This window comes from Saccopteryx bilineata, chromosome 1 (genome assembly GCF_036850765.1).
Source record: "Saccopteryx bilineata isolate mSacBil1 chromosome 1, mSacBil1_pri_phased_curated, whole genome shotgun sequence".
Taxonomy (NCBI): Eukaryota; Metazoa; Chordata; class Mammalia; order Chiroptera; family Emballonuridae; genus Saccopteryx; species Saccopteryx bilineata.
The window spans coordinates 377,432,456-377,670,129 of record NC_089490.1 but is presented as its reverse complement, the minus strand read 5'-3'; the positions used below and the strand labels follow the sequence as shown (position 1 = coordinate 377,670,129).

Sequence of the window (237,674 nt, the reverse complement as noted above, 5' to 3'; positions counted from 1 at the left end):
CGCAAGGGAAGGGGCCGCGCCTCTGTTCGCCCCGCGCGAGGGAGGGAAAACTGAGTGGAAACCCAGAATAGGGGGCTGCAAAGGGAGAGACTTGTCAGCGCTTTGCCTGGAGTTCGTTATTTGACTCTTCGGATTATTTTGAGTGACCCAAATGCTCAGTTTCCACATCGCGCTTTCTTTCTCTGTGCCTCGACCCAAACCAGAAAACAGCTGAGCGGGCTGTTTTACAGTTCCGTTTACTCCCTTCCTGCCCGAAGCTTGATCAGTTAGGGGACCCTTTTCCTGCAGTTAGGGGACCCTTTTCCTGCAGTTAGGGGACCCTTTTCCTGCAGTTAGGGGGAGATTTATATTTAAAGAGATTCAAGTTCAGACGTATTATTTTGCAGTCCGCGTTGAAAGGACCTTTCCCGGGGGCTCTTATTAACTGTCCCCATTCCCACCTTGGGGATTTTTCTCATTCTGGATTTTAGAATCTATCCCATTAGTGCCTCTTCATTGATTAATCCAGCTACCATCTGGATGACTTTAATTACAATAAATTTAAACTCACTGTGCACTCTTTGTGTTGTGAGTTTCTTGTTTGAGACTCGGAATCTCAACAAGACTCTACCCAAACATTTCCTATCAGTTTGGTGTGCGGTAATTTAATGATTGAGGTTCTTCTAATGCATATGAGTTGTGTTTCTTCTACAGAAGTAGTGACATTTAGAGGTCATAGAAAACATCGTTTAGTCCTTAAGGCATAAAGTAAACGTTAAAAATAAGAGTGAAGTTTATATTTATTGGCTACCACCGTTAAAAATCAATACTGTTTTAACACCTATTATGTGCTTAGCACAGAAATCTAGCCCTCAAGATAAACCTAGCAAAAGATTTAGGCAAATTAGGCAGACGTAGTAGAAGACCCAATAAATTTGATACGCTATCTCTGATCACCATTTTAAAAGCAGTTTAAACTTCGGTAATACCTGGTATTGGATCAGCTCTTCCTTTTGAGATTAATTTTGTCTTGAGTGATTGTTTTTTTCCTGGCGCCCACATCCTTTTGTTCCTATTCATTCCTTTTTGTAAGTCTTTCGGCACCTGTGATGCTTGGAGTCCGGTCCTGGGGTGGGGGAGCCAGGAAGTGAGTAGTGGTTATTTACAAATGAATTCAAACGCGTAGACACAAGTGACCTTGCCAATTTTATGTTAATCCCAGTATGCATTTAATGAGGTTATCTTTGAAAAGTAGTTTTCCTTGGGGAAGGAATTTGCCAAATAATCTGAGATCCTGTAGAGAAGTAACATAAATCTTCCTTACTATATTTATTTTTCTTACTGCAGACTGAGGGTCTGTAATCTAAGTAAAACAAAAATCATTACTTTTACGTTTATATGTACTTCCGTGAGCGCTAAAGTTTTGTCTCTATGGAAAGTGTAGGAAGTGAAGTGGAAGTGTAGTATGTTTTTTGGCATTTAGTTTGAGATACCCACACTGGTATTCAGAGTGAGTTATGCAGGCAGTACCAAACAAGTGGCAATAAAACCTTTATAGTCCCTCACACCGTTTATGTCGTTGTTGATACCACATAAATCACAGAAAAGATAGTGAGGAAAAATTTTAGTATTTTTAAAATATTGCTCTCATTATATGTGATGTTATTTTGCCTACTGAGTGAAATTCTCTTAGTTTAAATCAATACATGTCTGTTAGTCAAATAAGTTTGTAAATATGATCTATATGTTTGCTCGCTTGTGGTTTGCATTGGGGGCTGGGCAACACCAGATACAGTGGTCTGTGAGGTTGCAGGTCGCCTTCCTAATTGGGTGGGGCCATCCTCTTGCAGCTGTTTACTGGAAGGGAGGTTCTGCCCCCATCACTGAAAGGTGCAGGAGGATTTCTTTTTTCTCCTCTCCCTGCTCCCTTGCCCTCCATGGGAAAAGCAGGTTTTCAGCTTTTCCCTTGGCTTTACTTGTGGCTTGCCTGTTGTAAAGCCAGTAGCCAGGGCCACCATCACAGCTGCCTGGCCCATGTAGGTTCGCATGGGATTCAGATAGTCGGTAAAGAAACAATGGAGCCAAAAACTGGTGGGCCATTTTCTTTAATCCTAGCTTGCACCCGGCGGGCAAGTAAAAACACACACTGGGCTCCAAAACCCACTCACATTCAGTGCTCACAAAGCTACTGACTTATCTGAGTTTCCTAGAATCAAAGGTTTCTAGCTCACCAGACTTATTCACCTCTGTTCCCCATCTCCTTCCTTCTCCCTGCACAAACTCTCCACTAACTGGCTTCTCACTCAACACTCTGCCATCTTGGCTGCTTCTCCTGGCCTACTCCACGTGGCCTCCTTCTGCTCTCTGCTCTGCTCTCTCCTCTAATGATAATCTCAGGAACCAAGAGAGCAAGCTCCCATTCTGCCCCTATTTTATAGTGTAGAAATCCAAACCTTTAATCCAATATACAAAATAGGGAAGTCTCTAATACAAAGTCACTTCTCTGGGGCATGATAGGATTGTACCACCCCATATCAAAAAGGGTGGGAAAGGCTTAATCCCAAAACCAAGCCCCAGGCTACAAGGATTCTGCCTGCCCACAGCCCACAGAGACACACATTAATATCACCTGGGCAACGGCCTCCACGTGGGCAGCGGTGCCATCTTTAACAAAGTGAGCATAATACATTTTATCCGCCCAACAATCCACCCCTATGTTCACTTTACTACCCACAATCTATACCACTGGCATTCCTGTGCAAAGAAATTAGAACATTACACAAATTACAACAGCACATATCATACAGTTTCAACAATCACAAAGGTACACTTCACCAGTCTCTGAGCACTTAGCCCAAAGCGCAAAATGTCCTCAGCCTTCTTTCTAGCCATGGGGAAAACTTCTCGGGGAGGGAAGTGCTTCCAGCAAAGCCACCTCCCACCCCCATCAGGGTATTTCACATTGTCCAAAATCCGTAATCCATAAGTCCATCCAACAAAGGAATCAGTGCCTACTCTGGTCGTAGTCGAGGAAATCAGTCCATGCACATGGGACCTCAGCCACCCCCCTCATCCCTGCAGTCCTGGCAGGTCTTACACTGTCCCAAAGAGGAGCACGTGGCAATGGCAGTCAGCATTTCCAGCTCTGCTCTGGAGAGCATGTCCAGCCCTATGTCCCAAAATCGCAGACCTATCAGGGACATAGCAAGTATTCCTTGCTGCTGGGCTCTCATCTTCTGGAGACTGCAGATTGCAACTCCAGCCCAATTCTCCTCATCCTCCAAAGAGGAACTGAAAACACCAGCTCCCACTGCCGGGCTTACAGCCCCGGGCCCGGCCTCAGCCTCAGCTCCGGCCTCCTGCCTCTGCTGGCTCTCCACAACGTCCAGGGCAAGCTGCAACTCACGAACCTGTGATTCCTTCTCCAGCAGTTGCTCCATTTCCAGGGGAATCTCACAAACCTGGTCGGGCGCTTCCTCCAGCTCCAGGGTCAGCATCTTTTTCTCCCACGTTTGCTCCAGCTCCTTCCACTGCTCAGTTTGCAGGTCCCGGGCAGCCTCTTCCACAGAGCTTTCAGTTTCCTCATGCATGGCTGTAAAAGTCAGCCAGCCTACGGTCCCCAAAAGGACAGCCATGGGGAACTATAACAGCAGCCAGTCCTCTACTCCACCGCTCAAAGGTGGTGGTGACTCCATTCCGATCTGTATCGAATCCTGCCACAGACTACGCCAAATATAAAGACAGTAGCTGTGGCCAGGGCCACCAGCACAGCTGCCTGGCCCATGCAGGTTCGCATTGGATTCAGACAGTTGGTAAAGAAACAACGGAGCCAAAAACTGGTGGGCCATTTTCTTTAATCCTAGCTTGCACCTGGCGGGCAAGTAAAAACACACACTGGGCTCCAAAACCCACTCACATTCAGTGTTCACAAAGCCACTGACTTATCCAAGTTTCCTAGAATCAAAGGTTTCTAGCTCACCAGACTTATTCACCTCTGTTCCCCATCTCCTTCCTTCTCCCTGCACAAACTCTCCACTAACTGGCTTCTCACTCAACACTCCACCATCTTGGCTGCTTCTCCTGCCTCCTCCACGTGGCCTTTCTCTGCTCTCCTTTCTGCTCTCTCCTCTAATGATAATCTCAGGAACCAGGAGAGCAAGCTCCTGTTCTGCCCACGAAGTTTGATTAGTCTGCGGGCCGCACAAAATTGGTGGGCGGGCCGCATGGCAACGAGTTTGAGATCCCTGGCCTAAGGCTTAGTTTTAAGACTAAGCCTTTCCCACCCTTTTTGATGTGGTGTGGTGCGTGCACTCTCATGAGGAATCTCATTATGCCTTCAGATAAGTGACTTTGTATCAGAGACTTCCTTGTTTGTATATTGGATTAAAGGTTTTGATTTCTACACTATAAAATGGGGCAGACTGGGAGCTTGCTCTCTCTCGGTTCCTGAGATTAGCATTAGAGGAGAAAGCAGAGAAAGGCTACATGGAGGAGAGAAGAAGCAGCCAAGATGGTGGAGTGCTGAAGGAGAAGCCAGTTTGTACAGAGAGAAGGAGATGGGGAACAGAGGTGAATAAGGCTGGTGAGGTAGAAAACTTTGATTCTAGGAAACTTGGATAAGTCAGTGGCTTTGGGAGCCCTGAACAGAAAGGGAAGTGTTTTCCCACTGTGTGTATTTCTTGCCCACCGGGTGCAAGCTAGGATAAAGATGATGGCCCATCAGTTCTTGGCTCTCTTGTTTCATTACCGTCTGTCCGAAGCAAATGCGAACCTGCATGGGCCAGGTGGCTGTGATGGTGGTCGCGGCTACTGGCTTTACAGGCAACCAGCACCTGGCCACCTAAGGTAGAAGTGTATTATCCCTTGAATGCTCAGAGGGACAGCATTATAAAGGGAACCTTTGTAATTTCTTTATGGCCCATAATGAGTTCTCCTATTTTACTACACATAGAACCAGCAGATCCTGGTGTATTGGCCAATAAGGTTTGATATGCCCATTCAGGGCGGCCTCTGGTATCAGCTACCATGCTATCTGCAGACAGAACTCTGGCCTGTATTCTGCCAGAGGGAAAAGATTTGCCTATCTTGGTGCTGCTGACAGGTCTCTCGTTTTGCCCATAGCTTATGACTTGGTAATTCTATTGCTGTAGTTTGTACTGTTTCTGTTTATGCAATGACCTCACTCCTAGACACTGTGTCCACGATGGACACAGTGACCATCATGGAAGATACCTGTGGTGTAGATTGTAAAGCGAGCAAAGGGGTAGAATGTGGGTCAAATTCATTTGTAAATATGATGTATATGTTTGTTTCCCTATAGTTTGCATTGAGGGCTGGGCAAGGCCAGATACAGTGTTCTGTGAGGTTGCAGGTGGCCTTCCTGATTGGGAGGGGACATTGTCTTGCTGATGTTTACTGGAAGGGAGGTTCTGCCCCACCACCGAGAAGTGCTGGAGGATTTCTTCTTTCTCCCCTCCCTGCTCCCTTGCCCTCCATGGGAAAAGCAGGTTTTCTGCTTTTCCCTTGGCTTTTCTGGTGGCTTGCCTGTCTTGGTGAGACACCAATAAACAGAATGGCCCATCATCCTCCGATTCCACCATTTCTTTACTGCCTGCCCGAATTTAATGAGAACCTGCTTGTGAATGGCCATAATTGTGGCGGCAACCCCTGGCCTTACACATGTCTATTTCCAATGTTATAACATGTCTACAAATAACATCATTAAATATTTTAGTTAAAATTGATGATATCTGAAGAATGTTGCCTGATCTGTGGTGGTGGTACAGTGGATAAAGCATCCACCTGGAATGCCGAGGTCCCTGGTTCGAAACGCTGGGTTTGCCTAGTCAAGGCACATATGGGAATTGATGCTTTCTGTTCCTCCCCTCCCTTCTCTCTCTCTGTTCTCTTTAAAATGAATAAATAAAGTAAAAAGTAATTTATAAAAAAAAAAGAATGTCTTCTTTCCTGCTGAAAATATACTCCCAACATTGCAAAATTTTTATGATCTCTTTTAAATAATCCCCAAGTAACCTGTTTTAAGTCTAATCTAGACAGCGTCAAAAGTCTATAATGAACCTTGTTCTTGTTTTAAATAAAAATGGTCAATCTATTCTTTGCCTGTGTAATTATTACTCATCTTTCAAGAATCCAGATCAAATGTTCTATCTTCCATGACATCTCACCCAAAGCAAAACCTATTGCTTCCTTTTTGGTTACTTTATATTGCTTATTATATTATGTTAAAATTATCATGCAGATAACAATTAGTTGTGTATCTGCCACTTTCCCTCACAGATAATGAGTCCCTTAACAGCAGGTGTTGTATTTAATCTATCCTTGTATCCCCAGCACTTAGTGCTTTGCCTGGTATTGTAGTAAGTTCTAAATACATGTTTATTTAATGAATGTATATACCTATACTATTTTTTTTTTTTCATTTTTTCTGAAGCTGGAAACAGGGAGAGACAGTCAGACAGACTCCCGCATGCGCCCGACCGGGATCCACCCGGCACGCCCACCAGGGGGCGACGCTCTGCCCACCAGGGGGCGATGCTCTGCCCATCCTGGGCGTCGCCATGTTGCGACCCTCCTGGGTGTCGCCATATTGCGACCAGAGCCACTCTAGCGCCTGGAACAGAGGTCACAGAGCCATCCCCAGCGCCCGGGCCATCTTTTGCTCCAATGGAGCCTTGGCTGCGGGAGGGGAAGAGAGAGACAGAGAGGAAGGCGCGGCGGAGGGGTGGAGAAGCAAATGGGCGCTTCTCCTATGTGCCCTGGCTGGGAATTGAACCCGGGTCCTCCGCACGCTAGGCCAACGCTCTACCGCTGAGCCAACCGGCCAGGGCCCTATACTATTTTTTTAAAAAACTCATTCAGCCTGGTCTGTGGTCACACAGTGGCTAGAACATTGACCTGGAAGGCTGAGGTTGCAGGTTTGAAACCCTGGGTTTGCCCGGTCAAGGCACATACAACAAGCAAGCAGTGAACAACTACAGTGAAGCGCCTATGAGTTGATACTTCTCGATCCCGCCTCCCTCTGTAAAGTCAATAAATATTTTTAAGAAAACCTCATTCAGAAATTTCATTTAGTCATTCACACATTTCTAAACATATAAATCACTATATCTATCTCAGTTCTAAAGTTCAGGGAGAGGGCTTGTAAATTGATTAAATCAACAGCAGTTTGTTACACGATGAATTGAAATCCTACACTTAAGGAATCTTTCCTCCTACTCCCCCAGTCCTGTCTTCACTGCTTTCTGAGTTCATCGTCTAGGAATTAGTGAGGCCTTCGAATACGTTCATGAACAATCTCCCCACGTTTCCCATACTTCCCAACCTTCCTCCAACCCCGTTAAAAATCACTATTTAAACTGGTAGGAAGCTTGGAGTTAGACTGAGTAGTTCATCACCCTCATTTTGTTGTTGAGGAAACCGAGACCCAGAATTCAGCCCCTTGCTCAAGGTAATGAAGGCAATCGGTTGAGGGAGGGAGTAATGGAACTCGATCTCCAGCGAGGCAGCCTTATTTACTAGCTTGTTGGGAAATGCAGAATTGGGGCTTGCCTGACTAGCAATGTAGTCAGTAAATTCATGTAATTCTAACCAAGATCCAAGAATGTCAAGTTGCTATAAATGTTTGGTTTTTAGAGAGAGGAGGGGGGAGGGAGGGAGAGAGAGAGAGAGAGAGAGAGAGAGAGAAGGGGGAGGAGCAGGAAGCATCAACTCCCATATGTGCCTTGACCAGGCAAGCCAGGGTTTTGAACCAGCAACCTCAGTGTTTCCAGGTTGACGCTTTATCCACTGTGCCACCACAGGTCAGGCAAGTTGCTATAAATGTTAAAAAAAATCAACACAAAATGCTCTTGGAAATTAAAAACACAATCTAAAAAAATTAAAATGTCATAGAGTTGAAAATTATAGTATAAAAAGTTATGCAGCCTGACCAGGTGGTGGCGCAGTGGATAGAGCGTCGGACTGGGATGCGGAAGGACCCAGGTTCGAGACCCCGAGCTCACCAGCTTGGACCCCAAGGTCGCTGGCTCCAGCAGGGGGTTACTCGGTCTGCTGAAGGCCCACGGTCAAGGCACATGTGAGAAAGCAATCAATGAACAACTAAGAAGTCGCAACGCGCAACGAGAAACTGATGATTGATGCTTCTCATCTCTCTCCATTCCTGTCTGTCTGTCCCTATCTCTGCCTCTGTAAAAAAAAAAAAAAAAAAAAAGTTATGCAGCCCTGGCTGGATAGCTCGGTTGGTAGAGCATCATCCCGAAGTGCAGAGGTCGACTATTCAATTCCCAGTCAGGATACATACAGGAACAGGTCAACGTTCTTGTCTCTCTCTCCTTTCTTCTCTCGCTAAAATCAATAAATAAAAATTTGTAAAAAAACTGAGTGGAGCCTGACCTGTGGTGGCACAGTGGATAACGCATCGACCTGGAAATGCTGAGGTCGCCAGTTCGAAACCCTGGGCTTGCCTGGTCAAGGCACATATGGGAGTTGATGCTTCCAGCTCCTCCCCCCTTCTCTCTCTCTGTCTCTCTCTCTCTCCCTCTCTCTCTCCTCTCTAAAAATGAATAAAGAAAAAAAGAAAAAAAAGATTAAAAAAAAAAACTGAGTGGAAAATACTGCCCCCTGTTCACACAGATGAACACCCCCTGCTATTAACATCTCCCACTGGAGTGGTACATTTGTTATATTCAACTAACCTACAATGACACATCATTATCACTCAAAGTCCCTACTTTACATTAGGGTTTGCTCTTCGTGTTACACATTCTATGGGTTTGGACAAATGTATAGTGACATGTATCCACCAGTATATAGTAGTATCCTACAGAGCAGTTTCACTGTCTTAAAAATCTGTGTTCCATCTATTCAGCCCTTCTCCACCACCACAATCCCTAACTGATCTTCTTACTGTCTCCATTGTTTTGTCTTCCAGACTGTCATATAGTTGGAATCATACAGGACATAGCCTTTTCAGACTGGCTTCTTTAACTTAATAATATGCATTTGTTTTCATCATGTCTTTTCCTGACTTGATAGTTCATTTCTTTTTAGCATTGAATAATAATCACATTATGTGAATGTACCACATTTTTTTTTTTTTTTTTGCATTTTTCTGAAGCTGGAAACAGGGAGAGACAGTCAGACAGACTCCCGCATGCACCCGACTGGGATCCACCCGGCACGCCCACCATGGGATGACGCTCTGCCCACCAGGGGGCGATGCTCTGCCCATCCTGGGCATCGCCATGTTGCGACCAGAGCCACTCTAGTGCCTGAGGCAGAGGCTACAGAGCCAACCCCAGCGCCTGGGCCATTTTTGCTCCAATGGAGCCTTGGCTGCGGGAGGGGAAGAGAGAGACAGAGAGGAAGGCGCGGCGGAGGGGTGGAGAAGCAAATGGGCGCTTCTCCTGTGTGCCCTGGCTGGGAATCGAACCCGGGTCCTCCGCACGCTAGGCCGACGCTCTACCGTTGAGCCAACCGGCCAGGGCCTTGTACCACATTTATCTATTTGCTTACTGAAAGAGATCTTGGTTGCTTCCAAGCTCTGGCAGTTATAATTAAAGCTTCTATAAACATCCATGTGCAGGTTTTTGGACACAAGCTTTCAACTCATTTGGGTAAATACCAAGGAAGATGACTGCTAGATCAAATAGGAAGAGTGTACTTAGTTTTATAGGAAACTGACAAACTCTTCCACAGTGATTGTACCATAGTGCATTCCAACCAGTAACAAATGAGTTCCTATTGCTGTACATCCTCACCAAATTTAATGTAGTCCAGATTTTGGCTTTTTTTTTTTTTTTTTTTTTTGAGAGACAAACAGGGACAGACAAGAAACATCAACTTATAGTTGCAACACCTTAGTTGTTCATTGATTGCTTTCTCTGATGTGCCTTGACTGGGGAGGTGGGGAGCTCCAGCTGAGCCAGCGACCCCTTGCTCAAGCTGGCAACCCCATGCTCAAGATGCATGAACCTGCACTCAAGCTGGCAACTTTGGGGTTTCAAACTCGGGTCCTTAGCATCCCAGGCTGCTGTTCCATCCACTGCACCATCACCTGGTTAGGTGATTTTGGCCATTTTAATAGGTGTGTAGTAGTATTTGTTGTTTTGACTTGCAATTCTCTGATATGTTGAACACTTTCCATATGCTTATCACCTATCTGTAAATCTTCTTTGGTGAGGTGTCTGTTCAGGTCCTTTGCCCATTTTTAATGTTGGGTTGGTTTCTTATTGTTGAGTGTAGGAGTTCTTTGTCTAGGTTGGGTATAGTCCTTTATCAGATGTCTTTCAAAAATATTTTCTCCTAGTCACTAGCTTGTTTTCTCAATCTTTTGATTAAAGTAATTTTATACGCATAACTCAACTGGATCCAAAAAATTTTAAAGTACTCTAATGTGTAACACAAAGTAATATTTAGTAATAATCAGGGCTATCTGTGTATGATACTTAATGTTTTTCTTAATCTAGAAGTACTGCTACTCTTATACTTTAGTGTAACATTACTATATTTTTTGATTTTTAAATTATGTATAGATGTAGTTCACAGAAATAAAGGAGTAACATACTATAAATCTGATGCAAAACTAGAGTAAATATTAAAAACATCTTAAAGAAAATAGCACTTTCATAACTGCAACTAGGTTATTTAACAGCCTGCTAGCTCCACTGGGTGAAAAATATATACATCACCATGTATATATTTCAAACATTGTTTGAAAACATGCATTATATTGTACACATTTTATTTATATAGTTATATGCCACTACATAGGGAAAAAGTATGTTTAATTAAACAAACAACACATTTATTTAGTATAAAGTTTATTCACATGTATAAAAAGTATCTATAATAGGAAATCCATTAAAACTAAAATGTAAGGTTGTAAGAAAATATGCATTAAAAAATGGGTTTCTTTTTCCAGATAGTGAAAATACTGATATATTTATATTTATACTGGATTGCCTTGAGCTATTAATCTGTTAGGAAAACATTTTTAAACAAACAAAAAATGTTGGAGGAAATAGACAATAGAGATGATTGAAGGCATCGATACATAATACGTGTTCCAAAATGCCATATTGGTGATCTACAAAAGAATATAGTTTTTAAAAAATACAGAAGTTCTAGATACTCATTTAATTGTATAAGCACCATGTGCAACATTTCAAATCAAAATAATAACTTATAAAATTTAATTCACATTCAATTAGAAAAATATGAATAGAAAATTGAGTTTTTGAACAGCACTAACAAATCTTTTCTCATTAATCATTCTCTTGTACATACAAGAAAAGCATACACATATCAAGTATCTGATAAACAGAAAAAAATGATTAGAATTTTACAGGCAAAGAGGAAACCAAAGACACGGAATATTTTTGTTCTAGCTTTTAATTGTTCTGAGTTTTCACCCACTGTTTTTACACAGAGGGAATATTAACAGATGGAAACTTTCAGTCAGATTTTGTGCTCTTTAATATTTTTCATTTTGAAAAGACAGCATTCCATGTAGAATTATCTATCCTACTGAAGGTATAACCTTATGAATGTGTATTTCTCTTTTTCTACTCCAATTTCCTTTTTTATATCCATGCTCCATTCATTTTGACTATAATAGAGGGGACAACTCATCTAACTAAACACAAAACTTTGTGTCAAAGTACATTTAATGGTTAACACCAATCATTTGCCTAGGGAAGAAGCAGAAATAAAACAGATCAATCAAACAAAAAAAAATCCACCACCAAAGATACATCAGGAATAGAAAGCGTGAATGAGACAGAAATATGTCAGTAATTTTACATTGAGATATTTCCCCTTCAATCATTATAAATATTTTTCAGTAATGGTTCTCATTTTCCTTACATATTTAAAGTGTTATGAGGTTAACAATGAATGTTTTACAAACACCAGTGATTCCACACTCTGAAGGATGAATTCTAGGTTCATTCATTATGCCAACTACATGATGGCATAGGACAAATCTCGGCTGCTGTGGAAGAAGGGGTGCCAACGGATTCTGGAGCTAGCTCTGCAGTTAGGTTCATCCATCAATGGGTATAAACGAGTTCATGAACTATTTCGTGTTAGCATTTAATAAGATCTATCATATCTTGTATTTTTATTCATCCTAAGATATATCTGTGTGAGATTACATATACTTGTATATATACATATATTATATGACAAATGCTTATAAATTTTCCATACCGATTTAGAATTAATAAAATCCTTGGGTTCCATAATTTAAGGTGGTTTAATTAAATAGGTACAAGATGGGTTTAGAAAAGTGTCCCTACTCATTCTAAAGCTAGTCTCACCAATATGTTAGATTTTGGACAAGTTATCATTCTGTGCCTTAAGTCTGATCGTTCCAAAGTGGGCCAAGTAGGTTGGCTCTGACCTTTGAAAGAGGATTAAAATAAGTACAAAGTGCAAGGTGCAATGTTACATGAGAAAAAGTGCTTATGTAAAAACAAGGTGTGACTAATAGTAAAAAAAAAATTTTTGAGAGTTTTTTTTTTTTAAGAGAGACAGACCAGGAAGGGAGAGGTGAGAAATATGAATTCATAGTTGCGGCATCTTTTTATTCATTGATTGCTTTCTCATATGTGCCTTGACCAGGGGGCTCCAGCAGAGCCAGTGACCCCTTGCTCAAGCCAGTGACCTTGGGCTCAAGCCTGTAACCATGGGATCATGTCTATGATCCTATGCTCAAGCCAGCAACCCTGCGCTCAAGCCAGATGAGCCCATGTTCCAGCTGGTGTCCTTGGGGTTTTGAACCCGGATCCTCAGCATTCTAGGCCGACGCTCTATCCACTGCACCACTGCCTGGTCATGTGAGAGAGATTTTAAAATAAATACATATATATATATATATATATATATATATATATATATATATATATATGAAAGAGGTAAGAGAAAGAGACAGAAACTGTCTCTACATGTGCCCTGACAGGGTATTGAACCCACAACCTTTGCATTTTGGTATGATATGCCAATCAACCAAACTACCAGGGACCAGGGATAATAGTAAAATTTTTATAGGTAATTTAGGTGGCTCTAAGAGGACCACTTTTCCTAATTGTATGAAAATGTTGCTAGATGATTACTTTGGGAAAAAGAGACACAAGAATCTAAAAGTACAATGTCTTTGGCAGTCTGTAATAGTTAAGGTATTGCTTTTACCTGCCTTGAGGAAAGACAAGTATACATATAGTAGCATGACTTATACTTTCTAAACATTTAATTTTGAAGAAATTATCAAATGCATGTGGGTCTTAGTCTCTCCTCTGTAAAAATTATAAAACAAAATAATACAACTTTACAAATTATCTTAATAGAAAAATTAAATGTCTGATAAAAACATAAAGAACAGACTTTTTTATTTCTCAGAAATATATTTTCTTTTTTCTCTCTTTTATTCTGGATCTCTTTATTAAATTTAATAGTTGTATTTCTTGAGTTCCAGCAGGGAGGAAACAAATTCACACATTTGTACACACTCACCCTGCATACACACTCACTCCAGAGGTTTATAGCTTGTGCTCTACTACATTCTTAAGAAGAGACTGGTCACATATATGATTAGAAGAGACAAAGTGTAAGTTAGAATGGTTACCTATGGCATTTTGTGTCCAGACATAAAGAGATACAAGGTGTTGCTGCTATCTTTACTCAATATTATTATTTTTTAAAATCAATCATTTTAATAGCAGAAAAGCAAATTACTTTTTCTAGGTTCTCGAGCCATTAGATAGAAAATTCAACAAGTTTTCAAGGTAAATAATTATATTTAGTTATATGTAGATAATTTAACAACAAAAAATAGGTGTGTCTACTCATCAATAATATAGGCAACTTAATCAAGTTCTGGTCACTTTTATTTATTTTTATTTTTTTTTGTATTTTTCTGAAGTTGGAAATGGGGAGGCAGTCAGATAGACTCCTGCATGCGCCTGACCGGGATGCACCCAGCATGCCCACCAGGGGGCGATGTTCCGCCCATCTGGGGCATTGCTCTGTTGCAACCAGAGCCATTCTAGCGCCTGAGGCAGAGGCCATGGAGCCATCCTCAGCGCCCGGGCCAACTTTGCTCCAATGGAGCCTTGGCTGCGGGAGGGGAAAAGAGAGACAGAGAGAAAGGAGAGGGGGAGGGGTGGAGCAGATGGGCACTTCTCCTGTGAGCCCTGGCCGGGAATTGAACCCAGGACTCCACGCCAGGCTAATGCTCTACCACTGAGCCAACTGGCCAGGGCTCTGGTCACTTTTAGATTTGAAACCTACTTATTTATTTGTTAGTACAACTCTTGCAAATCCTTGCCATTGCAATCCTCTGAAGATCTAACAACCTAGCAAGGTTATTTTAAAGATTACTGCTCCAACTCCTCATGATGAAATATAACTGATAGCAAGAGTTTACAACTAAAGCCAGCAAAATATGGTGAATGATATACAATTTAAAATATGAAACCTAGTGATTAGATTAAGGCCACCAATTTAAAATGAAATGTCAAATTTTGTTAAGTCCCTGCAACCAACAAGAAATCCTAATAGTCTGACCTGTGGTGGCACAGTGGATAAAGCATCGACCTGGAAATGCTGAGGTCGCCGGTTCGAAACCCTGGGCTTGCGTGGTCAAGGCACATATGGGAGTTGATGCTTCCAGCTCCTCCCCCCTTCTCTCCCTCCCTCTCTCTCCTCTCTCTCCCTCCCTCTCTCTTCTCTCTCTCCCTCCCTCTCTCTTCTCTCTCTCCCTCTCTGTGTCTCTCTCTCTCCCTCTCTCTCCTCTCTAAAAATGAATAAAAAAAAGTAAAAAATAAAAAAAGAAATCCTAATAGAGTGGGTCCAATATAATGACTTGGGATAATCCAATGATTAGGAATTCTTAATTTTAATATTCAACACAAAAAAATCTACAACTTTTATCTGCACAAAGGATACAGATATTTTATCAGTTCTAGCTATGACATCCATAGTACAGATATTTCTGGAACCGTCAAAATAAACAAACAAACAAAAAAAGTGCTCTCTTCTTAGCTGCAAGGATACAGAGTCTTAAGCTTCTTGTCAAGCTGGTAAGGATCAAGTTCAGGTCCAAGATGCTGATGGAAATCCTGTGGTGTAGTACTCATGCTTACTCCTCCTTTACTTCTTGCAGTTTGTCATAAAGGGCTGAAATGACATGTCTTCATGGTTTGGGGAAAATGAACCATTGAAATAACGAATCTCCCATACCACCAAGATGGCAAGGTGGGCTTAGTGAGATGGGAGCGACATAGACTTTTTAAACACCCTAAACCCTCTTGCTGGCCCAGGATATGGTGGTGGTGGTGAAACATTGTGCTTTCTGGTCAGTGCCACTGCCTGCTCATAAGACGGTAATCCTGTGTCCTCCACTGACGGCGGTGATGGAGACAAAACCGCTTCCTCAGGTGTTCTGAAAATGATGGAGGGGGCCTGCCTGCCCCTTCTTACGTAGGTGGCTGAAGAACTAGAGTAGAAAAGGCAGCATTTTTAGGTTAAGATGGCAATATTTAAAAATCCAACTGACTGGCACTGGCCGACTGGCTCAGTGGTAGAGTGTGGGCTTGGTGTGTGGAAGTCCCCAGTTCGATTCCTGGCCAGGGCACACAGGAGAAGTGCCTATATGCTTTTCCACCCTTCTCCCTCTCCTTTCTCTCTATCTCTCTCTTCCCCTCCTGCAGCCAAGGCTCCACTGGACCAAAGTTGGCCCAGGTGCTAAGGATGGATCCATGGCCTCCACCTCAGGCACTAGAATAGTTCTGGTTGCAATGGAGCAACACCCCAGATAGGCAGAGCATCAACCCCTACTGGGCTTGCTGGGTGGATCTCAGTCGGGCGCATGTGGGAGTCTTTCTGCCTCCCTGCTTCTCACTTCCAAAAAATACAAAAATTAAAAAATAAAAATAAATAAAAAGATAAAAATAAAAATCCAACTGACTATTGTTATAAATCGGAAAAAGCTAAGCACTATATGATTTCACACATAGTTAGGGTATAAAACTGAGAATCATGGACATAGATAAAAGTGAAGTGGTTGCCAGGGGAGGAGGCTGGGGAAGGGTATTAACAAGGGACAAAATACAGGGTGATGGAAAATGACTTGACTTTGGTGATGGGCACACATTGCAATCAACAATCCAAATGCTCTTGTTGATCAATGTCACCCCATTAAATTTAATTTCTAAATTAAAAGAAAAGTTGGACCCAATTTATTAAAATAATAAGTTTTCTAACAACAGAGTCTTGGTATAGTGGGAAGATAAAGAGTTTTAAAGTCAGACACGGGTATGAAACCAGATCCTGTCATTTCTTAACTATGTGACCAAAGCAAGATACGTAACTCAGTTTCCTCCTCTGTAAAATGGGGATAATAAAAGCTGCTCACAAAAATTAGGAGACATTTCAAAAATGAATATGAAGCAATAAAATATCCCCTAATTTTTGTGAGCAGTGTAGCTTCCTCTATAATAAGGACTCAAAACATGCTAATCCCCCCCTTTTCTCTCGTTCATGGACAAAACTCTCTCCAAGTAGGATGTGAAACCAAACCCAGGCTTTGTTGAAAGGCGAAGCCAAGGAAACTGATGCCACAGATAATCCCAACAGCTGAAGTCTGTCTCTCTCCTCTTTGCTTCCACGTCCCCAGTCCTGCTGGCTGGTGGACAGATCCCTCCTAAACAGTTCTTCCATCAAATCACTCTTCTCTGCAAGTCTAACCTGCAGCCTTTTTCCATTGAATTGAGTTCTAACTTCTGTGCCTCCCTTTCAAAGCTTCCCTTTTTCTGGCCTTGTCTTATTATTCAGATTTTACTTATTGATTTTAGAGAGAGCAAAGAGAGAGAAAGGGGGACAGGAGCAGGAAGCATCAACCTGTAGTAGCTGCTTCTCATATGTGCCTTGACCAGGCAAGCCCAGGGTTTTGAACCGGAACCTCAGCATCCCAGGTCAATGCTTTATTCACTGCGCCACCACAGGTCAGGCTGGCGTTGCCTTATTTTTCATACCTCTCTGCTGTTGCCAAGGTAGCCTCTCTAACACTCCTCAGTATGTGCAATGAATTCTGTACCCTCTTTGTGCTTCCCTTTCTCTTCCTCAGATTATGCCTTTTCCCCATTCCACTGATAATATATGCCCAATGCAAGTCCCACATTTTCACAAAACTGTGTCATTACATCAACCAGTGAAAACTGAAATGCAACATGGGTCTGGTGTTTTGAACCTTCATTTTTCCCTTTTCACTTGAGAATTATGAAATGATCATTTAAACATTGATCTGTTTAGATTGTGCAGTTGGCAGTCTATGAAGTATCTATGCATAAATTATAGTTATAGCTAATAAAATAATTAAAATTCATAGGGAATCTCCAACCTCTAGTCAATATTTACAATATCCTTCCCAACAAAAGACAGTTTAGCAGACCCAAAATTCTGTAAACTAAGTCAGTCAATTTGCACCTTAAAACACCCTTTCCTTTGGAGATAATAATGAGATCTGAAATTGGAGGGAAGGAAAGAAGAAAAGAAAAATATCTTGCCCTGGCTGAATAGCTCGGTTGGTTGGAGCATCGTCCTGTAGAGCAGAGATTGCCGGTTCTAACCCCAGTCAGGGCACATACAAGAACAGATGTTCCTGTCTCTTTCCTGCTTTCTCCCTTCCTCTCTAAGATCAATAAAATAAACATTAAAAAACAGAAAAGAAAAAGATCTATGTAAATCTAGGAACTGGATAATCAACTCCTTAACGGTTGAGAGGTGACTGAGAACATTACAAGTTTACTTAGGGAGCGCAACACAATTCTTCCCTCTGTCAGAAATCTGGAATGTTTTCCTGGTCACTTGCCACATTCATTAGCCTGTGACAAAAAGTTCTATTTGTTTGCTTATAGGGAACAGGACAGAAAGATGTTTTATTGAACCAACAAATTTTTCCATGTCGAGTTTGAAAATTTAAGATATCATATAAGCTTTCTTTTGTCCTCATTCAGAAAGTATGTCAGAGTTCTGGAATATGTGTTAAGCCAAGAATTTAATCCACTTAAAATATATTTAAAACTTATATAAAGCAAAGAAAAGGTATATATAACTATAGTAACCAATATAGTTTTGTTCATATTTGTTTGCCAAAATAAGAATAAAAGATGAATTAAAAGATATAGAAACAATATAGCAATTGTATCAGTCATTAAAAAGCTACACAGCTATTTCTTTTTTTTTTTAATGTTATATTATTGATTTCAGACAGAGCGGAAGGGAGGGAGAGGGCAAGGGGGGGGAGAGAAAGAGAGAGAGAGAGAGAGAGAGAGAGAGAGAGGAACATAGATCTGTTCCTGTATGTGTCCTGAGCCAGGATCAAACTGGCATCCTCTTCACTTTGGGATGATGCTCAAACTATCCGGCCAGGGCTACACAGCTATTTCTTACATATAGCTTTCTTTCTTTTTTTTTTTTTTCACAGAGCGAGAGTCAGAGAGAGGGATAGACAGACAGGAACGCAGAGAGATGAGAAGCATCAATCATTAGTTTTTCATTGTGGCACTTAGTTGTTCATTGATTGCTTTCTCATATTTGCCTTGACTGTTGGGCTACCGCAGACCGAGTAACCCCTTGCTCAAGCCAGCGACCTTAGGTTCTAGCTGGTGAGCCTTGCTCAAACCAGTTGAGCCCGCACTGAAGCTGGCGACCTCGGGGTCTTGAACCTGGGTCCTCTGCATCCCAGTCCGATGCTCTATCCACTGCACCACCATCTGGTCAGGCTTCTTACGTATATCTTAAATGACTGAAATCAGAAAGTATGTACCAATAACATCTCAAGGAAATGAATATCATATTATACCCATTTTACTTCATAAATAAGGAAAACTAAGAAATAAAAGATCTTGTTCCCCATTTTGTGGCATGCTTTTACAAAGGAATGAGACAAACTTTTCTGACAATGATCTTATTTTTTACTCTTTTTTCTCTCAAATATTTCCTCACCTTTTTCACATTTCTAAACTTACAAAATATAGAAAGAGAACAACTCCACTGAAAGAATTTCTTGGGACAATAGATGAAATGCACTTTAATAAGTATTTGAATATTAATCCCAACATAGGAAAATATTTGATATACCTAGTTTGAAATGTCCCCTAACAATCAAAAGGCTGCTGTCAGGATTAAAGTGAGACAACAGACATAAAAATGACCTGTGAACTGTACACCCTATATTCTACTAACGTTAAGTATAATTAATCTTTTTTAAAAAAATAAGAGAGGGCCCTGGCTGGTAGGCTCAGTTGTAGAGCACTGGACCGGCATGTGGAAGTCCCAGGTTTGATTCTAGGTCAGGGCACACAGGAGAAGTGCCCATCTGCTTCTCCACCCATCCTTCTTCCTTCTCTCCCCCCACCCCTCTCTTCCCTTTGCACAGCCATGGCTCGATTGGTTCTAGTGCATTGGCCCAGGTGCTGAGGTTGGCTCCATGGAGCTTCTGCCTCAGGCACTAAAAATAGCTCAGTTGTGATAACCAATGTCACAGATGGGCAGAGCATCAGCCCCAGATGGGAACTGCCGGGTGGATCCTGGTCAGGGCACATGCAGGAGTCTGTCTCTCTAGCTCCTCTCCTCTCACTTGGCGAAGAAGAAGAAGAAAAAGAGATATCTAGGCCCTGGCCAGTTGGCTCAGCGGTAGAGCGTCGGCCTGGCGTGCGGGGCAGCCAGGTTCGATTCCCGGCCAGGGCACATAGGAGAAGCGCCCATTTGCTTCTCCACCCCCCCCTCCTTCCTCTGTCTCTCTCTTCCCCTCCTGTAGCCGAGGCTCCATTGGAGCAAGGATGGCCCGGGCGCTGGGGATGGCTCCTTGGCCTCTGCCCCAGGCACCAGAGTGGCTCTGGTCGCGGCAGAGCGATGCCCCGGAGGGGCAGAGCATCGCCCCTGGTGGGCGTGCCGGGTGGATCCCGGTCGGGCGCATGCGGGAGTCTGTCTGACTGTCTCTCCCCGTTTCCAGCTTCAGAAAAAAAAAAAAAAGAGATATCTAGGGGCCTTGGCTGGATTGGCCTGGTGTGTGAAAGTCCCAGGTGTGTGAAATTCCCAGCCAGGGCACACAAAAGAAGCACCCGTCTGCTTCTCAAACACCCCCCCCCCCTCCTTCCTCTCTATCTCTCTTCCTCTCCCACAGCCAAGGCTCCACTGGAGTAAAGTTGGCCTGGGTGCTGAGGATGGCTCTGCTCCGTGGCCTCCACCTGAGGTGCTAGAATGGTTCCGGTTGCAACAGAGCAACGCCCCACATGGGCAGAGCATTGCCCCCTGTTGGGCTTGCCGGGTGGATCCCGGTCGGGCACATACGGGAGTCTGTCTCTCTGTCTCCCTGCTTCTTACTTCAGAAAAATACAAAAAAATAAAATAAAATAAAATTTAAAAAAAGGAAAAAGAGATATCTAGGGTTTTTATTTTAATACATAGAAAACACATGTAATAATGACACCACTTTGCTCCTTCTGTTTTTGAATTGTACTTCTAACCTCATGTGGGAAAAAACCAAAGGTTTTCAGAGAAAAAAGGCATAAGGTAAGATGTAGCGGTTTAGAAAAGTAGAAAAATGAAGAAAAACACGGGATAAAATAAGAAAATGTCAAGCATGAGGACACTGAACAATGGCTATGCTGCCACAGACCTTGAGTGGAATTATTAAACATGAGGGCATGCATAGACCTTTTTGGAAATACATTATAAATGGAGTGGAAAAGGAAAAATAAGACATGAAGAGTATTCAAAAAGAAACTTTTCCTATTTCTTCACTAACCTGTGACTCTACAGCTTGTGGAGAAAGCCCCACTGAAAAAAATCTTTGTTGCCTGACCAGGCGGTGGTGCAGTGGATAGAGCGTCAGACTAGGATGTGGAGGACCCAGGTTCAAAACCCCGAGGTCACTGGCTTGAGCATGGGCTCATTCGACTTGAGTGTGGGCTCTCTGGCTAGAGCATGGGATCATAGACATGACCCCATGGTTGCTGGCTTGAGGCCAAGGTCTCTGGCTTAAGCAAGGGGTCACTCAGTCTGCTGTAGCCCCCACCCCTATCAAGGCACATATGAGAAAGCAGTCAATGAACAACTAAGATGCCGCAACGAAAAATTGATGCTTCTCATCTCTCTCCCTTCCTGTCTGTGTGTCCCTATCTGTCCCCTTATCTGATTCTCTCAGTCTGTCAAAAAAAATATATATATTTTTTGGTCAAAAGTCTTCAAAAAAGGGAAAACCTCACCCTTTCCCTGTCTGTTAAGTAAGGGGAAATTAAGAAGTCACTCAGCTTAAAAGATGGTGGTTTAAGAAAATTCAATAAATTCTTCCTTACTTTGTTTCATTACTCAGATTTTTACAGGATTTACAGAAGTCTCTTAACAAACTCCTTAGTCCATGCCCACAGGTGATTAATGCCTCAAGGAACCCTGTAGGAATTCCAGCTTCAGGATAGAATGACAATGTATGTGGCCCCTGTCCTCTGCCTCTTTGCTAACGTATCTTCTTTCGGCACCCTTACCGTGGCCATCCCCCCAGGCTCGGTCCTTCACCTCTGTTCTCTCATCTCTCAGAACTTGCCTACTTATCATGGCTTCAGCTTCTATCCTCCAACAGAGGAATCCTGATTCTACATCTGGTGCCCTAAACTCTTACCTTTCCAATAAAGAAAAAATATATATTGTGGTAAAATATATTTAACTTCAAATTTTCCATTTTAACCATTTACACATATACAATTTAGTGGTATTAATTATATCCAGAATGTTGTGCAACCATCACCATTATCTATATCCATAACCTTCTCATCACCTGGTCACCATTATGCCCTTGTTCGCTTAGTTTCAAAGTGTGAACAGGGGTGTATAAGCATCAATTTTGGATAGCCTGTCCAGTAGTGCCTTTTCTTAAGTAATATTCTTACTCATCTGTATTTTTTGAGAAGATAATATAGAAGATATTGACTTTTTATTCCTTTAAATATATTTAGGTTCTATTATGCAAATAATTACAGCTTTTGTGAATATTTATGAAGCTTTATTAATGTGCTATTATCTTCAAGTGGTAACACTTATATTTTATTAATATTCTTTTTTTATTTTTTAATTTTTTTTTTTTGGTATTTTTCTGAAGTGAGAAGCAGGGAGGCAGAGAGACAGACTCCCACATACACTCTACAGCAGTGGTCCTCAACTTTTTTTGGGCCACGGACCGGTTTAATGTCAGAAAATATTTTCATGGACTGGCCTTTAGGTGGGACGGATAAATGTATCATGTGACCGAGACAAGTGGCAAGAGTGAGTCTTCCAGAGGTCTCCAAACTTTTTACACAGGGGGCCTGTTCACTGTCCCTCAGACCATTGGAGGGCTGCCAAATACAGTGGTCCTCTCACTGACCATCAATGAAAGAGGTGCCCCTTCCAGAAGTGCAGTGGGGGCTGGATAAATGGCCTCAGGGGGCCGCATTGCGGCCCGCGGGGCATAGTTTGGGGATGCCTGTGGGCATCTGGTCATTTTTTAAAAATAAAACATCGTTTAGACTTAAATAAATAAAACAGAAATAATGTAAGTTACTTATTCTTTCTCTGCGGACCGGTACCAAATGGCCCATAGACTGGTACCAGTCCACAGCCCGGGGTTTGGGGACCACTGCCCTACAGGGACCCACCTGTCATGCCCACTAGAGGGCAACGCTCTGCCCATCTGGGGCGTTGCCTGTTACAACCAGAGACATTCTAGCACCTGAGGCGGAGGCCATAGAGCCATCCTCAGCGCCTAGGCCAACTTTGCTCCAATGGAACCTTGGCTGCAGGAAGGGAAGAGAGAGATAGAGAGAAAGGAGAGGGGGAAGGGTGGAGAAGCAGATGGGCGCTTCTCCTGTGTGCGCTGGCCGGGAAATCAAACCTGGGACTTCCACACACCAGGCCGTCGCTCTACCTCTGAGCCAACCGCCAGGGCCTGTATTAATATTCTTTAATTGATTTTGAGAAAGAGGAAGAGAGAGAGAGGGAGATGAGAAGCATCAACTTGTACTTGCTTAACTTTACAGGTATTGATTGACTTACGACCTATGCAACTTACGGCCATTCGACTTTACGACCACAATCGCTAGCTACCACTGCTCCGTGTCTGGCAGCACAAGCGTTGCCCAGCTGGGCATACGACAGTGCTGGCCAATAAAATGTTTCTTACATGTTTACATATTTTGATATGTTTTGCAATTGGGAAAATGTTTCCTATGGTATTTTTTACACCTGTATTTTGTATTTTTGTATATTTTGCAAATATTAAACCAATTGTACTGGTAATGCAGTGTTTTACTTAAACCTGATCAATGTAAAAATAAGGAACAAATTGGTGTAGAGATGATACAAATGGCATAAGATGAACAAAGAAAATTATGATATATAATAATAGTTAAAGAAAATTATGATAAAATATGACTTAAAGATTTTTATAACATCATTTCACAGTACTGTACATATAGCCTACTCAACTTACGACCAAATCGTGTTACGACCAGTCTGTCGGAACCAATCGTGGTCATAAGTCGAGCACTAGCTGTAATTGCTTGCTTCACTTTAATTGTTCATTGATTGCTTCTCATATGTGCCTTGATCGGGGTGGCATCAGGGCTCAAGTCGGTGACCGTGGGGTCATGTTGATGATCTCACACTTAAGCTGGCAACCCCTCACCCACGCCAATGAACCAGTACTCAAGCTGGCGTCCTCAGGGTTTCAAACCAGGGACCTCAGTGTTCTGGGTGATGCTCTATGCACTGTGTGACCACCAGCCAGGCATTATTAATTTTTATTTAATTTAAAGGATAAGTAAAAATAACTGAATTTAAAAGCTAGGTATGTTTCTATTTGGGTGAGCCACATGGCTAGATCTGATATCACTGTGACTCAGAATAACTATGGGACCTCTTGCTCTCAGAATAAAGGGGAGACACTGGTATCTGCCTCCAGCTCAAGGAGGAAATATTGAAAAGTCAAGCTGGTCTGATTTGTGGTGGCGTAGTGCATAAATGCTGAGGTCACTGGTTCAAAACCCTGGGTTTGCCTGGTCAAGGCGCATATGGGAGTTGGTGCTTCCTGCTCCTCCCCTCTTCTCTCTCTCTCTTCTCTCTAAATCAAATAAATTTTTTAAAAATCTAGAAAAAAAATTAAAAGAAAAAAGAAAAATCAGGCTGAGATCTGTGAATCTTCCTATGTTCTTCTGAAGGACTTTAGAAACAGCATTTTAAAAAATGTTTACTTTATTAATTTAGAGAAAGAGAGAGGGAGATAGAGCCAGGACATCAGTCTGTTCCTGCATGTGCGCTGACCAGGGACCCAACTGGCAACCCTGCGCTGCGGGAAAACGCTCTAGCCAACTGAGCCATCTGGCCAGGGTGAAACAGCAGTTTAAAGCTTTTTTATTTGTGTTAAATTAGGCAACCAAACAGCTATCATAGACTAGAGGAAACTGGGGACACATGACAACTAAATGTAATGTACTCTCTTGATTGGAAGCTAGAGCAAAAAGAGGGCAATAATGAAAAAGCTGGTAAAATCAAAATGAGGCTTGGAGTTTAGTTAATAGTAATGTACCAATGTAAGTTTGTTAGTTTTACAAATGTTCTATGATAAAACAGTGAGGGACGACTGGCCTGGACAGGTGGTGTGCAGTGGATAGAGCGTTGACCTGGGATGCTGAGGACTCAGGTTCAAAACATGGAGGTCGCCGGCTTGAGCACAGGCTCATCTGGCTTGAGCACAGGGGTGCCAGCTTGAGAGCATGGTCATTGACTTGAGAATGGGATCAAGAGACATGACCCTATGGTCACTGGCTTGAAGCTCAAGGTAGCTGGCTTGAGCCCAAGGTCACTGGTTCAGCTGGAGCCCCCCCGCCCACCAATCAAGGCACCTATGAGAAAGCCATCAATGAAAAATTAAGGTGCTGCCACGAAGAACTGATGCTTCTCATCTCTCTCCCTTCCTATATGTCTGTCCCCCCTCCAAACCAAACCAAACCAAAACAAAAAAACAATGAGGGATGACTTTGGATGCTGAGTACATGATTCAGAATGCAGATATGTTTTACTGAGTTGTACACTTGAAACCTGTATGGTTTTATTAACTAATGTCACCCCAATAAATTAAATTAAACATAAAATATATAGCCTGACCAGGTGGTGGTGCAGTGGATAAGATTGTCGGTCTGGAATGCGGAGGACACCAGTTTGAGCGCGGGCTCATCTGGTTTGAGTAAAGCTCACCAGCTTGGACCCAAGGTCGCTGGCTTGTGCAAGGGGTTACTCGGTCCACTGTAGCCCCACGGTCAAGGCACATATGAGAAAGCAATCAATGAACAACTAAGGTGTCGTAACAAAAAACTAATGATTGATGCTTCTCATCTCTCTCTGTTCCTGTCTGTCTGTCCCTATCTATCCCTCTCTCTGACTCTCTGTCTCTGTACAAAAAAAAGAAATTATATATATATATATACATATATATATATGAAAAAATAATGAAGTAAACTGGGTAAAAGATATATGGTACCTCTTTGTGCTATCTTTGCAACTTCCGTATATATCTAAAATTATTCCAAAATAAATAGTTTATTTTAAAAACAGGCATCCATTTTTAAGCCATTTAAAAATGACAGTACAGAATATATAACAGTGAGTTAAATATTTTCATTGATACTTACCCTGCATGCCTTTGCCTGTTATACTTAGTGATACAAATATAGTAACCAAGTAATCCAAAAATAACCAAAAATACTCCAGCAGCAATTATTCCAGTCAGAAGGCCCATAACATCAATTTTCTCTCTGTTACCACCTTAAGAAAAATCATTAAAATAACATAAATATAACAACTGAAAAGCACTACCTGCGGTTTCAATAAATTTAACCCTGGGTCTAAGCATAGTATTAAGCATCAAATAATTAATATTGATTTTTTAAAATAATAATCTTTGAGATAGACATATGACCTGAAGAATTTCTATTTATTTAAAAAAAAATTTTTTATCGCCCTAGCCAGTTGGCTCAGTGATAGAGCATCGGCCTGGCGTGTAGGAGTCCCGGGTTTGATTCCCAGCCAGGGCACACAGGAGAAGCGCCCATCTGCTTCTCCACCCCTCCCCCTCTCCTTCCTCTCTGTCTCTCTCTTCCCCTCCCGCAGCCAAGGCTCCATTGGAGCAAAGTTGGCCAGGGTGCTGAGGATGGCTCCATGGCTTCCACCTCAGGTGCTAGACTGGCTTCAGCCGCAATGGAGCAACGCCCCAGATGGGCAGAGCATCACCCTCTGGTGGGCATGCCGGGTGGATCCCTGTTGGGCACACACGGGAGTCTGTCTGACTGCCTCCCCACTTCTCACTTCAGAAAAATACAAAACAATTTTTTTAAATCAAATTTATTGGGGTGATATTGGTTAATAAAATTACATAGGTTTCAGGTATACATTTCCATAATACATCACCCATATATTGTATTGTGCATTCATCACCCCAAGTGAAGATTTTTAAATAACACTTCCTGAAAGCCTGAGTTATGGGTTTTTTTCTTTTAAATAGGTCATATTAAATGGATAATACTCAAGACAACATGGAGCCCTGGCCAGTTGGCTCAATGGTAGAGCGCTGGCCCAGTGTGTGGATGTCTCCAGTTCATTTCCTGGTCAGGGCACACAGGAGAAGCGCTCATCTTCTTCTTCACCTTTCCCTCTCTTGCTTATCTCTCTTTCTCTCTCTCTCTCCCTCACCACCCCTCCTGTAGCCATGGCTCAACTGGAGTGAGTTGGCCCCCACTGCTGAGAATGGCTCCATGGCCTTGCCTCAGGTGCTAAGAACTCTATTGCTAAGCAATGGAGCAGCACCCCAGATGGGCAGAGCATTGTCCCCTAGTGGGCTTGCCGGGTGGACCCCATTTGGGGCGCATGTGGCAGTCTGTCTCTCTGTCTTTTCTCCTCTCACCGAATAATAATAATAAAAAATGACAAAGTGGGCTAAACATAAACTGTTCCACTAGACTAGTGGTCGGCAAACTCATTAGTCAACAGAGCCAAATATCAACAGAACAACGACGGAAATTTCTTTTGAGAGTCAAATTTTTTAAACTTAAACTATATAGGTAGGTACATTCCTTATCAAGGTAGCGCCAGCACGTGGTATTTTGTGGAAGAGCCACACTCAAGGGGCCAAAGAGCTGCATGTGGCTCGTGAGCCGCAGTTTGCCAACTACTGCACTAGACATACTTTGCTATTAACCACTAAGAAAAATGTATTGAGCAACCCTAGTGTAGCTATGGAGTCTAGTCTCTCTATAAAGTGGGGTCCTACCTAGGGGGAATGAAAGAATAACAGGCAAAAGACCCACCTGACTAAAAGCCTGCTAGGGACGATCAATATAGATAAAAGACAGGATTGTCCCGCTCTAGACATTCCTTCTTTCTGGCTAACAATCTTAACTTGCCTAGTCGCATACATATTCCATTCACTTGTAATGGTGAAAAGAGAAGACAAAAAAAGAAATAAAAAGAAAACAAAAAAGAAATAGTTTGCTACTTGAAACCAATGGAGTACAACTTTTAAATTCTGTACAAGTCTTGACTTAGCTGAGCTGTTTAAAGACGTTTTAAGCCTATTATCTCATTTCCCCAGTATCTCACCAAACTTGATTTTCAGTGTGTAAATAGATGAATATGGCCTCTCTGTCTTAGCTAGCCCAGAGTGTAATTGAGAAACCTTCCTTAAATTTACAAGCTAAGTATATTGAGCAACAACCAAACTCAAACAGTGAAACTAAAATGTATTTTAAAAGAGAGGTTGTGGCCTGACCTGTGGTGGCGCAGTGGATAAAGCGTCGACCTGGAAACGCCGGTTCGAAACCCTGGGCTTGCCCGGTCAAGGCACATATGGGAGTTGATGCTTCCAGCTCCTCCCCCCTTCTCTCTCTCTCTCTCTTTCTCTGTCTCTCTCTCCTTCTCTGTCTCTCTCTCTCCCCTCTCTAAAAATGAATAAATAAAATAAAAAAAATTTAAAAAAAAGAGAGGTTGTGGAAAAACATTATTTAATCAATTCTTGTCTTACCTGATTTTGTAGCTGGTCCTTTAATCGAATATTCCTGCCAAAATGCAATCTAAAAGAAAAGTAAAATTTCCAAATTTATTTAATTTCTTTATTATCATTTCATTTGGCCCCAAGGACCTACCTAGACTAGAGGCGGTACATTTTTGGCATGTGCCACAGGTAGGAAACCAGTTCATTCAAGCTAAAGGGTGTGACTCACTCTAACTCTAAAGAATGGCCATGCACCACTGTTTCTCCCAACTCTGGAACTGGTCAGTGGATCACTGCGAATGCCCCCTCTCTGCCGCTGCACCATGCTGTTTCCCTTCACCTGCCCAGAGTTCCCGCTCAGGCATCAGGGGAAAGAGTGGAGAGTTGGTGAGAGTACCAGAGGTGGAAGCGAAGGCAGGGGACTCATTTTTGAAAATGAGTCTGAATTTTCCTATGCTAGGTTTGCTAGATTTTATTGAAAGGTATTTATTGATTTGGAAAGACATCCCTGAGGCTGTGGAAATTCAGTGTTACTTAAGAGAATGGAAGCCGATTTTAAGGAACCATGATAAAATTATAAAATGGGTCTGTGAAAAGCAGAATAAAATCTCAACAGGCACCTTACAAACTGTAGACTTTCTTCTCCTCTAATGTAGGCAGTAGATATTAGCACAGAGGTTGGGCACAGTTTTCTTGGGGGAAAAAACTAAGTTCCATTAATACCTACAATTTGAATGATACCTTCAGAGGGTCTTATTAACCGAACAAAAAAATGGAACTTTTGAGGAAGGGTAAAAGGAGCTGTCGTTATTTAATCTACAAGAGTAAAGAATTTGGGTCACTTAACATTCTTCAGGAATATGCCAGATTATAACAAGGACAGTGCTGTCTGTGTTTAGTACCTTTTCAAGATTAACAAACAGAATTTAATTATATTTTAAGGTAGAACTTCTAAAAGTTTCTCCCTTAAACTAAAGATACACCAAACAATAAACTCCTGAGTGCAGGGACTATATATTTTGTGTCCTCAGTCTCTAGCAGAGCACTTGGCATGCAGCAGATTGTCAATACTTGATATATAAACAGTAATCAAAAAGGTTAGTTCACTGGCCCTGGCCAGTTGGCTCAGTGGTAGAGCGTCGGCCTGGCGTGTGGGAGTCCAGGGTTCGATTCCCAGCCAGGGCACACAGGAGAAGCGCCTATCTGCTTTTCTACCCCTCTCCCTCTCCTTCCTCTCTGTCTCTCTCTTCCCCTCCCACAGCCAAGGCTCCATTGGAGCAAAGTTTGCCTGGGTGCTGAGGATGGCTCTGTGGCCTCTGCCTCAGGTGCTAGAATAGCTCTGGTTGCAACAGAGCAACGCCCCAGATGGGCAGAGCATCGCCCCCTGGTGGGTGTGCCAGGTGGATCCGGTAGGGCGCATGTGGGAGTCTGTCTGACTGACTCCCCATTTCCAACCTCAGAAAAATTAAAAAAAAAAAAAAAAAAAAAAGGTTAGCTCACTGATTAAAAGAATAAAATTGCTCTGAGTCTTGAATGATTAAAGCCTGTGTCAGAGAACTAACTCAAAGTATATTGTGAAGTTTAATTCACACTGCTTCATGATTGTTTTGAATATAAAAACCATTAAACATACAAAATTACATCATAATCGATAACTGCTAATTACTAAATGCCCAGTCAATTAAGTACAAAGCCAAGTCTTAAATTAAAACTTATTTGCATTTTAAGAAAGTAAAAAAAGATAACAGGTATAGAATACTAATTTTATTTAAAGCAGAAAATCTCCAGTGACTTTTGGAAAGTGCCATTTTCTTAAGTACGATTTAATCAGTTTCCAGACAATTAACATCATCAACTAAATTACCGTTTTATCTTCATCCACAAAAATCTCTTTGGCTTCCTCATAATTACAAAGTTCTTCATTGCACTCTCTTTCTAGGTCACCAGCAGTGAAGAGCTCCAAATCAAATCTGTTATACAGCAAGCGTCTATGTATGAAAGAGGTTGCTTCTTCTTTTGATGTAAACACTACTAAAGAAATAGAAAGATTTCAAACTTATAAAAAGAAGGAAGAAAATTCCTGTTTAAAAAGTAAAAAGAGTGAATAGTTCTCTTGATGTGGTTAAATTACATCAAACTTTCTGGAATGGTTTTCAAATCTGACAAAAAAGACCAGTGTGATGAAATATTTCTGTTCTTTTTTCTCCCTCGTCTTCTTGTCGATTTTTATGCTTTCACCAAATGCCAACAGAATGAATATTTTTTCAAGTCTCCATCGTCTCTCAATGGGATTCATGCAATGGCCCTCTAAGGGGTCTCCTTGCTTCCCCGTTCCCCGCCCACAGTCTGTGATCAACATTCTGTTGTAGCTACACACTGGGTTCCAACACACCCAGATAGCTCCTGCCTTTGTAGTTGCTGTTTCCTCTGAATAGAACTTTCTTCTTTCAGTTTGTTCTCTTACCTCCTTAGGATTTTGTTCAATATCACCTTAAACCTCCAGCCCCACCTGCCCACCTCTGGCACTCCCTATTGCTACCGTAGTGTTTTTCTCCAGAGTACTGATTACCATCTAGTGTTTGTTCTGTATGTTTACTTCATTTATTACCACTCTGTTCCTCTCTCTAGAAAGAAAGTTTCATTAAAGCAGGGCTGTTGTTGTTGACACGTAAGAGGTGTTCAAAAAATTACTTACTACATGAATGAATGAAGTCAGCTTTCCTATTGTGGAAGGAACTCTTGCACCTAAATTCTATCAGTTGCACCGATTCATTGGTATAGTCTGGCGTTACTCAGCTTGGCAGAGGCTTAAAATAGTAAACCAGTAATGTAGTAACTCATAGCTTGTCAAACTTAGCTATATTTACTACATGAAATCTAATTTAAGAAAGGAAAATTAGAAATCTGCTTCTGTATTGCTACTTCTCAGATTTGCCCAGATTTTTATATTTTATTGCCTAAAAAAGCAGTGCTCAGTTTTTCCTTGTCAGTCTTCTGTTTGAGTAGGTTATCTGAGTTACAGAAATGCCCCCGCCCTCTGAATGGCACTCAATAAAGCTACTTTTAATTTGAAGGCACTACAAAAGATTCCTTTTGTAATAAACATTTTCATTGTTCCTGAAGTGACATTTATGCCAGTAAAAATTCTCACCCCTGTATTAAATATCCCTTCTAGAGGCCATTGTTTGCCACTTCCCTGACTGTGAAAGTTCCAGTTCGGTCAGTGATTGACCTTAGACCTTCAGTGCCTCAGCAAACTTTTCCCTGCCTCCCTTATGGTATTAGGAGAAACGTCCTTTGTTGTTTGGGTTCTTAATAATTCTGAAAGTGCTTATAATTGAAAGCAGCTTACTTCCTTGCCTCTGAAGCATCCTGAACTTCCACGAGAGATACTATTTTCCCTCTGGCCTTTGCGCTTTTGTATCTGCCCTCTCAGATTCTCTACCCATCTCCATTTCTCCTGTTTTAGATCACCATAAGAGGCTCTCTCTGCATTCCACTGTTTCAGACCCAACAACCCAAATATTTCATTCTCTTCCTCTCTCCTGTCTCCCCATGTTTTCTAAATAAATTCCTTTTAAGTCATTGGCCTTTATTAGAATTTAAGTGGAGGTCCCTTATTTTCCTAGTTACTTTTTGTCTTCCCATTTATTATATCTTGTTTGCAGATAGAAAGCATTGGCTTCGGGGCCATATAACTCTTCCAAGGCAGTTACTGCTACTCACTCTTCGCTCTGCTCTCCAGGTCTGTGTTCCTACCTCTGTCATAGAGTTTATGCAGATTTTCTGTTTATACCCTGGCTCCCTGATCTATGGAGAGACCCTCCAGGGCAAGGATTACAGTCATTTCTAATTCTATGGTACCTAGCACAGGGCCTCACACAGAGTATGTGTTAATAAAGTGGTTATTAACTGAATAAATCGGCTTTTTAAATATACAGGATTCCTCTTTTATACTTCCCACAGACATCACCAACCTTTTATACTCAACTATGATATCTACATTCCTTCTAGAGTTTGTGATGTTCTTGAGTGTCTTTTTGTCTTTGTTGTGTTAATGAATGAATACATTCACAAGTATTCTGGGGATCAGCATCTGGTCCCACAGAGAATGGAGTCCATGAGTGGACTTACACATATGATACAACTTGAGATGTGCCCAGAAGGATCTCCTTCCAAAATCTATCCTTTTCCCACTAGCTAGCCTATCCAATTGCCTAGAATTCTGCCATCAGGGTTCGATTCCTTTGGATTAAGATAATTGCCCTACCTTAAAACACACACAACTCCTAGAAGGTTTAACACACTAAGCTATATTAATCATTAATAAGTCATCCAGGACTATTAGTGTAACAGATCCTTCCCAAATGAAAATGAGCTGAGAACATGATCTGATGAGAAGAGATAAGAGACAGGAATGTGTGGAGAAGTAGATCCAAAGTACTAGCACAGGGTAGGGAAGCACAGTGACAAGGCAGGGAGGTGATACTGACAACCAAAGCCATTTTTCTTTCCTTTTCTGTTTTTTTCTAAGTTAGGCTCTTAAAACACCGGCAGGAATCAGTCTGTGAATGACCCGGAACCCACAAGGTATAGGATTCCAGGTTATCAAGCCTCAAACCTAATCTCACAACCAACTGACTATATCCAGAGATTCAAAAATCAAAAAGGACCTCAGAGACCATTCACTCCTCACCCCCATTAGTTTACCCATGAAGAAATTCAAGCTGAAGGGCATTAAATTATATGCCCAGGGTCTCAACAAGTCCAGACTAGATCTTGGACTCTATATCTGTCCAGGAAGAAGAACAAATAATTATGCTCATTATAATTACCACATAGCCTCATCTAAAAAAAAAAAAAAAAGGCACTCACTGATTTTAGAAGTCGTAATAGGTTCTCCATTCAAGTTAACCACAAACCAGGTCTTAAATATATGTTTAATTAAAAGCAAGTCGCATAAATTTGTATAAGTTGCACTTAACAAACCACAACATTAGCAAATAAACCACAAGTTACACCAAAGAATACCTTAGTGCTTCTATGATTGACGAGGGCATGTAATTTCAAATACTATGCTTTCTAGTTTGAGATCTATAATACTTGGCCTGGGGTTCCAAGAGGGTTTTCTGGGAAAATGAAGCCATACTTATTACCTTCTTTCCCCATATGCCTAGACTCCTCTGGATTTCTTGTGCAATGAGGAAACGCCAAGGTAGCTATGGGCAGTTGGTTGAGTAGAATCAAAAGTGTAAACATAGTCCAGCAACGGTCAAACAAACTGAAACAAAAAAACCAGAAAAACATGTCAAAAAATAAAAGCCCTTCCGTCACCACTTTTGAGTTTCTGAAGGAACTGAGTCACGGACCTGTTGTGCTCAAAGCCACCAGACAACTGTGCCCCGCGCTCGTTTTCGGTCACCTGCGTTCCATCTGCGCCTTGAGAGTGGCGCCGAGAGAGCCTGGGGACAAATGCCGCGCCCCGGGACTCTGCCGACCGCTGAGCTCTGCCTCGCGTTCGAATCGAACCCCAATCTACGGTGGTGGCCCCTCCAGGTAACCCATTCCCCGCCCGGGCCAAGCCGCCAGCGGCGCACCTGCTACTCCGAGAGCATGTTTCCGCGGCTCCCGAGCCGGGGCCTTGTCGTCGGGTAGTGCCTGCGGCCGCCAGACCCTCCGTCTCGGCGCCCCCAAAACCTGGCGACGCTCTCGGCAGGGCCGCGGCGGCCCCCGCGCTTGGACCGAGGAGGCGCGTGGGGCGCGCGGAGGGAGCCCTGGCCGGCCCGGAGACGCGCGCGCCAGTACGTACTGCCTAGATCCCGGGAGGCTGCCGAGCGGCTCAGCGTGGAAGGGAGGCGGCGGCTGCCTGGGGAAGCACCTGGCGGCGCCACTCCTCCCGGGGGCCGGCCTACCTGCGGCGGGCGGGCAATCGGCGAGCGTCGCCACGGAGTTCGCGCTTCGCTTTCGCACTCTCCGAACCTTCTGCCGAGAGCCGTAGGCCAACTCGCCCTTCGGCTTCCCGTTCTGGCCCCGCCTTGGCGCGCGGGTGGGGCCGGTTTGATCTCGGTTGTAGACCCAGCTATTTCTGTATTAAGGGAGAGGGGAGTATTTTCAGTGCTCAGTACTTACGTGAGCGCCCTCGGTGCGTCCGGGACTTTTCGCTTTGGGTTGCACTAGGCTAGGGAAATGTCTTGTGATTACCGTGAGTCAACTGTTCTCAACGGGTGATCCGGAAACGAGAACAAAATATGTATTGGGGGGGGGGGGGAAATATATATATATATAGGAGAAAAGTCACTTTATTAATAATATTAAATGGGAAGTGACGTTGAAATTATTCGGTGACACTGATTCTCGAATTGTGTTCCCCAAATCTGGAACGTCTCCAAGATCTTTAGAAGGCATTTCCGAAATCAAAACTATAGCCATTATGAGGATGACTTGATTTGCAGTTTTCATGTTCTTTTTTATTTGTAAAATCAAACCTAATATTTAGCAAAACTTAACAAATACATGTTTAGATATGGTTTATCTCCAAACCACATGTTTGTTTTTGTTTTTAACAAACGCTAGTTAATTTGGCATGGCAAACACCTTTCTCTCTAGCTCTTTCTGGGAAATTTTTTTTTCATAACACAAACAATGGTTTCTATATTGTCCAAAAACTATTTCCATTTTTACTCTCTAGTGTTACTAATATTAATATTTATTGAGAGGAAAGAAAAATTGCAATGCTTGATCTTTGGCTTTCACACTTGCTTCAGCAGTATAATTAAAAGCTTGTCAGTGTTTTTAAGATAAACACTTCGAAGGAAATTTGATGTCCTGTTTTTTGCTCTGCAAAGGAGTCACTATATCGAGTTCCTGCTGGCAGAATATTACTTACAGCTTATTCATTAGCTTTCCTTTCTATAGCCCAACACATGCTCTCCCCATCCATCCACTGAGTGAAAGCACAGAAAAAAGCTATTTCTCCCCCCCCCCCCCACCACTCCCAAGCATCGTGCAAGGCAAGACAACATCACAAGTCACTTCTGAATTTACTTTGATTATATTTTGTTTTTTATACTTAAAATTATTTTTGTTGTAATACTCACTGGGTTATCTAAGATCAACGTTGTTGATTTTAAATTGTAAAGCCAGATGTTTAGAGGCATTTAACAAAATTCATGAACAATGTCTGAAAGGAGACAATTACCTCCAACATATTCTTTTGCACAAGTAAAAGAATTTTAGGTATCAGTAGTTTAGTTAAAACAAAAATATTTTAGGTGGCCCATATAACTTACATCTTTATATTGAAAACAGGTAATGATTCTTTTGACAGTAGTCTATGAACAAATTTTTAAAAAATATATCCTTTAGTGTAGAGTGAGTATCTGGGGAGCATTTTAAACATGCTTTTGGCAGATGAGCCTACTTTCCAGAAAATTTTTATATGAAATTTCCTGATTAAAAAATATATAAAGTCATAGATTTAAGTTGAGAGAATATATGTGAGTAAGGTCATTGTATTATCTCTGGTCTGATATACAATGTAACATGTACAAAAGAACCTAAAGAGACAACTATTTCAGCCTGACCAGGCAGTGGCGCAGTAGATAGAGCATCAAACTGGGATCTGGAGGACCCATGTTCGAGACCCCGAGGTCGCCAGCTTAAGTGCAGGCTCATATGGTTTGAGCAAGGCTCACCAGCTTGAGCCCAAGGTTGCTGTCTCTAGCAAGGGGTCAGTCACTCGGTCTGCTGTAGCCCCCCAGTCAAGGCACATATGAGAAATCAATCAATTAACAACAAAGGAGCAGCAACGAAGAATTGATGTTTCTCATCTCTCTCCCTTCCTGTCTGTCTGACTCTCTGTCTCTGCCCCCCCCCCCAAAAAAAAGACATCTTTTTTCAAATTTCAGGCAAGATTTAAGGGGCATAGAAAAAGGAGACCTTTTTTAGGTCAGATTGTAAAGGAAGACATAGTATTGTAAAACGAAGACATAGTATTCACCTAAAACAGTAAGTTGTAAGCAACATATGCATATGCGATGCCAATACACAGAATGCAAACAAGATCAATTAGAAAGTGGACTGTGATAGCCACACATTTTGGAGAAAGATTCCCAAGCCAGGCAAATGTGGATTGGGACATAGGCAGAATACACCACCATAGCAAAAATGGTTAGTAAGATAGTACTGAACACAGATCGCTTCCAGGGCTCCAGGACGGCCCAGCAGCTAATGATTTGGTGTTGGTAGTAGAACCAGGAGAAATAGTCCTTCACACCCGTGAAATTCATCAGTGGCTCCTTCAGGCAGCAGCAAGTCCGTTCTGCCTAGGAGGATCCAGGTTTGGATTCCTGTCCTTGCTCCTCCACAGAATGATCCTGGGTTACTTCTCTTTTGCGAGTTGCTGTTTCTTCATCTCCAGGTTGGGTGTACCTTCTTGTAGCCTAGGTGAGCTCCTACGCTTTGGCGCCTCTCCAGATGCTGTGAGCTTCCACTGCACTGGGCTCCTCAGAGCTTCCCAACGCTGGGTGTTAGGCTTCGCCACCTGCACTATTGCCAAAACTCCTATTCTGCCAGACTGATTCCAGTCATTAGTTATTGACAAGAGAAAAGCACTCCCATGCAACTTAGGTCCAACCGGTACTGCTCTTAGCCACTCCTTCCAGTTCATTGTCATTCTCTCATGAATGTACAGTGGAAATTTCCAGAGGCCATTTGACTATAATGATGTCATCACTCTGCTAACTAATAGAATGCCTCCAGGTATAATCTTTTTTTTTTTAAAGATTTTATTTATTGATTTTACAGAGAGGGGTGTGGGGAGTGAGAAGTATCAACTCATAGTTGTTTTACTTTAGCTGTCTATTGCTTGTTTGTCCTATGTGCCTTGACTGGGCAAGCCCTGGGTTTTGAATCAGTGACCTCAGCATTCCAGGTTGAGGTTCTACCCACTGCACCACCACAGGACAGGCTGCATGTGTATTCTTGTGTTTTCTAGTATTTTCTATGGTAGTTGATTTAAGGATCAATATGTATATTTTTATAAATTATAGAAATTTATAAAGATTAATAAAATGTTTCTTCTCGGTATTTCTGTAATTTCATTAGCTATCTTTGGTCATACCTGTCAGGATAGCTATAACCTCATTATTCTCAAATAAATGGTTATCTTGAAATCTGGAACTTTTCTTCGAATCTATACAGAAACACAATAAAATGTAAGTATACGTCATTGCCTTGATTTGAAATAACATTTTGGTAATTTCTCAGTTTTAATATGCAATAGAAATACCATTAGATGTCATTCACATAAATGAAAGCTCTTTGCGAACTTTGATAATGTTAAAAAGAGTGTAAAAAGTTCCTGTGATGCAAGAGTTTGAGAACTGCTGCCCTTAGTCACGAGGCAGCAGGTGGACAGAGGACCTCTGGCGGGTTGATGTTCTCATACTTCCTTGTCCAAATAACATGCCTAGTAATTCTTTGGATTATCATTTAAGGTTTTATGCTTTTGCCAAAGTGGCCTGGCACTTGTTTGAAACCAAAAAACACAATCCCCCCCCTTCTAATCTTTGATTAATTCAATTTTAACCAAATTTTTTTTTCCTCCCCACAAAGGTTGTTACTGTCTATTTTGTCCTAATTATTTAAAATCAACTGTATTCTTCTTTATTCTTCCTCAGAAATTTTGTTTTCACTGATTCCTTCTAGATGATGCTTTGCCCCTCTGCCCCCCAGTGTTTTCATCCTCAATTTTCATTTGTTCATCTTGTTCTCTAACCTGTTCCTATCATAGATCCTTCTTCTCTCCCTCTTCAATTCTTTTATTGTTCTTCAGCAATTGGGATCAGACTGTGAAGAGACTAGAAATGATTTCTTGTGGTTGACATCCTATAACAAAAGACATCTTCATTAGAATATGCATTCTTCTATTTATTCCTTTATTTAGCCAGACTATATCACTAAGACCTAAAAGATAGAGAGATAATCACCATAGGCCCTGTTTTGGAGGAGAATGTAATCTAAGATCTGTATCTAAGAATGTGATCCTATAAAGTTCTTATCAAGAGCAAGAACTGACTTATTCATCTTTATATACTCCACAAGACCCAACAGAGTGCCTTTTATGTTGTTCATGCTCAATATATTTTTTTTGGGTGGAAGCAATTTATTTTCAGGTTGGAAAGTACTTCACGCTATATTGGAAGTGGCATATGGTCAGATGCCTCATGCTGTGCAATCAGCAGATACGAACTTTAATGGCATTCCTTTGTAGAATGCATCCACCCACATATCTGGATATGTGGACCAAAACAAATGAGGCTTTGTGTTCACATGAAATATCAGAGTTTATAGTCTGAGAGGGGAGGCAGATAAAGAAATAAGTCTGTTTCTCAGCAGTGAAGTACATCCCTGCATGTTTCCCTGTAATATTGGGTCCTAAAGAATATTATAGCAATTGGCAGTATGCACACAAGCTTCAGCCACTATGGAAGTACAAGATATTTTGTCATTAGATAGCAAAGAGGAAAGAATTGTCCAAGATTGTTGATTTCTTCTCTTTACTTGCTGTATTCACTTTCTTATTGAAGTCACAATATTCTTATACCTTTCTTCCAAACATTTTTAATTTATTTTTTAAAAATATATCTTCCAAACATTTTTTATTTATTTTTATTTTTAGAGAGGAGAGAGAGCAAGAGAAAGAGAGAGAGAGAGAGAGAGAAGGGAGCAGGAAAAAGAGATGAGAAGCAGGAAGCATCAACTCCCATATGTGCCTTGACCAGGTAAACCAAGGGTTTTGAACTGGCAACCTCAGCATTCCAGGTTGACGCTTTATCCACTGTGCCACCACAGGCCAGGCTTTCCAAGCAGTTTTAAAAATTGAATTTAGAAAGAGCAGAAAAGAGAGAGGGAGAGACAGAAACATCAATCTGTTCCTGCATGTGCCGTGATTGGGGATCGAACCTGCAAATTTACGTATTAGGATGATGCTCTAATCAACCAAGGTATATGGCCATGGCTTTTAGAGCATTTTAAATGCTCTTATTGTGGCCATCTGTGGAGTTGGTCCAGATATTATGATTCTCATTTTACAAAGAGAGATACTAAAGCATGAAGTAAAAGGTCTTGAATGATCATTGGCTCTTGACTCTTTCCAGTGCTTTTTTTTTTTTTTGAGTTATTACCAAGCAATGAAGGGTAATAGGTACAGAATTATTTAATTTTAAAAGAATTTTTTTTAAAAATCAGAGCAATGAGATCAAAGCAATATTTGGATTAATGTGATAATACATCTTTGAGTTTGAACACATACCTACCCACTTACCTGTGTGAATTCAAGAATGAAATGGAAACTGGTTTTACTGTGTGGGCATGAGATTGACTCAAGGACTGTGACAGGAAATGTTAAGGTGGCGACCATGAGGCTCTCCAGCATGAGATCACTTTCACATCCTTAAAGACACACTGATGACTGTATCATTCAACTACTTGGAAAAAGAGAAGTGACTTGACTGAAATTGATATTTCTGTGACATTTTAGCCTTGACATTTCAACATCAATTGTTTGCCATTTTAATTTATCCCGGTAAAATCAGCAGGTGGAAAATGAAAGACTCCCAGCGTTCAAGGGTGATTATATGTTCGTATGCAGTATTTTCAGATTAAAAAAATAGGTAAAGGGGTTCCATATTTTATTTTAAACACTTGGTTAAAGCCCTCTAAAGGAACTTTTGACTAGAGTCCATATTCAATTCTCTCATTTAAGAACAATGATTGTTAATAACAAGGCAAATAAAATCAAGGACAGTGTGTGAGGTCATCTGGTTTCTTTTTTTTTAATTCAGTGAGAGGAGGGGAGGCAGAGAGACAGACTCCCACATGTGCCCCAAGCTAGGATCCACTCAGCAAGCCCACTAGGGGGCGATGCTCTGCCCATCTGGGGCTTTGCTCTGTTGCTCAGCAACCAAGTTTTTAGCACCTGAGGCTGAGGACACGGAGCCATTCTCAGTTCCCAGGGCCAACTCACTCCAATCAAGCCATGGCTGCAGGAGAGGGAGAGAGAGAGAGAGAGAGAGAGAGAGAGAGAGAGAAGCAAAAGGGGGAGGGGTGGAGAAGTGGAGAAGCAGATGGGTGCTTCTCTTATGTGCTCTGTCTAGGGATCGAACCTGGGACATCCATACACCTGGCTAAATGCTCTACCGTGGACCCAACCAGCCAGGGTCGAGGTCATCTGGTTTCATGTCACACTAGTAATAAGGACTACATGTCATGCTTTAAAAAAAAACAAACAAGACTCCTTAAAGTCCTTACAGAGCACATAAGAATTTGAATCACTGGTTCTGAGATGCCTGCAGGGACCTGTGACAAGGACTTGTGTCACAATTGGTCACAAAACTCTCACTCTTTGAGCAGGTCTTGGCATTTTTACAACGACAATTAAGTCTTTGACTCATCAGACTCATTTTATCATTATAGTCTTACTCTCTGATTGCCACATATCTTTTTGCCTCTATTTCGGAAACTCATATTCCGGTAATCATGATGTCCTAAGGAAATACAGATATTTTCTCATACACAAGTTTATCTGACATCAATTGCAAAACCATACTCTCTATCCACAGCATATGAAAGGGAAATTTAAACAAATCATTCATTTTAAGCTCTTCAATTGGCAGTGTTTAAGAAGAACTTAATTCTGCATGAAAGAAGGATAATAACGCAGTATTTATATTACTGATATGATTAAAGACTCAGATTACATGGAAGAACTGTTAGGAAGTCTACAAACCAGGCTCCCATTTACCCTTCTTTGGGGGAGGGGAGACTTCTCCTTTGTTATATTTTATGTATTGTTCTGGCTTGAAGCTCTTATATAAGAGTTCTCGCCCTGGCCGGTTGGCTCAGCGGTAGAGCGTCGGCCTAGCGTGCGGAGGACCCGGGTTCGATTCCCAGCCAGGGCACACAGGAGAAGCGCCCATTTGCTTCTCCACCCCTCCGCCGCGCTTTCCTCTCTGTCTCTTTCTTCCCCTCCCGCAGCCAAGGCTCCATTGGAGCAAAGATGGCCCGGGTGCTGGGGATGGCTCTGTGGCCTCTGCCTCAGGCACTAGAGTGGCTCTGGTCGCAACATGGCGACGCCCAGGATGGGCAGAGCATCGCCCCCTGGTGGGCAGAGCGTTGCCCCATGGTGGACGTGCCGGGTGGATCCCGGTCGGGCGCATGCGGGAGTCTGTCTGACTGTCTCTCCCTGTTTCCAGCTTCAGAAAAATGAAAAAAAAAAAAAAAAAGAGTTCTCAAAATTTAAGTTTGAAATATAAAATGAGGGATTGTAAGCATTGCTTCTCTTACTGATGTACTCTAATGGCTTTAGTGAAATTTATGGCTCTCCTTTACCCACCTCCAAGGCTGCCACCCTGACAGTTCCTAAGAGCCAGGAACAAAAGTTTCCAGTCTTTGTATCTCACCAGGCACACAGCAAGTTTCCTGAGGACTAAGTGAATGAAAGAGTGAATAGGTTCTAGTCCTGAGTCCACTTCTTTCTAGCCAGATGACTTTGAACAAATCACTTCTCTTAACTCTATCTGCGTTTTCTGAGACATTGAGGAACTGGTCTGAATGAACTCTAAGATTCCTTCTTATGCTAAAATTTTATGGTATTTTGGCCATCCTTAATAATAGCACTCTTTATGCATGTTTCCAATTATTTTTCCCTGTTTGGATAGTCTGGGATCACTTGCCTTTTTTTTTTTTTTTTTTTTTTTAGTGAGATACAGACAGGCAGGAAGGGCGAAAGATGAGAAGCATCAACTCATAGTTGTGGCACTTTAATTTTTTATTGATTGCTTCTCATATGTGCCTTGACTGGAGGGCTCCAGCTGAACCAGTGACCCCTAACTCAAGCCAGCGACCTTGGGCTCAAGCCAGCAACCCCACAGTCAAGCTGGAGAGCCTGCGCTCAAGCGGGATATGCCCACCCTCAAGCCGTTGATGTCGGGGTCTCAAACCTGGGTCTCCAGCATTGTAGGTCAACACTCTATCCACTGCAACACCACAGGTCAGGCTTGGACCACTTGCTTTTATATAACTTGTTATTTAAAAGGAAATTAGTTACACCAAAATATAAATTTTAGAATTTGTATAGACAAATCACGTGTTTTATAATTTGTTCACCTATACTTATTCAAAATGGGAAATTAATAAAAGTTTCTATGTGACAAAAGATATATAAAAACAGTTTTAGATATACCTTTATTGACCTCTCTATTCTGAATAACTTGATGTATACTTTTCACTCTGGTTTCAGTGACATTGCTGCAGAATCTTTTTTCTATTTCTTTTCAGCTTTGCTCTTTTCTTAGATTTGTATAAATTCAATAATATTCCTGCTTCCATTTCCCCTGTTTTAGCTCTCTCATTGCCTCAATATTTTTTTAAATTTTCTCTTTTATCGTCAGAATTTAGAATTTAAAATTATAGGGCACATTGATCAGTCTTTAATCTTTAAGGAGAATAAAGTTTCTTTCTTTTTTTTTTTTTTGAGGCACATATTGTCCCTACCATGAAATTATCTATGTAGTGTTGGACATTCAGTGAATATTGGATGAATTCAATAATTTTTTTTTTTTGACAGAGACAGAGAGACAGAGAGAGGGACAAACAGGGACAGACAGACAGGAAGAAAGAGAAATAAGTATCAATTCTTTTGTTGTGGCTCCTTAGTTGTTCATTAACTGCTTTCTCATATGTGCCTTGACTGGAGGGTTACAGCAGACCAAGTGACCCCTTGCTCAAGCCAGTAACATTGGGCTCAAGCCAGCAACCTTTGAGCTCAAGCCAGAGACCATGGGGTCATGTCTATCTATGATCCCACGCTCAAGCCAAAGACCCTGCACTCAAGCTGGTGAGCCTATGCTCCAGCTGGCGACCTTGGGTTTTGAACCTGGGTCCTCAGCATCCCAGTCTGATGCTCTATCCATTGCACCACTACCTGGTCAGGCAAATTCAATGAATTATTAATAACTTACTGGTTTTTATGATCATATGTTTTTATTATTTAGTTTTTGTTCATATATTCCTTTTTCTCATTTTCTAGTTCTCTTTATTCCTCTTTCCTTTCATTCCTTCTAAGTTATTATTTTGGAAATTTTTGTTTTACTCTTGATTCTTAACTCTTTTATTTTCTTTTCCCCTCTAAGGAATTTCTGTAACTTCCTTAGGGTGGACTACATGAAATTGCCATTTTTGTAAATTGAAAAGACTTAACTATCAGCAATTTCATATAGTTCAACCTAATTATTTTCCTCAGTGCTTAGCAGCATAGCAGCTGGCAGATGCTCAATTAATATTTGTTGAATAAATAAATAAATCTTCCTTTTGATCGGTTTCTCTGAAGGCCTAGATAACATTAGGCAGATAGCTCTTTCTCAGGTGTGAGCTCGGAAGTCTTTAATCCTATCTAAGCTTACCAGGTTTGCCCATTACCTGATTCTATTAGTCCTTTCCATCAATGTGCTAAAGATAAACCTGAGGACAGGCTTGTGAACAGGCGTGTGATTACCCACATCCATGTTATTTATATACATATTTGCAGGGATGTTAGTAAACATAAATTTGTGGAAAATGTATCCTTTTAAGAACATTTATATAAATCTATGCAGTTAGCATCTCAAAACACTGAAATAGGCTAAAAGACAAATAGCTTGTTCAGGAATAACAGAAATTGAAAGGAAGGTTAGGTTTCTTTCTTTCTTTTTTTTTTAAAGCTCTTTTTTTTTCCTTTTATTTTTATTGTGACAGAGACAGAGAGAGTCAGAGAGAGAGACAGATAGGGACAGACAGACAGGAATGGAGAAAGATGAGAAGCATCAATTCTTCCTTGTGGCACCTTAGTTGTTCATTAATTGCTTTCTCATATGTGCCTTGACGGGGGGGGGGGGTACAGCAGACTGAGTGACGCCTTGCTCGATCCAGATGAGCCTGTGCTCAAGCTGGCGACCACCGGGTCTCGAACCTGGGTCCTCTGCCTCCCACTCCGACGCTCTATCCACTGTGCCACCGCCTGGTCAGGCAGGTTAGGTTTCTTAAAACACATTATTAGTATTAGTAAGTCTCATTAGTATTAATATGAAATATCTATTATCTTCAAAATAGTCACCTCTACCTTCAATGGACCTTTGAGAATTTATGCACATGGAAATACCAGCTGAACCTTGAAGAGGAGAGTTATAATTGCGGAAACATTTTAGGTTTCCTGAATTGTTGGTGACTGAAATTGCTGACACCGCCCATAAAGAGTTTTAGTTCAAGATGTTTTTAATGCTTCAATATGTTATCTCACAAGCCTATTTTTTTCTAACAACTAAGACCTTTGTTTAATGCATTGACAAATAGGTGCAGAATTTTAAGAAATTTATTTAAGGAAATTTCATAAATGACATGGGGGTGGGTGTCAACATTAAAACTAGGATTTCTGGTTTCTACCCAGTAGGACTTCCATTTCACTCCATTGGCATTAGACTTCTACTTAGTCATTCAGTGATTGCACTTATGATTCACAACCTATGAATTATGAAGAGTTTCTATTCTCTTTTAGTCATGAAAAGGTGAAGTTCAAGATCTGGTTCTCACATGACATCAACTTCTCATACAATGGGACATACCTTTTCTTTCTTTTTGTTTTTTCTAAAAAAATTTAAAACTATTTAATAATAAAACAATACGTATCCTTTGTAAAACAACCAAATAACATAGACGTTAATAAAAATACATCTTTTTCCAAAATAAAGCTGAAAACAATATGTATCCTTTGTAAAACATCCAAATAACATAGACATTAGTAAAAAAAAAACAACAACATCTTTTTCCAAAATAAAGCTGTTAAAATAAGTTTTCACACAGCCCAACCCTTTTTTAAAATGAACCCAACCGCTTAAATGCTTATGTCATGGAAATTTTGTTGTTTTAAGTGATGACTACTTGGACACGTTTAACATTGCAAGTATTTTCTTTGCATAGAATATGTTGTAATGAGTGATTTTTTAAAATTGATTTTAGAGAGAGGAAGAGAGAGAGAGAAACATCAGTTTGTTGTTCCACTTATTTATGCATTCATTGGTTGATTCTTGTATGTGTCTTGACCAGGGAATCCAACCCTCAACCTTGGCCTATTGGGACAGCACTCTAACCAACTGAGCTACCCAGCCAGGTCAGTAGTGTTTTAAAAATGTGTTATTTATTTATTTATTGTATTTTTTCTGAAGCTGGAAACAGGGAGAGACAGTCAGACAGACTCCCACATGCGCCCGACTGGGATCCACCCTGCACGCCCACCAGGGGCTACGTTCTGCCCACCAGGGTGCGATGCTTTGCCCCTCCCGGGCGTCGCTCTGCTGCGACCAGAGCCACTCCAGCGCCTGGGGCAGAGGCCAAGGAGCCATCCCCAGCGCCCGGGCCATCTTTGCTCCAATGGAGCCTTGGCTGCAGGAGGGGAAGAGAGAGACAGAGAGGAAGGAGGAGGGGGGTGGAGAAGCAAATGGGCGCTTCTCCTATGTGCCCTGGCCGGGAATCGAACCCGGGTCCCCCGCACGCCAGGCCGACGCTCTACTGCTGAGCCAACCAGCCAGGACCAAAATGTGTTTTTAAGAGTTAGATTTTTCTCTCATATCTTACTCCAAAATAAAATTCAGGTAGCTTTAAGAATAAAATGAGAAATGACCCCACAAAGGAATTAGAAGAAAGTGCAGGTGGCTGTTATCTTCTCCTAGAATGAGGAAGGGCTCTCTAATAATAAAATTAAAATTAAGGAAAAAATGATAAAGGAAACGATTGAGGTATTTGATCTCATAAAAATTAAACATACCTTGGCCAGGTAGCTCAGTTGGTTGGAGTGTCATCCAGATGCACCAAGGTTGAAGGTTTGATCCCCAGTCAGGGCACATGTGGGAGTAGACTAGTAAATGCATGGATGAGTGGAATGGCAAATTCATGTTTTTCTGTCTCCCTTCCTCTCTCTCTCCCTCTTTCCCTAAAATCAATAAATAAAAAATTTTTTAAATGAAACATTTTTAAAAATTATAAGACACCATTAAAATTAAAAGGCAAATGACAAACTGGAGAAATAGTTGAAACAAATAGGACAGATAAGGAATTAAGATGTTTATACCCTTTAAAATATTGTAACAAAATAGAAACAGACTCACAGATACAGAGAACAGACTGAAGGTTGCCAGTGGGGTGGGATTTGGGGGAATGGGTGGGAATGGTGAAGGGATTAAGAAATATAAATTGATAGTTTTGAAAATATAGTAAAAATAATATTATAATAACTATGCATGGTGCCAGGTGGGTACTGGAAATAGTTGGAGAACACTTTGTAAAGTACATGATTATCGAACCATTCTGATGTATGTCTGAAACTAGTACAAAATAATATTAATGTAAACTGTAATTGAAAAATGAAATTTAGCCTGACCTGTGGGTGCGCCGTGGATAAAGCGCCAACCTGGAGTGCTGAGGTATTGCCAGTTCCAGACTCTTGGCTTGCCCCGTCAGGGCACATATGAAAAGCAACTATACTTCCTGCTTCTTCTCCCCTCTGCTTTTTTCTCTCGTTCTCTCTCTCCTCTCTCTAAAATCAATAAAGTATTTTTAGAAAAGAATTTAAATTTGAAAAATACTGTAACAAAACAATCATTAAAAAACAGATATAACACATGAATAGACAACTCACAAAAGAGGAAATACAAATAGCTAATAAATAAACTTTAGAACATGTTCAGTTTCACTAATAATCAAAGAGATGAAAAGTGAAATGAGATTCTTTTTTCGCTAGTTACATGAGAAGCAGTGGTAAAAAAAGGCGTTTCTGCCCTGTCCGGTTGGCTCAGTGGTAGAGCGTCAGCCCAGCATGTGGGCGTCCCAGGTTTGATTCCCAGCCAGGGCACACAGGAGAAGCGCCCATCTGCTTCTCCACCCTTCCCCCTCTCCCTTCTCTTTTTCTCTCTCTTCCCCTCCTGCAGCCAAGGCTCAATTGGAGCAAAGTTGGCCCAGCTGCTGAAGATGGCCCCATGGTCTCCACCTCAGGTGCTAGAATAGTTCCGGTTGCAATGGAATAATACCCGGGGGGGGGGGGGGGCAGAGCATCGCCCCCTAGTGGGCATGCCGGGTGGAGTCTTTCTCCCTACTTCTCAGTTCAGAAACACACGCATGCGTGCACCTTCTCTGTTCAGTGCCAGAATTAACCATTTTAAAATGCATTTGAGCAATTCACTTTAGTAAGTGTGGAGATTCTGTTCTTAAACATTACAAGAGATTATTGCCTAATCTATTTTTATTTACCTAACTATTTTACTGCTGATTTGTAAAGATAGTATCTCATGTGTCAACCTCACGATCATGATCTCATGAATCATTCTCTAATTGCAGGTGTAATGTCTTCTCAGTTATTTCTATATTTTACCTAGTTATCATTTTCTAGCTATGCCACTAAAAAGCTCAATAAAGTTCTATTTAGTTCATAAAAGTTTTTTTTTAATTTTTAAAATTTATTCATTTTAGGTGGGTCCGAGCAGCTTGGCGGCGGGAGAAGCGGCAGTGGCCAGGCAGCCCAGGTTCACGAAGACACCCAGCACGCGCTCGCCTCGCCGCCACGATGCCTAAAAGAAAGGTCAGCTCCGCCGAGGGGTCGGCGAAGGAGGAGCCCAAGAGGAGATCAGCGAGGTTGTCAGCTAAACCTGCTCCTGCAAAAGTGGAAACGAAACCCAAAAAGGCGGCCGGAAAGGATAAATCTGCAGACAAAAAAGTGCAATCAAAAGGGAAAAGGGGAGCAAAGGGAAAACAGGCTGAAGTGGCTAACCAGGATCCTAAAGAAGATCTGCCTGCAGAAAATGGAGAAACTAAAAACGAGAAGAGCCCAGCCTCAGATGAAGCAGGAGAGAAAGAAACCAAGTCTGATTAATGTCATACACCACGTCTTATCAGCGGTCCCTGTCTCCCTTCTTGTACAATCCAGAGGAATATTTTTATCAACTATTTTGTAAATGCAAGTTTTTTAGTAGCTCTAGAAACATTTTTAAGAAGGAGGGAATTCCACCTCATCTCATTTTTTTAAGTATAAATGCTTTTTTTTAAGAGGTGAAATCATTTGCTGGTTGTTTATTTTTTGGTACAACCAGAAAATAGTGGGATATGAATATGGGAGGCTTTGATTGTCTTGGGTGTCAGCTTAACATTCCATAGATGGGGGTAGTTTTTATATCCTATAACACAAAGCATACTAAATGGCAATTTGGAGTCAGTTGTGCATTTAATGTCTTGAACATTTGAACTTACTTCTATTCCCATGGTTTTGGTAGAATTGTTCCCTATTCCCATGGTTTTGGTAGAATTGTTCCCTAAAGAAAACCACTCCTTGATCTTGGCTCTCCCTGTCAGAAGTTTGTGCACTCTGTAACATCTCTGGTGTGGTAGTCCAGTGTTCCTAGTAACTGTTAATGTGCTGTGAAAGATTAAGAATTTGATTATGTAGTACATATGATATTAAATTGTGAATTAGTGGGACTGATGTGACAGTGTGTCAACATTTGAAGATACTAGTACTTGATACTCTTATCAAGAAAAGTTAGCCCCAAATTTTAAGCTGGAAAGTCACTGGAATAACTATTTAGAAAAGAATCACAACTACATGACTACATTTTTGGTACGTATGTTAAGAATTGTGTACAAATTGAAATGTCTGTGTACTTATCCTCAAAAACAACCAATAAAAATCTCAATTATGAAAGAAAAAAAAATTTATTCATTTTAGAGGAGAAAGAGAGAGAGAGAGAGAGAGAAAGAGGGGAGGAGCAGGAAGCATCAACTCCCATATGTGCCTTGACCAGGCAAGCCCAGGGTTTCCAACTGGTGATCTCAGCATTTCCAGGTCGATGCTTTATCCACTGCGCCACCACAGGTCAGGCCCATAAAAGTTTTTTTATTTTTATTTTTATTTTTATTTTTTTATTTTTTTTCATAAAAGTTTTTTTTTAATTAACAAGTTGACTTCAACAATGTGAATGGGTTCCCATTGCCCCAGGACTTTTCAAAAAGTTAAAAAATACTTCTATTATTTTCTGTTACAAAACCAATCTTCATGTTTATTAGGGGATAAGGACAAGGAGGAACAATGTCTAATTCCACTTCCAGGTATACCACTTGGAGTACATCATTCCAGACTTTTTTCTAGGCATAAATATATGTATATATTATACATGCTGTCAAATTAACCTTCAAAAAGAATTATAAATGTATAGGTTCACCTATATAAAATGGGAAATGACAAGCAAGACTATAATTTCTCCTTGTCAACTATGGATATTAACATTAAAAATGGTTTAAAAATACCTTATTGTTTTATTTAGCTTTCTTTTTTACATACTAACTGGATATTTATATAAATAGGTTTTCTTTTTTGAGTTCCCTGTTAATATTTTTGCTGGAGTGTATTTTAGCCAAGCGTAATCTTAAGATTGTTGGAACTGTTTTGTTTTGGTTGGGCTTAGTCTATTCTTGGAATATCTATAGAACAATAAATTACCATTTAAGTATCTATGGTTTGTTCTGCATGCAAATTGTAATCACTATAATTTATAGAAGTTATTTGCATCATTTCACTCTTGTATTTAAGGTCATATTAAATATCTTTCTTTCTTTCTTTCTTTTTTTTTTTTTTTACAGGAACAGAGAGAGAATCAGAGAGAGGGATAGACAGGGACAGACAGACAGGAACGGAAAGATATGAGAGGCATCAATCATCAGTTTTTCGTTGTAAGACCTTAGTTGTTCATTGATTGCTTTCTCATATGTGCCTTGACTGTGGGCCTTCAGCAGATCGAGTAACCCCTTGCTTGAGCTAGCGACCTTGGATCCAAGCTGGTGAGCTTTTGCTCAAACCAGATGAGCCCGCGCTCAAACTGGCTACCTCGGGGTCTCGAACCGGGTCCTTCCGCATCCCAGTCCGACACTCTATTCACTGCGCCACCACCTGGTCAGGCAAATATCTTTCTTATAAAAAAATCACTCTCTGACCTGGCTGGGTAGTTCAATTGGTTAAACATTTGTTCCAATGTACCACAGTTACGGTTCGATCCCTGGTTAGGGCACATACAAGAATAAACCAATGAATGTTGGTTCTCTCAAATCAATAAATTTAAAAAAAATTAAATCACTCTCTTAATGATATGTCATTAAGTCCTTTAGGGCAGTGATTTTCAACCTTTGTTTCTCACGCACTCATAAACTAATTACTAAAGAAAAAGGGGCCCTGACCTCTTCTTCCTTAGTAACTAATTTATTTGTGCCATGAGATGAAAATGGTTGTATTTAGTCAGGGGCACTGACCTTAGTAATTAGTGTGTGTTTGTGCCATGAAAAAAAAAGGGGATACAAAGAGAAATAGTAATATAAATTACTTTTTAAAAATTAAGATAGAATTTACATAACATAAATTTATAATTTTAACCATTTTAAGTGTAGGATTCAGTGAGAATTAGTATATTTACAATATTGTGCAACCATCACTACTATCTAAATCTAGACACTGTCATCATTCCATAAAGAGCCTCCTTACCTCTTAAAAAGTCACTTCTCATCCCCCCTGCTTTTTACTCCTGGCAACCACTAATCTGTTTCTGTCATTGTGGTTTTGCCTATTTTGGACATTTTTTATAAATGGAACCATACAATACATGGCCTTTTGTGGTTGACTTCTTCCTCTTAGCATATGTTTGCAAGTTTCATCCATGTTATAGCACGTATCAGCATTTCATTCCTTTTTATGGTGGAAAAATATTCCATTGTGTGATATATCCCATTTTATTTATTCACCAGTTGATAGGCATTTGGGATCCTTCCATTTTTAACTATCATGAATAGTATTTCTGTGAACAATCACAATCTGGAAGAATAGGTCTTACTAAATAAATGTACAATATCAAAGGTGTTACTCTTCAAAATAGTTATTAGAAAAGGGAGAGTACTACAAACAAAAATGTTCACTTTTAGTTATGATTGAATTTATTTAATCTCAAAGTCAGAGTGAGTTTTTTTTTTTTCTTCTTTTTTCTTCTGAAGCTGGAAATGGGGAGAGACAGTCAGACAGACTCCCGCATGCGCCCGACCGGGATCCACCCGGCACGCCCACCAGGGGCGATGCTCTGCCCACCAGGGGGCGATGCTCTGCCCCTCCGGGGCGTCGCTCTGCCGCGACCAGAGCCACTCTAGTGCCTGGGGCAGAGGCCAAGGAGCCATCCCCAGCGCCTGGGCCATCTCCGCTCCAATGGAGCCTCGGCTGCGGGAGGGGAAGAGAGAGACAGAGAGGAAGGAGAGGGGGTGGTTGGAGAAGCAAATGGGCGCTTCTCCTATGTGCCCTGGCCGGGAATCGAACCCGGGTCCCCCACACGCCAGGCCGATGCTCTACCGCTGAGCCAACTGGCCAGGGCCAGAGTGAGTTTTATGTTGGCAGATTTTAACTTTGGAGGAAGGCTCAATACATAATTTATGTTAAAAATTTTGAAATTAAGATAAAATTTATACACCATAAAATTCACCCGTGGAACATGTGAAATTCAATGTTTTTATTATATTCACAGGTTGTGAAACTATCACAACTATTTAAGATCCAGAATATTTTTATCACCCCCAAATAAACCCCATACCAACTAGCAGTTACTCCCCATTTTCCCTCTCTCCAACACCTGGTTATTACTAATTAACTTTCTGTCTCTATGGATTTGCTTATTGTGGACATTTTGTATAAATGAAACAAACAATATGTAGCCGTCTAGGATTGGCTTCTTTCACTTAGCATAATGTTTCCAAGATTCCTAAAATGGGTAGTGGGAACACCCAGGAATGTATGTGTGTGAGAAAGAGAGACACATACTGTTTATACATGAAATAGTAAAATAAAATCTCAGAGTTTTCAAGACAGGCGGTAGGGTGAGAAATGAGTTAATTGGGAACCTGGGTTTACATAGGACTATAAAATGGGGAAGGGGGGCGGTGAAGAAAGAGCTGACTTCACATTTATTTTGCCCAAAGTTGACCTTTTCCAAGATAGGGGTTTATTTCTTTCCACCTGAACTTCATAAAAAGAAAACTGGGAAAAGGTATAAATTTTCTTTTATTCTTTTGCATAAGGGATTATTATACCTCAGGGCCTAGGAACCAAAAACATTAGACACACTAACACTATGTAAAGTATACTAAATTAATCCCCCTCCCCCTTTTAAATGGCTTGATGAATTTGAAAGAGCACTGGATGAAGAGTCCAAAGTTTCTAGTCTTGCTCTGTCCTTACTTAATTGTGTGACCTTGGGTAATAATTTAGTCTCCCTGAATCTCTGTTTCCTTAACAGGATGATTTCTAAGGCTCAGCTCTGAATTCAGTTCTTCTATGAGTTAGAGAGTCTCTCAACCAAAAAGAAAGTAGGCATGTACATTCATCATTTTAATAAAGACATATTCTATTAATTTGGAAAAGCGTAAGAGAGTATTAATTTTCCTCCCACAGTCTTAATGAAGAAATAAAGAAACTAATTTTCCATTACCATTCGGGAGGGCAATCCACTCCTTCACAGATTGTGAAATTAATGTAACAGCTCCAACCAACTGCACAGCCTGTGCGTCTTTCTTCCCCTCTCGAATCCCAAACCCTGCGACTGTATTTCCTACGAACAAAGTTGAAAGAGTTAACTCAAAATGAATACAGTTTTAAGAATTAAGTTTATATAGAGTACTGTTGTTAAAGCAAAATACCTGGAGATCGTTTCCAGGATCTCTGAATTAGTAACATTTATTGTTATCTATGTCTGAAGCACAGCAGATATTATGATCTTTATTAATTATAGTTTCCTTGATTAAAACAACTTGTACCTATAATGTATTTTTCCCCTAAGGTGTTTAGTGTCGTTAGCAGATATTAAATCATTTGTCTTTACAACATATCAACCAAGCTAGTAGGAGTAAATATTGTTCTCATAATTTAGAGGAGAATATTAATAGTCAAGGATTAGGTCAAGATCACATAATAATAAATGTTAAGACTGTATTTCTCTCTCTACATATGTATATATATGTACCTTTGTACTTGCATTTATGTATGTATATATTAATACATATATATTATATATATGTATATGTATTCCTCCCCATCTATCTTCTCTCTCTATATATAGTATCATATAAAACAGACATAATATATATGTCTTCCTCCCCCATCTACTTTCTATTCAGGAGTAATTCCCTATTGTGTGCAACCCTAGTGAGATGCAGGAGCCTGCCTTTCACTGCTAAAACCAAAGGGGTGATTTCCCTTTCCCAGCCTAGGGGCAGCCAAAGAAAGGGCACCTATTCTAGGCTCCAGGATTTGGACACTGCAGCTCAAGGCTTCAGTCCTGAGGGACTAACACACAGATGCAGAAACATTTTCGACTTACTTGTGATAGCAAAGGTAGCAAGATTCTGCAATGGTGCTGTGTCTCCTGGCAGTTGTGTCCTGTTGTGTGAACTCTCCCAGGGCCCTAACCAGGCTTTTCCTTTGTTACTGTCTGGGTTGTGGTTCCTTTGGCTAGGTGTCCTTGGCTTTTGCCTGTTTTCTGAATCTCTTCTTCCAGGCTTCTCATCAATTTTGTGAGCTGCCCTTCCAATAAATTCCTCTATGCTTATGTTAGCCAAGCTTGATTTCAATTGCTTGCACACAAGCACACAGATTTCCTTAATCCTACTTCTTTCTATTCAAGGTACTATATTTTAATCACTGACTTGTCCATATATACTTATGATGTTTAAGTTTTGCATTACACTTAAATGTTTCTCTACTATATTAATTGAAGTCTAGCTGCAAAATCATAATAAGCCTGTGTGTATGGCCTGTAGGATAATGTCGACACACATCTTTTTTTTTTTTTTTTTTGAGAGCGTGAATGCAGTCCCCCACTACCACAAATTATGCAGTCGAGTTTCCCACATTTGGGGAAATCGCAGGGGTCAGCACACTCGGAGTGCAATGAGTGAGCCTCACCCTGGGAAAACCACCTTTGTGATCATGGTATCTCCCCTGCCAGGTAAGTATACACATCTTCTTTTACTGGATTTAATCAAGTTAAAGAGGAATTAGAGAGTAAAAATATTTCCATTATATCAGGCAAGGAAAAGCAAGATATAAAGCAGTGTGTGTAAAATAAAATTGTGATCACAATTTTATAAACTCATATATATATATATGATTAGAGAAAAAGTATGAGAAGAATAGATAATGAAAATATTGACAGGGGTAATATCTGGGTTGTGAGGTTATAGGATTTTTATTTTTATTTTTTGTTGTTGTTATACTAACTCAGTGACTTTTGAACTCTTCAGGTCACTCAGAATAAAGATGGTGCAGATCTTTTTTTTTTTTTTTCAGAGACAGAGAGAGGGATAGATAGGGACAGACAGGAACGGAGAGAGATGAGAAGCATCAATCATTAGTTTTTTGTTGTGACACCTTAGTTGTTCATTGATTGCTTTCTCATATGTGCCTTGACCGTGGGCTACAGCAGACAGAGTAACCCCTTGATCGAGCCAGTGACCTTGGGTCCAAGCTGGTGAGCTTTTGCTCAAGCCAGATGAGCCTGCGCTCAAGTTGGCAACCTCGGGGTCTCGAACCTGGGTCTTCCACATCCCAGTCCAATGCTCTATCCATTGCACCACTGCCTGGTCAGGCGGGTTATAGGTTTTTTATTTCTTCTGTCAATTTAAGAAATGTCCAACCCTGTAGGGAATGCTTTTAAGTTTGTTTGAGCCAAACTGACAATTGCTGGGAAGCAAAATCTCAATGGATTGAGAAAATCCTCTAGAGAATGGTAATTATGCAGCTATTTTACACATTAGAGCCAAAGGCGGAGACATAAAGGAGAGAGTTACATGGAATTCATTGGTGGCAAATTAGGGAGGCAGAAGAAAGCAAAGTGGGAAAACCTCTGAGGTTGGATAAAGACTTAAATGAAGAAACAAATACTTCATTTATGTTGGTGACTTCAGGATAGTTAACAATGAACATTTGCAGCATATAGCGATCGTGTTTGGGGAACAAGATAACAGTGAGAGATTCTGTGGTCTGCTGTTCTGGGGGCAGGTTGTGCTCTGAGGGGTCTGGAATGAAGGAGACTTACCCTTATGTTCCAAAGGTATGTGGTCATAGATGTAAAAAGACAATCGACAGACTCAGTTAAAATAAAGACCAGTGGTGGTATTCAGCTGATTCGCACCAGTTCAGCAAACCAATACCTAATTTTTTGTTGAGTTTGGTGAACCATTGTTAAAATGGCACTTGTAATCAGGGTTCTCTCTAAGGTAGGTGCCTGGGCAGCCACCCAATGTGGAAATCACAAATTTACATTTCTTACCTTTTTTTTAAAAAAATAATTTTATTTTTAATGGGGCGACATCAATAAATCAGGATACATATATTCAAAGATAACAACTCCAGGTTATCTTGTCGTTCACTTATGTTGCATACCCATCACTCAAAGTCAGATTGTCCTCTGTCACCTTCTATCTAGTTTTCTTTGTGCTCCTCCCCCTCCCCCTTTCCCTCTCCCTCTCCCCCCTACCCCCATAAACACCACACTCTTTTTAATGTCTCTTAGTTTCACTTTTATGTCCCACCTACGTATGGAATAATGCAGTTCCTGGTTTTTTCTGATTTACTTATTTCACTTCGTATAATGTTATCAAGATCCCACCATTTTGCTGTAAATGTTCCGATGTCATCATTTCTTATGGCTGAGTAGTATTCCATAGTGTATATGTGCCACATCTTCTTTATCCAGTCATCTATTGATGGGCTTTTTGGTTGTTTCCATGTCCTGGCCACTGTGAACAATGCTGCAATGAACATGGGGCTGCATGTGTCTTTACGTATCAATGTTTCTGAGTTTTTGGGGTATATACCCAGTAGAGGGATTGCTGGGTCATAAGGTAATTCTATTTTCAGTTTTTTGAGGAACCACCATACTTTCTTCCATAATGGTTGTACTACTTTACATTCCCACCAACAGTGTATGAGGGTTCCTTTTTCTCCACAGCCTCTCCAACATTTGTTATTACCTGTCTTGTTGATAACTGCTAATCTAACAGGTGTGAGGTGGTATCTCATTGCAGTTTTGATTTGCATTTCTCTAATAACTAATGAAGATGAGCATCTTTTCATATATCTGTTGGCCATTTGTATTTCTTCCTGGGAGAAGTGTCTGTTCATGTCCTCTTCCCATTTTTTTATTGGATTGTTTGTTTGTTTGTTGTTGAGTTTTATGAGTTCTTTGCATATTTTGGATATTAGGCCCGTATCTGAGCTGTTGTTTGAAAATATCATCTCCCATTTAGTTGGCTGTCTGTTTATTTTGTTATCAGTTTCTCTTGCTGAGCAAAAACTTCTTGGTCTGATGTAGTTCCATTCATTAATTTTTGCATTCACTTCTCTTGCCATTGGAGTCAAATTCATAAAATGCTCTTTAAAACCCAGGTCCATGAGTTTAGTACCTATGTCTTCTTCTATGCACTTAATTGTTTCAGGTCTTATATTTAGATCTTTGATCCATTTTGAGTTCATTTTGGTACGGGGGGACAGACTGTAGTCCAGTTTCATTCTTTTGCATGTGGCTTTCCAGTTTTCCCAGCACCATTTATTGAAGAGGCTTTCTTTTCTCCATTGTGTGTTGTTGGCCCCTTTATCAAAAATTATTTGACTATATATATGTGGTTTTATTTCTGGGTTTTCTATTCTGTTCCATTGGTCTGAGTGTCTATTTTTCTGCCAATACCATGCTGTTTTGATTGTCGTGGCCCTATAATATAGTTTGAAATCAGGTATTGTAATGCCCCCAGCTTCATTCTTTTTCTTTAGGATTGCTTTGGCTATTCGGGGTTTTTTATAGTTCCATATAAATCTGATGATTTTTTGTTCCGTTTCTTTAAAAAATGTCATTAGAAGTTTGATGGGAATTGCATTAAATTTGTATATTGCTTTGGGTAATATGGCCATCTTGATTATATTTATTCTTCCTAACCAAGAACAAGGTATATTCTTCCATCTCATTATATCTTTTTCAATTTCCCTTAACAATGGTTTATAGTTTTCATTATATAAGTCCTTTACATTCTTTGTTATGTTTATTCCTAAGTATTTTATTTTTTTTGTTGCAATCGTGAAGGGAATTGTTCTTTTAGTTCGTTCTCAAATGTTTCATTGTTGGCATATAGAAAGGCTATTGACTTCTGTATGTTAATTTTGTATCCTGCGACCTTACTGTATTGGCTTATTGTTTCTAGTAGTCTTTTTGTGGATTCTTTGGGGTTTTCAATGTATAGGATCATATCATCTGCAAAAAGTGATACCTTTACTTCTTCTTTTCCGATATGGATGCCTTTTATTTCTTTGTCTTGTCTGATTGCTCTGGCTAGAACCTCTAGTACCACATTAAATAAGAGTGGAGAGAGTGGACAACCTGTCTTGTTCCTGATTTAAGGGGGAAAGCCTTCAGTTTAGTGCCATTTAATACTAATTTACATTTCTTACCTTTTTTTTTTTTTTGGTATTTTTCCAAAGTCAGAAGTGGGCAGGCAGTCAGACAGACTCCCGCATGCGCCTGACTGGGATTCACCTAGCATGCCCACCAGGGGACGATGCTCTGCCCATTGAGGGCATTGCTCCGCTGCAGTTGGAACCATTCTAGCACCTGAGATGGAGGCCATGGAGCCATCCTCAGTGCCTGGGCCAACTTTTGCTCCAGTGGAGCCTTGGCTGTGGGAGGGAAAGAGAGAGACAGAGAGGAAGGAGAGGGGAAAGGGTGGAGAAACAGATGGGTGCTTCTCCTTTGTGCCTTGACTGGGAATCAAACCCAAGACTTGCACACGCCTGGCCAACACTCTACGGTTGAGCCAACTGGCCAGGGCCTCCTTACTCTTTTTTAATGTTCATCTGCACAACAGTGTATTGTAAACGCCTGTAGTAATGTTCATTCCATCCACAGGTGAAAAAAATTGCAAGTGAGGATGCCAATCAAGAAGCAATGTGGAAATATCTTTTTTTTTTTTTTTTTTTTTTTTGTATTTTTCTGAAGCTGGAAACGGGGAGAGACAGTCAGACAGACTCCCGCATGCGCCCGACCGGGATCTACCCGGCACGCCCACCAGGGGTGACGCTCTGCCCACCAGGGGGCAATGCTCTGCCCCTCTGGGGCGTCGCTTTGCCGTGACCAGAGCCACTCTAGCACCTGGGGCAGAGGCCAAGGAGCCATCCCCAGCACCTGGGCCATCTTTGCTCCAATGGAGCCTTGGCTGCGGGAGGGGAAGAGAGAGACAGAAAGGAAGGAGGGGGTGGGGGGTGGAGAAGCAAATGGGCACTTCTCCTATGTGCCCTGGCCGGGAATCGAACCCGGGTCCCCCACACGCCAGGCCGTCGCTCTACCGCTGAGCCAACCGGCCAGGGCCTGGAAATATCTTTAAAAAACAGTTTTATTGTTTTTTTTTTGCCAAGTATCACTTAATATTCTTTTATTAATATTTTAAAACTCTTATAATCTAGTTTTGTGTGCCTCTTTTATTGTTCTTATTTAAGTATTAAATGCATGAAATAATAAACTACCTTTCAGTATATCTTTTTTTATACTTAAAACGATCATTAGGGCAGAGAACCAGTTGTTAAATAATTTGACTCCCACCACTGGTAGACAGTCCAAGGTGGTTACTTTAGGTCCCAGAGGACCTAAAGGCTACGGGCCTCTTAAGGAGCATGTGGCCCCTTTTTTGTCCACACTTCTTAGTGCTTTATTAAAATTTTTTTTGCTATTATTTTTAAAAAATATGAAACGTTCCACAAATTTGTGTCATCCTTGTGCAAGGCCCATGCTGATCTTCTCTGTATCATTCCAATTTTTGTCTATGTGAGCATTGTGCTTTATTTTGATAATTAAAAAATTAATCTGTATTATAGCATAATTATGAAAAACCCATAATAACTTAAAATTCTGTTTCTTATGGAAATCTACAAAAATCAAAAAATAGTTTTCATTTTACAAATGTAGAAAGAATAGTAGCCATTTCTCAACTTCAACAGTTACCAACACATGACCTATCTTATTTCATCTGCTCTATGCCCTACTCTCCACTCATGCTAAATTCTAAGTTCAGAAAGATTTTTTTCCATTTAATTGAGTATTTCTTATTTTCCATAAGTTACTTTTCTTTTTAAGAATTCTTACTAACATCTCTTTCTTCTATGCATCTATTCCTTATTCTCAAATTCTCCTCCCCTCTGTATCCTTTATCTATTTATTTCGGTTAAAGTCTAAGTTTGCTTTCTGCCATACCAACTGTGCTTCCAACTTTGCTGTGTACTGCCTTCAGTGCAATTTTAAATTCGGTAATCATATTATAAACCTAATCTTTCATATTCTTAAATTGTTTGATCTTATGAATACTTATTTTGTTCTCATAAATGTATTATTCTTGGATCTTATAGTGACTAAGAATCAAAAAATTTTCTAAACTTCTGTGTTTGTAGTGAATTTATTTTAGAGAGAGCCATTCCTCTGAGTATTCCAGGTCAGGGGTAGGCATCTGCAGCTCTCAGCTGGCTGTTTTTGTAAATAAAGTTGTATTGTAATACAGCCACGCCCCTTCATTTGCATAGTGTTGAGGGTTGCTTTTGCACTATAAAGACTACAATAGCTGTTTTCCTGCAACTCTGTCAAGTTGCCAAGAACTGAATGGCCTGCAAACCCCAAGGTATTTACTAGCTGCCTCTTTACTTTTGAATTTCAGCATGTTGTTGTAGGTCCTGAGATTTCTCTTTATTTGCATGCCAAAAAGGGTTATGAATAAGGGGTTTAGTGTCAGAATCAAATAGAGCCTTTTCAAATCTTACCTACCTGGGGTCCCACATTAGACCTACCAAATCAGAATTCTTTCTTGTGCCAACCTTCCTCATACTACCCTGGATCCACTATTCATACTGTTCAAAAGATGCCCTGAGCATTCTGCCTCTGTGGCTAACTCTGTGGTTTGCACCTGGGGAAGGTAATTGTCTGGAAAAAATTTACTTGTAAAACTAGTTTTTGTTTTATTTTTCAATTACAGTTTATATTGAATATTATTTTGTATTAGTTTCAGGTGTACAGCCTCATGGTTAGACAATCATAGACTTTCTCCTGATAGTTAACAGTACCTACTGGGCACCACACATAGTTATTATATTATTGACTATATTCCCTATGCTGTACTTTATACCCCCATGAATGTTTTGCAACTACCAATTTGTACTTCTTAATTTCTTCACCTTATTCAAGTCAGTTCCCCATATCTCTCCCCTCTAGCAACCACCAGTCTGTTCTCTATATCTACAAATAATGATAATTTTACTTTTTCCTTTCCAATTTTGGTGCCTTTTATTTCTTCTTCTTGTCTTATTGCTATGTCTGAGACTTCCAGTACTATGTTAAGAGTGGTGAAAGTGACATTCTTGTTTTGTTCCTAATCGTAAGGGAAATGCTTTTATTTTTTTCCCATTGAGTATATGATGTTAGCTGTGAGTTTGTCATTGTAAAGCCAGTAGCCATGGCCACCATCACAGCCTCCTAGCCTGTGCAGGTTCACATTTGATTTGAACAGACGGTAATGAAACAATGGAGCCAAGAACTGGTGGGCCATTAGCTTTAATTCTAGCTTGCACCCAGTGGGCAAGAAATACACACACTGGAAAAACACTTCCCTTTCCATTCAGGGCTCCCAAAGTCATTGACTTATCAGAGTTTCCTAGAATCAAAGGTTTCTACCTCACAAGCCTTATTCACGTTTGTTCTTCATCTCCTTCTCTCTGCACAAACTCTGCACAAATTGGCTTCTCCTTCAGCATTCTGCCATCTTGGCTGCTTCTCCTCTCCTCCACGTGGCCTTTCTCTGCTTTCCTCCAGCATGGGCTCCTCTGCCCCATTTTATAATGTAGAAATCAAAACCTTTAATCCAATATACAAATAAGGAAGTCTCTGATGCAAAGTCACTTATCTGAGGCATAAATGGGATTCCTCATAAGAGTGTACCATCCCACATCATGCAATAGTCAAGGGTGTGGGCAATAGCTTAGTTTTGAAAAGATCTTAATATTAAAAGGCTGGGAAAGTCTTAGACTTAAAACTAAGCCTTAGGCTATATCAACCCTGCCTGCTTACAGTTTGTCCCCCACACCCAGTGTAAACTATAAGCGAGCAAACATATATATCATATTTACAAATTTATTTGACCAACAGTCATATACCACATTTATTATGTTGAAGTATGTCTCCTCTATTCCCACTTTGTTAAGAGTTTGTATCATAAATGGGTGGTGCTGGATTTTGTCAAGTACTTTTCTGCATCTATCATTATGATGTGACTAGAAAGCCCGGCGGTCATACGAAATGACCGCTGTTCTAGATATTATAAATTGTAATTAAAATGATTTGTGCAAAGGTGTCTGCTAATTCAAACTGAATTACCCAGGGCAGGTGGTGAGGACGCCCCTTTGCTTAGTGCCCCACGGGGTTTCCCCCTTCTACTTGCTTAATTGCTTAAAGTAGAGTGCAATGAAGGAAACCACTGGCGGTACATTTCTTAAGAGCCACAGCTAGCTCAATAAATAAAGGTGATTTAAATATGTTTTAATCCTTTTTGCGTTTCAGTCAGCATTACTCTGTCGTTTTTTTGCATTTCTCTCCTGCCTTTGTTCAAGGGACTCATTTTGTCGAGACAGGCTTTTCTGTCTTGCATCTGAGGCAAGCCTTGTTTCTCTATGCTCATCAGTCTCATTTTGCCGAGAAAGACGCATTTGCTCTGCGACTGAAGCAAGCCTTGTCTTTCTTTGCTCAGTGGTTTCTTTTTGTCGAGAAAGCCGTTTTTATGCAGCTTTAGCTCCTTTTCTCTCCTCTTCAGTGCTGTATTTTCTAGGAGGCATTTTTAAAAGAAATTATGTTAAGACGTAGTTTTTATGAAAAACAGATGATTGCCAATGCAAACAAATGTTCACCTTCCCCCTGACCCACTCAATTTGCGTTCAGCTGTGGCAACTTCACCCCATTGGCTAGTACAGTTACGCAAGCAACCAATAAGCTATTGGCGACAAACAGACACTTAAGCCACATATAATAAAGATTTTTATCCCTCATTTTGTTTATGTGGTATATCACATTAATTAATTTGCAGATATTATATTAATCTTACATCCTAGGAATAAATGTCATTTGATTACAATTTATGACCTTTTTAAAAAAAATTTTTTTTAGCATGCTTGTGTAAGAGAGAGAGAGAAACAGACAGACAGACAGAGACAGACAGGAAGGGAGACAGATGAGAAGCATCAACTCATACTTGCATCACTTTAGTTGTTCTTTGATTGCTTTCTCATATGTGTCTTAACCAGGGGACTCCAACCTAGCCAGTGACCCCTTGCTCAAGCCAGAGACCTTGGGTTTAAGGCAGAAGACTTGGGCTTCACGCCAGTGACCTTTGGAATCAAGCCAGTAACCATCGGGTCATGTCTGTGATCCCAAGTTCAAGTCCATGACCCTGCATTCAAGCTGGTAAGCTCATGCTCAAGCCAGATGAGCACTGGCTCAAGCTAGTGAACTCGGGGACTCGAACCTGGGTCCTCAGCATCCCATGTCAATGCTCTATCCACTGTACCACTGCCTGGTCAGATGGTATATGATTTTTTTTTTAAAGAGACAGAGAGAGAGAGAGAGAGAGGGATAGATAGGGACAGACAGACAGGAATGAAGAGAGATGAGAAGCATCAATCATCAGTTTTTCGTTGCGAGACCTTAGTTGTTCATTGATTGCTTTCTCATATGTGCCTTGACTGCGGGCCTTCAGCAGACCGAGTAACCCCTTACTGGAGCCAGCGACCCTGGGTCCAAGCTGGTGAGTTTTTGCTCAAGCCAGATGAGCCCATGCTCAAGCTGGCGACCTCGGGGTCTCGAACCTGGGTCCTTCAACATCCCAGTCCAATGCTCTATCCACTGCGCCACCACCTGGTCAGGCTCTAAAATCCTTTAATGTTGTACCTGAGTACAGTCCCAGAGCCTGCAATAGTGGTCAGCTCCACAGAGTATACAGAGAATAGCCCTCGATGACTCAGGGCTGGTTGGGAGCGTAGTTAAGGCATAAAGATGTAGAAATTAAGTGAAAAATAAAGTCATAGTTTTTCCGAAGACTGTCCAGGTCTTCCTAGGTCTTGTAAAATAAGTTTGTTTTTTTATTGTCTGCCAGGTTTTATTTGTAAAGTCTAGTGAACTTGAACCAGAGAAACCTGCACAAATTGGTTTGGAGAGTCACAGGGAAGGTATGCTAAAGGAAGGTCTTTTCACCAGATGCAGAAGGACGTCTTCAGGTGGAGGACAGAGGGCCCCAGAGGCAGGAGGGGGCTGGCAGCAAGTCCAGGCTGGCAGCAACAGGGCTGCGACAGGGCGAGCTGAGGCTTGCAGGGTAGGGCTTGCCCGAGCCGGCCTCTGCAGCTCTCAGACCCTGGGGTCATACACTCACCCCCTGAAGACAGGGGACCTGTACTGCTGGTCCTAGAGCAGGAAGAGGAGTGGCTGCTGTACTTCCGAGTTCAGCAAAGTGTGGGTCACAGACAGCCAAAGCCCCAGTCAACCCTACCGGGGCCTCCATCAGCCTCAGTGTGGTCTCGTGTGCATCGCAAAAACCTGAAGATCTGGATCCTCTGTCAGCTTGCACAAGTTGAGGTTGTCAGAAAAGTGAAAAAAAAGAATCCAGTTTCTCCAGGACTGCCAGCATGCCCTGTTTGCTCTTGACTTGGATGCAGGACATCATCAGGAGAGTGGGCTGGAGCTTGCCTATTTCTGGCTTCCTCATGATGGCCTTGAACACAGAAGGGCTGAAAGCCTGTTTCCATGACTTTTGTGTTTGAGGGTACCAGGGTCATCATATTCAGGTTGTGGGAGAGCTGCAGCTGCCCCACATTGGCCTTCAATGTTGGGTCAGTAAATTGGACCACCAGGTACTTGTTGCTGGCCATCACGGACACTTCTATCACAGAGTTGAAGTGAAAGGGCTCCCTCTTAGTTTCTGTGCGATCAAATGTTGTCTTCTACTTGGCACTTAGGTAGATTTCATTAAGGAGCACAGGTGGGTGTCAGAGGGCAGGCCAGCTGGCTGAGCTTATGGTTGGTCTTTTCTGCTCCCCAGGTGTTTATGATCTCCAGGTTGAAATTACTGTCATTGCAGGACTCGGGCTGCCATGAAGGTTTTGAGACCAGGTCTGTGGTGTGGCAGATCTGAGAGGCTGAGGTGAAGCTTTTGGATAGAGGCCTTCAGGGCTTGGTGGATGTAGGCCGAGTTTTTGGGGTTGGAGAGAATGGTCTCTGGGTTTTTCTTGGTGCCGTTCATAGCCCCAAGCAGGACCTGAGTGAACAGACTTGTGATGCTGAAAGGAGAGAAGACTCTGTTGGTCTTGGCCTTCTAAGGCATGGTATAGCTTCACAGAGAGATCTATCCAAGTCTCCTTCAACACGGGCTTTGCTGAAGGACTCTCAAAGTCAGGGCGGTAAGTCACAGGCCCTGGGCAGAGGGGTCCAGTACTGGGCGATGTAGTTGGTTGGATGGGTTGAGTAGTTGACTGGATGCAGGGCTGGGAGGTGAGTTGAATAGAGGTATTGGCTTTTAGGATGGTTGAGTTGGTGGTCAGTGGACAAGCCCATACTGTGTTGAATGGATTGATTCTTAGGGATTTCTTTCTCTGAGATGTTTTATTCGCTTTTCCCTGGCAAGTTCTCTGGATCTGTGGAGCTATGGTGGGTGCCCTTCAGATGTGGGGAAGCTCTATCCCCAGTCAGCAGCAGCAACAGGGTCAGTGGGGTCAGCAGGGTCCAGTATACTGGAGGCCATTTGGGCGTTGATGTCAGCCTGGACTCATGGAGCCAGCCAGCTTTGGAGCCAGCTTTGAGCCTTTAGGGCTAGGAGGCCCCCACTCTACCCCTCCCTACCCTGAGGCCCACCCCCATTCCATTGTAAAAAAATTTTTTTTTTTTGTATTTTTCCAAAGCTGGAAACAGGGAGAGACAGTCAGACAGACTCCCGCATGCGCCCGACCGGAATCCACCCGGCATGCCCACCGGGGGGTGATGCTCTGCCCATCTGGGGTGTTGCTCTGCTGCAACCAGAGGCATTCTAGCACCTGAGGCACAGGCCATGGAGCCATCCTCAGCGCCTGGGCCAACCTTGCTCCAATGGAGCCCTGGCTGCAGGAGGGGAAGAGAGAGACAGGGAGGAAGGAGAGGGGGGGAGGTGAAGAAGCAGATGGGTGTCTCTCCTGTGTGCCCTGGCCGGGAATCGAACCCGGGACTCCTATATGCCAGGCCAATGCTCTACCACTGAGCCAAGTGGCCAGGGCCTGAAAAATTTTTTTGAGAGAGAGAGAGAGACAGAGACAGAGAGGAAAGGAGAGAGAGAGTGAGAAGCATCAACTCACAATTGCATTGCTTTAGTTGTCCATTGATTGTTGTTTTTTTTTTTTTGGTATTTTTCTGAAGTTGGAAACGGGGAGGCAGTCAGACAGACTCCCGCATGCGCCCAACCGGGATCCACCTGGCATGCCCCCCAGGGGGCGATGCTCTGCCCATCTGGGGCGTCACTCTGTTGCAACCAGAGCCATTCTAGCGCTTGAGGCAGAGGCCATAGAGCCATCCTCAGCGCCTGGGCCAATTTTGCTCCAATGGAGCCTTGGCTGCGGGAGGGGAAGAGAGAGACAGAGAGGAAGGAGAGGGGGAGGGGTGGAGAAGCAGATGGATGCTTCTCCTGTGTGCCCTGGCCGGGAATCGAACCTGGGACTCCTGCATGCCAGGCCGATGCTCTACTACTGAGCCAACGGGCCAGGGCTTGATTGCTTTTTGTATGTGCCTTGACCAGGGGCTCAAGCAGAGGCAGTGACTCCTTGCTCAAGCCAATGACCTTTGGACTCAAGCCAGTGACCCCACACTCAAACCAATGAGACCTCACTCAAGCAGGTGACCTTGGGTTTTGAACAGGGGGCCTCAGTGTTCCAGGTCAATGCTATATCCACTGCGCCACCACCAGTCAGTTAGAAACTTGTTTTAACCGACTTAATAAAGAGGTTTTAAGCCACATTTGGACAGAATATGAATTTGTTAAATTAATCTGATCTGAAAAATTTTCTTCAGAAATTTGCCTTGAGTTGGCTTTGTGTTATATATTTTTATTTAACTTAGATCCACATTTTGGATACAGTTTTTTACACTTGATTTGACTTACTGAACTCTGTGAATAGAGGTGCCCAACAAGCATTTGAGTATATTTTATAGCAGTATAAGTTTTAAGAGCCCTTTCATCCTTTTCCTATTTGTGTGGAATTCCTATTAATGTCAGAGGGATTTACTGTGATTGAAATGAAGGGAGTCTGAGTCCTTGAAAAGTTTGTAAGCTGGCTTTAGTTATATAAATGGTATTAACAAATTTATGAACATGATATAAAAGTTTAAATAGCATTAACATGAACAGAATAAAATAAGATGTTGAAGATAAGTCTATGTTAGCAATTGAGGAGTGTCAGAGGGGAAACTGAATCAATTTCCTGAGTAACTGTCTCATTTTCTAACTTTGAAGTTGGGGCAGAGTATTAGGAGAAACTCTCTACTCTGGTGAGGTAGTAGAGAAGGTGTAAGGTTCTGTGCATTTGAGTTAGTATGCCAAGGATTGCGAGGATAGACTATTTTCTTCTGGATGAATTATTTTTCTGTTCTCTCAAGGTGATTTGTCTCTACATCCACCCCTTTATCCTTTAGTTTGAGTCAGAGAAAAATGGGCAAGTGTTTTATCTATATTTTACAACTAATTAAAAAATATGTTTTTTAATTAATGTGCAGTTTGCATACAATGTTGTATTGATTTCAGGTGTACAACAGTGATTCAATACTTATTTACTTTAGAATGTGATCACCACAACAAGTGTGTAAACTGTCACCATGCAAAGTTATCACAATAGGATTGACTATATTCCTTGTATCGTACATTACATCCTCGGGGCTTACTTAATTTAAAACTAGAATTTTGTACCTATTATGCCCCTTCACCTTTTCACCCATCCCCTCACACCCTCTGCAACTAATTTTGGAGGAAGAAAGGTGCAAAGGGCGGAGATGAACATTCCATTACATACCTGAGCATAAATGGGGTCTGTTTTTCATCTCAGTGTAAATACTCAGTGAGGAATAGCCTGTCTTCATTCTCAAAGGTATCCAATAAAGATAAGTAAACCTTTGTTTTGAGGTGATAGGTTGAGTCTTTAACCATAGCATGAAAGAAAAAAGAGGGAAGAGAGTGTGCAAGGCTCAGGGCACCCCATCCCAGTTACCCATCCAAGTATCTGGGAAAATACTTGGCCATTTGAACAGAGAAATAGTTCTGTATCTGAAAATGAAAGGTAACTCCAATATGGGACAGTTGGCTGTTAGTGTAAAAATAGAGTTAATTCTAATCCCCTGATCCTTTTTGGTGTTTTAAGCGGTTCTAGTTATTAAAGAAAATTCATTTTAGTGGCTATGCTTATGGGATAGATTAATGCTGCCATGATCTGAAGAGGGAGGGTTTTTCTGTGTCCTCCTCCTATATGAAATGGCTAAACAGAAAAAAAAAAGAAGAAAAAAAAAAAGAAAATTCATGACTGTGAAGAGAAGAGATACTAGAAACATTATTATCAATTTGATAAGATAATGAATTACTTGCAAAACAGCCTAATAAAGAACTTTAAAGTCATACTTGAATTAAAGAGATTCAGTCATAATTAGAAATCTAATCTTCAAATATAAAAAAATCTATAGCACCTGACTAGGCAGTGGCGCAGTGGATAGAGCATCAGACCCAGTTTCGAAACCCTGAGGTTGTTGGCTTGAGTGCGGGCTCATCTGGTTTGAGCACAGCTCATCAGCTTGAAGCCCAGGGTCACTGGCTCTAAGCAAGGGGTCACTTGGTCTGCTGTAGCCCCCTGGTCAAGGCACATATGAGAAAGCAATCAATGAACAGCTAAGGTGCCACAATGAAGAAATGATGCTTCTCATCTCTCTCCCTTCCTGTCTGTCTGTCCTTATCTCTCCCTCTCTCTGTTTCTCTCTGTCACACACAAAAAAATCTATAGCATTATGTTACAATGTAATATCCAAGGTAATTTATTAATGGACAGTATTTCTTGCATGATAACATGGTACATGCAATTTGATGACAATATACAAAGTTTAATGTTTAGTTCTTAAGTTAAAGATGTAAAATCCAATTTTATCTGTTCCCTTATGAAATTGATTTGACTAAAGAATTGTATCATATGAACCCAATTAATAAGTGACTCATTAATAATAAGAGGTTTCATCTCATTCCTCTCATCAGTGATTAGTTTAAGATAAGCATGTGAGGCCTGACCAGGCTGTGGCATAGTAGATAGAGCGTCGGACTGGGATGCGGAAGGACCCAGGTTCGAGACCCCAAAGTCTCCAGCTTGAGCGCGGGTTCATCTGGTTTGAGCAAAAAGCTCACCAGCTTGGACTCAAGGTCGCTGGTTCTAGGTCTGCTGAAGGCCCACGGTCAAGGCACATATGAGAAAGCAATCAATGAACAACTAAGGTGTCAAAATGAAAAACTGATGATTGATACTTCTCATCATCTCTCTCTGTTCCTGTCTGTCTGTCCTTCTCTCTGACTCTCTCTCTGTCCCTGTTAAAAAAAGAAAGAAAAAAAAAGATAAGCATGTGAGTGAGTTTGAGCCAATAAGAGCAGTCTGCTGGGAGGCTTCTGGAAAAGGTTATTCTCCCTTCTAAGTAGTTGCTGGACAATATGGTCTATTTCTTTCTCTTTATGTTGTTGTACCTGAATATGGTGCTCAGAACTGAAAGTTATCTTGCTATCCATGTGAGAATGGAGCCAATACCAGAGGAGGCCAAAACAAAGAGACCACTGAAAAGTAGAGCAGAAGACTCAATAAACCACATCTGGAATCCTCCATCTCTTGACTTCTTGCTATCTGAGATAATGTATTTCCTTATTAATTCAATTTGAGTTATGGTTTTGTGTTCTTTGCAGCCAAAGTGATCCTGGTGACTACTTTCCCTCCTAAAGTATTGGCCCTCCTTTCTTCTCCATTTCACTAAATGGCTGTACCATCTAGCCAGTTCCTCAAGTGGGAGCCCTAGGATTTATTATTTTCACTTTCCTTCACTTACTTCATGTGAAATCCATCAGTAAGTCCTGCAACTTGGAGGAAAGGAGTTACAGAGAGGGAAAGAGAAGAGTACTGTTACTTTGAAGTTTGTCTTGAAACAGAGAATGATGCTATCTATAATAATAAGGTGACCAACTTTTTTACAATGAAAAGGAGGATAAAAATAAATAGAAGAAAACAATATCATAAATAAAAGAAATATTTTATTCATTGCAACAATAATATACTATAATATGATAAATGCATAATAAAAACATTAGTAATATTTTAAATTGTAATTATGCTTCCATGCTGATTAATTTTTAATAATAATTGTAAGAAAAAAGTACTCATTTAGTAAAACTAAATATCAAACAAAACCACTAATTTGGAATGAGATTCAGGTGTATTTATCATTTTCTAATTAAAAAACGTCTGTTTTATGCAACTATTTAATCAAAATGCAATATTAATAGATATGGTTTGAGGTTAGATTTCCACTTTAAAACTTGAATTTTGGGAAAATACTTGTAAACAAAATTATACATTTTGGAAATTATTAAATAGATAATGAATTAATAAAATAGAAATTGTGCTTACCTGTCTATGATTGAATATTCAATGGGAAAGAAATAATAGTGAGTCTACAATGTCGTATATGCCGTGTTGTGTTTCAGTAAGAAGTACACAAAGCCATTTGCATGCTCGGTATATCGTGCACTCTCTCAAGGTCTCCCTTGCAGAGCGCATGCCTCTCACAATCGCTACTCGCAGCACTGTACTGATCCTTGACGAATAGTCATGTCAAATACAAATACGTCACATTACACACAATGGATTGACTCTGCATCAATTGAATACGGACATTTATAGATTAGTCTTCCATTATCAAAAAGGAGGACATGTAGGAGGACACTTTTTTTTTTTTTTTTTTTTTTTTTTTTAATAAATTTTTATTAATGGTAATGGGATGACATTAATAAATCAGGGTACATATATTCAAAGAAAACATGTCTAGGTTATTTTGTCATCAAATTATGTTGCAAACCCCTCGCCCAAAGTCAGATTGTCCTCCGTCACCCTCTATCTAGTTCTCTGTGCCCCTCCCCCTCCCCCTAACTCTCCCTCCCTCCCTCCCATGTCCTCCCTCCCCCCCCACCCTTGGCAACCACCACAATCTTGTCCATGTCTCTTAGTCTCAATTTTATGTTCCACCAATGTATGGAATCATGTAGTTCTTGTTTTTTTCTGCTTTGCTTATTTCACTCCTTATAATGTTATCAAGATCCCACCATTTTGCTGTAAATGATCTGATGTCATCATTTCTTATGGCTGAGTAGTATTCCATAGTGTATATGTGCCACATCTTCTTTATCCAGTCTTCTATTGAAGGGCTTTTTGGTTGTTTCCATGTCTTGGCCACTGTGAACAGTGCTGCAATGAACATGGGGCTACATGTGTCTTCACGTATCAATGTTTCTGAGGTTTTGGGGTATATACCCAGTAGAGGGATTGCTGGGTCATAAGGTAGTTCTATTTGCAGTTTTTTGAGGAACCACCATACTTTCCTCCATAATGGTTGTACTACTTTACAGTCCCACCAACAGTGAATGAGGGTTCCTTTTTCTTCACAGCCTCTCCAACATTTGCTATTACCCGTCTTGTTGATAATAGCTAATCTAACAGGGGTGAGGTGGTATCTCATTGTAGTTTTGATTTGCATTTCTCTAATAACTAATGAAGCTGAGCATCTTTTCATATATCTGTTGGCCATTTGTATCTCTTCCTGGGAGAAGTGTCTGTTCATGTAGGAGGACACTTTTTGAGGGAGGATGAAACTTACAAAAGAAGGACTGTTCTTCCTAAAGGAGGACAATTGGTCACGTTAATAATAATAGCATAATATAAGTAAAGGGGTCAGGGAGAGGATCTGGCTGAGGAGGCAAAGAATATAAATTTTATAAACTTGCTGAGTTGGTCCTCTCAATTTTCATTAAGATTTGAATTGAAAGTTAAAGGGAAAATTCAGTATGTTAGGAAAAAAATAAGTCTTAGAGTATGTTTACTGCAAATCTTCTTATATGAGTAATTAAAAATTTTTTCCTATGTGTTTTACATATAACATAAGGTTAAATAGAATCAACAAATCATAAGCCTACAATAAAATGTCTCCTATAGTGTATGTAATAAATATAGTACATATTCCAGATAATGTTTTGCAGTTGATTAATCCATCATCCCAATATTGACACCTAAATCTCATAGCTAATTGACACGTTACATTCTTATATATGTCAAACTGAAAAGCCATGGTGAAAACCCCAACATATCCAGCAACTTTTAGAGAGATTTCTACAATAGTTTGTGGCACTATCAACTATTACATGAAACAGAGTTATATGCAACTTTGACTTTAAATTTAATTCTGTATCATGGCCCTGGCCAGGTAGTTCAGTTGGTTAGAGCCAGGTAGTTCAGTTGGGTTAGAGCAGTGGCCCCCAAACCCTGGGCCACGGACCGGTACTGGTCCGTGAGCCATTTGGTACCGGTCCCTGAGAAAGAATAAGTAACTTACATTATTTCCATTTTATTTGTATTTAAGTCTGAATGATGTTTTATTTATAAAAAATGACCAGATTCCCTCTGTTACATCTGTCTAAGACTCACTCTTGACGCTTGTCTCGGTCATGTGATACATTTATCCGTCCCACCCTAAAGGCCGGTCCGTGAAAATATTTTCTGACATTAAACCAGTCCATGGCCCAAAAAAGGTTGGGGAACCACTGGGTTAGAGCATCTTCCCCATACGCCAAGGTTGCAGGTTCGATCCCCAATCAGGGCACATGGGAGAATCAAACAGTGAATGCATAAATGAGTGAAACAACAAATTGATGTTTCTCTCTTCCTCTCTTTCTCTCTTCCTCTCCCTCTCAAATCAATAAGAAAAATAAGTAAATTAAATATAATTAGGTATCAGTAAATATTTAGTAAATGTATATCATGTGCCAAGCACTGTGTGAGGTCACAGATACAAAGATGAATGAGATACAATTCCTTCTCACAAGCATGGAAACAAATAACTATAATGAAATGTGATAAGTGCTGTGACTATAACAAGTTATAAGCACTTGTTTTCACTATAGCATTTATGTAGGCTGTAGAAACCTGTTCATTTACTTTATGCATATAACATTATTTTTCAATGTAGATATTATCTCCTGTTATTTTCCTAGGGAGTCATTGTGCTTATTCATGACAAATTCTGAGTAGCTGCAGGCCTATTAATATAGGATGTGAAACTGTGATTACAGAGAACTTAGTTTGGGAGCCATGTAAATATGCTCACTCCCTTAACTACATCAAGTAAAAATGACATACTTTCACTCTGACAATTATGGGTAGAGTTGGATTAAGACATTCTGAGGACTTAATCTATGTCAAATGTAAAAATGATCCACATTATAATAGAGATTCACAATCTATTCATAAAAAAGAACTCATACTTTGTAGTGAGGAAAGCTTTTACTTTGCATATATGCAAAGTTAAATCAGATTAATTGAGAGGAGGCAATGAGGACAGAGCTAACAGGAAGAGGAGAGAGTGTGGTGAAAGGGAAAGAACTTCCCATTAACTGGGTTCGGACTCAGATGCCTGATAGCTGCCTAACATATAGCTCATTCATTAATTCACTTAATTAATTAAAATTAATTGAGTTCTTAAAAACAACAGTCACAACAACAATAGTAATAACAATTAATAATAACAGTCATCATACATTGAATGCTTACTACCTGTCAGGCACAGTACTATGCACTTCATGCACCGTATCTATCATATTTATATCTTAGAAGTAGGTACCATCATTATCCCTATTTTTCTAATGTGGATTTTGAGGAACAGAGAAATTAAATGCCTTGCCCCAGATCATCAGCCAGTGAATGGCAGAGGCAGGATTTATATCAAGCCATTTGCTCTTAACCATAATGTTTGTGCCATCCACTGTACTTGCCTTTGGGGATTTAAAGTAAATATGACCAGAGTTCTTGTCCTGAAGGTCATAATTTGTCAGGAGAAAGGAAGTTAAATATTTGTAGAATACAGTGATTGTGCCAAGGAGGAATGATTAATTCTGCTTAGAGGGGAGTGGAGGGTAGATGAACTTTTTTTTTTTTTTTTGTATTTTTCTGAAGCTAGAAACGGGGAGAGACAGTCAGACAGACTCCTGCATGCGCCCGACCGGGATCCACCCGGCACGCCCACCAGGGGGCGACGCTCTGCCCACCAGGGGGCGATGCTCTGCTGCGACCAGAGCCACTCTAGCACCTGGGGCAGAGGCCAAGGAGCCATCCCTAGCGCCCGGGCCATCTTGGCTCCAATGGAGCCTTGGCTGCGGGAGGGGAAGAGAGAGACAGAGAGGAAGGAGAGGGGGAAGGGTGGAGAAGCAGATGGGTGCTTCTCCTGTGTGCCCTGGCCGGGAATCGAACCCAGGACTTCCGCACGCCAGGCCGACGCTCTACCACTGAGCCAACCGGCCAGGGCCTAGAACTTTTAAAGAGGAGACATGTGAGCTGGAATTAAAAGAGACGATGGTGCTAAAAATGAATTTTCACTTAGGTCTTCAGAGTTTGACAGGTGCTTCCATAAAGAATCGTGGGCTAGGGTCAGATGGGTAGAATAAAGCCCTCCTTTTGAATTTTCCCCTGTAATCTTTAGTCTTTCTTTCACCTCTTTCCACACAATTGACTAATAACATGAATTAGATCACTGACAGATACAGAAGTAGGTATCATTGTTTCTAGTATGAATCCATTTAGTAATCATATGATAATTAGGTAATTAAGTAATTATGTAATAATCTGATGAATACAAATTATATATAACAATGTTATGACTACAATAAAAAGAGGTTTGTTTCTTCACAATAATTTTTCTATTATTTTTTGTGTAATCTTCAAAGTGCCATTTTAGTGCACTGTAATTTATTCAATCATGCTTTTATTTTATTTTGATATTTATGTTATTTCCACTATCATTCTATTATGGATAGTATAGATAGTGCTGTGATAAATATCTTAGCATACATCATTTTTCCTCATGTTATTTCCTTCTCTCATTTCCCTGGAGTGAGAGAAAAAAGTGACATTTTCATAGTTTTTCTTGTGTGTTACCATATCGCTTTCAAAAAAGGTCATATCAGTTATAAAGGCACCAGAGTATGAGTGACCAATTTAATCACATACTTCATTGGTATTGAGTATTACCAATTTAACAACAACAAAAAATGTGTTTATGTAATTGGAGTAGAATAGTACTTCAGATTTATTTTGATTCCCCAATCTTTGAGGAATTACAAGGATGGCCATTTTATGGGTTCTCTCATTGTATGTAAAAAAAAATTTCAACTATGGCTTATGGCAAATATACATTGATATAACTTAAAAGAATAAAGCCTTAGCCTGACTAGGTAATGGGACAGTGGATAGAGCATTGGCCTGGGATGCTGAGGACCCAGGTTCAAAACTCTGAGATGGCAGACTTGAGTGTGGGCTCACCAGCTTGAGCCCAGGTCATCTGCTTGAGCATGGGATCATAGACATGATCCAATGGTTACTAGCTTGAACTCAGAGGTCACTGGCTTGAGGCCCAATGTTGCTGGCTTGAGCAAGGGGTCACTGGCTCACCTAGAGCCCCCCAGTCGAGGGAAAGAAATTAATGAACAACTAAAGTGCTGTAAAAATGAATTGATGCTTCTCATCACTTTCCCTTCCTGTCTGTCCCTCCTTCTCTCTCTGTCTCTCTCTCACTTAGAAAAACAAAAAGCCCTTAAAATGCATCACATTTTATTAAGTCGTTTCACAACCAAAAAAGAATTTCATGCATTTAAATGAAGTTACAGCATGATAAAGTTTCCTTTGATCTTTGTAGGAATAAGTTATATTTTATATTTACCAATCATTGGGAAATTACATAGAATTAGAAGGGGATCAGAGGTGATTAAGTTCAACTCCTTAACCCCTCTACACCTTAGTTATCTAGTGTGCAAAAAAGTATATAATAATAGGATTGTTGTGAGAGTAAAACAAGAAAATATATGTAAAACATGTAGCTCACTGTCTGACAAATAAATTATTAGTAAACATTAGTCATTAATTACAGTATAGCTATTACAGTTTGCATATACCAAATTGAAAGTTCATATTCTATCCATTCATTTGGTATTTAAATGTCAATCCTTGTGCTAGTATTTGGTACGCAAAATAGTTGTCTCTGCCTTCATGGAGCTTATTTCTAGGATATAGATAATAAACAAATCTATCATATTTGCTGGTGATTGTGTTATGGAGAATAAAGCGAAATCTGGAAGTAGAGAGTGTATGTGGGTGTTACTATTGTATATATGGTAGTCAGGGAAGGTCTCCCTAATTTCATGGCATTTGGGCAATAACTTGAGAGAAGACAGGGAGTTAAATCAGAGCTCTGGACAGACTTGTACGTGGAAATATCGTAAAACTTTAGAGTCCAGGGACCAATCTTTTCAGATTTTGGTAGCACAGCCAAAACTATGTAGGGGACCTGAAATATACTGGACTCTACATTAGGTGTTGGAATAGGTGTGACCATCCATATAATTATAGCTACAGCTTTTAAAAAATTATTTCATTGAAAAATCAACATTTAATTTTTTTGTATGGATAACACACTCGATTGAAACATATAAAAGTATAAACAAGTAGACAAGTCTCTCTGTCTTGTCCTCATCCATACCATTTGCATTGCTCTCAACAAACAGGTAACACATTAGATTTTTTTTATCCTTTCAAATATATATACATGTAAAAAACATGGCTATGTAATGTAAAGGTTTTACTTAACAAAGAAAACCATTAAACATCCAGAGGCTTTTCAGGAGCCTGTATCTTTATTTTTTATTTTTATTTATTATTTTTTATTTTTTTCATTTTTCTGAAGCTGGAAACAGGGAGAGACAGTCAGACAGACTCCCGCGTGCGCCCCACCGGGATCCACCAGGCACGCCCACCAGGGGCGACGCTCTGCCCACCAGGGGGCGATGTTCTGCCCATCCTGGGCGTCGCCATGTTGCGACCAGAGCCACTCTAGCGCCTGAGGCAGAGGCCACAGAGCCATCCCCAGCGCCCGGGCCATCTTTGCTCCAATGGAGCCTTGGCTGCGGGAGGGGAAGAGAAAGACAGAGAGGAAAGCGTGGCGGAGGGGTGGAGAAGCAAATGGGCGCTTCTCCTGTGTGCCCTGGCTGGGAATCGAACCCGGGTCCTCCGCACGCTAGGCCAACGTTCTACCGCTGAGCCAACCAGCCAGGGCCAGGAGCCTGTATCTTTAAAAAAGTCAATTACATTTTGCCCCAGCTTCCCAAAATGCCCCATCCACACAGAGCTGGGGATCTTAAGGACAGGAAACCGGAAGTGCCCTAGAGTGGGTAAAGGTGAACCGGAAGTCCCTCTTGGTAGAGCGGAAGGCGCTCGGCTGAGGTAAGTTGTTGCTAGCTCTACGGTGGGCTGTTAGAAGCAACCCTAATCTTTTTGTCTAGGGTTCATGTAAAGGTTTAACCTGCATGTGTGGTTGCCTGTCCTTCCCATCCTCGCCCTGGCTGCGGAAAGGTTTACTTGCCCTGGAATCTCCTGACTGTTGCGTAGCCGATGTCTAGAATCTTCCGCCCGCCTGACGAGGTGGTAGCCATCACTCTCACACCTCATTCTCTTTACTTGGCCTTCTCCTCACTTTCCCTGAAACGTTGTCGAGATGGGTCTTGTCTGTACACTAGAGAGAAGGGCAGATGCAGTCTATACTTGTTATTTTTAAGGTTTTGTCTTGAAACTCCATGTTTGCGTTATGAATACGAGTCAGTAATGTCAGTCGTTCTTGTGAAAATTTTCAAACAAGCCTGGTGCTCCAAGTTTGCCAACATTTTGATCTGTGACTGGTGAATCTGGACCCTCTTTGGTGGATGTTACGTAGCAGAATGTTTTAGGTGTAACGCAGACATTCTTCAATGAGCAGTCGCGGAAGTGTGTAAATCCCCAAGGAAAATGTCTCCAATTTTCTTTGTTATGGTAATTTTATTCATTTTGAAGTGCCTTGCACAAGTTAACTGGAATGGAATGTCCTGCTAATTCTGATAATGCTGAATTGTGGGTTCAAATTATTCTCGTTATTGTTTTAATCTTCCATTTAGCTTTTGGAAACGATCAGAGATGAACTCTCAAGGCATTTATGGCAGCCTTTGTACAGGCATTCATCGGGGATACTGTGGGTTTGGTTCCAGATCACCGCAGTAAAGCGAGTGGTAATCTTTGCAGGTAGAGGCTCTTGCTTCAATTTGTTAAAACCGCAACATCTGTGAAGTGCAATAAAGCAAAGGTCAGTAAAACGAAGTATGCTCCATTTAGAAAGAAAATATGAAGATTCCACTAAGAGTTTTCCACTTAGAGTAATGAAATCCTTTAATTTTTGATTATTTGCTATTTTGCTTGAGTTGTGATAAATGCCTATGGCTGTGTTTGTTTTGTACCTTAAAGGAAGAACCTGTACTAAAACAGTAGCCCAACCTGGAAATCAGTCAATACTATATGGGTGGAATTTTTTCTGCAGTTTTTCACAGTTTTCTTCTTTAGCCATTTCTTTTCTTTCTTTCTTTTTTTTTTTTTTACAGAGACAGAGAGAGAGTCAGAGAGAAGGATAGATAGGGACAGACAGACAGGAACGGAGAACAGAGAGATGAGAAGCATCAATCATTAGTTTTTCATTGCGACACCTTAGTTCATTGATTGCTTTCTCATATGTGCCTTGACTGGGGGGCTACAGCACACCGAGTAACCCCTTGCTCGAGCCAGGGACCTTGGGTCCAAGCTGGTGAGCTTTTGCTCAAACCAGATGAGCCCGTGCTCAAGCTGGCAACCTCGGGGTCTTGAACCTGGGTCTTCGGCATCCCAGTCCGATGCTCTATCCACTGTGCCACCACCTGGTCAGGCTTCTTTAGCCATTTCTTTAGTCAGTTTGAGTGTTTATTATAACCCTTCCTGGTTTCAAGGTTGGATCAAAGTAGTTATTGAATCTTAAACATTATATCCCCTACACTGATGATTTATAAATTTTAATTTTTATACTGCTTCAGGAAGGAACCTATGAAGTTTTTATATCATAGTGCCCACTAGGTGGCAGCATAGTGTTTTTAGTTTCTTTTCTTTTGACAGGATTTCATATAACTACTGATGCTGTAATAGTGTTTATTCTGATAGTAATAGATATCTATCATATGTTGAATGCTTATTACATGCCAGTTGCTGGACTAACACCTTTATGTGTATTTTCTCATTGAATCCTAAATAACAAATTGTAAAACCTGTGACTTAAGTATTCCTATTATTATTGTTATTATTTTTAAAGATTCCACTTATTGATTTTACAGAGAAAGGAAGGGAAGAGTGAGAAGTATCAACTCATAGTTGCTCCACTTTAATTGTTTATTGCTTGCTTGTTATATATGCCTTGACCAGGCAAGTCCAGGGCATCTTTTTTTTTAATTTTTTTTTTTTTTTAGTTTATTTATTTTAGAGATTGAGAAAAAGAAGAGGGGGAGGAGCAGAAAGCATCAACTTCCATATGTGTCTTGACTAGGCAAGCCAGGGGTTTCGAACCGGTGACCTCAGCATTTCAGGTCCGCAGTTTACTGACTGCACCACCACAGGTCAGGCAAGCCGCGGGCATCTAATTGGTGACCTCAGAGCTCCAGGTCGACGCTCAATCTACTCTGCCACCACAGGCCAGGCTTCAAGTTTTTTTTTTTTTAAAGATTCTCTAGTGTTCTTTTTATGTCATATGAGGGAGGTGTGGGAAAGAGAATAACAAAGCAAGGCCGATAAATGGTATAGCCAGAATTGACACACAGGTGATTATTACTGTAAAGTATTTTTCCCGCCAAGAAGGAAGGAAGGGGCCGGAGCCACAAAGTATGGAATAATAAAAGGTTTTATTGAATATCACACTGCCCGACGATGTTCTCTGGTCTCGGGTGCAGGGGTCAGAGAAGTCGCAAGGAGTGACCCGTGTGAGAGATATTTAAAGGGTCCCTAGGGTGGTCGAGCTAATATGACGTGGTGAAATCTCACTGGCTGATGGACAGTCGCTTTTTTCCAAAGGGCTCCTGGGAAGTTCCTTTTGGCATGCTTGGTTGTGGGTGGTCCTAGCCAAAGTTTCCGGGCCTGAGTTCCCCACGTGACCTTCCCCCATTGCCCACCAACGTACAATTACTTCCAGTTAATCAAATTAAATCCATGGTAAAGTTGACCAAATAGTAATATGCATATTTTATGTGAAAATTTTTTATTGTAAATTATTCATGTAATTTTCTTCTTTTTTTAAAATTTAAGTGACAGGAGGGGAGAAAGACTCCTTCATGTACCCTGACCAGGATCCACCCAGCGACCTTGGTCTGGGGCCAATGCTCTGCCCATATGGGGCCCATGCTTGCAACTGTGCTATTTTTAAAGCCTGAGGTGGAGACTACACTGAGCCATCCTCAGTACCCAGGGTTGATGCGCTTGAATCAATCAAGCCATGGCTGCAGCAGGGGGAGGGAGGGAGAGAGAGAGAGAGGAAGAGAGAGAGAAAGAGAAGGCAGAGGGGGAGGAGAGGAGAAGCAGATGGTCGCTTCTCCTGTGCGCCCTGACTGGGAATCAAGCCTGGAACTTCCACAAACCAGGCTGATGCTCTCTACCACTGAGCAAAATTTCCAGGCTTCTTTATGTAATTTTCATAATTCATTTATTCTACTTGCTAATATTGATATGATAGATAGGAAGTTGCTTAGCATTCTTTGTTTTCTTATGACCTATGGAAACTTTCTGTTAATAAAAAAAGCCTTGGCTCTGGCCGGTTGGCTCAGTGGTAGAGTGTCGGCCTGGCGTGCAGAAGTCCCGGGTTCGATTCCCGGCCAGGGCACACAGAAGAAGCGCCCATCTACTTCTCCACCCCTCCCCTTCTCCTTCCTCTCTGTCTCTCTCTTCCCCTTCCACAGCCGAGGCTCCATTGGAACAAAGATGGCCTGGGCGTTGGGGATGGCTCCTTGGCCTCTGCCCCAGGCGCTGGAGTGGCTCTGGTCTCAACAGAGCGACGCCCCGGAGGGGCAGAGCATCGCCCCCTGGTGGGAGAGTGTCGCCCCCTGGTGGGAGAGCATCGCCCCCTAGTGGGAGAGCGTCGCCCCCTGGTGGGCGTGCCGGGTGGATCCCGGTCGAGCGCATGCGGAAGTCTGACTGTCTCTCCCCGTTTCTAGCTTCAGAAAAATACAAAAAAAAAAAAGAAAAAAGCCTTCATGAAATTCTTTGGCATTGATTAATTTCATATCAAATTAAAACTTAGTTTAATTTTAAGTCAATGAGTAATATGTTTCCAGCTGTAGAATTAGGCATTATTAAGACATTTGGGAATTTATTCTTGTTTCATATTTGGAAAAGTTTGGAGTTTAATTAATGGTTATTAGTGTTATAAATGTTTAAGGATTTTCCTACATTTTTATTTATTATTTTTTTATTTTATTTTTTTTTTTTTTACAGAGACAGAGAGAGAGTCAGAGAGAGGGATAGACAGACAGAATGAAGAGAGATGAGAAACATCAATCATCAGTTTTTCGTTGTGACACCTTAGTTGTTCATTGATTGCTTTCTCATATGTGCCTTGACCGTGGGCCTTCAGCAGACTGAGTAACCCCTTGCTCGAGCCAGTAACCTTGGGTTGAAGCTGGTGGCTTTTGCTCAAACCAGATGAGCCTGCGCTCAAGCTGGCGACCTCAGGGTCTCGAACCTGGGTCCTTTCACATCCCAGTCCGACGCTCTATCCACTGCACCACTGCTTGGTCAGGCCATTTTTATTTTTAAGGTGGCCAAAATTAGTGTTTGTGTACTTGATTCAAAGATCTCTGTAGATTAGTTAAATTTATAATACTTTTAATAGTTTATTTCACATTCCATAATGATCCTTATGAGGAGAATTTCTAATTCTCTCATTTCCTTCACGTAACTCAAACCATTTTTTTAATTTTTTTTATTTTATTTATTTATTTATTTATTTATTTTTAGTGAGAGAGACAGACACAGAGGGACAGAGAGGGACAGACAGGCAGGAAGGGAGAGAGACGAGAACCATCAGTTCTTTCTTGCAGCATCTTAGTTGTTCAGTGATTGCTTTCTCACATGTGCCTTGACCTGGGGGCTACAGCAGAGTGTGTAATCCTTTGCTCAAGCCAGAGACCTTGGGCTCAGGCCGGTGACCTTGGGCTTCAGGCCAGTGACCTCTGGGCTCAAGCCAGCAACCATGGGGTCATGCCTATGATCCTATGCTCAAGCCAGCGACCCTGCACTCAAGCTCATGAGCCTACACTCAAACTGGCAACCTTGGGGTTTCGAACCTGGGTCCTCTGTGTCCCAGTCTGACGCTCTATCCACTGCACCACCGCCCATTCAGGCCAGACCATTCATTTTTATTTTTTAAAATATTTTATTTATTGATTTTAGAAAGAGGAGAGAGAAAGAAAGGCAGGGAGAGCAGGAAGCATCAATTTGTTTAGTTGCTTCTCAGATGTGCCTTGACTGGGCAAGCTCAGGGTTTCGAACCAGTGACCTCAGTCTTCCAGGCTGATGCTTTATCCACTGTGCCCACACAGGTCAGGCAGACCATTCATTTTTAGAATTAAATATTCTGAATTTTAAAATTTGTAGCCTGACCAGGTGGTGGCATAGTGGATAGACTGTCAGCTTGGGACGCTGAGGACCCAGGTTTGAAACCCTGAGGTCACAGGGTTGAGCACGGGCTCATCTGGCTTGAGCGCGAGTTCAGCAGCTTGAATGCAGGGTCACCAACTTGAGCATGTGATCACAGACATGACCCCGTCGGTGCTGGCTTGAACAAGGGGTCACTAGCTTAGCTGGAGCCCCCCAGTAAAGGCACATATGAGAAAGCAATCAATGAAAAACTAAGGTGGCGCAACTATGAGTTGTTGATGCTTTTTATCTCTCACATCCTGTCTTTTTTGTCACTGTCTGTTCCAAAAAAACCCCAACAAAATGATTTGTACATGAAATCCCTACTTCTTTTCTTAAAATAAGAGAGTTGGCAAAGATTTTATTGTAAATAGAGTATATTTTAATCACAATAGTTTAAAATATTTTCTTTCAAGAAACTTTTAATAATTTTACATAATTTATAGTAATTTAATAAAATATTTATCAAGTATTCCCAAAGCCCATTTTTCACTCTAGCTTAATAAACCTACAAACATGAAACAGTTAATGGAAAAATACATTGTTTATGGCAGTATTGTAAATTCATGTAAAAAGTGCAAAATCATGTATAATAGTAAGAGAAAGGGGCAATGTATGTAATAAAGTGCTAATCATACAGGCAATAAGTACAGTTCAGAAAAGGAGAAATTGGTGTGAGCTGGGTTCATAAGAAAAACTTAATGGAAGAAATGGAATTTTATTTGACTTTTAAGTATGTTTAAACAGAATATAGAGGGGGTATTTTAGATGAGAGAGCGGAATGTGTAGGCAGTAATGCTCCTTACTGTGGCAGTCAAGACCCCCAGGACCTGCCTGCTTGTTGAACCTTATCTTCTCCCAGCCTTTTATGCTAGGCTTTAATCTGAAACTGTTTTGAGTTCCTTGTTTAAAATGATGTTTCTTCTATCTGTGCCTTTGCTTATGCTGTTTCTCTTCTCTAAATATCCTTACCTAGTTTTTCAATTTGCTAGCTTCTTTTCAGATTTTTAGCCCAGAAGTCACTCTGTCCAGGTAGTAGCTGACCATCTCCCGCTGTCGTGGATTTTCCCCTGCTGGATTAGAAGCTGCTTTTTTGTCCTGTCTTTTTTTTTTTTTTTGCATTTTTCTGAAGCTGGAAACGGAGAGACAGTCAGACAGACTCCCGCATGCGCCCGACCGGGATCCACCCGGCACGCCCACCAGGGGCGATGCTCTGCCCATCTTGGGCGTCGCCATGTTGCGACCCTCCTGGGTGTCGCCATGTTGCGACCAGAGCCACTCTAGCGCCTGGGGCAGAGGCCACAGAGCCATCCCCAGCGCCCGGGCCATCTTTGCTCCAATGGAGCCTTGGCTGCGGGAGGGGAAGAGAGAGACAGAGAGGAAGGCGCGGCGGAGGGGTGGAGAAGCAAATGGGCGCTTCTCCTATGTGCCCTGGCCGGGAATCGAACCCGGGTCCTCCGCACGCTAGGCCGACGCTCTACCGCTGAGCCAACCGGCCAGGGCTTGTCCTGTCTTGTAATACTCTCTAGGGCAGAGGTCCCCAAACTATGGCCGCATGCAGCCCCTTGAGGCCATTTATCCGCCCCCACCGCACTTCCAGAAGGGGCACCTCTTTCATTGGTGGTCAGTGAGAGGAGCACAGGATGCGGATGCAAAGCTCGGCCTTGCTCACCTACAGTACTGTTTCCGGTGACATGGGAAGCATGCGTCAGGGCTCCAGAAGCGCGTCATATCACTTATTACGGCTTGCAGTAATATCTCATTAGCCAAAAGCAGGCCCATAGTTCCCATTGAAGTACTGGTCAGTTTGTTGATTTAAATTTACTTGTTCTTGCATTATTCCATACGTAGGTGGGACATAAAAGTGAAACTGAGAGACATTGAGAAGGGTGTGGTGGTTAGGGGGGGGGGGAGGGGGGAATGGGAATGGGAAAGGGGGAGGGGGAGGGGCACAGAGAACAAGATAGAGGGTGACAGAGGACAATCTGACTTTGGGTGATGGGTATGCAACATGATTGAACGACAAGATACTCTGGACTTGTTATCTTTGAATATATGTATCCTGATTTATTGATGTCACCCCATTAAAAAAAATAATAAAATTATAAAAAAAAAAAGGGAATAAATTTACTTGTTCTTTATTTTAAATATTGTATTTGTTCTCGTTTTGTTTTTTTACTTTAAAATAAGATATTTGCAGTGTGCATAGGGATTTGTTCATAGTTTTTTTTTTATAGTCCGGCCTTCCAGCGGTCTGAGGGACAGTGAACTGGCCCCTCAAAAAGTTTGGGGACCCCTGCTCTAGGGCTTCTCTACCACTGCACGTTGTGTTATAATCATCTTTATATATCTGTATCTTTCTACCAGAATTTCTTGAGGACAAGGTGTCTCTGTTTTTTAAATCATTGCATTTTGGATAGAGAAGAGCTCAACAAATATTTGTTGAATGAATTAAATATTTTTTTTAACCTTCATTTATGTTAATATTTTCAGACTAAGATTCTCTTTAGTTTTGGTACATGTATTTTGGAATTAATTTAACAAGATCAGTTTTACACTTGATTTTATAATACTCTGTTTCTTTCTGGAACCTCAGCAATCTTTGTATTTTGGCCTTTCACCTTCTTCTTCTTTTTTTTTAAAATTTTATTTATTTATTTATTTATTTTTACAGAGACAGAGAGTGAGTCAGAGAGAGGGATAGACAGGGACAGATAGACAGGAACGGAGAGAGATGAGAAGCATCAATCATTAGTTTTTCATTGTGCGTTGCAACACCTTAGTTGTTCATTGATTGCTTTCTCACATGTGCCTTGACCACGGGCCTTCAGCAGACCGAGCAACCCCTTGCTGGAGCCAGCGACCCTGGGTCCAAGCTCGTGAGCCTCGCTCAAACTAGTTGAGCCCGCACTCAAGCTGGCGACCTCAGGGTCTCGAACCTGGGTCCTTCCGCATCCCAGTCCGACGCTCTATCCACTGTGCCACCACCAGGTCAGGCCACCTTATTCTTTACTTTCTAAGAAAGAAAAGAGTGTTCTCTTTTTTCCCTAAGGTTAATCATTCATCAATGTATACTACTCACAAAAATTAGGGGATATTTCAAAATGAATATAAAGCGATAAAAAAAAGGAACATTTGATTTTTTTTATTAAACAACATCAGAAAAGCAAACCACAAGTCAAAGAAAGTTGTTTGATTATACAAATGAGATGCAGCACCAACTTTTATTTCATTGGTGAAAATGCACTATACAAAAGGTTGAAAGTACTGGAGTACCTGCACGTTCCCTGACCCCCTAATTTTTGTGAGCAGTATATTTCCCCTTTATCCAACTCCCAGACCTCACTTCTTCAGTTATCCCCTCTTTTCATATTTAATCACTCAATCTTTACTGGCTTCTTTCTGTAATACGTAAAGTGTTTCCATTTCTCTTCTATCCCCTACCTTTCTTTGATTATTTATAACCGTAAATTACCTATATCATTTCATATCTCATTTTGTGAAAACTGCTCATCAATGACTTTCTACTTTTTTAAATCAATTTGTGTCAGTAAGAACTACCATGTTATCCTTCTGCCAATTTGATTTCCCCTGGAGCTATTTTTTGAATCCCTCAATAGCATAAGATTTCTTCTCCCTAGTTTAATTAAATCAGAATTATACTGCTATAAGTAGCACTGATAGCATGTACTCCAATTTGCTATTGCACTTAATAACTATTTTGGTTAATGAGGTTATTTAAAAATTAACAAATAAGAATTTAAACTTAGTTTAGCATTCTTATTTTATAGGTAATGTAAATGAGGCTCCAGCACTGTGTACTTTGAACTCTTTGAATACTTGGAACACCCTTTATTCCTTATCTGTGGTGGTTTTTTATGTCATGCTTAGTGTTATCATGTCTGGGGCCACACTAACTTGAATAAATGCTTATTTTACTTTTCCACACCTTAAAAATAAAGACCATTAACTTAAATTTGTACCAATCGATTGGTTTTAAAGAGAGAGAGAGAGAGAGAGAGAGAAAGAGAAGCATTCATTTGTTGTTCTACTTGTATATTCTTTGATTGCTTCCTGTATGTGCCCCAAGTGGGAACTGAACCCACAATCTTGGCATTTTAGGATGATGCTCTAACCAACTGAGAAACTGGCCAGGGCCTCAGCTGCAGTTTCTTTCTTTTTTTAACAGTGACAGAGAGTCAGAGAGAGGGACAAATAGGGACAGATGGAGAGAGATGAGAAGCATCAATTATCAGTTTTTCGTTGCGACACCTTAGTTGTTCATTGATTGTTTTTTCATATGTGCCTTGACCGTGGGGCTACAGCAGACTGAGTGACCCCTTGCTCGAGCCAGCGACCTTGGGTCCAAGCTGGTGAGCTTTTGCTCAAACCAGATGAGCCCGCTCTCAAGCTGGCGACCTCGGGGTCTCGAACCTGGGTCCTTTGCATCCCAGTCCAACCCTCTGTCCACTGAGACACCGCCTAGTCAGGCTTAGTTGCAGTTTCTTGAACAGAGAGATTTATTGAATTACATCACTCTTTGTCTTTTTTGTGTATGTGACAGAGACAGAGAGAGTCAGAAAGAGGGACAGATAAGGACAGAAAGGAAAGGAAAGAGATGAGAAGCATTAATTCTTCATTGCGGCCTCTTAGTTGTTCATTGATTGCTTTCTCATATGTGCCTTGACCAGGGGGCTATAGCAGAGTGACTGACCCCTTGCTCAAGCCAGCAACCTCAGGGTTTCAACCCTGGGTCCTCTGCATCCCAATCTGACTCTCTATCCACTGTGCCACCGCCTGGTCAGGCCACTCTTTTCTTTATATAAGAAATCTAATTTAAAAAATTCGTATGTGGATACTTTCCATTTTTTTTTTCCATTACATACTGGTTATTTTTTTAATTGAAATTTTTAGAGAGAGAATAAGGGAGAGAGAGAAACATCGATTTGTTGTTCCACTTAATTATGCATTGTTTGGTTGATATTTGAATTTGCCCTGACTAGGGAATTGAACCAGCAACCTCCATGCTTGGGGTGATGCTTCAACCAACTAAGCTACCCTGTCATGGCTTAATCTTTTTTTAATTTTTCTTTTTCTTTTTTTTATTGAAGAGAGAAGGGGAAGGAGAGAGGAGAGGGAGAAGGGAAGCATTCATTTGTTGTTCCACTCAGTCGAGCATTCATTGGTTACTTCCCGTTTGTGCCCTGACCCGGGATCGAATCTGCAACCTTGTCATTTAGAGATGACACTCTTAACTGACTGAGCTAACTGGCCCGGGCGAGTGCCTGATACTATTGTATTGGGCAGTGTGAGGATATAAAAGTGATATTTGACTAGTAGTCAAGGAACTTACAATAGAATGAGTAATTCTAATTCCATTGCTAATAAAGAGAGAGCGTGAGTCATGTTTTGGTAATTTATTTCTCAGTCTTTTTCAGTGTATATACACTAGCTTGTATATAATTAATAGTTTTCACATAAGGATTCACTTTTTTTTAACTTTATTCAGTTTTTGTTTTTTTTAGAGAGAGAGAGAGAGAGAGAGAAGAGCAGAAAGGATCAACTCTCATATATGCCTTGACCAGGCAAGCCCAGGGTTTTGAACCGGCGACCTCAGTGTTCCCAGGTCGACACTTTATGCACTGCGCCACCACAGGTCAGGCAGGATTCACTTTTTGTGACAAATGTCATCCATCTTTTACATCTGAATGTTATATTTATAATTACTTATGAAAGAGATATGCTTATAAAACTGATTTAGCATTTAGTTTAAGTCATAAGAGTATTCCTAAAAATAAAAGCAATATGATGATATCAACTTATAGGCTATTTAAGGGATAAAAAGGAAACTTGGAAGTTATAGCTCTTTAACAAAGAATTTTTTGGGAAAAAGATTTTAGTTACTGAAAAATAAAAGTTTTTCTGTGTAAAGCTATTGTGGATGATTTTGTTTATACTCTTTGAATGTTTTAGCTAATGTCAAATCCCACCAATTGTTGTTCTGTGAAATGATAGTGTGAAATTGATGCTGTTATAGTATAACAATAAGGACGTGACTCATGTATTTTATGTACACATGCATTCAACTGTAGTGACAAATGGCTTCATGCTGTGTGATTAAATGCATATTAGCGTTTGCCCTAGGCATTTGATTATTACAATCTTTACTTCATTACATTACCACACTGTATGGCCATATAATTTATAAGATAATACACACATCACTTTGTTGCTGATAGGAATTATTCTGTTTTATGGATGGTGTCCTTTAATTTTGCCTTTCATGGATTATAAAATTGGTTAATATCTGCTGAAGTGAATCACTGGAGAAGCAAATAAAGATGTTGGCCTCAGGTCACAGTGTCATTTGTGATACTGGCAAAATCTTACAGGCTCATTTATCCCTGTACATGATTGATAACAGCATGGGTTAAATGGAGAAAGCTTTGCTTCTATTAAAGGATCATCATGAATGAAGACCTCCCACTTAATAGTCAGGCATGATGAGAAGACAAGAGACTATCTACAGGTCAAATTAAATAACTTAAATAATTTAAGTAGAATGACAGTGTAATTTGTCCATTTTGTGTTATTACTCTGACCCCTATCAGCATTATAGACAACTTACTTTCTACTGTAGAGTATTTAAGATGTAATTTTTAATAAATACTTTTCAAAGATTTAAAAGCCTTTATAGCTTTTAATTGTGGTAAAATACAGATTTTTTTTATTACTTTAAAAGAAAGCTTTAAAAGAGAAACAGCAGTACTGTAAAATATAGAATCAATAATATGCTGAATGCTGGGGTAATGCTTTAAGCATTTTATAGTATTTTTAAACTTTATATTTTTATGAAATATATTATAAACAATATAAGTAATTATAAATATAACAATTGTAACCATACTATTATGTTTGTATTAAGAACAAATTTATTATGATAAATAATTATAAATAAATGAACAATTTACAAGAGGTTTTTTTAAGCAACACTCTGAAGCCAAATGTTAAAAATAAAGATATACTCAGTATTTTTTAATGCCTTCTTTCCTATATGGAATCACTTTTTGAGTTTACCTGTTAAAGTTGTGATTCAAAATATGGGAAGGCATATGCATTTTTGGAGATGCCAATAATAAAAGCAGTATTAAAATGTGAGACTATTTTGATTTGAGTAAAATAAGTATGAAGACTCAAATTAAATATTACATGTTTCTTTAAACGACCAAAAAGACACATTTTGTGCATGTAACTATCCTTATTTCTTGTTCATTAGTTATTGAACCCCTATGATAGACCAGGACTTTTAAAACATTACTTCATTTAATCTTTATATCCTGTGAAATAATTGTCATTGTCCCTGTTATATGAGGAAACTGAAACTCAGAGAAGTCACATAGCTAGTAAGAGGAGACAATTTAAATCTACATCTGTTTTGGATTCTGTTATAGGAATCTACAAACATGCATTTGTGTTTTAGAGGCACATAGTAAAAATTTGTATGTATGACAAAACTTCAAAACTGGTGCATTTCTCACTTTATCAAGTTGTCTTATAATAACATTGTAAAAACTTTTTTTGTATGTGATAGAGACAGAGAGACAGAGAGAGGGACAGATAGAGACAGAGAGACAGAAGGGAGAGATGAGAAGCATTAGTTCTTTGTTGTGGCACCTCAGTTGTTCATTGATTGCTTTCTTTTTTTTTTTTTTTTTTTTTTTTACAGAGGCAGAGATAGACAGGGACAGACAGACAGGAACAGAGAGAGATGAGAAGCATCAATCATCAGTTTCTCGTTGCGCGTTGCGACTTCTTAGTTGTTCATTGATTGCTTTCTCACATGTGCCTTGACCGTGGGCCTTCAGCAGACCGAGTAACCCCTTGCTAGAGCCAGCGACCTTGGGTTCAAGCTGGCGAGCTCTTTGCTCAAGCCAGATGAGCCCGCGCGCGACCTCGGAGTCTCGAACCTGGGTACTTCCGCATCCCAGTCCGACGCTCTATCCACTGCGCCACCGCCTGGTCAGGCGATTGCTTTCTTATATGTGCCTTGACCAGGAGGCTACAGCAGAGCAACTGACTCCTTGCTCAAGCCAGCGACCTTGGGCTTCAAACTAGTGACCTTTGGGCTCAAGCCAGTGACCATGGAGTCATGTCTATGATCCCATGCTCAAGCCAGCGACTCCACGCTCAAGCTGGTGAGCCCCTGCTCAAGCTGGCAACCTTGGGGTTTCCAACCTGGGTCCTCAGTGTATAAAGGCGACCTGCTAGCCACTGTGCCACTGCCTGGTCAGGCATACTTAGCTGGTTCCTTAGACATTTACTTCCGCATCTCTAAATATATAATATGCTTTGCTTATCATTGCTACATTTTGATTTTCCAGTTTTAGGCATTATCTATTGACTTTCCATAATGGCAAAGGAGGATTTAGCTTTTCTTTCATCTTTTGCCCTAACTTGTCCCCCTTCACATATATTCCATTCTCAATGGATAGCTCTCATAATATTGATTCTGTAATTAGAGTTATATTATGATTGCATAAATGTTATTCACAGTTGAACCATTGGAGTATGCTGTTATTATTTTTCCTTACATATAGTTGCCCCCCCCATTTGTCTTGTTTTTCTCTATCAAAGATTTTTTTTTTGGTGGCAGAGACAGGAAGGGAGAGAGATGAGAAACAGCAATTCTTCGTTGCGGTTCCTTAGTTGTTCATTGATTGATTTCTTATATGTGCCTTGACCAGGGGCAGGGGGCTACAGCAGACCAAATAACCACTTGCTTGATGCTCAAACCAGATGAGCCTGTGCTCAAGCTGGTGACCTCAGGGTCTCGAACCTGTCCTCCACATCCCAGTCCGATGCTCTATCCACTGTGCCACCGCCTGGTCAGGCTATCAATGACTTTTTTTTTGGTATTTTTCTGAAGCTGGAAACGGGGAGAGACAGTCAGACTCCCGCATGCGCCCGACCGGGATCCACCCGGCACGCCCACCAGGGGCGAGGCTCTGCCCACCAGGGGGCGATGCTCTGCCCCTCTGGGGCGTCGCTCTGTTGCGACCAGAGCCACTCTAGCGCCTGGGGCAGAGGCCAAGGAGCCATCCTCAGCGCCCGGGCCATCTTTGCTCCAATGACAGGGAATCGAACCCGGGACTTATGCACGCCAGGCCGACGCTCTACCACTGAGCCGACCGGCCAGGGCTATCAATGACTTTTTAATGTAGTCATTGCTAACTCAATCCCAGGCTTTTCTCAGCTATATGGAACTCTTATTACTGATTTAAAAACAGTTGGTAACTTGTTAATCTCATCCTCTTGAGGAACTTTTTGCCAGAGTTTACTAAACCACTTCCATTTGGACTGGTTGCTCTCTAGATTTGCTGTACAAGTGTCATGTTGGTGTCTCCCTTCATAGATCCAGGAGTCCTTTTTCTCTCTTGTGCAGGGTCGCCCATGTCCCATACCCTCCACTTCCTTGGAGAAATCTTTCAGTATAGCTTCCTGGGAAAGGAGCGATGGAAGGTAAATTGGTTTGGACATTGCATGTCTTTTACCATAACAGTTGGCATGGCTGGTAAAATTCCAATTTGGTAATCATTTTGCCTTATGTTGAAGGCTGAGCTTCTTTATTCTACCTTTCATTGCATATGTGCTGCTGAAGTGAGCACCAGCTTTCATTATAGATACTAGAAAACTAGTGTAATTGTTAGTCTTTCGTATAAAAAAATGTCTTTTTTTCTTTCTTGAAGTTTATAGAATCCTTTCCATTTTTACCATTATGTGTCTTGTTAATGACCTTTTTTTTTTTTTTTTTTTTTTTTTTTTTTTTTTTTTTTTTTTCATTTTTCATTTTTCTGAAGCTGGAAACGGGGAGAGACAGTCAGACAGACTCCCGCATGCGCCCGACCGGGATCCACCCGGCACGCCCACCAGGGGCGACGCTCTGCCCACCAGGGGGCGATGCTCTGCCCATCCTGGGCGTCGCGAATGACCTTTTTTTTTTTGCAAACTTGTATTTTTGTAGTTCTGGGAAAATTGGTTTAGAATATTTTTTCATAATTTATTCTCCTATTTCTTTCTTTGGTTTGGTTTCTTTTTGGATTTCTAGGATGTAGTTATTACTATTTTCTTTTTGACAGAGAGAGTCAGAGAGAGGAACAGCCAGGGACAGACAGGAAGAGAGAGAGAGATGAGAAGCATCAATTCTTTGTTGCGGCACCTTAGTTGTTCATTGATTGCTTTTTCATATGTGCCTTGACCATGGGGCTACAGCAGAGCGAGTGACCCCTTGCCAGTGACCTTGGGCTTCAAGCCAGTGACCTTTGGGCTCAAGCCAGCGACCTGGGATAACGTCTGTGATCCTACACTCAAGCTGGATGAGCCTGTGCTCAAGCTGGCGACCTTGGGGTTTCGAACCTAGGCCCTCTGCGTTCCAGTCTGATGCTCTATCCACTGCGCCACCACAGTGACTTTGTTGGTTTTTTTTTTGTTTGTTTTTTAACAGACAGAGAGAGAGAGTCAGAGAGAGGGATAGACAGGGACACACAGAGAGGAAAGGAGAGATGAGAAGCATCAATCATCAGTTTTTTGTTACACATTGCGACACCTTAGTTGTTCATTGATTGCTTTCTCATATGTGCCTTGACCATGGGCCTTCAGCAGACCGAGTAACCCCTTGCTCGAGCCAGCGACCTTGGGTCCAAGCTGGTGAGCTTTTGCTCAAACCAGATGAGCCAGCGCTCAAGCTGGCGACCTCGGGGTCTCGAACCTGGGTCCTTCCGCATCCCAGTCCGATGCTCTAGCCACTGTGCCACTGCCTGGTCAGGTGTCAGTGACTTTGTATCAGAGACTTTCTTGTTTGTATATTGGATTAAAGATTTGATTTCTACACTATAAAACGGGGCAAACTGGGAGCTTGCTCTCTCTCGGTTCCTGAGATTAGCATTAGAGGAGAGAGCAGAGAAAGGCCACGTGGAGGAGAGGAGAAGCAGCCAAGATGGTGGAGTGCTGAAGGAGAAGCCATTTTTTGCATTTTGTGCAGAGAGAAGGAGATGGGGAACAGAGGTGAATAAGGCTGGTGAGGTTAGGAACCTTTGATTCTAAGAAACTCGGATAAGTCAGTGGCTTTGGGAGCCCTGAATGGAAAGGGAAGTGTTTTCCCACTGTGTGTATTCTTGCCCACCAGGTGCAAACTAGGATTAAAGCTAATGGGCCACCAGTCCTTGACTCCATTGTTTCATTGCCCATTATCATCTGTCCAAATCAAATGCGAACCTGTATGGGCCAGGTGGCTGTAATGGTGACTGTGGCTACTGGCTTTACATTGGGCTTCAAGCCAGTGACCTTGGGCTTCAAGCTAGCAATCCTGTGCTCTAGCTGGTGATCTTGCGCTCAAGCTGGGTGAGCCTCTACTAAGCTGGTGACACTGAGGTCCCAGGCTGATGCTCTGTCTGTTGCACCACGGCCAGTCGGGCTGTTGTCTGTTTTTAACAAAACATTGTAACATAAATATTTTCTGTTACAAAAAAAGAGTGCAAGTTAAGACTGCAAACCTGGAACCAGATTACTGGGTTCATATCTGGCTTTGTCCCTTACCTAGGTAACCTTGGGTAAATTACTTAATCCCTTTATGCCTTAACTTTCTGATTTCTGAAATGGAAATATTAATAGTAAATATTAAGTTTGGAGAACTAAATATAGTGCTGAGTGTCTTGCATATAGTAAATGCTCAACAAATATTAGCTATTATTTTCACTTAAATGGCCTCATATATTTATTTCATCAGCTAGTGATGACTATTTTCTCATTACTGAACATTTAGGTTGTTTCCAATTTTTCTTTCTTGTTTTGCTAATAAATATTTAGTAGTAAACATCTGTTAACTTTAAAAACTTTCTGCATTTAAGGTTTTTTTTTTTTAATATAGTAGATTCTTACATGTGGTGTCAATGTGCATCTGTATACGTAGACTCTTGGAGCATGCTAAGTTGTTTTTTCAGAAGAATTGTTTCACTTACATTTCTACTTCAACTGGTTAAATGCTAGAACCGTTTTATCATTCCTTTTCTCTAAATACTATTTTTAAAAAAATACTTTTTGCTAATTTAGTAGGCAAAAATATGACCTTTTATACATTTTTAAAATATTACTAGTGTGGCACTCACTTTTAATTTAAAGAATGAAAGCAGTCAGTTTTATCTTGTATTTTAGCTTATTTGTAGATGTGTGATAAGCTATTATGGAAATCTTTTTTTACTGACTGGAATACTGCACATTCTTCCTCTTTATTGATAACAGTATCTGACATTTCCCTAAATAGTCCTCCTCACTTTCTTAGGTATGTGATAATTGTAAGATTAACCTGAATTGACATCATCTCCAGCTGCAAAGGTTGAGTTTGTTGAACTGTGCTCCTATCAATCCTGAGCTCAGCAGTTGGTTCAGGGATGGAAAGGTAACCCAAGCAGCTGCAAATAGGTAACCTTAGAACTTTTATTGCAACACAGAATCTCTTTTTCTTGCTGGAAGAAGAAACAAGGAAGTGTGTAACCTTGGTAGCTGCTTGCAGCCATTCTGGAATTATGTAAAGATAGTCTGCTAAAATAGTAACCAGTATCAAGGGAACATAGACAAAAATTAAGAGAGGAATAATTCAGGTGCTGGTCATATTGCTTGTCTGAAGCCAAATAAATTCTAGATTTTTAAATCAGACAAGCCAATAAATTTTCTTTTGATTTTTATTTATTGATTGATTTTAGAGAGAGGAAAAGAGAGAGGAACATTGATTTGTTGTTCTACTTATTTATGCATCCATTGGTTGTTTTTGTATGTGCCCTGATTGGGGATTGAACCTACAACCTTGGCATATTGGGACAACACTGTACCAACTGAGCTACCTGGCCAAGGCCTTAAATTTTCTTTCTTATTAAAGCCAGTTTTAATTGTGTTTTCTGTATTTGCAACTGAAAGTATCCTACTCACTGAGTTAGCAGAAATAGTTGGAAGAGTACTTCTTACATTTTCCACTTCGCATCATGGCACATTTGGAAGATGAAAACATAGTATTTGTATGATGCATAGAGGCTTGTGGACAAAGTTACTTCTGACCAGTTGCATCCAGCCCTGGGTGTTTTTCCAGGTTGTGCCTGGCTTTGTACACGACTGAAAGGAATAATGACTTTCTAACCTATAACATATGCATGGTCCTCTGTTCTAGCACACTAGTTGCAAATCTCTGGGCTAGAACAAATGCTTAGTAACTTAAGACCATGGGATCAATTCCCATATACTTTGCCTGTTTTGCTCTTTCTATAACACTGCTTCTAACTCTGATCATAAAATTTAAAAGTGTACCAAATGGGGAAAAATACAGCTCTCAGATAAAATATTAATACTTAAAGCATTACCATTCTTATGCATAGTATTAAAAAAAGTCTCTATAGTACATTACCATTATTATGCATAGTATTAAAAAAAGTCTCAATAGTATAAAAAACAAAATCCAAATCCAACATAGTTGTAGATTTTTTTTTTTCATTTTTCCGAAGCTGGAAACGGAGGCAGGCAGACAGACTTCCGCATGCGCCTGACCGGGATCCACCCGGCATGCCCACCAGGGGGCTATGCTCTGCCCCTCTGGGGCGTCGCTCTGTTGCATCCAGAGCCATCCTAGCGCCTGAGGCAGAGGCCACAGAGCCATCCCCAGCACCTGGGCCATCTTTGCTCCAATGGAGCCTTGACTACGGGAGGGGAAGAGAGAGACAGAGCGGAAGGAGAGGGGGAGAGGTGGAGAAGCAGATGGGTGCTTCTCCTGTGTGCCCTGGCCGGGAATCGAACCCGGGACTCCTGCACGCCAGGCTGATGCTCTACCACTGAGCCAACTGGCCAGGGCCTAGTTGTAGACTTTTATAATTATTTAATAATTTAACTGATTGGGGTTGTTAATATACTTTAAAATGTTTCAAGCCTTCAACAGTGCTACTATTTAAAATATGGGCTTTACTTTTTGGTTTAAACTTGGAATTTATTGTCAAATTAGGAAATCAAATGTAAAGCCAGTAGACACGGCCACCATCAGAGCTGCCTGGCCCATGCAAGTTTGCATTTGGTTTGGACAGATGGTAAACAATGGAGCCAAGAATTGGTGGGCCATTACCTTTAATCCTAGCTTGCACCCAGCGGGTAAGTAAAAACACACACTGGGCTCCAAAACCCACTCATTCAGTGCTCACAAAGCTACTGACTTTTTTTAAAAAAAATTTTTAAAAATTAATTAATTTATTTTTTACAGAGACAGTGAGTCAGAGAGAGGGATAGACAGGGACAGACAGGAACGGAGAGAGATGAGAAGCATCAATTATCAGTTTTTCCTTGCAACACCTTAGTTGTTCACTGATTGCTGTCTCATATGTGCCTTGACTGCGGGCCTTCAGCAGACCAAGTAACCCCTTGCTGGGGCCAGTGACCTTGGGTTCAAGCTGGTGGGCTTTTGCTCAAACCAGATGAGCCCACGCTCAAGCTGGGGACCTCGGGGTCTCGAACCTGGGTCTTCCGCATCCCAGTCCAACGCTCTATCCACTGCGCCACCACCTGGTCAGGCAAAGCTACTGACTTATCCGAGTTTCCTAGAATCAAAGGTGTCTACCTCACCAGCCTTATTCACCTCTGTTCCCCATCTTCTCTCTGCACAAACTCTACACAAACTGGCTTCTCCTTCAGCACTTGCCACGTGGCTGCCTTTCCTCACCTCCACGTGGCCTTACTCTGCTCTCCTACAGCATAGGCTTCTCCTAGAACGTAATCACTCTTCCCCCAGAACAATGTGATCTCTCTTCCTTTTAAAACCTTTTGGCGCAAAAGCCCTCCCTCAACACATATTAACATAATCACTCCCATCCTAAGCAATCACCTGGGCAACAGGCTTCCACGTGGGCAGCGCCATCTTTAACAAAGTGAGCATAATATATTTTATCTGCCCAGCACCAATTCTTAGAAAAATTAGTCTTTCCCCCAAGGTTGCACAGTTGACAAAGCAGTCAAGTTTTTGCCCAAGTCTAGGCCTCTGACTTTAAGTTCAACTATCATTCTTACCATACCATATAGGAAGTAGTACGCTAGAAACCTCAGTGAAGCAATTTAAGGATCAAAGGAAAAAAATAAAGGTGAAATTACCTTGTAGTATGTAAGAAGTTTTTACAAAGTAAGCTTTTCTAATTGCTAGTTAATTCATTGAGTATTTGTGCCTAGAACTGTATTAAATGCTGTGAGAGAGTAAATGAAACAAGTGTAGAACAATTCTTGCCTTTAAGAAACATCCATTTGGAGAGGCAGATTGAACACACATAGGACAACTGGTAAATTATTGTTAACTTTGTAGTGTTGAGTTTAAGTATGCAATAAAAATTTGGAGAATGGAGGGGTCAGACTGGTTTAGAGTGGTCAGGGAGGACTCCTGGAGGAAAGGAGCCTTGAATTGGGCATAAAGGATGGATAGCATTTAGGTAAAGGGGAAAGCTGAAAAATTATTCTAGGTGCAGAGGTGAGTATGAGCATAGATTAGGTAGAGACAGTAAGGAAACTATAATAGAGGGCATTTTGGTCTTTTATTGGAACTTCTGTTGAATGCAGAAGAATAAAATTGAAGAGGAAGATGAAACTATAAAGTGGGGAACCCTTAAAAATCAGGGAGATGCATTTGGACTTGATTTGTAGAAAGAGGAGCCCTTTTGAATTTGGAGATTGCTGAGCTTTAGGTGCTGTTTTGAAAAATGCTGGAGAAAACATGCAGGATAGATTAATGTGGGAGAGAAGATTAAATAAAGGGATAACAGGAAAGGGTGATTATAATTCATGTCTGAGGCAATGAGGGTCTGACTAGATTGATAGCAGTAGGAATAGTGATGTAGAATGAATTTAATGGCCAATTAGAGGGAAGAACAAACATGTTCATTTAAAGATTATAGTTAGGGGATGATGGAGAGTGAAAGGAAGTGAGAGAAAGAGAAGGAGAGAGAGAGATGGGACAGAGAGGGAGAGAAAGAGAAAGAAAGAAAGGTGGAGATCAAAGTTTTGTGACTGTTTATTGGAGATTTAAATCAAATATGTCAAACTACTGATAGAAATAAAGTTTAAAAGACTTAAGGAGAAGAAATTGCAAATTTTGATTAGTTGAATATGAGTGAAATGCAAGTGAGTACCTTTGAGACAACTAAAGGTGCACTGGAATCATTCACATGATAGGCACTAGATAAGAACTTTGGATCTGGGAGTAGATTAAAGATAAGGTAAGAAAGTAGATCCAGAAATATCAAGCAGTTTGTCTGTTGACTGCGTATAACAGATGTGTTAATATCAAATAATTCCCAATATGTTGATTTAAAAAAAATGTTATGTACTGATTTTAGAGAAAGGAAGAGAAAGAGAGACAGGAACATAATCTGTTCCTGTATGTACTTTGACTGGAGATTGAACCAGCATCCTCTGTCTGCACTTTGGGACGATGTTCCAACCAACCAAGTTATCTGGCCAAAGCCCAGTCTGTTGCTCTTTGTATGATTATTTATATGCCTGTAAAGGACTAGGGTAGCAAGGTAAATTAATGTAGTATTCAACAGATATTTATTTAATTGCTGATATTCCCATAGTATATCAGGCCCTGTCCTAGGTGCTGAAGACATGACATGGCCAGGACAGTTGAGATTGTGCTCTGATAAAGCTTATACAGTGTGTCCGTAAAGTCATGGTGCACTTTTGACTGGTCACAGGAAAGCAACAAAAGACGATAGAAATGTGAATTCTGCACCAAATAAAAGGAAAACTCTCCCAGTTTCATACCTATTTAGTGCAGTTTGATGTGGGCTCACACACAGATTTTTTAGGGCTCCTTAGGTAGCTATCCCGTATAGCCTCTACAGACTTGTTACTACTGACTGATGGCCTACCAGAACGGGGTTTTTCCACCAAACTGCTGGTTTTCTTCAACTGCTTATCCCACCGAGTAATGTTATTCCTGTATGGTGGCGCTTTGTTATAAATGCGTCGATATTCATGTTGCACTTTGGTCACGGATTCGAATTTAGCAAGCCACAGAACACACTGAACTTTCCTCTGTACTGTCCACATCTTGACTGGCATGGCTGTGAGCTGCTCTGCTGTATACACGGTGATACATCATCATCTGCACCTGTGCACATGCTGCCACATCATCCTACAGAAACTGGGAGGGTTTTTCTTTTATTTGGTACAGATTTTACATCTCTATCGTCTTTTGTTGCTTTTCTGTGACCGGTCAAAAGTGCACCATGAATTTACAGACACTATATTTTAAAGGAGGGGAAATAATAAATAGATAATTAACAGATAAATTTGGCTAATGGTGAAGAAAATAAAGCAGGATGATGTGCTGAAGGGTGATTGAGGATGGTACATACTGAACAGTTAACATTTCAGCTGAGTGAGGCCTGGAAAAACATGAAGGAAGTGCTGTAAATGTGAGGTTAGAGCATTCCAGATGGAGGGGAACAGCAAGTACGTCGGATAAGTTTGGTATGTTTTCAAACTAGAAGAAGATTTATTCAGTGCCTATTATGCGCCAGATATAATGCGGGGCTCTGGGGAGGGTGGAATACACAAGTAAATAAAACTGCAGCACTAGCTCACAGAGCTGAGTAGCAAATCATCTAGATTTGCATTATCTCATAGACATTTCTATTGGTAAATGGATGTGTTTTATAGAAATGATAAACAATGTAAATACATAATTATCATTTTGCTTATTTTATTTTTCCCCATAACCTGTGCCAGACAATACTTAAGTCCTAGTACCAATATTAACTTTTCTATAATACTCTTAAGCCCTATAGATAGAATTGCTTTCTTTTTTTTTTTTTTTTTGTATTTTTCTGAAACTGGAAACAGGGAGGCAGTCAGACAGACTCCCACATGCGCCCGACCGGGATCCACCCGGCATGCCCACCAGGGGGCGATGCTCTGCCCATCCGGGGCATCGCTCTGTTGCGACCAGAGCCACTCTAGCGCCTGAGGCAGAGGCCATGGGGCCATCCCCAGCGTCCCAGCCATCTTTGCTCCAATGGAGCCTTGGCTGTGGGAGGGAAGAGAGAGACAGAGAGGAAAGAGAGGGGGAGGGGTGGAGAAGCAGATGGCGCTTCTCCTGTGTGCCCTGGCCGGGAATCGAACCTGGGACTTACGCACTCCAGGCTGACGCTCTACCACTGAGCCAACCGGCCAGGGCCTAGAATTGCTTTCTTATTTGTGTTTTCTATAGGTACTTTGTATATGCTTCTACTTTAGTGCTTATCACATTGTTGGTTTCTGTGCCTATCTCTCCAAAGGGTTGTAAACTCATATCTTATATAATTTGCATAGTGTTTTGCATATGCTAAGAACCTAATTAAAGTTTCATTCGTCGACTACTCTGTGCAGTTCATCATGAATTTTTTTGAGGACTAACATTGTTTCAAGTGTGGTTTTTTGCACAGCTGAAGTTACCTGTTCATTAGTTGATAGACATTTGCATTGTTTTCACTTTTTGGTAATTATGAATAATGCTTCTATGAACATTCATGTACAGTGTTCTTTTGAGTACCTGGCAGTGGAATTGCTGTCTTTTATGGTAACTCTTAGTTTAACCTGTTAGGGAACTGTTTGACTGTTTTCCAAAGTGGTTGCATCATTATATATTCCCCTCAGTAATTTATGAGGATACCAATTTCTCACATCTTTACCAACACTTGTTATTTTCTGTTGTTTTGATTATAGTGTGTCATTCTATTTTCCCTAATATTTTATCTTGAAAAATTTCAAACCATAGGGGAGTTTAAATAAGAGAACTAATCCCTTTGGGCTCTTTATATTCAAGAGTTATTGAAAATCTGCTACATTTGCTTCTATTTTTTTTTTTTTTACAGAGACAGAGAGAGAGGGATAGATAGGGACAGACAGACAGGAACGGAGAGAGGTGAGAAGCATCAATCATTAGTTTTTCGTTGCGACACCTTAGTTGTTCATTGATTGCTTTCTCATGTGTGCTTGACCGTGGGCTTTCAGCAGACTGAGTAACTCCTTGCTCAAGCCAGCAACCTTGGGTCCAAGCTGGTGAGCTTTGCTCAAATTAGATGAGCCCACATTCAAGCTGGTGACCTCGGGGTCTCAACCTGGGTCCTCCTCATCCCAGTCCGACACTCTATCTACTGTGCCACCACCTGGTCAGGCAGCTTCTATCTTTATATGTATATACTTCTCTTTTCTGAACCTGTTGAAAGTAATTTTTAAGCATCATGATACCTTATTTTGAAATACTTGGCATGTGTCTCCTTAAAAACAAGGACAAGGACATTTTCCCTCATAGCTATATAAAAAATCTAATATAGACCTAGGGATATCAGCTACTATACTCAACACTCAAATTTTCCCAATTGTTCCTCAACTGTTTTTAATAGCTATCCTGTTTTTCCATATAGGATCCAGTCAAAATTCATATCTTGCCTTTGGTAGTTGTATCTCTCTGTTGTCCTTTAATGCATTACTTTGAAATATGAGCAGACAGGAATCAGCAGATATTTGAGAAAACCATGAAATATATGAAAACTAAATAGAAAAAAAGGGTCCCTGCCCAGTGGCTGCTGGAAGTGGGGCTGCCATAAGGCCACAGTGTTGCATCAGGATAGTAATGATGACGCTGAAGATGTTGCACTGTTTGCTGCAGTAGAGGAAACAGCTAATAGAACTAAAAAATCCAAAACCAGACATCCAGTGGCATCATTTTCCCATTCTTTTGAGACAGTGCAATTGTAATCTATCTTGTCTGAGAATTTTTAAGCAGCAGGTTTTTTTTTTTGTTTGTTTTTTTTGTTTTTTGTTTTTTTTTTCTGAAGCTGGAAACGGGGAGAGACAGACAGACTCCCGCATGTGCCCGACCGGGATCCACCCGGCACGCCCACCAGGGGGCGATGCTCTGCCCCTCCGGGGAGTCGCTCTTTTGCGACCAGAGCCACTCTAGCGCCTGGGGCAGAGGCCAAGGAGCCATCCCCAGCGCCCGGGCCATCTTTGCTCCAATGGAGCCTCGGCTGCGGGAGGGGAAGAGAGAGACAGAGAGGAAGGAGAGGGGGAGGGGTGGAGAAGCAGATGGGCGCTTCTCCTATGTGCCCTGGCCGGGAATCGAACCCGGGACTTCTGCACGCCAGGCCGACGCTCTACTACTGAGCCAGCCGGCCAGGGCCAAGCAGCAGTTTTATTGCCTGTATGGTAACAGTCATCTTTCTGTTGTCATGTGACTTTTGGGCAGTCAAGAATGTCACAGGTAGGCCCTGGCCAGTTGGCTCAGCAGTAGAGCATTGGCCCACCGTGTGGAAGTCCCGGGTTCGATTCCTGGTCAAGGCACACAGGAGAAGCGTCCATCTGCTTCTCCACCTTTCCCCCTCTCCTTCTTTTCTATCTCTCTCTTCCCTTCCTGCAGCCAAGGCTCCATTGAAGCAGAGTTGGCCCAGGTGCTGAGGACAGCTAATGGCCTCCGCCTCAGGAGTTAGAATGGCTCTGGCCACAACAGAGTAACGCCCCAGATGGGCAGAGCATCACTCCCTGGTGGGCGTGCCAGGTGGATCCCTGGCGGGTGCATGTGGGAGTCTGTCTGACTGCCTCCCTGCTTCTAACTTCAGGGGAAAAAGAGAATGTCACAGGTAGACTAATAGTTGGCCTGCGTTGGTGGAATCATATTGATGAATATGGAATAAGGCATTGGGTGCTTGAGTCTAGGAAAGCATTCCCTCAAGAGAATAAAACTGTTTTAGAGGCTGAAACAAGCATCTTTTGATTAGGACTTACTTGTCCAGTGCTTTGGGTGATATTTGCCTTCAGTGCTCTTTTCTTCACAGTGAAGTGGTTGGCAGAGGTTACCATGGGTGTGGTGCTACCAGGTGCCAATCTATATGGCTACATCAGGTGCACAGTGGGCAGCAGAAAGAATTTAACCAGTATGGCAACATTTTTTTATTATTATTGATTTGAGAGAGAAAGAGAGACGGGAATGGAGAGAGAGAGAGGGTGGAGAGAGACAAGAAGCATCAACTTGTAGTTTCTTTGCTTTAGTTGTTTGTTGATTGCTTCTCATATGTGCCTTGACTGAGGGGCTCAAGCCAAGCCAGTGACTCCTTGCTCAAACCAGTGACCTTGAAATTATTTTGATGATTCTGCACTCAAGCTGATGAGTCTATTGACGAGCCTGTGACCTTGGGGTTTCTAACTGCAGACCTCAGTGCTCTGGGTGGACATTCTGTCCACTGCACCACCACTGGTCAGGTTCTTTCTTTTTTTTCATTCTTCATTTTCTCATTAGAGAACAGTAGAGTTTTCCATCATCTGAATGATATGATATTGCAACATACTGAATCTAGTTGTCTCCTTCTAAACCAGATATGAAGGAGCTTTGCAAATAGAACAATCCCAGTTTTATTGCTAACTTTTTTGTTTAGGAAAATGTTAGTTTTTAATATAAACAGTTATTTAATGTTAGGATTTTATATACTTCTTTTTATATGAATTAAGTATTTTTAAATTTTCTCAGTTTTAATTGTATAAGCTCTGTGGATTGTACAAATGTCAGATACGTAGTTTTTTATTGTACTATTTTTATACAAGATACCAAGATTGGGAGAGGCTAAGTGAATGGTATATAGGACTCCCTGTACATTTCTTTACAAATACCTGTGAATTGATAATTATTAAAACAAAAGTTGAAAAGTTCTTTTGCGGCCTAACTCATGCATTTTTGGGGTTGAGAAAGATATTTAAGTATCTTGGGTTTTTTTTTTTGTTTTTTTTTAAATTTTTTTTTCATTTTTTTTTAGAGAGGAGAGAGAAAGGGAGAGAGGGAGAGAGAGAGGTGAGAGAGACAGAGAGAGAACGTGGGGAGGAGCTAGAAGCATCAACTCCCATATGTGCCTTGACTAGGCAAGCCCAGGGTTTCGAACCAGTGACCTCAGCATTTCCAGGTCGATGCTTTATCCACTGCGCCACCACAGGTCAGGCTAAATATCTTGGTTTTTAATAAAAGGTAGTTATCTTAGTCCTCTTCCAACGTTGTTAGGTTTAATGATTGCATTGTTATTAATTAGTATTAGCACTATCCTTAAATAGTGCTTTATATCAAGGCAGAGTTTAGGAAGCATGATATTTATCTTGGCGTTGATGTAAAACAATTAATGAAAGGCCAATCCTTGCTTGCAACATTAGGAACCCTGCCTTTAAGAAGACAGGTAGTAGAGGCAGAAAGATTAATCCTCAAGGGTAGTAGGATAACAGAAAAAGCCTCAGCCATAGAGAAATGAAATTCAATTATTTTTTTGCTAAGTGTATCTCAAGATCAGGAGTAATGATAAAATTTATTCATTGTTAAGCTTGTAGGATTATGGGATACAGGTTGTTATATTTTTATGGTAACTGTGCTTTTACTTGAAAAACTTAGATAAATGTTTTTTGGTTTTTTAACAGTTAAAAACCTTTTTACATTACAGGAAATAAATGTTAACATGGAGAATGATTTTAAGGCGGAGTCATCATCTACCTTTGCCCTTCAAAGTTCTTCAGAGACATTGTTTTCTATTCAGCTATTAGATTTCAAAACAAGTTTACTGGAAGCACTAGAAGAATTACGTATGAGAAGGGTAAGTACCTTTTAAAATACTTTTTAATCAGAGAACTTGATATGTCCAGGGTTTTTTTTTTGTGGGTTTTTTTTGTTTGTTTGTTTGAAGGGAAAAAAAGACCTAACAGAAGAACTTTTTATTTAGAAAAAAGAGATACTGTCCAAATAATGAAGTAAAAGAGAATAGATTTAGCTTACATTATGGAATGGGAAAGAAGAATTTATAAACTAAAGCAAATATATAACATTTTCAGATGGTTAAATACTTGATAAATCAGCTAATGTTTATTGAGTGCTTTGGAATCCATAGGTAGTACTATAGGTAGATGCGATAGCTGATTAAAAAAACTATTCTCCTCAAAAAATTAAAAATTGAACTGCCTTTTGACCCAGCTATCCTACTTTTAGGAATATACCCTAAGAACACCATAGAACTGTTCCAAAAGGAGAAATGCACCCCCATGTTTATGGCAGCATTGTTCACAATAGCAAAGATCTGGAAACAGCCCAAGTGTCCGTCTGTGGACGAGTGGATTAAAAAGCTTTGGTACATATATACTATGGAATACTACTCAGCCATAAGAAACGATGACATCGGATCATTTACAATAACATGGATGGACCTTGATAACATTATACTGAGCGAAATAAGTAAATCAGAAAAAACTAAGAACTATATGAATCCATACATAGATGGGACATAAAAATGAGACTCAGAGACATGGACAAGGATGTGATGGTAATGGGGGTGTGTGGGGGGACAGAGAGTGGGGGAGGGATGAGAGGGAGGGGTTGGGGGGAGGGAAGAGGCACAAAGAAAACCAGATAGAAGGTGACAGAAGACAATTTGACTTTGGGTGAGATGTATGCAACATAATCAAATGTCAAAATAATCTGGAGATGTTTTCTCTGAACATATGTACCCTGATTTATTAATGTCACTGCATTAAAATGAATAAATTAAAAAAATAATCTCAGGGATTACATTTCTGTTAGGTTATGAGTTGGATACCTATGAAATGATTAATGAAACGAAGCAATAAATGACTAAATGACAAAATAAATGTATGTAGCAAGTATTCTGAGTTCAAAGAATAAAATATTCTTAGTTGTAAGGTGATAACTGAGGTTTTTTTATTTTTTATTTTCATTTTTTGTATTTATCCAAAGTGAGAAGGGGGAGGAGGCAGACAGATAGACTCCCACATGCATCCGACCGGGATCCACCCGGCATGCCAACCAGGGGCAATGCTACACTGCAACTGGAGCCATTCTTGTGCCTGAGGCGGAGGCCATGGAGCCATCCTCAGCACCTGGGCCAACTTTGCTTCAATGGAGCCTTGGCTGCAGGAGGGGAAGAGAGAAACATAGAGAAAGGAAAGAGGGAAGGGTGGAGAAGTAGATGGGCGCTTCTCCTGTGTGCCCTGATGGGGAATCGAACCCAGGACTTCCATATGCCGGGTCGACGCTCTACCACTGAGTCAACCGGCCAGGGCACCCTGAGGTTTTTAGAAAGGAGGTAGCTAGTATAAAATTGTGAAAGATGTTTTGCTTCAGTAGTAGACCTATATTGTTCAAAACTCCTTAAAAGCATTTCATTTCTGAGACTCTGTAGGTATAAATATAAAGAGTATGTTATCAACTCTTTAAGACAGTTTGAAGTTGGTAAGATTTTAAAGAGAAGAAAATAACTTGGCCCTGGACTGTGGCACAGTGGATAGTGTGTCAGCCTGGTGTATGGACGTCCCAGGTCTGATTCCTGGTTAGGGCACACAGGAGAAGTGACCATCTGCTTCTTCCCCCACCCTTTCCTCTTCCTCTCTCTCTCCCCCTCCTTCAGCCAGTGGCTCAATTGGTTAGAGCGTGGCCCCGTGGCCCCAGGTGCTGAGGATAGTTCTGTTGGAGCACATCAGTCTCAGGCACTAAAAATAGCTTGATTGATTTGAGCATTGGTCCCAGACGAGTTGCCAGGTGGATCTCGTTTAGGGTACATGCAGGAGTCTGCCTCACTGTCTCCCCTCCTCTCACCTAAAAAAAAAAAAAAAAAGAAAAGAAAAGAAATAAAAAGGGAAAATAACTCTAAAACCATTATAATCTACAGATGAAGTCTGTAGGACTTCTTTATAATTGTGAGGACAGAAGAGACAGAAAGAAGAAGCAATAGAATTTGGTGCCTGAAAATGAAGTATAAGTGAGGGAAAAAAGAGGTTGAAACAACTTTTCATTATATGAATCTTATTCTGGAATTTGAAATAATTGAAATTTGTTGTCATAAGAAAACTTACTTGGCCTTAGCCAGTTGGCTCAGTGGATAGAGCGTTGACCTGGTGTGCAGACGTCCTGGGTTCCATTCCTGGTCAGGGCACACATGAAATGCAACCATCTGCTTCTCTTCCCTTCCCTCTCCTCCTTCTCTCTCTCTTCTTCTCTTGCAGCCAGTGGCTCAATTGATTCGTTTGAGTGTGGGCCTTGGGTGCTGAGGATAGCTCAGTTGATTTGAGCATTGGCCCCAGATGAGGGTTGCAAGGTGGATCCTGGTTGGGGCACATGTGGGAGTCTGTCTTTCTATCTCCCCTTTTCTCACTTGAAGAAAGAAAAAAGAAAACTTAATTACAACAATATTCATCCTATCTAAAGCTAATTACTATCAAAATAACAGAAGTCTGTTTAACAAAGAAGAAACCCTGCTAAAAAGGGTATCTGGATAAGCATGAAAAAGAACTAAAATGTGCAGGCATTTAGGACACAGCTAAGTAATTAATATATTAAATAATTTAACTGGAATGAATTATACAGTAAACCTAAAGCCATACTGTAAAGGGTTAAATGGTACAATTTCTTCAAAGAAGTAAACACAATAAGCAATAAAATAGAGTAAAAGAAAAAAAAGAGACTTTATTACCCAACTAAGCTGTATTTCAGTACTTAACTATGCTTGGAATTAACAGAAGAGAGAGGGGACCTAATTCTTTTTTTCCCTAATGGACCTAAATTGGTAATTATAGTAGTGGAAAAGAAAAAGAATGTTTTTTTTTTCTTTTTTCCAAGTGAGAGAAGGGGAGATAGATTCCTGCGTGCACCCCAACCAGGATCCACTCTGCAACCCCATCTGGGACTGATGCTCTGCCCATCTGGGGGCATGCTCACAAATGAGCTATTTTTAGTGCCTGAGGTGGTGGCTTCACTGAGCCATCCTCAGCACCCAAGGCAATTCACTTGAACCAATCGAGCCATTTCTGCAGGAGGGGAAGAGAAAGAGAGAAAGGAGAGGCAGAGGGGTGGAGAAGCAGATTGTTGCTTCTCTTGTGTGCCCTGACCGGGAATTGAAGCCGGGATGTCCACATGCTGGGCCGATGCTCTACCACTGAGCCAACTGGCCAGGGCCAAAGAATGTTTTAAATTAATAATGCTTTATAGGTAAACAATCTGAATTAAAAAAGTTTATATTGAATTCATAATGTGTGCCTTTACAAGTTAGACACCATTTCTGATAAATTTCCTTATCAGATAGATATACAGAATAACTGATGAGTAGGGCTGAACAGTAGCAGAAAGGTAAAAAATACAACTTTCTTGGAAAAGAAAAAAAAATACAACTTTCTTTAGGATTCAGGTGATGAATGTTATGTGAATAGATAGGAATTGTGTTGAACTGAAGAGGCTATGTCTTCAGTTTAACCTATCTCATTCAGTTCAGAAAATTGTTGCCATATAGAAAAATAGACCTTGTACTATCAACTCTTTCAATTATTGAAGAAAAACTAGAAATCAAAACTTTAGTGTGAAATCAAAACTTTAGTGTATAATCTGTTAGATTCTAAATATTGGAAGTGGGTTGAAAATTTTTAAACAAAATGTATTTCTAAGCCAGATCATCTTACAATGGGAATGAACGACTTCTACCACGGAACTTTCAAACGTTAAAATATGCATTTATTTGACAATATTTAAAAAACTACTCAGTCTTACCCTAAGAAAGTTTAAATTTTAATAGTCACAACATACTATTCAAATTAATTACTATTCTCTCACAAAGTATGTATTATGAAGAAATTATTATGGGAATTCAGAGAAAGAACACTTTAAATTTATTAAATATCAAAACAAGTAAAATTTAGATTTTAAATTCACAATAAATAAAAGTCATTATAAATTTGGGTATTCCATAATAGCAATAATTTGCTAAGGAAATTGTGAAATAAGACTGGGTAATCAATGGTATAATATGTGGTGAAGCAGCATTTCAGTGCCCCATAAAGGTAGTTATGCTATGAGTAGAATCATACTCTACATAATTAGTATAATTACCATATTATGATTTTAGAATATATGTATTTATTCTACATGGAGAGCTGATAAAATAGGTATTGTCCACATTATTGAAAGGTAACATTATAATATGCTTCTACTATATTAGGATTTTAACTTAACTATGCTTTCTATTAAAAATTACTTTCATTTTGGGGAACTTTTCATTTTTATCTTCCATGCATTCTTTAAATAGCTTTTAATAGTTATTAGTAAAATTTTTTATTAAATTGTCAGTGAGGAAAAGTATATTAAATTTGGTAAGAAAATTCCATCTGTAACTTTAATAAAGTATCCAAGAATATGAAACCTTAAAAGTGTTTATTTTTTATTAGCTGCCTTAGGACTACAAGGATTTAAGTGTTTTACAAAAACAATAAAAGAGGAGTAATTTGATGGTTTATTTACTCTTTATAACCTTTAGAAAGTGTCATGCTTTTTAAAAAGTGCTTGCTTCAGGCTGTAGTTTTACAAGATGGGCTGTGTATTGGTCAGGCCTCTTCAATTCTTGACCCTGAACAGATTTAGGAACATAGTACATACAGCAGGCACATGTCCAAGCAGCCAAAACGGTAACTGGGTACTTTTATTCTCTTTTTCAAACTCATAATCCACCTCCTACGAAATTGCCCAATTCAGTTTCTCATATTGTCTGACAAAATACTAATCACTCCTTCAGGTAGTTTCTTTGTTTGATTAGCTACAAAGTATTCTATTTTATTTTTTTTTTTATTTAGTTTTTCCATTGCTTTGAGAGGGAGAGAAGAAGAGGGGAGAGAAAGGGAAGGGGGAGAGAAAGGAGAGATAGAGACAGCAGGAAGCATCAATATTTTTTATTTTTAGTTGTGCACTCCTTGATTGCTTCTCCTGCATGCCCTAGCTGGGGATCAAACTCCTGACCTTGGGACGTGCCCGGACAATGCTCTATCCACTGAGCATCCTGGCCAGGACACAACATATTCTAGATAAATATCTTTAAATATGCAGGAGATAGCCTAAAAGTTCATATTTAAAAAAATCTCTTTCCTAATTAGTATTTAAACTACTGTTTTCATATTAGTCAACTTAATCTATTACAGTGATTTCTGAAATAGAATAATATAATATTAGAACATTGATAGCAATTCTTAAAATTCTATTTTTTTCCATTTAACAAATATTTCTAGTTTTTTTTTGAAATGTTCTACCAAATAATCAGAATATACTTGTATGTTTAAAATATGTAATAGGATTTTGGGTGGTTTTCTAACTTTTGTAGGATATGAAGACTAAATTCTAAAGTTTTTGAAGGAAAGGAGTATATCATAACAATCCATACTATCCTACAGAACCCACCATTTTTTAAAGGTAGTATAATGTGTGTTAAAGAGACTCTGGAGACAGATCATCTAGGTCTAAGTACTGCTTCTGCTGTTCACCTATGTGTGACTTTAGGCAAGTAACTTATCTTCTTGCTAACTGTTTCTTCACCTATATAAAATTGCAATGGTAATAGTACTTACCACATAAAATTATAACTAAGTTAATCAGTGCACAAAAAATGCTTAGAACAATATTTAAATCATAGTAAGACTGCACAACCCACCTAAGCGATTAAAAGAGAGAGTATATGATTAAACCCACATGAAGAAAGCAGTATCTTTTCCTTTTTTTTTTTATTAAGAAACAGGGAGAGAGGCAAAGAGAGACAGGAACATTGAGCTTTTCCAGTATGTGCCCTGACTGGGAATCAAACCAGCAACCTCTGTGCTTCAGGATAATGTTCCAACCAACAGAGTTATCCAGCCAGGGCTTACTTTTTATTATTTTTAAAAATTTATTGATTGATTATTAGAATGACAGAGAGAAGGGAGAGAGAGGGGAGAGGGAAGAGAAGCATTCATTTGTTGTTGCACTTAGTTGTGCATTCATTGGTTACTTCCCATGTGTGCCCTGACTGGGTTCGAACCGGCAACCTTGTTGTTCCAGATGATGCTCTTACTGAGCTAACCAGCCAGGGCAGAAAGCAGTATCTTGCACATTTTTAATTTTACTGCTTTGGGAAGATATGAATGTAATAATATGTACCTCCTCTCAAATGTGTATGTACTTATTTCCTTTTTCAATATATTTTGACAATAGATATTTATTACTGTTGTGATACATTCTCTTCCTTATTCTAGTTTGGAAGGGTCCCTTTGTGTCTTAGGGTTGACCTCTCACCAATGTGAGTTAGGTAAAATCCTGACTGGTATTACCTACTCAAGAGGGTCCAGTGCACTCACCTTGTCAACTGGTTTAGGAGTGGGCATATTAAGGCCAATGAGAGAATGTCCTTTCTTAATTATTTTTTTCTTAATAATTTTCCTTAATGCCTGCAAGTAAAAATAGCTGAGGGGTGAAAAGCCTAAGGCAGCGGTTCTCAACCTGTGGGTCGCGACCCTGGCAGGGGTCGACTGACCAAAACACAGGGGTCGCAACCCACAGGTTGAGAACCGCTGGCCTAAGGGAAAACCACTTCTTTTTTTATGATTTCAGAGTAAACTACATGCATCAGTGCACTAGCTCCTAAATACTTCAGAATGCATGTCATTAGCTGAGTTCAGTATTTGTTTACACCTTTTTTTCTTTACAGTAAATTTTACATACAATGAAGGGCATAAATCTTAACAGTACATCCAATGAGTTTTGATAGATACGTACACTTGTATAATGCAAGCTCCTTTTAAGATATAAAATATTCCCATCAACCCAGAAAGTCCTCTTGGAGTTACCCACTCTTGATTTTTTTTCCATACTCAATTAGTTTTGTTTTTTTCTAACATTTTATACAGTATGTACTCTTTTAGGTAAGGCTTCTTTCACTTAGCATGTTTTTAATCCATCCATGTTGTATATATCAGCATGTAGATCCTATACATGTTTAAGTGAATACCTACTAATTTCATTTTTCTCTGGAGTGATTATAAATTTGTTGTGTTTTTAATTTCAGTTACTGCATTTTTATTGTTAGCATATAGAAATGTGATTGGTTTTTTTGGATGTTCATCTTGTATCCTGTGATCTTGCTGCACTCTTATGTTAGTTATGGGAGATTTTTTAATAGATTCCTGAGGATTTTCTATTATACAATCCTGTCATCTACAAATAGAGACAGTTTACTTCTTAAGTCTGATCTGTTTTTCTCTTTCTCTCTCTCTCCCATTCCCTCCCCACTTGCCCTCTTGCTCTCCCATTTCCTGTCTATCTGTCTGTTCATAGCTAGAACTTCTGTAGTATGTTGAATAAAGACAATGAGGATAGATATCCTGGTCTTGGTCCTTTTTATTTTTATTTTTTTGAGAGAGAGAGAGGGTGAGAAGAATCAGCACGTAGTTGGCTTTCACTTTAGTTGTGCACAGATTGCTTCTAGTATGTGCCTTGACTGGGGCTGAGTCAGGGGCCCTTTCCTCAAGCTAGTGACCTTGGGCTTTTCATGCCAGTGACCTTTGGGCTCAAGCCAGGAACCCCATGCTGATAAGCCTGTGTTCAGAGCCAGCAACTTTGGGGCTTTGTACCAATGATCTCAGCATTCCAGGTTGACATTTTATTCACTGTACCACCACTGGTCAGGCCCAGCCTTGATCTTAAGGGAAAGCATTTAGTCTTTCATCATTAAAAATGTCAAATGCAGTGTTTTTATAAATTCTATCAAATTGAGGTGATTTCCTTTATTTGTAACTGGCTGAAAGTTTTTATTGTGAATGAGTCTTGGATTTTTGTCAAATGCCTTTTCTGTGTAAATTGATATGATCATAGGATTTTTCTTCTTTAGCATATTGATATGGTATATTTGATCAGCTGTTGAACTAGCCTTGCATACCTGGAATAAATTCTACTTGGTCATGGTGTATATTTTATACATTGTTGTATTCCATTTTTTAATGTGGTATCAAGGATTATTATTTTTTATTTTGGTTAAACTTGTCAAAGATAGGTATTGGTCTTAGTTTTTTTGTGTGGTTTTTTTTTTTTTTTTTTGTACTATCTTTGGTTTTGGTGTCATAGTTAACAGGCCTAAAAAAATGAGTTACACTGCATTCCCTCCTCTTGTATTTTTCTAGAAGAGGATTTGTGAAACTAGTGTTAATTTATATTGAATTGTATGGTGAATTCTACAGTGAAACCATCTGGCCTGGAAATTTCTTTTTTATGAGCTTTTAAGTTAATGGTTATAGGGCTATTTATTTATTTATTTTCTTTTTAAATTTTTATTTTTTGTATTTTTCTGAAGCTGGAAACGGGGAGAGACAGTCAGACAGAATCCCGCATGCACCCGACCAGGATCCACCTGGCACGCCCACCAGGGACTATGCTCTGCCCACCAGGGGGCAATGCTCTGCCCCTCCGGGGTGTCACTCTGCCGCAACCAGAGCCACTCTAGCGCCTGGGGCAGAGGCCAAGGAGCCATCCCCAGCGCCCGGGCCATCTTTGCTCCAATGGAGCCTTGGCTGCGGGAGGGGAAGAGAGAGACAGAGAGGAAGGAGAGGGGGAGGGGTGGAGAGGCAGATAGGCGCCTCTCCTGTGTGCCCTGGCCGGGAATCGAACCCGGGACCTCTGCACTCCAGGCCGACACTCTACCACTGAGCCAACCGGCCAGGGCCTATAGGGCTATTTAGATTGTCTATATTACCTTGGCTGAGGTTTGGTAGTTAATGATTTTTGAAGAATTGGTATATTTCTATAAGTTGTCAAATTTATGAGCATAAACTTGTTCACAGAATTCTTTGTGAACATTTTAATGACTGCAGTGTCTTTGTACATGGTTTCTTTTAGTTCTTTGAGTATATTTAAAATCTTTGATTTAGGCCCCAGCCAGTTGGCTCAGTGGTAGAGTGTTGACCTGGTGAGTGGAAGTCCTGGGTTCAATTCCAGATCCGGGCACACAGGAGAAGAGACCATCTGCTTTTCCTCTCCCCACCCTCCTCCTCCTCTTTTTTCCTATCTCTTCTCCTGCTGCAGCCATGGCTCAATTGATTTGAGCACATTGGCCCTGGGCGCTGAGGATGGCTCTGCCTCAGGCACTAAAGTAGCTTGGTTATGAGCATGGGCCCCAGATGTGCAGAGCATTGGCCCCAGACGGGTGTTGCTGCGTGGATCCCAGTTGGGGTATATGCGAGAGTCTTTGTATCTACCCTCCTCTCACTTAAAATTTTAAAAAAATATATTGATTTAAAGTCTATTTAGTAAGTTCATTGTCTGCACTTGCTCAGGGATAGTTCCTATTATTTTCCCCCCTGTGTATGGATCACACTTTCCTGTTTCTTTGCATGGCTTGTAATATTTTGTTTGAAGTTAAACATGACCATTTTGAATATGTGGCAACTCTGGAAATCAGGTTCCTTCCCCTCACCCCAAGATGGCTGCTTGTTGTCATTGTGTTTTTTGTTTTTTTTTTACTTTTCTGGAATAATTTTGTAAAGTCTTTAGTTTTTTCATATGTGGCCACTGAAGTCATTGTGCTCTTAGCTTAGTTATCAGCTAGTGCTTTGTTTGATGGAGATTTTCTTAAATACATGAAACCAAAAGAGAAAACAACCCTCCCGGTCTTTGTGGGAAGGACTCAGTATGTGTGTTGGGGCTCAAGTCTGCTTGTTGAAGTTTTCAACAGAAGCTTTAGATTTCTCTAGTGATATCTTGTGTTTATGCTGTGGGCTAATTTTGGAATATTACATTATTTTAAACAAAATTAGAGTTTTTCTATATAACTGCTTTCTACCTGGCTTTGGGCCTTTCCTCTTGACTTTGGTTCTTTTTTTGTGCTGCTTCCAAGAGAGAGGGAGAGGGTGGGGGAAGAGAGAGAGAAAGAGAGACTGCTTTTGCAGCTCTCCCAGCTCCATCTCTCTCCCGTTGTTAGTGGGGTGGCTAACAACGGGAGCAGGTGGGAGAACAAGGGTATTCTCTGAAGCTGTTATGAAGCCTGAGCTTCAGGGTGGGGTATTCACAAGTGTTTTGATCCCTCCTTCATATGTGATGCTTGACCTAGTATGTGTTTTTATTTTATTTATTTATTTATTTTTTCTGAAGCTGGAAACGGGGAGAGACAGTCAGACAGACTCCTGCATGCGCCCGACCGGGATCCACCCGGCATGCCCACCAGGGGGCGACGCTCTGCCCACCAGGGGGCGATGCTCTGCCCCTCCAGGGCGTCGCTCTGTCGCGACCAGAGCCACTCCAGCGCCTGGGGCAGAGGCCAAGGAGCCAGTGCCTGGGCCATCTTTGCTCCAGTGGAGCCTCGGCTGCGGGAGGGGAAGAGAGAGACAGAGAGGAAGGAGAGGGAGAGGGGTGGAGAAGCAGATGGGTGCTTCTCCTGTGTGCTCTGGCTGGGAATCGAACCCGGGACTTCTGCACGCCAGGCCGATGCTCTACCACTGAGCCAACTGGCCAGGGCCCTAGCATGTGTTTTTGCCCCTCCTTGACCTGTTACATTTTCCTAGCCTTCTCCTAGCTGCAGTGGATTTCCACACGTGCTCTTCTGCTATAGTTTTCATTGCCCTTCTCCTTATAGATTAGATTAGGCTTATGTTCTTTAGGGCAGTGATCTTCAACCTTTTTTGAACAGTGACACATTTTTTACATTTACAAAATCCTGGGGCACACCACCTACCAATGACACAAAATGATACTCTAACACAGTATATATTATACATATAGTTAATAATATAGTTTCTAAATGTATTTATATTCACTTAGTGTGAAACCTGGGCCTGTTTCGATGAACACAAAAGGGATATCCTGGCAGGAATGGTAGAAAGACACACACAAAGCTCTTCCTCAACAGTTCTCAGTCTCTCTCTGTTTTTAGTTTTTATCGCAGTCAAGCTTGAGAAGCTCAGCTCACATAGATATGTGGTTGAAAATGGGAGCAATGTCAAAATAGCTTTGTTGGCCAGAATAGGGAACTCCTTGGCAACAGATAACCAAAAACTGTCCAAAGGAAGATCAGCAAACTTTAGCTTTAAAGTTAGATAACATTGTGATGCATTGTATATCACCCTCTGCGGGGGCCTCTTTTAAAAAGAAAAAGGCCAAATATCTATATACACCATCAGGATAGACATAACCAGCTGAGGCTGAGGCTACATCTAGTGGTGGCAACATTTACCTCCAGTCCTGACCAGGATTAGAAATTGGGACCATGGGGAGGAGTAGCAGCTTCAACTACTCGCCGCGGCCACACAATGACAAGTGTGCGGCAGCCCGAGCGGGGACCTTCCTGGGTGTGGATGAGAGGCGATCTACTATTGGTTCATCGCTAGTGGTCGGGAGAATCCTAGAGGGTGATTGGTCAGTGAGCGTTCCCTGTGCCTCCACTCTTCCTGTCGCTGATAGCTGGAGGGATTGTGAGGGGAATGTTTATGTTCGGATGGAGGTGGCTGGTGGCGGGCCGGATAAATGGATAAATAGCCTCTGCGGGCCGGGCCGTAGTTTGGGGACCCAGGTTTAATTTCCCCACAGCACACCTGACCATGTCTCACGGCACACTAGTGTGCCGCAGCACACTGGTTGAAAAACACTGCTTTAGGGAAAGTAAGAAAGACAGGTCTTGCTAGGTAGAATTTTCAGTGGTGGCTGCTGGTTCTCTTTCACTGTGTCCGAGGTTTCAGCTAGTGTCCTTAGCTATAGATTTTTGTTGTCCTTTCCCCTGCAGATTAAGGCTTTTGGTCTGGAGGGGAAATAGGAAAGACAGTTTATAATTGCTCTTCTCTTCCCCAACCGGGACCGTCGGAGAAAGCTTTCTCAGGATTTTTTCTATCTTTTCCTGTTAAGTGTCTGCTGGATTTCTGTAGGGAAAAAGCGTGGTAGAAGGTATAAATTTATTTCTGGGGCCCTTAGGGGATTCATGTTCTTACACTAGCCCTTAGTGTAAGGTTCTGCCTTTAGCCACATTCCGTTCTTTTCCTTAGCTTTCTTATTAGTACTCAGTGGCAATGTCCCAGGCTAGCAAATGCAGTGGTTCTGTTCTCCGAGCAGACATGTGCATCTATCCCGATTCTGGATGACTTGGTTGACCTGAGACTTCTTTTCTCTGATGGATTTGTCTATTTAATTTGCAATCTGTCCAGCTTTTTTCTTGTTGTAAGGGTGGGAAGATGCTATTCCTATCTCTATAGAAAGATAAAAATGGAAGATATAGAGTCCTAATTTTCTTAGCACTTTCTTCTTTTTGACTTAGGAAGCAGAAATTCAGTATGAAGAACAGATTGGTAAAATTATTGTGGAGACACAAGATCTTAAATGGCAAAATGTGAGTATTTTGTTTTAGATTAGCAGTTTTAACATCTATTTTAAAATGTATTTTTTAATTTTTAAATGTCCTAAACATATTTATAGTATTGTGCATCATTTTAAACAAAATCTTAAGGAAATTCAACTAAAACTGAAAATTTGAGCTTCCAGAAAATTGAGAATAATTTTTATTCAGGCTTTCTGATAAGAAAATAGCTAAGAATTGCACTGAGTGTAATACTGAAAACTGAACTATTTCATATCTGAGAAACATATTGTATGTTATAGAGGAGAGGAGTCAAATCTTTTTTAAGAAGTGAAACCTCAGAACTGTACCATGTTTTCCTAGGTGGTTGTTGCATGCCGTAACCAAAAAAAAATAATAATAAAATAAAAAAAAAAATTAAAAATGGGTGTGTGTGTCAGATCTGATTTTCTTTATTGCTTTAACTATAGAAAAGGATTTTTATAGTGCTTCTCATGCCTTTCCACCAAAGTAATCTTTTTTTTTTTTTTTTTTTACAGAGACAGAGAGAGAGTCAGAGAGAGGGATACACAGGGACAGACAGACAGGAATGGAGACAGATGAGAAGCATCAATCATCAGTTTTTTGTTGTGGCACTTTAGTTGTTCATTGATTACTTTCTCATATGTGCCTTGACTGTGGGCCTTCAGCAGACCGAGTAACCCCTTGCTCAAGCCAGCGACCTTGGGTCCAAGCTGGTGAGTTTTGCTCAAACCAGATGAGCCTGCACTCAAGCTGGCGACCTCAGGATCTCGAACCTGGGTCCTCTGCATCCCAGCCCAATGCTCTATCCACTGCGCCACCGCCTGGTCATGCCACCAAAGTAATCTTAATAGCTAAGATTGAAAGATTAACTTTGATGGCCCTTCTCACTATTTGGCAATATCAAAACAAGAACAGGAAGTAATATATAAGAATCAGAACTCAAGTGACAGAGGATCATTATTAAAAATTAGCTATGAGAATTAAAGTATTTAAAAGTAATTGCTAACTTCTTGAAAAATAGAAAGTGTGAGAATAGAAATGTAATTGTACCTCTGCATTGAATAAAAATTGCATAGTTATAATAGTATAAATGCTGACTATTGATTTAAGCCTCAATTTTTATATAACTCTGTCAGAAGAATAGAGGAAGGAGATGCAGGGTAATGGTGGTATAAGAAAGCTAAACTCCCCACTATTATAGGAGAGCAGTAGATAAATTTTAAAAATTGTTAAATTAATGTATATTGAGAAACATGGAGTCAAATAACAAATATTTGAAAGTGGTTGCTACCTTTATGCCTAATATTTTTCAGTAATGAGAATTATTTGATAAAAATATAGGAAGTTTAAAGTCATCCTGAATCTGAAGGACAAAACACACAACTTCTACCAAAAAGGGAAGAGGGGGGAATGGAATCATAATATGTGAATTTTTTTCTCTTAGCAGTATTTTTTCTGATATATCTCCTTGGGCAAGGGAAATGAGAAAAATACACAAATTAGACTGCATCAAACTAAAAATTTTTTGTGAAGTAAGGAAACTATTAACAAAAGACAACCTACTGAATGGGAGAAGATATTTGCCAGTGGTACATTAGATAAGGGGTTAACATCCAAAGTTTATAAAGAACTTACACAACTTAACACCATAAAAACAAACAAAGCCATTAAAAAATGGGTAAAGGACTTGAATAGACACTTCTCCAAAGAGGACATACGATGGCCAAGAAACATATGAAAAGATGCTCAACATCTCTAATTATCAGAGAAATGCAAATTAAAACCACGATGAGATACTGCCTCACACCTGTCAGAAGGACTTATCATCAATAAATCAACAAGCAAGTGTTGGTGAGGATGTAGAGAAAAGGGATCTCTCACATACTATTTATGGGAATGCAGATTGGTGCAGCCACTATGGAAAATAGTATGGAGGATCCTCAAAAATTAAAAATGAAGCTATCTTATGATCCAGTGATTCCACTTCTCAGTATGTATCCAAAGGAACTCAAACACTAATTTGAAAGAATATGTGTACCTGACCTGTGGTGGCACAGTGGATAGGGTATCGACCTGGAGCACTGACATTGCCAGTTCAAACCCCAGCCTTGCCTGGTCAAGGCACATACAAGAAGCAACTACCAAAAAAAAAAAAAAAAAAAGAGAGAGAAAGAATATATGCACCCTTATGTTCATTGAAGTATTCTGTGCAATAGCCAGGCTATGGAAGCAACCCAAGTGCCCATCAATAGATGAGTGGATAAAAAAAGTAGTGATACATATATATATAATGGAATATTACTCAGCTGTAAAAAGAGTGAAATCTTAACATTTGTGACATCACGGAGGGATCTAGAGAAAGACAAATACCATATGATTTCATTTGTGGAATCTAAAGAACAGAATAAACAACATTGAAACACTCAGAGGAGACTAATGGTAGCCACAGGAGAGGGTTGTTGGGGGTGTGTATGGGGGAAGCAATTGGATTAAAAAGTACAAAGTGGTAGTTACAAAATAGTCATGGTGTTGTAAAGTACAGCATAGGGAATATAGTCAATAATATTGTAATAACTATGTCCAGTGCCAGGTGTATACTTGAAATATCAGGGGTCCTGACCTGTGGTGTCATAGTGGACAGAGCGTCGACCTGGAATGCTGAGTTCACCAGTTTAAAACCCTGGGCTTGCCTGGTCAAGGCATATATGAGAAGTAACTACTATAAGTTCCCACTCCTCCCTTCCCCTTTTGTCTCTCTCACTCAGTCTTCTCTCTAAAATCAATAAATAAAATCTTAAAAAATATATCAGGGGGAACACTTGTAAAACATATGATTGTCTAACAAAACTGAAACTAATACAAAATAATATTGAATGTAACCTGTAATTGAAAAAAAATTTTAATGCCCTATGGTAGTTTTGGTTTTGTAAAAACTTAGTTAATTTAAGGAATCATATGTTGCTATGTGAACATTTGTGGTTATATAGTAAAACTGGAGTTTTAAAAATTCTTAAGATTATAGTCTGCTTGTATACAAGGAATGTTAATTTTAATAACTTTTGATGAAAGATATTTTTTTGAAGAAAGCTTTGGAGCAAGCCATGTTTAGCGTTTAAAAATTTTGAAGCAATGAATTTAATCATAAAGAAGTCATTGGAAGCAAAATTGTTGTATGTTGATTCCATGTCAGTTAAATCATAGAATCAGTTTAAAGTTGCATTTCAAGAACATGAAATTGTGTCATGAATGCTTGACTTTTATTTAAGTAGTGAACTCAATTACAGTTTAAACTGAAAGAATTGCTAGAATTTGTGTTTTAACTTTTCATAATTTTTTAAAATAGGAAACTCTTCAGAATCAAAAGGAGACATTAGCAAAACAACACCATGAAGCAATGGCAGTTTTTAAAAAGCAGGTAATTTCAGAAGGATAGACAAATGCTATAATTTTATTTATTTATTTATTTGCATATTTTAAGTGAGAGTAGGAGATATAGACTCCCACATGTGCCCTGACCAGGATCCACCTGACAGTCCCCGTCTGGAGATGATGCTAGAATCAATCGAACTACCTTTAGTGCCTGACACAGACACTCGGACCAGCCAAGCTGGTCGCTCAGTGGCCTGGGCGATGCTGGAATCAATTGAGCCACTGGCTGCAAGAGGGGAAGAGGGAGGAAAAGAGAACATATGATCACTTCTCATGTTTGCTCTGACTGGCAATTGAACCTGGGACATCTGCACACCTGGCCGACGCTCCATCCAGTGAGCCAACCGGCTAGGGCTAATGATTTTAAATATTGTATCCCCCCACCATGAACATTGTAAGTTCTCCAAACTTACTGAAGAGAAAAAAAATTATTGGAAGCAGGAAGTGAATAAAGTTACTTTGAATCATAACTGACAATAAAGAGTATAATGTGGTAGAATGAGTTAATGAGTCCTAAATAAATCAGTGATGTGTGTGTTCTTTCTCTTTCTCTTTATTTCCCCCTTTTTCTGTTTACTAGAGTAGCCTAGCATCTTACATTTCCTCATTACTTCTTTACCTAAGCCAGAATTATAACACTGGTGAAAAACAGATGCAAGTAGGGAGATGTCAGAGGAGAAGGGATATGATTATCATGCACTGAAGCCTCAATAAATATTAACCATCAGCAACTAAGAAAGACTCGTAGAAAAATAGAAAAAGAGGAAAAGAAGAAGATTTAAAGAGTTGAATAGCAGCTTCTTTATTATTTTGAATTCTGTAGCTTCTCTTTACAACTTCAAATTTCTGTTCAGTTCCTAGTTAGAAAATTTTAATGTTAAGAAATGTGTTCATGGGAAACATCATCTAGAAGTGTTTTTTTCTTATAGCCTTTCCAACACCACTTTATTTTTGAGAGAGAGAGAGAGGGATAGACGGACAGACAGGAAGGGAGAGAGATGAGAAGCATCAATGCATAGTTGTGGCACTTCAGTTTTTCATTAATTACTTTCTCATATGTGTCCTGACCAGAGGACTACAGCAGAGCCAGTGACCCCTTGCTCAAGCCAGGGACCTTGGGCACAAGCTGGCAACCTTGAACTTCAAGCCAGCGAACTTTGGGCTCAAGCCAGTGAGCATGGGGCCATGTCTATGATCCCATGCTCAAACCAGCAACCCTGCGCTTAAGCTGGTGAGCCTGCACTCAAGCTGGCAACCTCAGTGTTTGAATCTGGGTCCTTAGCATCCCAGGCCAGCACTGTATCCACTGTGCTAACACGTGGTCAGGCTCTTGGGTTCTTTTCATATATATATAAATATGGAAAATTAGATGGAGAAATTCTAAGGACAAATTTTATTTATTGATAACTTTGCCTGGTATCCTTGTAGTACTTGGAATATTTAGTTTTCTTTGGCACGTTCACTTTAGTTTTCTTGTTTTAAAATATTATTATATAGGACCTGGCCTGGGGGCTCAGTTGATAGTCTCATCCTGGTGTGCCAAGGTCACGGGTTCTATCCCCACTCAGGACACAGATGAGAAGCAACCAACTCAGTGCACAACTAAATGGAACAACTAATGGAACAATGAGTTGATACTCTCTCTCTTTCTCCCTCCCATTCTCCCACTCTTCTCCTTTCTTCTTCCTCCCTCTTCCTTCTTCTCTCCCTTTCTCCCTTTCTTTCTGTCTCTCTTAAATTAATGGAAAAATTAAAATTTCATTATTTATTAGATTGCCACTTGCATTTTAAAATTTTTCAGAAAATTTTGTCAGTGCAAATACAGGTGGTATTGATTTTGTAAATGTGTTATGTTATTATTTGAGTAAATGGCTAATTACTAAACATTTAAGAAAAAACTTCTAGCCTGACCTGGGAGTGTTGCAGTGGATAGAGTCAGACGGGGATGCAGAGGACAGGACTCAGGTTTGAAATCCTGAAGTTGCCAGCTTGAGCATGGGCTCATCTGGCTTGAGCCTGGGATCATAGACATGACCTCATGATCACTGTTTTGAGCCCAGAGGTCGCTGGCTTGAGCTCAAGGTCTCTGGCTTGAGCAAAGGGTCACTCATTCTGCTGTAGCCTCCAGGTCAAGACACATATGAGAAAGCAATCAATGAACAACTAAGGAGTTGCAATGAAGAATTGATGCTTCTCATCTCCCTTCCTGTCTGCCTGTTCCTGTTTGTCCTTCTCTCTGTTTCTCTCTCTCTATCTCTGTCACAAAAAAGAAAGAGAAAAAAAAGTTTTGGAAGGCAACATTAAATTTACAAGAATGATTATTTAATCAGTGTGATTAAATTGTTAATTTCCTTTGGGTGATTGGCTTTTCCTCCCTCTCATATCTTTTTTTTTTTTTTTTGTATTTTCCGAAGCCAGAAACAGGGAGGCAGTCAGACTCCCGCATGCGCCCGACCAGGATCCACCTGGCATGCCCACCAGGGGCGATGCTCTGCCCATCTGGGGCGTCGCTCTGTTGCGACCAGAGCCACTCTAGCGCCTGAGGCAGAGGCCACAGAGCCATCCCCAGCGCCCGGGCAAACTTTGCTCCAATGGAGCCTTGGCTGCGGGAGGGGAAGAGAGAGAGGAAGGAGAGGGGGAGGGGTGGAGAAGCAGATGGGCGCCTCTCCTGTGTGCCCTGGCTGGGTATCGAACCCAGGACTCCTGCACGCCAGGCCGACGCTCTACCACTGAGCCAGCCGGCCAGAGCCCCTCTCATATATTTTATTTTCTCAATGTAAGAGTAACATATTTACATTATATTAAGTCCAAACAACATACATGTAAAATATATCTGTAGTCTCACCATTGTAAATCACTGTTAATAGTTTACTTACCTGTATTTTAATTTTTCATATTGTTTATAGTTGCAGATGAAGATGTGTGCCTTGGAAGAAGAAAAGGTATTAATGAATTCTCTAATGATTTAAAGCATAGTTAAATAATTTAAGTCTTAATTGTCCCCCATAATGGAAAGAAGCATTAGTAATAAACTAATGGAGAGTGTTAATTGCTTAAAATCTTCGAAACAGAAAGGACCCAAGGAAATCATGTTACTTGACCACTGTTACTTTACAACTGAGAATACTGAGACATAGCAAGTTTAAATGACTTGCTGAACTTGAAGCTTGCATTTTGAAGTAGCAGAGTTGGGACTAGAACCCAGATCTCTTTGGCTCCCAAATTAATGCTTTTTCTACTCTACTACAATGTTTCTGTTAAGTATAATATTTTTAATGCTTTTTAAATGTAATTACCTTTTTTTTTTTTAGGTGAGAGGAGGGGAGATATTGAGTCAGACTCCTGCATGTGCTCTGACTGGGATGCACCTGGCAACCCCATCAGGGACCGATGCTTGAGTACTGAGCTATTTTTAGCACCCGAGGCTGTAATGCCCTGGCAGAGCTATTCTTAGTCGCCGGGCCCACACTCAAGCCACTGGAGCCACTGGTTGTAGGAGGGGAAGAGGGAGGGAAAGGAGAGAGAGTGGGAGAGAAGCAGATGGTTGCTTCTCCTCTGTGCCCTGAATAGGACTCAAACCTGGGACATTGGTACACCAAGCCAATGTTCTATCTGCTGTGCTACTCGCTGGGGCTTGTAATTACCTTCTTTTAAAAACATTAAAATGAATGGCATCTGGGTGCTTACCAACTGGAAAAGAAGAGATAACTCCAAACAATTAGAGAAATCCATCTGGCATCAAATATTTTCATTAGCTATCTGATAAATACATGTTTAGAGTATATAAATGAACATATCATTTATAATAATTTATAGTTTATTTTTAGCAAAAGGCCTTCTTTTAAAAGTTCTCCCATATCCTTAAATGTATAAAACAAATGTACATATATCTTATTAATTAGAACATATTTATTCTATTTATATGAATTAAATACTTAATTATACAGTATCCATAAGTTCTCAGGAATGTTCTGCTGTTAAATTGATTTGTTGTTATAAGATTTTCCATTTCATGATATTTATAATCTTATAAAGGGCTTACTGTATGATTTGGAAGAAAAAAAAGAAATAAAGGGCTTACTGTAATTTTACAGTATTTTGAAATATTAGAAATTTGTAGTGCAAATATAAGTGTTAAGCCTATAAAGTATTATGTTTAAAATATAGATTTTGGTTCTTGAACTCTTATAATTCACCATTAATAATATCATTTATGGCCCTGGCCGGTTGGCTCAGCGGTAGAGCGTCGGCCTGGTGTGTGGGGGACCTGGGTTCGATTCCCGGCCAGGGCACACAGGAGAAGCGCCCATTTGCTTCTCCACCCCCACCCCCTCCTTCCTCTCTGTCTCTCTCTTCCCCTCCCACAGCCAAGGCTCCATTGGAGCAAAAGATGGCCCGGGCGCTGGGGATGGCTCCTTGGCCTCTGCCCCAGGCGCTAGAGTGGCTCTGGTCGCGGCAGAGCGACGCCCTGGAGGGGCAGAGCATCGCCCCCTGGTGGGCAGAGCGTCGCTCCTGGTGGGCAGAGCGTCGCCCCTGGTGGGCGTGCCGGGTGGATCCTGGTCGGGTGCATGCGGGAGTCTGTCTGACTGTCTCTCCCCGTTTCCAGCTTCAGAAAAAAAAAAAAAAATCATTTACTTTGGAAAGTACTGAAATAAGGTTTTTTTACTTAAAGGGAAAATACCAACTTGCTGCAGAAATAAAAGAAAAAGAAATAGAAGGATTGAAAGAAACATTAAAAGCATTACAGGTAATCAGTATTGATTAACAATTAATTTGGTATATAATATATAACTTAGTACTTTAATCCCTGAGAGTCTTGCATTTCAAACTAGATTTTTATTTTTCATTTAAAAATATTAAAATAGCTTCCATTATTTTTATAGTAATATAATTAGATATATATTGTTTTTAATACTTTATATATGAGGAAAACAAGTCAGGCCTGTATATTATGACAGATTAACCCATGGTCTTTAAAATTTTAAATAACATTAATTGAGTTATTAATAACTTGCTAAGTAATGTATTATCTGCTAATACAAAGATGAAGAAAATATCACATTTGCCTTTAAGTTGTTCACAGCCTCATAAAGAAAACAGATGTGTACAGCTAATGGTTATTCCTTTTGTGAATGTCGATTGAAGGTCTAAGTACTGTTCTAAGTACTGGGGATACAGCAATGAATAAAAAGGACAAAAATCTCTGCCCTTGTGGAGCTTACATTCTAGTAGAGAAGACAAACACTAAAATGAGATTAAAAAGTAAAATAAAGCCTGACAGGCAGTGGCAGAATGGATAGAGTGTCGTAGTGAGACGCAAAGGACCAGGTACAAAATCCGAAGATCTCTGGCCTGAGCATGGGCTTACCAGCTGGAGCGCAGGTCAGTGGCTTGAGCTCAGGATCAAAAAAGCCGTATGGTCACTGGCTTGCACCCAAAGGTCGCTGGCTTGAAGCCCCAGGTTGCTGGCTTGAGCCCAAGGTCGCTGGCTTGAGCAAGGGGTCACTCGCTCTGCTTCCCGGTCAAGGCAATCAATGAACAACTAAGATGCCGCAATGAAGAATTGTTGCTTCTCATCTCCCTCCCTTCCTGTCTGTCTGGCTGTCCCTCTCTTTGTCTCTCTCTCTCTCTCTCTCTCTGTCACACACACACACACACACACACACACACACACACACACAAAGATGGAATGATGTGGGTAGAATGTCTTGTACACTTTTCTATTAATTCATTCTTGTTTTTTGTGCTCTACTGGGTTGCTGCAGCGCCTTAATTGTACTTCAGAGCTCTTCCAGAGCTGTATTTTCTTTTGTAGGTACTTTGTGTGTGTGTGTGTGTGTGTGTGTGTGTGTGTGTGTGTGTAAGGGCTGAGACCTCCTAGTTTGCCATCTTGCTATCACTCCCATGAATTCTTTACATTTCTCAGAAATAAGTCCTTGCTGTGTTCTGATTTTCAAAGTTTCTTTTTGTCATTTGTTTTGCTTTTATTTGTTTTGGATTTTTGTTTAATTGTTGCTGTTAATTATTTATTGCTTCAGTTGCTTTTAGAGTTTGTCATGGTTAGAAAGGCTTTTACCACTACAAAGTTATAAAGAGATATGTCCATGTCTTCTTTTATTACTTCCTAGGTACTAAATTTTTACATTATGTCTTTGATGATTTAAAGTTTATTTTTGTAACAAGGGTTTGAGATACTGATCTAAGTCTGTATTTTTTAGATTGTTATCCAGTTGTCTTAACATTGTTTAGATTCTCCTCATTTGAGATGTTAGACAGTTTTTATTTTGGATTTCTTGTTACTTTGATGTACAAAATGAGTAAAAATTAAGAACAACAAAATATCAATGAGTTCCAAGAAGAATATTTTCAATAAAAATAAGAGAATGGATTTCATTACTCAGATTAGATGAATAAGAGGCTGGAAGATATTAGTGATATAGTAAAGAATCCTTGTATCTTGTCTCAACAACAATAAAAAGGTAGAACATGATTGAAAACTCTAGAGAAAATAGATGAGTTTATAATTAATAAAGCAAATTAAAATTTGGGATGGTTTTGAGCAGTTTATGGAGAATAAGAAGAGAGAAAGTAGTTAGGTTTTGACCCCAGTAAAATCATCCTTCATGTAGCATACTGGATCTATAGAGAAGGAAGTGTAGTATTAGTATCCTGTTGGATTCTGCATCAAACAATATTTATATTGGTTATAATAATGTAAACACTATTATCTTACATTTTTTAATAATTAACCTATAAATAAAGCATGGAAGACTTAATTATGGCTACAGAACAAGAATGTTACTAACCTTGTTGATGATAAAGTCAAGGTGTGGTAAGATGAAGTTGAACCCAATATACAGAAATATTCTTTAAAGTTGATGGAACAAGAAACAAGTATAAAGTCCTATTTATTTAAAGTTTATATAGTTATATAATTTAGTGATTCTTATCATACCTCAGATGTCCAGTTGAAGATGATCCCACTAGGCCTGACCGGTAGTGGTGCAGTGGATAGAATGTCAACTTGGGGTGCTGAGGTTCCAGGTTCAAAACCCCAAGGTTGCCACCTTGAGTGTGAGGTTGCTGGCTTGAGTGTGGGGGGAGAAGGCGAGGGAGAGAAACAGATGGTCAGTTCTCCTGTGTGCCCTGACCAGACATCGAACCTGGGACATCCACATTGCAGGCCGAGGCTCTACCACTGAGCCTGGCAGTGTCGCAGTGGATAGAGTTGGACTGGGAAGCAGAGGACAGGACTCAGGTTCAAAATCCGGAAGTCGCCAGCTTGAGCATGGGCTCATTTGGCTTGAGTGTGGGCTCACCAGCTTGAGCATGGGTCGCTGGCTTGAGCAAGGAGTCACTGGTTCAGCTGGGTCCCCCAGGTCAAGGCACATATGAGAAAGCAATCAGTGAACAACTAAAATGCCTCTTTCCCTTCCTGTCTCTCTCTGTCTCTCTCTGTCTCTCTCTCTCTTGTGCGCGCGCATACGCGCACACACACACACACACACACAAGATCTTACTAGATAAACTTTTTTCCTTCTGATTTATAGAAATTAAAAAATTGTTCTTGTAATAGAGTAAACAAATTTCTTTTGTAGCTATTGTGAAAAACTTTCTGATTGTTTTCTTGAATGAGGCATAAATAACCTCTTGTTTTGCCTAATTTCTTATTTCTTGGTAAATCTTGAAAAAGTATTACTTTTTTTTCCTTCTAAAATTTTGGCCCTACTATGATGGCTAATTTTGGCACATTAAGTTAACCATTATAGTAGGGCTAACATTTTAGTAGAGTAAAAATTTTTGACATATAAAATTAACAATCATAGTAGCAGATAATAACTTCAGGATTAAATTGAGTCTTTTGAATTTTATCTTATCTTATTTTTCTAGATGACCTCTACCTTTTTCTTTTGTCTGTGTGCCTTAAAAATATTCTGATCTCATCTAGTCTCATGTCTTTAAAGTGGCTTCTACATGCAGGAGACTTCCAAAGCCAGCTCTGAAGCCAGCTTGGATTGACTATTAGATGTCTAAAAGACAACTCAAACTTGATATGTGCAAGACCAAGTTTCTAAACTCTTCCTCCTGAATACTAACTTCTTTGTCTTTTCTTTCTGTTAAATATTTTTTGGCTTTTTTCTCAGAATTTATCCAGAATCTGACCACTCTCACTATATACATTACTAACACCCTAGTTCTCTTTTATCATCCTCTTTTATTGGGATTATTTCAGTAGTTTATAGTGTTTTCCCAGCTTCCACCTCTGTTCTCCTTTAGCATTAACGTAACAATGATACCTGAAAAGAGTAAGTCAGGCTTAGAACTCTTCAGTGGCTGCCCGTCTCACTTATGATAAAAACCTAAGTCAGTATCATGTATTACGAGACCTGCTCCCCCCCTATTCCTACTCTGCTCTGAACTTGTCCTTGTGTTTCTTCCCTTCTCTTACTCCCTCACAGCCACAGTGGTTTCCTTGATGTTCTGTGAACACACCTGACATTTCCCCACATTAAAGTCTTTGCACTTGAGTACTCTTCCTTACCTCTCTTAAGTCTATACTCAAAAGTTGTCCTCGCAGAAAGGGCTTTCTCAGCCATCCTATGTAATTCCTTTTCCTGATTTGTTATTTTTCTTTAGCACTTATCAATGTGGCATGTTATCTAAAAGACAACATGTCTTATTTATATTGCTATTGTCTACCTTCCCCAGAATTTTTTTTTTTTTGTATTTTTCTGAAGTTGAAAACGGGGAGGCAGTCAGACAGACTCTCGCATGCGCCCAACCGGGATCCACCCGGCATGCCCACTAGGGGGCGATCTCTGTCCATCTGGAGTGTTGCTCTGTTGCAACCAGGGCCATTCTAGCGCCTGAGGCAGAGGCCATGGTGCCATCCTCAGCGCCCGGGCCAACTTTGCTCCAGTGGAGCCTTGGCTGAGGGAGGGGAAGAGAAACAGAGAGGAAGGAGAGGGGAAGGGGTGGAGAAGCAGATGGGTGCCTCTCCTGTGTGCCCTGGCCAGGAATCGAACCCAGGTCTCCTGCACGCCAGGCCGACGCTCTACCACTGAACCAACCGGCCAGGGCCTACCTTCCCCAGAATTTAAGCTTGCAGGGTTTTTTTTGGCCTAATATTGTACCCCTAATGTCTACATCAATGCTTTACTAATAGTAAGCATTCAATATTTGTTGAAGAAATCAATCACATATAATCCATTCTACCAAAATGAAATAAAAGTATCAGCTTATTGAAGTTTATTTCATAGGAAATGTGAAGCAATTGGGGTTTTTTGCTTAAAATTTAACAAATATAAGCAGGATTTAAGAAAATGAGCACTTGGCCCTGGCCGGTTGGCTCAATGGTAGAGCATCAACCAGGCATGTGATGTCCCAGGTTGGATTCCTGGTCAGGGCAAACAGGAGAACCAACCATCTACTTCTCCACCCTTCCTTCTTCTCTCTCCCTCTCTCTCTTCCCCTCCTGCAGCCATGGCTTGATTGGTTTGAGCTCATTGGTCCTGGGGTTAAGGATAACTCCCTGGAGCTTTCATCTCAGGTACTAAAAATAGCTCAGTTGAGAGCATGGCCCCAGATGGGCAGAGCATTGGCCCCAGATGGGGGGTTGCTGGGTGGATCCCAGTTGGGGTGCATGCTGGAGTGTGTCTATTTCCCTTTCTCTCACTTGGAAAAAGCAGAAAAAAGAAAAAGAAAATGGGCACTCATACATGGCTGGTTGGGGTTTAACTTGGTCAGCTACTATGTAAAATTGTTAAAAGTCTATAAAAATGAGTATAATTTAGGAACTCTGTTTCTTGGAATTTATCTTTTTAAAGTGAATAACTAGAGTTCTTGGTATAAGAATGTTTATGTCAAAATAGTTTCATAAAACTGAAAACTGGGTAAATCTACAAAAATTGAGAGTGATTTGGTAAGTTTGGGGTTCAATTCTTGGCCTGGGCACATAGGAGAAGCGTGTGGAAGTCCTGGGTTCAATTCTCGGCCTGGGCACATAGGAGAAGCACCCATCTGCTTCTCCACCTCTCCCCCTCTCCTTTCTTTCTGTCTCTCTCTTCCCCTCCCACAACCAAGGCTCCATTGGAGCAAAGTTAGCCCGGGCGCTGAGGATGGCTCTGTGGCCTCTGCCTCAGGTACTAGAATGGCTCCCATTGCAACGGGACAATATCCCAGAGGGGCAGAGCATCACCACCTGGAGGGCATGCTGAGTGGATCCCAATCGGGCACATGTGGGAGTCTGTCTCTCTGCCTTCCTATTTCTCACTTCAGGAAAAAAAAAGTTGTAGCCCTGGCCAGTTGGCTCAGTGGTAGAGCCTTGGCCTGCAATGTAGATGTCCCAGATTCAATACCTGGTCAGGGCACACAAGAGAACTGACCATCTGTTTTCTCTCCCTCTCCCCCCTCTCTTTTCCCCTCCTGCAGCCATGGATCGTTTGGTATGAACACATTGGCCTGGGCACTGAGGATGGCTCTGTGGAGCCTCTACCTCAGATGTTAAAAATAGCTCAGTTGCCAGCATAGCCCCAGAGGGGCATAGCATCAGCCCCAGACAGGGGTTGCTGGGTGGATCCCAGTCGGGGAGCATGCAGGAGTCTTATCTTTCCTTTGCTCACTTGGAAGAGAAGAAAAAAAGAAAAAGAAGTTGTGTTATAGGTTAAGTTGTCATACAAAGGTGTTATGTATTAGCTAAAAATAGGGTACAAGATAGTACATATATTATTCTTCTTCTCCTACTGGCTCTCTTTGATTGATTGATTGATTTAATTTATTTATATTTTTCTTAGGTTAGAAGCAGGGAGGCAGAGTGACAGACCCCCACATGTGCTCTGACTGGGATCCACCTGACAAGCCCCCTACTGGGAAGTGCTCTGCCCATCTGGGTTATTGCTCCATTGCTTGGCAACCGAGCTATTTTAGTGCCTGAGGTGAAGTCATGGAACCATCCTCAGCACCTGCTCCAGCTTGCTCCAACTGAGCCATGGCTGTGAGAGAGGAAGAGAGAGAGAGAAGGGAGAGTAGGAGGTGCGGAGAAACAGATGGTCACATTTCTTGTGTGCCTTGGTTGGGAATTCAACCTGGGACATCCATAAGCCTGGCTGACACTCTATCACTGAGCCAACCAGCCAGGGCTGGTTTTCTTTGAAAATATGAATGAATAGAATAATATTTTTTAGAAAAAAAATATTAATGATTGCTGTTTCTAAGTTGTGAGGTGATTTGTTTATTTTTTATTTTTTTGGAATTTTTCTGAAGCTGGAAACGGGGAGAGACAGTCAGACAGACTCCCGCATGTGCCGGGCCAGGATCCACCCAGCACGCCCACCAGGGGGCGACGCTCTGCCCCTCCAGGGCGTCGCTCTGTTGCGACCAGAGCCACTCTAGCGCCTGGGGCAGAGGCCAAGGAGCCATCCCCAGCGCCTGGGCCATCTTTGCTCGAATGGAGCCTTGGCTGCGGGAGGGGAAGAGAGAGACAGAGAGGAAGGAGAGGGGGAGGGGTAGAGAAGCAGATGGGCGCTTCTCCTGTGTGCCCTGGCCGGGAATAGAATCCAGGACTTCTGCACACCAGGCCGACGCTCTACCACTGAGCCAACCGGCCAGGGCGTGAGGTGATTTGTTTAAAACACCTTTATCTTCTATGCTTTTTTACTTATACCTAATCTGTTTTTATCAGGTTTTCTTCAATGAAGAGCTAATAATTAGTGATAAACTCTCCTAGACAATTGCTCTTGCTATCCTTCTTGCTTTATTTTTCTTCATAGTAATTGTTACTCTCTTAACTTCTATACTTTTAACTTATACTTTGTGTACCACTACCCCTATTCAACATAAAGCCTTTTTTCTTTTAATTGATTTGAGAGAGAGAGAGAGGGAGGAGATTGAGTGAGAAGCATCAACTTGTTGCTTCACTTTAGTTGTTCATTGATTGCTTCTTATACATCAGTGGTTCTCTGTGTCCGATGGCTTCAGGCGACCCCTGTGTTTTGGTCGTTCGACCCCCGCCGGGGTCGAGACCCACAGGTTGAGAACCGCTGTCATACATGCCTTGTTGGGGATGGGGTGGGAATTGCTCAAGCAGAGCCAGTGACCCCTTGCTCAAGCCAGCAACCTTTGGGTTCAAGCCAGTTGGGATCATGTCAATGATCTTACAATCAAGTTGACAAGCCCACTCTCAAGCCGGCAACTTCAGGGTTTTGAACCAGGGATCTCAGCATTCCAGGTCAATGCTCTATCCACTGTGCTGGACATAAAGTTTTTTAAGGAGAGGAACTTCATTTGTTCACTGCTGCATCCCAGGATACTAGGAAAGTGGCTGGCATACAGTAGGTGCTCCATAAATATGTGCTGAATAAATAAATGAATGTATTGTTTTGTTATAAGGAAGAAAGTTATGGTAAATAACATTTTGAAAAAATGTCACTAAAAATAAATAGTGCATGACAAGTAAATGCCACATTTTATAGCATATAATTTTATCATCAGGAGGAATTTGTAACTAGATAAAAAAATTTTAATGAGATTTTTTCCTTGTTATTTCAAGGTTTCTAAATATTCTTTACAGAAGAAAGTGAATGAAATGGTAAGGAAATTACAAAATATACACTGTTTAATACATAATGTATATAGTATTTCTATTTAAATGTGACATTTGTAGTAAAAAAAATAAAGTTGAAATTGGATATTTGGGCGGGGGAAGTTTATAAAGAGGGACAGATATAAGGTGACAGAAAGTGATTGGACTTTGGGTGATGGGCACACAACATAATCAGCAGTTCAAATGCTATAGAAATGTTTACCTGAAACCTATGTATTCTTATTGATCAATGTCATTGAGTCAGTTAGTTTTCTAAATAAAGTTTAAAAATTAGAAAAGGAAAAGAGTCCTGACCAGGCAGTGGCGTTGTGGATAGAGCATCGGACTGGGATGTGGAGGACCCAGGTTCAAGACCCCGAGGTCGCCAGCTTGAGCGCGGGCTCATCTGGTTTGAGCAAAAAAAGCTCACCAGTTTGGACTCAAGGTTGCTGGCTCAAGCAAGGGGTCACTCGGTCTGCTGTAGCCCCCCCCCCCCCCCGTCAAGGTACATATGAGAAATCAGTCAATGAATAACTAAGGAGCCGCAACTAAGAATTGATGTTTCTCATCTCTCTCCCTTCCTGTCTATCTGTCCCTATCTGTCCCTCTCTCTGACTCTTGCTGTCTCTGCCACAAAAAAAGAAAAAAAGGAAAGGATATTAGTATCTTCTTTAAAGGACTAAATTACAATTTCAAATATAGCTTAAATTAATCTATTTCACAAATTTATTTACAGATTACATAGTTTTTACCTATTATAAAATAAATTTAACACAGCTTTTATTTTATTGTTAGAGATCTTATATTAAAATGAAACAATAAAGAAATAAGATCAACAGAACCTCTTAATGATATCTTTTGTAGGTGTTTATACAAACATGGAGTTAATAACTATAGCTAGAAAAATAAAAATAAAATGAAGTAGCATTTTAATATAGCACTTGGGGTATGGTACCCAATGCTAATAAAGGTATTATTCAACAAGTGTTTACTAGTGTATTCTTCTATAATATATTAAAAATTGGTATTTGCATTTTTATACACAGCATTTTATGGGATATTTACTTTGATATTCTCTTTTCATCCCTGTTTGAGTCAAAAGAATTTATTTTTGTATTTTTGAGTAAGCAAAATTCTGTCATGTCCACTTAAATCTTCAGAGGAGTTCTTGGGTGGGTTTACCTTATTTCAGTCTTTTTTCTTTGGAGCAGACTATAAGGCAAGTAAAATTAATTTTTGAGTAAGGTTTATATGTTATATATATGAGAAGTAAGAGAGATTATCCTTCGGACATTAAATACAAAAACATTATTTTCTTCTTGAAATTGTTTTGGTGTGTTAGAAAATAAAAGAGCCATAGAAAGATTGCTAAGCTTGATAGAATAAAAGATGTGAAAATTCTGTCACTGTTCAACTGGAAAGAATAAAGGTAATATTGTCAGACTGTTTTAAACTATGATTTTAATTAAAAAGCTGAAAAACTAGATTCCAGTTTAGCTTTAAGTACCATGACATTTGTACTGAAAGTCATCTTCAACGCTACAGTGGTTTTACACAAAATATAGCGAAATTGAATAATGTGCCCTCTGACCTGGAAGATAAAGCTACAAGTTAAAGATCAAAAGCATCATAAAATGTGTTTTATTTATTCTACTTTAAAATTTCATCAGATATTTATAATCTTAAAAAAAAACATGGAAACATGCAGTATACTTGTAGTTTTGGTCACTTCTGAGCATTTTGTTAATATGAATTACAGCCTCATAAGAACCTACTAAAGTTGTATTTGAGCTACAGTTATAATATTTTTTCTGACAATTCAAAGCCTTAAATCACTTTGCATTAAAACAATTTTATGTATTGAGATGTACATCTAATATTTCATGCCAATTCTGACAGAATATTGTATGTTTTTAGATAATTGATCTTAAAATTAAAAATATTTTTCTGAAGATTCTTACACTCTTCTTTTTACATTATTTTTATATAATTCAGATGACCTTTTCTTTATTCAAAGTGGTATTAAGTACTCAGTATTTCAGTTAATCTTATTTTATTTAAACCAGCATATTATTCTCTGTAGTATTTGACTCTGTGGTTAAGACAGGAAGCAAGACAGTCACTATGTCAAGGCAGGACTCTGGGAGCAATTGATCAAGTTAAGTGTGCTGAAAGAAATAATTTAAAAAATAGTATTAAGAAACTTTTGAAGAAATTCATGATCTTCTGTTGGTGAGCCCTTAACTACTAGTAAGTTTCTGTCTTTTGAGAATTCAGTAAGCTCGTTTTGTGTAGAGGTGGTGGTTTGTCTCTACATTAACACAATTATGAATCAAGAGGGTCACCTATCTCTAAAAGTACCCAAACCTTCTCTTGAACAAATGATCACATTGATTATTACCAATAAAAAGAATGCAACAAAACAGATAAAAACCAAACCAGAGAACATCAAAGTAACTGTAACCGTGCTTTCCTCACTGATGAAAATCTTTTCTCTGAGTTCCCATGATTACTGTATTAGATGACTATGTTGTATAACAGTAGCTAATAGAGCTTAATGAATGGAGTAAAAACTTATTCAACTATCCTTTAGTTATATCCTGATTCTTTTTTTGTATATCCCTTTCCTTTAAAGAAAAGACTGATTAGAGATTTATTTTTCTTTATTAAATTAAAACAAAGTTTTAATATTGAAGGTTTTCATGATTTGGAATTACCACATATTTCTTTCAGAGTAGAATATATTTAGACTGAAGACCTGTCTGGAAATAATCTTTGTGATTATAAATGTAATAGATATCGGTACATACATGCAAAGTATGTATAACTTCAGATTTTTAAGTAATGTATAGTTTATATTTGTGACTCAAAAGGTAAAAGTATCTTCAAGTTGTCATAATTTAAAAAAAAATAGTTTTATAACACCATTGCTTTATTTTGGGTTTATATTGAAGAAATTGAAAGGTAAGTTAAAAAATTAGAAATAAAGACTGTGTGTTTATTTTTTTATATCCTTTTCTCTAAAATTTATCTATAATGCATTAGTTGTCTCAAGGGAAATTAATTTTATTTTTAAAGATTTTTGAATCAGTCTCCATAAGGGAATGAGACTGGGGGAAATGAGCAGCTATATCAATGACTAGTAAATGCAGTTCTAAAAAGTTGCATGTAAATATTATTTTTAAATAATTTCTATTTTAAATGTCTCAAGGCTTTTAAGTAACACACACACACTTGTTTGTTAATTATGCATGTGCTTTTTCTTTCTCTAACCTTGATTTTCATAGATTAAATTTGTTTAAAATAAGATATACCTGCATGTGGAAAACAATGAATCCTGGCATTATTTCTTGTGGACAGATTCTTTGCATTTAGTAGTAAAACTGTGTAAGAGAAAAAATAACTTGAACAAATTCACAGAGGTAAAAAGAACAAAAACCTTATGTATTTAGCTATTACTTAGTCATCTCAATAAAATAATCTTTATTTATTATGGTTAGTATGTGATATTAAATTTTTAATGACACCAATTTATTTGTATTTTTAAAAATGTTCTTAGGTTTCTCAGGCAGGTGTTACCAATCTACTTTTTGTTGTTGTTTCCCAAAGACTTTAAACTATTTGCTGACAGTTGTGCTGTTATTGGCAAACTTAGCAGTTGACCTCTTCATCTCATTATCAAGGCAGCCAATGAGATTGATATATGAGCGGTCCCATATAGACTGTATGGGTTTATAGGCTATAGGTGCTCATGTGATTTGAAAATCTTTATAGTATTTTATTGTGGGCCTTGAATAGACTAATATATTTGAAAATCAGATATATGTGATGCAAACAAATGAAACTGCATTTTAATTGAATTCAACTTTGGCCTCAAGCAAAGGATGTTGGAATAGAGTATATCACAAATTAATATGTATAGTGTTTTATATATGTAGAGAATACCTATCAAATCACTTGATCTTTGCTGCATTTTTAGTTAATCCAGATTGTTAACATTTGCAGCCATTAACAGCCTATTTTATTCACCCCTTTTTAACTAAATGTTAAGGAAGACTATATTAGTATGTAGGAGACAATGTTCTCATAGAAGCTATATAAAAATTAATTTGAATTGAAAATTTGAAAAATTCCTTGAAGTGAAAAAAATACCTTTAGAGTCGTTTGTAGTGAAATCATGTGAGGTTTCTACATATCTGCTAAAAGAAAATATAATTTTCTGGATTAGAGAATTAAGTGATATTTCAGAAGAATAGAATATGGTTCATTATTGTTTATTGTTTAGTTATTAATAATAGTGACTACTCAGGTAGGCGTAAGATTTCAGGGGGTAAGTACGCATGTCAACTTGTTTGCATTTATAACTGCTACACGATTCAGTGACTAGTGAATTTGAAAAGCCTATAGATATGCATGAGAAACTTTCAACTGCTCTATCATAATCATTATCAATGATATTATCACTTTGCTTAAAATCTCTATAAAGTATCTTTGAAAAGTTAAGATTACCATCAGATTTGCCAAGGTAATGTAGTATAGTCAGATACAACTTAAATTGTAATGTGTGTTCTTTATTAATATTAGAGAGGGCTGTTCTTATTTCAAATAAAATTAAAACTACAGAAGTACTTTTATCAATTAAGGAATGAGAATAACAAAACATTGTGATGTACTTACTATGTGACAGGCTCTGTTCTTAGTGCTTGGTATGTATTTTTCATTTTATACTCACAGCAACCCTACGAGGGAGACACTATTGTAATTTTCACTTTAAAGACAGGGTATATGATTTTCCCAAGGTTACACAGCAACTAAATTACAGAGGTAGAATTTAAACATAGGTAGACTATCGTTTGATCATTCTATATTGCCTGTACTTTGGTTTTTAGCAGTATAAAAGTAGTTCTGGTTAACTTATGCAAGTGAGATTAGTGGAGGCTGTCACAATAAATCAGAGTGAAGAATAGGTTTTAGAATGAACAGGGACCAAGGTAATTCCAGAGTGTGTGAAGCAGAGTGTAAGGACCCAGGACAGAGGTCTCACATCAGTTTGGAGAGGATCGATCATCACTGTTTCTTTAGTGTTAATACTCTTTTTGCTTGAGATTTAAATTCCCAAAAGGTAGAAATCAATTGGTTTATTTTGGGTAATATGCCCTTCACTTGATGAGGGAAGAATAGGATCCCTGATTTTAGTCCTACTAGATTGTAATGAGGGAAATATATTTCAAGTAAACACTTGAAGTTGTGGTACTGTTGGGTAAGGACACAGATGGCCAGGCAAATCATAACAAATTTCCACTGTTGGAACTCTATGGGACAATAACACTTTATTCAGAAAACAATTGCTGAGTGCCAGTCAATAGGTTTACACTGTTCTTTATCACTGTTTATCATAGAAGCTGAAGCATGCAGCAAATATGAATGAAAGTTTGAAAACTGTGATTCTGCTAATGCCAAGTCAGGCTCAAGACCTTTAGAAATGTTATTTGTCTATCTGCCTCCCTGCTTCTCACTTAATTAAAAATAAATATTATTGATGCTATTAAAATAATATTTTTCTTTAAAATATAAAGTTATATTTCTAAGTATAGTAAAAACAAGCTCCTTTAGTTGAAAAGAGTGAAGGCCCATATTATACATAGAATCCAATTTTTACTAATTATATCAGTTTGAGTAGACTTATTATACTGTATTGCTTCCCTGTCACTGATATTGTCCTCATCATTCCATTTTTAATGCAGTGAGAAGGTGCTATATTCATTAAAATTAACCTCAGAAAAATCATCTGAATTTTGATATAGCATGTCATAATTCAGCAATTTTAGAGAAAAACAATTTTCTTTCCTAAATTACCAAAAGTTATGCTTTAATATTCCCCCCACATTGCTTAATTTTGGATTGGACTAATTAACTAGTTAATAAGTAAAACAAAACTGATTTTTGTAAAAAGAAACTGTAAACAAGGGAAATATAATCATAAATATTTTGTTACAGAAAAAATGTGCTTTAATCTTACATAGATTTAGAAATGTCTTATGGCATTTCCTCCCTATGGTGTATTCAGTACTTTTTCAGGACACATTTATGTTAATTACAATGATTAAAAACAATAGATTTTTATATGTTTAATATATGTGTGCATATATATATATGTGTGTGTATTATGTATATATAATATTTAAAACAACTCTTCAAAATAGGAACAGAAAGTCCAGTTACATCTTCTGGCTAAAGAAGATCATCAGAAGCAACTGAATGAAATTGAGAAATACTATGCTACGATAACAGGCCAATTTGGATCGGTAAAAGAGAATCATGAAAAGTTAGAACAAAATGGTAGGTGCTGTCTTATTTAAACTTATATATTTAATAGGATTTTTTAAAGTGAGAGAAGCGGAGATAGTGAGACAGACTCCCACATGTGCCCTGATTGTGATTCATCTGGCAACCTTGTCTAGGGCCGATGCTCGAGTACTGAATTATTTTTAGTATCTGAGGCTGACCTGCTCAGACCAACCAAGCTAATGTCAGCACCTGGGGCCATGCTCGAGCCAATCAAGCCACTAGCTGTGGGAGGGGTAGAGGCAGAAAAGAGGAAGAGGGGGGTAAGAGAAGCAGATGGTTGCTTCTTCTGTGTACTCTGACTGGGAATCAAACCTGGGACGTCCATATTCCGGGCTGACACTCTATCCACTGAGCCATCGACCAGGACCAGGAAATGTTTAAATGGACTTATTTATAATGAATAAATTGAAGTTAACTGAGACTAGTAAAAGCAAATGGCAGTTTAGTGAATTTTATTTAAATTCAGTAATAATTATATACATTGCATTGGGGCTGTTTTCCATGTCCATGTTAGTGATACTATCCTTAAAAATGTAACTTTTTCCCTGGCCGGTTGGCTCAGTGGTAGAACGTCGGCCTGGCATGCAGGAGTCCCGGGTTCGATTCCCGGCCAGGGCACACAGGAGAAGCGCCCATCTGCTTCTCTGCCCCTTCCCCTCTCCTTCCTCTCTGTCTCTCTCTTCCCCTCCCGCAGCGAGGCTCTATTGGAGCAAAGATGGCCCGGGTGCTGAGGATGGCTCTGTGGCCTCTGCCTCAGGTGCTGGAATGGCTCTGGATGTAACAGAGCAACGCCCCAGAGGGACAGAGCATCGCCCCCTGGTGGGCATGCCGGGTGGATCCCGGTCGGGTGCATGTGGGAGTCTGTCTGACTGCCTCCCCGTTTCCAGCTTCGGAAAAATGAAAAAAAAAATTAATTTTTTTTTTAAATTAAGCAAGAGGTGGGGAGGCAGAGAGACAGACTCCCACATGTGCCCGGACCAGGATCCACCTGGCAAGCTCCCTACCAGGGTGATGTTCTCCCCATCTGGGGCCACTACTCTGCTGCACAGTAACCGAACTATTTTAGCACCTGAGGCAAGGCCATGGAGCCATCCTCAGCAACCGGGGCCAACTTTGCTGGAACCATTTGAGCCATGGCTGCAGGAGGGGGAGAGAGAGAGAGAGAGAAAGAAGGGAAAGGGGCGGAGAAGCAGATGGTTGCTTCTCCGGTGTGCCCTGACCGAGAATCAAACCCAGGGATTCCATATGCTGGGCCAATGCTCTACTGCTGAGCCAACCGACCAGGGCCTAAAATATAAATTGATTATAATATTTTTCTAAATGTCTTTCATGTTGCAGTACAAGAAGCAATACAGTTAAACAAAAGACTTTCAGCTTTAAATAAAAAGCAGGAATCTGAAATATGCAGTTTAAAAAAGGTATGATTAATACAGTGTTATATTAAATATTAAATAAAATTATAGTCTAAGATAATTAATTTTATAAACTTTACTAGAAAAATTGGGTAGGTTTTTTTTTGTTATAGATGAAGTTTTTGGTTTTTTTTTTTTTTGTATATATTTAATGTTTATTGAATAAAGAAAAATCCTTTCAGAAAGTTCAGTTTCCTAGATTATTAACATTCTAAAAATAGATTTGATGTTTAATAAAGTAAATCCTTAATTCATATATTCAGATCCATTCAATGTCCCAAGCTTTTAAAAATTTTTAACTATTTTCATTGAAATGACAAATTAGAAGTATTTTGATTAAACTGATTTAGTAAATTATTGAGTATCTACTGTATCATATAGATAATACAAAATCCTTAAGCTATGGAATCTTATAAACTATCTACGGAGTCAAAAATAATATACATAAAGCTAAAATGGACAATATAAGACAGGGGTCGGGAACTTTTTTGGCTGAGAGAGCCATGAACGCTACATATTTTAAAATGTAATTCTGTGAAAGCCATACAATGACCCGTGTACATTACGCATTATCCAATAAAAAGTTGGTGTTGTCCCGGAGGACAGCTGTGATTGGCTCCAGCCACCCGCAACCATGAACATGAGCAGTAGGAAATGAATGGATTGTAATACATGAGAATGTTTTATATTTTTAACGTTATTATTATTTTTATTAAAGATTTGTCTGCAAGCCAGATGCAGCCATCAAAAGAGCCACATCTGACTCGCGAGCCATAGGTTCCCGACCCCTGGTATAAGAGAACATTACATTATGAAAATGAGAGTACATATTCTATAGACTTAGAATCATTGATAGAAAATCAGATGCAAATGAGATCACCTCCTCTATTATTATCCTGATGTTATAACTAAGAGAAAAGAGACCTACGTGAGAGAAGTTAGAAAAATATAAAAACTTAGATCATCTATGGAAGGTACCATGAAAGGAAGTCAGACATAAGATGGTCCTTAAAGAACTCAGTACATGTAGGACAGAGGTGAGAACATTCTGTGAAAAAAGGTGACCGAGGACGTTACTGAGGCCTGAGGAGGTTCACAGGTCACACAAGTCAGTATTCCACCTGACTTGAGCCTAGATAGAAATAAGGGCTTGTGGGAGGAAAAGGCCAAATGGGTTTTATGGCACAAAGTTTTAGAAAACTTGTAAACCTGGTAGAGGATTTTATACTCTATGTCAGTGGTAGTCAACCTGGTTCCTACCGCCCACTAGTGGGCGTTCCAGCTTTTATGGGGGGTGGTAGCGGAGCAACCAAAGTATAAATAAAAAGATAGATTTAACTACAGTAAGTTGTTTTATAAAGATTTATTCGGCCAAATTTAGTGAAAATCCAACATAAAGTACTTTGTAAGTAATTATTATTATATGCTTTAACTTGCTGTAACTCTGCTTTATAAATTTTATAAAGTAAAGTTACTTCCTACTTTATAAATCACCATTACTGTGGAACCAGTGGGTGGTTAGAAAATTTTACTACTAACAGAAATACAGAAGTGGGCGGTAGGTATAAAACAGTTGACTACCCCTGCTGTATGTAATAGAAAACAAGTAACCAGAAACCAAATCATTTATAAAGTGCTCAAAATTCTAAGTTAACTGTCTTATTTTTCAACTAAGGAAAACAAGCCACAGAGCAATTACTGTATGTGATTTCCTCATAGTTAGAAATAGTATGGCCCTGGCCGGTTGGCTCAGTGGTAGAGCATCGGCCTGGCGTGTGGGGGATCCGGGTTCGATTCCCGGCCAGGGCACATAGGAGAAGCGCCCATCCGCTTCTCCACCCCTCCCCCTCTCCTTCCTCTCTGTCTCTCTCTTCCCCTCCCGCGCAGCCAAGGCTCCATTGGAGCAAAGATGGGGCGCTGGGGATGGTTCCTTGGCCTCTGCCCCAGGCGCTAGAGTGGCTCTGGTCGCGGCAGAGCGAAGCCCCGGAGGGGCAGAGCATCGCCCCCTGGTGGGCAGAGCATAGCCCCTGGTGGGCGTGCCGGGTGGATCTCGGTCGGGCGCATGCGGGAGTCTGTCTGACTGTCTCTCCCTGTTTCCAGCCCAGTTTTATCACACAAGCGTAAAGTATGAAACGATCCAACTGCAAATAATTCTCCATTGGGAGCCCAGGCAACTGAAGTGATCGGATGCTCATGAGGTTGTGAATTGTACAGGAGGCAGCCATAACTATCCCATACCTTATATTTACAGTCTTCAGCAGCAGATAAAATTAAGTCATTGACTGAGTTCCAATCTACTTTTAAAATAATACCATCATGAGCTTTCCACTGTAAAACTTTAGCATTTGGTTGAAGAGGTTTAATGATCAGCTGCTTGCCTGCCGTGTAGAGCACCTTTTCTGAATCAGGACCCCAAGCTACTGAATACACTGGTGTTCCTTGCTGAGCTAAAGTTGATCTTAGCATTCCAGTCTTTGACCAGATTTTTATTTGTCCATCTTCTCCAACTGTAACCAATGCTGTTCCTTCATAATTCCATCTTCCTGCAAGTACTGCTCCATTGTGAGCTTCTACACTTTTATCCACTCTTCCTAATTTAGAAATCAGATGAAATTTACCAATAAAAAGACACAGAGTAGCAGAGTCGATCAAATAAGAAAATCCAACTGTATGCTGCCTTCAAGAAACACATCTAAGCTTAAATTCCAGGAAAGTGGTGGCTGCTATAACAGAGCTGAGACCAGTTACCACGAAGCTTCCCGACCTCCCTATCACCATAGTGACTTCTAAAAAGCTACGCGCAGTCCGTCTTTATAGATGAAGTTTTAAATATAGATTCATAAACTTTTAGTTATGATTCCAATAAATATGATGAATGTATTCTACTAGTCTATTTGAAATATTGTTTGAGTTGTTACCCAGTGGCATGCGTTTTTCTGGTGACATGAATAGCCTATAAGCATTGACTGTATGTCAGTCTTATTAGATTTATTTATACATTCAGTCAATGTTTGACTCTGTGTGCCAGACATTTCGTGACACAAGAACACATGGATAGAGAAGATAAAACATGTCCCTGTTTTTTTGAAGTTTGAAGTTCAGTGGAGGAGTTAGACATAAAACAATCACATAGATTAAATAATTTAAAACTTTTTTTTTTTTTTTTGTATTTTTCTGAAGCTGGAAATGGGGAGAGACAGTCAGACTCCCGCATGCGCCCGACCGGGATCCACCCAGCACGCCCACCAGGGGGCGATGCTCTGCCCCTCCAGGGCGTCGCTCTGTCGCGACCAGAGCCACTCTAGTGCCTGGGGCAGAGGCCAAGGAGCCATCCCCAGTGCCCGGGCCATCTTTGCTCCAGTGGAGCCTCGCTGCGGGAGGGGAAGAGAGAGACAGAGAGGAAGGAGAGGGGGAGGGTGGAGAAGCAGATGGGCGCTTCTCCTGTGTGCCCTGGCCAGGAATCGAACCCAGGACTTCTGCACGCCAGGCCGGCGCTCTACCACTGAGTCAACCGGCCAGGGCTAATTTAAAACTTTTAAAGTGGAATAAAGAAAATGATAAAGGATATAATGACACTGTAACAGGTGACATTATTACATTAGAGATAAAGAGGTGGAGAAGGGAAGAAAATAATATTTCAAGCAAGGGGAATAGCATATGCAAAGCCTTAAGGCAGGAAAGAACTTAGTATATGTGAGGAATTAGAAAAAGTGTGGTATGACTGGAGCATTTTGATTGAAGGAATGTGTTGGACATGTATTGGTTGCTAACTGATCATCGATATTCCCTTTCTCCTTCCTAAACTCATGCAGGTTTTTGTTTTGATGCCTCCAGCTTTAGAGATAATTCCTAAATTGGCAGAAGGAAGTAAACATATTTCATTCCTCTGGCCAGAGTCATTGAGTCAGGAGTGGACAAATGACCTTAGGTAGTGGTTATAAACCTGGAAGAATGTAACCACATTGTGGCTCTCAGTCATCCTATAACCACAGGAAGCCCAAAAGGGGGAACCTGACAGTTAGGATGCCAGATTGGGTGTGATATAAAGAACCTTTTTAAATTATAAATGTTTATTGATTTTGGAGAGAAGAAGAGGAAGGGAGAAAGGGAGATAGAGACAGGAACATCGATTTGCTTCTGTATGTGCCCTCACTGTGTATTGAACTGGCAACCTCTGTGCTTTGGGATGATGCTCTAACCAGCTGGGCAAAAAACTTTTTAGAGCAGTTTTAGCTTCACAGCAAAATTGAATGAGAAGTATTGAGGGTTCTCATATACTCCCTATCCCCACCCATGTACTGCAATCTCTCCCATTATCAATATCCCATACTAGAGTGGTATATTGATTACAGCTGATGAACCTACATTGACACATTATCATCATCCACATTCCATAGCTTACATTAGGGTTCACTCTTTTTTTGTGTGTGACAGAAACAGAGAGACAGAGAGAGGGATAGGCAGACAGGAAGGGAGAGAGATGAGAAACATTAATTCTTCATTGTGGCACCTTAGTTGTTTATTGACTGCTTTCTCATATGTGCCTTGACCCGGGGGCTATAGCAGACCAAGTGACCCCTTGCTCAAGCCAGCGACCTTGGGCTCAAGCTGGTGAGCCTTGCTCAACCAGATGAACCCGCACTCAAGCCGTCAACCTCAGGGTTTTGAACCTGGGTCCGTTGCATCCCAGTTCGACAGTCTATCTACTGCGCCACTGCCTGGTCAGGCAGAGTTCACTCTTCATGTTATATATTCTCTGGGTTTGGACAAATGTTCAATAACCTGTATCCTTCATTAAAATATCATACAGAATAGTTTCACTGTCCTGAAAATCTTCTGTGCCCTTTTTCATCCCTTTCTCCCCACTAACCCTTGACAACCACTAATCTTTCTACTGTCTCCATAGTTTTTCCTTTTATAGAATGTCATATGGTTAGGAGTCATACAGTATGTAGCCTTTTCAGATTGACTTTTTTCACTTAGTAATATGCATTTAAGGTTCTTCTATGTTTTTTCATGGCTTAATAGCTCATTCCTTTTTAGTACTAAACAATATTCTATTATCTATGTTACCATAGTTCATTTATTCATCCACCTACTAAAGGACTTCTTGGATGCTTTCAGGTTTGGCTATTATGGGCAAAACTGCTATACACATCTGTGTGTAAGTTTTTGTGTAGACATAAATTTTCAACCTCTTTGGATAAATACCAAGGAGTGTGATTGCTTGGAAATTATAAGAGTATATTTAGTTCTGTGATCTGGCCAAATGGTCTTCCAAAGTGCCTATAAATTTTATATTCCCATCAGCAGTTCATGAGAATTCCTGTTGCTCCACATCTTCACCAGGATTTGGCATTGTCATTATTTTGGATTTTGCCCATTGTTAAGAGGTGTATAGTGGTATCTCTTTGTTGTTTTGTTTGATTTGTAATTCCCTAATGACATATGGTATAAAATATCTTTTCATATGCTTACTTGACATCTGTAAATCTTCTTTAGTGATGTGTCCATATCTTTTATTCATTTTTAATTGGGTTGTTCATTTTCTTATTGTTGAATTTTAAGAGTTCTGTCTATAATTTGGGTAACAGTCCTTTAAAATCAGATGTGTCTTGCACCTGAACCTAGGACCAATAAATATAATGAGGCTTCAGTGATCTGGCCTCTCAGTCCTAGAGGCTGGGAGTCCCCTGTACCCATCTTTTCTGTAAAAAAAAAAAAAAAAAAAAATCAGATGTATCTTTTTATAAATATTTTATCCCACTCTGTGGCTGGTTTTCTCCTGTTGACATTGTCTTTTTCATAGCAGAAGTTAAATTTTTTTTTTTTAAGTGAGAGGAGAGGAGATAGACAGATTCCCACATGCATCCCAACTGAAATTTACCTGGCAGCCCCTGTCTGGTACCAATGCTGAAATCAACAGAGCTATCCTCAGCACCCAGGACTGATGCTTGGACCACCTGAGCCACTGACTGCAAGAGGGGAAGAGAGAGAGAAAAAAGAGAGGGAGGAAGAGGAAGAGAAGCAGACGGTTGCTTGCCATGTGTGCCCTGACCAGGGAGATCAAACCCAGGACATCCACATGCCTTGGACGAAGGTCTATCCACTGAACCAACCAGCCAGGGCCAGTTGTTTTTAATTTTTATAAAATCTGTCTTATCAATTATTTCTTTTGTGGATTATGCCTTTGGCATTGTACCTAAAAAGTCATTGACATATACAACGCCATCTAGGTTTTCTCTTATATTGCTTCTTGGAGTTTTATAGTTTCATATTTTACATTTAGGTCTATGATCAGTTTGAGTTAGTTTTTGTGAAGGATGTAAGATCACCTAGATTTTTTATTTTTGTTTTTTGCATGTGAATGTCCAGTTGTTCATCACCATTTGTTAAAAAGATTATCTTTGCTCCATTGTATTGTCTTGGCTCCTTAGTCCAGTATCAGTTGACTGTATTTATGGGGGTCTATTTTGGGGCTCTCATTTCTGTTGTTGATTAATTATCTTTTTTTCATCAGTACCACAGTCGTTATACCTATAGTTTTATATTAAATCTTGAAGTTGGGGAGTGTCAGTCCTCCTACACTGTTGAATTAGCTATTCTGGGTTTGCCTCTCCATATAAACTTTAGAATCAGTTTGTTGATATCCGTTAAATAATTTTCTGGAATTTTCATTGGGATTATTTTGAACTGATAGATTGAGAAAAACTGACATCTTGAAAATATTGGGTCTTCCTATCCATAAATATTGGGTCTTTCTATCCGTAAATATCTAGTTCTTTGATATCTTTCATCAGAGTTTTATAGTTTTTCTCATACAGATCTTATAAATGTTTTGTTACACTGGTAGTAATTATTTTACTTTATGGGCTGCTAATGTAAATGGTAATGTGTTTTTATTTTCAAGTTTGATTTGTTCATTGTTGGTATAAAGGTATAGAAAATAAATTATTGATCTCTGCCAATAAATTCCTGGCACATAGTCCCTAAATGCTTGTAATTTTCTAAGTGATAAGAGCACTAGGAGAACCTTTTGTTCTAATGAGGTGGTGACTCTGGGTGGGCTCTTGGATGGGGGCTGATCCTAGAAAGACTAAGCCATGATTAGAAACTTGAAATTTTCAGCCCTGCTCCTCCATACCATCCACTTCTCCAGAGGGGGGAGAAGGGCTAGAGATGGAGTTAATTATTGATCATACCTATGTAAGGACGCCTTTATAAAATCCCAATAGTATGAGTTCTGAAGATCTTCCAGGTTGGTGAACACAGCCATGTATGTACTGAGAGGGTGACACACCCGAACTCCATGGGGACAGGTCTTGCCCTGTGTATGTCTTCATCTGGCTGTTCATTTGTATCCTTAGCATGTCCTTTAATAAACTGGTAAACATAAGTGTTTTTCCTGAGTTCTGTGAGCCACTCTAATAAATTAATCAAACCCCAGGAATAGGTCCTAGTAATCTCTATTTGTAGCTGATCAGTTAGAAGTGTTTGAACTTGTGATTGGCATCTGGTCATTTTTTTATGGTCACATCTTAGAGTGTATTAAGGTGGCTCTTTTAAATATAAGGAGGAAAAGCTGTATTTTGAAAAAGTCTGTAGTCTCAAATCAGAGAACAGTTAGGACCACTGATTTTTATCAATATAAACTTCAAATGCTAAATACTGATTGAGTAGTTGTGAATAAGCATGTTTTTGGTGATATCTCTGGTTCATTTATTTTTTTAAATATTTTTTTTATCAATAACTTAAGTGATTAAATAATCATTAAATTGGGTGACTTAAAATATTAATTAAATTAGGTTTTGTATTATGAAAAGATTATACCTCATAAATTTTTATACTTAGTTATGTATTTTTTTGTTGAATAGGACAAATGTTTCATTATAACATAATGGACTACTATATTTCAAATGTATGGTTTAAGACTGACCTGTAGATGGAGACGAGGCTCATGTAAATAGATGGAGAAATACTCATAGTGGCTTTATGTAGAAGGAGGAAGAATGTCTCTTTCCCTGCACAAGTATAATTCTATCTCATGAGTACACTTGTCATTTTTCCTCAGGTCTTGGAGCCTAGACCAGGGGTACCTAATTGTACTGATGGGTCATGCACTGGTGGCCTCTGTCACTCTAAAAACAGTGACCATGTTGCCAAATAGGGTAAAGTGAGATAATTTTGTTAACTTTGAGAGTAGCTGAAAGGGTGAGAATTAAAACAAAACAAAACATATATATACATATATAAATATATAACAGCCAATTTTTAATATTTCAGAATTCTATGTACAATAACTTTATATTTATATTTTTAATGTAGTCTTTATTATTAACTTTAAGAAACACTTTTTTAAATTTTATTTTTCAGAAGCTAAGTTTATCATTCATTTAAAACTTTTGAAAATTAATTGCCCCAGAGATAATTTTTCTTTTTCTTTTATACTATTTTATGATTGTGTTCAGAGAAGTTAAGTTACTGGTTTGTGAGAGGGTGGAATTCTGGGTGTTATTTTTTTTGTGGAGCAAAATTAAACAGACCAAACTTAGTTGTTAGATTAAACTAGGTATTATAGTTCTGAATGCTGGGCTCACTATTGTAATCATGGATTCCTGATACTATCTGTGAGCAGCATTCATAACCTCTGCTGTTTGTCTGAGTAAACGTCAGAGCACTCAAGGAGATAGTGATATTTCACAGACTACCCCATACCAGAAAAGGAGGGGTAAAGGAGAAAAGGGCACACTATTTATGACTCTAAGAAGTATAAGTTGTAATTTAATGAGATCAAAGCATTTGCTGTTTATTTGCTGCACTAACAGCTTTGAATAAAATGGTTAGAAAACAGACAATACTAAAAGTTCAGGATATTTAAAAGTTATAAGGCCCATAAAATCCCAAGCATATTTTCAGTGGAAAATCATTTCATGGAGGTCTCTGATTTTAATTTATTATGCTCTTAGGATTAAGTAATTAATATATAAGAGAAAAAGACAAAGTGATCAGTTTTTACTTTTGTCAGTCATATACTGGGTTTTCTCCCCATCTCCCCCTTTCTACTCCCCTGCTGTTTCAGGACAATTATTGAAATAGGAATTGATACATTTTAGAGAGTCTCCTATAAAACTTGGCTGACTACAACATCTCCATGTTTTTAGTTGTTGAAAAACGTAGTAAGACATAGAACTTTGTTGTACTTTGTAACCTTAAAGGAAGAAAAAAACTTTTAGAAAACCAATCCTCCTTTATTCAGAGAACTGTAAGCTACTTTATGTGAACATAAGTTTTAGCCATAAACTTCAGCTTAATTATATTTTGTCAAAAGGGTAATGTGTCTTTAAGAGTGGACCTAGAACCGATCACTAGTATAAAAAAGCCATGTGATAACTTATTTTCCACGCTGTTTGAATGTTTATTTACTTCATATAGTTGTATCTTTAGGAAAACCCAATATAAAACATTTTAAGCCTGACCAGGCGGTGGCGCAGTGAATAGAGTGTCGAACTGGGATGTGGAAGGACCTGGGTTCGAGACCCTGAGGTCGCAGCTTGAGCGTGGGCTCATCTGGTTTGAGCAAAAGCTCACCAGCTTGGATCCAAGGTCGTTGGCTTGAGCAAGGGGTTACTCAGTCTGCTGAAGGCCCGCAGTCAAGGCACACATGAGAAAGCGATCAATGAACAACTAAGATGTCGCAATGCACAATGAAAAACTGATGATTGATGCTTCTCATCTCTCCGTTCCTCTCTGTGTGTCCCTGTCTATCCCTCTCTCTGACTCTGAAAAAAAAATTTTTTTTTAAATAAAATATTGATGCAAGTTTTAAGTTATCATTCTAGTGCACAAAAGAGTAACTTGAAAGCCAGTGTTTAGAAATGCCACTGTGTAAGAAAAGGCATATATTATTTTAAAGCAAATATTGGTGTCTTATTTTAAAAATTGGATCGATTGAGCATAAGATTTCTTTTTATTACTCAGAGAATGATTGACTAAATAATGAGTAACAATATAAATATTAGTCAAACATCCTATATATTGAGTTGAGATCAAAACTTTTGATTCTCAGACAGGTATTTTTCCCTTGAAATAAACTCTTAAATTTCCTTCCTTCCTTCCTTCCTTCCTTCCTTCCTTCCTTCCTTCCTTCCTTCCTTCCTTCCTCCCTCCCTTCCTTCCTTCCTTCCCTCCCTCCCTCCCTCCCTCCCTCCCTCCCTCCCTCCCTCCCTCCCCCTTCCTCCCCCTTCCTCCCTCTCTCCCTCCCTTTCTCCCTCCCTCCCTTCCTTCCTTCCTTCCTTCCTTCCTTCCTTCCTTCCTTCCTTCCTTCCTTCCTTCCCTCCTTCCTTCCTTCCTTCCTTCCCTCCTTCCTTCCCTCCCTCCCTCCCTCCCTCCCTCCCTCCCTCCCTCCCTCCCTCCCTTCCTTCCTTCCTTCCTTCCTTCCTTCCTTCCTTCCTTCCTTCCTTCCTTCCTTCCTGTATTTTTCCGAAGTTAGAAGCGGGGAGGCAGTCAGACAGACTCCTACATGCGCCTGACCAGGATCCACCCAGCATACCCACCAGGAGCGATGCTCTGCCCATCTGGGGCATTGCTCTGTTGAGGCCAGAGCCATTCTAGCACCTAAAGTGAAGGCCATAGAGCTGTCCTCAGTGCCCGGGCCAACCTTGCTCCAGTGGAGCCTTGGCTGCAGGAGGGGAAGAGAGAGACAGAGAGGAAGGAGAGGGGGAGGGGTAGAGAAGCAGATGGGCGCGTCTCCTGTGTGCCCTGATTGGGAATCGAACCCGGGACTTCCACACACCAGGCCAATGCTCTACTGCTGAGCCAACCGGCCAGGGCACTCTTAAATTTTTAAGAAATTAAATTAATTGCTAGACTTATTTATTTATTTATATTTTTCTGAAGTGAGAAGAGGGGAGGCGAAGAGACAGACTCCTGCATGCACCGGACTGGGATCCACCCAGCAAACCCACCAGAGGGCGAAGCTTGGCCCATCTAGGTTATTACTCCACTGCAACCAAGGCAGAGACCATGGAGCCATATTCAGTGTCTGGGCCAACTCTGCTCCCATGGAGCCTTGGTTGCAGAAGGGAAAGAGAGAGATAGAGAGAAAGGAGAGGGGGAGGGGTGGAGAAGCAGATGGGTGCTTCTCCTGTGTGCCTTCTCTGGGAATCAAACCTGGGACTTCCATATGCCTGCCGATGCTCTACTGCTGAGCCAACCAGCCAGGGCTCTCACCAAGAATTTTTATTTCCATTTACTTTATGCTAAATAAATGAATCTTTGATTTCATCAAATCATATTTTAGGTAAAGATAGGTCACATTTTTTTTTGTTTTGTGTTCATCACTCTTCTTATGTTCATCATAATTTTTAGTTCTTCTAGGTCCCTGAATGTATTACATTTCTGTGGTGTAAGTATGAAACATGGTACCTTTCCTTGTGGAGCTCATAGTCTATAGGAAGACTCTTATTGCTATCAGTGATGAAAGAATCGATCTTAATTCTTTAAATAAATAAAAGAATTATTTATATCACTATTAAGAATTCAGACTACTTAATTTTAAAAGTAGAGAAAATAATCATAGAATCCCTGGGATTCACCCAGTACTAATATTAGGTAACATGCCAGCACATAATAGATGCTCAACAAGTATTGTTGTGTGGAGTAATACATGACAGGCATTTTGTTAGTTTTTTAAAAGAAAACCCCATATATAAGTAAGGATTCACTCTTTTTTTTTATTTTTAAAGATTTTATTCAATTTTCAGAGAGGAGAGGGGGGGGGGAGAGAAAGGGGAGGAGCAGGAGGCATCAACTCTCATATGTGCCTTGACCAGGCAAGCCCAAGGTTTCGAACCGGCAACCTCAGTGTTCCAGGTCGATGTTTTATCCCACTGTGCCACCACAGGTCAGGCTTGTTAGTTTTTTTAAAAAATTGTGTGTCTATTTTACAGATGAGGAACTTGTGAGAGAATGAAGTTAAGTAAGTTAACTAAGAACCAGGATTGGAACCCAGACAAATTTGGCTCTGGAGCCTGCGATCTTAACCATTGTACCAATAAAAGTAGTAGCATAAGCAATTTAGTCACAAAAGTTTCTCCTGTCCTTCATTGCCCATGTGAAAGCATGTGTTTATTAAAAGGAGAATTGTTAACTATTTGTATTTCTAAACCAACAGCTCTTTGGATGCCTTGACCCATAGACCTGTAGATGAGCATATTCCTGCCTTGAAACTCATCATTAAACACTGCTTCCTTTGGGCTCTTGTCTTTCAGCCTTCCGTTTTCTCCAACCAGAGTCTTTCTTCTATCTTTCAGTGACATTACACTCCCAAATCTGTTTTCTTTGCCTCTTGTCCTTCAGTTCCTACTACAGTTGTCCCTTGAAATATTGTGGTTCACTTTTCACAGTCTCATTGTATTGTGGATTTTTAAATTGTATATATCTAATTTTGTTTCATGGATTTTTCGCTATATTGTGGGATTTCGCGGTATATAGGTATTTTTATATATTATTTTAATTATTTTTGCAGTAAAATAAGCAAAGTAAGTGTGGGAAAGGTTTAAAAGAGTGTGGGGAGGGTTTATAAAGCCTTAAAAATATGTAAATAAAATAAATATAAAGTCGCTACTTCACAGATTTTCGCCTCTCGCAGGGGGTCCTGGAACCTAACCCCTGTGATAGCTGAAGGACCACTGTGCTTCACCCAATCCATTGGCCTGTTCCTGCTCGATTTCCCTGCATAATAGTTCTCATTTATTCTGTTTATCTTAGCTCATCATTTTACCTTTTTCTTTGAAACTAAATCTTTCAACTATATTCATTCCAAGGAGGTGCCTGACCCAGACCATACTGGTTTAACTTTCCTCTTTTCCCCCTTTTTATTCTCTTTTGCAACATGAATATAATGATACCTGCGCCTTTCCTGTTTTATATATGTGTAATACATATAAAATAAATACATGGAAAAGTACTTCAGAAAGCTTAACATGCTGTAGGAATTTATGGGGTCATTGTTACTTGCAGGTGTAATTAGGCTAAAATTAGGATTTAAGGCAGTTTTGTTGTGACACTTTAGTTGTTCATTGGTTGCTTTCTCATATGTGCCTTGACGGGGGTGGGGAGGGGGCGCCAGCAGAGCGAGTGGCCCTTTGCTCAAGCCAGTGACCTTTGGGATCAAGCCAGCAATTATGGGTCATGTCTGTGATCCTATGCTCAAGCTGGAGACCCCGCATTCAAGGTGTTGAGCCCACACTCAAGCCTGTGACCTTGGGGTTTCGAACCTGGATCCTCTGCATCCTAGTCTGATACTCTATCCACTGCACTACCCTGGTCAGGCTAAACTGCACTCTTTCTACAGTGACTAACTCTCCAAACTATTTTCTTCAGATCATCTTGTTGTAACTCATGCTGACACTTTTTGTTTTTCATTACAGACTATTGTTTTTTTTTCAAAATGATAGATGTTTAAATATTTAAAATGTATTAGTTTTATAACATCTATGTGATAGTTTGCTTTCTTTTTTTTAAATGATTTTACTTACTGATTTTAGAGATAGGAGGGACACAGAGAGAAAGGCAAGGGGGTTAGAGGAGCGGGAGACATCCACTTGTAGTTGCTCTCATCTGTGCCTTGACCAGGAAGCCTGGGGTTTTGATCCAGCAACCTCAGCGTTCTATTCTAGGTTGACACTTGATCCACTATGCTAAGTGCATGATAGTTTGTTTTTTAAGGGCCTTTTGGTATAAATAAATTTCTCTGGCTTTCTGATTATCTTTTCTTTTATGTTTATTTTATTGATGTAAAATAAAAGGAAGGGAGATAGATAGAGAGAGAGAGAGAGAGAGAGAGCGCGCGCCAGGAACATAGATTTGTTCGTGTATGTGCTCTGACCAGGGTTCGAACCTGCAGCCTTTGTGCTTTGGGACTATGCTCTAACCAACCGAGCTATTCAGCCAGGCCTAATTCTTTTTTTTTAATCCCATTCCTCCAAAACTCTATTCTAAGGTCTCTGTTCCTCTTCTTTTATATGTTTTTTCTTTCAGTTAGTTCACACTCCTTAATTCAGTCATTCACTTCATGTAGATGACTCCACGTCTATATTTCCAGTCTCAAATTTCTCTTAATCTCCAGTTCTGTGTTTTCAACTGCCTGTAGGTCATCTCCTTTTATGATTTACTGTAACTTGAGGGTCAGCAGGGCACATATTGGACTGATTCTTTATTCTCCCCATCCTTCTCTCCCCCTTTGCCCCCTTCTCCTCCTCATCCCCCCAGATTCATACAACTCTCCTTTCAAAGGGAACCATCTTGCTGCCTGTGAAGGTGAACGAACTATCACTGGTACATTGAAACTTCATTTGGGGGCATTAATCACGTGTAACCTTTTATATTTTGTAAGTATGTGAATGAAAGACCTTTTTGAGACTAGTAACTGCCTATGTCTCAAGCATAATGATTTGTGGTTTTTGGCTTTAAAAGTCATTGCTCACCTCTTGTTTCTTACTGTCTTAAATACATTTTTTATCTTTTTCATTAGTGAAGCAGACTTTCCATTTCCTGTCCATTTTTATGCTTCTCTCTTTCACATTATGACCCCTTTTCATTTCTTCTAGCTTCACAGGATACTCAGGACTCATCTTTTTCCTTCATTCCCCATCTTTCTTTAAAATGTCTCAGATTTTCATTCTCCATTTATCATAATACAGACATTCACCTCATGCCTGGATTAATAAAATAGCCTCTTAGCCAGTGTTCTTCTCTCTAGTTTTTGTTTACTCTTTTTGCCAGACTACCTTTACTAAGTTAATTAGTTTAATGTATTGCTTCTATGTGCCTGACATATGCTAGATACTTAGTATATGTAGAAGAAATGATGGATCGAATAGTTCTTTGTCTACCAAATCAAGTCCCAAACTGTTTTTCAGCTTTATTGAGATATAAATGACGTGATATTGTGTGAGTTTAAGGTGTGCAATATGTTGATTTTGTCACAAGCTTTTTTCTTTTCCTTCTTTTTCAAGTGAGAGGAGGGGAGATAGACAGACTCTGCATGTGCCCTGATTGGGGTCCACCTGGCCAGCCCTGTCTTGGGCCGATGCTCTGCCTACCTGGGGCCCCAGATTGCTTTAATTGGCTTTCCAGAGCTTTCATGGTTGTTTCAATACTGTTTCCTACTATTTCCTAACAAGCGTCTTTGATTCTATTTAATGCTAAATTGTTGTTCTTATCATAATTTTTTTTTTTTTTTTTTTTTAGTGGGGAGAGAGATGAGAAGCATCAACTTATAGTTGTGTTACTTTAGTTGTTCATTGATTGCTTCTCATATGTGCCTTGACCGGGGGGATGGGGATCAAGTGGAGCCAGTGACCCCTTGCTCAGACCAGCGACCTCGGGCTCAATCCAGCAACCATGGGATCATGTCTATGATCCCATGCTCAAGTCGGCGACCTTGGGCTTTCGAACCAGGGACCTCAGTGTACCAGGTCAACACTCTATCCTCTGTACCACCACCAGTCAGGCTGCTTATCATAATTCTTTTTTTTTTCTTTTTTTTTTTTGTATTTTTCTGAAATGAGAAGGGTAGGGGGAGGCAGACAGACAGACTCCTGCATGCACCCAACCGGGAACCACCTGGCATGCCCACTAGGGGCTGATGCTCTGCTGCAATTGGAGCCTTCTAGCACCTGAGGCGGAGGCCATGGAGCCATCCTCAGTGCCTGGGCCAACTTTGCTCCAGTGGAGTCTTGGCTGTGGGAGGGAAAGAGAGAGATAGAGAGGAAGGAGAGGGGGACAGGTAGAGAAGCAGATGGGTGCTTCTCCTGTGTGCCCTGGCTGGGAATTGAACTCGGAACTTCCACATGCTGGGCTGACGCTCTACTGCTGAGCCACCCGGCCAGGGCCATAATTCTTAATTCTCCTTGCTTTTTTGCCTTTGCTCTCCTCTACATTTCCTATTCCTACTTGAAATGCCTTTTCTCAATTCATCTGTATTAAATAGGATTGAGGCAAGAAAGAGATGGCACACTGGAATGGGTCATTTAGAAAATTTTGATGAAGAAGCTATTTACAGAATGTGGGCAGAGTTAAGGGAAACAACAAGGGGGTATGGTAGTAAAGCACCCAGGGATCGAGGCAGTGCCGTGGGGGGGGCCATATGCCACCTAGCCCTGAGGGGGCGGTGGAAGGAAGCGGATGCTGGAAGCCAGGGAGAGCAGTGGTATAGGTGCAGCTGCGGGAGTGCAATTCAGAAGCTGTGACCTCTGGTAAAGGTACCGCTATTGCTAATTTATGGTCCTGTAGGGAGAGAGCTGGGGAAATACCTCAGTCTCTCTTCCCAACATACTGATTTATTGGTGCCTCCCACAGATTGAATGCCACCAGGAGCCAGAGGGCACAGAGCTGTGGAGAAAGGGTGGAGAGAGTCAAGAGGGACACCTGGAGGACAAATACCCTCCTGATTCTTCAAGGCCTACCCCCTTCATTCAGACTTCTTTCATCACTCAGTTCATGCTGATTGTTCTTTGTACCAGACAACGATTTGTCTACCTGCTTTTCTGAGAATAAAGCCCTATCTTTTGGCCCACATGGCTACTTCAGCAGTTATCTTATGTATTACCCATGTCTAAAGGGGATATATAAACTAAGACCGATAAATCCTTTCTCCTGGATTTCGAATAGGGGTTAAGAGATAATCAGGAGAGTTTCTCTCTGGGTGGCTGAGGCTGTAACATGTAGAACTCTGGAGACCCTGGCACCCCTCTTTGCTGCTCCTTGTTCAGCTTCCTTGATACCACACTGTTGGTTTTCCTTCTACCTTAGTTGACTGTATTACTCATCATGCTATACTAGCTGTTTTTCTTTCTTTCTTTCTTTTTTTTTTTTTTTTTGTATTTTTCTGAAGCTAGAAATGGGGAGAGACAGTCAGACAGACTCCCGCATGTGCCCTACCGGGATCCACCCGGCACGCCCACCAGGGGCAACGCTCTGCCCACCAGGGGGCGATGCTCTGCCCCTCCGGGGCGTCGCTCTGCCATGACCAGAGCCACTCTAGCGCCTGGGGCAGAGGCCAAGGAGCCATCCCCAGCGCCCAGGCCATCTTTGCTCCAATGGAGCCTTGGCTGCGGGAGGGGAAGAGAGAGACAGAGAGGAAGGAGGGGGGGTGTGGAGAAGCAAATGGGCGCTTCTCCTATGTGCCCTGGCCGAGAATCAAACCCGGGCCCCCACACGCCAGGCCGATGCTCTACCGCTGAGCCAATCGGCCAGGGCAAGCTGTTTTTCTAATCCCTGAATGTTGGAATTCTTTAGTACTCAGACGTTTGCCATCTTCTTTGTATCATTATCTGTATATTGTATTGTGCATTCATCTTCTCTCTTAACTAATAACTCTAAGTGATTGCAACTATTTCCATAGCTGTAAATACCACTTAAAAAACTGAAACATGAGAAATGTGTTTATTTTGGAAAAAACGAGAAGATACTAATCAACACAATGAAGAAAGTGAAAATTCCCTATAATCCACCCTAGTGCACCAACTTTTTTCTACAAGAGTTGTTTATCATTATTTATTCCATTTTTAAATACAGCCTTTTAAAAATTGAATTATATTAGTCAAGTTTCAAATTGTAAGACGATTTTGTTAGAAAAATACCTGACCTGTGGTGGCACAGTGGATAGTGTTGACGTAGAAAGCTGAGGTCTCCTGTTTGAAACCCTGAGCTTGCCTGGTCAAGGCACAGACGGGAAGCAACTACTAGGGAGCGCATGCCTCCTGTCCCTCCCTCCTTGCTCTCTCTTTCCCTGTCCCTCTCCAAAAAGCAATAAATAAAAAATTAAAAGAAATTAATTTGGATGTAGTGCACATAAAATTCAAAGGGAATTCAGATACAATGAAGTCAAGAATGTGAACATCAGGTCTTTGATTGTTTAATATAGTTTGCATACAGAACATAGCAGTACAGTGCACACCAACTCAGTTTTTATTTCAAGATTTTAATGTGTTTGGGTGGTATCTATTAAATTCAGTGGACATGTAACTTCACAAATTAAGACTTGTTTTGTATCTCCTTCAGTTCCATTCAATGCCAGAGTTACTTTTCTAAAACGCATATATTTTTATGTTGTTCTCAAAATCTTCAAGGGTTAATTCCTCATTGCCTGTAGAACAGAGAATTAAAACTCTAGTTTGGTTTACAAATCCCTTTCAATATTTGAATCCTGCCAAATTTTATTTGCAATTGCCAATACTCTACTCCTCCCCCTTATCCATAACATATTAATTCTAGAAATAGCATATTAATTTTGTTTCCCTGAAAAACACCATGCTCTTTTATGTTTCTGTACCTCTGTACATGTCGAGTCCTTTTGCTTGGAATGTCTACTGCTTTTTTGTCTGCTTTGCAAATTTATCTTTTAAGAATCAATTCAAATACCTCTTTTCCGTGTAATACCTTTGGATGCCCTCGGCCAGCTGTGTTCTTCCTCATGCTCCTGTGCATTCCTGTAATATAGCACCCATCGCATTAATTGTAATGACTTCTTAAACTGTTTTTTTCTTTTTAGATGCTATGAACTTGGGAATTGATCATCTTTTATCATCTCTTTTTTTGTTGTTGTTTTAGAGACAGGGAGTCAGAGAGAGGGATAGACAGGGACAGACAGGAAGGGAGAGAAATGAGAAGCATCAATCATTAGTTTTTCGTTGCGCATTGCGACGCCTCAGTTGTTCATTGATTGCTTTCTCATATGTGCCTTGACTGCGGGCCTTCGGCAGACCGAGTAACACCTTGCTCAAGCCAGCGACCTTGGGTCCAAGCTGGTGAGCTTTTGCTCAAACCAGATGAGTCTGAGCTCAAGCAAACTCAGGGTTTTGAACCTGGGTCATCGGCATCCCAGTCTGACGCTCTATCCACTGCGCCACTGCCTGGTCAGGCCTTTTATCATCTCTTTATCTCAGACATTTTGTTAGAGAAGTAATGAAGGAAGGCATCCTACTTCTGAGAAGTTTAAGAGCAAAGATCGTGCATTCTATCCCTGTGTCACTGTGTTTGCCACTCCATGGTCACAAATACCGTTTCACGTTGGCTAGCTATCTTGCAATGGAACTAGAGGAAATACACCTTGATGTACCAGTGGTATTTGGATATATAAAATATAGTAAATTATACTGATAGGTTTTTTAAATGGATTTTAAAACTGTCAGCAAAGTACCTTGCTTTGATGAAATATATATACTTTTTTGTTTCATATTTCTTTTGTTAAGGAACTAAAAAAAGTAAACTCAGACTTGGTAAAGTCCAAAGTCACATGGCAACATAAGATGGAAGAAGAAAACATCAGTGTAACAATTCAAGAACAAAAATTTCAGGAACTTCAAGAAAGACTCAATATGGTATTTGATTAATGTATTCATGTTTGTAAAATTTATATTTTTGTAAAATTTATGAGAAGTTCAGGGTTACAATACAAAAATGTTATTTTTTTATAGAATTACTGTATTTTTCGCTCCATAAGATGCATCTGACCATAAGACACACCTAGGGTTTTGTTTGTTTGTTTGTTTGTTTTGTTTTTTTTTGAAGCTAGAAACGGGCAGAGACAGACTCCCGCATGCGCCCTACCGGGATCCACCCGGCATGCCCACCAGGGGGCGATGCTCTGCCCCTCCGGGGAGTCGCTCTTTTGCGACCAGAGCCACTCTAGCGCCTGGGGCAGAGGCCAAGGAGCCATCCCCAGCGCCCGGGCCATCTTTGCTCCAATGGAGCCTCGGCTGTGGAAGGGGAAGAGAGAGACAGAGAGGAAGGAGAGGGGAAGGGATGGAGAAGCATTAGATCCCAATACAGGCATCTTCACAAGCTCTTCTGGAGACACCCACTGTCCCATAAGGTAGCCTGACACCACTTAAAGTGGAAATAAATTATAGCCAAATTTTATTAAAGTCTTGTTGACAATGGCAAAAACTAGTCACTATTTTGCTTCAACAGCAAGCAAATGTTGGTACTAATGATGAGCACTGAAGTGAATATAGAATTAGCTGAATTTTATATCCTAACCTAAAATTATTCAATTTTTTAAAGGAATTGAAATTAAATAAGAAGATTAATGAAGAGATTACCCATATTCAAGAAGAAAAACAGGCAAGCAATCATAAGATATTTTGGAATCCAGTAAATATGTTAAAAACCAGATGTAATGTGGGAAATAAAATTAAGTAACTGGTGGAATCAGCCTAGGTTAATTTCTAGCACACAGTGAGCACTTGATGTGTGTTGAATGGGTACATTTGTACCTTTTGAACCAGGTCTCTCACATACTCCTATTAAAAAATAAATTGGGAGAGATGGGGAGATGTCCTTCAAAGGTACAAACTTCTAGTTTTAAGATGAGCAACTTCTGGGGATGTAATGTATAGCATGACTTTAGTTAACGTACTATATTATATACTTGAAACTTTCTAAGAGAGTGGATCATACATATTCTCATCACACACACACAAATGGTAACTATGTGAGGTGAGAGATGTTAACTGAACTTACTGTGGTAATCATTTTGCAATATACACTTGCATCAGATCATTACCTTGTGTACACCTTAAGCTTACACAATGTTATATGTCAATTATATCTCAGTAAAGCTGGAGAAAATATTACATTAAGATACTTTATAGATAACAAAAAGAATAAAAATAAATTTATATTTTCTTGATATTTAGACCCAGGCAAATTATAATTATTGAAATGCTTGGAACATATGTTTACAGGACATACTTATTTGAATTTATATGTATAATTCTATTTGAAAGAAAGGTATATGAAAGAAAACCTCTGTTTCATGTTTTTCCTCTTCTGCTTTTCCTCCATTTGAATCTGGAGGCACACCATGGCATCCTACACCATTATCAATATGACATTTTGGTAGGGATATGTTTACTAGTTTGGGGGAAAGCCAACAGAAGTTTTAGTTTTGAATTTTTCACGTTTTTCAATAGTGTCTCAGAATCCATGGTCCATTTTAAATAATTTTAATTATTTGAGGAACTCTCAGAAATGGTACTTTCTAAGAAATCATGTAACATAAATTCTTTTAGATATTAGTAAAATGTGTTTAAACTGATTAGTAAAATAATCAGTTTATTTTCAGTATATTCTTTACTATGATGTTGAAATTAAACTATAAAGTTAAGAGAATGGATTAAACTATAAAGTTAAGAGAATAGAAAATATATTTTAAGAGTTTAGAAACACCCTTCCTATCTTCCAGTTTTTAAAATTGATATATTTATACTTTTTAAAGGATATCATCATTTCCTTTCAACATATGCAGCAGTTACTCCAGCAACAGATTCAAGCTAACAGTGAATTGGAAGTAGAATTGAAGGTGCAAAGAGAAAATAATCAGGTTATAGTTATACATTTTTTTAAACTATATTTCCATCCAATGAGCTTTATCTGTTTCACTGCAGTCTGTCTAATTTTATCTGAGATCATTTTGAATTTTAGGGATAATATATGTCCTCCTTCTTTAACTTGCTATTAGTGTCTAAAGTAATAAGCATATTTTTAAACATTCAAGCAACAAGTAAAGTGTTCAGTTGTATCAAGTATTTGATTTAATCTTGTACAAGATTGAATGGGATTTTTTTCTTTGTCTTAGAATTGTGGTCAAGATCAAAACTGAAAACAATAGGTGACAAGTATTACCATATTCTAAGGGAGCAGTGAGTTCCCAGAAATTGAGACAGATCCCTCTTTATAGGAATATGATAGAACTGGTCCAGAGGCAGATTAAGGTTGGTTGAGGCCCCGGGCACAAGAGAAAATATTGAGCACTTTAAAAAAGAGAGACAGAAAATAAAAATACATGTTAATCATATTTTTAAATAAATAAAAAATATTATGTACTATTAATGTTAAAATTGCACATATGAAACCAAACTTGGTATCATTAGAAAAAAGTGTAAAGTTGGGGTTTTCTGGGGCCCTTCAGAAGTTGGGGTTCAGGGCATGCCCGCCATTAAATCTGCCTCTGAACTGGCCCTATTACCTCAACATTCACCCATCATCTTCTTTCCAGTATATATAAGAAATGATTAGGAGGGGAAGAAGTTATAGTCACTGATGTTCGGGAGTGAGGGTTCAAAAAAAGAAGATTTTCTCTTGCATTCCTAGTGTAAGGATGTGCATTTCCCCTCAGGAAGCTAAGTGAGGCATCTTTAGAAAACTCATTTGTAAAAACTAGGGTACAAAAAGGGAAGGGGAAGATTGCCATCTTGTTTCTTAGGTGGATGCTTGAGATGCTGTAGAAACCTGAATGTTCACGCTGGTGTTGCCACTAGAGTAGAATGTGGAAAAACTTGACAAATGTTTCTTGAGGTTTGGAAGTATACCAAGAATTTATGAAACTAATGCTCAGTTATGGTCTAGAAATTTCAAGGAGGAAAGTTTTTGGAGTAATCTGTGTCACTGGGGCTTGAAGTGTATTACATTTGTTCCAATACTGTGTGCCTGGAAGCATGCAGAAAAGAGAACTTTGGTGGTGCCGTGGCACCACAGGAAGAACCATGGGGGTTAGTGGGAGGGTGGGAACTGCCCCGTGTGCAGCTGGGCCAAGTGATGGGATGTCCAACTCAAGAGAAGGAGTGGGAGACACGTCCCAGTGGGGTAGCCAGTAGAAGGTACTTATGCCCCTCTGACGGGATTTTTGGTGTTAAAGGGTGACACTGAACATTTCCCAAGAAAACTACAGTCATGTCCTGTGTAAAGAGTGCCACCGGCAGAGGCCAGGGCCCACTTAGCCTCGGGTCTGTAACCAGTGCAGTTGCTTACAGACCCGTTCTCAGAGGGCCTTGTGCTTTGGGTTTAATGTTCTATGGTTACTGTCTTGAAATTTTTCTGCATTTTTAACTTTGAATTTATGTTTTGTAAATTGAGTCCGATGAGGCACCTACCTGAGGCTGGGAGCTTCAGCTCAGACGTTTGTTCTCCTGTCTCCCACCGCCTCCCAGGACCAGTTCTGGACTGCTGGCTCTTTTATCCTTTGCTGTCCAGGGCCCTTCCTGGCTTCATCCTCCCTGCTCTCTCACAATTGCCGTGACAACTGGCTCCCACTGGTGGGGAGCGGCCTGTGCTCTCCTGCTGCCCTTTACCCACGAGGAGGCAGATGCAGCAGGAGGGTCGGAGTCAGCGCCGGTGCCCTGCAGCATCCTTTGTCCTGGGTCGGGAGTACCTCGGCACGTTGGGTAGTGACTTGGCAGGCAGAGTCCCCAGTCCAGGTACTGAAGTGTATCTCTGCCTGGCAGTTGCAGTCTCTGGGTGGTTACCCATCTGCCATGTTGGTGCAGAGGGCCATGGGACAGGGAGATTGATTCTCCACCCCCAGCCAGGATATAGTCCATGGGTCCAGCCGCTTTTAGGAGGTAGAATCCAATAACTGGTGGATCCTACTTGTGCTGAGTCATGTGGTGAGCCTTTAGGCATCTTTAAGGATCTGTGTTTGCCCTGTGAGGATCCTCCTTCCCAGGGACTGTGACATGAATAGAAAATAAAAAGCCCTGTGATAGCTGACAGAGAGAGGAAGGGAGGGAAGTAGGACCATGTAGAAAGGAAAATGTTTTGTAGTCTAGTATCTTTAATAGCACTTTTTTCTCGGCTTTTTTTTCATTTTACATTGGGCCTCACAAATTACGCTGAGTTCATCACCATTGAATGGAACCAAACATAACCTGATCAAAGCAAGACTTATCTCCTTACCATTGGTGTTCTATGACTGGTCATACAAAGAGACTTTTGCCTTCCTTATTTCTCTTGTCTGCCTCCAATTCTATAGGAGTTACACCTGGAGGAGGGAGGGGGAAGAGGTGTGCTTGAGTCAGACCTCTTCCTCCTCCTAACCTTTTCATCTACTCCAATGAAAGACTAGTAGTTTGGAGAATAGAGGACAAATTCTTATGATGGAGAACATTTTCTACTATGATTTAATTATAGTTTAGTCCAGATGTAAGTATAGTTATAGTGTTATAATGTTAATAAGAATTACTGCCTGACCTCTGGTGGCGCAGTGGAAATGCTGAGGTCACCGGTTCGAAACCCTGGGCTTGCCTGGTCAAGGCACATATGGGAGTTGATGCTTCCAGCTCCTCTCTCTCTCTCTCTGTCTCTCTCTGTCTCTCCCTCTCCTCTCTAAAATGAATAAATAAAAATTAAAAAAAAAAAAAAGAATTACTTAGTTCACTCTTCTGGTCATAGTATTAACCAGGATAATTTATTCAATTTTTGGTATATTAAAGTATTAACAGATGGCTTTATTTTGACTTTTCACAATATCCATTTTCTTCAGCCTAGGGTCTTTTAGATTGTTAATCCAGATGCAAATAATACCAAATAATTTCCTGATGGAGTATAAATTCCATAAGAAAGTAAATTTTCACTAACATAGCATAAGAACCTAAAAGAGTATCTGGCACATTGTAGGAGCTTATTAACTTTTATTAAGTTAATGAATGATTAACAATAAACAAATGTACACTCTTTGCAAGTTCAGATTTTGCCAGGTTAGGGCTTCTAGTTAAACATATTGAATTGAACCCACACATTCACTTCTATTTCTGAAACTGCAGACTGACACATTAAATATAATTGAGAACTCTACATAGATGGAACACTATGAACCCTTTAAAATTAGATAGATCTATATTTAATGGTATTGAAAGTAAGCAAGACATGTTATTCCTTTTTAAAAACCAGATGGCAGAACAACATGGTATGTGTGGTATTGTCTCTTCTGTATTTAAAATATATACCTTCTATATTCTTGTATGCTTATAGACAGTTCCCAGGAGGATACATAAAAAACTGCTAGAGTGGTTACCTCTGTGGAGGAAAACTGGAAAACTGATAGAGGAAAACTTTACCTTTTCTTTTCTTGAATGTAGATAGCTTTAATATTGATGAGCAAATGCACTTAAAAAGTCCAGGTATATTAGACATGTAGGTAGAGTTTTTACTGTTTGTTTTCTTACAGAAGTTCACTTGAATTATCAGCAGACATTAGAGAAACATCATAATATTGGTGACACTGATGTTAATAGCTTTAAAACCTGCATATTTAGTAAAGGTCTTTTGGGGGGAAAGAGGGTGGTGTGGTGTTTATGTTAATTTATGAAGTAATAAGTTAATATATAGTAAAAATTGAAGCTGTACTAAAAAAGTGTGAATTTGAAAGTAAAATTGTATTTAAGGGTTTTCTAGCTAGTTAATTTCTAAAATAAACATATAGAAAATATGTTCTGTGGTAGTTAAAAAATTTTAGTAGGGTTATGCTGGATTATGCTACATTTCATATTTTTTCAGTGCTCTATTTTATATTACTTTTTCAGTACATTAAAACTTATGCAGTGAAACTGAATAATGGCAATGTTTTTATGCCCTTTTATAGCTATTTCTTTTTCATAACCTCCCCCTATTTCCTGTTAACTAAACTATAAGCACCTTTCTGTTAATTTATGAAAATTATTGTTGAGATAGCACATTATCACTGATCTGGATGGCACTTTCAGCATGTTAGAAGCAAAGGTCCAAGCAACATAAACCACATCAAAATTCATTTATGTGGTATTGATTATTTTTTGGATAATTAATTTTATTGCAGGCCCTTGAAAGAGATAATGAGCTGCAGAGGGAGAAGGTAAAAGAAAATGAAGAAAAGTTCCTTAATCTTCAAAATGAGCATGAGAAAGCACTAGGAACTTGGAAGAAGCAAGTAGGTTTATTAAATATTGAAATATTTGGAATGGTTGTAGACATTTAAAATAACTATTAAATGCTAAGGAAATATTACAAAAATAGTATAGGAGCAAAGTCAGATACACTTTATTCTTGCACTTTTATTTCCAAGAAATAAATGTTTTTTAAAAGCTATATTTAATAAAATTCCCCATAATACTTTTATGCATGAAAAACCGTGTGTGTGTTTAATTTGAATGATGTCCTATATGTGACAAAAATTATCTTTTTATAAAACCATTGATAGCATTGTAGTAAATGATTAAAATAAAGACTTATATAGGTATTATTGTTAGCTGATCTATTTAGCTTTCCTCAGCAGTTTTGTTGAGATGTATTAAAGCCATGTTTAGAACATGTGTACAGTAGTTAAGTTCTGTAGTGTTAAATTTTATCATAAGAATTGATGTTATAAACATGGCTATTATCTTAAACCGCATCTGTTTGATACTAAATTTTAATTTTTGTAAAGTAGATAATATATGTAAAATGCTATGAACTAAAGTGAAATATAAAGGTTCACTTTAAAAATTAGCCTGGGCCCTAGCCAGTTAGCTCAGTTGGTTAAGAGTGTTGTCCCGAAACAACAGGTTTTGGGTTTGATCCCCACTCAGGGCACACACAGTAAGCAACCACAAAACAACCAGAAAATGCACGACTGAGTGGAACAACAAATGCTTCCCTAGCCCCTCCCCTTCCTCTGTCTGTATGTTTAAGAATCAGTAAAAATTAAGCCCTGGCCAGATAGCTCAGTTGGTTGGAGTGTCCTCCCAGAACATGGAAGTTGCCAGTTCGATTCCCTGGTCAGGGCACATAGAGGAGCAGCTCAGTGTTCCTGTCTTTCTCTCTCCCCGCCTTTCTCAAATAATTTAAAAAATAGTTGGTGAGCCCCAAAATTGATTATTCTATTTTAATATCTATTTTCATTGCCTTTCAATTATTTTACAAGAATTACCACAATAGAAAGTCATTATATATGAGTTTATGAAATCTGTATTTTGGGAGAGTAAGATTATATCTTAGACTACTATACTAATTATACTATATAATTCTTATTTTTTTGACAGAGAGTCAGAGGGACAGATAGAGACAGACAGACAGGAAGGGAGAGAGATGAGAAGCATCAGTTCTTCATTGCAGCTCCTTAGTTGTTCAGTGATTGCTTTCTCATATGTGCATTGACTGGAGGGCTACAGCACAGTGAGTGACTGCTTGTTCAAGTCAGCAACCCCTTGTTCAATCTGGTGAGCCTGTGCTCAAGCCAGCGACCTCAGGGTTTTGAACCTGGGTTCTCTGTGGCCCAGTCCGACGCTCTATCCACTGCGCCACCACCTGGTCAGGCCTGTATAATTCTAATACTATACTAATATGTTTTGTATTAACATACTATACATCTAAATACTAACTTGAGCCTGGCCTGTGGTAGCACAGTGGCTGAAACGTCGACTTGGAATGCTGGGGTCATGGTTTGAAATCTTGAGCTTGTCTGGTCAAGGCACATATAGGAAGCAACTAAGAGTTGATTCTTCCTACTCCCTCCACACTTTCTCTCTCTCTCACTCTTCTCTAAAATGAATAAATATTTTAAAAATTAAAAATAAATACTAACGGTAACATTTTCTGTAGATGTTTTTAATATAAATTGTTATATAGGTAACTGTTGATTTTTCAATTACTTGCAGCTAACATGTTCTCTTAATTTATATGAGAGATCAAGTCTTTGCTGATTAATTTGATAAGCTTTCCCTAAATCTCAAAAAAACATTTTATAATTAACTCTTTGAGATTACTAAAAACTCCATAATAATTTCTATAGTAGTAAAGTTTATCATTAGGCACCAAGCATAGTAATACTCATTTTGGCTTCTGCTAATCCACATTGCATTCCAACACTTGCTTCACATTCCTAATGCTTATAAGACCATGGAAATGTGCCATCAGGGTAAGGAAAAACTATAAAGTGAAAGGAGAATATATACTTAAATATGCTGACCCCGCATGTCAAAAAAATTAATTGAGCTAGGAAAATTAAACATTTATTTTTCTCTGATGAGACCACAACCATGCTCCTTCCTCAAGAAAAAGTCAGTTGAAAGAAAAATATTCAGATTCATGGGTAAGGCCTCAATTTATAAATCTGGATAAAATTGGTTTTGTCTAGGATTTTTAGCTTCTATAATCACTTTACTTCCATGTGCTTTAGAACTAAATAGCAAATAAATTTTAATTTTTTTATTATTTTTAATTTTTCCATTGATTTGACAGGGAGGGGGGGAGGGAAAGAGAGAGAGAGGCATCAACTCGTTCCACTTAGTTCCATTTAGTTGTGCACTCATTGGTTGCTTCTTGTAGGTGTATGCGGACTGGGGATTGAACTTGTGGCCTTGGTTTACCAGGATGACACTCTGTCAACAGAGCCACCTGGCCAGGGCCTAGTACTAAACAGCAGTGAAGTTATAACATTTGTAGGGTTTTATGATTAAAAAATAATTTTTTTATTTGTAAGAAGAGGTGGCTCAATGTAGTAGTTAAAAACACAACCCTAAGATTTAGCTTAGGGTTTGAATCCTGACTACCACTCTACCCGATCTTGGGCAAGTTCCTTAATGTCTGCGAGCCCCACAGTTCTCACCTGTAAACTGGGGATTGAAAATACCTCAGAGGATTTTTATAAGTATGAAATTGTTAACATTAAGTACCAGCACAGTTCAATAAATGGTAGCTCTTAACATTAGTATTGATAAATACTTTGGGATTGTTTTCATTTTTTACTATTTCCCAAAACTTGAAATAAAGTATTTTCATACAAAACATATATATGTTCATCTTGATTATATTTTGTATTAGGTTGAAGAACTTAATGGAGAAATTAATGAGATTAAAAATGAGTTATCACTTAAAGAAACTCATATTAAGTTACAAGAACATTACAATGAATTACATGATCAGAAGAAGTTTGAGGAAGATAAGAAGTTTCAGATAAACAGGAAGTTTCAGGTAAACTTCAAGTATGGTTGGTTTATAGACTTAAATTAGGAGCAGGTTCCTTTTCTCTACATCCTGCAGAAGTATTATTTGTTGACTTAAAAAAAATTTTTTTTTTCTTCATAGGAGGGGAGATAGAGACAGACTCCCTCATGGGCCCTGAACGGGATCTGCCCAGCAACTGCTGTCTGGGGCCAATGTTCTGCCCCTCTGGGGCCATGCTTGCAACCGAGCTATTTTTAGCACCTGAGGCAGAGGCTCCATAGAGTCATCCTCAGCGCCTGGAGCCGATGTGCTCAAACCAATCAAGCCATGATTGCGGGAGGAGAAAAGAGAGAGAGAAAGGGAGAGGGAAGGGTGGAGAAGCAGGCGGTTGCTTCTGCTGTGTGCCCTGACCAGGAATCGAACCTGGGACATCCACACACTGGACTGATGCTCTACCAGTGAGCCAACCAGCCAGGGCCTTGTTGACTTTTTGATAACCATTCTGACTAATGTGAGTTGGTATTTGATTTGCATTTTCATTCTGATTAGTGATGTTGAGAATCTTTTCATGTCTGTTGGCCACCTGTCTTCTCTGAAGAAATATCTCTTCATGTCCTCTGCCCATTTTTTGATCCAGTATATTTTTGTTTTTACCGAGTTACATGAGTTCATTTGGCATATCAACCCTTTATTAGCTACATCATTTACAAACATATTCTCTATCCAGTAGGTGTTTGTTTTGCTTTGCTGTACATTTTTTTTAGTTTGGAGTCCCATTTATTTTTGCTGTTGTTTCCCTTGCTCCAGGGAATATATCCAAAAAGATTGTACACAGACTGATATTGGATAGTTTACCACCTTTCTTTTAGGAGTTTTATGGTTTCGGGTCTTACATTTAAGTCTTCAATTAGCTCATTAACATGAGCTAATTGTCTAATGTCTAACTTGTCTAAAATCCTTCAGTGACTTCTCATTATCTACCTGGTAGTTGGAAGTCCTTAGCAAGCTACAGTAGGCCTTCTTGACCTCCTAGGCCTAGCTTACGTCAAGCCTTATCTCTCTCCATCCCTCTCCTAGCACCTAAGCTCTAGCTAAAGTAAACCACAAGTAGTTCTACAAAGACTACAATTTTGCTTGCTTTTAATCACCTATATATGCCATTTGTTCTCCCTGGAGCATCTCCTTATACCTGTTTATATTAGACTTGCCTGTTCCTTATTCTGTCTTCCCACTAGACTGTTAAGTATTTGAAGATAGGGACTGTTTTATTTGGTCATTGTATCTCAAAGGTTAGCGCAGTGCTTCCATGGATTATGTGCTCAGTATACAGGGGGAATAAAAGAATGTTGAACTGACTTATCTTTTTTTTTTTTTTTGAGTCAGGATTCAAACTGTAATTAAAGTTTATTTAGAAAGTCACAGAGCCTGACCACGCGGTGGCACAGTGGATAGAGCGTAGGACTGAGACTCAAAGGACCAAGGTTCAAGACCTCGAGGTCGCCAGCTTGAGCGCAGGTTCACCTGGTTTGAGCACAGTTCACCAGCTTGAGCCCAAGGTCGCTGGTTTGAGTAAGGGGTCACTCAGTCTGCTGTAGCCCCCCCTCCCCAGTCAAGGCACATATGAGAAAGCAATCAATGAACAACTAAGGAGCCACAGTGAAGAATTGATGCTTATCTCTTCCCTTCCTGTCTGTCCCTCTCTCTCTGTGTCACACACACACACACACACACACAAAGTCACAGAGATAGAAGTGAGCCATAGAAGAAATGGGCTCAAGAAACAAGTTAGAGGCAAAAGAAGGGTCCTTGGAGCTTAGGGAAAAGAGTGGCAGGGAAAACACGCCTGGAGGGAGGGGGCGGGAAAGCGCTCGCATGCTCCATTGAAAGATTCGCTATTTTATTTTCTTTTTTCTTTTTACAGGGACAGAGAGAGAGTCGGAGAGAGGGATAGACAGGGACAGACAGGAACGGAGAGAGATGAGAAGCATCAATTATCAGTTTTTCGTTGTGAGACCTTAGTTGTTCTTTGATTGCTTTCTCATATGTGCCTTGACTGCAGGCTTTCAGCAGACCGAGTAACCCCTTGCTCGAGCCAGCGACCTTGGGTTCAAGCTGGTGAGCTTTGCTCAAACCAGATGAGCCCACGCTCAAGCTGGCGACCTTGGGGTCTTGAACCTGGGTCCTCTGCATCCCAGTCTGATGCTCTATCCACTGCACCACTGCCTGGTCAGGCAAAATTCGCTATTTTAAAAATACATAAAAGTACCACCTTTCTTTTACTAAAGGTGTAGTTCTTTTATTATGTATAATATATGGTATTATATAATAATGTGGAATGCATATCTAAAAATATCTAAAGGTCTCTATTTTGTTTAGATTATATCAAATGAACCTAAAGTGATATTACAAATAGTATGTTAAATTAAGTCATTTGGCTTTCAACTAGAAATTGCTGGATGGTTGAATTGAAACAGATTCCACTTTTATCAGCATAGTTTAAATGTTTTATAATTTTTAATAATGTTTTTACATTAAAGGAGTCTTTTCCATTTTATACTAGAATCTTCCTGAAGTAAATACAGAAAACAGTGAAATGTCAACGGGAAAACCACAAAACACCACCACACAGAAATATAATTATGGGCAAGAAATAAGGGAAGAAAATACTATGAGTTTCTGTTTAGATGCTGAATATAGAGAACAGGAGGAAAAGAAAGAAAGCTCACTTACAGAAGAAATCATTGTAGAAGGTAACAAGATTATATTGACATTTTCTAATTTGTGTATTGAGTTTTGTAGAGGAATATCAGAGACAGTCTTTGCTTTGAGGACCCTGCAGCATAGTTGGAGAAATAGTTCATGTAGGTCTTAACAAAGCAGGCTTCCTTTGAGCTATTTTTTAGTCAGTATTTTTTGGGAAAAAATACATTTGTCTTCCATTTTATCACTTACCCTTTGCTTTTTTGCATTCTGGTTTCTGCCTTCAGTGTTTTGCTGAGAATGTCCTATGGGCTACCAGTCACCTTCTGATGACCAGACCTAGAGCATATTCTTCATTCATGACCTTTCTATAACCACTAAAATAATTTACTAATTCATCCATCTTGAACAAGAGTTGTTTAAAGACAGTACTGATTGTCTGAAGGTGTTCAGAACTAGGCTGAACAACCACTTGGTGGAGATGTTGTAGAGAGAATGATTGGACTAAAAAAGCGCTACATCTGAGCTTTGTATTCCAGTTAATTGTAACTATACTGACATTTTGGAATCTATGGTTAGAACCCAGATGAATAAAATTAGTATAAGTAGATACTCTATAACCTTGGCCAAAAGTATTCCAAAATTTAAAAATACTTACAAGGTAGTGAATGAAAAAAGTGGTGACAGTGTTGAAGACACCCATTAGCAATTTCTGGATGTCAGTAGTAATAGAAATTAGAGTGTAACCTATTAGGATAAATTGATTTTCACCTAATCAGCTGTGTTTATATGGACCTGTACTATATGCCCAAAGGGAAATAACAGACTAGGGAAATAAAAAGCACTTTGTAATACCTTCCACTTCTCCGGTTTTAAACCAAAAATACTTTTGCTTTTTTAGTGTAGAATATTAAAATTTACTGTGTTCTCATCATGACAGATTTACAATATAATGAAAAGATCTCCAAGAATGAAGTTAATCCTCAAGACAAAAGCCAAAGTGAAATCTCCCTAAACAAAACTCTCGGCATAGAAAAAGAATTAACTAGTCAAGGACAAACCTTGAATGTTCCTGACTTTAGAAGAGCAGTTACTACAGAAATAAAAGACAAGGGGAGCTTGGAAAAAGACAATGGATGTAGAGAATTGAAATTACCAAATAATTCTTTTTTAGTGACAGACAGATCAATAGAAACAGAGAACATACACCTAAAAAAACCTGAAGGGTTAGATGCTCACCATGAAGACTTACATCTGGAGGTTGAAAATCACAGACCCCTTGACAGTATCCTAAGTAAGATGGCTCATGGTACAAATCATAAAAAAGATGTTTTTGAACAACAGTTTAGATTGCTTCCAGGGACTCAAGAAAATACCACAGAAAAGGAAATTACAAATAGTGATAAAACCAAAACAGATTTGGATTCATCTCTGGATGTAAAAAATTCTGTTCAGTGTCAAAAATACAGCTTACTTGATTCAAGTAATGTTATCTTAGATGATAAACAGTGTAAAATAGAACAAATACAATTGTTAAATAAAAAAAGCGAGTGCAGCACTCTGCTATTTAAACAAACTTCAGATGTTCAGCAAGTCTGTAACAGTACTTCAGAGAAACCTGAACTAACTATTCCCTGTGACACTGCAACCAGCCACCCCATTTCCTCTGCTGATGTCAGTGATCATCTGAAAGTACTTCATAAAGATTCAGATAAAAATGTTAATTCTTTGCCTATGCTGGTGAAACCCAGCTCAAGCCCTGGGAATACAGCAGTATGTAAAAATCTGAATGAGACACAAAACTGGCCATTTAAGAACTGTTTGGGATATTTAGAAAACAATGTGAACACTTCCCAGCTTCAGGTTAATAATGGGAATATACATGCCGCACAAGCTGAAGATATGAAAACCGTTCACAAGAAAACTTCCCCAGAAATACAGTTTTCCAATAAAGAGAGTCATGTTGATGAGAATCAGATAATTGAAGCCACAAAAAATGACATTTTCCTGTTTGTGGACGTTAATGAAAGACAGCATACACTGTTAAATAATACTGAGAAAACAGAGTCATCAAATGACAACATTTCAGGAAAAATTTACAGTGAAGGACAGCTGGAAGAATCATGTTCATTTCACGTAAAGCCATCTGGAGATTTAGTAAACAGAAGTGGAAGGTCAGCCTTTGATCTTTCAACTTCAGATAAAAAAACTGAGAAAACTCCAGTATATGTGAATTTTTTAGACCCCAGTCCTTGGTCAAAAGTAAATCAAATTGAAAGTCAAACAGTGAGCACTTCAGCTTCTGGCATTCCTTTGTTGCTGAAGGAGAGACGAGGTCCATCAGAAAGCACACCAGTGGCAGTCTGGAAAAATGTGGGTGTGGAGGATGTCAGGAAGGAAACTGGGCCAGGTAAGAAAACAAGGTTTATGTTTAAATATTTCTCTGTAGTATTCTTGGTAAAAATTCTCCAGATTGTGTTTAAAATGGAAACATATTGATATATTAGTATTTATAGATTGCTGAAACCTAAAATACTCCATATATATGTAAAAATAGTCAAGGTTTTATTTAACTGAAAGTGGATTTCTTTTTACCCAATTCTGAACCAGTATTATCAACATGTACTGAGGTACAATTGCATTTTGGAAATTTTTAAAAATTTCATCAAGAAACTGAAGATATAAAAATCTACCACAGTCCAGACGACTAATTTAAAATTAGGAACAGCTACCTACTCTGAGATCTTTCCTTTTTAGAGCAAATGCAGTTAAGTTGATAAGACTTCCTCCAGTGTGCATGTTTATCTGTTAAAACACAAAAGAAACTTCTTCCCTCAGAACTACATTTTGTCACTTTCTTCCCATGTTCTCCCTCTTTCCTTCATTTTTCTATTTTATCTATCCCTGAGCCAGCACCACAAAACCAGCTCTTCTGTTTACAATATTGAGGCATAACATGAAGACATTTCATCTCACTGTTTTTTGTCACTGAAACACTTTAAATTGAACCCCTTTAATTATGTACATATATATATTAATACTCAAGTACTAATTATTTCATGTTCTATTAGAATAGAATGTTCTATTTTTTAAAGCCACCACATGAAATAACATATTGTCCAAGTTTTGCTTTAAAAATACCAGGATAAAAAAAAGTGGGAAAGGTAAATGGGTGAAAGACATGACTTCACATGGATGGATACTGAAGCTGGTAATGAATGGGTACACTGAGATTCATACTCTACACTGGCATACAGTACTTGAATTTTTTCCTATTAAAAATAGATCACATATCATTTACATGTTCTGTATAAATGTAACTTGGAGGTAACAACGAGCATTAGTTTAAGTATGATGAGGAAAATGTTTACATTGCTCATAGCAGTCTCAGTCAGTTGTTTAGGTTGTTAAGGACAGTCTTAGGTTTTAAGGGGTCTTTTCCTGTTTAACAATATGCATTTAGACCCATTAAAAGAAATGCAGATTACAAGGAAAGCTTTGCATGGCCCTCACACTTAACATTCTTCTAGTAAAAGAGAAAATTTTTTTTTATAAAACTGGGAACATAAAAGCAAAATAAGTACTTATTTTCTAGCATGAATGGAGAATATAGGAAAAAATAGAAAACACCAAAACACTGTAAAACCTCATTTCTCAGGCTTTCATTTTCCTAATAAAATGTATTAAGATTCCAATAATTTTGTCTGTCAAATGCTGTGATTAATCAAGTGCTATCAGTCAAGGGGCTGGTCTAATGTTTACCATTTTTTCACAAGTCCTTCTCAATTGATTCTCAATGATACAGACAGTAATCGTGGAATGGGAGATGTCTTAAAATTCTAGAGAAATTCCGCTTGTAAAGTACTCAAACTTGTAAAAGATTCTCATAAATATTTTTTAACCTTCAAAGTAGACCTGTTTCTCTAAATTCTATTTATTTACTAAATACTAGAGAGCCCTTTGTTGGGCATCTTACCATGGGGAATTTAGTAAGATTTGCACAATGAAATGTTTACATGTACAGGCAATGTATTAACTTGGGGAATAAGGATAACATTTTGTTTGTTAAGGAATTTACACTGTTTCACTCATTTCAATGTGAAATCAGGTTTTAGAGAATAGCAGTAAACTTTTTCTGGAATGAAATGCCTAATTTAAGAGTGAAGTCCATGAAAACTAGAAATTTCAAAGTAAAAAGAAAATAGAATTGTAACCGTTTAAATACAAAAACATAGAATCAGAGAAAAACCAGTTCAAACACTAAAATGAGTGCCTGGAATATAAAATTCAGTTGTTGCCTTTTCCTCTTTGTTGAGCAGATACAACCGGCACTGGCAGAGTTGCTGACACTCTGAATAACTCCACTGTCCATCCAGATCCCAAGGGAGAGCCCAGCGAGGAGAGGAATGCAACCACAGAGACTTTTTCTGATTCTTCTTTTCCCACAGAACATGTAAGTCAATTAAAAATATTGCCAAGCAGACCTTAGTGAGCTAATTCTACAGATATGTGTAGAACTGTATGCATCTGGTTGCTTTAAGACCTAGCTGATCTCCAAAATAATATCAAGAGGGCAACATGGCACCATTTTTCACAATTAAGGTTGATGGAAAACAGCAGGAAAAAGTCACAGTGTATAAATCAAATAGATACAATCCAGCCTGTTTTGGGAAGGAGAGTGTGAGGTAGTGTATTATGTATTTCTGTTTTTCAGTCACCTAAATTTAGGAATAGTGACATTTGTGGATTTATTTAAACTTAAAAATAATTCACCAGTTTGAGCATTTAAAATTTTATTCAAGTTAAAGATGCCTTAAATAATCAAATCAATCAATAGTAAATCCAGCTGTTTTTAATAGTGCTTAAGATAATTTACATTTTGGGAAACTCTTGCAAAGGAAATTTTAAATTATTTCAGTTAGAACACAGAATATGAAAAGATCATATATACATAAATATATGATATCAAGTATGGATGTAAATATTAAGCAAAGTATTTATAAAGATTATATAGCTCCAGAAGTCTATTTGTCATATGAAAAATAACTACAGCTGACAGGCTTTTGGTAAAATTTATAAGTTTTTATCTTAGTGTGCAAAACTTTAGTGCAAAAGAAGGATTTCAGTCTAAAAACCAGACAATTATAGATATAACTGCTAAAAGATAACCTAAAAGGTTAAGAAAGGTTACTTAAAATACTGCATGAGATTCTGAAGTTACTGTATTAAGTTTTAGAGATGAGCATTAAACAGCTCTTTAGCAAATAGATGATGAAAATTCCAGTATTAACAAAGCCTTAACATGACAGCTTTTAACAATTTAATTTTCCTTTTTAAATATGAGAGTTCCACTGAGATAGTGTAACTCTCCTTCAGGGAGGGTTGAAATTGAAATAAGGATCCACTTTTCCATCTCTGTGCTCTGCAGAGGTAGTCTCAGCTTGATTTGTACAAGTATGTATCTTTAAAATATGGCAGCTACAGTGCATTGAATCTGGCATTGGGAAATCCCTGGCTAACTGGGTAAGCCAATCACAGCAAAAAGGAATTTGAGAATATAAATGCAAGATACCAATTAGGTTGAATACTTGTTATAACTGTCCTATTTTCAAACAGGTTAAGGGTATGATGGAAATTTCACATTTTCCTGTCAACCCCCCCCCCCCCCCCCTTTTTGAGGGGCAGGGAGAGACAGGTACATTGAGCTGCTTCTGTATGTCTCCTGACTGGGAAAGCAAACCCTATAACCTTGTTTCAGGACAACGCTGTTAACCAACTGTGCTAACCAGCCTGGGCCTAAGCCCATTTTTATAATTAACCCAAGAGGGAAAGTCTTTGCGTCTAATTCTTACTGCTTTTCCTGCAATTAATATTGTTTCTAGGAATTTACATTTATAGAATTAAAACTTTTCAAAGATTCCCACAACAGTCCTGTAAGGTACACCTGTTTTACAGATGAGGAATCAGTGACACAAATGTGAAGTCACTTTCTCTGCATTGAGAACAATCTGTGGACTTAGATTGGGTATCTTGGCTCTTAGTCAAATGGTATCTACTTTCTCAACTTTCATGATAGAAAAAAATGTTTCCTCTCCAAATACTAGTGCATGGAAAATAAACCCAGTTCAATGGCTAGCCATTTTCTAGATGTTTTACTATGTTAAGCACGGTGCTAAGTACCAGTGGCCCCATTGAAGCTTAATCACCAGTCAGAATCTAATGTAGGACATATTTAAAAGCTGATCTCTTTTGCCTAGACTACTGAAAATACTGTTAAACTAGATAAATCTAGTCTCATTAAACCTGTTTTACTTCTTAATATTTTACTTTTCTAAAATACGGACTGTCCAGAGACAGGTGGGCCAATGCAGCTGCTGCCTCACGCTAGCAAGTAGTTTTATTAGAGAACAGCCCCTCCCATTCCTTTACCTGTTGTCTAAGGCTCCTGTGCTGCCTCCGTGGCAAACAGTCGTGAGGGGGGCCACTTGGCCCACCAAGCCAAAAAGCTCTTGACAGAAAGTTTGCCAACCTAGTTCAAGTGAAGACAAAATGAATTTTCTGAAGACGTACAGCAGAAAATAAATAAAAGTTTTCTATATTTTTCAACATATATCTTTTCATGCTCACTCGCCACACCACTCCTGTTAAATTTTAGGTAGATATGAGCTAATACACCTTTTTTGTACTTGGAGGTTAGGTCGGTGGCCTGCTAGTCTTGATCACACCTAGGACTGAGGACGGGAAAGAGGGGCCAGAGTAAGCAAGACAGCCACCTATTTTATACATCCAGCAAATTGGGCTCATTTAAGTTAAATTAAAAAATGCAACCCGAGGACTAGTACCAGACCCTTTGAGTCCGGTAGGAGAAGGTTAGGAAGTGATTTTTAAAAGGAGCAAAGATATATCAGAACATATTTAGAGACAGAATTACTGCTTTAGGCTGCAAAACCCCAGTTAAGCTAAATGACAAGTTTTGTTAAATACAAAACTTTAATTTAGATCTGGTTGCTCTCTACAGCCAGTCCCTGTTCCTGCCCCTCCCACCAAGTAGATAGTTCAGGGTAAGAAACTAAAGCAGATAAATGTAATGTCTCCTTCCTTCCCATCATCAAGATATAAATTAAAAGAATCAGGATTTTGGAAAATGGGGTAATTTTTACTGGATGGCAAAACAGGACCCTTAAATCATAGGTTATCAATCATTTAAATTCAAAATCAGCAACAACCTAGATTTAGATCTGACACATTTCTTCGTATCAGTACTGCATGGGTGACTTGTACATTTATTTTCGGCCTGTAAGCTAAATGAAGTGCGCTGGACACACTATATTTGCCAGACATTATCAGAAACACACATTTATGCACATTTTTATTCATTATGTTACTCTTTACAATAGCACTTTGTAACTAAAAGGAGCTGATGAGAAAACTGAGGCCCACAAAAGTTAAATGACTTGCCTAGTCTCTTGGCAGTCCTCTTGCCATTTTATTTGAACAGAGGCAATCAGCTTAATATGAACACAGCATCATCCTAAGGATCAGAAGCTAGGACTTTGAGGGGTCAAGACTGTAAATTCTCAGGAGCCAATGAGCAGTCCTTAAGGAACAGAGATTAAATGTAAACATTTAAGATCATATAATAAATTATTACTATATAATCTCTTTGAAAATGACAATGTTATGGATATGCCACTTTTACCAGTGCAAGTGGAAAAGATTTTAATGTAAGGCAATATTCAAAGATCTTCAAAGATTTGTAACAAATGACATTCATCATAGCCCAATTTGTAAGATCTTCCAACAACTTAAATATCCAATAATAAATTATGGAATATGGAATATAATGAGCTATGCTTTTAACATTTTAATACAAGGAAATGCTAAAATTGTTCTTAACACAACAGAAAATATATGTAATTCAGATTTTTGAAAAGTGTATATACATGGAAGAGACCAGAATATTTACATCAAAATGTTTAATGGTGGTTGGAATCTTGTGTAATTTTAATGTAATTCTTATCCTTTTCCCTGTTTCTAAAATACAACATTACCTTGTAAGAGGAGGTTTTATTTGGTAATCTGAGAAGACCGTCAAAGATTTTTTTCCTAGAAATTAACTCAAATTTGATAGGGACAAACTGAAATAATTCAATTAGGAGATAATTAAATTATCACACATCCATAAAAGGGAATATTCTGCAGCCACGGACAGTAGTTTATGAGAAAATTTTCATAACCTAGGAAACAGCTCAGAGGGAAAAACCAAGATACACAATTCTAGAGAATGATCAATCAATTATTCTAAAAAATAGAAAAATAGCTAGCAGCAAACAGTACCCAAGTGCTGACAGGTCTCTCTGGAGAGTGGGTTACTACTGAGTTTTAGTTACTTTACACTTTTCTCTATTTTCTAAATTTCTAATAGTTTATTATCAGGAAAAACCTTAAACACAATATTAAGGTTAAAATGAAAAACACTCAGCACAGTATTATAAGACACGATGTAGTACTCTGGAAACATGCCAGCTTCCAAATACTGCTCTGCCCTTTCCCGTTTCTCCAAAAATGGTGCTGAAGCCGGGGGGACATGTGCAGTCAAAGGCAGTGTTTACATGTAGTTTACTTCTGTTGCCATTTCTAATTTTCTCCTTGTTTTGATAGAAGATACAAAACATAGACATGTTTGGGAAGGGAAGGGAGTAGAAGACAAAACAGATTTTTATCTGTCTTGTTTTAAATATTTTTTTCTTTCAATGTAAGCTCAAGTCCTTTTAGAAAACATTTGTGGTATTCCTGAACTATATTAGAAATCTTGAAAAGCTACTAACTATATGCCTACAAATCCACGTTTTAGTTTTTTGGTGTGAAAATCACTAAGGTAGTATTTGGAAATTAGCCTAGAAAATGGATATTTTATCATATACTCATAATTGCAAAAGCTTAAAGATATTCTTTAAACTCTTTTGTTGAGTGTTTAAAAGATGAATAATTTCAGTGGTAAAATGGGTGGTGTTTCCTAGGTGCAAACGAAGCCTCTGAAATCAGATCTACAAAGCCCTTTTCAGGCTGTCAAGATTCAAGATACTACTGATTTAACTGTGTCTTCTACTGGTGAAGGCAACTGGCAGAGCCTACTAACAAGTCAAATAAATGAAATGGAAAAGTTTCTAACCTTAGAAAATGACAACCAATCTAAAAAAAGAAAAGCAGAAGACATGCTGGAAAAAACAGACTAAAATAATGCTCTCAGCGTTGAACTCCAGTACTGATGTGGTTGCTGACTGGAGCAAGATGACCGTTATATCTAAAGCTTTACAGATGCACTACTCAACGTTTCCCAACTTTTTCTGATATGACGTTCTATTACTGTTATTTTTGTCCAGTAAATGTTTCATTTAAGATAGCTAAGATTGCAATGTTTGCTGTTAACATCTAATTCCCCTTATATTTGTTTTTTCTCCACATATCCTTCCATCAAAGCTCTTGTTGCACCCTCAGAGCCCTTCCTTACAGAACACAACTTACGTATTAGACATGGTAGACACAGTGGCCCTTTGTAAGTTATTACTTTGTATACTCTGAAGATTGTGATTTCATTTCCTTTGATTTTGAGACAATAAATGTTCAGACTGTAGTCAAATTTCAGCTTATAATGTTTTACTATTATTTAGATACTTTTCCCCAAAAGAGAAAATTTATAGCGTAAAAATTCAGGTATCGGAAAGACTCAAAAGGCTGTTTTTCACTTTGTTCAGGTTTTGTTTCCAGGCATTAAGTGTGTCATACAGTTGCTGCCATTGCTGTTTTCCAAATGTCCGGTGTGTGCTATGACTAAAAATTGAAAAATTACAAATCGTTAGTCAACCTTTTATCCTCTGAGGTTCTTTTACAATACTATACACTTATATCTAATCAAAAGCAAGGTTAAATATAGATAAAAGGTAATTCAGAATTGTAAGAGAAAAATTAGCTTATTTAAAAAATATCTTGACTATATTGATCCTGAACTTTCTATTTTCCTGAACTACATAAGCCAGTGACAAAAGTCATTAGTATTCTAGCCAATGCTGAGCCATTAAATGAAATGTGCTGGAAAATAGGACTCTTTCATTAAATAAGCTAATCACATTCAGTCTGAACTTTAATAAAATTATGATAAATAGCAACTATTTAACTACAGTCAACTGATAAGAACACCACCCTGGTTCTCTAAACATTTCAGTGAAATAATCAGAACCAACTAAATTGTTCTACAAAATGCTGCAAAGGATTAAGTGTCTTACCTGACAACTACTTTTCTCTGGGTCTGATCAATTTTGCTGTAGACCATTTTTGTTTTCACTGCTGGAAAAAGATGTTTTACATGATATGTCATAATGAAAATTCCCAGGGAAAACAGCCAAAGGTATGAAACTGACCAAGTAAGCCATAATAAAACTACAGCTTTCCAATGTTATTTTACAAATGGGCTCTTTGAACCTAATAACATGATCAAACCAAGAGGAAGGTCATGCATTTATCCCATGGTTCCTGGGCCAATCTATATAAATACACATACAGTTTTCAAAAGGCTCTGAAAAAAAGTCCTGATTAATAGTTAAACCACTTATAACACAATTGTTGGGGAAGAATGTCTTGTTTCTAGGCCAATCATAAAAAACTGGTAATGGGTAACAGTTGTAGGACATTTACTATGTGCCAGGTACTGGGCTAACTGCTTTACCTGCATTAACTTAATCCTCCCAACTATAAATTATTTTTATATTCCTATTTCATAGAGGAAGAGCTAGTCTCAAACCCAGGTCTGAAACAAAAATCTAGGCTCTCAACCATTATGGTATACCGCCTAAAGGCTTTTGTTGTATATGAGGCAAGGCAAAAACCCCGTGGCAATTTATATCTTTACTACAGTTATAATCTGCTAATCTATTAAACCATGCACATTTACTACAAAAGAATATAGCTTTTCTATTGAATAGTTTAAGGCTCAGTTTCAAGATTAAAAATCTCATAATCCATGGGGTAAAAGACAAATAGAAAAAAAAAATGTTCTAATTGTTTTACCATCAATAACAAACGCTTCAACATCATCAGCTCCAATCTGAAGTTCTTGTTGCATTGTATCAAAAGAAATTTCTTTATTTTCTACTGCCATTCCCATAAAAGTTAGTAGTCTCATTTTTGCCATATTCTGTTCATGTAATAGTCCTGAATAACAAAACAGAAGTGAAGCCTAGTAAGTGGCAATACTAATAAAAAGATCTACACAATTACAATTCTTGTGTTAAATTGTGGAAGTCACTCTGTTTGAACACTTCATATGGAACAATTTTGACAAAGCTTATGTTTTCAAACCATAAACTGACCCCACAATTAAATTATGGTGTCTTGAAAATTATTATTCTAGAACTACATTAAAATAATTTTTTTAGTCTATTGATTTTGGAGGAAGAGAGACATCAATTTGTTGTTTCACTTTATTTATGCATTCATTGGTTGATTTTGTTATGTGGCTAACCTGGGATAGAACCTACAACCTTGATAAATTGGGACAAAACTCTAACCAACTGAGCTACCTAGCCAGGGCAGAACTATATTTCTTTAATCCTATAGTACCATAGATAATAGATCCAAAGTTAAGAATGGACTATAATATGGTATTTTTAAGCCCTAAAATTTTTTTACATCTAAACTTTTTTTTTCCTTTTTGACAGAGACTCAGAGAGAGGGATAGACAGGGACAGACAGAAAGGGAGAGATGAGAAGCATCAATTTTTCGTTGTGGCACTTTAGTTGTTCATTGATTGCTCTCTCATATGTGCCTCGACCGTGGGGCTACAGCAAACTGAGTGACCCCTTGCTCAAGCCAGATACCTTGGGCTCAAGCTGGTGAGCTTTGCTCAAACCAGATGAACCCCACGCTCAAACTGGCAACCTCAGGGTCTCGAACCTGGGTCCTCCGCATCCCAGTCCAACGCTCTATCCACTGGACTACCGCCTGGTCAGGCTAAACTTTTTTTTTTACATTTGTACATTTTAGGAGATAAAATGTTCAAAATACATTTTAATACCCTAGTCAGGGCACTCACAGGAAGCAACCAATGAATGCATAACTGAGTGAAATAACAAATGAATGCTGTTTCCCTTCCCCTTTCCCTCTCTCTTCCTCTCTCTGTCTCTTTGAAACAATAAATCAAAAGAAATTAAGCCCTGACTGGAGAGCTCAGTCAATTGGAGCGTCATCTTGGAGCACGGAGGTTGCCGGTTCGATTATCTGGTCAGGGCACATACAGGAGCAGCTTTAAGTTCCTGTCTCTCTCAAAAAAAAAAAGGCTCTCTGTTAAACAGAGGATTCCTTATCTACTTAGAATTTGTTCTGTGTTTTGCTGGTAAACATGGAGTTTTAAAATATTTTGTACATACTCAATAACAAAAACTACTTCTTGTCTCCGGATTTAATACTTAAAAGTCAAAACTGTAAAAGTGTCTTTTATCATTTAACATTTATAGGCTAAAAAGATTAGTAGTTAGAAAAAAATTAAACAGTATCATTAACAGGGATATTTGTTCTTTACAAGACATAAGTAGAAAACTATAGATAATTAAAATTTTTGCCTTATAATTTCTATTGCAGTATGCTGTTACAATTATTCATATCAAAACCAATTGTTAAACCTAAAAGGAAACTTAACAAATTACTTGGTCCTGATCTTTTCACTTAAAAAACAATAAAATTGAGGATAAAGACATTAAATGACTTATGTATAGCCACAAAGTGGCAGGCCTTGAAAACAGATTTATTTCTAAAATAACTAAGATCCTGAATATCAAAGTGTTTACCTGTTCCTAAATAGAAGTACTGAATTTGTAACACATCACATTCACTTGATTTGATGTAAACATTAATTTAAAAAAACAAGTTTTTAAAACATCTAGAATTACATATCCCTTTATCCTGAATATACAAATTGTGTAAATTAACCAAATGGTTGATTACCCTCTAATAATTAAGAGCCTCAAGTTTGTACTGTTAAAAAAAAAAGTTCTAAGCATTGCATAAATAAATTTGAACTATATAATTCATATATATATTAGCAGACTAGGGAAGCCATTAATGTAGAATATAAGGCTGTTAATTAGCTGTAATTATGATGCAGGCTTTCTATTTGGCACAGATTCAACAATAACACGATCACCATAACTCAAATGAATGAAGTACCCAAGTAAGTATTGCTAACCGGATTTAATGGAAATCTACAAGCATCAAAAAATCAATTAGTGCACATGAACCTAATTAACAAATGAAAATTAGATGCTGATTAACTTTCTGAAGCAAGAAGGTAGCAACTGGCTAACACCAGACTACATGTGAACATGTTAGGGCAATTCAAATGACACAGTATAATACTACTGTTAGCCCAAATTGTCAGTTAATAAAAAAAAAACATGTTTTGATAAACTGTTGACACCTGTGGAATCAAGACATTTGTAACCAGCTGTAATAAATGTTTAATAATATATCTAAAACTAAAAATATACACATTTAATAAGATGTTTTCTTCCAAGCATTTTTTACAAATTTCTAATGAAAGATTGTTAATTTGCATAGATGTTCAAGAAAGAAAAGGCTAAACAGTGAACTTGATTTCCGTTGGCACAACAAATTATGTTTTTCCTGTCACAGAGAACAAACACTAAAGATCTTTCTCAATATTTGCAAATACAAGAAAATTCCTTAACAGTCCCAGATCTGTGGGCATATATAATTCCCTTTTAATTTGTTAAAATGAGAAACTCCTCAAATTTCTAAAATAAAATTAAAAATACCCTTGAAACAAAATTTACTTTATTGCTACTCTTTGTGCAGTTACAAGCTTGCCATTAATCAAAAAGCTTACCAAAGGAATGAAAATTATTTCTAGAATAAATTATGTAAAACCAATTATCTAGAATACATGGGGGAACCTGTATTTAAAAACATTTCGAATTGATGTTTAAAGGCCTACTTCAAAACAAATCACCAAACTTAAAGCCTTTAGGACTCTGCTATTAAGCCAGTGAAGTATGAGTTAGACTTGTAAGAACCTGTGCTTTATTTCATGAAAGTAGAATATTACTTGCAAAGAGGAAGTCACAGTGTTCTGTGTCATATTTCAATTTTAAAGTTATAAAGAAAATCTAATTTTATGGAAACATTTATTCATTACTAATATGTCAAAATCTTAATGCAGTAATAAAAAAATGTGCATCATTGAGCAATTTCTGCATTGTCACCTACCCCTGCCTTAAAACGCTGCAATATAGAAAACGTAATTTTAATGCATGGAATAGCTTATGAACCAGTGCTCCTTTGAAACAGTCAATTACACATCAATGGGGGAGTGTCAAAGTGTTAATTACTACTCCTTTTTCCTCAGTGAGTAAATAAAGAGGTTGCTGACATTAACATTCCATCACATAGCTTCATGCCACAAAACAAATTAACTGGTACAGAAGGTGGTTTTCTGGGTCTAGTGCACCTGGCATAGCATTCTACACAAACATACTCACATCTACTTTATCTTGGTGTATTTCAAATATCTTATTATGTTCACATAATTCAATCTTGCACAATTCCAATGGCTACACAAAATTTACAGGTGACAGAAATTACTGATTGCTACACCGAGAACTAACAGTATAATCAAAGTAGATTATAAATATAGTCTTTACGTGTCAAACAACCAGAAGACTAACAATTCAATTTTAAGATGAAAAATATATAAGTGTATTTTGATTATTGCCAAGTAAGAACAGAAAACACCTTAGTTGCATACTTCAATTTCAAAGAACTGGAGTTGTAGAACAATTTAAACCTGTTTAAAGATTTTCTAAGTTTTCTTATTGTAATTTTAGTATGTTAAAGATGTAGTTTAGAAGGAAATTACTGACTATATATGGAATTTGCTTGCTTAATAAGGATGAGTAAGATTCAATTCAATTTTGTAAACATTTACTGAGCTCTGATGCCCTAGAAAAAATGTCAAAGGCAAAATCATGAAGCTAAAACTTACTCTGCTGTTTTTAACCAACTGTAGTTAGGAAAGTTTCTCCTATCATGCAGAATCACTACAACTCCATTTTTAACCCCATCTACAGCCTCACTTGACTAGCAATACCATATACATACTTGCATAATTTGTTAATTGGGGGTTAGGAGTATGCACTGAACATAAAACACTATATCAGAGGGGATAAAACTGTGTTACTAGGGCTTAAAAAAAAGAAAAAACCCACCAAAACTATAAATCACCATGCCTATGAATGAGTAAAAGTCTTTTACAAAGAAATAATTTTATTTTAAACAAAATAAATTTAACTATATTTTGTCAGCTTTTAAAATGGGTGCTTCTAAAACTATAGTCAAAGTAATGGTGATCCTTTAAGTTGTTTTTCTGTTCCATTTCCATTCCAAAAATTTAAAAAATCTCTATCAATGTAACTGTTAATACTGAATCTTCTCGAAACACCTGCTTCTTACTAGAACTTTACCCCAGAGAATTACGGTACAGTAGAGTTGGAAGGGCCTAAAATCCAACAAGCTCTTATGCAGAGGAAAAGATGCCCAGGTTTTGTGACTCTTCATTTCATGCTCTTTCTGTCACAAATGCTATCTCCTATCCCTTTGTGGTTCCTGATTCCCAGTTCATTCTGAGTTGTCTTTTAAACTACCTACACTTTTTTGTTTGTTGCTATCCATCATACACCACTGGTCAGGGAAATCTACACATTAGGCCATGATTATATTTGCTGGATCTCACAGTACAAAACACATTCTGATCTCTCCACTACCCCGCCAAAGAATAAACACCCCCAAACTTACCAAGTGAATCTATGAAGTCTTTATTATTCTGATAAAACTTGACATATGATGCCAATTTAGCACTCACAAAAATGGTTAAAAGCTATATAGAGACAAAAAATAAAGATACAATATTCAATACAGAATAAAAATTTATAGCTTAAGACATTTTAAAGACTGACTTCTAGCAATAAAACTATTTCTTTCAGTACAGAAATTTCAATGTTTGATAATATTACTACCTAAGCCATTTCTTTAGTAAGAGTCTCTTAGATGAAAGAATCAGTAAATACACTGAGCTCTAAAGATGGTGGTAATGGCATAGTACAAATAGAAAATAACCCAAAACATATTTATACTTGCACTTGAAAAGGATGTTAATGTGTTTTTAAATATCAGATTCATCTTCTTAACTGGGGCTAGCTGACACTATATACTAAAAAGAAATTTGTATTATCTAAGTTCATAATGGCCAGGCAAGTGAGGAGATAAAGGAAAAGGAGAAAGAACAAACTGTGTTCAGTGGTTAGAGAAAAGCTGGTCCTAAATTTCAATCTGTCCCTGATATAAAAAGGATAACTAGTTCTCTTTCCAGATCTAATAATAGTCATGTTCATTAATACAAAGTAAAAGAGTTCTGCAAATTTAGGAAAAGAGAACATTTTTCACATTAAAGATAAACTACTTACATCATGAATAAGCTCGCCTTCCAAAAACTTGACAGGTTTTAAAGTAAGAAGATGGTCAAAAAGAAATGCATTTGGGTCTTTCAATGCTCGCACGATACACCTTAATTAGAAGATAAAAATCCAAGCTAAGTCTTGAAATCCAGGTATGTTCTACCGAGTTTGCAGAATGAAATATATACACTTAATGCAGTAAAATATCTTAAGAGTTCAATATATACAGCATTGGAAAAGCTGTAAGATTGAGGATTCAACAGGCCAATAGTCTACTTATCAAGTATATATCTGTTCTAACAAAATAGTAGACAAAAACATAGTTGGAGAGAAATTACCACAAAGTAATCAAAGAATAAGTAACACAGCCGTCTATAAACCTTACCATATGCCGGACACTAAGGTAAGTGCTTTACACGCATGAACTTATTTAATCCTCACAATACCGTGAGAGACATAGTTTCATCATGCCCATTCCATGATCGACACAACAGGCTCAGAAAGAACTTGCCCAGGAAAAGCTCATTAGTGTTGGAGTATTTCAATGCAGGCAGTCTGACCTCAAAGATCTTTTTCACTAACTACTCTTTCAACTAACTACTCTTTCACTAACTCTATCATGTACATGTCCTTGTGAAGCAATAACCCTGTAAGTTATCATTTGTTTCAAATTTAAAGAACTGCCCTGGCCGGTTGGCTCAGTGGTAGAGCGTCGGCCTGGTGTGCAGAAGTCCCGGGTTCGATTCCTGGCCAGGGCACACAGGAGAAGCGCCCATCTGCTACTCCACCCCTCCCCCTCTCCTTCCTCTCTGTCTCTCTCTTCCCTTCCCGCAGCCGAAGCTCCATTGGAGCAAAGATGGCACGGGCGCTGGGGATGGCTTCTTGGCCTTTGCCCCAGGCGCTAGAGTGGCTCTGGTCGCAACAGAGCGACGCCCCAGAGGGGCAGAGCGTCACCCCCTGGTGGGCGTGCCGGGTGGATCCTGGTCGGGTGCATGCGGGAGTCTGTCTGACTGTCTCTCCCCGTTTCCAGCTTCAGAAAAATACAAAAAAAAAAAAAAAATTAAAGAACTGATTCTGTTCTTATTGCTAAGTCATTCTTCTTATTAGGAAAGGGCTAATTTTTAGCAAGCCACCAACTCTTCCTTAGCTACATACTTTAATAAGTTAAAATTGACCTAAAATTAGATTTTTCAAGTTGGGATTTTCACCCTCATACCAGCAAAATACCCCAAACAGCAAATGCCATGTGGCTAGCTCACATACAACCTATAGTTCTTCCAGTTTCAAATCTTGAATGTTTGTCTCTCCATTAGAATCACCACAGAGCACACAGTATCACATGGTTCTAGAGCATTGGTGGATGCAGACATGATTTGTTTTTGTTTTCTGATTGAATACTGTAGCTCAGTGGTCCCCAACCCCCGGGCCGCTACCGGTCCATGGGCCATTTGGTACTGGTCCGCAGAGAAAGAATAAGTAACTTACATTATTTCCGTTTTATTTATACATATTTAAGTCTGAACAATGTTTTATTTTTAAAAAATGACCAGATTCCCTATGTTAAATCCGTCTAAGACTCACTCTTGACACTTGTCTCGGTCACGTGATACATTTATTCGTCCCACCCTAAAGGCTGGTCCGTGAAAATATTTTCTGACATTAAACCAGTCCATGGCCCAAAAAAGGTTGGGGACCACTGCTGTAGCTCACCACTAAGCTGCTGACTGATCATTAGAACAGTGTGTTTAACATTACCTGTGGGCATCAACTCGAGCCTGGGAAGCATTGTCCTCCGTGTAACTTCCTAACAATTCAACCATGACTTTTGAAGCTGCATCACTAAAAAGAAATATTGCTTTAAGAATTTTAGAATATCATTATTGCCATTCATTCATTAAAAATATTTAGTATGCCAAGTATTGTGCGGATGATACATACAATGGTGACCAAGAAACACAAGGTCCCTCTCTATGGGAAAAGTCAGGGAACTCTCCTACTAGGTAGGAGAGGGAGACAACTAATAAGTACGTGCCATGAAGGAAGAAAATGGTGATGTAAGAGTAACAAAAGCAGAAATGGGAAAGAGGGGGCTACTTTATACAGAATGAGCAGGTGAAGTCACCCTCTCTCTGAAGAAGAAAACATTTCAACTGAGATAAAATATATAAAATAATCAGCCCTGAGAAGGGCTGGAGGTGGAAGGTGGGGGCTAGAGGACTACTTTCCAGGCAGAGGGGAGAGCAAACAAAGGCCCGACCAGGTGGGAAGCTTTGTGTCCTAGAAACTGCCAGGACCATATGGCTGAAGTTGAGCCAACACTGACTGTTTATATAACTCTACCAAAGATATTCTTCCAATCAAAATGTCCTTAAAATTATGCAGATAATCAATTTTAACTGCAGTAAAAAGTATGAAATAATTAAATGCATTCATTCAATTTGAAATTAGAAAATGTTTATCTTCTCCCTTCATTTCTTCTTGTAAACAGATGAATCTTTAACCAGTTATATAAAGCTTTGCTAATAAGTAGAAGTCTTTTTCCTCCCTTTTTTGTTTTGTTAAAACACTTTCCTCTGCCCATATCTGGATTCATCCTGGATAAAATCAGTAAGAGCTACATAATTTATTTTTAAAGGTTGAATTATATTCTAATACTAAGGTTTATTAAGATATATGAATATAATTATAGGAGTGGTTAAGTGGTAACCAGCATCTTAAAGGTAGTAATTAATAGAACTGTAAGAATTCAAAAGAAAAATTTAGAAGTCTGAATTCACAAAGACCAGTACACAGTATCTGACATATAATAAGGGCTCAAAAAAAGTTAGTTTGTACTCATCAACCACCAACATGTATAAAAATCACAAAGGGGCACCCCTAAATGTAAGTATTCTTACTAAAAGAGCAAGGCAAATCTCAGAATTCTATTTAGAAGCAGGAAAAAATTTTTTTTTCTGTGTACTAAGCAAAAACCCATTCCTGCCGTGGCCGGTTGGCTCAGCGGTAGAGCGTCGGCCTGGTGTGCGGGGGACCCGGGTTCGATTCCCGGCCAGGGCACACAGGAGAAGCGCCCATTTGCTTCTCCACCCCCCACCCCCTCCTTCCTCTCTGTCTCTCTCTTCCCTTCCCGCAGCCAAGGCTCCGTTGGAGCAAAGATGGCCCGGGCGCTGGGGTGGCTCCTTGGCCTCTGCCCCAGGCGCTAGAGTGGCTCTGGTCGCCGCAGAGCGACGCCCCGGAGGGGCAGAGCATCGCCCCCTGGTGGGCAGAGCGTCGCCCCTGGTGGGCGTGCCGGGTGGATCCCAGTCGGGCGCATGCGGGAGTCTGTCTGACTGTCTCTCCCCGTTTCCAGCTTCAGAAGAAAAAAAACAAAAAACAAAAAAACACACAAAAAAAAACCCATTCCTAAAATTTACATTAGTGGCACGACAGAAATTCAGTGTTTGTTTATTTACTTTTGGTGACAGAGAGAGGGACAGATAGGGACAGACAGACAGGAAGGGAGAGAGATGAGAAGCATCAATTGTTCATTTCGGGACCTTGGTTGTTCATTGATTGCTTTCTCATATGTGCCTTGCAAGGGGGGGGGGCTACAGCAGAGTGAATGACCCCTTGCTCAGGCCAGTGACCTTGGGTTCAGGCTGGTGAGCTCTGCTCAAACCAGATGAGCCTGCGCTCAAGCTAGCGACCTCGGGGTTTTGAACCTGGGTCCTGTGTCCCTTCATGTTTTAAATAACCACCCTCTTCTAGTTCCCTAGGTGGGGGTACATTCATCCATGCAGGGCCCATTATGTGTCAAGTTTGAGATGCCTTTTGTGTATGTGAATGAAAATGATAAATAGGAATAGATATTTGGAGTTCAAGGGAGAAATACAGGAGATAAAAACTTGAAAATTATTAGCACAGAGATGGTATTTAAAGGCACAAAACTAATGAGAGCATCAGCTGGGTACCATCAGAGCATGCGTCAAGGGTGTAAGGGGCTGTTGCAGTTTTCTCATGATTGGAAACACGGGCAATTTTAGTAGGTGAGGGCAGAGGCACTAAGTGTCCTATAGTGAACTTAACAATCTAGCAATACAAAGAAGTGTCCCACTCAAATGCTTTTGGCACTCAGCCTCCCCAAAAATCACAGCAAAAAAAAGATCAGGCCCTGGCTTGTTGGCTCAACTGTACAGTGTCAGTCAGGCAAGTGGAAGTCCCAGGTTCAATTCCTGGTCAGGGCACACAGGAGAAGCAGCCATCTGCTTCTCTACCTCTCCCCTTCCTTTCTTCTCTCTCTCTCTCTATCTTTCCCACAGCCAGGGCTCAAATGGTTTGAGCAAGTTGGCCCAGCCACTGAGGATAGCTCCATGGCCTCGCCTCAGGCATTAAAATAGCTTAGTTGCTGAGCTACGGAGCAGTGGCCTCAGACGGGCAGAGCATTGCCAGTAGGGGGCTTGTTGGGTGGATCCTGGTCAGGGCACATAAGGGAGTACGTCTGTCTGCCTTCCCACTTCTTACTTAATAAAAACAGAACAACCCACAAACAACATGAACAGGGAACAAATATAACACAGCAGAAAAACCCAAGGACTGAGTTATTCCAATGTTTATAGAAGATAAGGAGAAACCACAAATTAGAGAGGAGTTGTGAATGAAGTAAGAGAAGAATCAAGAGAGGGTGGTAAGCCTGACCAGGCGGTGTTGCAGTGGATAGAGTGTTGGACTCAGACGTGGAGGACCCAGGTTTGAAACCCCAAGGTCACTGGCTTAAACACAAGCTCATCTGGTTTGAGCAAGGCTCACCAGCTTGAGCCAAAGGTCACTGGCTTGAGCAAGGGGTCACTCGTTCTGCTGTAGTCCCCAGTCAAGGCATATATGACAAAGCAATCAATGAGAAACTAAGGTGCTGCAATGAAAAACTGATACTTCTCATCTCCCTTCCTGTCTGTTTGTCCCTATCTGTCCCCCCCTTTCTGTCATAAATAAATAAATAAATAAATAAATAAATAAATAAATAAATAAATAGAGGGTACTAAAAGCCAATTGAAGAAAGTGTTTCAGAATAAAAGACTGGTGATGTCAAAATTTTGGCTGACTGAGATAACTCCTTTATTTCTCCCCTTAAAGTTACAAGTCAGGCAACCATAATTCAACAAAGGACAACTCCACTCAACACACAAACATGTCTGAGAGAGCCACACATTAAGACATCTGATGGTAGGTGTACTGCACGCAGCAGAGGTGGTTGGTGGGGCAGAGGAAGGACAGGCACAGGGGCTACAAATACAGTCTGGTACCTGCCCAGCCTCAGCTGATGTGGTAGTGGTGAAGGAGCTGGGCTGCAGCTCTCACACGGCAGCCTAGAGCATAGGAGGAACAGAAGCAACATTCCTGACTGAGTAACCAATGCCACTGAGGCTAACCTTGGTGATGGGGGTGGAGAAAGGGCACAGCAGTGTGGCAGCTGCAGAGTGGTGGCCACCATTACCAGCAAAGCCAAGCCACAGAATGACTCCTATCCCACCAGTTGGAACCAACTCCTCACAGTGGAACCTGGTAGAGGCAGCACTGGGAGTTGGCAGGCCAAGAGCCACATTGCTTACCACACCCCACCACAAGGGTGGTGCCCTGAGACTGAGGCAACCTGGACATAAATGAGCAATTTCATGACAAGGAAATACCCTCCCACTGAGACCATGGAGGTGCCAGTACACAGGTAAGAAAGAAAAAACAAAAGTAGTGTGCTATAACACCATCTACGGGAAACAAATGAAAGGCCACTACTGATCAACCTGCTGAATTGCTAAGAACAAAACAATACTTAAAAAAAAAAAAGACAAGTTCACTACCTCAAATGTGCAGGCAGAAAAACAATCCATCAAGCACCATGAATAACCAAGGTAACATGGTAGCTCAAAAAACAAAATTGAGTCTCCAGAAGCCAAACTCAAAGACATGGAAGGCTGGGATTTAAATGACATAATTCAAGACTGTAGTTATGAAAAATACTCAAAAAGATGTAAGAAAACTCAGAAAGGTAGTACAATGGATTCAGGAATAAAGTCAACAAGCAAAAGGAGTACTTTGCCAAAGAGACAGAAACTATATAAAAAATAATTCTGTAACTGAAAAAAAAAAACAGATGAAGAATGCACTAGAGAGCATTGGAAACAGAGCAGACCAGATAGAAGAGAGAATCAGTGAGCTTGAAGACAGAAATCTAGAAATGACTCAGGTTGAGGAAAAATGAGAAATGAGAGTTAAAGAAATAAAGAACTCTATGAGAACTATCTAGACTCCATTAGAAAGAGCAACATAAAAATAATGAAAACACCAGAAGAAGATGAGAAGAATGGAATAGAGAACCTATTCAAACAAATAATTGATGAGAACTCCCGAACCTATGGAGAGAATTAGATCCTCAAATTTAAAAAGCTAACAGGCCCTGGCCAGACAGCTTGGAGCACTGTCTCAAAGCACAGAGGTTGCCACTTCAATCCCTGGCGAGGGCACATATAGGAACAGACTCATGTTCCTATTTCTCTCTCTCTCCCACTCTCACTAAAAATCACAAATTTTTTAAAGATTAAAAATGAAAATCTAACAGAACACCTAATTATCTTAATGCAAAAGACCTCTTCTAAGACACATTAAAACTATGAAAAGTTAATGACAAAAATTCCTTAAGGCAGCCATGGGGGAAAAAGACTAACCTCCAAAGAAAACCATTAGATTATAAGATTTTTTTCAGTAGAAACCTTATAAGCTGGGAGAGTGGAATGAAATATTCAAAATACTGAGAGAGAAAAACCACAAGCCAGGAATAATATATATAGCTCAGTTATCCTTTAGATATGAAGGAAGTCAAGACTCTCAGACAAAAAAGCTGAGGTTATTTACCAGACTTGTATTACAAGACTTTGAAGGGAGCTCTTCTACCTGAGACAAAATGTAAGCAACATGACAGAAGCAGGAGATTGCAACCCTATTTCAGTATAGGGGATCAAACAATTATAATAAAGGTTAAAGAGGGGTAAAAAACCTTTAAAAATATATAAATAGTGTAATTTGGAAATGAAAACACAGCATAAAAGGTATAATTTGTGACAAAAACATAAAAGGGTAGGAAGAAAAGAACTTGCAAAGGTGAATGAAGATAAAATGCAATCAGACGAGGACTAGTGTATGCATGAAACGTTTTATTACACAAATCTAATGATAACAAAAAATACAAATCTAGAGCTGAAACGTAATATTAAAAAAAAAGGAAAATGAGGGGAAAAAATCACAGAAAACCACCTAACTAAAATAGCAGACAGAAACGCAAGGGAAAAAGAAACAAGACACAGAGCTAACAGAAAGACAAAATGGCCATAGTTAAGTCTTCATGTATCAATAATCACCTTAAATGTAAATGGACTGAACTCATCAATCAAAAGGCAGAGAGTAGAAGGATGGTTTAAAAAATAAGACCTAACTGCCTGACTAGTGGTGCCACAGTGGATAGAGCATTGACCTGGGATGCTGAGGTCCCAGGTTCAAAACCCCAAGGTCACCTGCTTGAGCATAGGATCATCAACAGGATTCCAAGGGGTCACTGGCTTGGCTGCAGCCTCCTGGTCAAGGCACATATGAGAAAGCAATCAATGAATAACTAAGGTGCTGCAACTATGAGTTGATACTTCTCACTTCGCTCCCTTCCTGTCTGTTCTTCTCTCTCTCTCTCTCAGAAAAGAAAAAAAAATTCTTAGAAATGAACCATGAAGACCCAGAAAACCTAAACAAACTAATCATTAGTAAGAAAATTGAAAAAGTAATAAAAAAACCTTGCTAAAGTCAAAAGACCAGGACCAATGGCTTCACACTGATGAATTCTATGGAACATTCTAAGATTTAATACCTATCCTCACCAAAAAATTGAAGAGGAGAAACTATTCCCTAACTCATGAGGTCAAAATTACCTTGATACCAAAACCAGGAAAGGATAATACAACAATAATAGCAACAACAACAACAAATTATAGGTCAATATTGCTGATGGACATCCATGCAAAAACCCTAAACAAAATACTAGCAAATCGAATACAACAATACATTAAAAGGATCATACATAATCCCAGGTATGCAAGGATGGTTCAACATAGGCAAATCAACCAATGTGACACACCACATTAACAAAATAAAAGATAAATATGTGATCATAGCAAGAAATGCAGAAAAAGCATTTAACAAGACAACATCCAATGGATACAGAAGAAGTATCTCAACATAAAAAGGCCATATATGACAAACTCTAAGATGATATACCAATGGTGAAAAACTAAAACCTTTTACTCTAAGATCAGGAACAAAACAAAGATGCCTACTCTCACCATTATTCAATATAGTACAGGAGAAGTCCTAGCCCAGGGGTTGGGAACCTTTTTGGCTGAGAGAGCCATAAATGCCACATATTTTAAAATGTAATTCCGTGAGAGCCACACGAGCCATACAATGACCCGTTTACGTTACACATTATCCAATAAAAATTTGGTGTTGTCCCGGAGGACAGCTGTGATTGGCTCCAGCCACCCGCAACCATGAACATGAGCAGTAGGAAATGAATGGTTTGTAATACATGAGAATGTTTTATTTTTTTTTCTTTCTTTTTTTTTTTTTTGTATTTTTCTGAAGCTGGAAACGGGGAGGCAGTCAGACAGACTCCCGCATGTGCCCGACTGGGATCCACCTGGCATGCCCACCAGGGGGTGATGCTCTGCTGCGACCAGAGCCACTCTAGTGTCTGAGGCAGAGGCCACGGAGCCATCCTCAGCGCCCGGGCCAACTTTGCTCCAGTGGAGCCTTGGCTGCGAGAGGGGAAGAGAGAGACAGAGAGGAAGGAGAGGGGAGGGGTGGAGAAGCAGATGGGTGCTTCTCCTGTGTGCCCTGGCCGGGAATCGAACCCGGGACTCCTGCACGCCAGGCCGATGCTCCACCATTGAGCCAACCGTCCAGGGCCTGTTTTATATTTTTAATGTTATTGTTTTTTTTTTTTTTATTAAAGATTTGTCTGCGAGCCAGTTGCAGCTATCAAAAGAGCCACATCTGGCTCGCAAGCCATAGGTTCCCGACCCCTGTCCTAGCCAGAGCATTCAGGCAAGAGAAAGAAACATAACGCAACCAAATTAGGACTATTTCAAATGACGTGATTCTATACATAGAAAACCCTAAAGGCTCCACCAAAAGACTATTAGAAACAATAAGCAAATACAGCAAAGTTGCAGGATACAAAATCAATATACAAAAATCCATTGTATTCCATACATTAACAATGAAACACCAGAAAAATAAATGAAGAAAACAACCCCATTTTCAATTACTACAAAAAGTTTGATAAAATACATAGGAATCAACTTAAGAAAGGAAACGAAGGACTCATACACTGAAAACTATAGACACTTTCAAAAGAAACTTAAGAATACATCAAGAAATGGAAACAAATTCTGTGTTCAAATGTTGGAAAAAGTAACACTATTAAAATGGCCATATTACTTAATGCAATACACAGATTTAATGTAACCCCCATCAAAATCCCAACGGCATTTTTCACAGGAATAGAACAAGTAATCCTCAAATTTGTATGAAACCACTCAAGACCCCAAATAGCCAAAGCCGCCCTAAAACAAAAGAACAAAACTGTACTTCAAACCATACTACAAAGCTACAATCATTAAAACTAGAATACTAGTGCAAAATCAGACACAGACTAACGGAACAGAAGTGAGAGTCCAGAAATAAATGCACAGAGGAGCCAAAAACATTCAACAGAGAAAGACAAGTCTCTTCAATAATGTATTGCAAAAGAATGAAACTAGATTGCTGACACTATATAAACAACTCAGTGAATTAAAACACTGAATATAAGACTTGAAACAATAAAGGTAAACACAGGTACTAAATTTATGGACCTTGGTCGCAAAGGGGTTTTTGTGAACTTGACCCCGAAGACAAGGGAAGTAAAAACAAAATTAAATGAAATGGGACATCAAACTAAAAAGCTTCTGCATAGCAAAAGAAACCATCAACAAAACAAAACAGGTAACCAACCTAATGGGAGAAGACATTGCAGACTACACTTACAATAAGGGACTAATATCCAAAATATATAAAGGACTCACATGACTCAAAAACAATAAAACAATCCAAATAAAAAATGGGCAGAGGGCCTGAACACTATCAAGGAAGACATACAGATGGCCAACAGATAAATGAAACGTGTTCGAAATCACTAGTTATAAGGAAATGCACATGAGATACCACCTCACACCTGTCAGAATGGCTATTATCAATAAGATAAGAAAAAGTGTTGGAGAGGATGCGAGAGGGAAACCTCCCACACTACTAGTGGGACTGTGAATCGATGCAGATACTATAGAAACAGTAGGGAGGTTCCTCAAATTAAGACCAGAACTACTGCCTGACCTGTCTACTACTGTCCAGTGGCTAAAGAAGCATTGCCCTGGAACACTGAGGTCTCTGGTTCAAAATCGTGGATTTGCCCAGTCAAGGCATATATGAGAAGCAACTACTACGAGTTGATGCTTTCTGCTCCTCCCTCCCCATTCTCACCCCTTTTCTCTCTCTCTCCTCTCTAAAATCAGTAAGTAGAATCCTAAAAAAATTTATTTTATAAAGGCTAGAATTACTATGACCCAGCAATCCCTTTTCTGGGTATCTACCTGAAAAATCTGAAAACACTTATCCATACCCTTATGTTTATTTTAGCATTATCCATAACAGTCAGGTCGACAGATGACTGGATCACACACACACACAAATACTACTTAGCCATAAAAAATGAGATACTGCCATTTTCGACAACACAGGTGGATCTTAAGAGTATTATGCTAAGTGAAATAAATCGGATGGAAAAGTCTGTGTATCACTTTAAATGTGGGATTAAAAAAAAGTAACAAATGAACATGCAAAACAAACAAAAAACTCCTCATAGATACAGACAACAGAGTGGTGGTTACCAAAGGGGAAGTGGGGTGGAAGAAGAGAAAGATAGAAAAAGATGTCAAATACATGGTGACCGAAAGAAACTAGGTTTTGGGTGGTGAGCGCATAAGAGTATACAGATGTTGTATTATAAAACTGTACACCTGGAACTATATAATATGTTATCTACTAACCAGTGTTACCCCAATAACTCTTTTTTTTTGTTTTAAATAAGGAATGGGGTACTGGCAAGGTAGCTCGGTTACTTAGAGCATAGACCCAACATGCTGAGGTTGCAGGTTCGATCCCCGGTCAGGGTACATACATGAATCAGCCAGTAAATGCATAGATAAGGGAAACAAGTAGATGTTTCTGTCTCTTTCCTTTCTTTTCTCTCTAAAAATCAATCATTCAGTCACATAAATAAATAAGGAATGAGTGATCATCTGTGACAAATGCAGAAAATTTCTAAGAGTCAAACTTTGAACATGTCTAGGTGAGCAGATTTTTACTTATGTCCTACTATTCTTAATTTCTCTGAGAATTAGCTTTGGAATTCTTTAGAACATTAACATCAGTTACTTCCTTACTACATTTAACAGACTGAGGATCCAGCAAACAGCAATTAGAGAAATCATTCAATAAGTAGTAATCATCTGAGACAAAAACTAGACAGAGGGAAATAGTCATCATTTTAATTTACTGTACCAGACAAAAGACACTTTTTTTTTTTTTTTGAGAGGAGGGGAGATAGAGAGGCAGACTCCAGCATGCCCCCTGACCAGGATCCACCTGGCAACCCCCATCTGAGGCCTATGCTTGAATCAACTGAGCTACCCACAGCACCTTAGGCTGACGTTCAGACCAACTGAGCTATCCTCAGCGCCTGGGACCGATGGTAGAACATATCAAGTCACTGGCTGGCTGTGAGAGGGGAAGAGAGAGAGAAGGGGGACAGGAAGGGGTGGAGAAGCAGCATATGGTCACTTCTCATGTGTGCCCTAACCAGGAATTGAACCCCGGCCACCCACATTCAGGCTGATGCTCTATCCACTGAGCTAATGGGCCAGAGCCACTCTCCAACAGTTTTTATGTCCTCCATTTGAAATGGTCTCTGTTATAAACTACCAAGTCTTACCACTTTATTGACAACTGGCTGGAATGCTGCCACAGCATGCCAGCATATAATAGATAGTAACTGCTGCCTCATAAAAAATAGGCTGTTAATGTAAGATCCCCTGCTTATCTTTTATAATAAAATGTTCCAACTTTTAAAACAAAAATATTGTTAACCCTTTTAGTGAGTTTATTTCATGCTTGCTGACCCCAGGAGTGAGTTTTTTTTTTCCCCCAAAAAATGAAATTAGTTCCAGTTCCAGTTTTATTAACTTAAAATCATGTTTGTTTGATAGCCAATTTATGGAAACAAGAACATACATTTGCCTTTTTTTAATGTTGCCTTACACTTTTTAAAATAAAAATTTTTGTAAGATTGTACTCTGGATGGTCAGGAGGCACGAGGACACATATGAACGTTCATACTACTCAAAGAGTTAAATTAAATGGTCTGCAAAGAAAAAAAATAACTTAATAGAAACTTATTAATCTTGTTGATTCTAATAAATACCCTAGTACTGCAAGTCAGTATAAAAACTATGTAATCAAACGAAACTGAACACTAGATTACTTACTGGATATAAAGAAGAATAAATATTTTGGAAATGAAGTTTGCTAGGCTGTATAGAAGCCTTAGAAACCCAAGATCTTGCAGAAACCCAAAAGGTATTCATTTCATAAAATCTGAGAAGTATCGACTAAGGGGCATTTGTTTATATGACAGGCTTTGGCTGTGGAAACTGACTGATAGCCCACCACCACTATTAAGCAAAAGCAACAGCACTACTCTGTACTAAGACATCAAAGACCATTAAATAACTTAGTCTCATTTTAGACAGCTTTGGGATTAACAGGTGGACGATTTTTAGAACAAAAACAACTTTTGCTTTTTAAGAAGTTAAAAGATGGGGAAACCACTTGAAAATTTCCAGTTATCTTAAATAGGTAAAATTTACAGAAACATTTTATATCCACTCCATGGAGAACAAAGTAGAGCAAAAAGACTCACCCTACTATGTTCGCTTCGGCAGCACATATACTAAAATTGAACGATACAGAGAAGATTAGCATGGCCCCTGAGCAAGGATGACATGTAAATTTGTGAAGCGTTCCCATATTTTTTATTCATGTCACCTTATTCATAAGCATAATATTGTTTTAAGTAAGTTCTCTTGGAAATGTATTATAAGCATTTAAAATGTTAAACTTATTGTATAAGAGTACTACATTCCTCTCACACCATCATAAACACTTGATATCAAGAAATCTTTCAACATTTGACAATCTAATAGATCAGGGGTCCCCAAACTGCGGCCCCCTAAGGTCGTTTATCTGGCCCCCACCGCACTTCTGGAAGGGGCACCTCTTTCATTGGTGGTCAGCGAGAGGAGCATAGTTCCCATTGAAATACTGGTCAGTTTGTTGATTTAAATTTACTTGTTATTTATTTTAAATATTGTATATGTTCCCGTTTTGTTTTTTTACTTTAAAATAAGATATGTGCAGTGTGCACAGGGATTTGTTCATAGTTTTTTTTACAGTCCGGCCTTCCAACGGTCTGAGGGACAGTGAACTGGCCCCCTGTGTAAAAAGTTTGGGGACCCCTGTAATAGATGAATATATTGTTTAGATTTTTATTTCCCTGAATATTAGTGTGATTGAATAAATTTTCATGCCTGCAAGATAAATAAATTAAAAAAAAGACTCACCCTACTTGTCTTTAAAAAACTAGCCCTCAGCTTGTCATTTTGCCTGTTAAGTTTTAAGTTAGGTCATTAATTCTGAATACCTTTTCTTGCAATCCACAAGTGCCTCATAAAGTAGCCTTAAAAGGGTGTGTTTTTTTTCAGTGGTGAGGTTCCAGTCAGAAATCCATTTTCTAACCTATCATGAGATTGACAAAAGGAGGAAATTTAGTGATACAGCTGATTATATTTTCACAATTTAAAATACAACATTTAGAACACACATATTTGCTACTTATTTTAGTTATAACACTACACTACTTATAGGCAGAACAAGTATCCCACATAATAATTCACCTGATCCAGCTCAGTTGGAATGTACTGGATGGCTCCACAAGACGCTGCCACTTTAATGAGGCTGCAGTACACCGTGTATCTTACAGGAGTATTCTTATCCATGCCATGGAAAAGGTTGCTTAGCCTGGTTAACAAACAAGTAATAAAAGTTATGAGATTGGTAACTCTGGTGATTGAGATTGATCTCTCACAGCAATCCCGAGATACTGTTAATTCCACATTAACCTGACACCTATATAATTTTATTAACCAATGACACCCACTAAATTCAATAAAAATGTTAAACAATAATAATGTATTACAAAGAGTGAACTGGGGCACAGAAAGGTTAAGTGACTTGTCTAAAGTCACAGAGCTAATACGAGCCACAGCTGACAGTCAAGTTCCAGAATTCTTGCTTTTTACCATCAAATGAGAGTGACATAAGAGCCCTGGAAAACCTAGCCTCTTTCGTTCTTAACTTACAACTGCAGTCTCAGAGAGGGGCGTTCACCTTCCCGAAATTTGACCAGCTTTTCACAGAGGTTTTCAATCAGAGCTTCTTGCTTTTCCGGTTCCAGGATCAACAGCAGGGATACCACGCTGTTCATCACGCTTTCAACATCTACATATGTATGAATAACAATGATAGTATAATACTTAGTGTACCTAGTTAAATACGTATTTCCAGTACTCAAAGACCATTAAACATAGACACTTTAAAAAGATGTACTCTAGTTACTGTTAAACAGTTCTAAAGGCCCCTTTCCTTAATTGACATGTTACACTGAAACTACAGTATACATGCGTTCACTAAACCAGCTCCGCTGTACGCTAACATTCAGTAAACAACTTATACATTTTATTGAAGAAGAAAATTATGACCTAAGATTTGGTTTTCAATCAGTAAAACAGAAGATTGATTTTTATATGCCTACATATGGTTTCAATTTTTGTTGCCAAGATATTCAATAATGTGGAAGTTATTGGTTAGGTCTTAGGCTAGGATGCTTTCCCAATTGAAGAAAAAAAAAACCTGTACATACAAACTGAAAAATTGTTTAGAAATGAAAGCTGTTTACTTTCTGGTTGGGTCACTGATTTTTGGAGTGTACAGTATTAGTCATATAACAATTTTAATCTCAAACCTTAACTAGAGATTTCAGGACTCCCAATTTTTAAAATTTCCCATTTTATTTTAATAAATAGGGCATCAGCCAAATTATTAAATGGCTTTTAGATGACTTGTTATTGTATCCCATTTGACATTAAATCTTATGGAAAAGAAAGAAGTGCTTTGTTTTTTTCTTCAATTCATCCTGAAATAATCGGTAGTTAGTGTATGTAGTAACATTCGAAAAACATTCCTGACATAAAAAAAGATGTTTTCTCAAAATGGGCTTACTTTATTGGTATAACAGATTAGAATAGACTGAAAGTATGTGCAAAGGTAAGATTAGAAACAAGAGTGCTTAAAAGTTCTAAGGACTGAAACAAAACAAATTCACAAGAAAATTTAAGAAGCAGGTTCTTTACTATTAGAAATATTACAAAAAATAAAAAACAAACCTTTATCATCTTCCTTAAGACATACATCACAGGCTTCAATAATTTGAGCTAAATCTACATGAAGTCCACCTTCTGAGTTCTCTTCTGAAATTTCAGCTCCTTTAGATTTTAGGTAAGCTCGAAGCTCAGCAGCCTATCAAATCAAACATGACTGTTATACAGCTATAAAACAGACTGCAAATGACAGAACACAAGGTTTCAAACCATTCTGTCCTGTTTCTGAAAAGGTAAATGGAGTGCTGTATTGAGGATGACTTGACCTCATCTCCTGTCACAGCCCCACAGGTTTTCCTCTACGGCAGTGGTCCCCAACCCCTGGGCCACAGAGAAAGAATAAATAACTTACATTATTTCCGTTTTATTTATATTTAAGTCTGAATGATGTTTTATTTTTAAAAATGACCAGATTCCCTCTGTTACATCCGTCTAAGACTCACTCTTGACGCTTGTCTCCGTCACGTGACACATTTATCCGTCCCACCCTAAAGGCTGGTCCGTGAAAATATTTTCTAACATTAAACTGGTCTGTGGCCCAAAAAAGGTTGGGGACCACTGCTCTACAGTACTCAGTGGCTACACAGACCCGTTACGGCCCACATGGAGCACCTTCAGAACTTCTCGCACATCACCTATAACTTGCTGAAATGCCCGTATATAGCAAAAATCTCTGTAATATAACCCAAAGCCTTATTGGGGGATGTGGGCTGGGATCTGACATGGTCAATTCAATGTTTGTTTTAAAGAATAATATTTCATTGCTCTCAGGTATACAAAACCCAGCTACTTATTTGTTCTACACTGCTTATAAAAATTAGGGGATCAGGGCGCATGCAGACACTCTAGTACTTTGAGACTTTTGTATATAGTGCATTTTCACCAATGAAATAAAAGTTGGTTTTGCATCTAATTTGCATAATTAAACAACTTTCTTTGACTTGTTGCTTGCTTTTCTGATGTTCTTGTTTAATAAAAAATAATCAAATGCTTTTTTTATTGCTTCATAGTCATTTCTGAAATATCCCCTAATTTTTGTGAGGAGTATACTAGGAAATTGTTTTTAATGCAAATGTATATATTGGTAAGAAAGCACCATTGGCCCTATACAACTACAAACTACATTCAGCATTTAGACATTTTCTACTAATGCATACTACTACTAATATATATATATGTGTGTGTATACACACACAATTAGTACATATAATACTGAATAACTCATTCATTTCAGAACTTGGTATGTATGGCAGCCAAAGATGAACGCAGCTGGTATTTAAGATAATAAAATGAGGAACTGAAGTAGGGAGAGGCAAGGACACCATGAGTAAATGGTTAGGCACCACATTTTCTAAACCCACAAACAGGTTTCGGCTACCTAAGAGAAGTATATTAAATCTGCAGATCTGATGGTACTGTCTTAGAGTATAGTAGCTTCATATATGAGTTGGTAGTAAAACATTTCATAAAACAGCTGTCACCCTGTCAGCACAAAAATACCAGCAGAAAGTATACTTCTATATGAAAAAGAAAACAACATGGTCAAAAGGTGTGTGTGGGGGGGGCAGTTGTTAAGCTTCTGCTTTGTAGACACAAAGTGAAATTTTTCTAGTAACTATTCAATCAAAAACAGTTCATTGTTTTTAATCTGTCATCCTCACTGCTCACAAATAGTGGTTTTGGAGCAGTACAAAGAAAAAGAAATAAGGATTCTGAACTCCATTTCTTAAATTTAATCAAACAAAGTTTTATCAAAGTTAAAACTCCTGGAAGCAGGTGATTACCTATTTACCTGAAACATGAATTACAAGCATAGTATCATAACCTCACTAGAAATGACACTTTAAAACTAAAATGTGATCAATAACCAGAACTTCCTGCATTTACAAATACTTTTCTGTTAAAAAATACTTTTTTTCAGTAACTTAACTCAACTGTTAATAACATGCTTCCATTACCAATGAAATCCGCTTTTTTCCTGTCATTCACATCTTTCTGTACTCAATTCCTTCCCCAGACTTGTTTACTTTAATCTTTTTTTCCCCTTTTTATTTCTACTTCTTATTTTGCTCTTCAAGGTTGAGCACCTGCATTTCTACCAGGGCAGGAAGGGGGAACGGAGGGTGAATCACATCTGCAATTCTAAAAGTACAGTACGTTAGAATAGCAATGATATCTTCTACGGAAACCAAAATGTCCAAGTTAGTAGAATAGCAGAAAAATACAAAATGGTAACACGACTTCATAAAATAGTTTTCAGTTCTGCAAAGTTAACTTAGAGAAGGTCCTTTCAGGTTTAGTTTAACTCCCACCAACTACGGGTGAACTTGTTACGGGGAAGAGAGCAAACCCCCAAACGGAACATTTAAACATGTTAGGCCAGATGTATGCCTATGTGGAATAGACGTTTTCTATTCAGATACAGACCTCACCCTAGCACAGTAAGAATATAAAATATGTTCTATATACAAAATAAGCCATTTGTGCCTCTGTGATTCCATAACATCATTTTGATCTTCAGTAAAATAATTATTTTTCCATAGACTGCTGACGCTAAGTATTTGCCACCTTCCGCTGAGGATGTGGCTCCATTTGCGAGACGGAAGCAGATGCCATTCCTTGTGAGTCAAAAAGTAGTGTCGTCAGAAGTGACTGGCTGAGAAAGTACTGACGCCGACCAGGAAGCTGGCGGGGAGCCTCGGGCCCAGCGTGGGGACCGCCGGCCGGCGGGCTGGTGCGATTCCAGGCCACGAACGCGCGCCCGTGCCTCACGGCCTCTCCACTCCCACTTGTGGAGGAGGGAGCTGCGGCTCTCAGCCCTAAAGCCGGGGCGGGCGGCATTCCTCCCGCCCGGTCTCAACTCGGCCCTTCACACCCCTGAGGTCACCCCAACCCCGCCCTGGCGGCCGAGCGTCCTCGAAGCACACCTGATCTTCCTCACTGATGTCGATGAAGGCCGGGACGCTCATGGTGAAGGGCCAGGCGCAGTGGACACTGCACTCGCAAACCACGCCGACCGGAAAAGGGAGCTGACACACTCAGTGGTGCCTCACAACCGCTTCCGGGTCACCTGGCGCTGGCCTTGAGGGGCGGAGTCACTGGGAGGGGACGGGCCACGGGCCAATCCCACCGCACGCTTTGGCCGTAGTTGGGGGTGGGGCGAGCGTGCCTTCTGGGGCCTGTCCCTACGTATTCTATGTGTCCCGTACGTTACAGATGCATCACTTAGCCCACCCTTCCCTTGAAGTCTCGAGACTGTCGGGTGAACGAGCATGAATTGTAATCAAAACAGTTGTTCCGTTCCAGCCTCATCCCCCTTGCCAGTCTCTCAGGCCGTCTCTGACGTTGCTCCCTCCAGACGCTTAGCCCTGCCTCCCTTTACACGCCGCCGAATCTAACTTCCCCTTGGCGGTCCCGAAAGAGCCTTCGGGGTATGCATTCGTTGTTGAGTCTGATAACTTCTTTTTTTCGAGTTATAATTGCACCCATTTTCAGCCTTTATTTAGAGAAAAACTAGCAGGCGGTGTTCTCTGCGCTGGGGGTACCGCGGCAGTGGCTTTTAAAAGACACTCTCCAGTGCAGCTTACAGTCCTGTGGGGACACTAAGAACAGAAACATTGCAAAGTGATTGGAAAGGCAGTCCTGAGTGGCATCATGTTTTACAGCATGGACTCCAGAGTCGAATTCCTTAGGACGGAATCCCTGCTGCACCATTTGATGGATGTCTGATTTGGGGCTATTGCTTAACCTCGGTGTTTCAGCTTTCTCTGGGAAACCAGGATTAAGTGCCTAAAATGTGAGGATTAAGTAAATTAATATATAAAGCGCAGGGTGAGCACTTAATGTGTTAGCCATTATTAAATAATTACCATATGTAACATGTAACTAGCACTAAGAAGACAAACTGAGAAAGAGGATGTTGTGTATGAGTGCATACATGCGTTTTTAGACAGTGATCGAAGAAAAGGGCTCCAGTGATACTGAGAATGTAAGGAAATGAGGAAAGTACCAATGAAGAAAACTGCAGGGAAGCTCTTCATGCAGAACAGAAAAACAAAAACAAAAAAAATAAAAGGACTGGAATGAACGTGCAAGGAGGTCTGTGGGCTAGATTTCAGTAAGAGAACAAGAGGAGATGACATAGCTGTGGCCAGATCATGGTCATAATAAAAAATTGGGGGCCCTATTCGGTTTCTCAGTGGGTAGAGCATCTGCCAGGTGTATGGACATCTGGGGTTTCATTCCTGGTCAGGGCACCCAGGAGAAGCGACTATCTGCTCCCCCCCCTTTCCCCTTCTCCCCTTCTCTCCCTCTTCCTGTCCCACAGCCTCTGTACTGAGCATCAGTCCAGTCCAACAAGCCTGCTGAGTGGGTCCCAGTCTCGTTGTGGGACTCTGCCTCACTATCTCCGCTACTCTCACCTAAGGAAAAAAAAAGAAATTTGGCTTTAATTCTTAATGACTGGCAAGCCTCTGACATTTTGAGCAGAAGAGTGAGGAGATCAAACTTAACTTTTCCTTTTTTTTTTGGTCAAGATCACTCACAGGTGTTGAAAATTGACAACTTCTGTGTCTGGCTTCTTTCATCTAGCATAATGCTGTCAATGTTGTATAATGAATCAGTTCTTCATTCCTTCTTATTGCTTAGAGATATTGCATTGTTATGAATATACCACATTTTATTTATCCATTCACCAGAGGATGCATATTTAGATTGTTTCTATTTTCTGGTTATTATGAATAATGTTTCTATGAACATTTATGTACAAGATTTTGTGTGGACCTGTGTTTATATTTCTCCTGGGCATATACCTAGGAGTGAAATTACTGGGTTATATAGTAACTATATTTAGCTTTTTGTGGAGCTATTTTTCAAAAAGGTAGCAGCTTTATTTTTAATAGCCAAAAACGGGCAACAATCCAAATAGATGAATAGATAAATTGTTATAGATTGATGTAATGAAATACTACTCTGCAATAAAAAAGGATGAATTATTGATACATGCAACAATATGGATGAATCTTAAAATAATTTTGCTGCACGAACAAAAGCAGACATACTGTATGATTCCATTTATATAAAACTAGAAAATACAAACTAATCTAAAGTGACAGCACTGTGGATGGTTGTTGCCTCAGTAAGGGGCATAGGCACAGAGAAGGGCGACAAGGGTTAGAAAGTGGTATGAGAAGATTTGGGGAGGTTATGGATATGTTCATTATCTTGATTGTGGCGATTGTGTCAGTTGTGTACACATATAAGATTTATCAAGTTGTATACTTAAAAATGTGCAGTTTATTGATATCATGATTATGCCTCAATGTAAAAAGGATGGTAGGCAAAAACCAATAAAAAAAGAAGGCTGGTTAAGACAGAAAGCATCTGGATAGACTAAAAAAAGATTCATTATTGCATGGAATACCCTTGATGATGGAGAAATGCCTGAACCTGAAGGCAGGGAACTTATGTGCCCATTTACTTAGCATTCCCTGCACCTTCCTTAGTGCCCAGCACCCAGCAAGCAGGCACATGTTTGTTCTGAAGGAGTAACCCCTGAGCTTCTTCGATGACACACGGCCACATGTGGCCCCATACTAGAGAAGTATGGGGCCGCATGCAGAGAGGACATTTCATCCTCGGCTCCTGCACAGCCGGTGGAGCAGGGAGCAGTGGAAGGCCGCGGGGGACGCATTCTGGGGCTCTGTGATTGCCATTACTGGCAACCACATAACCACAGCAACCATCATCCAATCTACTGTTCTGGGGTGTTGTGGATTTCTAATTGACCATGATTACTGAGATAAATGAGAGAGAGGCTGGAAGAGGCCAGGGCCTGTGCTATGAGTGCCATTTCCTGCCATTAGAAATAGCAGCAGCCATCTTAATTTACATAAGATGCAACTTGCAGAATTTCAAGACAGCATCTGGGCTCAGGTGTTTGTCGACTTGAGGTCAAAGCTTGAGAATCTGGAAAGGTGCCGCTTGGAGAATCAAGAGGAATGCCACTACGAACAGGAAATTTGGAGTGCCTGGAACCGATTACCAGACACTTTTAGCACCCTGAAAAATATAGCAGTGGCTTTACTCACAATTTTTCCCTTTATGTACTTTTGTGAGACCTTATTCTCAGCGTTAAATATGTCAAAACCAACAAAAGAAACAGATTGACAGATGAAGTTAGTAGCACTTGCTTGGGCTTGAAGTGTACAAAATACCAACCTTCAATTGAAGATTTAGCCAATGAAATTTAGCAACAAAAAAGTCACTAATAGGCAGGTTAGTTAAAGAATTCCCCTCCCCCTCACTTATCTTAGTTCACAGCACTCCACACAAGTTAAATAATATCAAGACCAACAAAAGAAACCGAGTGACAGATGAACAAAGAAGTCACTAAGCGGGTAAGTTAAATAATTAGTTTTTGGTTTGTTAAATACAATTATATATTACAATTATACATTTTTGTTATTTAAACTATAAATATCACGAAATCATGGTTTTTTTCTTGAAGTGACACACCACCAGAGTTATGCTTGGTTTTTTGGTGAATTTCGACACACTTAGCTCAAAAGATTGCCCATCACTGTTCTAGGAATACAAACTGAAAATACATGTACCGTTTCTTCAAATATTTCAGTCTTACCACTTTTTCTATTAATCTTTTTCTTCTTTCTATGGTCTTTGTGAAGCAAAAGAACATCCTTTAAAGTAAGTTCTTAAGAGTGAAATGGACAAAATTATTTGAAACTAATTAATTAATTAATTTTAGTGAGAGAGAGAGATAGCAAGGAACATTGATCTTCTCTTGATTGTGCCTTGACCAGGGATTGAACTGGCAACTGCTGTGCTTCTGGATAATGCTCTAACCAACCCAGCTATCAGGTGAGAGCTATCTGAAACTTTAAACTCATTCATTTATTCGCCTATCTTTCATTCACTGATTCAAATGTATTTATCTCCATTAAGTGCCAGGTATTGTTTATGTACTTGGGATATGAGAATGAACAAAATTAGAGGATACATCTTGAATAGGAATAGGACTGCTTATGTGCCCAGCTTGAAATGCAGTCTTCTAAACTTTTCTTCTAATTTTCAAAACACAGGAAATTGGGTTTCATTCCTAATAGCTACTGGGTAGTAGAACCACTCCCAAGTGGGTGATAAAGACCATCCTCATGGGAAAAGGTGTATATCCTATATTCCTATGCTTTATAGTAATTTTAAAATGATATCTCAGGTCAAATTGGTTTTTAAATGAATTTTTAAATTTTTTAGTTTTATTTTTGTTGTATGTTCTGTGGGATTTGTTTTCTTTTTCACTTAAGACTCTCTTAACTCAGATAAATAGTATAAGAAATATTGCCAGTTCTTCTATGTATGGCATGTTTCATATGTTCCAAATGTTTCAGATAAAGAAATTTGGAGCCAGTTGAAACTGGAGCTGGCCAATTTCAACTTGATCCTATGCTTGAAATAAAGTACAGGTCACTGGTGTATTAAAGGCAATAAAATATGAATTGTCATTTATACCACCACAATAGCAACCTGTTGTTATTAGGTTGTGTGCTTTAGAGTTTCTTATAAACATACCTAGGAGCTTTCAAAAATGAAATACCAAGAAGCCCCAAATTTCTGCAAGACAATATTCTCTTAATTGATTTTTTTACCTGAAATAACCAAATATTTATAGTTTTTTATTGTTTAATTTGTCTGCTTTTATAGTTTTATCTTCATGTTCTTTCAGATTAAAAATTCTGGAAAACCTAGTTTTATCCATATATCTATCTATCTATCTATCTATCTATCTATCTATCTATCTATATCTATCTATCTATCTATCTATATATATATATTTGACAGAGATAGAGAGAGAGAGTCAGAGAGAGGGACAGATAAAGACAAACAGACAGGAAGAAATGAGAAGTATCAATTCTTCATTGTAGCGTCTTCGTTGTTCATTGATTGCTTACTCATATGTGCCTTGACTGGGGAGCTACAGCAGACTGAGTGACCCCTTGCTCAAGCCAGCGACCTTGGGCTCAAGCTGGTGAGCCTGTGCTCAAGCCAGATGAGGCTGCACTCAAGCCAGCAACCTCAGGGTTTCAAACCTGGGTCTTCTGTGTCCCAGTCCAATGCTCCATCCACTGCTCCACTACCTGGTCAGGTTAGCTATATTTTAATTATCCTATTTTCCAGGGCCATATTTGTATTTTCATTTGAAATTTTATTATTTAACCAAAACTACAACCTTTTTTTGAAAAAAAGAATGTTTTTTTGTGATATTAACATTTAAAATTTGTCTTCAAGTCTATATTGGACATCTCAAAACTATAGAACTGTTTATCTGATAAGAGTGTATATTTTTATGTTAAAATAGCACTTGTAGTTGATTACCTAAATAATAATGCTATATTATAGAAGATAACCCTTCAAAATGGACATCCTTTATAATAATTACTCATTATCCTTTAACTGAGTGGATGTACTGTGAGCTCTGAAAAGATGGGGGATGTGTGTGTTCTGGATTGCATCCCTTCACTTACCAAAGGCCAGATAAAAAGTAGTTAAAAATAAATATTTCTTATATTAGTGAATGATACTATAAAATTTAACTAAATTGAATTTAATAAATCTGATAATTGCTTTAAAATTTAATTTTGAATGAAAAATAGTTTAATGTTTACAACATTCTAAAAAGGCATGAAAAAGAATTAAAAAGAAGTGTGGGCAGAAACTGCTGCTTGTCAACTTGTTATTCATCCTTATTTCTTAGTAGCAAAACCTTCCCTGCAGTGTGGGTGTGGCAGTGTACCCTTCTGTGCAACTAAATGTATCAGCCTTATTATGCCTAGGGATAGCCAATGATATGTAAATGAGAGTTTTGGAGGTCACTCCAGAGAAAACTCTAGAAAAGGAACTGACTCAACATGGAAGCTGACTCCTTTGCCCTTGCCCCATTTCTCCTTGCTGCCTAAAGCAGGAACTTGGTGGTGGGAGTTGCAACTAAACTAAAACCAAGACAGGGCCTTAAAGGTGGAAGCCATAATAACGGAGAGGAAAGATGAAAGGAGAGTATATCCTTGATGGCTTCAGGTAGATGCAGTGTTTGCCTACCTCTGGGCTTGTTTTACATAAGAGAAAAATAGACCATCTGGTTTACTCTAGCTTTATATTGAATTTCTCTTATATACATAGCTGAACCTAAACCTGATTAATACAGAGAGAAAACTTATAAATCTATAGTTATAACTTTGTAAGTAAAAGGTTTATTAAGTGCAAGTTAACACATTTTTTAATGTATATTTAAAATGGTGGGAATTTTGGAATCTCTTTAGTGATGTTGTGACAATGCTGAGGTAACTATCATCTTAAGATCGCAGAGATTTATAGCTAATAATTAAGTTTTATACTAGTGATGCAACATATGATTGTGGAGACTTTACAAGTGAAACAACTAATGTTTAAATATTAGTTTGGTGACTTACTGAAATAAATTGCACCTGAGCTGTAGATTTAGCAGTAGAACTAATACAGTGCCTTAAATCTCAAACACTTTGACCTTTAGAAAACATCAATCTTCCCATTAGTCTTTGTAGTAAGAGAAAATTTATATGGTTAACTTCCTCACTTCACATGACATTGCTTATTTTTGAAACATTCATAAGTCTGCTGAATCCAAGGAAGACACATCCATTATTTATGTTTTTTAAATGACTTCAGAAAGGCATGGCTATATCAAGGGAGAAAAACTTAATGCACTAGCCCAGAGGCTTATCAGTTGCAAACAATACAAATGCAAGAATAGTTTAAGAGTTAGTAATTTTTATATTTTTGGAAAAACATTTTGAGCTTCTATATGAACAACAAAACCCTACTAATATTATTTAAAGATGAAGCAACAGAGGCTGAGAAGAGTTAGGTAGCTTTGTCTCTAGAAGACACAGTATGGATTCCTATCCAGATGTGTCTAAATTAAAAGCTGCTGTTCTTGTCTCTTTTTGTTGTTGTTGGTTAGTTGGTGATATTTTATTTTAAAAATAGATGTAAGTATTTACCTGATGTGGAATATGTACTTTTAAACTTTTTATTGAAGTATAACATGCAGAAAAATGCACCAATCCTAGGTGTACAATTTGATGAGTTACCCCTGTGAACATAACACAAGTAACTATCACCCAGGTTAAAAAAAGAGCATTCCTTTGGTATTGGGGAAATGCCAATTAAAACAAAAATGAGATAGCCTTTCACACCTACTGGATTGGATATAATTAAAAAAAGATAGGCAATAATAAATGTTGATGAGGATGTGGAGGCTTTGGAACCCTCAGACACCGCTGGTGGGAACGTCAAGTGATACAACCACTTTGAAAAACAGTCTGGCTATTTAATAAGGGCTAAACATAGAGTTATATTACCCAGCAATTCCACGTCTAGGTATGTTTCCAAGAGAATTGAAAATATATGTCCACACAAAAACATGTACACAAATGTTGGTAGTAGCATTATTTATAATAGCCAACCAACTTATGAATAAATAAACAAACAAAATTATGGTATGTTTATACCATGGAATATTATTTGGCCACAAAAAAGAATGAAGGACTGATACATGCTACAATATGAATGAATTTTGAAAATACACTAAGTGAAAGAAGCCAGAAGCCACAAATATTGTATGATTACATTGGTGATGGGAGAGTCAGGGGTTGCTGAGGAGGGAAGAATGAGGATTGATGACTAAAGGGTAAGAGGTTTCTTTTCTTTCTCTTTTTTTTTCATAGAGAGAGAGTCAGAGAGAGGGATAGATAGGGACAGACAGACAGGTACGGAGAGATGAGAAACATCAATTATTAGTTTTTTTTTGCAACACCTTAGTTGTTCATTGATTGCTTTCTCATATGTGCCTTGACCAGGGGGCTACAGCAGACCGAGTAACCCCTTGCTCAAGCCAGCGACCTTGGGTCCAAGCTGGTGTGCTTTGCTCAAACAACATGAGCCCTTGCTCAAGCTGGCGTCCTCGGGAGTCTCAAACCTGTGTCCTCTGCATCCCAGTCCAACGCTCTATCCACTGCGCCACTGACTGGTCAGGCAAGAGGTTTCTTTATGTGGTGATTACAATGTTCATAATTGATTGTGGTGATAGTTGCACAACTCTATGTTTATACTAAAAATGTTGAATCATATACTTTAAAGGGGTGGATTGTATGGTATGTGAATCATATCAACAGCTTTTAAAAAATAGGAATAATGGGAAGGAGAGGCAGATGGAGGGTGAAATAATATCTTCATTGCTGATATGGAATGGCTGTGGCCTGTTAACTGATTATGCTGGGTAAACCTCAACTCCAGGATTAGGCAGATTTATCTATCTAGTGAAAGGCAAGGCTAGCGGGGAGGCCTCCAAAAATGGTAAGACATACATCATGAAGGAGCATAGAACTCATGCTCTTTGTGTCCAACTTGCCCAAGAAAAAGTTCCTCTTGGGCAAGTTGGTCTCTGCTATGCAGGGATATTAACATCTGAGCATGAGTTGTTGTTTTTTTTTCATGCTTGCTGACCCCTAGGAGTTTTTGTTTTTTTTTTCAAAAAATGAAATTAGTAGAAAACCCTAAAGTCTCAGTCAAAAAACTACTGGACCTGATAAATAAATTCAGCAAAGTGGCAGGATATAAAATCAATACTCAGAAATCAGAAGCATTTTTATACACCAACAATGAACAGTCAGAAAGAGAAATTAAGGAAACAATCCCCTTCACAATTACAACCAAAAAAATAAAGTACCTAGGAGTAAACTTAACCAAGGAGACTAAAGACTTGTACTCGGAAAATTACAAAACATTGATAAAAGAAATCAAGGAAGATACAAACAAGTGGAAGCATATACCGTGCTCATGGTTAGGAAGAATAAACATCATTAAAATGTCTATATTACCCAAAGCAATTTATAAATTCAATGCAATACCAATTAAAATACCAATGACATACTTCAAAGATATAGAACACATATTCCAAAAATTTATATGGAACCAAAAAAGGACACGAATAGCCTCAGCAATCTTAAAAAGGAAGAATAAAGTGGGAGGTATCACACTTCCTGATATCAAGTTATACTACAAGGCCATTGTACTCAAAACAGCCTGGTACTGGCATAAGAACAGGCATATAGATCAATGGAACAGAACAGAGAACCCAGAAATAAACCCACAGTTCTATGGACAACTGATATTTGACAAAGGAGGTAAGGAAATACAATGGAGTAAAGACAGCCTCTTTAACAAATGGTGTTGGGAAAATTGGACAGCTACCTGCAAAAAAATGAAACTAGATCACCAGCTTACACCACTCACAAAAATTAACTCAAAATGGATAAAAGACTTGAATGTAGGCCGTGAAACCATAAGCATCTTAGAAGAAAACATAGGCAGTAAGCTCTCCGACATCTCTCGGAGCAATATATTTGCTGATTTATCTCCACGGGGAAGTGAAATAAAAGACAGGATAAACAAATGGGACTATATCAAACTAAAAAGCTTTTGCACAGCTAAAGACAACAAGAACAGAATAAAAAGACAAACTACACAATGGGAGAACATATTTGACAATACATCTGATAAGGGGTTAATAACTAAAATTTATAAAGAACTTGTAAAACTCAACACCAGGAAGACAAACAACCCAATCCAAAAATGGGCAAAAGAGATGAATAGACACTTCTCCAAAGAGGACATACAGATGGCCAATAGGCATATGAAAAAATGCTCAACATCACTAATCATTAGAGAAATGCAAATTAAAACCACAATGAGATATCACCTTACACCAGTCAGAATGGCGCTTATCAACAAAACAACACAGAATAAGTGCTGGCGAGGATGTGGAGAAAAGGGAACCCTCCTGCACTGCTGGTGGGAATGCAGACTGGTGCAGCCACTGTGGAAAACAGTATGGAGATTCCTCAAAAAACTGAAAATCGAACTGCCTTTTGACCCAGCTATCCCACTTTTAGGAATATACCCCAAGGACACCATAGAACGGCTCGAAAAGGAGAAATGCACCCGAATGTTTGTGGCAGCATTGTTCACAATAGCGAAGATCTGGAAACAGCCCAAGTGTCCGTCAGAGGACGAGTGGATTAAAAAACTTTGGTACATATATACTATGGAATACTACTCAGCCATAAGAAATGATGACATCGGATCATTTACAATAACATGGATGGACCTTGATAACATTATACGGAGTGAAATAAGTAAATCAGAAAAAAAACAAAAACTGAGATGAATCCATACATAGAAGGGACATAAAAATGAGACTCAGAGACATGAACAAGAATGTGATGGCAACAGGGGCGGGGGGTTGGGGGAGGGGGGTGGGGTGAAGAAGGAGAGAGGGGCTAGGGGAGGGGAGGGGCACAAAGAAAACCAGATAGAAGGTGACAGAGACAATTTAACTTTGCGGGAGGGGTATACAGCACAATCAAATGTCAAAATAATCTAGAGATACTTTCTCTCAACATATGTACCCTGATTTATCAATGTCACTGCATTAAATTTAATAAAAAAAATGAAATTAGTTCCAGTTATAGTTTTATTAACTTAAAATCATGTTTGTTTGATAACCAGTTTATGGAAATAAGAAGAACATACATTTGCCTTTTTCTTAATGTTGCCTTGCACACGCACGATCGTACTCTGGATGGTCAGGAGGCACGAGAACGTACATGAACGCTAGTGCTACTCAGAGGGTTAAAGAGAGAATCTTCCCGTTTCCCAGCACCAGGCTGCACTCCATGGCGGCCCACCCCCTAGTGGAGAATGGTGGATCTGAAATGAGCATAGACATTGTTCCCACACTTACTGATCAGAGACATTACTCTACTTTCTGTTGGACAGAGGGAGATAAAGATATGGAGTGATAGCAGTGTTGGTGTGGAGACTCTGTAGCGTTCTCTTCACTTGGAAGGCCACATGAGGAATAAGCTAGATCATTTAAAACAACAGTAAAGCTGATATCTCCCAACCCTGAACAGCTCTTGTATCCTTTTTGACTTGCATTGTTGTTCAGACTCTCATCATCTCTTGTCTGGATTAATGAAGTCCTCTCCTATCTGTTCTCCTTACCTCCACGTTCACTGTCTTGCCACTTATCCAGAAAGCCTGCAGAACAGATATAGCTCAAAGATATATTTGTCCGATATGGTATTTGAATTGTTAAAAATTGCTGTGGGCCTGACCTGTGGTGGCGCAGTGGATAAAGCGTCGACCTGGAAATGCTGAGGTCGCCGGTTCGAAACCCTGGGCTTGCCTGGTCAAGGTACATATGGGAGTTGATGCTTCCAGCTCCTCCCCCCTGTCTCTCTCCTCTCTAAAATGAATAAATAAAATTAAAAAAAAATTGCTGTGACAGTTAATGCAGGTAACTAATCCAATACATGCTTGTTTTTTGTTTTTTTTGTTTTTAAAGCTTAAAATATACTTTAACCAGTTGATGCTGCATTACTGCTACATTTCTCAGAAAAACTTCAAAGGTATCAAGGCTAAATCAAACATGGCACAACAATTTTTAAAAAATGCACAGCATGCCCTGGCCGGTTGGCTCAGTGGTAGAGCGTCGGCTTGGCATGCAGGAATCCCAGGTTTGATTCTTGGCCAGGGCACACAGGAGAAGTGCCCATCTGCTTCTCCACCCCTCCCCCTCTCCTTCCTCTCTGTCTCTCTCTTCCCCTCCCGCAGCCAAGGCTCCATTGGAGCAAAGTTGGCCTGGGCGCTGAGGATGGCTCTATGGCCTCTGCCTCAGGCGCTAGAATGGCTCTGGTTGCAACAGAGCAACGCCCCAGATGGGCAGAGCATCGCCCCCTGGTGGGCATGCCGGTGGATCCCGGTCGGGCACATGTGGGAGTCTGTCTGACTGTCTTCCCGTTTCCAACTTCAGAAAAATACAAAAAAATAAAAATAAAAATAATAAAAATGCACAGCATAACTACATAAGATAGGCAAGGCTAAGAGCTACTGTCTGACCTTCATACAGCAGCCCTATTTCCAAGATTGTACTAGGCCTATCAAGGCCAACACCAGACACAAAAGGGCCATTTCTGGGTTGTCCTTCCCCAAGAAAAAGATGGAGGCAAGTTAACACAAGATTTTTTAAAAGATACACTAAAATGAAACTGTCTAAGAGAAAATGTCTTCCTTAGGACATGAAGGGATAATAGATGGGATATAACAGAACTTATGTAGGTGTGTTACCTGTGATCTCTGTGGACCGGGGAGTGAATGGAGTCATGGAGCTAAGGTCATTGGGGGATGTTTGTGGATTTCATGGTACATGTAGCAGTGTCTGGGGGTGGGGAATTTAAGAATGAGAACTCAGAACTGGATAAACAAAGGATGGAATGGTCAAGATTAATGGGGGCTCTAACTAGATCCACTTTGCCATTTCCCCCCAGCTCCCAGGCCCTCAGTAATCACATGAGACTTCAGGAATGTATCACAGATACGAGGGAACAATATGTCACACAGAACTGATTTGTTACATATTGTCCCTCTCTCACCCTCTGCCTCCAGCAAATTCATTAGAGTGCTAAAGGCAGGGAAGACCTCACTTCTTATTGGGAAGCATCCTTAACACTTTTCCAGGATAGAATTCCAGCCAGTCAAAAAAAAAGTTTTTCTCTTAAGGGTTTTGAGAAACTAGACACTGCAATTTTTTATTAGTATTGGCGATGTTTGTTTGGAGCAAATTCAGCCCAGGGGCTGCAAGGTTGAATGTAGGAAGGGTTCCACCAATTGCCTTTATTCCTTCCATTGTAGCAGTTTGGCTAAAGTGTTTGGTAGTTGGTGGGGTCAATCCCAAGGTTGTATCTGGTATTGAAGTGGCAGGTCCTGGAGGAGCTGGGCTCCCAGCAGGCGCAGGAACAGGGGCATGCATCTCTGTTGTTTATGCCCATACCACCTCCCTTAGCCATCTGACCCATCCGTATCTCCTGCTCCTCACATCAAGGAAGGTTCCCTCGAATGCTTCCTGCTCTTGTCACATCATTACTTCCCTCTGTCCCCACACGTCTTCTTCAAGGTGCCTGCACGCCTCCTCCTGCCTCAGCTCCAGTTGCTTTCATTTTTGCATTTTTGGTTGTGCAGCTCTTCCATCAGCCGAATCTTCCTGACACCTCATCAGATCCTGCCTCCTTAGCATGAGCTGGTGCTCATGGCGAGCAGCCTCCATCTCCGTCTCCAGTTTCTCAGGCGCTTCCTTGATGTTATGGTCCCCTCGGTCCTGCTGCTGTTTCTCCATTGCAGTGAATGTCTTCAGCGCATGGCACACTCATGCTCAAAGGAGCCAGGCTCTGCAAATCTAGGTGGCTGCTCCTGCTACTTGTGAAACTGCTGGTTCTTTATAGCTATCTTCTCTGGAAGTCCCACTTCATCATTGGACTGGCACAGTCTGAGGAAATGTGGTGAGCGGGAAGGAACCTTCATTGCATCTGTCCAGAGCTTTCCAAGCGCTGGATTTCCTGAGAACTCAGCAGTGCCTTTTCCCGAAGCCCTTCCTTGGCACTCCTCAATGACAACAGCCCGCTCTGCCTGCCCAACACAGAAAAGGCTTTGTTCAGTTCGTTGGACACATGCTTAGGAAGGTTTTGGATGGTAAGAGATGCACTACGGCCGGCAAAGCGCACACGCAGCTACTTTTCATGGAGTGGCTTGTTGTCCAGCTCTACTTTAGCAATCTCTGCTATGGTTCATTTTCCCAAGGAGATTAAAGCCACAGCCCTTATCCTTATGAATGAAGACGTCACCTGCTTTCTCATATTTCTGATAGTTTCTTCACTTCATGCCCAGTAATGTCAGGAGGAAGATTTCCCACAAAGATCTGGCTACATTGGGTGAAGGTGTTCTCTCCTTCTTTCCTAAAAAATTTCAGGTCAATAGTCAAGCTGCTGGCTTGTTGTCCGTTTGCAGGTGTTAGTGCTGGTGATGGCTGCTGCTCTTGCTGCTGCTGCTGCTGCTGGTGGGGATGCTGGGCGTTCTGCTGCTGGTTCTGATGGGGATGCTGCTCTTGCTGCTGGTGCTACTGGTGGAGATACTGCTCTTGCTGCCGCTGGTGCTGCTTGTGGGGATGCTGCTGGGGATGCTGGTGGTTCTGGTGGGGATGCTGGTGGTTCTGGTGGAGATGCTGGTGGGGATGCTGGTGGTGCTTGTGGAGATGCTGGTGGTGCCGTTGGTGGGGCTGTTGGTGGGGATGCTGGTGGAGATGCTGGTGATGCTGCCGGTGCTGCTGCTGGTGCTACTGCTGGTGGTGCCGCTGGTGGTGCTGCTGGTGGGGATGCTGGTGGGGCCATTGGTGGGGATGCTGCTGGGGATGCTGGTGGTTCTGGTGGGGGTGCTGGTGGTTCTGGTGGAGATGCTGGTGGGGATGCTGGTGGTGCTTGTGGAGATGCTGGTGGTGCCGCTGGTGGGGCTGTTGGTGGGGATGCTGGTGGAGATGCTGGTGATGCTGCCGGTGCTGCTGCTGGTGCTACTGCTGGTGGTGCCGCTGGTGGTGCTGCTGGTGGGGATGCTGGTGGGGCCATTGGTGGGGATGCTGCTGGGGATGCTGGTGGTTCTGGTGGGGATGCTGGTGGTTCTGGTGGAGATGCTGGTGGAGATGCTGGTGGGGATGCTGGTGATGCCGCTGGTGCTGCTGCTGGTGCTGCCGCTGGTGCTGCTGCTGGTGGTGCCACTGGTGGTGCCGCTGGTGGGGATGCAGGCAGGGCTGCTTCTGGGGATGCTGGTGGTACTGTTGGTGCAGCCGCTGGTGGGGATGCTGCTGGTGGGGCTGTTGGTGGGGATGCTGGTGGAGATGCTGGTGAGTATGCTGGTGGGGTCGCTGGTGGTGCCGCTGGTGGGGTTGTTGGTGGTGCTGCTGGTGGTGCTGCTGTTGGTGCTGCTGGTGGAAATACTGGTGGGACCTCTGGTGGTGACGCAGGCAGGGCTGCTTGTGAGGATGCTGTTGGTGCTGTTGGTGAGGATGCTGGTGCTGCTGGTGGGGATGCTGGTGGTACTGGTGGAGCTGCTAGTGGGGATGCTGGTGGAGATGCTGGTGAGTATGCTGGTGGTGCCGCTGGTGGTGCTGCTGGTGGGGATGCTGGTGGGGCCATTGGTGGGGATGCTGCTGGGGATGCTGGTGGTTCTGGTGGGGATGCTGGTGGTTCTGGTGGAGATGCTGGTGGAGATGCTGGTGGGGATGCTGGTGATGCCGCTGGTGCTGCTGCTGATGCTGCCGCTGGTGCTGCTGCTGGTGGTGCCACTGGTGGTGCCGCTGGTGGGGATGCAGGCAGGGCTGCTTCTGGGGATGCTGGTGGTACTGTTGGTGCAGCCGCTGGTGGGGATGCTGCTGGTGGGGCTGTTGGTGGGGATGCTGGTGGAGATGCTGGTGAGTATGCTGGTGGGGTCGCTGGTGGTGCCGCTGGTGGGATTGTTGGTGGTGCTGCTGGTGGTGCTGCTGTTGGTGCTGCTGGTGGAAATACTGGTGGGACCTCTGGTGGTGACGCAGGCAGGGCTGCTTGTGAGGATGCTGTTGGTGCTGTTGGTGAGGATGCTGGTGCTGCTGGTGGGGATGCTGGTGGTACTGGTGGAGCTGCTAGTGGGGATGCTGGTGGAGATGCTGGTGAGTATGCTGGTGGTGCTGCTGGTGGTGCCGCTGGTGGGGCTGTTGGTGGGAATGCTGGTGGGACCTCTGATGGTGACACAAGCAGGGCCGCTTGTGGGGATGCTGGTGGGGCTGGTGGGGATGCTGGTGGTGCTGCTGGTGATGCAGGCAGGGCTGCTTGTGGGGATGCTGGTGGTGCTGCTGGTGATGCAGGCAGGGCTGCTTGTGGGAATGCTGTTGGTGCTGTTGGTGGGGATGCTGGTAGGGATGCTGGTGGGGATGCTAGTGGTGCCGCTGGTGCTGCCGCTGGTGGGGCTGTTGCTGGGGATGCTGGTGGTGCTGTTAGTGGAGATGCTGGTGGGGATGCTGGTGCTGCCGCTGGTGGGGCTGTTGCTGGGGATGCTGGTGGGGATGCTGGTGGGGATGCTGGTGGTGCTGTTGGTGGAGATGCTGGTGGGGATGCTGGTGCTGCCGCTGGTGGGGCTGTTGCTGGGGATGCTGGTGGGGATGCTGGTGGGGATGCTGGTGGTGCTGTTGGTGGAGATGCTGGTGGGGATGCTGGTGCTGCCGCTGGTGGGGCTGTTGCTGGGGATGCTGGTGGGGATGCTGGTGGTGCTGTTAGTGGAGATGCTGGTGGGGATGCTGGTGCTGCCGCTGGTGGGGCTGTTGCTGGGGATGCTGGTGGGGATGCTGGTGGGGATGCTGGTGGTGCTGTTGGTGGAGATGCTGGTGGGGATGCTGGTGGTGCCGCTGGTGGTACCGCTGGTGGTGCCACTGGTGAGGATGCTGGTGGTGCCGCTGGTGCTGCCACTGGTGCGGCTGTTGCTGGGGATGCTGGTGGGGATGCTGGTGGTGCCGCTGGTGGTGCCACTGGTGAGGATGCTGGTGGTGCCGCTGGTGGGGCTGCTGGTGAGGATGCAGGCAGGGCTGCTTGTGGGGATGCTGGTGGTACTGTTGGTGCGGCCACTGGTGAGGATGCTGCTGGTGGGGCTGTTGGTGGAGATGCTTGTGGGGATGCTGGTGGTGCTGCTGGTGGGGCTGCTGGTGCTGATGCAGGCAGGGCTGTTTGTGGGGATGCTGGTGGTACTGTTGGTGCAGCCACTGGTGGGGATGCTGCTCATGGGGCTGTCGGAGGAGATGCTGGTGGTGCCGCTGGTGCTGCTGCTGGTGGTGCCGCTGGTGGTGCCGCTGGTGATGCAGGCAAGGCCGCTTATGGGGATGCTGGTGGTACTGGTGGGGATGCTGGTGATGCTGGTGGGGATGCTGGTAGGGATGCTGGTGAGGATGCTGGTGCTGCTGGTGGGGATGCTGCTGGTTCTGCTGGTGAGGATGCTGCTGGTGAGGATGCTGCTGGTGGTGATGCTGGTGGTGGTGCTGATGGGGATGCTGGTGGGGATGTTGGTGGTGCTGCTGGTGGTGCTGCTGGTGGGGATGTTGGTGGTGATGCTGGTGCTGCTGCTGCTAGTGGTGCTGCTCGTGAGGATGCTGGTGGGGATGTTGGTGGTGATGCTGGTGCTGCTGCTGCTAGTGGTGCTGCTCGTGAGGATGCTGGTGGGAATGTTGGTGGTGATGCTGGTGGTGCCGCTGGTGGTGCTGCTGGTGGTGCCACTGGAGGGGCCACTGGTGGGGATGCTGCGGGTGCTGTTGGTGGTGATGCTGGTGGGGATACTGGTGAGGATGCTGGTGGTGTCACTGGTGGGGATGATGGTGGTTCTGGTGGGGATGCTGGTGGGGCCGCTGGTGGTACTGGTGGAGATGCTAGTGGGGATGCTGTTGGTGCTGTTGGTGGGGATGCCGGTGGAGATGCTGGTGGGGATGCTGGTGGAGATGCTGGTGGTTATGCCGGTGGAGATGCTGGTGGTGATGCAGGCAGGGATGCTGGTGGAGATGCTGGTGGGGCTGCTGGTGGTGATGCAGGCAGGGATGCTGGTGGAGATGCTGGTGGGGATGCCGGTGGAGATGCTGGTGGTGATGCAGGCAGGGATGCTGGTGGAGATGCTGGTGGGGATGCTGGTGGTGCCGCTGGTGATGCAGGCAGGGCCGCTTGTGAGGATGCTGTTGCTGGAGGTGCTGGTGGTGTTGCTGGTGGTGTTGCTGGTGGTGCCACAGGCAGGGCTGCTTGTGAGGATGCTGTTGCTGGGGGTGCTGTTGGGGATGCTGGTGAGGATGCTGGTGGTGTTGCTAGTGGTGCTGCTAGTGGTGCTGCTGGAGGGGATGATGGTGGGGATGCTGGTAAGGATGCTGGTGGGGTTGCTGGTGGGGATGCTGGTGAGGATGCTGGTGGGGATGCTTGTGGGGACGCTGCTGATGCTGCTGGTGGTGGGGCTGCTTGTGGGGCCGCTGGTGGGGCCACTGCTAGGGATGCCGGTGGTGATGCCGCTGGCGGTTCCATTGGTGGGGATGCTGGTTGGGATACTGGTGGTGCCGCTGGTGGGGATATTGGTGGGGATGCTGGTGGGGGACACTGCTGATGCCGCTGGTGGTGGGGCTGCTGGTGGTGCCGCTGCTGGGGCCACTACTGAGGATGCTGATGGGGATGCCGCTGTTGGTTCCACTGGTAGGGATGCTGGTGGGGATTCTGTTGGGATGCTGGTGGGATGCTGGTGGCAATGCTGGTGGTGCTGCTGGTGGTGCTGCTGGTGGGATGCTTGTGGCTCTGACAATTAGGACACAGATTCTATAGGCTAAAGAGAGCATGAGCATTGTTTTATGATTATAAAAACATTATCCATGAAAACTGTCTTTTTTGTTTCTTGAGACATAAGCTATGGTGTTTTATGTTGTCATTAGGGGAAAGAGAAGATATAATTCATGTTAACATATCTTGGTTACTTCTTGCCACTTTTAGCAAAAGTTCATGGGTTAGGGATGAATTCAAACTATGTGGATGGGCCCAGGTGTGTATCAGGTGTATGCATTACAGCAAAGGAACCCTGGACTTAGCGAACACAAATAGTTTATTTTGTACTATAAGCATGTCTGCCTTTGTTCTGGAGGGAAATACTGCATCTTCTAAGGCTATGTGCCACATAAACATTCTTGGAAAGATAGTCTGAAACAAAGGACCATCAGTGCCTCTGCTTACAAAGCGTGTAATGATACAAGAAACCCAAGGAAAATTGTCTTTGAATAGTATATTTCCAAAGAAACCCCAAACTTGTCTGACAATAACTTGTAATTGCTCAATCCCTAAGGTCACTCCAGATCCCTAAACTCACACCTACCAGGAGTGGACTGGGAGGGCTCTGTGAGGTCCCCAACGAAGACATCCTTACCAAAGCCCTTCTATATGAGGCCATGCATAATAATGGATTAAAGGGATTCCTCCAGAAGGCAGAACCGGAGGCTATCAGATTTGCTAACCAAGATCCTGTGTCAACAGCATGGAGTCTTCAATCCAGATGCAGAACACAGTGTTTGACATTTATTTCCTTATATTTCCCATTCTCTTCTTTCCTTAACTGGAGTTGTAACTGCATGCCTGCTCCTTGTCTATTGTATATTCAGTGCATTGGAGGCAGTTATCTTCATCTCTTAGTACCAAGGTCACTAGGCCCTGAGAAGACATAGCTGGACCTGCTTGGCATCCAGGGAGCTGAGATTTTAAGCTGGATGCAGTACTTGGATGAGAATTTTTGTTTGTTTGTTTGTTTTTAGGTTGTCTCTCTGTTGGACAGGCAGTGTTTTTATTTGCATGAGTAATATTTGCATTATGTTCTATAGGAAAACTTTATTGTGGTTGTTTATGTGCTGTTATTGAGTTTAAGTATCAAGTAAGGACATATTGACATTGAACAGCTAAGAATTGTGTTGTAGAGGACTTTCTCATATTTTGGGGGCTACCTATCACTTGTTGGATATGATTTCCAGCCTTCTGATTTCTATCTTCCCTGAGAGAGAATCCAAAATACAAACCACCCAAAATTTGACCTGGGCTCTATTAGTTAGACAGACCCTCTTGAAAAAATATTTAGAAATGGGCAACTTGAAGAAGAAAGCTCTGTGCATAATCAGTTTGCTTGGCAAAGGTGGTGGTGGGCCTCTGGCTTTCAGTGACAATGATCTCAGCAGCAGTGATGGTTTTATTAGGCCACATGGGTCATGTAGCTGGGGTGTTGTTTCAAGAATAGTCTCCACCCTGTTTGTCCAGCACCCCCCACAGTGCTGTGAACTGCCTGCCTCAGAGAGTCTTTCTTCTTTTTTTTATTTTTTTATTTTTTATATTTTTCTGAAGCTAGAAACGGGGAGAGACAAGTCAGACAGACTCCTGCATGCGCCCGACCGGGATCCACCCGGCACGCCCACCAGGGGGCGACGCTCTGCCCACCAGGGGGCGATGCTCTGCCCCTCCGGGGGCGTCGCTCTGTTGTGACCAGAGCCACTCTAGCGCCTGGGGCAGAGGCCAAGGAGCCATCCCCAACGCCTGGGCCATCTTTGCTCCAATGGAGCCTCGGCTGCGGGAGGGGAAGAGAGAGACAGAGAGGGGGAGGAGTGGAGAAGCAGATAGGCGCTTCTTCTGTGTGCCCTGGCCGGGAATCGAACCCGGGACTTCCGCACGCCAGGCCGACGCTCTGCCACTGAGCCAACCGGCCAGGGCCGAGTCTTTCTTCTTTTTACCTTGATATTGAAACAGAATATGCATACGGAAAAGCATGTATATCTGGTGGCACACCAAGGGCAAGATAGTGGGAGGGTTCACCCCAGGCTATAAACAATAGATCGTATACTGCCTGTAGGCCATTTGAAAACTATAATAAAGCTGATTAATCTGCTTTTTATTACTACTATTTATTACTACCATTATCACTTCTAAATAATGTCAGTGATAAAATAGTCCTCCCTGAAAAAAAAATCTTTAGTGCAGTTACATATTGAGTGAAATAGTTATATATCACAATTTGAGAAACACTGGCCTGTTGAGAGAAATCCCGACTCCTTACCGTGGCACATGCAGAATCCTGCGCCTCAGTGCTCCCTTCCCCCGTACTTACACACCCCAGATCCCGTCATGCTACACTGTGCTTCCTGAACTCACCAACCTGTCTCATACTCCTGAGCCTTTGCTGTGCTTCTCCCTTTGCCTGTGCTTCTCCCTCTGTCCAGTATCCACTGGTGAACACAGTAACTTTCTGATGCTGATCAAAAATCACCTGTTCTGGGAAGACTTGCGTGCACACTCCCTCACTCCCTCTGCTCAGAGGAGTGACCACCCCTTTCTTTGTCTGCTTTCTGAATCCTATGCATACATCCATGTTTGATCTCTACAACATTATATTATACTTATATGTCTGCCTGTCCTTACTAGTCGCTGAACCCCTCAACAGCCACAATCCTGTGCTGTTAGTGCATGTTGCAAGGAGCCTAGCACAGTACTTAATAGCCATTAGATAGCTTAGAAACATTGAGTCGCTCAAAGAGTAAGAATATGGTTCTCTTGAAATTAAGCCAGACACCACAATTCATCTCTAAGCAGGTATACCTCTAGCTATACTAATTCTTCTGAAACTATAAAATGGTAACAGAGAGGGCTTAGTAAGGAAAAGCAGATCAAATTTCTGCTGATCCAGAAGCTCCATGAATGAGTAGGATTAATATTTCAAGATATGCACTCTAGGATTTTCCTCTGAAGTCTCAGGAGATCAAGGTGAAATGCCCTGATTCCCAGACTGTTTTCCTCTCTAAACTATTAACATCAGAATTAATCATTTCTGGCAGTTTTTCATTGCAGATAACGGGTGTTCTGAAGCACACTTGTTTTGGAGATAGAAGCAATTACATTTTAATCTGAGGCCGAAACACATAGCTCTTTAAGCTCAGGAGCTCTGTCTCCCTCTTCTGTACACATAGTACTTCTTTGGACTTCGCCTACCCCCAGACGCACCCTAAGATCAAGATGGACAAAATGACTTGTAATTTCTCAAACGCAAAGATTCTCCCCACCTCCTTCTGAACTTGGTGAACTTGCACATGGCTGTCAGGGCTCTCTTTATGTATCGCCTCCCGGGTGAAGCCTCTCAGCCTTTCCTGTCTGCCGCACTCATCTACGCCCTGCCTGGCCCTGGCCTCACCGGCTGCTCCCGTGCCCTTATCTCCCCGTGCACACCCCTCTCGCTGCAATAGCACCCCGCGCGTGTTACTTCCTGTCTCTTTCTCTGAGACCAGCACTGTGTGTCATCACTGCAGCCTCAGGGCCAGAACGGCAGGTGCTTAATATGCTTTCTGAATTTCCTGTGTGCTTATTCTGTGTCAGACACTGTTCTGGGCACTTGGGAAATGCCGCTGAACAAAAGCAGCAAATGTGCTTGCCCCTGTGGGGCTGACACCCTCGCCGAGGGAGACAGACAAGAATACTTAATAAATAAGCAAATCATATAGTACTTTAAAAGATAATAAGTTCTACAGAGAATAGATCAATAAATCAATAGAGTAGGGTAAAGGGGAACAACACAGTAGGAGCTGGTGATTTTTAGATGGGTGCTCAGCTTACCCAGAAGAGGGGAAACCAGTGTCAAGACTGTTAATGAGGTTTCATTTGACTTACAGGTAGAGGACTGAGTAGGAATTCCCAGGGTGGAAGGTGGGAGTGAGAGGTTTAAGCCCCAAAGAGCATTCCAGGCAGGGGGAGTCATGTTTCCAATGGTAAGCGGTCCTTCTTCTTTTCTTTTTTTTTAATTGATTATATATATCATCAGAGAGAGAGAGAAACATATTCTTTTGTTGTTCTACTTAGTTGTGCATTCATTGGTTGCTTCCCGTGTGTGCCCTGACAGGGAATTGAACCACAACCTTGGTGTTTCAAGAGGATGCTCTAAGTGACTGAGCTATCTGGCCAGGGCTCAGGAAGCCCTTTTTTTTTTTTTAGTTTATTTTTTTAAGTACAGTTCATTTCCAATATTATTTTGTATTGGTTTCAGGGGTACAGCATAGTGGTTAGACAATCAGGTACTTTACGAAGTGTGTCCCCGCCCCCATATTTCCAGTACCTGCTTGGTACTATACCAAAGACATGCAGTCTCGGGCGCTGATGAAGTGTGGCCGGGCGCGTGCCACATGCAGGGGCCGTCGTGGAAGATGAAGCTAGAGAGGATCATGGGGCCAGGATGTGAAGGGACTTGCACGCTCCGCTAAGGAGTTTGCACTTTACCCTGTAGACAGCCGGAGTCCTATTGATGATTTTATGCAGGGGAATGTCATGTTTATATTTATTTTTAGGAAGATAATTCTGGCAGATGTACTGGAGTGGTGAGAGACTGGGCAAGTCACTTAACCTCTCTCTTCCTCCGTCTTACCATCTATCAAATGAGACTAGCTGTATCTGCTCTACTTACCTCATAGGATTTTGGTGAGAAATAAATGAGATAAGAGACGTGAAAACACTTTGAAAAGTATAGTGTACTGTAAAAATGCAAGCTGGTGCTGCTGTTATTTCAGCTGTGCTGTGTTTGAAAATGTGGTTTTAGTGAAGTCCAAAGAATCAAGGAGTAAAGCAGGGGACGACCCCATTTCTGTCTCCCTAAAATAATAAAACCCAATAACACTTTAATTTATTGAATGCCTATTTCAGCACTCCACTGTCTAAAGAGCCAAAGGGGCGTATAGAAAGTAGAGAAAACCAACCCTCGAAAGCTTATAGTCTACCTGGAGAGATATGATCCCTCAATGAAACAAAAACAAATACATGAAAATATGACCCAGTCCAAAAGGATAATGCTGGAGGAGGCAACATGAAAGGAGTTGAGAGAAACTCCCCACAAGAGAAGAAAGTCATGTAATTTGCCCTAATGAAGATGATGATTTGCTAATTACCCTCACACCTCTGTCATTCCACTCCCTTTGATGAGGCAGAACGGGCAGAGGAAACAGGAAAACATGTCCCCAGGTCAAAAATTTTATTTCACAATTGGTCGTATCATATAATTCATGCTTCCAATGGCAACGATCATAAACAAATTATGACATTTGACTTTTTTGGAATTATGAGTTACTTGGTAACAAACATTGGCAAACTCCATGACAGAAACACCTTCGATCAGTCTATTGGGTGCTCTCTGTTCTCAGGTATTTGTTGGGTAAAAACAGGTCCTATGCTTATTAATTATTTTTTTAGGGCCCTCTAATGCAAGTCTGAGTTGGCTTGCATTTTGTATTATGTCTTTCTATCTCCTGTTAGCCCGTGTAGTTCCATAAATATATTACATTTAGAATTTTATGTCCATTTGTGTTTTCTTTTGTAGATTCTGATGATAAGGTGTTTTTCTTTGTAAGGGGGCAGGCAGACCCCTCGGGGTTTGAGAAGTATTAATAGAGGATGATGTAGTGAAAAGTTAATAAGGGATATGTTAGCTTTTCCCTGGCCTTTGGGAGAACATTATCTCATTTATTATTCTCTGAGTGGGTAAATTATTCTTTTATTCAAGGATTTTGGTTAGGAATCATATAACCTTTTACATATTATTTTGATAAAGCAAGCATTCACCTAAAGTGAAGTTCTTAGTCTGAGAGTTCTTCATTTGGGTTTAGCACATGGTCATCACCTCAGTGAGCCCATAATCTGATTAAGGAGACAAGATTTATACTTCAGAAAAAATTAGCAAAATCACATGGTAGTATAAACTATGCTAAATTATGAGGCAGGCATAGGCTAGCAGAGCTATGGGACTGAATTAGCTTGGTTAGAAAAGATTTTTTAGATTCAAAGCAGACGTATCAATGTGTGCAACTGTTAGTGAATATAAATATAAGGTCTAGGCCCTGGCTGGTTGGCTCAGTGGTAGAGCGTCGGCCTGGTGTGCAGGGGTCCCGGGTTCGATTCCCGGCCAGGGCACACAGGAAAAGTGCCCATCTGCTTCTCCACCCCTTCCCCTCTCCTTCCTCTCTGTCTCTCTCTTCCCCTCCCGCAGCCAAGGCTCCATTGGAGTAAAGATGGCCCGGGTGCTGGGGATGGCTCCTTGGCCTCCGCCCCAGGCGCTGGAGTGGCTCTGGTCGCAGCAGAAAGAGCCCCGGAGGGGTAGAGCATCGCCCCCTGGTGGGCAGAGCGTTGCCCCCTGGTGGGTGTGCCGGGTGGATCCCGGTCGGGCGCATGCGGGAGTCTGTCTGTCTCTCCCCCTTTCCAGCTTCAGAAAAATGCAAAAAAATAAATAAATAAATAAAATAAATAAATATAAGGTCTACTGGAAAGTTCTGTCCGTTTATGGAATAAAACAAAATACAAATTTTTCTTACCGTCAATAAACTTTATTAAATAATATAATTGCCATTATTATTAATGATTTCTTGCCAGCGTAAGGGCAATTTGTATATCCCATTTTTGAAAAATGTTTTATCTTTTGATGTGAAAAATTGAACCAGTGCTTGTTTGATATCTTCTTCATTTTTTGAATTTTTTGCCCTTCAAAAAATTTTGTAAGGACAAAAACAAGTGATAGTCGGAGGATGTTAAGTCCGGGGAATATGGTGGATGCAACAGAATTTCCCAGCCTAGTTCTGCAATTTTTTGACGAGTCAAAATGAACTTTACAGTGGCGTAAATGAACTTTATTAGTAGCCATGGGTACACTATCGCTTCATACATAAGACTAACGTGAATCAACTTTGTTTTATTTAATTTGCTACATCAGTATGTATACATTAAGTGATAAAAATAGAGAAGCACACATGTGTCAAATAAACATGTGCTTACGTGTCGAAACTTGTTGTGATAGAAACGGACAGAACTTTCCAGGAGACCTTATATAATTAGTTCTCTTTGCCAAAGGCATGGTGTGATAGAAAGAACATGGCTTTGGCCTCCAGTCTACCTATGTCCTAACCCAGGTTCTGATACCTTCTAGTCATATGACCTTGGGCAAATTACTTAACATCATCTATGACACACAGCTATTAATAATAACAGTCATAACTCTTGTAAATAAATAATGCTGATCCCTAGAGAGAAAATAAATGTGTCAGCATTTTTTTGTTTAGTTCTGCCTCTCACTGTCTACCCAATGAAGGGATTGTACCATAGTAGGGTATTTTCTTGAAAGCTCTCAGAAACAGGGAAAAGGCAATCATTTTCCTGTTGAAATTTCAGATGGTATCTTTGGGTGATGAGAGTGTGCAGTGGGAAATAGGACAAGAAAGGTAATAGGAGGCTGCTGTTCGGTCTTACGCAGGAAGTGTCAGGATTAAAGTGATGGAACTTGGACAAGGTGGGAGCAATGAAAAAAATCAGCTGTGAGACATTTTGAAATGCCATTGTGTCCTCTTATGCTAAATGTTATATGTTCATTGTAGCAAGTTGGAAAGTATAAAAAAAATATAAAGAAGAAATAACTACTGAAAATCCTACATAATGATATACTCATTGCTGATGTCTTGCCATATTTCTTTTAGTCCCTCCCCACTCATTACCCCTAATAGACATTTGAGGAGAAGAATATTGAAATAAAGATGATTTAAGGCTTCTTTGTCACCTCCTCTTGGAAGCCTTCTTGGATTTCCACACAGGATTTGTTCTCTCTGATAATAATATTTTATACATATGTAGCAGGGGCCAAAAAAAAAAAAATCCAAGCCACATGAAATAAATGTAATTAATGTAAGCTATTCTAGAGATAATTGCAAAATTCTTTAAGTGAAGATTGCTCTTTTTTTTAAAATTTTTCTGAAGTTGGAAATGGGGAGGCAATCAGACAGACTCCCACATGCGCCCAACCAGGATCCACCTGGCACGCCCACCAGGGGGCGATGCTCTGCCCATCTGGAGCGTTGCTCTGTTGCAACCAGAGCCATTCTAGCACCTGAGGCAGAGGCCACAGAGCCATCCTGGCGCACGGGCCAACTTTGCTCCAACGGAGCCTTGGCTGCAGGAAGAGAAGAGAGAGACAGAGAGGAAGGAGAGGGGGAGGGGTGGAGAAGCAGATGGGCGCTTCTCCTGTGTGCCCTGGCTGGAAATCGAACCTGGGACTCCTGCACGCCAGGCTGACGCTCTACCACTGAGCCAACCGGCCAGGGTCAAGATTGCTCTTTTATTTGTAAGAAAACCCACTTATAGTGGGCCTTTGGAGTTATGCAAAGGTAAAAGCAAATACTGCTTTAGAACAGAGCTGATCGGCTCCAGCTGTTGAATTATTTTGCGAACCAATGTAAAAACAGCCTTGCTATGAGCAAGAAGTACTTCTGTAGGAATTATTATTTTATAGGGCTTTTACTTGCTTGGGCCAAAGGGGAGTTTTGGGGGTGCATAACTTGAAATAGACACTGAGAACAGGCTGTAGGGGATTCTTGCCTTGAGGTGTAAGAGCTGACTCCTGAAACCCAACAGCAGGCTGAGGACTGAGCAGACAGTTTCCTATAAGTGACTTTCTGGAAAGAGGTGTCATCAATGGACTCTCGGTTCTAGCAGTGTCTGCATAAACACTAGAGTCTGTATTAGTAGCTCTTTGTGGAATGAAAGGAAACAGTTATGACTGCTAGAAGTGCTGTGGACTGATGGGAAGACAGCAGCTTGAAAAAGTGGTTAAGATGCTTAAGCAAATAAGGTCCTTATTACATAGATGCTATTCTGAGGTCTCTACAGATGTTATCTCCTTTAATCCTAGCACTAACCTTATTATTCTCAGTTTGTATATAAGGAAACAGAGGCACAGAGCAGTTGAATACTTCCAAGATATTTAGGAAATAGTGGAGCCAGCATTCAAGTTCATGCAGTCTGGCACCCAAGTCTATTCTCTTCACCACTGAACTCTAATGTCTCTTGGAAAGGAACCATGCTATCTGCAGCCACACGGGATGGTGGTTCAGATAATGTACATTGAGAATCAGAGGTAAAGATGATACACAAAAGCTAGGGAACTTGGAGACTTCCCATCAGGTTATTTCATTCATTCATCTCTCTCATTCATTAGGCTGATTTGTTCATAAGCAGAAACATGTAGTATTTCCTCTGTATCTTCAGTGCCTGGCACAAAGCAACCACTCAAAAAATATTTACCAAATAGCATACAGGATACATCAATGATGGCTCCAACATGTTGAGTCTGGTCAACTGAAAGAATAATGTAGTTTTTTAGAGACAGCTAGCTCTCAAGTGGGAAAATCCTTACCGACAAATAAGCATGCTATTATTTTGAATAATATTTTTTATTCTTCAGCTTTGTTTTCTGAAACAACCTGCATTAGGAGATGGGCTGATTTTTCCTGTATATTCTCTCCAATGCCAAGATATGTAGGGCAGGGACCAATCTCAGATTTATAGCCTTGAATATTATCAAGATATTTGAGAACATTTAATAAAAGCAATCTATAAACTTGGTAGGATTTATAGCATGTTTAAATCTTGTGTCTAGCCCTAATATATAATGAAACACAGTGGGACATTCAAGTAAAATTCATGTAGCCTGCAAGGTGCATGGAACGGCTAGTGTGCCCCGGTGCCTGAACCTGGACTTACGTTTCCCGCTAACAAACCCACAAGGAATTTTGGATGACTAATGCACGGCTTCTAATGACACTGACTGTGTATAACCTAAAATGCCCTGAATAAGCAGTGTTTAGTATTACTACTCTTATTGTTATTAGGTTTTATCCAAGAGCAAAAGCAAAATTTTTATCTGAAAACCAAGGACAAATGTGAACAAATTCAAATATCTACAAAAGTGGAGACAATAGTATAGTGAATTCTTATATACCTATCATCTAATCCCAACAATTATTAATTTGTGGCCAACTGTGTTTTATCCATTGGTTCTCATTCCACCCCAGATTATTTTGAAGCAAATGCCAAACATCGTATCAGTTATCTGTAAATACTTTTGTACATAGCTCTAAATGATAGAAACTTAAAAAAAAATTACCATACCTAAAAAATAAATCAAAATTCCTTAACATCATCAAATATCTAGTCAGAGTTCAAGTTTCCCTGATTGTTTTGTTGTTAGATTTTTGAAGTTTGCTTCAATAAGGCTGCAACTAGATTCTATACCTTATGATTGATTGCTATGTCAACTGAGTCTCTTCTAATGTATAGTCCATCTCTTTTTTGTAGAGTACCTCACATGTGGATTTTAAAAATCACATCTAATGTAGTAGTGTTAATTATATCTAATACTAAGTTAGATGTAATTTGTATTTCCTGTGAGTCGTATTTCCTATGAATTAGTTAATAGATCTAAAGTTTGGGTTAGATTCCTTTTGGCAGGCTATCTTATAAATAATAGTTTGTAGCTGTGTACTTCTAGGACCAGGCAAAAATGCCTGATTGTTTCAGTTTTTGTGATATTAGCAGCCATGGATCAATATCACCTGGATCCATTCATTCATTAGGAGTTACACAATTCACTAATTCATTAGAGGTAACCTTGATTTTTCTAATTCTAGAATTCCTTCATTATTTATCAGCTGAAAGAATTCTATAAAGAGAAATTTCTTCTTAACTATTTAGGATATAGTTCACATAAGAAAAACAATATAAATGCTTGGTTTTTTCCATGTATTTACAAGATTTTAAAATAATAAACTGATTTCCTAGCATCCTTCAAAGATGACAAGGAATACACTTTTTAATACCAATCTAAACACATGGGTTTATATACATATATATATTCGATATATTTCAATCTGTTGTGACTATCGGCTCGTGGCAGCTTTTGCAAGTTGTCTCTTGACTCCTTTTAGGAGACCCCAGGAGTCTCTGAAGGCATTCTAACTTTCACAGAGAGATGCTTCAGGCTCATTTTGTGCATTTCCAACCCTAGTCCTGGAATTAGCTGCTTATCCAAGAAGGTCTGGATCATTTTAGAGGGAAATGTTATGTAGAAACCACAATGGAGAACTGGGGAGGGGGAGGACTTCTTTGAATTAAAAAAAATTTTTTTAGAACCAAATATCAAAATCTTTGAATGTGTAGAGTACCCCCATTTGGAATTACTCAAAGGATTCCTGAAGGTTTTTCCCTCAGAGAGTTTTTTGTTTGTTTGTTTTTAGCAAGAGATACAGAGACAGAGAGAGGGACAGATAGGGACAGACAGGAAAGGAGAGAGATGAGAAGCATCAGTTCTTTTTGGTGGCGCCTTAGTTGTTCATTGATTGCTTTCTCATATGTGCCTTGACCAGGGGGCTCCAGCCGAGCCTGAGATTCCTTGCTCAAGCCAGTGACCTTGGGCTTCAAGCCAGTGACCTTTGGGCTCAAGCCAGTGACCATGGGGTCATGTCTATGATCCCATACTCAAGCCAGTGACCCTGTGCCCAAGTTGGTGAGACTGCACTCAAGCCAGATGAACCCGCACTCAAGCCGGCAACCTCAGGGTTTTGAACCTGG

The 237,674-nt window shown here is 40.1% G+C and overlaps 5 protein-coding genes, 3 non-coding genes and 4 pseudogenes across 13 annotated transcripts; 5 read left to right on the top strand and 7 right to left on the bottom strand.

The window, feature by feature from the left end:
* Positions 1 to 10,828: 10,828 nt before the first annotated feature.
* Positions 10,829 to 34,083, bottom strand: PRRG4 (proline rich and Gla domain 4). 5 transcript variants are annotated; one of them, XM_066251245.1, is made up of 6 exons: positions 33,673 to 33,972; positions 33,232 to 33,356; positions 29,940 to 30,106; positions 28,106 to 28,154; positions 25,722 to 25,854; positions 10,829 to 11,086 (listed from the first exon to the last, which is right to left on the bottom strand). In XM_066251245.1, exons 2-6 carry the CDS (start codon positions 33,332 to 33,334, stop codon positions 10,972 to 10,974), a joined length of 567 nt encoding a protein of 188 aa, XP_066107342.1. In that variant the 5' UTR covers positions 33,335 to 33,356; positions 33,673 to 33,972; the 3' UTR covers positions 10,829 to 10,971. The 5 variants fall into 5 exon arrangements, with proteins under 5 accessions (XP_066107342.1, XP_066107339.1, XP_066107341.1 ...); XM_066251242.1 differs by lacking the exons at positions 10,829 to 11,086; positions 33,673 to 33,972 and adding exons at positions 14,881 to 15,496; positions 33,988 to 34,083; XM_066251244.1 differs by lacking the exon at positions 10,829 to 11,086 and adding an exon at positions 14,881 to 15,496 and having other exon boundaries at positions 29,940 to 30,103; positions 33,673 to 33,966.
* Positions 34,084 to 36,138: 2,055 nt separating this feature from the next.
* On the bottom strand, positions 36,139 to 36,363 carry LOC136320725 (serine palmitoyltransferase small subunit B-like). The gene has a single exon (XM_066253881.1). The coding sequence runs from the start codon at positions 36,361 to 36,363 to the stop codon at positions 36,139 to 36,141; it is 225 nt and encodes a 74-aa protein (XP_066109978.1).
* An 11,266-nt stretch (positions 36,364 to 47,629) lies between these two features.
* On the top strand, positions 47,630 to 48,864 carry LOC136318632 (non-histone chromosomal protein HMG-14). Its single transcript, XM_066251246.1, has one exon. The coding sequence runs from the start codon at positions 47,724 to 47,726 to the stop codon at positions 48,027 to 48,029; it is 306 nt and encodes a 101-aa protein (XP_066107343.1). The 5' UTR covers positions 47,630 to 47,723; the 3' UTR covers positions 48,030 to 48,864.
* A 5,161-nt stretch (positions 48,865 to 54,025) lies between these two features.
* LOC136321374 (U1 spliceosomal RNA) lies at positions 54,026 to 54,185 on the bottom strand. The gene has a single exon (XR_010728632.1). It is a non-coding gene; the product is annotated as a U1 spliceosomal RNA (small nuclear RNA).
* Positions 54,186 to 58,951: 4,766 nt separating this feature from the next.
* LOC136321673 (U6 spliceosomal RNA) lies at positions 58,952 to 59,050 on the bottom strand (annotated as a pseudogene).
* A 4,592-nt stretch (positions 59,051 to 63,642) lies between these two features.
* On the bottom strand, positions 63,643 to 83,918 carry LOC136319672 (plasma protease C1 inhibitor pseudogene; annotated as a pseudogene).
* LOC136321257 (small nucleolar RNA SNORA29) lies at positions 67,656 to 67,792 on the top strand. Its single transcript, XR_010728531.1, has one exon. It is a non-coding gene; the product is annotated as a small nucleolar RNA SNORA29 (small nucleolar RNA).
* Positions 83,919 to 99,551: 15,633 nt separating the features above from the next.
* Positions 99,552 to 103,149, top strand: LOC136319671 (Golgi apparatus membrane protein TVP23 homolog B-like; annotated as a pseudogene).
* Positions 103,150 to 104,674: 1,525 nt separating this feature from the next.
* CCDC73 (coiled-coil domain containing 73) lies at positions 104,675 to 182,065 on the top strand. Its single transcript, XM_066251215.1, has 17 exons — positions 104,675 to 104,809; positions 117,293 to 117,364; positions 120,699 to 120,770; positions 123,691 to 123,726; positions 125,457 to 125,531; positions 133,332 to 133,370; positions 139,568 to 139,703; positions 141,051 to 141,130; positions 160,381 to 160,509; positions 161,195 to 161,254; positions 162,411 to 162,515; positions 166,764 to 166,874; positions 169,745 to 169,894; positions 172,428 to 172,617; positions 173,508 to 174,977; positions 176,887 to 177,020; positions 181,588 to 182,065. The coding sequence occupies exons 1-17, from the start codon at positions 104,675 to 104,677 to the stop codon at positions 181,801 to 181,803; spliced, it is 3,210 nt and encodes a 1,069-aa protein (XP_066107312.1). The 3' UTR covers positions 181,804 to 182,065.
* Positions 182,066 to 182,207: 142 nt separating this feature from the next.
* Positions 182,208 to 207,815, bottom strand: EIF3M (eukaryotic translation initiation factor 3 subunit M). 2 transcript variants are annotated; one of them, XM_066251216.1, is made up of 12 exons: positions 207,678 to 207,815; positions 204,757 to 204,889; positions 203,674 to 203,812; positions 203,209 to 203,332; positions 202,956 to 203,050; positions 202,176 to 202,205; positions 190,844 to 190,927; positions 189,098 to 189,197; positions 188,430 to 188,511; positions 183,632 to 183,775; positions 182,851 to 182,911; positions 182,208 to 182,398 (listed from the first exon to the last, which is right to left on the bottom strand). In XM_066251216.1, exons 1-12 carry the CDS (start codon positions 207,717 to 207,719, stop codon positions 182,278 to 182,280), a joined length of 1,155 nt encoding a protein of 384 aa, XP_066107313.1. In that variant the 5' UTR covers positions 207,720 to 207,815; the 3' UTR covers positions 182,208 to 182,277. The 2 variants fall into 2 exon arrangements, with proteins under 2 accessions (XP_066107313.1, XP_066107314.1); XM_066251217.1 differs by lacking the exon at positions 202,176 to 202,205.
* On the top strand, positions 202,184 to 202,287 carry LOC136321618 (U6 spliceosomal RNA). The gene has a single exon (XR_010728764.1). It is a non-coding gene; the product is annotated as a U6 spliceosomal RNA (small nuclear RNA).
* Positions 207,816 to 220,457: 12,642 nt separating the features above from the next.
* LOC136319670 (non-POU domain-containing octamer-binding protein pseudogene) lies at positions 220,458 to 224,755 on the bottom strand (annotated as a pseudogene).
* Between the last annotated feature and the right edge of the window lie 12,919 nt (positions 224,756 to 237,674).

Excerpts from the sequence above, each read along its gene's own strand:
- CCDC73 (XM_066251215.1), top strand. The coding sequence starts at position 104,675 with ATGGAGAATGATTTTAAGGCGGAGTCATCATCTACCTTTGCCCTTCAA. Across the intron at positions 123,727-125,456 it reads GTGCCTTGGAAGAAGAAAAG|GGAAAATACCAACTTGCTGC; the intron begins GTATTAATGAAT and ends TTTTACTTAAAG. Across the intron at positions 169,895-172,427 it reads AGATAAACAGGAAGTTTCAG|AATCTTCCTGAAGTAAATAC; the intron begins GTAAACTTCAAG and ends ATTTTATACTAG.
- LOC136318632 (XM_066251246.1), top strand. The coding sequence starts at position 47,724 with ATGCCTAAAAGAAAGGTCAGCTCCGCCGAGGGGTCGGCGAAGGAGGAG.
- PRRG4 (XM_066251242.1), bottom strand. The coding sequence starts at position 33,334 with ATGTTTACACTTTTGATTCTACTCAACCAACTGCCCATAGCTACCTTG. Across the intron at positions 30,107-33,231 it reads TAGGCATATGGGGAAAGAAG|TAGTGTTTACATCAAAAGAA; the intron begins GTAATAAGTATG and ends CTATTTCTTTAG. Across the intron at positions 28,155-29,939 it reads TTGTGGATGAAGATAAAACG|ATTGCATTTTGGCAGGAATA; the intron begins GTAATTTAGTTG and ends CTTTTCTTTTAG.
- EIF3M (XM_066251216.1), bottom strand. The coding sequence starts at position 207,719 with ATGAGCGTCCCGGCCTTCATCGACATCAGTGAGGAAGATCAG. Across the intron at positions 189,198-190,843 it reads GCTCGAGTTGATGCCCACAG|GTGTATCGTGCGAGCATTGA; the intron begins GTAATGTTAAAC and ends CTTCTAATTAAG. Across the intron at positions 188,512-189,097 it reads AAGGCGAGCTTATTCATGAT|CTTTTAACCATTTTTGTGAG; the intron begins GTAAGTAGTTTA and ends GTCTCTATATAG.
- LOC136320725 (XM_066253881.1), bottom strand. The coding sequence starts at position 36,363 with ATGAATTTCACGGGTGTGAAGGACTATTTCTCCTGGTTCTACTACCAA.